Source organism: Lithobates pipiens, unplaced genomic scaffold (assembly GCF_037356315.1).
Source record: "Lithobates pipiens isolate NorthernLeopardFrog02 unplaced genomic scaffold, aLitPip1_a1.2 Scaffold_30, whole genome shotgun sequence".
NCBI classification, from domain to species: domain Eukaryota; kingdom Metazoa; phylum Chordata; class Amphibia; order Anura; family Ranidae; genus Lithobates; species Lithobates pipiens.
Window position 1 is genome coordinate 58,677,511 of NW_027507791.1, and position 288,358 is coordinate 58,965,868.

Sequence of the window (288,358 nt, forward strand, 5' to 3'; positions counted from 1 at the left end):
GGTGGCACCAGCACCAGTGCCTAAGGCCCAATTTTTATGCCCCTGTTTAACAGGGGCGTTTAATTACAATTTTTGATGCAATGCTTTGCAGCAGGGCTAATTCCTGCAATAAAACTAGAGTATATGGCAGAGGTTGCAGTGTGGTGGCACCAGCACCAGTGCCTAAGGCCCAATTTTTATGCCCCTGTTTAACAGGGCGTTTAATTACAATTTTTGATGCAATGCTTTGCAGCAGGGCTAATTCCTGCAATAAAACTAGAGTATATGGAAGAGGTTGCAGTGTGGTGGCACCAGCACCAGTGCCTAAGGCCCAATTTTTCTGCCCCTGTTTAACAGGGCGTTTAATTACAATTTTTGATGCAATGCTTTGCAGCAGGGCTAATTCCTGCAATAAAACTAGAGTATATGGAAGAGGTTGCAGTGTGGTGGCACCAGCAGCAGTGCCTAAGGCCAAATTTTTTTGCCCCTGTTTAACAGGGACATGTAATTACAATTCTTGATATAATATTTCACAGGAGGGCCCCTTCCTGTGCCCACCCAGAGCAACGGTGAGGACTTATAGTGTTGTGGCACCAGCACCACAACCACCAAAGGTCAATTTTTCTACCACTGTTCAACAATGGCATGTAATTACAATTCTTGATATAATCGTTCACAGCAGGGCGCTCCAGCGCCCACTAAGAGTCACTTTGAGGGCTTACAATGTTGTGGCAAAACCAACACCTTGTTCCGCCATTTCTGCATATAGGGCAGGCCCCTACTTTCAAACATCCAATTTACAAACATCTCCTACTTGCAAACGGAAGGAGACAACAGCAAGTGAGATGAAAAAAGATGGACGACAAAACAAATTATACAGGGGTGATAACCCTTCCCTATGTTTTCCAAAAAGCTTAAAAATAGTTTTTTTGACTGGAGCTACACTTTAAAAATGTACCAGTTGAAAATTACAAACAGATTCAACTTAACACAACAAGCCTACACAGTCCCTGTCTTGTTTGCACCGCCTGTATACTGCTATTCTGAGTATATAGGGCCTGGGGGCCACACGCATTTCCTTTTTTTAATATGGGTACGGGGTTCCCCTTAATATGCATACAAGACCCAAAGGGGCTGGTAATGGGCAGGGAGGGCTACCCATGCCATTTTTCTCAATGATTTTCAACCATATTGCAGGAACCAGATATAACATTAAAACCGCAAGCAGTTTTAAATGGTGTTATTTCCGTTTAATGTCATTTTGTGCAGGGACTGTTCTAAACACGGGAAACACGTGGCACTTCACAGGCATACTACAGACACCCCCCAGGCACCATATTTAAAGGAATATTTCACTTTTTTTTTTTCCCTTTAATTGTCAGTAAAATCAGTGCTCCCGCCAAAACGGCCATTTTTAAAAACATTTTAGGCATTGATACATGTCCCCTGGGGCAGGAGCCAGGTCCCCAAACCCTTTTTAGGACAGTAGCTTGCATATTAGCCGTTAAAATTAGCACTTTCCATTTCGAACGTTCGAGTCCCATAGACTTCAATGGGGCTCTAAAGTTTGTTCGAATTTGGGGTCCGTTCGAAAGTTCTGGTGCGAACCGAACTGGGGGGTGTTCGGCTCATCCCTAGTCAGGACCCAAGAAACTTGCATAAACAATAAGCCAGCGCCCTTTTAGCTACAAAAAGTACATATAAGGAACAAGGCAAATATCGATATCACCTGTAATTCTTTGCATATTTCTTATCATTTCCTCCTCTGATATCTATATTTGCCTCCTCAATTTATTATTTCAGTGCAGGTCCGTTCCACAACTGGGTTTTCAGACCTTACTTCATTGAGAGGAGTACTCGCATCATCATAGATATCTTCTCCTTGGGGGGACTGTGTGGTACATTGTCCTGGTCATGGCTGTTTCAATTAATCTCTGAGAGAGTCCTCGAATACAGGGAATACAACAACATCCACAAATGACTAAGATGGGTAAAACCACGGCGATAGAGATCAAACATGAGGTGACAAGTCCAGTCCATTTCCCAAACCAACCGTTAAGCCAATTTGTGAATGGATCATTAATACCCGAGTTTCCTGCTAATTCATTCGATAAAGCTGTCAATCCTTCGAGGGCTCTAGTCACGGTTCACTGCCAAACATTTTACAGACCCCTCCTCTTTCTGCAAGGATCATATCTAATGCCATCTTATTCTGCCATGCCATCAGAGAGGTAGGGGCTAATTGCTCTGCTAATCCCTTAACTGCATCCCTGGTGTCATTTACAAACCTTTGTTGGTTATAGTATATATAGTTAATCCAGTCAACATTCTTGTTTACTATCACCCACCAAAGAAGAGACTCAAATCCAGCTGCCACTTGATTCCTAGCCTTAAACCCGCTCGGCACTCCACGTGGAACCCAAATCTCATCCATGTAGATCTGGGGGTCAAAAGACCCTGCAGGATAGGTGTCCCTTCTGCTCCTCTGGTGGCCCTTCTTCCAAGGGGACTCTGACAGTAAGCGCAGAGGCATTGCCAGCTGTACCAGGGCACAATCCCCTTGGGAATTGGCTGGGATTCTCTCTCTGAGCCTCTTATCTCCGCATAACCACCAGACATCCGCCCTCTGGGTATCGTGCTCAACCCAGTCGTCGCCCTCTCCCTTTACAATTTTGTTAATCCTCTCCATGCAGTAGTCATCCGGTAAAGACCCCAAATCTGTGCCACTCTCATTCCCCGGAAGTGCAAAACAAGTAAAGATGCCAGGGTATGCCATGACAGCTGGGGGTATCTGAGGTCTCTGAACCTGGGGAAACAACAAACTTAACGTGTGACAGGAAGTGTTGGTGTCAGGTTTGTATGTTTTTTGATAGAGCTTTAGCATACACCCTAATTCTAGGGACTATGTCACTCACAAATATTAACACAGATGGATTAATGCTTTAATATATTTTATTTTTTAAAAGGCAAGGGAAACATCCGATCAGATGTCACACAGTACAAAAGAAATGACCAACCACCCCCACAAAGTAATTAAGTACGAAAGGTAAACACCGATAGTTATAAGAATTATTGCCATAGGATCAATGTAAACCAAAAAGAATCAAAATATCCAATAATAACGACCAATTATTGTGGAAAAAACTGTTCTTAAATATTATTTTGTATTTTTATATGCAATTACAAGCACTAACTAATTTACATTTAATCTGGATATATGTGTGAACTTTTCTATACGTCCTCCAGCATTCACATTGTGTCCCGTAGTGATGTCGGCTTCCTTCCAGAACCGGTAGATTTTCTCTTTGGATCTTTGGATCATTCCTTGCTCTTCTATTGAACTGCAATCAAAGAGAGGCACATGTAAGCAAATATTAAAACCATATTTACATAATACCTAGTCCTTTTTGTTCTACACTCTCTTATTGATATATAGCAAAAAAAAAAAAATACATTAACATAGATTTGTCTATCCAGTATCAATGGTGCATACTCTCTGGCCATGCATAGAATCTGGCCATGCATTATTTTTTTGAATTTATAGGCTAATCATATTAAGGGGGGTAAAAGGGCAAAACTATGATTATTTTCTTTAAAATCTTTTTTTTAAATTCTTTTTAGCTCCTGATCATTATACATGAAATAGGTGAGTTAGTCATGAGCTAGAGGCTGCAAACTCCCTGACTGTGAAACCAAAATATTGCATCTCCCATGGAACAATGGGAGATAGCTCCTCATCATTATACATAATTAGTGTTTGCTACCCTAAATCACCTAAAAAATCTGATGGATTCTGTCTGGTTCTGCTCTCCCCCCTGTAAACTGACCACTGTATATCATGACTGCTAAACCCAGACACCGTGGTCAGTTTACGTGCAGTTGTTTCGTCAGATTCTGCGACCCGTCAGAATGTGTAATGGAAGTGACATTCTATTGCTGCCATCTTGCTATACCCCACACTCCTCCACAGTTGTTACCTACCCCCCCCCCCCCCCCCCGGAGTTTTGCATTTTACACTTATTTTTAACAGTAAAGTGAGTTTATATAGTGAAATACAGTACTTTGAACTCTGTCTGGTTAGCTGTTGAATTTTAAAAGCAGTGAACTTCTGTCAGATTAGCAAACCTGTCAGGTGAGCAGGCTTGCTGCTGCTTTTAAAGTTTAACATCTAACTAGTCAGATGGAGTTCTAAGTACTGTATTGCACTATATAAACTCACTTTACTGTTATAAATACTTGTAAAATGCAAAACTCTAGTGGGTGAAACAATGTGTCCGCTTGCCCCCTTCTCTCTGCATCGTTACTGTGAACGAGTGTGGGGTGTAGCTAGATGGCGGTGACGGAATGTCACTTCCGTCACACATTCTGACGGGTCGCCTAATCTGATGAAACACCGTCATCCCCAGCCTGGTTCTGTCCTTCTCTGTCCTCCTCTCTTCCCTCCCTGCTTGTCTGTTCATGACAGTGCCCATCCCTTCCCCTCCTGCTGCTTTAAAAACTATAATATATTCATGCCATCCCCGCTGTTATATAACAATATGTGTCCCAGTGTCTGATCTATATAAAAAATGCCAATTATACCTTATATCACAGCGTCTCCCGGTGCTCACGTGACTCTTCTGCTCTCTCTCCTCCCCTCCTCCCTTGCTGACATCATCGGGAGCTCTCGGCCCACCAGCTAGAGCTGCCAGCTAGGGAGAGGAGAGAGCCGAGTAGTCACGTGAGCACCGGGAGACGCTCTGATATAAGGTATAATCTGCTTTTTTTTATATAGCTCAGACTCTGGGACACATATTGTTATATAACAGATGGGACGGCATGAATAGATTATAGTGGCTTAACAACCACTTTAACTTTATGAACAGTCAATAGTTTCATGTAGTTAAGCCTGACCATAGACCTGCAGAGTCAGAGAGGAGGACTCTCCTCTTGCCTTGGCACTAGTAAGACAAGGTAAAGATATAAGAATTGGCCAACCTTTATATAATGTCCCATAATACCAAGGGACTAAATATCCATAAATATCCATTTATGTATATTCCTTCAAGATTTGAAACATTCTCAGGTGGACATTGCATTCCTTCAGGAAACACATTTTAGGTAGAACAGATTCCCTCTACTTAGGAACAGAGTATTTCCAATAGCTTATCATGCTACTAATTCAGTTTCTGGGGGGTTTGATTGAAAGAATCAGGGTAACCTTGGCTGCCTTTTATGCCCCTGATACACAAGATCTTTTTTTCAGAAAGAATATGGATAAAATTCTGGAATTTTCGGAGGAGCACCTGATTATGGGGGGAGACCGTAACGTCCCACTGATACCTAGAGAAGATACCTCTACTGGATCTTCGTCAGTATCATCTGGACTCAGGAAGTGGATTTCTCACTCAATACATGGCGCAAGACTGATAGATGTATGGTTTCTCTTTCATCCAGGGGAGAGGGATTATAGCAGCCCAATTGAGACATTATTTACATACTTTACACGCTCCAGATGTTTTTGAGCAAAATGTATTCCCTTTTCAAGATTATTGAACTGAGAGCGGACCACTCTCTCACACTATTTAAAAGATATACACTTAATTAGTAGCACCTTCTGAAAACTTCCAATTGCCCTTCTTTCGGAAATGGGAGCTGGATTTGGCTACAACGTTTACAGAGGAAAAGTGGGCTAGCATAATAAACTACATATTTGAATCTTCAATCTGTACTAAATTGTAGAAAACAACTACAAGATTGTTTCCCAATGGTATCGAACCCCCGGCCCTCCTCCATAGATACTTTCCAAATGTCTCTGATCAATGTTGGCGCTGGAGTGAGGGACACTATTACAAGTCTTCTGGTCATGTCCCAGAATCATGAACTACTGGAGTGAGGTCTGAAGGATCATTCAAAAATTTTGTGATACTGAGATTCCTGAAGACCCAACTTTTTTTTCTTCTGCATGACTTTAAAATACCTGGTAAGATGTACAAATTTTTTTATTATGTGTCACTTCTTGAATGTGGCTAAATCTTGTATCCCCCGAGCCCGAAAGCAAACCCAACCACCCTCAGTGGGATTGTGGCTTAGAAAGGTGTAAGAATTGAATCGATTGGAAGATTTGGTTTGGACAACAAGGCAGAAGCGAGAGATATATGACAAAACATGGACCCCATGGAACCTTTTTATCAACTCAGAAGAAGGAAGGACTCTCATTGATGTGAATCCTAAAAACTGAGGAGAGAGGGCAATGTTTCCCTGAAATTATTTTGGCTCCATTGAGGGCGACGGGGAGGAGGAAGATGTACCGGGCACTTTTTGTCACCCCCCCCCCCCCCTTTTAATTACATTTTATTTTTTTCTCTTTGGTGGTGGCAATGTTTCATTTTCCCCTCCCCCCATTCCACTCACCCCCCTTCTTCCTCTATTTTTTTAATAGGATAGGGGAAAGAGGGAAGGGAGAAGAAGGTTTAGCATTCTTATTACCATCTTTACGAATCTGTGGCACGTTCATGACCGAGAGAGATAAGACATTTTGATTAATTTGTTGGCTGGAATATTATATGTAACTTATTAGATATGAATGTATTACCTAAGATTGAGGTTACTAATATCTAAAATATGTATGTATGCTCAAAGAATTGGAGCCTTCTTTCTCCTCTTTAATAAAATTAAAATTTGGAAAATTCAATATGAAAACTGAAATATGAATATTAATTTGTTGATATTGAATTTTTCGTATTGAAATTTTTTATAGACTCATTAATTTCAGAAAGAATACTGATTTATACGTTTATGTTTGTACATTAGCCCTGAAGAAGGTGTTGGCTTTATTTATACATTTTTATAGTTTCAATAAAAAAAGAAAAAAAAAAGGAAAAAGAAAAAAAAAACAAGAATACTTTTTCAAGGTACTGTTACATACACGTTATATATGTGTGTAAAACCCTTAAGACAATAATTTTTTTTTTTTTAAATAAAAGGTCTGGTGTCACCCCTACATCACTTCCATCCCAATACAAATCATAAAAACATAGGAGTCGCCCTGGGACTTTGTATGGGGTGAGTGGTTAGCAAATCAACATGCCAACAGTAAGTTGAATCTCAAATTTATTACAAAATGTCATGCATTTAAAAGCATCCACAATAGTAGCCAAACTGATGAGGTATACATACAGTATAAAAATGACAATCCACATACAGTTGTAAATAAAAGTATACAGGCAGCAATAATACCCTACGCGTTAATCGCGAGACTGAGCTCGCTTCTTCAAGGGTGGATGCCTGTGTGATGTATCTGCAATACAAATAATAAACCAAATGCATATATATTGCATTACACAGTAATGGCGTTGGGGTAAATGCGCTCCTCACCACTCGTACATGACATTGGGGGCAGAGCATCTGGGCGGGGGTATAAACTGGAAGCTTAACATGGCTGGGATCCTTCATTCACAGCTCTGCCTTCTTACACAGCAGCCTCATTTCTTTGAAGGAGAGTCCACATCCATTGGTTTTTCATCTCATGCAGGCAACAATTGAACTTTTTCATACCTCAATGCATACTTCAGTATGTTTTTTCACATGTCCCTACCTACACAGTCTAGGTCCGTTCACTCCTATTGCACTCCACATATAATTTATCCAACTTTTTATATCTTTGATATTCCCTCTGATGTCCCTCAGTCTCCCAGTCCATACCAGATTTTGTATCACGCTTGTTACATAGTTAAATAGTTAGTCAGGTTGAAAAAAGACACAAGTCCATCCAGTTCAACCACAAAAAAAATAAAAAAATAGTATAATAAATATCATACCAGCCCATATACCCAATTCTATACCCACAGTTGATCCAGAGGAAGGCAAAAAACCCCAGCAGAGCATGATCCAATTTGCTAAAGCAGGGGAAAAAATTCCTTCCTGATCCCCCGAGAGGCAATCGGATTTTACCCGGATCAACCTTACCTATAAATTTTAGTACCCAGTTATATTATGTACACTTAGGAAATAATCCAGGCCTTTCGTAAAGAGGAAGTAAACCCTGATGAGTTTACTTCCTCTTTCATTCCCTGCAAAGGCAAAGCATAATGGACTACTATGCATCGCATAGTAGTCCATTATGTGTCACTTACCTGACACAGGAGCCAGCGAAGTCGCCGCTGTCACCTGTAGTCCACCGCATCCATCTTCTTGGTGGGGTCTTGCAGCTCCGCCGCTGTCATTCGGCGAAGCTGCGATGACGTCACTCCCGCGCATGCGCGCGGGAGCCGACACGCGCGGCAGCTCCGTCGTTGAGAATGCCGCGCTCAGTGCGCCTGCGCACTGCTGTCTACGGCGAATGCGCCGTAGACAGCAGTGCCTGTTTTCGGGCAAATATCTCCTAAACCATATAGGTTTAGGAGATATTTCTTGGACCTACAGGTAAGCCTTAATCTAGGCTTACCTGTAGGTCAAAGTGGTTTGTAAGGGTTTACAACCACTTTAAGGCAATCCACTGAGCTGGCTATAACCACCTCTGCAGGGAGTCTATTCCACATTTTCACAGCTCTTACTGTGAAGAAACCTTTCCGTATTTGGAGATGAAATCTCTTTTCCTCTAGACGTAAAGAGTGCCCCCTTGTCCTCTTTGTTGACTGTAAAGTGAATAACTCGACACCAAGTTCCCTATATGGACCCCTTATATATTTGTACATGTTGATCATATCCCCCTTAATCTCCTCTTATCAAGAGTGAACAAATTCAGTTCCTCTAATCTTTCCTCATAGTTGAGCTCCTCCATGCCTCTTATCAGTTTGGTTGCCCTTCTCTGCACTTTCTCCAGTTCCCCGATATCCTTTTTGAGAACTGGTGCCCAAAACTGAACTGCATATTCCAGATGAGGTCTTACTAATGATTTGAACAGGGGCAAAATTATATCTCTCTCTCTCTGGAGTCCATACCTCTCTTAATACAGGAAAGGACTTTGCTCGCTTTGGAAACCGCAGCTTGGCATTGCATGCTATTATTGAGCTTATGATCTACCAAAACCCCCAGATCCTTCTCCACTATAGATTCCCCCAGTTGTACTCCCCCTAGTATGTATGATGCATGCATATTCTTAGCCCCCAAGTGCATAACTTTACATTTCTCAACATTAAACCTCAACTGCCACATAGTCGCCCAATTAGACAGAGCATTGAGGTCAGCTTGTAAATTGGAGACATCCTGTAAGGACGTTATTCCACTGCATAGCTTGGTGTCATCTGCAAACACGGAAATGTTACTTTTGATCCCAGACCCAATATCATTTATAAAGATATTAAAAAGTAAGGGTCCCAGCACTGAACCTTGGGGTACACCACTGATAACCTTAGACCATTCAGAGTAAGAATCATTAACCACTACTCTCTGAATTCTGTCTTTTAGCCAGTTTTCTATCCATTTACAAACTGATATTTCCAAACCTGTAGACTTTACCTTACACATGAGCCGTGTGTGCGGAACTGTATCGAATGCTTTTGCAAAATCCAAATATATCACGTCCACCGCCACCCCTCTGTCCAAGGTTTTACTTACCACCTCATAAAAAGAAATCATTGTTCATTTACATTTATACGCATACTCTTTATTGCATTAAGTTTATTTTGCTATTGCAGTGTTTTTTGACACATACATACCTATATATATTTTTTAGATATTTTTTAGTTGTTATCTATAGTGGACAAGTTGAGACCTTCAGGTAAACACATTCTCACCCAAGCCATGTCGGCCTTCTGGGTGTCCCCCTGTTGGGGCCACCTTCTGCTCTGCCTCCTCAGCTCCCAAGCTGGATGTCTGTTGCTACCGCTGTATGGGGAACCAGATATTGGTTACTTGTTCCAGCTCATTGGTGAGTATGAGGTTTTTTATTTAGACCCAACTGACCATTTACCCCAACGCCATTACGGTGTATTGCAATATATATCCATTTGGTTTATTATTTGTGTTGCAGATACATCACACATGCATCCACCCCTGAAGAAGCGAGCATGGTCTCGCAAAATGCGTAGGGTATTATTGATGCATGTATACTGCTCCTTATACTTTTATGTACAACTGTATGTGGATTGTCATTATTATACTGTATGTATACCTCATCGGTTTGGATATTATTGTTGTTGCTTTTAAACGCATGACATTTTGTAATAAATTTGAGATTCAACTTGCTCTTGGCATGTTAATTGGCTAACCACTCACCTCATACAAAGTCCCAGGGTGATGTTTTTAAGACAAAAAAAATTGAGGTCACTTTGCTTTTAAAAAATTGAACTTCTATTATCTTATAGATATAAACAGATAAAACTGAGCTACTCACGGAAGGTGTAAGAGGCTTGGAAGCCCTTTGCCTGGTTAGACCCGTCACTGTGGAATGTGAGAATCATAGAATTGCTGGTGGAGTACAACACAGGGATGTTGGTATAACCACAGAATGGACCCTTTTGTTTACCATCTATAAATAGTTTTAGATAGTCACTTGTACAAAACCTGGAATACTCTAATTGAAAGTTACTTATGGTCAAAGCAATCTGAAAAAAAAAAAAGAAATAAAATTATTATGACTAATATGACATTATTTTGTATTGCATAAAAGTGAGTGAGTATATTGTTGCTTACAAATAATTAACATTACAGTTTAGCTGAAATACTATTTGACATTAAGGATGATGTCTTGTTGGAAAAGGAAGCCCTTTTTGTATCCTGCATTGTAATGGTCAGCAATCTACAACTGCCAGCGCTCCCTGCTGTGCTCCTAATACATCATTACTGGCTGCTTTCTTTGTCATTTACTTGTCTACAATAGACTTGAGAAACTGATCAGCATAGTGGCGGAACTACCAGTGTCACATTGGTCACATTTGCGGCCAGGCCATGGCGTTCCGCCACTGTGGTAGGGGGGTGGGCATAGCTAGCGCCAGCATAAGGCACTGTGCTGCCTAACTGTGTGCGCTAACGTAGGCACTAGGCACCCGGTTCACCTGCACCCCATCTTCTGCAGGGGTGCGCGGGGTCCCACACTGGCAATTGCTCCTTCCGTGGCAGCCGGCAAATCTCACCGCTGACTGCCTGCACACTCTCTAAAGCTGGCTCCTCCTCCTCAGCTCTAATGTTCTCCTGTACACAGAAAGGAGGAGCAGTGGAGGAGGGACATTACATTGCAACTGCCACGCTGATGATATGAGGTCTGTGTTTATGGAAGCACATATACAGGGGGACAGACAGGGGTGGGGTGGCTGGTAATAAGCATATCCATTTGGAGGAGTAATAGGGGGATAAGAGGATGTGTGCTGGGAGGTGTTTGGGAGGGGAGAGGAATTTAAAATCTCCCACACCACTTTCTAGTCATCTTCTCTCCCAAAGCACCCCCCCCCCCCCCAGCACACATCCTCTTACCACCGACTCCCCCAAGCCGAAGAGATGCTGCCTGCCACAGAGGGGGAAATTGCAATTCTGGGACTCCTGACACCCATAATAGATGTGGAGCAAGTGCCCCGGGTGCCCATGCTGGCGTGCTCCTGTCAAGCAAGTTACTGAGCTAAGTGCCAGGACTTGTTCTCAGCCCAGATTCACATGGCACCAGGATTTTGTTCAAACCCTGTCTGAATGAATAGAGTTAGTGATCTGTACTGATCTCTGACTCTGTTCATTCATAACTAAAGCATAGTAAACTGTGTTTATTTATAACTGTGTTTACAATGCTTCAGTTTACGAATGAACGGGAAGCTCTGTACAGAGCTATTCCTGTTCGTTCATTCTGTGCAGTTGATACTGCAGATATTAAGATTGAGGGCTGTGTCCTCAATTTCCTTTCTCTGTCTCAAAGGTGGAACATCAGAGGTCTGTTTAGACCCCTCATATTTCACCAAAGCCCCCCAAAAAAAATCTAAAAAAAAAATGTTAATATATAAATACATATAAAAAAATAAAATGGTAGAAAACAACAAAAATAAAACATGACTGACACCAGTGGTGAAGCTACCAGGGTTGCACTAGCGACTGTGCCCTGGTGTTCCACTACCGTGGGGGGTCCCGGCTAGGGGTCAGGGGGGCTCTTTATGGTTTCCTGTACTGGGGGCCTTGAAGGTTCTAGTTACACCTCTGGATCAGCACCTTCCCTTCCTATTCCCCAGTGGTCCTGTTCCTCTCAATCAGGATGGCAGGAATTAGTCCAGTGCTGTAAAGCTTGATAAACAGCTTACAAATGTCACGCCACCAGTTTTCAGCCAGTTTCACAAATTACTACCAACACTTTCTGTCATCACTGGGAAATGATCCAGAAAGTCTTTGTGGTAGATAGTCTTATGCCCCGTACACACGGTCGTAAATTCAGACGGAAAAGGTCCAATTGGATTATATTGTCGGAAAATCAATCATGCGTGGGCTCTATCGGACTTTTTCTGTCGGAGATTCAGACGGAAAAAATTTGAGAGTAGGATCTCAAATCTTCCGACAAAAAAAAATCTGATTTGTCCGATCGTTGTCCAATTGACTTTGTCCGATCGTTTGTAGAGAATTTCAATGGGACAAAGTGCCACGCATGCTCAGATCCAATTACAAGACCAAAGCTGTTGGCTAGCAACGAAGGAACTACCGAACGATCTGATTTTTCGGCAACTTTGTCTGACCGTGTGCATGCAACACCAGTTTCGGACAAAATCCGTCTGATTTTTTTCAGACGGATTTTGTGGTCGGAATGTCCAACCGTGTGTACGGGGGCTTAGAGCAATCTACTTTAGATTTGCCAACAGCCAAGTAGTTTGATGGCCTAAACAATAAATTCAATGTCTATTCAATCAGTTAGGCTCTCTACTAAATTGTTGGTGAAGTTAAAGGGAGTTGTACAATTAGATTGTAATGACTCTGTCCAACATACAAATTTTTGTTTGTATGAATCCTTTTGAGAATTAGGGAGTCCACTAATAAGGGAGTATAAGGTGATAAGCACTTTAAGGTATCTTGTTTTACCTTATATCCAACAGGAGCTGTGATGGTGAAGTTACAATTCATGTTTGGACTGTAGTTCCCTGGGTATCCCGGAGATGTAAAGTTGCCTTGAGAGTTAAAGAAGGTTCCTCCACACTTAACTGTGAGAATATAGATACAATTAATACAGTAAAGAGATTTATAATAGTATATGACATCATTGTATGTTTATGTATATAAACTAGATATGCTGTACATAGTCCATCCTCCCTTTTAGAGTTCCAGATTGGTCATAGGCTAGGACCCCACTCTACAATCCTCATAATAGAGCTCAGACCTAGAGATCGGCTGCTCAGGCTCTAAATTCTGCACCAGGGAAGGAAAAGAAGAGATGCTCTGCCATACCCAGAAGTATTTCACAGGGCACTAGTGGGCAAACAGTAGCATGTAATGGTAAGTATTTGTTGAGGAGGTGGGTGAGTTATTATGTACATCTATTATTTAGTCCTAAGAGGGAAAAGTACAATTTTATTTAAAGGTATAATATTTACCTTATTATTTCTTTCTGCAAGACTTCTTTGTGCTGTATGAATGGCCTCCATTTCTGCCTCTCTTTGCTACTTCTTCGGTTAGGCTCTCAGATGTCATCATGTACAATGCAGAACCAGCAGCTATGCATTGCATATGAGAGTGGAATGGACATATGCACAATCCAGGACATCAAAGAGCAGGGAAATATGCAGGCTACTGGGGAAATTAGGAATAAGGCAAGTAATTGTACTTATTCCAATCCCCCCTGAACAAATTGGGCATTTAATCTATGCAGTGTTGTGGGAGGTCTGGTCCCTGCACTTTAATTTCTGAGAGTATTTTGGATGGTGTTGACAACCCCATATAAGTCCATGGGTATGTCTCAACTTCTGAGCATACAGTAGGGGAGAGAGCAAAGATTGGAAATGTGTCAGACAAAGGGAATACAGCAAGACAGATTCATTTATACAGTAAAAGAAGTCATTGAGTTAAGTGTTGTTTTTTTTACTCCTAAAACTAACCAACATGCACATTGTATAATCCACAAACAACTTTATAGTGCAGTGACCTGCCTAACTGGATACAGATTATAAAACGGTGTAAGTGGGCCTTCACCTCATAGTTTGGTATATCTAGAAAGATTGTTCAATCAGATTTTACACAAATAGACAGCTCCACCCAAGATTGCAGATATACAAAAAATGCTTCCTAGAATTCTTTAAAGGCTTCAGGCTATGTTCACACTGATCCGACACGGAAGTCATATGACTTCTGATCTGACTTTGCTCTGCAACTTCATGTCTGACTTTCATGTAAATTCACTGATCAGAATCCGACTTTGATCCGACCATACCAGGCCCTTTTAGTCTGGTATGACTCTTGTGGGGAACCCCAAGCCAAGATTAAAAAACAAGAATGGGATGGGGTCTCCCCCAAGACCATACCAGACCTTTTGGTCTGGTATGGATTTTGAGGGGAAACCCTACGGCAAAAAACGATGTACCCCCAAAATCTGTACCTGACCCTTATCCGAGCATGCAGCTCTGCAGGTCAGGAAAAGGGGGGTGAGCGAGTGTCTGCCCCTGGACCATACCAGGCCACATGCCCTGCGTACCAGGCCACTGTGCCCCCACCCCATAGCACCTTGGTGATAGGGACAAGGGCCTCTTCCCAACAACCTTGGGCCATGGTTGTGGGGGTCTGTGGGCAGGGGAATTTAACAAGGGGGCCCCCAGATCCCACCACCCCCTAATATGAATGAGTATGGGGTACATTGTACCCCTACCCATTCGCCAAAAAATAGAAGTACAGTGTTACAAAAACAAGAGACGGTTTTCGAAAAAACCTTCCTCTGGTCTTCTCCCTCTGGTTCTTCTCTCTGTGCTTCTTCAACTGGTTCTTCTCTGTCTACTTAGTCTCCCAGTTCTTCTCCCTCCGCCGCTGACTTCTTCCTACACTGACCCAGTCCTCCTCTGACTCTGGCTCCCGTCATTGTCTCAGGTCCAGTGTCTGCTAGTTCTTATATAGCCATGAGGTGTGGCCATTCAGGGATGTCACCTGGAGACCCCACCCTCCCGTGATGGGTCGGATCAGTTAAGTCGCTTGAGTTAAAACAGTTCTCTTAGAGAACCATTCATTTTGACATGTCAAGCGACTTGTGCTCTCAAAGTCGGAGCACATATCGGACCAGTGTGAACCGGTCCTCAAAGAAAAAACCTGTTGTGTCAATATTCCCTCTTAACTCTTTGATCATTCAATATCTTTCTCTGAGCACTTTCTTTGTTATTAAAACAAATCAGCATACCTGTGTTATATGTAGCATTAAAGCCACGCCCAGCAACAGCCCCGTCACTGACAAACTCAACCAACATCTCGTTAGTGGAAGCGATGAGTGAAGGGATGGTATTACTGCCGCAAATTTTATCCAGCAACACAGGAGAGTTTTTAGAGTTACCATCATAGATCCTCATGTAGTCAGAGGTACAGTCAAGTGTGGACTGCACATTAAAGTCACTGAAAGTTAGTGAAACCTAAAAGAAAGCACAAAGAAAATGTATTATGTACACAAAGGCATTAGCTTCACATATACCTGCATGCTGGGTGGTTGCATGTACTGTAGGCACAATATAGTGCTAAGGCTGAAGAACAGCCCTTCAGAGAGAGCTACAAGAATATGGAGCATGCTGGTTTCATTAAACCACTTGCCAACCGTAACTTATATGGCGGTAAAGTGGCATGGCTGTGCCGGATCACGTACCTAGTGCATGATCCGACACTTCCGGGTCTGGGGCACATATGCACACCGCTGCCAGCATGCTCTCCCAACAGCCGCACTGATCTGCAGAAGCCGAAAGCTGTGTGCTCATGCGACAGAGGGACGTTTATAAGAAAATCAGGTACAAAAAGGCATATTTAAAACATCTGAACTATGCAAAATTTCTACTATTATGGTTAGTGAGTGTTTAACAGAGATTTGAAGGGGAGCCTTTCCTTCTACTTTAATGCTACTTGTATTTTTAATTGAAATGCACATGTTGAAATAGACAAGTAATTTTTAATAAGACAAATTCAGGGGCAGAAACCTTTAAATTAAGTTTTAATCCCATATTGAAGAAGTTCAAATATGTTTTTGATTTAACTCTGACTGCAGATATTGCAATACCTTTTTAATTAATGACACAAGAACCAAAGCTGCAAATAAAAACAAGATTCATTGCTAAAACCACTATTCCTGCAATCCCCTTACTATCTGATCCAGATGTTGGGCAAAGTTATTTAGCACATCAGAGATGCCAAACAGGCTCTCAGCCATGAAGTGGTAAAGGTAGCCTAAAGACTATAGAGTGGATACCACTCCAAAAACAAGTATTACTCCAAAATCTGGAGCAGTTGGTGGATAGAGCAGAGGGAGATTATTATTATTATTATACAGGGTTTATACAGCGCCAATAGTTTGTGCAGCGCTTTACAACATGAGGGCAGACAGTACACTTACAATACAATTCAATACAGGAGGAATCAGAGGGCCCTGCTCATTAGAGATTACAATCTAGGAGGGAGGGTCAAGAGATACAAAAGGTAATAGCTGTGGGGGTTAAGTGGGGGTTGGACAGGCTTCTCGGAAGAGAAGGGTTTTAAGGGATTGTCTAAAAGCAAGCAGAGTAGGAGATAGTCGAAGATTGGGGTAGGGAGTTGCAGAGGATGGGAGAGGCTTCGGAAAAGTCCTGGAGGCGAGCATGGGAGGAGGTGACGAGGTGACGAGGGAACTGGAGAGCAGGAGGTCTTGGGAGGAACAAAGGGAATGAGTAGGTTGGTGTTTTGAGACTAGGTTAGTGATGTAGCTGGGGGCCGAGTTGTGGATGGCTTTGTAAGTTGTTATTATAATTTTAATTTATTTGTTGGATGAGTGGAAGCCAGTGGAGGGACTGACAGAAAGGGATAGCAGACACTGAGTGGTTGTTTAGGTGGATGAGCCTGGTAGCAGCATTCATGATAGACTGAAGGGGGAGGTAGCCTGTGTAATGGTAATCCCGTCAGGAGGGAGTTGCAGTAGTCGGGACGGGAGATGAACTAGGAGTTTTGTGGTGTCATTGATTACAAAGGGGCATATTTTGGAGATGTTGCGGAGGTTGAGACGGCAAGATTTGGAAAGTGTTTGGATGTGGGGCCGAAAGGATAGTTCAGACTCCAGGGTTACACCTTGAACCTTGGCATGCGGGGACAGGCTGATAGTAGTGCTATTGATTTTGACAGAGAGATCAGAGGCACGTGGGGGAGGAAAAATCATGAGCTCAGTTTTGGATAGATTGAGTTTGAAATCTTGATGTTTAGAGGTGGCTGCATCTTAAGAAGCCTACTCTACAACTGTGGCTAAGCCATGAAGTTTACTTACCACAAACCACCACAATGGTTCATTTTATCAGTCTATCTCTAAAAGCCTTTCACCTTGGCAAATATGAGAAAAAGCAAAGCTGAAGTCTTATAATGAATTAATTATATAAAGGTGTGATGTTCAAGTAGGGATCATTTTGACCTCCTCTTTGGCTCTGCACCAGTTAACTTTTTTTCCTAAATGTAAATTTTGAGTGGTTTAAAGAGCAAAAACAAAATTTGAGAGTAATTTTTCACAGTAACGCATCTACTACATCAAAGGTCACATTTTGCATGTCTACAGTTCCTCTGTTTTCTTACCTGCCCATTCGGAGTCCTAATTAACCAAACATAGTCAACATTATCAGGATAATCAGAGGGATAATTTTCAGAAGTTAAAATTCCGTTCTGTTTATTAAGCAAAGTAGCACTGACACCTTAAAATTAAGAAAAAATAAACCATATAAATTAAAATTAGTTATACAGAATTATAGTTATGAATCATTCGAAAAAGACGAAACTAGTCAGGATCAGACTGCACAGCAATGGGAAAGTGACTTATCGCTGTTAGCGAGCGAGGGGACCGGGTGAGACGCCATGCAAGCGGCATACTGATGCCTTCTTGTGTACTCCCTAATAGAAGGGATGGGCTATCTTTTATAATATATTTGTGGGTGACATTTTATAGATTTTTTAAATAAAAAGTGGTTTTATGGAATTACACTATTAGTTTTCCTTTTTCCTTTAGCCTGGGGCTTTTTGATAAGCTTAGCAGAGAGTTGATGCGAGAAGTGAAGTTCTGCTGGAGACTGCATGTTCCTCATAAGTGCTATTGCTTATCATTGTGGATATTCTATTGGAGTCCGAGAGTGCAAAAGAGAGGGGGAAGCTCTGCACTTATTATGTACTGTAAAGAGGATTACATGATTTTCATCACATGGATGGACTATTTTGAACTGATAAATTTATATTACACCATTTAATGCCCCCGAGGACATGTTATTACCTAATGGTAGTTCAGTGACTGCGCCGCCTCTGTCCTTGAATAGGATGGTAGAGAGGTTCCCTTGTTTTTTGTTTTTTTTTAAGACCCCTCTGATAGTTGTCTCCGGTGCTATCATTTGGATGCTAGCCTTCTTACTTTCATATTTGTATTGTTTTTTTTTTTTTGATCCGAGAGATTCTGTTTTTCTCTCTTCATCTTTTACCTTTCTTTCTTCCCTTCTTTTTTAACCACCTATAGTCATTCTCTTCTTTTTTTCCTCTTTTTCTTCTCCGCTTTTTGTATGTATTTTATTATGCCACCTCATGTTTTATTACTATACATTCTGGCAATATTTGTTTCACTGCTTTGATTTAAATGACAACCAATGTGTGCATCGTATGCCATGCCCAGTCATTTTTTAACCTTTCATTTATTGTTTGCTCTCAATTGTGCAACTTGGTCACTATGATTTCACACTATTCATGACCTTTCTACATTTTAAAGTTACCTTATCTTTATATTTCTGTGTTATGTTGTAAAACAATTAAGATAAATTTGACCCTAATTTATATTACACTGGTGTGATGGACAATTGAGAGCTTTTATGTCACATGCATAATTAAAGGAGCATGTTGTAGTTTATTTAAGCTTTATGGAAGAGTATAGGCACTATTTGGTTAATGTTAACACTTTATGAATTTTAAAATGGTTTGCACAACGCTACCTTTATCTAGATTGTGAATTAATTTGGATTAGCTACCAAAGGCCAAAAAACAGGAAGCAAAGTTTTTTATAGGCTTTTTACCCTCACCGATGCATGATGGGGCTTTATTGGCTCTATGGTGTAGGGTTGGTGAGTCTAATGCCGCGTACACACGACCGGACTTTTAGAGGGACTAGGTCTGCCGGTCTTTCCGATGGACTTTCGGCGGAGTTCCAACGGACTTTCCGAATGAATGGACTTGGCCACACACAATCACACCAAAGTCCGACGGATTCGAACGTGATGATGTATGACTGGACTAGAATAAGGAAGTTCATAGCCAGTAGCCAATAGCTGCCCTAGCGTCGGTTTTTGTTCGTCAGACTAGCATACACACGAACGGATTTCTCGGTCCGGCGGAGTTCCGGTGGAAAAATTTAAAACACGTTCTATTTCTAAAGTCTGCTGGATTTTTGGCAAGCAAAGGTCCGATGGAGCCCACACACGATTGAATTGTCCGATGAACTCGTTCCGTTGGACCTTTGCTGTCCAAAAGTCCGGTCGTGTGTATGCGGTATAAGGGAACAGTACAACCATAAAGGTTGCAGTGAGGCTGTATACAAGGAACTGAAAACCCTACCTCTAAAGTATTGGGAGATAGAGCATCGTCTTCTTGTAACAGAAGGTATTTACACACATCTTCTCTTCCAATATAAAGCCCAAGCACTGGTGACAAAACTGGAGATTATTTTAGCTTCCTTTGGGTTAAAACTGCTGGAGATTTTAATAGCCCATATAACTTTCAGTTTACATCAGCTAAATACATTTTAGGTGTGCCAGATAAAAGATTTGTAAAGTCTTAAGCCTCCTTCATTTGGGGCATACATAAGTGTATCCAATGTTCCCCTGCCCTCAGCTGTAGAGAAGGACCCTTGCTCACTATGTGGAAGCAGTGGTCTCTCAGCAGATGTCTGTTATGCCCCTGGTGAGACAAAGTTAGAAGTCTCCAATCAGTCAGAGAGTCTGAGCTTAACTGAATGCAGAGTTATTGGTTAGACTCTGGCTTTTCTACTTTTCTAAAGACAACTTACCCAAGACTTTGCACACCCTTTTGTTTTGATACATCTGGAATTTATTTAGTTGATTTAAACTAAAAATTGAATTGGGATTTATTTGAGATCCTCATGTAAACCAATATAGTTACCTGCATCCCAGTACCCAGGCATGATAAATTTGATTTTGTCTTACATATTCTGCTGCTTTCCAAACACTGTAGTACAATACAGTAACTCCTGGGTGCTTTTAAGTGTCTGTGAATTATTCTTGTTCCTTTGGCCCCAAAAGCACACTCCGCATGAGACCCAAACTAATATCTTGATTTATATCTTCAATAGCAGGCTGATCAGCTCAATGTTGGATCTTTTTCTGACTTTAAAAGTTGGAGGTGTCTCTTTTTTTTCTTCTATAATAAAATTGTAAAATTCCCTGAAGTAGACCTCAAAGTGCTTAAAGTGATTTTAATTTTTTTTTTCTTTAAAATAACAAACAAACATGTTATAATTACTTGCTCTGTGCAATGCTTTTGCAAACAGCAGCCCTGATCCCCCTCTTCTAAGTTCCCCAGCCAACACTCCTGGCTTCCCCCATAGCAGGCTACCAGAATACATTAAGGTATAACACTCTCTGACTTTTTAACCACTTTAATGTTCGTGCAAGGAGTTTGTGTATTTTAGTTGTTTAAAAAAATTGTTGGAAAAACAGCGCTGTCCAAAAAGTTGCTCAATTATTTAAAAGAAAGCCTATGCCAGTGAGGCAAGTTTTAAAATAATAATATAAATACTAACAATAAAACTAAGTATAAATTCTTGCCGCAACACAATGTGAGATAACCACAATATACAAAAAACAAAAATAAAGCTTTGCTAAAACTTATAAAGTGCCAAAATAATCTTGTGACATATTGAATTCTAATATCAAATACTGAACAGTGTATATGCCTATAACAATGTGCAAAAAATACTCAAAATTAAAACACATAAAAAGTCCAAAGAGGGAGAGAAACACAAAGAAATAAATTTCAGTCCATTAAAGTGACTCTTTAAAACACCCTTCAGATGTATAGCAGGTGCGCCGAGAGAGAGAGGTTCATCCACCACCAGATTCAGTAAGGCTTACCAGCTGACAAGATCTTTTAGGGAGATCATACAAGCTTGAAAACAAAACGATCGCTCCTGGTCTCTCCAATAGCGATGGATGCACTAAGCAGGCTACACACACAAGGAGGTAGAAAAGAACAGTAATGAAAGGAAGCCACTAGTGGAAAAACACATAAGACGCTCTAAGAAAGAGATATAGGAGTTGGAGACGTCAGCAGAACCTATTGGAGAGACCAGGAGCGATCGTTTTATTACTTTAGTTGTAGTCAGAGTCTTCAAGCGGGAAAAGTGATACTCCTAAGAACCAAGGCCTGAGGTGTGCCTTGGCCTAGCTGGTCAGTATGCCTGAGAAGAGGGCATACCCTGAATGTAAGAATAAGAACAAAATACTATGAGAATGTATGAAACTGGGGAACGGGTGGGTGGGAATCCAGAAATCCCACCGACACTGGCCCTGACAGAGGAGGAGGTTTAAATAGCCCTCTCAGGCTCCTCCTACAAATCCAGGCTGGCCTGCGGCCAGCCTTACAACTTGTAGTCAGAGTCTTCAAGCGGGAAAAGTGATACTCCTAAGAACCAAGGCCTGAGGTGTGCCTTGGCCTAGCTGGTCAGTATGCCTGAGAAGAGGGCAAAAAGACACAAAATTTAGGTGAAGAAGGGAAGGTAATGAACAATCACGGATAAAAGGTGCTCCCGGACGGCAGCAGTACGTATCCCGCTAGTACCCGGAAAGTGTTCGCAATGGCAAAGAACACACCGACTCCTGACTTGGCGATGAGAAGGAACCCCCTATCGAACCTGTGACACTACCCTGAACTCAACTGAACAACCCCTGAAAGATTGAATTGAGCCGGATGCCCGTGACACCCAGACCCGAGAATGACCTGCTTGTGAAATGAGAGGATACGAGAGGGGAAAGGAACAAGGCCTGGCCCGATGAAACCCCTGCAAAAGATGGCGAAATACCCCAATGAACACCAGTGAAATAGCCCAGAGTCATACCCCCCCAAGAGGGTGAGTGGCAAAAAAAGACCACTAGCAGGAGTGCGAAAAGCTGGAAACCTGATGGATGTGACGGAGTAAGTGGATAAGGCCCATGCCCATGGAAATAATACTGTCAACCAGGAGAAACCATACCAGATGTAGGACCCAGGTCCCACCGGATACGATCGGGTCATGCTACAGCCTGAACCCAACAGCTGGGACAGAATCCTGAACCAAGGAGGGCCAGACTCCCTCCCGGGGAAATAGTCCCCATGGCATGATACAGACATACCCAAGCCCCCCCCTGCTTGGAACAAGCTGGGGATCGGAAAAGATGACTGGACTGATGTCCCTAAGTGGAACTCCAGGCAATAAGTTCAAACAAGATCAGAGCCAAGAGCTCTAAAACCAAATCCAAAACCATTATGACATCTGCCCAACCTACCCCCCCCCCAAGGAACGTCACGGGGACGTGGCTTAACAAACACTCTGAGAGAGACTATACATCCCTGGGCAGTAACCAGGGCCTCAACACAACAAGACATCAACTGACGGAAAATTTTCGACTGCTTCTGACCCAAGGGTGAGCCCAGTGGTGAAAAGACATCAGCACCAATCAAGTAGCCCCCAACAACGGCCGGGCTGAAGGAAGTGATAGCAAGCATGGATGATATCGGTATGGATGCCAAGACGGCCCAACCTGAAACACAAACTAGAGAAATGACAGACAACCAGACATGAGAACAATAATACCCCCTGCCTAACTAAGAATGAAACATGATCAGAAAAGTCAAGACCACTGTGCGTAAAAGAACCTGACGGACTGACCCCCCCACCCACATGTAAGTGGTAAGTGAGCCCGAGTAACCTGCAGTGCAGAGACAGGTAATTACTGAAAACTCAGGGCTAGTGTACCCACAGGCAATGGCGGGTAGTCGTATGGATGTGGTGAATGAACGTGCAACGTATGACATATGGTATACGGGCGAGAAGATTGTGGACAACAACCAATTAATAAACGAAACCTCAGCCCGTATGGATCTATAGACGTGACAGATCCCGAAGTGTGAGCCCTAGCTACCTGACCCAGGAACAAAACATGACACAGACACGATGGGACATGACAATCAACAAGACAAATGACTACCAGAGTATTCCATGAGTGAACAACGCCCCTCTGAGAAACTCTGAGACTGAATACCAAGTCTGAAATACCATGACAGGCATGCTGGTAGCAACACAAAGACAGAAAACGCTGAGACAGAAAACGCTGAGACAGAAAACGCTGAGACAGAAAACGCTGAGACAGAAAACACTGAGACAGAAACACCGCATGCCATGATGAAAAACACCATGCCAGAAAACGCTGAAACTTAATGCTGAAGCAGAAACGTAGTGGCAGAACGCAATGACAGCAATAACCAAGACTGAAACGCTGAGGCATAAATGAAATGCCAGAAATGCTATAACAGAATAACTGAGACAGCAAAGCAACAGCAGAATCCTGGCCAGTAATGCAAAGCCCGAAAACACGCCGAGACTGAATGCAGAGACAGAAATGCAAAGACAGAAATCCTGGTTCAGAACGCCATGACAGAAATCCTGGTTCAGAAACGCCATGACAGAAATCCTGGTTCATCAGCTGGAAGGAGGCGTTCCCCACACCGGCTTCCCTGCCAGCTGTGTTCACAAAGGCTCCAAACGGGTAACGTCACTGGCTCTACTCATACATAGCAGTCAATGCAATAGAAAACAGAAGTCCTGGGGCAGAAAGCCACAACAGACATGCCGGGGCAGAATGCTACGACAGGCATCCTGGGGCAACAAACACTATGCCAGACATGTTGGACAGAATGCTATGACCGAAAAAACTACAGGAGATGCTGCACAGAATGCTGTGACAGAAATGCTGCACAGAACGCTGTGATGGAAATTCAGCACAACGCTGTGACGGAAATGCAGCACAACGCCGTGACTGAAATGCAGCACAACGCTGTGACGGAAATGCAGCACAACGCTGTGACGGAAATGCAGCACAACGCCGTGACGGAAATGCAGCACAACGCTGTGACGGAAATGCAGCACAACCCCGTGACGGAAATGCAGCACAACGCCGTGACTGAAATGCAGCACAACGCTGTGACGGAAATGCAGCACAACGCTGTGACGGAAATGCAGCACAACGCCGTGACGGAAATGCAGCACAACCCCGTGACGGAAATGCAGCACAACGCAGTGACGGAAATGCAGCACAACGCCGTGACGGAAATGCCGCACAGAACGATGTGACGGAACTGCCGCACAGAACGCTGTGACGGAACTGCCGCACAGAACGCTGTGACGGAACTGCCGCACAGAACCCTGCGACAGAAATGCCGCACAGAACGCTGTGACGGAAAAGCTGGACAGAACGCTGCGACAGAAACGCTGGACATAACGCCGTGACGGAAATGCTAGACTGAGCGCTGTGACAGGAATGTCACGTGGAGCTCAGACAGGGGGGGGGAGACCCGCCACGTGGAGCTCAGGCGGGTGGGGAGACCCGCCACGTGAAACTCAGGCGGGTGAGGAGACCCGCCACGAGGAGCTCAGGCGGGTGAGGAGACCCGCCGCGTGGAGCTCAGGCGGGTGGGGAGGAGGAAACCCACCACGTGGAGCACAGGCGGAGGGGGGGGGATCCACCACTTGGAGCTCAGGAGGGGGGGGGGACCCACCACGTGGAGCTCAGGAGGTCCACCACGTGGAGCTCAGGGGGGGGGGAGAGACCCATCACGTGGAGCTCAGGAGGCCCCCACGTGGAGCTCAGGAGGGGGGGGGGAGACCCATTACGTGGAGCTCAGGAGGCCCACGACGTGGAGCTCAGGGGGGGGGGGAGAGACCCATCACGTGGAGCTCAGGGGGGGGAGAGACCCATCACGTGGAGCTCAGGAGGCCCACCACGTGGAGCTCAGGAAGGGGGGGGGGGAGGGGGAGACCCACCACGTGGAGCTCAGGAGGCCCACCACGTGGAGCTCAGGGGGGGGAGAGACCCATCACGTGGAGCTCAGGAGGCCCACCACGTGGAGCTCAGGAAGGGGGGGGGGAGGGGGAGACCCACCACGTGGAGCTCAGGAGGCCCACCACGTGGAGCTCAGGGGGGGGGAGAGACCCATCACGTGGAGCTCAGGAGGCCCACCACGTGGAGCTCAGGAAGGGGGGGGGGGGGAGACCCACCACGTGGAGCTCAGGAGGCCCACCACGTGGAGCTCAGGAGTGTTGTTAGATGTGTGAAATTGCTCTGAGTGCCCTTTGAATGACTTTAGCCAACAACAATAGATGATATGGTTTCACTTGAAGTTTAAGCCTGCAGAACAGTTATTATAGTGATCAATACTGTCCTCCTTTTTATATTTAAATATATGATGTACCTTCCTGTTCCCCACTGGAGCCCACTCCCAGAAAGCGAAAGGAATGGGAATAAGTCGTATTTCAGCACACAGTGCAGACAACGCAAAGGACACCCCGCACAGAACTCAGATGGCACGTATAATGAGTACAACGCATTCACAGTGCACACAGGAGATACTGTGTACAGAGAATGCATTTAGGATAACACAAAATGTACCTAAGGACATGAGCACAAATACACATCAGAATTTTTCAACAGACTATAAAAACACACAACTCATCGACACTGTACATATATGACACATGAAATGTATGCATCATACATAGCGTTTGAAGGGGCCGCATACACAGCATAAACTGTATATAGACTATAGAAAGTGTTGGTTTACCATGAAAGAGGTCAAACCCCCCCACATGAGCCTTACTCCCAGCAGACAAGGAGTTAACACCTTCATTCCTTGACCCCCCCCCCCCCCCCCCAATCATTTTTTGTAATAGGTAAGGGGTTAACCTCCCTGCAGTGATTATTAGTAGCAGGGAAGGAGCTAACCCTCCCCCTGGAATGATCGCTGATAAGCAGTAAAGGGGTTACCCCCACCCCCCTCTGGAAGCTTGGAGCAGTGTGCAGGCAGGGGGGACGCTGGGTGTGAGGCGTCCTATGTACAGGGAGGCACATGTTCTCAGCGATGTGCCCCAACTGCTCATGTCTTATCTAATGACATTTGACTGGATTTGCTCCCCTTCCATCGCTGACAGCCTGCTGTTTGCTGCATATTTGTGCAACCGACTTATTTAACTCTGGCGCAGCCGAAAACCTCCCCCCCCCCCGCCAGGAGAACGGGCGGGTACCCTGTATATGTGAGGGGGGGGAGGGGGAGCCGGCGCGGCCGAATACCTCCCCCTCCCCCTGCCAGGAGAACCGGCGAGCACCCTGTGTGAGGGGGGGGGAGGGGGGAGCCGCCACGGCGGATTACCTCCCCCTCCCCCCCACGAGCAGAAACGGCGGGCGCTCCGTACCCCCGAGGGGAGAGAGGGGGCCGGCGGCAGCCGACTACCTCCACCTCCCCTCACCAGGCGACCATGTACATGGGGAGAGGGCGGGCAGGGAGAGAAAGGAGTGAAACCAATACCGCCCACAGAGCGATACACATGGGGAGAGAGAGAGAGAGGAGCTGGGGGGGCGATCACACCCTCCCCTCCTCCCAAACCGGAAGAAACGGCAAGCGGGATCACCCTGGAAGCCGGCGTGGACGAGGAGAGTAGAGGATAGATTGATCAGCCTCCCCCCCCTGAGCGCCAGCTGCCTCCATCCAGAAATCCCACCGACACTGGCCCTGACAGAGGAGGAGGTTTAAATAGCCCTCTCAGGCTCCTCCTACAAATCCAGGCTGGCCTGCGGCCAGCCTTACAACTTGTTGTTTAAAAGAAAAAAGTTGAGGAATTGACTATGGTAACTTTAATTTTTTAGCCTGGTCTATTAAAAGCAGTAGGAATCTTGGTTGGTTTGTGTTCCATCCCCCTTTAAAAAAAAAAAAAGTATAATTTCTTATGTATTGGACTAATTAAATCAAAGTCTACAGAAACTTACTGCATTTATAAAGTTGGTTAATCTTAGTGACATCCAGGATGCTCAGTCCAACTCTCTGTCCGATAGGCACATTGGGGTCAGGCTTGGGGACGATTGTGGGTTGGTTTGGAGTGTTGGTGAATGTATAGCTGACAAAATTCAAATGGAGATAAGATCAACAAATAATCATTAAAGTATGTTACCATTTAATGTATGACTTAGAGCAGAACTTCTTTTTTAGATTTGGATAGAGTGGTGAGGGGTTAGTGTGAAATCCATCTCCAGTCAAGCATGTCAGAGGCAGCATATCCCTTCCCAATCAGCAGCTATTTGATAGCCAGCCACTGCTGACAACACAATCCACCACAGATCGTCAATCAGTAGCTAAGCCCTTATGAAAGAGGCCTAACTGTCCCGATCATCACTGTCAATAGAAAGGCACGTAAGGGTGACTCCAACATTTTGAGTTGTCACCAGAACAGGAATGGAGATGTTCCTCACACTAGAAAGATATCCTCTCACTTTCTTTTGAGTGTTCGGACCAGAAAGTGAAAGGAAATCTCCCCGATGAAAAAACAGATGGCCAAAACAACAGTTTTAATCCCTACTCTATCCAAAATGGAAAAAAGTCTACCATCTAGCAGAAAAGTCATGACCTACCGATTATAATGCATCACTGATTCATAGTCATACTCAAGGCCCAGGTTATTAGTGTCTTCTTTAAAAAAATTACTCCAGTGTTCTGAAACAAAAAAAAATCAATTGTAATGTCTCTTTTAAAAAAAAAACATTTCTACATTTCTCATGTGCAAATGTTCCCAGTACCTTGAGAGATATACTGGAAATTAATGTCAACGTATTTGTCACGATCACTTCTCGTGTGCTCATGGTAGAAGCCCAGGGCATGGTCAAGTTCATGTTGTATAACCCCTTTGTAGATGCAGCCATCAGCCAAAGAAACTACCTGGCTTTTACCCTGTTTTCCGATAAGTGACGAACAGCTAGAAAAAGTAAATATACATTAGAAAAACAGTATCATTTAGAGCCAAAGATAATGAGTTTAATTGAAATAATTGAATAATTGAAGCTACAGAAAGTAAATCATACATACTGTTTAGGCTATAGCCAGTCATACATAGAGTGAAATCTATGTATGGGCGCCCTGGTTGTACAGAAGTCGATCTACCAAATCGGATCTTTTGTTATTACAATGGTTGAACAATGATAAATGTATGGGTCGCCTTAGAGCTTTCAACCTTTTAACAACAGGTGTATCCGTATGCATGTGGCCAGTTCTAGTAAGAGATATGATGTTCAGGAGTTAGATAATGTTTTTCTGGATCAAATCAGTGGATCCTTTAGGACAATTTATTCGGATTTATTTTGATTGTCAATATGTATTTTAGATGGAATCCTTTGAGTCTCTTGACAACAAGCTCCACCACCTCTCAGTCATTATAATATCCTGACTCAATGTAAGTAGTGTTGCAATAAATATTGTTATGTCCCTGTGCTGTTGCTACTGGGCACATGGAAGAAGAAATCTAATGCCACGTACACACGATCGGAATTCCGGACAGAAAAAGTCAGATGAGAGCTTTTCATCGGAAAATGTGACCGTGTGTATGCTCCATCGGAATTTAGCTGTCCGAATTTCCGCCAGCCAAAAATTGATAGCATGTTCTCAATTTTCCAGACGGAAAAACTTTCTATCGGAAATTCCTATCGTGTGTATGCAATTCCGACATGCCAAAAATCACGCATGCTCAGATTCAACTACGAGACAGAAGCTATTGGCTACTGGCTATTGAACTTCCTTTTTCTAGTCACGTCGTAGGTGTTGTACGTCACCGCGTTATAAATGATCGGAATTTGATGTGACCGTGTGTAGGCAAGACAGCTTGAGCCGAATTCCATCAGGAAAACCATCAGAGCTTTTTCCGATGAGAATTCCGATTGTGTGTACGCGGCATAAGATGCACTTTGCTGTTGGCTTGTGTGTAAGCAGGTTGAAATGCTGGTTAGTAAGACAGCTGCTGCCCCAGACGGGAGGGAAAGGGTTAACCTAATTTTCACACTTTTTACTGAGCTACCCTGTGCTGTTAATAAAAGAGGGGAAGGCTCTGCCCAAACAGACACTGTCTGCATGGGAAAAGACACAGACAAGACACTGCATGTAATCTCCAGCCGCTTCCCAGAGCTTCTGCGGCTGCAGCTGTCAGAGGCAGCCTCGCCTGCCTCTAGGAACCTTTCATATATAGGGGAATTGCTGGGACCTGCAGTCCACCCTGAAGGACACCAGCTTTTGGAAAATGCCATAAGGGACTCAACTAGTTATGGACTCTTTTGTGTCAAGGTATGCTGAGGCAGCCACAACCCTGAGTAAGGGACTAAGGAAGTTAGGGAAAGTCTGTGCACTTTATTTTGGAATTATGCTGAGAGTTTCCAGTAAAGCTTTTGAAACGTTGTCCTTGCCAGGTCTGAAGTTACTAAAGGAGTGTATGTAAGTAATCGGCACACATAGTCTATAGCTTGGGTCAGTTAAAACACATTGGGGTATGAAGACAGCAGTACAAGAATTAACACGATACAGAAAACAGTAAGCAGTTACTAAGGGTAACAAAGGTTTAACAAGCAACCTGTCATAAAGTGTGCGCCTGTTAGAGGTGGTACAGCCTCTTGTAGAGAGGGAGTTGTTGTCCACATTATCTCTCCTTGTGGTCTGTCTCCCATAATGGGAGCTGATTAGAGCTCAGAGGTCCCCAGCCTGGGCACAGGAATGAAAGAGCAAGATTTAAGTTAGTGCGTGCATGAAATCAGCACTAGACACATGGCGGTGCCCCATTCTGTCACTGGGAGTGAAAAAGCAGAGATACGCTGGACAGGTAAAGCGGGCATCAGCTCTGTGTGTCCCTCCTAAATGCAACAAGTGCTAGTAGTAGTGTACATTAACATAAGAGAGTTAACTAGAGTTCAGTCATCTGTTTAAGTATACACAATGTCTGGCCATCTTTGAGTCAGGGGTCAGCCTTTAGGTTGAGTCACCCCTGAAAGGGACATCCACCCTGTCACAGGACATTGGTGAGAATGGCACAAACAAAGGTACCCCATGTGCAACGCAGTGACTCATTCTAGGTGCCTAGCATAGCCCTGAAGAACTGACCTCAGGGTAGGCCTCTTATGTGACCCACACTTGGAGCCCACCAAGGAGGGGAACATGGAGGAAGTGTAACCTGCCTTCCCTACATGTGATTTCCCCCTTCATTTTCAATTGCATGGAATAATCCTTTAGATTTTAGAGAAAAATAGAGGAGCATTTATGCACTGAAGTCAAAGATACAGTGAAGATCTTAGATGACCTCCTCTGTTTTACTGTAGAGAACCAGGATGGATATAAGACAAGACAACCTACCCGTCTGTAGCTGTGATGTTGAGATAATCTTCTTCTGTTGTATGAGGCACAAACCTCACACAAGTCAATGTCTCAAACTCTTCCATTGCATCCATAATTGTTTTGAGCTCACTGGGACCTGGAAATAGAGGTAGAAATTTGGATTTCTGTAAACAGAAATCTATAAAAAAAAATCCTTAATTGCAAGAAGATGAACAGCTAACTCACTGAAGTCAACATTAATGCTGTAGGGAACAGGAACTGTACCATCTTCAAATTTAGGCCAAAGACAGGTAGTACAGTTTTTGGCGCTGCGTCCAGTTCTTATCCGTATATCGCCTCCATGCATGGGTGTGTCAATATCTAAAACATACAGAAAGATGGTTGCAGTTAATACACAAAAAAAATGTATCCCATCCTAAAGCTGAACTCCAGGCAAACAGCTAAATACACAAATGAAATAATTATAAGACAGCTGTTTGACCTGCCAAAGGATTTGTTCTAATGTCCACCCAGTCATGCGATTTGCATGGCTCTGGCACAAAGCACAGTCCTGTTAGGCATGGCAGGAAACCTGATTTGTATCTGCTGCAGTTGAGTAACACTTACAGGTCTTCTCCCTTTGCAAGTCTGTGACTGGACAGTGCAAGAAAAAGCAGCAGAAGATGAACTCTCTGTCACTCTACTCCTATCAACAAGCTCCTTACACTGCAGCATTACTGATTGGCCCCTTTTGCAGCTTCTCCTTCACCTAGTCTTAGCTCTGCTGTACAGAGACTGAAAAGGGCTAATGCTAAATCAAAAAAGCTAATGCTAAATTTAAAAAAGTACAATTCAAAAGAAAATGATCAAATTAATTGGGGCGATAAATGATCTAGAATCAATAAAAGGATGCTATATACCGCTAAAAACCAAGGTGAGTTGGGAATGCCAGATCTCACAAAATATTTCACGTGGCAAAATTACATTACATTCACTGGCCTTTTACTGCCCCAAGTGCTTGATGGAGAACTTAACTAGACCATACATTCTGACAACTTCACCTGCCCTTCTGCTCCAGGAATTCCTCATCAATGATCATGTAAAGATGAGGACATTGCCAATGACCATGTAGAGGCAAAGTTCCTTCACAGTTCTCCCCAGGCCTCCTCTTGCGGTCGGCGCACCCGCCCAGATTCGGGTGCCCTCCTGCTGCTGTCTAGTATTCCATTCTCCACTTAAACCGGCCGACAATTGCTACCTCAGCTTATATAGGAGGCCTGTCCCCTGCAATACCAGTTGGGGATTGGTCAGGGCTCCCACATGAGCTGCCTGCCACTTCAGTTCCAGGCCCTGCCCCTCTTCCAGAACATTCTCCCTGGAGGGGAGGCTCCTCAGAACTAGAGCACAGGTGGTCACACCAACTGCTACACTAACCACTCCTTGCCCCCAGATCAAAACAGACAGGCTTAGCTCAAAGCATAGGCCTGCCTAAATGTACCTGTGCTGACAGTCTCTCTAGTTAAAAATCCTATACTAGCACCTACCTATTGGTAGAGGATGCTACATATACACCAAACGAGTTCAATACCTCCCAATTCCCATGTTTTTCTTTTTTTTTTTCTCTTATTGTCTTCCTTTTACATTTTCTGTTACCATAAGTGCTGTGGCATATTGTAATTCCGGGCCTTCTATATAAAATGGCCCCTAATGCTCAATTATGTTCAGCTGACTTAACTACATAATATGAATGTGAAGACCTGAAATGTGCTAAACCTGTTCTCTTTATTAGTAATGTTAATCCTCAGTAAAATGTTTGGAAAAGATAACGTTTGTATAGCTAAAGTTAGGATTTAGTAATGAATACAGAGCCAAGTTAAATAGTGTTGTCCTATCTGCCTGCAGTTTAGCTTTTATTGTAGATTCAGAACTAAAAATTGGAAAAGGAAGATTATGCAGTTTTGATAGTGATCTAAGAGATGTCATTACATAAATAAAAGTAGACAGGAAAAACACATCAGTCTTTTCAGAAACAGGACACTGATTTTACGGAATCTTCCAGTATTGTGCGATCTTCCCTGTAGAACAACCAAAAATGACTAGAGCTTTAAACCTAAGCAATGCCATTCTCTGAACATACTATTAGCTAGTCCATCAGTGCATGATGTTAAAAGTTTAATCATTTATGACTTTATTCAATATTATTACCTTTACCCCCTTGTGGGATGGATTCGGTCCCCTCATACTGCATTAAAAATACCTGTGATTTTTGAATAATTACCTTTATTTGCTTGAATAATCTTGGTGAAGATCCCTTGAGGTTCTTCAGAGCCTTCACTCACTGTGGCTACATGGACACATAAAAAAGACGCATTAGACACAACTTGAGGCAAGTTACCAAATAACCAAATAATGAAATTGATTTAATTTTTATGTAAATATTGAATCCATTCTAAAATTGTAATTGTATGACAATTAGAAGATTAAGTCTACAAAGCTATCAGCAGATTAGTGAAGGTGAGAATGTTAGCTACCCCCTGATCTGTGACACTTCTGGTTGGGTGCCTATATGAATTTGTTGTATGTTCCAGCATCTTATTGAGTGTCATTGACACCCTCACCCTCACCTGTTTCAGCCTAACTAGGTGAAGTGCACGTCACAGGCTCCCTAAATCCCTTCTATTTTTAATCCATTGGAAACTTGCGTGGGCAAAGCACATATCTGCTAGACATGTGCATTCGTTTTAGTCCGAATGCATATTCGTCCGAATTTCGGGTATTTTCGTTATCATTTTAAAGAAACCATAAAGACCAGGCAAAATCCAAAAACCGAAAGATCCAACATAAACAAATGCTTTATTTTCGTTTTCGTTGTGACAACAGTTCGATTCAGATAGGAGATTCGACATGACGCTGACAATAGCAATCTGTGTCCATTAAACCTGTGGTTGAATGTGCCTAACCTTAGCTCTATTAGTCCAAGATTATTATTATTATTATTATTATTATTATCCAAGATAGAGAGAAAAGATTTGACATAGAGAGAAGATTTGACATTATAGAGACAACAGCAAAAAAAGATTGAATGTGCCTAACCTAACTCTGTTAGTCCAAGATTATTCAACATAGAGAGAAAAGATTCGACATGAAGATTCGACGAAGCAGTCAAATGCCCCGCCCATGGGCTATAGAAGAATTTGAATGTTGGTTGACTAGTAATAATAATTAATAAATATAATTATTATTAGTGTCATGCAACATTAGAATTCTACTATAGCTTGTAGGCGGAACATTCGACTGGAAATGTATGATTGCGGCGTCGTACAGATTCACATTCAACAGACACCATAAGCCTTCAATGACAGATTCGACCTTAATAATTTAGGCTTTTCGGACTAATGCATTTTTTAACGAAATGAAATAAATAAAAACTAATTTCGGGAGTAACTAAATACATTTATTTTTCGGACGAAAACGAAATTCAGAAACAAAATATTTCAGTGTGCACATGTCTAATATCTGCCTTAAATGTATGAATATTTTAATTCCAAATTGGTTAAATAGATGAATGCAGAGGATATAGAATTGACTTTATATTCTTAACTGGCTGAGACTTTTTTTTATAATTTCTTTTTATCTTTTTAAAGAAGCACAAAATTTTTTTTATATATTCTTAAAATTGACCTTTCCCCAATTCCTGCAATCACTGTACATTTTTACACGTTGATGTAAAATCATGTAATTAATATATATATATATATATATATATATATATATATATATATATATATACACACATCAGAGGCCCTGTCTATGAGACTGGAGAGGACACTGGCGTTGTCTGTTCGCCGCTTCTCTGGGCTCACGTGATCCGGGATCCCCCCTGACCTACCCCCTCACTGCTGCCTATATATATATATACAAATATATATATATATATATATATATATATATATATATATATATATATATATATATATATATATCTATATATATATATTACATTTTACTTATCTTTTTCTTCTTCCACTTCCTGGTTTCCCTGAAGTGGAAGATGCCCCCCTGTGAAGGCAATGTCACCATTACCTTCATGGGAATCCCTTATTTAAACCATAAGATCTCACATTGTCATACTTTGCATACGTGAGATAAAACACATGATCTTGTGTGTTTCATTTAACGCAACTGATGTACAAAATTGCATTCATTTGCTGGGGAAAAAAGATTTCTACCTGAGATCTCAGGGAAGTTTTTTCTTCCCAACAGATGCACTTAGTGGTGTAAGGCGAATGCACAAGATGAGGAGCATGACATCATGTGCTTCATCTAGTGCATGTGCGGTATAATGGACATTTTTAAAATGGCAGCGTGGAAACAGGGACCCAGGCAGGACAAAAATAGGTTAATATGAAGAAAAATTGAGGATATAGGTAAGTATGATTGTTTTAAACCCCCCATTGATTATTTGATTATTGACAGGTTTATAGAGTGTGTGGGGGGAGGCCCTCTTTCTGTCACAACTTCTTAGCTCTTTAAATGTAACAATATAGTCTCAGTTTGTGTAGCTAGAATAGCTGCTAATGTGCAGTGTAGCCGATTTCCTAAACTAAAAAAGCTAAAACTTTTATGTCTATGGCTGCACCGAGTCAGCAGGACTCAGGGCTTTGTGGTCCACACCACCATTGTATCATCACAACACATAGCCCTTGTACACACGGTCGGAGATTCCGACAACCAAATCCGTCGGATTTTGTCCGACGGATTTGTATACACACGGTAGGACGAAGTTGTCAGAGAATCTGATCGTTCAGAACGTGATGACGTTAGTTCGTTACGATGGGACTACGTTCAGGCTAGTAGCCAATAGCTTTGATGTAGGAATTTGATCTGAGCATACGTGCCACTTTGTCCGATCGGAATTCTCTACACATGATCGGAGCATTTTGTCGGAAAATATTTCTGGCAAGTTGGAAAATTTGGTCCGACGGATATTCCGACGGAAACAGACCGATGCAGACCACACACAGTCGGAATATCCGACAAAACGCTCCGAACGGACACATTCTGTCTGAATCTCCGATCGTGTGTACAAGGGCTTACTGTACACGGATTGCATGCAAATGCTTCTATCGTTGAGGGGAGCAACAAAAGAATTATAATTGGGGAGTGCAAACTTGTAATCAGATTAAGGCCAAAGGAGCAGTGCAAATAATTATCATCCAATAAATTAAATAAATAATGAAATACAGAAAAAAAAATAGAAAAATAAGTCAGGATCTTACCATATTCGTTCATTCCAGGTATCAGGTTCTGAAAATTAAATATTTTGTATCAATATCTTAGTGCAAATAAAATAAAATAATAGCAGACAACTAGTGAGGGTCTCCTCAGTCCTCCTCAATGGATGGACATCTTGGGTCCTGTGGATGAAATCGCATCCTTATCTTTTTGTTAGCTGTACAGATAGTTCTCCTGTTAGATTTAAACCATCATTAACAATTCCCAAAATTTTGTTTTTTATCTTTTAGAAAATACTAGTTTGGTTTTCTGCATCTCAGTGTTGATAACATTATTTTCACCAGTGGACCTGCCTCTAGCATTCACCAAAGGTGCATGTAAAGATGACTACCCAGGAGTGCAGGGACAAAGTTTTGACCCAACTTAACAAGACGTGTCTGAAGAAGGAACTTCATGACAGGATCACCGGGTATTATTTTACTGAAAACATGTCATTTGTAATAGGATGGAAAATTACTTTTGAAATTATATTCAACTATATCAATCACGTTAAAGCTTATATGTGATTTTAGTGAGTGAGACTTTACATGTTCATTAAAATGGAACTTTAGTAGAAAAAAACACTATTTACTCTAGATAAAGAATTATTTGAAAAAAAATACTTAGTCCAACTTCCTAAGTCTGTGCTTAAACTAGCTTCACAAAGCCCTCTCCATAGCAGCACTCACCTTTAGGAAGTATTGTCATCCCACAGCAGCCAACCACATGGCTATCAGAAACAAAATCTGAAAATGAAGGCCCTCAATTCTCCAGAATTGAATATCAAAGTTAACTACAGTATGCGTGTCAAAACTGACATATTTGACTCCAAGCTTTGCTTTGGTCTGAATATAACCTTATATCTAGATGATTCTTTCTTTGCTTGTACTGCCTAGAGTATAGAATGGACAGAACATTAGAATGGACAGAAACTCTGTTGATATTCTTTCTTGCTATCTATATATCATTTTAAAAATTCCCATTGCTTCCTGTGCTAGAGATATCACAGAAAATGAGTGGAAATGTCTCAAAAGTTAAGAGAAATCTTCTCTTGAATAGCCGTTTTCAGAACAGGTGCCTTCATTGGAAGATTTCACCCTTGTAGGTAGGTGCAAGTTTCCCCCATCCAGTAGGTGACACTGTATCACTGTTCAGATGGAGTGGAGACGTATGGGCCGTACACACAATCCGAATATCGTACGACAGATCCTATGACTTTTAATAGTCACAAGTAGAATTTGAATAGGTAACTAAAGTCAAGAAAATTCTCGTACAACAGAAAAAAATAAAAAATCAGAAGTGATGTCATGTGTTTTAATGTATTTGTACAGTATTTTTGGACAACTATACTGACTAAATGAAAATTGTACGATCTGGTATTGTACGTGGAAAATTTTAATGCTTGTCCAATCGAATAATATCAGATGAACTGTCATGATCGGCTCTTGAAAGTAGTGTACACGTGATCCGAAAATCTTACAATTCTTCCCCGGACGAGAGTTTTCGTACGATATTCTGATCATGTGTACGGGCCATAAGAAGGAATTGTTCCCTCAGGAACTCCATAGCTGTCACAGAGGTTGCAGATGTCTGATTGGACTTTACAACATTTGTAACCTCTGGCAGCCATCTTGGTGCGGTACTCTATAAATTAGGGTGCTCCCATCATTCAGGCACATGTGGAAGGGGTGGTAGGTGAGTGAAAGAGACCCTGCTTGCTAGGGAAAATTAATGCGCAGGGAGAAGTTTCTGTTCAAGTAGGGTCAGTTCAGGGAAACCATCTATTTAGAGTGGACATTCCCGTATCTGGATAAGTGAAGTGGCTTCCCTTAGTAGCATAGAGTGCTGTCTCAGTACTCTGCAAAGTACCAGCCTTCCAGATGAAGCTGTCTAAAGCAAGTTTAGGCGTGGTAATTTTGTACGACTACAAACTGCAACTTGTAATACTGTAATCCACTGCTCTGTTGCTTGAATATCAGTGCTTATATAAACTGTCTCTATATGTCAATAATTCCTAACCAAAATACAATATACAAGATAAAATTCAACATCAAGGACTTTGTGTAATTTTTCTCAGATATGGTGCCCCAGGCCCTGAGTACACCCTCACTTTCAGTCTTATTAGCATGTTGAAGGTCCCCTAGCCTCTGGGTTGTTAAACCAGTTCCTGGACCTACAGAAGACCCCACATGTATTATAACTTTTCACGGACAATGGGCTGAAGCTCCACACTAGTCCCACCAGTTCCAAAGTATAGGCACAGTGTAGGTTCTATTTCTTAGACCATAAGCCTGGATAGGAGTGTTCAGAACTTGTCCATACAACGTGTTGTAGATACCATGGTTATAGGTATCATTATTGTAAGGTTGCCACTCATATTTGAGGCCAGTAAAACACAGGTGCCCAAATATCATGGCTGGTGCACCAGAGGAACCTTTCCAGTCACTGCCACCACATGACCCGCTACAACCAACCATCCCGACTCCTACTACTAATCACTCCTGGCTGCTAATCACTTTTTTGCCTCAGGTCTTGGCTAAGCCAGGGTGTCCAATAGGCTCTGTTATAGTGCAGCATACTTTAGAGCTTTACTTTGGAACCCAGCTACTTCTGGCTGTCTTCTACTGCCTATTGCCGACTGTCTCTAGTTTAGCACTCTCTTCCACCACTTACGCTGAATATTAAACAAAGGCAATGGTTTGTTTCTTCAAATGCCTTTTTTTGCAAACAAATTATTAGAACATGGTACGACATTCCATAATACAATTCATATACATGAAAGAGAGGCATTCTAAATGATTGGTGATATACAGGTCCTAAAATGGGTAATTGTTCAAACTTAACTTTAGAACCTGCAGTTTATTTGCATTTTGTCCTCAGAAACAAAAATTAGGAGGGGGTTCTGCATTATAATTTTTAATACTAAGCCATGGGTGCAACCTTAACTCCCGCTACAAGGATACCTCCAAAAAGGTGTGCTCCCTCCAAGTTTCAAACATCCAAGAGTCCACAGTTTTTAATGATAGAGTTGGTTGATAGCTTTGTATTTTCTCTGCTGGGTCCCCGTAAATGCATTGCTTTTTTACTGCCATGAACCAATTTTAGTATTAAAAAGATTTGTACTCTTGGATGTTTGTTTGGTCCTCTCATTGGTCTGTATGTATGCGGATTCTCAACTCTAGGTTCTCCCTGTATCTAAGGGGTGTACCCAATTTCTGCTGAACTGGAGCCAGTGTGCCCAGTGACAAGTGTGCCCAGTGACAATTTCAGTGATCCCGTTTTTACCCAACAGGGGTTTAAACCCCCTCAGCACTCTAACCAAAGGGGAAACAATTTTAGGCTAGCTACAATTCACTACTAGCTAATGTTGTTAATACCTAGCTAGATGTTATGCGCCATGCTTTCCCGGTTTTCACCTCTCCCCTGTATTGTTTGTGTCAGTTCATCATCTCACCTGTAGTGGTTCAGATAGAGGTAGACTGGTTACCAGCCCCGTAACACAGCCCAGAAACAGGAGGAGGACCTTTCCATTCATCTTGTTCAGAATTATCCTTCACTGTAATGTGAAATATCTTCTTGCTGAAGCTTGGTGTGACACTCATCTTCTGGATCACCTTTTATACAGGTACCAGAGAAGATCTGACCAATCACGAGACAGGAAACCAAATTTCAAGTGTTACCTAAGTGGATGTGTATGGGAATTGGAAATGCATAATTATGTCATGTGTGACATTGTTGTTATTATTATATTCATATTATTATCTTGGTTTCCTGCTGTCCAACTTGTAATTGATTTTCATGGTATTCTGTCAATTGTCTTTAATGAGATTTTTTGTCAGGTTGTAAAGCCAGTGCTGGAAATATACAGTAGGTGAGGAAGATAAGTCTAAAGCCGGTGTTATAGTAAAAATTGTAATAGGCACACAGGCTGTGGCCCCTTACTGTATAAGCACATTCAAGTGTATAGTGTGCAATATAACAGTGTCTCTTACACTGCTGGTCAGCAGAGTAAAAATCAGTTCTATAATTGGTGTCAGAGGGAATAAAAATAAAGCATAGTCGCCAATATTTGTAAAGAATTAGGAGTGACACCCTAAAGGGATTAAAAAGAAAAACATGGTGTGGTAAGTGGGTTGCCTGTCTTAAAGGAACTGAGGAATGCATCATGCATAGTGTTCTGCCCACCACATACCTGTAGATATGGTGACATGGTGAAAAAACTGGACATGGTCAAGAATGTGGCTGTTGCCTCATGATGTATAGCTTGTACAATGTCACATTTTGTTTCATTATAGTTTAGATAAAATAGGGCCTGGAGGTACACAAAAAAGATTGTGGTATTTTGAGAAAAATAAGCCCCGCTGTTGGTGTCAGTGGCAGTGATAGTTACCCTCAGCATTGGTGCCAGAAGTAAACCTCAGCATGAGTTAGGACCAGCAATGATAACCCTCAGCAAATGTAAAGGCCAGCAATGATAATCCCCAGCAAGATCCCCAAACAAGTGTCAGGGCTAGCAATGATAAGCCCCAGCAGGTGTCAGGGCAAGAAATAACCTCCAGCAAGTGCCAGGGCAAGCAATAACCCCCAGCACAATATATCCCCATATCAGGAATTTATGTTAGCTGGAAGCCTTGGAGACCTGCGTGTGTGCATATATTTGAAGCACAGAGTAGTGGCTAGGAATGCGCTTGTGTGCAGGCATTCTCTTGTTCGTGCATGTTCTTCGTAGTGTGTGCTCAGATGTGTGTACATGCCCAGAGTCAGTGATGGCACCAGATGGTCTATTTAAGAGATGCTCTAAATCAGTATCAGCTGACTGGTCTTCAGATTGTTCTTTGTGTCCTGATCTGTGGCCTGCATAGGCTTCCTCTTACTGACCTGGTTCTCTAGGCCTAATTGGGGCTTCTGCTCTGTGTTGCTGCTTACCATTTCCTGACATCGGCTTCATCCATGACCCTGATTTGGTTTGTAATTCCGCACTGCGCTACCCACTCATTGCTGACCTTGGCTTGTTCTGTAACTCCAATATTGCCTCTGACTATAACCTAGTGTCTGCTCTGGACTACTCCAAGAATCAGCTACATTCTTCTATGGATACTTCTGTCACTGGCCTGCTGGGATCACTGGTGGACTCCAGTGATCCCAGCAGGCCAATGACAGAAGCAAAGTCCATTAAGACATGGATGAACCAGTTCTGGGTGGAGGAACTTGACTGGCCTGCACAGAGTCCTGACCTCAACCCCATAGAACACCTTTTGAGATTAATTAGAGCGGAGACTGCGGGCTAGGCCTTCTCATCCAAATCAGTGTCTGACCTCACAAATGCTCTTCTGGAAGAATGGTCAAACTTTCCCATAGACACACTCCTAAACCTTGTGGATGGCCTTTCCAGAAGAGTTGAAGCTGCTGTAGCTGCAAAGGGTGGGCCAATGCAATATTGAACCCTATGGACTAAGACTGGGATGCAAATAAAGTTCATGTTCATGTAAAGGCAGGCACCCCAATACTTTTGACACTATAGTGTATATTTTCTGGTACGTTTTCAATAATTTTTTATAGCATGGTCACAATTTTTTTTACTAACAGTGGCGACCACGTTCAGTAATCCCCACACTGACAGTATTTCAGTTTACTAGCCTATAGATGAGGTACCTGCATTCATTTTCTGTTTTAATTTCTTCCCTTTATTTTCACCTGATAATCCTCAGAATAGCACACTTCCTGTCCTAGAGTGACAATACTCATCACTCCACTGTATCTATGGAGAGAGCCATGGCTGTCACTAGGCTGGACTTTTAGCATGTTTGCCTTTGTTCATTTCTATTACAATTGAGGCGATGGAATTGGTAGCTAACAGAAGAAAGTTCAGACATTTCAAGAAAGACAAGGACACTACACTTCTGGCAAGATCAATAGGTATTTATTGTACTTACTTGTTCTTTAGCCTGAAAAATAATGCAGACACCACATCCAAGGACCGGTGAGCTGCAATGTCTTACATTTCTGTTCTTGGGTTCAGTTATGTTCAATTTTACAATTTAGGTATTTGCTGTAAGGGTTTGCAAGAACTTCTATAGTATACTTCAGCTTGATCTGTTTTAAATCAGCTGACAAATTCACAAAAATCTATAAACAAAAAATCAAAACGCATGTTTTATTTCCAATGCATATTTTTTTTGTTGCATGGCTTAGGAAACTGTAGCGCCCTGCTCCTGATGGGCAGACGCTATTCTTTTTTTTTTCAAATTTAATTGTCTGAAGCTGTAGTTTGTCTCAGACTAATTTCTCTAAAAGTTCTGGTTTCTGTACCAGTCCAGCTGGGTTGCACTGATTCCCACTTGACTGTAGGTGTCGCTGTCATTGTCGGTGGGTGAAGAACAGCAGCAGGCTGGATGCATTGAATGCCACCTCTTGCTCGGAAATAGTTCAGTGGGTGTGGTTTCCCTGCTTCTGCATTCTGGGAGAGGGTATTTAAGGTACCGACACCATTTTTATAGGTCTGTCTCCGGGTCCTTGTCTTGGGGTCCGCTATCCTGACCTCATGGCCCTCCTTGCCTGTAGCCTGTGTTGCATGGATCTGCGCCTCAGGGCCGGCTGGCCCGTGGCTTTGCAACTGAGAGTGTAGGCCCAGGAATGTCTTGGGGCCTGCTGATCCAGGGGTGGTCCTGTGCTGTCTTGCCTGTGGGGAGAAGCCAAGAAAACTGGAGGATCCAGGGGAGGACTTCTCAGGTGGAGGACCGAGCGCAAGGCGGTGTCTCTGGAGGAGCCTGGAAACTCAGTTGGAGTATGCAACCCAGATCAATATCTTTACAGTATCACCGGGTCGGCTGAAAGAATCTGGTACTGTATGGTAGTTTTTCCTAAAACTCTCAAAATCTCTAAGTTCAATTGAAAAGTCTGTGGCAGAGACTTTGTTGAGCATCTCATGGGCTGCTAGGTCCAGTGAGAGGGGCCTATCCGGTGATTGCTGGATCCAGTCTGTGGAGTTGTTTGTCCTCTGGATCTGACCAATACCTCTAACCCGCAAATACCAGGTGCCTGAACTCCCTTTATCCTCTGACCCTCTATTGAAGGACTGGGTCTTGTGTCTTTCTTTGTTGTTATCCCTAAATAAATCTTCAAAAAGGACTAAGTGTCGGATTTATCATCATTTGGGCTACTTTCCAACGGGAACCCCCCTAAGACGAAGAGGCGAGTAGGTGAGGTAACGTTAAGGCCGAATAAAACCAGCAGCTCCTTCGGGAGTTAGTGCTACAAAAGTTTGGTTCCAGAACTCAAAATTTGTGATTTTTCAGACTTTTGATCCTGCAGAAGATACTAACAACACTTTGTAAAGTTGCCCTCTACGTTTGTACATTTTTACAGTTTTTATTGGGAAATAAATCCAAATCAGACGTTAAAGACAAAGGTCTGACCATATTTACATAGAGCTGCGGTTCTTGAAAACTCCACTCGCTATAAAATCAAAATCATGAACCAGAAGACCAAGACTTTGTTTGATTTTTCTCATTGTCTTAGATCCACTATTGCAGTCTCTTTGCCATAAAAAGTGGTAGATACCTTCATAAAAGTCTTTCTTCAGCTTCTACAGAGACCAGTCTCCAAAAGCCATAGATCTATATTTACATTAATCGCAGTCATTCACAGTGAAAATTCATTTACAATCAGTTTGTATTGTACCCGGCTTAAGTACTAAAAATGATACAAGTCATTGTAAACAAACAAAAAAAGACTTCACAGATTGCCGATGTCATGCCAGCAGATAACGAGATCCCAAAATTCCACCGTAAGCATCAGACTTGATGTCCCAGGAGGGGCAAGTAGAAATTGTCAAAATTTCTTCAAACCTTCATCGCGTTTTGCGCTTTGTTCCCGGAGACGGAGGATATTGCCGGACTGGTGGCATGTCATAATGGCTGGGAATGTGACTGTTTTTAGGCGAGTCGTAATGGCTCATTGGGAGACTATTCCGGGGGGAACTGGTGGAAGCTGCTGCCGCACCTTTCAGGAAGCTATCTGGAATATGGAAAGAGAGGTGTTACTTTTTTATTTTTACTTTCGAATTACCTGTTCATTTTATTATTGTAGCCTATGAAATGCCAACAGACATACAATTTTACATCAGCTTGATGAATGAGAAGCTAAGAAAGGGGTCAGCACAGAGAGCGAATTTAGTTGCAAAGACTTCAATGTCTATGGAGTTTAACCACTTGCTTACTGGGCACCTGAACCCCCCCTCCTGCCCAGACCAATTTTCAGCTTTTAGCGCTGTCACTCTTTGAATGACAATTGCGCGGTCATACAATGTACCCAAATGAAATTTTTATAATTTTTTCCCCACACATATTGCTTTCTTTTGGTGGATATTAGATCACTGCTGGGTTTTTTATTTTTTGTTAAAAGACTTAAAAAAAGACAGATAAAAAAAATAAAAATACAAAAACAAACAGGTACATTTTCTCCTTCATTGATGTACGCTGATGAGGCTACACTGATGGGCCCCGATAGACTGCATTGATGTGTACTGATAAGGCGAAACTGATGGGCACTGATAAGGTGACCCTGATGTGCACTGATAAGGTGGCACTGATGGGCACTAATAGGCAGCACTGGTGGGCACTGAGGAGGTGGCACTGGTGGGCATTGGTAGGTGGCATTGGTGGGCACTGAGAGGTGGTACTGATGGGCGGCCCTGAAGGGCATTGAAGCACTGAAGGGCACTAATGGGTGGCACTTATAGGTGGCTCTGATAGCTGGCACTGATAGCTGGCAGTGATGGGCACTGATGGGTGGAAGTGATGGGCACTGATCAGCTCTGGTAAGCGACACTGATAGGCAGCACTGCTAGGTGGCACTGATTGGCACCACTGGTGGGCATTGATAAGTGGCACTTGTGGGCACTTATAGGTGGACCTGATTGCTGGCACTTACTGTGGGCACTAGCAGGTGGTACTGGTGGGCATATATGAGGCTCTTCTTCTTCGGGACCGATGTCCCTTCAAACAGAAGCCGGTGATCAGCTTTTTTTCTCCTCACGCTGTGAGTGTGACAAGAAAAAAAAAACGATTACCGATCTTCTGTTTACATCATGTGATCAGCTGTCAACTGATCACGTGGTAAGGGGCCGGGATGGACTGATTGACTCGCGTGAACACAGCGTGCATCACGCGCACCCTTCAGGGGAGCGTGGCGAGCCTGCAAAGTGGAAGACGTCAATAGATGTACTCCCGGCAAAGCCAAATGACGGCTACAGCGTGGATCTGAAGCAGTTAAAGTTTTGGAATCAGTGCTTTATATATACTGTACACTGTATGCACATGATATCAAGTTTGTGGTCTGCTATGCTGTGTTTACTATGCTTTGGTTTGTGAATGAGCAGGAAGCCTCAGAGCGCTTCCTATTCATTCATCTGTGCAGTTGAGGCTGTAGAGAAAGGGACTGATAAATCTATGTCTTCAGTCACTTTCAGCCCAGAAAGGGGGGGAGGGGGGCTGTCAGATAAGCTGTATGGGGCCCTGTGAATTGTAACAGAAGCCCTGAGTATAGTTCTGATTGTGATCAAGATACTGATCAGTACAGACACTAGAACTAGTAGCGTGGTGGACAATCTGGTGCTAACTGACACTGGCTGGGAGGGACACTAACTGACACTGATGCTAGTGACACTACTACAGTGATTAGTGATAATAATCCACACTGTCACTGTACTAATGACACTGGCTGGGTGACAGGTCAATCAAGGGGTTAAATTTGCCTAAATGTTTGCAAGTGTATATGTGCTACTTGCACTCACACAGAATCTGACTAACTTCTCTCACTGAATGAAAATAGCTCAGGAGGAAGAAATCAGACAAATCCTGTGGGTTCTGTTTACAAACACACAGAGGTCTGGTCTGTGATTGGCCACAGCCAATCAGCAAGTATACAGCCAAAATCATTGTCTGTAACCTGCTGACAGGCTTGTGCTGTGGCCAATCACAGCACAGATCAGCAGGGGGCATGATCAACACGTCTGAAAACCAGGGAGTAAGCTGTGACATACCCTTACGGTGTTTGGCTTGGAGCTGCGGCCTACCCTCAGTAAATGTACTGTGGGCAGAAAGCAAGTGGTTAATACACTTTTTTTTAATGCAAGCTGTGTTGGGTACCCCAATCCAACCTGGTATCAGCCTCTTGCAGTGCACTGTACTGCAGAACTCAGACTGGGGGAGAGGCAAAGTAGCATAAGGAGCCAATCAGTTGGGTTGCAGTAGTCCCATCCTAACAAGGATCATGCTGATAACAGAATAAAAGAAAGAAAATATAACTGGTCTACTGTTTCTCCTTTCTTAGTTATTTGTTCAGCCTTAAAGTTCAGCTCTGGGAAACTTAAAAATGATCCCTTGAAGTGAGGCTGCCCCAACCTGCAGGGGTTAATTGCTTGTTCAGGCCTTGGGGACATAGAAAAGAAGACTTTCTTACCGGATCCTCCGCTCTGCTAGACTGGTCCCATTTAACCATTGCAGGGTGGGTGCAGCCCCACTGCAAGGGATGATTTTTATGTTTCCCTGGGCTGTTAAATATTACAGACCTCAAATAGGCCCTGGATAAACAGAACTTTTCTTAGACTCTTACCTTGATCTTGGGAGTCCACCTGGTACATGGCATCTTCATCAAATAGTCCAATTTCGGCATATGACATTTCTCGGTGCACTGGGGACTTCATCTCCATGTAATTTCCCTCTGAGGTTCTAGGCATCGTCATGGGGAGATCTTTAATGGTCGCATATGGGTTCTCACTGTTCAGGGAGCTGTTACTTAAGCTAAGAGCAGAATCTTTCACATAATCTGTAGAAAACAAAAAGATTGATTTTTATTAGTCTAAGCTGGTTTTTCCAACCAGGGTTCTGTGGAATCCACAAAAGGTTGCTCTAAAAGTTGCTAGGGGGTTCTTTGACCAATTTCTACCTCTGAGAAAACCCCCACTAAAACTTGTCTGTAAAAGGAACAATCTTCCCACCTAAAAAGGAGCATTCTTCTCAATAACCACCAATGAAGGAGGGCCTTTCTCTTACTTATCACCATTGTAAAGTGTCCCTTCTCTTACGGACCACCAATGTAAGAGGACCCTTCTCTTGCTAACCACCATTTTAAAGGGGTTCTTCTCCCACTGATCATCAATGTAAGAGGCAATTTTTTACTGGCCACCCAATAGGGGGCAATTCAACAACCTCCAATGCTTAGCTGGACACACACTGCTTGAATTTTGGCTGATTCCTGTTGGCTTGGCCTAAATTTGAGCAGTGTATTTTGCTTCCAGTACCACAATTGACATTTGTCTAAAGGGCCTGCCAGAAAATGGTTGGCAGAACAGCACCTACATCCAATCATTTGCAGGTACCTAAAAAAAAGTGCTGGCTGCACTCCAATTCTGGCTGTACTCCAATTAGTTGCAGGCACTGCAAGACGGTGCTTATAGGGGATTCACAGTTCTTGTGATATATCTTCTCCTGTGTAGGTGTCCCTTCCCATGTGTAAGGGCATATACACAGGGGAAAGATCAGCCTTGTTGTCTGAGTGGTTGTGTAAGGATCGGTATCAAGATGTGATCTGTTATGTCGACGAGCAACCCTTGAGCGGGTCCTGATTCCGCTTTCCACGTGTATGCAATTATCTACAGAATGAGACTTTGTTTAAAGCAGAGCTCTACCCAAATGGGGATGTTTCACTTTAAGGTCTCATCTTCACTAAATGGTACTTTTTTTTGTGGGGGGGAGCAGGTATCTGGTTTTGACAGGTACCCGCTCCCACTTCCACTCAGATTGCCAAGTTCTCCTCTCCCTCTCGCTGTAATTTTCTGGGACACATCACAGGTCCAAGAAGACTGTGGAACCATTCACAATACGCACCGCCACTCGTGCATGCACAGTGGGCACCTGGCTGTGAAGCCACAAGTTGTCACAGCCAGGTGCCCACAGTTGAGATGCCAGGGATGGTGCAGCAAGGGAAGGAATGGCTCAGGTGAGCATAGCACTGGATCCTGGGACGGGCGAGTGGCTTTTTATTAAAAGGCAGCAGCTAAATTTTTTGGAGCTACTGATTTTTAATAAACACAAAATTGACAGGAGTGTCTCTTTTAAATAAGGTATGGGCAGCACCAAATGAGGTGGAAGAGCGCAGCCAGTCACACTACAGCCAAATCTATTGTATAGCTAGGAAAAGACTATGTTATGTTAAAGATGTCAAGTTATTGAGTGCAAACAATCTATGCAGTAAACCTAGCTCTGATGGAAGATAATTTTCCTGGTTTGAATTTCTTGTGGCGTGAATAAAGTATATGATCACTGGGTGTATTCATAGAGTATTCAGAAGAACTGGGAGTTGGCCATGTTTACCCTTCGGGTTAAGAAGAAGTGTAACTATACAGTAAGAAGTGTCATCAAGGTAACCCTTGAGGTTATGAGTACAGTGTGTAAGAAACTAGAATCAGAAGAGCGCAAACATATATCTATACTAGGACAATAACTGAATAAAATGCAAAAACCATGTATAATTTAAAAAAAAAGGAGCGGACTTGATGGACCACTTGGTCCTTTTTTTGCCATAATTTTTTTCATTTAAGGAGTAGAAGCCAGCTAAGAGTGGAAGCTGGTGGTAAATGAAAAAGGCCCTGGTAGTGAGGGAACAGGTGGTACACCATGTTCCCCACTTAGTGGCTGGGGCTTCATATTGGAGCCCACTGTGGTACAGGGCCTGCCTAAAGACTGAGCATGAGATCACAGAATGCAAGGCCTTGCGGAGTGAAGTACGGTGGTTTCCCTGTGTGCCTACAGGAGGAACATATACAGAAGGTGCAGATGTGAGACAAGCTGGTGGAGTTGAGTCCATACTCCGTATTACTTTTTTGAAATGCTACAGAGTCTATTGTCAGGTTAGGTAAGAATAGGCCTAGCTGCTGGCTGAAGAAGAGATGTGATCCTATTGTAAGTGTATGTGGGTCTCTGGGTGGTGTTAAGTGGTCCCTTGCCTGAAAACATTAATGCCCACACAAATCAACTATAATGCCGCGTATACACATTCGGTTTTTTTCAACAACAAAAATTCTAGGGGAGCTTATTGTCGGAAATTCCGACCATGCGTAGGCTCCATCGGACATTTTCCATCGGAATTTCCGACAAACAAAATTTGAGATCTTGTGTACACAATTCCAAAGCACAAAATTCCACGCATGCTCGGAATCAAGCAGGAGAGCCACACTGGCTATTGAACTTCAATTTTCTCAGCTCGTCGTATGTCACCGCGTTCTTGACGTTAGGAATTTCCGACAAGATTTGTGTGTATGCAAGACAAGTTTGAGCCAACATCCATCGGAAAAAAAACATGTATTTTATTGTCGGAATGTGCGATCGCGTGTACGCGGCATAACAGTGTAGAGTTGACATGGCTTGAGGTTTCCCAAAGGCCCCTAGGGGTGCATTGCTAACATATGCTATGCAGCAATAGCTGCCCCGTTGAAGTCAAACACAACACAGTTCTCTCTCTGATTCACACTGTTGTGTATTTCATTGTTAATTACGGGATACTCACCATTTCCTTTGTTATAGTAAACCCCAGCACTGTAACTTCTATCCATGCAATGCCTCCCTGCAATCAGAATAGTATATTATTATGTACTCTGACAAGTGCCTAGGCTCCTGATCTTTATTTTAGAACATTTTTATTTTAGTTTATGGGCTGCTTTTGAGGCTAGTTCAAAATAGAATGCTTCTAATGGAAAGATAATCACTTAAAATCTGTCACACTGCAGTTGCATAAGATTTTATATGCCTTTTAAGAGTATCTCCACTTCTGTTGAGAGAAAAGAAAGAAAAAAAAAAACATTCCCCTCTGGGTGATCTATGTACATTGCAAGCATTTTAACAAACTTTCTTGCGGATTCCTACCTTTTGTTATTTCGAAGAATAACAATGTGAATGGGACTTATTAATCAGCTGCTGCACTCGCAAAGCTCTAATGAAGAAAATGGCAGAGTCTGCCTTCCTGTAGATGTGATTAACCTTTGGGAGTATCTCACCAAAAATTTCATTTTTGTTGCAGGGGATGCCCAAAATCTGACTTATATTAGTGCAGGCTTCTGGGAAAAATCTGTAAGCCAATCACACAAACAGGAAATGACATTCTGGGGGGGGCGTTCTGTATATCATTTGTGTACAGAACACCTCCAGGTTGCCATATTGCATTGTACAGAAAATCACAGAGCTGCAGATTGAAAAGGAAAGGTCATTTTTAATAACATACAATTACAATATTACTTTTTTCTGTTTGCCATTATTTTCCATGAAAGTGAAGGTACCCTTTAACATAATTCAGGTATGTTATTTACTTTTGCAAGCCCCCCTAGGATAACAATGAACTTTGGTACCCATATTTTCCATAAGTGACACTTTAAAAGCCCCTTCAGGTCATCAGTTTATAGGTAATAGTGAATAATGGGCCTAGAATAATGGCTCTCACTCTGGCATGTGCAGCGATATGTACAATGTGTATCACATTCAACGTTTTTTTTTTTTTTGCAAAAGCGACCCCTGATGTCCCACCTGCCCTCTAATTAAGCTAATGTGCCCAGGACCCAGAAGTGTTTTACATAGGACTTCTGGAAAGGGAGATTAGATGTTCGCTTTCCCCTCCACCCAACTGCACCCTCCATGCTGGTCCTGGGTCCATCAATGGGCATGCAGAGCCTGGGAAACATGGCATGGATGTGCACAGGGGAGGAAGGAATCGCCACATATTGGGGGGGGGGGGGTGTAAATCTGACAGTCAACAGTGTGCTTGTGAGATTTACATACAGCAGCTACCGGAGTTTGTGTAAAACCTCCCTTTGCCACCAACATACAGCATACGGCAGAGGAAGTATATCTACGGTGCATCCAGAAAGTATTGAAGGGGCTTCACTTTTTACAACCTTATTCCAAAATGGATTAAATTCATTATTTCCTAAAAATTCTACAAACAATACCCCATAATGACAACGTGAAATAAGTTTCTTTGTAACCTTTGCCAATTTATTAAAAATAAAAAACAAAAAAATCCGTAAGTATTGGCAGCCTTTGCCATGACACTCCAAATATTCTTTTTGTTGGAACCCATAAAAGCAACACTGTGTTTTATATCCCACATGTTTACTCTATATAGTGATTGGCCTCATTTAAAGTCCCGCTGACCACTTTCCCTTTTCTTTGTCTAAAATTTAGGATGGAGGCCAATTACTTTTGGTGCCTTGGACCACATCACACTCCAAATTGAGCTCAGGTGTCGATCATCCTTTAGATGTTTCTACAACTTGATTGGAGTCCACCTGTGGTAAATCCATTTGATTAGACATGATTTGGAAAGGCACACACCTGTCTATATAAGGTCCCACAGTTAACAGTGCATGTCAGAGCACAAACCAAGTCCAAGGAATTGTCTGTAGACCACAGAGACAGGATTGTTTCTGCAGCATTGAAGGTCCCAATGACCACAGTGGCCCCCATCATCCGTAAACGGAAGAAGTTCCTGGCCATGCTGAGTGATCGGGGGAGAAGGGCATTAGTCAGGGAGGTGACCAAGAACCCGATGGTCACTATGACAGAGCTCCAGCATTTCTCTGTGGAGAGAGGAGAACCTTCCAGAAGAATAACCATTTCTGCAGCACTCCGCCAATCAGGTCTGTATGGTAGAATGGCCAGACGGAAGCCATTTATCAGTAAAAGGCATGTGACAGCCCACCTGGAGCTTGCCAAAAGGCACCCGAAGGACTCTCAGATCATAAGAAACAAAATTCTCCGATCTGATGAAACAAAGATTGAACTCTTTGGACTGAATGGAAAGCATCTTGTCTGGAGGAAAGCAGGCACCGCTCATCACCGGGCCAATACTATCCCTTCAGTGAAGCATGGGGGTGGCAGCATCATGCTGTGGGGATGTTTTTCAGTGGCAGGAACTGGGAGACTAGTCAGGATCAAGAGAAAGATGAATGCATCATCCTTGATGAAAACCTGTTCCAAAGCGCTCTGGACCTCAGACTGGGGCGAAGGTTCATCTTCCAACAGGACAACGACTCCAAGCACACAGCCAAGGTAACAAAGGAGTGGCTACAGGACAACTCTGTGAATGTCCCTGAGTGGCCCAGCCAGAGCCCAGACTTGAACCCGATTGAACATCACTGGAGAAATCTGAATATGGCTATGCACCAACACTCTCCATGCAACCTTATGGAGCTTGAGAGGTTCTGCAAAGAAGAATGGGAGAAACTGCCCAAAAATAAGTGTGCCAAGCTTGTAGCATCATACTCAAAAAGACTTGAGGCTGTAATTGGTGTCAAAAGGGGCTTCAACAAAGTATTGAGCAAAGGCTGTGAATATTTATGTACATGGGATTTTTTTTTTCGTTTTTTATTTTTAAAAAAATTGCAAAGATTTCAAATAAACTTCTTTCACGTTGTCATTATGGGGTATTGTTTACAGAATTTTGAGGAAAAGAAAGAATTTCATCAATTTTGGAAGAAGGGTGTAACATAACAAAATGTGGAAAAAGTGAAGCGATGTGTATACTTTCCGGATGCACTACAAACCCCCCCAATTTTTTTTTTATAATGCAGCTTACAGGTCCTTAGATGTGGTGGCTGCATTCGTTTTCTATTTTTCAGGCATTTCTGGTAAGATCAACAGGTATTCTCTATTCTAGCTGAAGTCTGATGTTATAAGCCTCAGAAAAGAAAACGAAACTTGGCCACATACTGCCAGATTTTTGAACTACCATTCATGAAAGATTCTTCAACAGGGAATTCGATACGTCCATCGCGACTCAAAGAATTTTTGTTCAACTGCCATACTAATGTATAGAATGTTAACATTCAAATTTCCTTTGGTATAGTAAATTAATACAATAAAAAGCATTTTTATCAACTGAGAACCACAGTTAGTTTGAGCCTTCAAATGATTCTCAATCATGTCGTCGAAAGCTAACATTGATTTGTCCCCATTAAGATCTAAGCTTAGTCAAAGCTTTTTTTTAAATAATCAGCACAAGGGATGGTACTTACAAACAATGCAAAGTGTCCCTTGCATAGGTGTGCACAGCCTATTGCATTAGGGTGTGCACCCCAAAGCTCAAACACACTAGATGTGTGTGTGTGGATGTGTGTGTGTGTATATATATATATATATATATATATATATATATATATATATATATATATATATATATATATATACAGTGGTGTGAAAAAGTGTTTGCCCCCTTCCTCATTTCCTGTTCCTTTGCATGTTTGTCACACTTAAGTGTTTCGGAACATCAAACCAATTTAAACAATAGTCAAGGACAACACAAGTAAACACAAAATGCAATTTGTAAATGAAGGTGTTTATTATTAAAGGTGAAAAAAAATCCAAACCATCATGGCCCTGTGTGAAAAAGTGATTGCCCCCCTTGTTAAAACATACAATAACTGTGGTTGTCCACACCTGAGTTCAATTTCTATAGCCACACCCAGGCCTGATTATTGCCATACCTGTTCACAATCAAGGCATCACTTAATTAGGAGCTGCTTGACACAGTAAGGTCCACCAGAAGATCCTTAAAAGCTACACATCATGCCGAGACCCAAAGAAATTCAGGAACAATTGAGAAAGAAAGTAATTGAGATCTATCAGTCTGGAAAGGGTTATAAAGCCATTTCCAAAGCTTTGGGAATCCAGCAAACCACAGTGAGAGCCATTATCCACAAATGGCGAAGACATGGAACAGTGGTGAACCTTCCCAGGAGTGGCCGGCCGCCCAAAATTACCCCAAGAGCGCAGCGACGACTCATCCAAGAGGTCACAAAAGACCCCACAACAACGTCCAAGGAACTGCAGGCCTCACTTGCCTCAGTTAAGGTCAGCGTTCATGCCTCCACCATCAGGAAAAGACTGGGCAAAAATGGCCTGCATGGCAGAGTTCCAAGGAGAAAACCACTGCTGAGCAAAAAGAACATCAAAGCTCGTCTCAATTTCTCCACAACACATCTTGATGATCCCCAAGACTTTTGGGACAACATTCTGTGGACCGATGAGACAAAAGTGGAACTCTTTGGAAGGTGTGTGTCCAAGTATATCTGGTGTAGAAGGAACACTGCATTTCATAAAAAGAACATTATACCAACAGTAAAATATGGTGGTGGTAGTGTGATGGTCTGGGGCTGTTTTGCTGCTTCAGGACCTGGAAGACTTGCCGTGATAAAAGAAACTATGAATTCTGCTGTCTACCAAGAGATCCTGAAGGAGAATGTCCGACCATCTGTTCGTGTACTCAAGCTGAAACGAACTTGGGTTCTGCAGCAGGACAATGATCCTAAACACACCAGCAAGTCCACCACCGAATGGCTGAAGAAAAACAAAATGAAGACTTTGGAGTGGCCTAGCCAAAGTCCTGACCTGAATCCTATTGAGATGTTGTGGTATGACCTTAAAAAGGCCGTTCATGCTCGAAAACCCTCTAATGTAACTGAATTAGGACAATTCTGCAAAGATGAGTGGGCCAAAATTCCTCCAGGACGCTGTAAAAGCCTCATTGCACGTTATCGCAAATGCTTGGTTGCAGTTGTTGCTGCTAAGGGTGGCCCAACCAGTTATTAGGTTTAGGGGGCAATCACTTTTTCACACAGGGCCATGATGGTTTGGATTTTTTTTCACCTTTAATAATAAACACCTTCATTTACAAATTGCATTTTGTGTTTACTTGTGTTGTCCTTGACTATTGTTTAAATTGGTTTGATGTTTTGAAACACTTAAGTGTGACAAACATGCAAAGGAACAGGAAATGAGGAAGGGGGCAAACACTTTTTCACACCACTGTATATATATACATATATATATATATATATATACACATATACACATATAATATATATATATATATATATATATATATATATATATATATATATATATATACACATATACACACACATACACACACACACACACAGTACACAGTAGTAGGTATAGCAGTAGGGCAATGGACAATGCCAGTAGAGTAGAGCAGAGATTGTAGATTGGTTTCAGCAGTTTATTTTTACAATTAAATTTTTTTATTATTTAAAAAATATATATTTTTAATAAAAACTTTTTTATTATTATTTTTTTTTACAATTTAGAAGGAGCCCATTGGGGGGGCTTTGGTGAAATATCAAGGGTCTAAACAGAACCCTGATGTCTCACTTTTGAGAGAGAGAAAGGAACTGAGGACAGAGAATCCCCAGTCCCTTTCTTTGCAGCAAAGCAGCAGGGGGTATCTGCACAGCACAGGGTGATTAGGGTGTGCCCAGGCACACCTGGCAAATCCTGTGCGCACGCCTATGGTCCCTTGTACAGCTGGCTCTGGATTTAGTTGAAATCTTCGGTCCTTGATTCCCCCCACCCCTGCAATGGTAATATTTTTTTTGCTGTGGGGATTAATAGGAGCTGAGGGACCTTCCATAAGTACTCGCCAAGAGTGGCGACTATGACTGCCCTTTGCGTCCCCTCCTACTTACTATACCTTCCATGAATGAGAATCACTCTATTAATAGAGGATGGGCAAATTAAAGCGGACAATGAGTCCATCTATTAAATCTTCTGCCCTTGTTGTTTTAACTTTGGATAGTAAAACATTTTTTTTTCTGCCAGACAATACCCTATACAACCCACTTCCTGCACAGCTCTCTCCCTCTCATGAGTTTGCCAGGAAGGGAGAGGGTGAGTCATAAGAGGGTCAATGAGAGCTGCAGAGCGGCAGGCGTGCCTCTGTGTGTCTGTGTAAATCCAGGAAGTGAACAGGCAGCAACTTCAGCTGCCCACAGTTAAAATGGTTGCAGCCAGACTCAGTGGAGGGATATTTTTGCAGCATATTTGGCAACTATAGAATCACAGTAGATATCAAATAATATGCAAAGTGGTTGGAGGGAAGCTTCAGAATGGCAAAGATATTTTTATTACAAATTATGTGAGCAGACTGCAGTTCCTTTTTAATGAAATGCCCCCCTCCCCCATGCATAGCTCCTTTTTCATTCATGGCTTCTATGAATAGAGGAGGGGAGCAGAAAGTGTAGGGATTGTCAGAACTCCTGACAAGTATATATGACAGGTCACTTGGCTCGTGTTAACCCCTGCTGCACTGGAAAATTATAGTGACGAGGGTAGAGGGAATCAGGAGACTGATAATTTCAACTAAATCTGCAGCTACCAGCAAAAGAGACACTTGGCATTGATTGTAAGTACTGTCCCTTGTGCTGATTATTTTTTTAATGTTTTGACTAAACTTAGGCTTTAACCATTAGAAAATCAACCAAATGCTTTGAAAATATATATATTTTTTTAATGAAATTCTACCAGTGAATGGCCATCTTTATGCAGCCAAGACGGGTAAGCTGCAATATATTACATTTTTTGTTTTGGGTTTAGATACTTTTTAAGAAATGGAATGCGAAACCCAAGTATTCAATATGTATGTGGTCGTGTACTCTACCCCGACATACCTTTGTGATTCATAGGTGCCCCCTGATGTTTCCAGTCAGCTGGCAGCGTAGCGTTGTAATCTGGACCGTAGCCACTCATTCGTTCCCTCTCAGCATTCATGGCATTGGAGTAATGAGGATTGCAGTTCATCTGAACAAAGAGACGCAGTTATACCCACGCAGTGCTAAACTAATATGGTATATTTTTGGACTCATTTTTAAAAGAACTGTAGAAACCTGGTGGCAACCATTAGATCCATTTCTTCGATTGAATATAGTACACTCAAATCTGATATTCTATGGCACATTTGCACATCCAATGGTGTTTACAGTACATTTTTTTATCAGAATTCTATAATCAATCATTTATGGTTTTCCCATAGGTAGGCTACTCTCTGATGGCTGGAGAAGTATTTCTGTAGAGCAGGGGTCTTTAAACTTTCTGAACAAAGGGCCAGTTTACTGCCTTTGAAGCTTTAGAGGGGTCAGACTATGGCCAGTGAGATTAGAAAACGCTGTGGTGTCAGTGAGAACAAACAATGCCCCATCATTGGTTTTAGTGGAAGGAATAGTGCTCTATTGTTGGTGTCAGTGGAAGAAATGGTGCCCCATTGTTGCCATTCAAGGTAGGAATGTTGCTCCATCGTTTGTGTCTACAGAAGAAATGGTGCCCCATCATTGGTATCTGTGGGAGGAATGGTACCCCATCATTGGTGTCTGTGGAAGGAATGGTGCCCCATCATTGGTATCTGTTGGAGGAATGATATCCCACTATTGGTGTCTGTGGGAGGAATGATATCCCACTATTGGTGTCTGTGGGAGGAATGGTGCCCCATCATTGGTGTCTGTGAGAGGAATGGTATCCCACTATTGGTGTCTGTGGGAGGAATGGTACCCCATCATTGTTGTCTGTGGGAAGAATGGTACCCCATCATTGGTGTCTGTGGAAGGAATGGTGCCCCATCATTGGTGTCTGTGGGAGGAATGATATCCCACTATTGGTGTCTGTGGGAGGAATGGTACCCCATTATTGGTGTCTGTGGGAGGAATGGTATCCCACTATTGGTATCTGTGGAAGGAATGGTGCCCCATCATTGGTGTCTGTGGGAAGAATGGTACCCCATCATTGGTGTCTGTGGGAAGAATGGTACCCCATCATTGGTGTCTGTGGGAAGAATGGTACCCCATGATTGGTGTTTGTGGAAGAAATGGTACCCCAAAGGCAAGCAAAGGACTACATATGGTCCACAGCCACAGTTTAAAGACCACTGCTGTAGAGAGATCCTTGAAAAAACAGCAGTGCAATAAAGATATATTTTGGGTTCAGGCAGAAAACTACTGGAAAGGTCAAGGCTACAAATCCCTGCGCTACTTTATTTGTTAGATCTGATTTCTTATACTCTGAACAATGCGACTTTACCTTTTTAGAACCGGGCCTGTCATGGCTGCTGGGTATAGGTGGAAGGGTGGGGCCGCACTGAGAAAGTGTATGGTAGCTGGGGTTTGAGTAGTAATGCATGTGGCTGGGTGGTACATCTGCAAAAAAAAAAAAAGACACTTACATTGTGGTCACTACATATAAATGTTGAATTTACATATTGTACAATCATATCAGCCCCTGATTGAAGGAGCTTACATAGTAACATAGTTAGGTTGAAAAAAGACACAAGTCCATCTAGTTCAACCAAAAAAAATAAAAAATACAATCCCATATACACAATCCTTCGCCCACAGATATATTAAAGGTTAGTACCCAGTTATAGTATGTACATTTAAGAAAGAGTCCAGGGCTTTTTTGAAGCAATCTACTGAGCTGGCCAGAACCACCTCTGGAGGAAGTCTATTCCACATTTTCGCAGCTCTTACTGTGAAAAAACCTTTCCGTATTTGGAGATGAAATCTTTTTGCCTCTAGATGTAAAGAGTGCCCCCTTGTCCTCTGTGATGTCCTTATGCCACGTACATACGGTCAGATTTTCTGGTGGGAAATGTTTGATGTGAGCTTGTTATCGCAAAGTCCGACCATGTGTATGCTTCATCGAACATTTGCTGTCGGAATTTCCACCCACAAATGTTTGAGAGCAGGTTCTCAAATTTTGCGCCAACAAAATACAGTACAGTATCGGAAAATTGATCAATCCCACTGCACTGACAGACAACTAATTTCTCAAGGCCCAAAAATGCCAGGACAGTACAAATATCCCCCAAATTACCCCTTTTTGGAAAACACACAGTCCAATGTATTTAGTAGGAGGCATTGCAAGTGTTTTGAAGTTGTCATTTTTTTTCTTACATACTGTCACCAGTACAGTACAGTACAGTACAGCGTCATCATATATCTGGTGTGGTAGTGATCTGGGACACTGACTGATAAAATTTATAATTTTTTCAAGTTCTTTTTATTACATATTTTTTTCTTTTTTTTTATTTCTTCTTTTTTTACGATTCTTTTTTGCTTACTGCGACCAGAGCAACACAGTTTTACCATAGTAACAACGCACACTATTATTGCTTGTAACAGTGAATTTTACTGCTATAAACATCAATTTTTACTGAATTATTATTAACTGGTTGCCCAACAAATATATTGACTATTCATTTAACAACATTATTAAAATATTTAATGGAATGAAAATATATCATCTAGGATGGATTAAAGGTCAATATCCACTTACACAACATGGCCAATGGATTATGGAAACCTGGTCATTACATTTATATGAGCTTGTTGGACATCCCACTCCAAAACTATGGACATTTATATGGAACGTCCCGCTCATAATCACATCAAACTCTTCTGGGAAGGCTTTTAATAAGATTTTGGGCTGTGTTTGTAGGAATTTGGACCTATTCAGCAAAAAGAGCATTTGTGATGTAAGGTGCTCATGTTGGATGGAAAGACCTGTTTCGTAAATTGGTGTTTCAATTCAATTCATAAGCGTTAAAAAGGGTTGACGTGCAGGACGCTCAGGTTCCTTCACGCTTGTCAAACCATGTCATTATGGATCTGCAGTTGTGCACTTACTGGAATAGAAAAGGACCTTTCCAAAACTAAGAAGTCAGAAATACACAATTATCTAAAATGTCTTTATATGCCATGGCATTAACAGCACCCTTCATTGGAAACACCTGAAAGCAATCATTTCCACATATTATTGCTTATATAGTAGTTATGATGGTAAGGTTTCCACAAATCTTTGGCCATATGATGGAGGTGTATTTTTGAAAGAATTTTTTTTTTTTTTAAGAGTGATAAACCGAATAACTTTTATTTTATTTCCAGAAATTAGGAGAATTATGGTCAACAAGCCTTGTAATATTCTTTGGCATTTTGGAGTTTTGGCCTTTTTTCTTTGCATTATAACTTAGGGGCATTTATTGTCTGTGTAATAAATTCAGGGACAGAGAATATACAAGGTTTGCACTTAAAGTGGTTGTAAACCCTTACAAACCACTTTGACCTACAGGTAAGTCTAGATTAAGGCTTACCTGTAGGTCCAAGAAATATCTCCTAAACCTATACGGTTTAGGAGATATTTACCTGAAGACAGCCACCGCTATCTACGGCACATGCACCATAGACAGCGGCGCGCAGGCGCACTGGGCAAGCCGCAGATCGCGGCGATATGCCGCGAGTGTCGGCTCCCGCGTGCTCCGGCGAATCACAGCAGCGAGACCCACCAAGAAGGTGGACGCTCCGAACTACAGAGGACAGTGGTGACTTCGCTGGCTCCTGTGTCAGGTAAGTGACACATAATGGGGTAGTATGCGATGCACAGTAGTCCATTATGCTTTACCTTTGCAGGGAATCAAAGAGGAAGTAAACCCATCAGGGTTTACTTCCTCTTTAACATGGTTCTAAAGGCAAAAGTTTTTTTCACCTTAATGTAGGGCTCTCAAACTTTCTAAACCAAGGGTCAGTTTACTGTCCTAGGGGGGCCGGACTGTGGCCACCAATAGTACACAATGTCCCAGCTTCAGTGGGAGTAAAAAAATCCCTCATCAGTGGTGTCATTAGGTGGAATTACGCCCTATCATTGGTGTCATTGGGAGGAACTGTGCTCCATCATTGATGTTATTGTTAGAAATTATTCCCCAAGTGATGTCATTGGGAGGAATTGTGCCCTTCATTGGTGTCAATGAATGAAATAGTTCCCCAAGGGCCAGATAAAAGCAAGCAAAGGGCGCATCCAGGTTATGGGACAAAGTTTGGAGACCACAGCTCACTACCCCAGCCCCCCCCCCCCCCATACCAACTGTACTTATCTGAGCCCAATCTGGATCCAGTGCTGTGCACAAGAGCAGCCACTTTTTCTCTCTCCTCACTGCACAGAGAGGCCGCAGCAGGAGCCATTGACAGTGGGGGGGCAGGGCTAAGCTGAGCTCTGTGTGTCAGTAGACATACAGAGTGCGGCTCATGATCAGACCTGCACGAGTGCCCCCATAGCACACGGCGTGCTATGGGGGCACTAGGTAGGGGGAGAAGCTGATTATGGGCTAACAGTAATAACATGAAAGAAAGTCAGCTGACTAGAAGATAACCATGACATAGAAACCAACTATGCACAGTACATGTAGGAAAGATATAATATTACTCATATACATTTACAAGTACTAGCTATGTATATTACACCTATATTTAACATCTGTAAACCATGCAAGACGCCAAATATAAGTGGTGATTTCCTTTAAAGCCCAAATTAATCCTCCAATGTATACAGTATTAGCTAACACATTTCAAATGCAACAAAACAAAAGGTGTGTAAAGTCTTGTCATTCAGTTTTAAGCGGCCACAATTGAAAAGTCTTCCCCCATGCAGCGGAAAAGGACCCTTGCTCTATGATGGGAAGCAGTGGTCTCTCTGCAGTGGATGGGAAGCAGTGGTCTCTCTGCAGTGGTTCGACACCTCCCCCTTCCCAAGCAAGCACAGGGAGAACATGCAAACCTCATGTTTACAGTGTCCTGACAGGGAATTTTGTAAGGCAGGAGTGCTAACTGTTGAGTCACTAGATGCACTTTTATAGAGTAAAAATATAGCAACATCTAGTTTCTCGAGGTCTAGTTTTGGAAAGCTGCCAAAATATGAAATAAATCTAAAAGTCTGACACATAATAACCAAATCTGAAATCTTAATGCAAAAAAAGAGGTCATAGCCAATTGTTTCTTTTGCCATTTTCAAAATTTTCCCATTGTGTAAAAATAATTGCAACCTAGATTAAGAAGTGTCTTATTTGTCCCAATTTCTTGCACAGATGGGTCTGGGGTCCACCTTTAAATAGAAAAATGTAAAAACAATTAAAACTTTAATAGATCTGTACACGTCGTATTACCTGGTACTTCGTATTCACCACTGGCCGGCCTGTTGGATGTATACGTCACAGCTAAGTTACGGCTCTCCTTGTCTTTTTGCCAATGTCTGTATGCTAGGAAGAACGCGATCAGCGCCACAACCAAGATTACTAAGGCAATGATGCCGATCATGGGTCCAATGGAGTCCGTAGGTATTGAAGTCTTCGGCACTATCGTGACATCCATGGCGGGAGCTGTGTACATAAAACACTTAGCTGAAATACTGCTGGAAAAACATATATATGTATATATATATATATATATATATATATATATATATATATATATATATATATGTATGTATATATATATATAGATATAGATATGCAGCGCCCTCTACTTTTAGGTAGGTACTTAGTGGTGCTTTTGATAGCGTAGGGTGTAGAGACAGGTAAATTTGGCCAGGGCCATATCTTTTTGCTGGGCCTGGTTGTGGATTCAGTGTTGGCAGTGTCATGAAAGGGGGGGGGGGGGGGGGGGGGTTGTGGCCGCCTACACTTGGGCTCTGGGATGCTGGGATGCCTCCTCTGCTGGACGGTAGGTATGCTGAACAAAGAGGATGGGCTGAGACCTGAGTGGCAGGAAACCCCATGTGGGAGAACTGACCAATGGTTAATTTGAGTGGTCACAGAAGGAGGTCTCTCATAAAAGGGGGGGGGGAGTTCAAGGTTGGAGTTCGGGTTCAGGCTGAGGCCTGGGAGTTCAGAGAACCCGGAGCCAGATAGCCGGAGGTGACTCTAGGGAGGCCAAAGTCGGGCCCCTGGAGAGGAGTCATCATGTAGCGCTGGAGGAATACCGGACGTCCCAGGCGGGGATGTACCGGACTGTAGGAACTAAGAGGAGGAAGAAGACTGGGAAACAACCTTCTGTGAGTAGAGCGTGGACTGTTGTTGGGAGAGTGCAAACCCAGTGGATCTATTCAGAAACTTTATGCTGTGTATCCAAGGACCACAGTATCAAGCATTTCTCGGGGCTAGTGAAGGAGGTTGGACACTGCAAGTCACGGAAATAGGCGGTGAGGCCTAGGACTTTGAGTTTCAACTTCCACAGCTTTATTCAGAGTAATGCTCATCTGTCCATAGTGAGAGTACGTTAGAGAGAGAAATGGAACCAGAGAAGGATCGCTGGAAGGGAATCTAATTAACAAAGCTACGGCTATGGTTTAATATCCCCTTTCAATTCCAAGTTGGGGTTTAACAGGGCATCTCATATGCTTCATTGGACAGCCCTATAAATGTATTCCCAAATAAAGCAACCTGAAAAGTTCAGAGTGTGAAGTGCTGTGTCATGGAATTGCATGGGAGGATTGGAACTGGAGCAGGCTGGCAAAAGGTAAAAGAACAAAATCAGCAGCCCCCATGGGGGTACCGCTATATTATATATATATATATATATATATATATATATATATATATATATATATATATATATATACTGTATATATATATATATATATATATGGTCTCTCGGTCCTCCCACATTAGTTGGCTGGCATGAAGGAAGCCAGAATCGGCTTTGATCGGGTCTCGGATCTAGTAACCCGAAATAGATGTCATGTCACTTCTGGTTTACAGAAGACTTAAAGGTGACGGATTTTTAAAAAATGCCAGCTTTCAAAACTGCCAAACTTGTCGTTTTGAATGCTTTTAAGTGCAAAGGAGGGATTTGGGATCTTATAGACCCAAGATCTCTCCATAAAGAGTACCTATCACTGCCTATTATTGTCACAAGGGATGTTTACATTGGTGACAGCAAAGGTAGTGAGATGGCGATCTGAAGGTTGATCACTCACTTTCTGGTTAGCTGCTAAAAGTAAACACTGTGATTGCATTATGGCTGCTTAAGTCTGCCATTAGGGGAACATTGGGGGAACATTGCAAGGTTCCCTGCACTGGGGTGCCAGGGGCCGTCTTGGTGGAGTCTGCATCTGATTTGACACAGAGCTCTCCTGAGCTGTGGGCAGCCATTCTGGATATAGCAAGGCTGTATACAGTATATATATATATATATATATATATATATATATATATATATATATATAGCATCCCGCTGGGTCATTTTGGCATGGCAACAGTGTGGGGAGCACATAGACAGGGACGGGCTCCTGCTAGTTAGGGAAAGATTATAGGCTAAGCAACCGGAAAGTTTCCAGAGCAGTTGGGATGGCTGAGCCATTAAGACTACCTGTAGTTTGGAGAAGGACCTTTACTAGCCAGCTTGCTATCTAAATTGGCACATCCTGTATACTGTTCTGCCAGCACGGTACCCCTTCTGGAAGGCCACAATTTATAATCCTCAAGGACACCTGCCTCTTGAAGCAATCCTTAAGCTTGCCATATGTAAATCTTGCATTACTGTATGGGATTGTGATGGGTGTGTACAAATTTCTTACTACCCAAAGTTTAACTTTGGCAAAGCAAGTGCATTGATGTAAGTGCTATTTGTTACACAAACCCAAGAAGACATGTCATGTTCTTACGGCTAGCCCTGTCCTCACATAAGTCCTTCAAATTTTACTGTCTGACTTTTCGAAGCCAATAAATGTAAAACTTTGCCTGCTATACATTACTGCACTTTTTGTACTGTCATAAAAAAGAAACAAAAAGCAGTTCTTTCCTTACCTTTCTCACAGCGTGTACCTGACCAGCCTGCTTCACACCGGCAGTGACCCGTCACATGGTCGCAGGTGGCATTATAGAGACAGTCGCAGGGCTGGTGGCATTTCAGGCCATAGGTTTTAGGAGGGCACTCTAAATGAAAAAAAATATATAGTATGTTGGTAGCTGACTAAACTAAATTATCTGAAGACTTTGCACCCAGTTTAAAACATGAACATTTTATAATATATCTGTACTGGGCATAAATAGTTGATCAATAGAGTGGATTGTTTAGGGCAGTTCTTTGGAATTTTAGAGAAACACTGTGGTCTAAATCCCATTGTATCTTTTGACCGAAGCGAGATTTACTTCAAATGTCTTCATAAAGTTAAAGCCCCATACACACTATCAGATTGTCTGCTGAGTTTTTCCTTCAGATTTACCAAAACCATGTAGTAGAAGGGCCTGCCTGATTGCATACACATTGAAACTCCTAAGGTTTGACCTCATATTATATGGTTTTGGTAAATCTGAAGGAAAAACTCAGCAGACAATCTGATAGTGTGTACAGGGCTTTAGACATACAGTATATACAACCAGTTTTAAGTGTATCTTTTTTTTTTTACTGTTTTGGAAGGGTTACTCCAGCCTTTCTCAACCTTTTCACTGTAGAGGAACCCTTAAAATAACTTTCCCATCTCAGGTAAACCTCTGCTAAAAATGACTATATCTACAACTCATGATACATTAGTGTGATGGTCAGTGAGAAGAATTCTCCTTACACTTGTGGTCATTGGAAAGTATTACCCCCTTACAGATAGCTAAAAAGATCAATGGTGTCAGTGGGAACTTATCTGAGAGGCAGAAATTGCTCCTTGCTCAAGGAACCCCTAGCAACCACTGGCTGAACCCTAGTTGAGAAACCCTGGATTAGACCCTCAGTCAAGTTTTTATTACTGTCTGTGTCCCTATTGGGAAGAGTAAGCCCTTGTACACACGGTCGGAGATTCCGTCGGAATGTTTCCTATTGGAGCGTTTTGTCGGATATTCCGACTGTGTGTGGTTTGCATCGGACTGTTTCCGTTGGAATATCCGTTGGACTAACTTTTCCAACTTGCCAGAAATATTTTCCGACAAAATGCTCCGATCAGACATACTCCGATCATGTGTAGCCTACTCCGATGGACAAAGTGCCACGCATGCTCAGATCAAATTCCTAGACCAAAGCTATTGGCTACTAGCCTGAACGTAGTCCTGTTGTAATGAAATAACGTCATCACGTTATGTACAATCTGATTTTCCGACAACTTAGTCCGTGTGTATGCAACATCACTTCCGGACCTCTTCCGGAATTAATCCGTCAGAATAACTCCGATGGATTTGGTTGTCGGAATCTCCGACCGTGTGTACAAGGGCTTACACTTCTTTTTTGTACTGGTAACCATCATCAATGAGAAAGAACTTCATGGGAAATTCTAACATTTAGAGTTGACCCTGAACAAGAAATCTTCCAGTGGAGACACCTGTTTTGTAGGCAACTATCTAAAAGGGGAATTACCATCACTTTGGGAGATTTCCCTTCTATAGTCACTAGCAATAATCACTGTTTTCTTCCAGGAAGGGGGGATGGAGGTGGAGAAAGCCCCCCATCCCTGCTGGGAGAATACAATGGCTTGGAGGGAAATACACTGTCTGTGTTGATTGGGGAATTGAGTGAAATTCTATGGCTGGCCTAACTTAGGTTTGCAACCACCACATAGTCATTCCTCAAATCTTTTATTTTTCTTGCAAAATTCCTTCAAAGTATTCCTTAAGCCCAAAATGTATTCAGTGCCGGCTTCAAGATGTCCGTGGTGCAGACAGTGGGATAAGTGTTTACTGAGAGGCTATATCCTTGTCTGAGAGTCAGCATATCAGCCTGGTCAGGTTGATATAAGACAACGGAGACTAAAGCAGGCCATAGACTATGCGATTTTCTTTCAGGCAATCATGGTGGTATTCTCCCCGTAGAAGGTGGGGGGGCAGAAAGCCGTCCCAGCCCAGTAGAACACAATGATTATTGCTAGTGGCTAAAAATCTCACAAGCTGGTTGTACCCAAGTCGATTGATGGATAGGAATCAGCCTGCCTATAGATGGATCAAATCTAGGCCAGTCCCTGCTGAACCGGCCAGCATTTGAACCATTTATGGCCGGCTTAAATTATCCTACCTGTATTCCTTTTGCTGGGATAACCACTCTGCTTTGTATGCTAGCTCCATACAATCCCATGAAGGATGACTTTAAAGCAAGAATAACAATAATGATAATACAAAATGCATAGCTCCCAACTGTCCCTGGTTTTGAGGGACTGTCCCTGATTTGGAACAAAGTCCCTCTGTCCCTCATTCCTACTCATTTGTCCCTCATTTTGGTCTGATCTATATAGTTTTATATAAAATGCACTTTTTTATATTTCAAGAAGTGCTTCCCAGTGCTAAACCTTTCATCCATTTTCTACTTGATGTGATTGTAGCTGTATTAGAGCAATTGTGACAGAAAATTGAGTACTGTCCGTGATACTTTTTTTATTTTTATTGTATGTTAGTGCAAATAAAAAAAGTATCACGGACAGTACTCAATTTTCTCTATCCAATTTCTAAATAGCTGCATTTATACATTTCAAAACCAAGTATAAAGGAATAGTAGTGATTAAAAAAAAAAAGCACTTGTGGGTTTAACCAATCATTTTTTGTTATAATTCTCCTTTAAGGGGGCGTGGCAGGGGGTGTGTCCTTTGCCTGTCTACTTTTGCTAATAGATGTCCCTCATTCCCATCTCAAAACATTGGGAGGTATGCAAAATATGCAGCCACTAAAATGATTTATTTTCCATTTATTGATCTAGATGTAACCAATTGTTTTAAATATACTTACTAATATCACAGAAAGGACCAATATATCCAGGCAGGCAGGAACACTTCCCATTCATGTGATCACATTCTGCTCCATTTTGGCATCTGCATTTGTTCACACAATTTTCTCCGTATGATCCCAGGGGACAGACTAAGCAAAATAGGACACAATGTATGGTATAACATTTTGTCAGCTCTCATTGCACTCATCTAACTTTCTTTAACCACCTCAATACCGGGCACTTACACCCCCCTTCCTGCCCAGGCCATTTTTCAGCCTTCAGTGCTGTCACACTTTGAATGACAATTGCGCGGTCATGCTACACTGTAACCATGTGAAATTGTTATCATTTTCTTCACACAAATACAGCTTTCTTTTGGTGGTATTTAATTACTCCTGGGTTTTTTATTTAAAAAAAAAAAAAAAAAAAAAGACCAAAAATTTTGAAAAAAAAAAAGTTTTTCTTAATTTCTATCAGTAAATTTTGTAAATAAGTAATTTTCTGATGGGCACTGATAGGCTGCACTGATGGGCACTGATGAGTTGACACTTATGGGTACTGATTAGGTGTCACTGATGAGGAGGCATGAATATGCAGCACTGATGGGCACTGATAGGTGGCACTGATATGTGACACTGATGAGCACTGATAGGTAGCACTGATGGGTGGCACTGGTTGGCACAGATAGGCAACACCTGTGGGCACAGATAGGCAGCACTGGTGGGCACAGATATGGCAGCACTGATGGGTGGCACAGGTGTGCACTAATGGGCATTGATGGGTGGCATAGATGGGCATTGATGGGCAGCACTGACTGGCATCACTAACGGCCACTGATTGCTGGCCTTTGTGGGCATTGATTGCTGGCACTTGTGGGCACAGGTTGGTGGCAATTGTGGGCACATGTTGGCAGTGGTAGACAATCGTTGCTGGTACTGGTGGGCACTTAATTGTAATCAGAGCACTGATGATCAGTGCCCTGATTACATACCTAGCTGTCCCCGGCTATAGCCGCCAGCTGTATCACGGGAGCGTGCCCGCAGGTGCTTTTCACCATGCGAGGGAGCTCACATGAACGTGAGAAGTACCTGCAGGAGGAAGCAGAGACAGCCGCCGAGGAACCCAAGAAGAGCAGGTTCGGGGCCACTCTGTGCAAAACGAGCTGCACAGTGGAGGTAAGTATTACATATTTGTTATTTTTTTTTTTTTTTTTTACTTTACAATCCCTTTAAGGGGCCCTATGTACTTAGTGTGTATAACAAGAAGTATATAAACACCCCTACAAAATATTGAGTTCAGATGTTTCCAGTGAAGGGTACTATCATTATCACTACAGCATACAAAGACAATTTAGGCAACCTTGTGGCAACAATTTGGCGAAGGTCCGTTTCTCTTCCAGTATGACTGTGCCACAAAACCAGCTGCATAAAGACACGAGTTGATGAGTTTGGTGTGGAGAAACTTAAAAGTATTATTTTTTTTTAATTTGGAAAGAGTGAAGAGAGATTAGAACACCTGTTGGGTTTTATTGCTGTCTGTGCCTCCATTAGGGAGATTAATCCTCTATTTGTCTTGGTTACCATTATCATTGAAAGTGAAAGAAAATCCCAAATTTTGGGTTGTCCCCAGAAAAGTAATAGAGGCGACATCTTCCAATGGGCACACTAGTTCTGGTGACCAGGGGGCCCCCAAGGGATTTCCATAATTTGCAGGGATTTCCTCTCCTGCTTTGGCTATAAGACAGGAAGTGAAGAAAAATCTTCCCAATGGGACACAGATGGCAAAAAATAAACTGACAGGGGATATAACCCTCCCTTATTCTATCCAAAATGAAAAAAAGTTTTGCCTATAGTTCTACTTTAGAGCTCATTTACACTTGCTTCGGCTTCAAACACACATTAACGACTAGTTTAAACTTGCTTCAAAACAAGGCTTCACACAGGCTTTGTTAAAGCTCTCTGAACGCTAGTCAAAGCCCTTGTCACTTAATAAAATGGTTAGCTTATGGTCCTGTTTACATCTGCTTTTGCTTTGCTTTGGCTTTGCTTCAAAAATTATGCCCCATATAGCTTTAGTGGTGCTCCAAAGTGCCTTCAAAGCCTCCATAGACGTCTACGGCAAAGCTTGCATGAAGCCCCACTGCAGCCCCACCGAAGCCTCATCAAAGCCCCATGAAGCCTCGTTGAAGCCCCACAAAGCCTCACCAAAACCCCACCAAAGGCTTGTCGAAGCCCCTTTGAAGCTCCACCAAAGCCTCATCGAAGCCCCACAAAGCCTCATCGATGCACCAAGCAAAAGCAAGGTGTAAACAGGACTGTAAGCTAACCATTTTATTTAGTGACAGGGGCTATGACTGGCATTCAGAGATCTTTAACAAAGCCTGTCTGAAGCCATGTTTTGAAGCAACTGTAAACTCCGGCTTCAACGAGGCTTCGGACAGACTTTGTTAAAGCTCTCTGAATGCTAATCAAAGCTCATGCCACTAAATAAAATGGTTAGCTTACAGTCCTGTTTACACCGGCTTTTGCTTTGCTTCGGCTTCGCTTCAAAAATTATACCCCATATAGCTTCAGTGGTGCTTCAAAGCCTCTTCAAAGCCTCCATAGAAGTCTATGGCAAAGCTCCCTTGAAGTCCCATAAAGCCTCACCGAAGCCCAATCGAAGCTCAACCAAAGCCCCACCCAAGCCTCATCGAAGCCTTGTGGAAGCACCAAGAAAAAGCAGGTGTAAAAAGGACTGTAAGCTAACCATTTTATTTAGTGATAGGTGCTTTGACTGGCGTTCAAAGAGCTTTAACAAAGCGTGTCCGAAGCAATGTTTTGAAGCAAGTGTAAACTAGCCCTAAGGGGGTCTAAACATTCTAAACAGACATAAAAATCTAAAATCTTGTGTGAAGCCCTCCCAGGAGGGTGGAGGCTGTTATAGCTAAATGGAACGTATAATGGCATGAAGGGGGGGGGGCACTCCGTACTATTGCCCTAGATTTTTGAATGGAATGTCCAGCACGCTCATATACTGTAGGTGTGATGGTCAGGTGTTAACAAACAAAATACTATCAGTACATATATTAACCCCATACAATTTCCAGAATATAATATTTTTGTTGGGCCTTTAAAACTGTCTTCTTCATAAGTTTTGTTAATTAGGGATGAATAATGGACATACGGATACAAACTTGGGAATAAAGGAAACTTCAGACATGCAGCAGTTTTACCTTCAGAACACATTTTTCCAGTCCATCCAGAAGAACAGACACAAGTTCCATCAATTGGATTACAATGCCCTCCATTTTGGCAATAACAGGTGTTAGCGCAGTCCTTCCCCCAAAGTCCCAGTGAACATGCTAAAGAAATATTATACAGTATGTTTAGTATATTTTTTATTTTTTTTGCTGAAAATATAAGAAAACACCAACAAAATAGGACTACAAATAAACATGCTTTCATTTAAATAAAGTTTAGAACAGCATATTGGATTACAGGTCAACAGTATAGGCTTGCTGCACTTGGGTTCTGGTTTCATGACCACCAAGAACATTATCCTATGAAGCTCTTATGTCATTAAATTAGTTTCTTCTCGAGGCTTCCGTTTTCTCCCATAAAACTAACTCTGGTTATGTAGCTTGTCATCGTTGTGGCCCTAGATCAGGGATCTCCAAAATGCGGCCCGGGGGCCAGATGTGGCCCTTTGCCTGCCATTATCTTCCCCTTGGGGCACTATTCATCCCACTGACGTAAGAGACTATTCTGCCTTCTGACACCAAATATGGAACATAATTCATGCCACTGGTACCAATGGGGCACTAGTTCTCCCCCTAAATGTCAAAGATGGGCACTGTTCACTTCAATTAATACCTGGAAAGTTTTCTATTCCGACTGACCATAGTCCGGCCCCCCCTAAAGTCTGAAGAACAGTAAACTGGCCCTTTGTTTAGAAAGTTTGGAGACCCCTGCCCTAGATCATGTAAATAGATTATTGTGACAAGGAAATTCAATTGTAAGCTTTTCTAGTGACGGGTTTCACCTCTGGTGATATCAGGACTCATGGGTAGTTGACTTTTTAGCACCTACCTGAACTGAAATATCTGTTTCAGATTTGCTGACCTTTCAATTTCTAGCATTTTATATGTGTGGTTTTGAAGAATGCCTATGGGCACTTGGACTGGGGTCGTCTTGGGCAAGACAAATATGGAAACAGCTATACTTTTTGTAGACGACCCGTAGCCATGTTGTTACTTGTGTCACCACTAAACTTGGCCATGGACAATATACATGGGTTGACCAACTAATCTTTTTTTGACTTTTTGAAGCTGATATGCTTTAACTTGTCCTCACGGCAGGTATTAATGAACATAACATTAATAACCACTTGCCGACCACCCTATAGCAGTTTGACTGCTACAGAGCAGTTGCTGTGAGCAGGATCACGTATATATACTTGATCCTGCACTTCCGGATAGGGGGTGTGAATGAATGGCGGCAGTGGCTCGCTCCCGATGTGATTACACAAAGCGGGAGCTGATCAGCGGGTACCGCACCCGCCGATCATCAACAACAGAGACAGAACTGCAAGCTGCCTATGTAAACAAGGCAGACTGTCGTTCTGACAGGAGGGAAGGCATTGATCCTGTGTCTCTGCAAAGCAGGGACTAGGATCCATGTCTTCCCCGAGAAAAAGCACCTCCCACAGTTTAGGAAAAAAACTGGTTAACCCTTTCATCGCCCCTGATGTTAACCCCTTCCCAGCCATTGTCACTAGTACAGTGACAGTGAATATCTTTTAGCACCAATCATCGTATTAGTGGCACTGGTTCCCAAAGTGTCAATTAATTTTAGAATGTCTGTCACAATATTGCAGCCCTGCTATAAGTTGCTGTTTGCTGCCATACTAGTAAAAAATTAATAAATAAATAGAAATATCCCATAGTTTGTAGACGCTATAACCTTTGCGCAAACCAATCGATATATACTTATTGGGATATTGTTTTTACCAAAAATATGTAGCAGAATACATATTGGCCTGAACTGATGAAGAAATTCGATTTCTCAATTTTTACATTGACATGTTTTATAGCAGAAAGTAAAAAATTTAGTTTTTCTTCAAAATTGTCTTTCTTTGCTTATAGCGCAAAAAATAAAAAACGCAGAGGTGATCAAACACCACCAAAAAGCTCTATTGGTGAAAAAAAAGGACATACCTTTTTTTGTGGGTACAGCGTCGCATGAACATGCAATTTTCAGTTAAAGTAACGCAGTGCCGTATCACAAACAAAATGGTCTGGTCAGGAAGGGGGATACATCTTATGGTGGTCAAGTGGTAAAGATAGCCTAGTGGTTCCTCTCTAGTGGTAGTCATTACATTGGAACTTCTTTCATTTATGGAATACTAGCCTTTTGTGGGGGGAAAGCAGCACCATAATCCCACAAAATCTGTCTAAAAGGATGAATCAATCATTGGTCATCCTAGGATGGAGATTATGAAAATCACACCAGTAAGTTACAGGTACTCCATAATGACTGTCCATGGACAAGCCTACATAGCCAGTACAGCTAGTACAATGTTGGTAGTGACACACGGTAATTAAATAGTATAGACAATCCTGATAACTAAACAGGTTGTTTTGCTGGCGGTACGTGACTGGCCAAAATTTGTGAAACATTCTTTAGGGGCTTTTTTACCTTCAGAGCAAGTCTTTCCAGTCCATCCTGGCAAACAGTTACATGACCCATCTACAGGACTGCACTGCCCTCCATGCTGGCAATTGCAGCTGCTGGAGCAGTCTTTTCCCCAAGATCCTGGAGAACAGGCTAAAAAAAAAATTAGGAATGGTTTAATTAATATACAGTTAAAAAAAAATGAATGTGATATGTGCATATATTATAAAACCGTTTGCTCATCAATGAGTAGAGCTGATTAGGGGTATAGCTAAAGCCCAACCCAATGGCGTTCCCCCACGTCTATCAGTATACTGTTCCTGAGATCTCCACGTCCAGAGCCAGTCTATGGCCATGATGAAGTCAGGAACAGTTCATTGCACAAGACCACTGGGCCGCAGAGTTCTGCTTTAAAGAGTAACTTAAATCCTCTAATACAGGGATATGCAATTAGCGGACCTCCAGCTGTTGTAAAACTACAAGTCCCATTATGCACTGCCTCTGGGTGTCATGCTTATGGCTGTCAGAGTCTTACTATGCCTCATGGGACTTGTAGTTCTGCAACAGCTGGAGGTCTGCTAATTGCATATCCCTGCTCTAATATCTGAGCCCTCATCTTTGGGACCTGACAAATGCCTGTAGCACATCCGGGCAACCATGGGAGGTTTCTGCAACACACGGGCATCCATGGGAGGTTTCTGCATACATGAACACACCTGAATCCCCCACACGTACGCAGGTGTACGCTGGGAGATAAAACAGGAACATAAAAGCTATAAAGAGGAAAAGTGGCAGATCAACATGTGTTTTAGGTAACCCGGTATTTCTACAATAAGGGTATAAAGGGCCAAACTGGCCTAAGACACATAAAGCTATTATAAGGTGATGATCTTCTTAAACAAAGAAAAGGGCCTGGAAGCAAGACGTGAAACCTTAGAGGTGTAAAACCTGTGGGGGAAGGCTTTATATGTATCCAAGAAACCAAAGCCTCATATACACAATCGGATTTTCTGATGGGAATTATGTGATGACAGGTGTTGGCGGAGAATCTGACCGTTTGTACGCTCCATCGGATAATTGTTGTCGGATTTTCCGCGGGCAAATGTTGGGTGGCAGGCTTTAAAATTTTCCGTGGACAAATGTCTGTTGTCGGATTTTCCAAGCGTGTGTACACAAATCCATGTCCAAAGTACAAACACGCATGCTCGGAAGCAAGGACAAGCCGGAAGCGGTCGGTCTTGTAAACTAGTGCTCGTAATGGAGAATTAACATTTGTGACGCAGCAAATTATGAAATCGCGAAATGCAGCGCACAATTGTCTTCTTCTTTAATGGGATAATAATGAAGCTGCTTTGCTGGTGATACTGATGGAGTTATGGTAAACAAATTTTTAAAGGCTTTTTTTTCTAGCGATATCAAGAATAATATTATAAGTTTTTTTTTTTTTTGGGCAAGTTAACACCATTATCCCGGAATTTTTAAGCTCAAAGATACAGCTATGTTGGTGTCCCTTGTTAATTTTACATTGTATTTTTTAAAATGTAACTGCCTACTTCCATACTGTCATTTGAAGTAAAACACATAGCCACGTATTATTCTACACAATTTTTTTTACTGTGCATAAAAAAAGAAAATAAATAAAATTAGACACGCTATTTGCCAATAGAACTTAACCAAGAAGTGCATTCTATTCATCCAAAAATATAGAAAATATAACAAATCAAATCATTATTCAACCAAAAAATAAAATAAAAGCCTCATGCATCCTGCTTCTCAATATAGGGGGTCAACAATGCCAAGAGTTGGTGAAAGCAGGGGTCCGTCATCCAGAGATAATTCCGAAAATCATCTGGATTATTCTCCTGGAGCTCCCGCAGCAAAGGAATGTGACATAATTGTTCACTGTTGTATAGGACCCCTCCATGTAAGAATGTACATCGCTTTCTGAGTGAGTAATAAACCCTTCCCTGGTTAAGAAGTGCATCCAGCCTGTGTGTAACTTGCTGTGCAGATACTGGTAGCATTGCTAGCAATACCCTGAGAGGCCCTGTGTCAAAGGGACATAACAGTGGCGACGAGGATTGTGGATTTTAGCACACATGGCTTTCATAGGGTTTATTCAACCATTTGATCCTGCTGCTGAATCATCATAACAGTCACGATTAATAAAGCAACCAATTTTTGGTCCAATAACTCCTCCTCCTGTTCCTGGACTGGACTTGGGTCAAAGCAATAACTCCAAGGCCCAATAATAAATAACACGTTATCTCCTCCGATTCTGCAACATGGCTGGTTGATGTTCAGAAACAAACTGAAAAATGCGAACTGAAAAGTGCGAACTGAAAAGCGCAAAATGAAAAGCGTGAATCAACACTCACCAAACTTCTACTAACACAAAATTAGCAGAAGGAGCCCAAAGGGTGGTGCTAAAGCAGGGGTGCCCAACCAGTGGGCCAGGGGCCACATGTGGCCCGCGTGGAGCCCTCTGATCTGGCCCGTGACCTCCTGCTCTGGGATGGCTGCTTGGCAAGCCTGGATCACGATCCATCATCCTAGAGCCTCACTGTTGTGGATGAAGCCGGCGATGGAGAAAGCAATCGGCTGTGGAGTAGAGCCGCATAAGCCAATGCTTCCTGTATAGCGCTGGCTCCTGTCACAGGCGAAGTGATACCAAATATGGCCATATCTGTTCTGCAGTGGGTACTGGGCTGCTTTCAAACTGATCCGCGGGTGCACCACCTACCTCAAAGGGCCCATAGAGTTGAGTGGGTTGTATCTAGGTCTGCTCTCTATATGCAGAGTGGACACAGACCTATCATCCGCCGTTCCACTCATTGTGGCCCGCGACTAGTTACCAAATCACTTAAGTGGCCCTCACTCTTCGAAAGGTTGGGCATCCCTGTGCTAAAGAGATGGAAAACCACATAGTACGTCACTACGTTCGTGTTTGTTGTCCAACAATTCCTTGCCGTTTGTATGCAAGACAAGTTCCTGGCCAACGCCCTTCGGACAAAAGTCAGAGGTTTTGTCTGTGGAAAATCCAATCGTGTGTGCGAGGCTTAAGTCAGAATGTTGTATTTCATTTACCAAAGAATGAAAGGGGAACAAGAACACATAACTAGAAAAATTACATAACTCTTTAGGGTACTGTACTGTAGAAGCGGTTAATTATAAAGTTTACAAACTTGTCATTTCTGTGTTAAGAAAAAAAGACTGCTTCTAAACAGAATTTGATTGACCCGTACAGTTGAGGATTGTTTGATCTGTACTGTAGTACACTATACATCACTGGTAGTTACTGGATTTCCTCATCCATTTTTTACGAAAAATGGGTTTTACTAAGTCAACAGGTCACCAATGGGGAAAATGTAGGTAGAGCCAGATGGAACACAGGATTGTGAAGAACTGTGAAAATAGGTAAAGAACAGTAACTAAACATTGCTTATTGGTAGAAAACCAATAATGACTGTTCCTGGAATGATGCCCCTCTATTCACTTATGTAGTGGAGACAGCCATAAAATCAATTAAATAACAAGTCTTAAAGACAAAATACTGGACAATGCAAAACTTTAATTCACCAGTAGGTGGTAGCGCAGTTGAGCAAATGGAATTCCTGTTATTTTTCCCTAAATCTACAGTCATGGCTTTCTAAGGATGTTCATTAATATACAGTATATTAAGCTCAAGGGAGGATTAGGAACATAGATTGGGAGACGAACAGAAAAAAATGGCCTTGTCATGGATGAAGTGATTTTCTATAGGCTTTACAGTGTGCGGCAATGATTGATAACTATGGTGAAAGACGAGTGTTGTATTAAGGAACTTGGTTTATTTTAATGCAACTTTTTACATACATGTTAACAAAAGGAAGGGACTGTAAGGGAAGATTTATGCCGCGTACACACGACCGGACTTTTTGACAGCAAAGATCCAACGGAACGAGTCTATCAGACAATTTGATCATGTGTGGGCTCCATCGGACCTTTGCTTGCCAAAAATCCAGCGGACTTTAGAAATAGAACATGTTTTAAATTTTCCCGCCAGAACTTCGCCGGACCAAGAAATCCGACGGACAAAAACCGACGCTAGGGCAGCTATTGGCTACTGGCTATGAACTTCCATATTTTAGTTCGGTCGTACCTCATCACGTTCAAATCCATCGGACTTTGGTGTGATTGTGTGTGTCCAAGTCCATTCATTCAGAAAGTCCACCGAAAGTCCATCGGGAACACTGGCGGACCTAGTCCGTCTAAAAGTTTGGTCGTGTGTACACAGCATAATAAATAAAAAAGCAGTCATCGCTCTGAGGAAGATGAGGAAGATAATTGCTACAGAAAGCTATATGAAGGGAAGATCACCAGTCTTAACAAGGATCATATAGCTATGTAAAGCCCAGCACCTCTCACTAACTGCAGGTCCTGCTGTTATTAAGGTCAGAATGGGGGAATATCTCCACTCTGGGCCACCAGCCTGTAGTCCAGGCATGTCCAAAGTCCGGCCCGCGGGCCACGTCCGGTTTTGAACGGCCCGCCTGGTAATCTAAACATATATATCTTTTGTGGCCCCCGACGATCTCCCAGCGCCGGGGCCACAAAAGATATATAGTTTGGCTGCATTGGAGATAGGAGGCTGTACGAGCGCTGTGCACACAGGAGCATTTCCTGTTTACACTGCAGCCTCTGTAATAGGAAGTCCCATCTCCTCCATTGGACGACTGTTCTGTCCATCAAAGGAGGCGGGACTTTCTCTTAAAGAGGCCGCTGTGAAAACAGGAGATTCTCCTGTTCTTTGGCGCTCGTCCAGCCCCCTCCATGTCCCCTCCAAGGCTGCACTGATGGCAATGGTAAGTACATTCCTGGCTAATAGTGAGTGAAATCCTGGCAATGGTGGCTGCATTTCTGGCAATACTAATTGAAATCCTGGCAATGGTGGCTGCATTCCTGGCTAATAGTGAGTGAAATACTGGCAATGGTGGCTGCATTCCTGGCAATAGTATGTGAAATCCTGGCAATGGTGGCTGCATTCCTGGCAATAGTAAGTGAAATCCTGGCTAATGGTGGCTGCATTCCTGGCAATAGTATGTGAAATCCTGGCAATGGTGGCTGCATTCCTGGCAATAGTAAGTGAAATCCTGGCAATGGTGGCTGCATTCCTGGCTAATAGTGAGTGAAATACTGGCAATGGTGGCTGCATTCCTGGCAATAGTATGTGAAATCCTGGCAATGGTGGCTGCATTCCTGGCAATAGTAAGTGAAATCCTGGCTAATGGTGGCTGCATTCCTGGCAATAGTATGTGAAATCCTGGCAATGGTGGCTGCATTTCTGGCAATAGTGAGTGAAATCCTGGCAATGGTGGCTGCATTCCTGGCAATAGTATGTGAAATCCTGGCAATGGTGGCTGCATTTCTGGCAATAGTATGTGAAATCCTGGCTAATGGTGGCTGCATTCCTGGCAATAGTGAGTGAAATCCTGGCAATGGTGGCTGCATTCCTGGCAATAGTGAGTGACATCCTGGCAATGGTGGCTGCATTTCTGGCAATAGGATGTGAAATCCTGGCTATGGTGGCTGCATTTCTGGCAATAGTGAGTGAAATCCTGGCAATGGTGGCTGCATTCCTGGCAATAGTATGTGAAATCCTGGCAATGGTGGCTGCATTTCTGGCAATAGTATGTGAAATCCTGGCTAATGGTGGCTGCATTCCTGGCAATAGTGAGTGAAATCCTGGCAATGGTGGCTGCATTCCTGGCAATAGTGAGTGAAATCCTGGCAATGGTGGCTGCATTTCTGGCAATAGGATGTGAAATCCTGGCTATGGTGGCTGCATTTCTGGCAATAGTGAGTGAAATCCTGGCAATGGTGGCTGTATTCCTGGCAATAGTATGTGAAATCCTGGCAATGGTGGCTGCATTTCTGGCAATAGTATGTGAAATCCTGGCTAATGGTGGCTGCATTCCTGGCAATAGTGAGTGAAATCCTGGCAATGGTGGCTGCATTCCTGGCAATAGTGAGTGAAATACTGGCAATGGTGGCTGCATTTCTGGCAATAGGATGTGAAATCCTGGCTATGGTGGCTGCATTCCTGGCAATAGTGAGTGAAATCCTGGCAATGGTGGCTGCATTCCTGGCTAATAGTGAGTGAAATTCTGGCAATGGTGGCTGCATTCCTGGCAATAGTGAGTGAAATCCTGGATAATGGTGGCTGCATTCCTGGCAATAGTGAGTGAAAACCTGGCAATGGTGGCTGCATTCCTGGCAATAGTGAGTGAAATCCTGGCTAATGGTGGCTGCATTCCTGGCTAATGGTGGCTGCATTCCTGGCTAATGGTGGCTGCATTCCTGGCTAATAGTGAGTGAAATCCTGGCAATGGTGGCTGCATTCCTGGCTAATGGTGGCTGAAATCCTGGCTAATGGTGGCTGAAATCCTGGCTAATGGTGTCTGCATTCCTGGCTAATGGTGGCTGAAATCCTGGCTAATGGTGGCTGAAATCCTGGCTAATGGTGGGTGCATTCCTGGCAATGGTGGGTGCATTCCTGGCAATGGTGGGAGCGCAGATGGGCACTGACCCTTATTTTGCTTCAGAGTTTTTTATTTAAAATTGTAAGTTTTTTTTTCCTGAAACTTCCCTCTTATTCGCCAATAAATACGGTATATCCAAATAACACGCCCAAGCTCATCTCTTCAACACACACAGCCACAAAGGCAAGAGAATTCTTGTTGGGCCGTGTATTAGTGTTCGAACGAACACACTTAGACCGATTTTTAATGGTTCAAAGAATGTCAGGCAAAATGGTCGGCCCTCGTGCATGTTCACTTCATCAAATCTGGCCCTCTTTGAAAAAAGTTTGGACACCCCTGCTGTAGGCGAATTGCCTACAGAATTGTTAGACAATAGCTAGTCCAGGCTGAGGGGAAAGGGTTAACGTGTGTGCTGCTGTTCCCGAGCTTTTTGGATCCAGCCAGTGATCCACCTGTGATATCAATGTCCCCCCTCTACATTGTAAAGCGTTGCGTAAACTGTTGGCACTATATAAATCGCGAATAATAATAATAAATAAGGGGAAAAGCTGGATTTGCGGAAATTTTTAGGCGGTCCGCTCAAGAAAGATGGCATGTTTACTGTGAAAGGGTACTGCTCTGCTTTGCAGTCCATCTGAGGCACCAGCAGCCTGGAAATATTCCAAAATTCAAAAGCACACCCAAGAACGGACTACTACCTTTTGGAGGTATGCCAGGGCAGCCTAGTAGAGCTAGTCAGGGACATGTTAAGGTTATTGTTCACGTTGAACTTTACTGCTAAGATTTTTAAGTAAAGTTAAATCAACTGTTCTAAACCTGGCTTTAAGTTCTTTAAAGGGGTGTATGATGGGTCCTGGCATATCAAAAGAACTAGGGTCAGTAAAGCACATGTAGGGTATGAAGTAAAGCTACTACAAAAGCTCTACTTGGCAAGACTAGCAGGAGGAGTGATGCAGTTTCTCTGGATAATCAAGTGCTAGTGGAAAGTACAATACAGCCAGTCATGGTTCCTGGTGTAGGTGACGTGTCCCCTGGTAGTGAATCAGTCTCTGGAACAACTGGAACAAAACTTGTGGAGACCCTTAGCCTGGCAACACGATATGGGATAAAATAAGTTAACAAGTGAACGTTTAAGGTCCAGTGCACAGCAGGAACCCATTCTGTCATTGGTAGTGAGGTGGCAGAGGTACGCGGGACTGATAGAGAGGAAACGGGCACTGGACAGCACTTTTCCAAGTTTACTGCACACAGTGACACATCTCATCTCTAAGTCGGGAACTGCCTTAATATTTGATTCTCACATGGCCGCAGTCCCCACCTGGTCCTGGGAATTGGTGAGCCTTTCTTACTCATATATGTACACATTTCTTTATTTTTAAATGAAAACGTACCCTCCGAGCAGTCGTTGCCTCTCCATCCAGGTGAACATATACAGGAGCCATCGATGGAATTACAGGTGGAGTGGCTGGAGCATTTACAGGCGAAGGTGCATTTCTTCCCATAATGGCCTGGAGGGCAGCCTTAAAAATAAAAAGAGGTTGATATGAAGCATGAGCTTACCATCTAACCCAACAGTAACATTAAAAAGAAGATCTAAATTGAAAACATCTATAGGAAATGTTTACAATAACCCAAAATTGGAAATAAAATAAAGTAGAAAAAAATAAATGTTTTATTTAACAATGTCATTGGCATGGTAATAAGATTGGGGGGGGGGGGGGGGCTAGAAAAAGCAAAACATAAACAGATTAAACTTCAGCTTTAACCACTTGACCTCTAGAAGATTTACCCCCCTTCCTGACCTGACCATATTTTTGCAACACGGCACAGCATTACTTTTAGCCCTTGTACGGAAAATGTCCGATCGGACCGTGTTGTCGGATAATCCAACCATGTGTGGGCTCCATTGGACTGTTTCCATCGGAATATCCAACCGACAAAGTTTTAGAGCTGGGCAATAAAATTTTCCGACAACATGATCCGATCGGACAAAGTCGCATGCTCAGATCAAATTCCTAGACCAAAGCTATTGGCTACTAGCCTGAACGTAGTCCCGTCGTAACAAAATAACGTCATCACGTTCTGAACGATCGGATTTTCCAACAACTTTGTCCAAGCATGTGTATGCAACACAAGTTTTGGACAAAATCCGTCGGACAAAATCCAACGGATTTTGTTGTCGGAATGTCCGACCGTGTGTACAAGGGCTAAGAGTTATGTAATATCCTATTAACCAATTGTGAAGGACATGTGATGTTAGAACAGTGAAAGCAGAGCTGCTAAGTTTTATAGAATCATTCCATAAGGTCCTTGAAAGGGGAGTCAATATTTTCTTAAATAAATACCTAACTCCCTAATGATTTATGTAAGTTATTGGTAAATAGCTAGACTACTACTGAGATTCTTAGCAGGAAAACCAAGTCAACCTGTGAACTGGAATGCTTTCTTGTGTGCTTCATGATACTAATATGGCATGATCCTTTAGACTAGAAACATGGAACCTGAGATGGAGAGAGGCATATTTTTAAATTGTGTTTAGAAAAGGGAGGCTAGGTGGCATGTCAATCAAATATGAAATGTTGTCCCTTAAGATTGCATCCATAAGAAAGGTCGTTGGTGGTCTTCTTTGGAATTTTTGTAAAAGCTGGGATTTGGGCTCCAGAAGGGAAGGAAACGTGAAAGCGAATCATCCCAAAGAGCAGTCTAGAGAGACTATAATAGCAGCCATGTATGTACAAAGTTTATGTTTTGTGAAGTTGGTCTCAACTTAAACTTTTTAGAAGAACTTAAACTTTGTAGTACGTCTGCACATTCTGTAAGTAATTGCCTTAGAGTAGTGGTTTCCAAACTGTGGCCTGGGGGCTGGATGTGGCCATTTGCTTGCCTTCACCTGGCTCTTGGGGCACTATTTCATCCACTGACACCAACGAAGGGGCAAAATTCCTCCCAATGACACCAACAATGGGGCCCAATGATGGGACACAATTACTCCCAATGACACCATTGATGGCACATTGTCTACTCCCAATGGCCATGGTTTGGCCGCCCTAAAGTCTGAAGGACAGTAAACTGGCCCTTTGTTTATTAAGTTTGGAGACCCCTGCCTTGGAGTGATTTGTTGGGATGATGTAAACTTTCCTAAAATACAAGCCTGCGTCTGGCGCTTTTTTAATTGCTGTCATTGGCTTCTTACTGTTCTCGCAGTCTGGTCCCTGGAAGCCAGCAGTGCAGGTACATGATCCATCCTCGGCGGAGCAGAACGCCCCGTTCTTACAAGTACAGGACATGTTACAGTTCCTTCCCCAAAATCCATTTTTGCAAGTCTGCTCACAGTAGATGCCTGATGAAAAAAAATCACATTAATTGAAAAATCAGAACTGATATCTCTAATATACACACACATCTTTTTTCATTAGAGATTTTAATTTACTATTTTTCAGACTTTTTGTTGTAAAATGTGTCCCTGCTCATAATTAGAGTGAAAAAACAAGCAGTTATCAAATTCAGTCTTTTACAAACTCCATCCAACTAGTTCAAGGATAAAAAAAAACATATTGGGGAGTTGTTACCAATATGGCTTCACTGGAGGGAAAAATGTTCCATGACTCCATTAATAAAGGCTGAACTGGGGAACATTTTGAGTCAGAAAAAATGTTCCCTAGTTCAGCCCATGGATACTATTAGTTGTAAATTGAACTGTAGAGGCTACTTACACACTCCCAGTTCCAGCGTAGGCAGCTCTACTTCTCCCGAGCAGCAATGAATGATGCTCACAGGATAGCCCCACATAGGCCCATGTAGCACTCCAAACTGTCGGTTGATAAACCATTTCCTGCACCAGCGGGCCTGTAGACAGATACTGCTACCTTGACTCAGGACAACCTGACACAGTCCATGTCTCACTCGGTAGCTCCATACCTGACAGAGAAGTAATGATGCACATGACATCCATAATACAGGCCCACGACTTCTTCCTAAAGACCAGACTAAGCCCTTGTACACACGGTCGGACATTCCGACAACCAAATCCATCGGATTTTGTCCGAAACTGTTGCATACACACAGTCGGACAAAGTTGTCAGAAAATCCAATCGTACTTAACGTGATGACGTTATTTCGTTAGGACAGGACTACATTCAGGCTAGTAGCCATTAGCTTTGGTCTAGGAATTTGATCTGAGCATGCGTGGCACTTTGTCCGATCGGAATTCTCCACAAACGATCTGAAAAAGTCTGATCGGATTTTTTTGTCGGAAAATTTTAGATCCTGCTCTCAAATTTTTTCCGTCAGAATTCTCTACATATGATCGGACAAAGTCCGATTAGATCATGTTGTCGGAAAATGTTATAGCCCAGCTGGAAAACTTGGTCTGTTGGATACTCCGATGGAAACAGTCCGATGGAGCCCACACACTGTCGGATTATCCGACAACACGGTCCTATCGGACATTGCCCATCGGAATGTCCAACCGTGTGTACAAGGGATAAGAGGATAATTCTCAAAGCTCTAAACTGCCCATGGAGGGTCATGGGACATAGACTAGTTACTCCAGCTGCCTACACACCCTGTAGGGTTGTACTCACCTTTCACACTGTACTTTGTTTTACACACATCCCAGCTCTCCCAATGGTGGAATGTTCAATCGGATAGAATTGGCTTTTGCTTCTTTAATTGAATAAAGGTTGTTCAAATATTGTCAGGACAAAAAATGTGCTTCCATGTAGAGGATCACTCCAATACAATTTAATCTTTCCAAACAAATGGGTACATACTGTACATCAAACTTTTCATAGCTGCTCACACCTGATCATAGTCTCCTTTTAGGCTACTCTCCTTAGCTGACTATAGTATGACGGATAGTTAGGACTAAAACAGCGGAACACGTGGCCCCTCTCTAACTACATTATCAAGTTCTTCCTGGTGCTTACTGGTTCCTTCCACAAATAAATAGTTCCACTCCCCCTTCCCCTTTAGCCTGGCAAGGGGCAGATATTGCCAACCTAGATTTTCTGGAGACAGGGTGGGAAAAAGTAAACAGAACCTACCCCTCTCTTACACATAGGAACATTAGCTGCAGGCACACTGAATTATTCAGAACGTGCAAGATCTCACAGTATTATGAATTTAAGTAAGTGATGTAAAATTTGGCATTTAGCATGTGAAGAAGTGTAAAGTGGTACGGCATCAGTGACCACTTAGAGTCCAGTTACGGAGACAGAACTGTATTGATGTTAAAGTTCAACAAAGCACAACTACCCATCGAGAAGACCACCCCACCTGACGCCTTCACAGAATGTTGCCGTTTAACAGAAGGTCTCAAGTGCACCGACAGCATCTGTCTCAAGGGATGGAATGTGACCTAGCCGGTCCGAAAACAAGGAGGTTTCCAGAAAGGATGGTGTGTCCCTGCTCTTTTCCTACTCACCTGGTACCTCTCTCTGGTGTTAATCCTGTCCCTGACAGAGGTGATCTGTCCCTACACTACCCACTCACGAAATGTGCACCAAGCCTGGGAGCCAGGGTCCTAAATAGACTCTGCCTGACCCAAGATGGCCACCAGAGTCACATGGTGAAGCAGCACCTAATCGGATAGCTCCCCCAGTGACCCAGGAAATAATAGAGGAACCATGTTCTTCTTGACTTCCTCTCCATCTGCAATGCGGTCTAATACCACCTGCAGTGGAGAAAGTAGACTGCACCTGCCTACAAGCAGTTTTCAGTGGCATCTCAAACATATTGGGTACAAAGGCATAGGTTATAGTTCCACTTTAGAAGAAAACTTCCAGTCTTTCATTTTCAATATACATCACATTTTTTTTCTGTACTACTTTACATAATAAAAAATGGCTTCTAATAGACACCTTTGCATATCCCCCTTGAGAAGTTTCAGCTTGTGCTCTTATAATGCAGAATAAGGATCTGCCAGAAGTTTCACTGACACCATCTTGTTCCTTTTTTTTTTCTACAAATATTACTTTCAATTTAGTCGATTTGTGATGACATCTTTTGCTTCTTTTGAAGGATGCAGAATACAGTGCATAGTGATGTAAAACATAAATTACAGTACAGGCCAAACAATAAAAACGGAAATGATATTTTAACAAATTTTCCACTTCTTGTTTCTCCCTTTTTGTAATATCTTTGGCTTATGGACAACATTTTTGATTTACTCTTATTTTTCCTCCAACTTGTGTTCTTGGATATGAAGGAAGTTCATCTGTCTTCTTCATTCTCTCACGTTGCAACTGTTAATTTAACATGCATCCTGATATTGTACCCATGAGTTGCATCTCTGTCAACTGTTTTATAAAATTCAATAAAAACTATTGAGGCTGGAAATGTACATGGACTAATCTATGCCTTGTGACATCTTTTATTTTTGCTGATCAAAAGGCTACTGTATTCTGACAAACCAGTTTATGAAAACTAGCTTATGTGCTACACTATATGTCAAACAGTTTCTGCACAAACATTTCTACACTCCTGACCATCACACTTATATGAGTTTTTTTGGACATCCCATTAAAAAACTACAGACCCCCTTGAGGTTATAATAGTCTCCACCTTTCTGGGAAGTTTTTCTACAAAACTTTGGAGTATATTTTTTTTAGAAATTTGTGCCCATGAGTTTGCAAACCAGTGTTGCGGGTCTTTGTAGTGGTGTTCAATAGAGTTGAAGTCAGGGCTCTGTGTAGAACACTTGTAGGAAGGTGCAGTCCATTTTGGTGGTGCTCATCTGTAGCGACAATGCAGGTGGAGGACTAATTTGAGAGGAACCTCTTTCCCCTATGATATCCTCTGCCACAGAGAAGCAGCACCTGATTGGATGCTGGCATTCCATGTGACCTTGGTGGCCATCTTGGCCAGGCAGAGTCTATTTAATAACCTGACTCCCAGGTTTGGTGCACATTTAGGGTGTAGACAGAGTAGGGACAGGTTACTTGTCTGTTAGGAACAGTGCTTAGCGTCACGAAGAGGTTCCAGATGAGTAGTAAAAGTCCAGGCACACGCCATTCTTCCTGGAAGCATCCCAACTTCAGTATGGAATGGCCAGGCTGCATTCTGCTCCTCAAGACAGACACTGTTGGCACACCTGAGACCTACTGCTAGTACTCATTGCTGTACATTCTGTGAGTGCGCCCAGTTGTGCATTGCTGAACTTCAATTTCACTGCAGTTCTGTTTTTTGCAGCTGGACGCCACACCACACTGCACCTCCCCACACACTTGAGTTCCTCAACAATAAACTCATCTTTTATTGCCACAAGGTTGGAGGAGCACAAATGTCTAAAATATATATGTAAGCTAAAGAATTACCAGTACCCTTCGCTGGAAAGCCTTAAGAGCAATCATTTTGTCTATTTGGCATACATAAATCCTGTTGCTGTGATATAAGTACTGTATATGTTTATAATATTAATCCTGAAGCTTTTATTCATTATTTTTATTTTTTATTAATTGCATTGGGGAAGGAATCTTGCCCATGAATTCCATAACATTTAGGCATATGCTGAGTTTTCTCGATCCTGAGGACCGTGTATACAGAATGTTAAAATTGAGGCCAGATTTCATGGTTTAAACTTGTGTTTGGTACTGATATTCAATAGGTACAAGCTTAAGTAAATGTTTTGCTTAGTACAATTTACTGATGCATAGTAAAAGTCCTTGGTATCTCCAGGTAAAAACAGCCAGGTCACCATTTTGTGGGGCACCATACAGCCTGACTGACAGGTTTCCTCCATACAGCTTGTATGACAGGGCTGGCCCATCCCTCAGGGCTACCAACTCTCAGTAAATTTGCAAACAGTTTGTAAAATCTGTAATTTTTGCAAAAATTATGGATTTTACAAACCGTAAATAGTAAAAACCTTTTACAACGCCTAAGATTAAACCCTTAGGGGTAAGTGCATTGGCAAAGGGGGAACACACAGAGCACGAGGCTGTTTATATGCATGGTGTGCTGTGGATTCTTTGAGAAGACTCTCCTATCAAACCTAAGGGCTTTGGGATCGCAACACTCCTTTTTATGAACTTTTCCATTCTTTGGACTCTTAGTTTCACTATTGTGTGTGTATATATATATATGTATGGTACTCATTTTATTTTTACAGCGCTGTTAATGTGTAGGTACTGTGTTTAGCGGAATATTGAGTTTGTACCTGCGCTTTTATTTTATTATTTGTAAATTGGCTGACAGTTGGCAACCCTGACACCCCACATATCACACAAAAAGGGGATTTTAAATACCTTATTTTGCATACACAACCCTCACCTCCCAGCAATTAAATAGCAGCTTCCTGGACCTCATCAGATCAGGATCTGGGGCCAGGAATAGAGAGAGACCTGTTGTCAGATCCCAACAATTAAAGTTGAATGAATGAATGAATGAATGAAATACTTGTATAGCGCACAATGCGAACTGAATCGCCTCTAGGCGCTGACATAACTGGCGCCAAGTTATGGCCTGCCCCAGTAGATTGATATAGAAGAAGATGCTAGGACTTTAATTTCAATGGTGGAAATTGTGGCATGAAGGATTACGCCACCTCCTTCTGAAAATTAGTCAGTAGTCTCCTCTCTGTCCCCAGCCCCTGGTGCTAAACTGATGAAGAATGGAGGAACTTTTTTTAATCGCTGGGAGTCGGTCTGTAGGATTATTGTGCATGTGCCCAAAGGTATTTAAGTATCCTTTCTCGGCCCCCTAGGCAACTTGCTAAGCTGACGGGGGCCCGGACCTGGTATAGGAGGGCCAGCTCTACCACAATCGGTGGACCTGCAAACAGCAATCACAATCCTGCAACGAGGTGCATTTGCATCAAGTTGGGGACTAGATTCCTTTTTATAGGACATGAGTATATAGCTCATAGTAACCAACACATCCTCTAATTCTTCCCATCATTAATTAAATGATCCAATTGCTGAGTCATTAAAAACAGTGGGGTTGATTTACTAAAAGTGGAGAGTGCAAAATCTGGTCCAGCTCTGCATAGAAACCAATCATCTTCCAGGTTTTTTAATGTCAAAGCTTAACTCAACAAGCTGAAGTTAGAAGCTTATTGGTCACCATGCAAAGCTGCACCGGATTTTCCACTCTCCAATTTTAGTAAACCAACCCCGTTATGTATAGATATTATAGCCCAAAAAAATTTTTTTTAAATTGTATACTGACCAGTCCATCCTGTTAAGCATCTACATTTCCCGGTCGCTGGGTCACAGCCATCTGCATTTTTACATTCACACCGCTGGCTACATCCAGGTCCGAAACTACCCGCCTGTATTTAGACACAAAAATAGCTTGGCTTACTTACGGATTCACAAACACAATGTTGTCTGCACATTTACAAAAATATACACCTCAAGTCTCATTATTTTACCCAAGTCAGCCAGCATTATACTAAAAGTACAGATGAACAAATTCAACAATGTAGATATTTTACACATTAATTGCAATATGAAATAATGTGAACCAGTGTGAATGTTGTCTATTTTTTTTAAAGTCCTGGCCTAGATATTTAAGAACGTGTTGGCCTGCATCTTACTTTTGATGCTCTAGGTTAGTGGTAATCAACTTAGGAGGTAAAGGAAGGCCTCAATTGTTGCTGCTAATAGTATCAAGGGGATACATATACTATTCAGTAGATGTAATGCTTCGCAAGATTGTAAGGGACTGTGGTAATCCTACAAGAGATGATCAAAGACCATTGACATGCTACAGGTGTGGTTGGAGACAATAGTCAAAGACTGGGGATAAGTCACATGAGGCTAGAGATTACTGCCATTGCTCCCAACTACTGGTTGCTGGGGTCGAAGGGCTTCACAAGTACAAAATGGCCAAAGGTTGGGTTCCATGACTATAGGTCTCAATACTTTAGATCAAAGGAAACAATCACCACCCAGAGTACAGTATGAACTGCTGGCAGCCAAAATTCATAGACTGAGTCTTTCCACCTAGTCAGGCAAGGAAAATAGAGGTAAATATAATCTGTATAACACAATAACTCAACATTATTACCCAACTTCCTTGTCTGAAGTTACTATTTAAAGACTCAGTCCACACATTACATTTCTGTTATTGGTCAAGGCTTGTAGGTTTTACACTGGCTACATATTTCTGTTAGATTCTGTGTGTACTTTTCAAAATGATACAACACCTTCAATGGTTGATTTAACAGACCGCATGGGACCACATAGGTGAAGTTCATTGTTAAGCGGGGTAAACACGCACAGTTTTTTTTTTTCATTCAGCTAGTAGGTTGAATTATAAAAACTGGTAAATCCCCACATCAACACAAGTGTGGATCCAGGGATCTCCCCCACCATGTTATTGTATTCTAACAGTGAGCACCCCCCTTCCATCAGAATACCGATCAGCACTGCAGGCATTGGCTGCAAGTGCACTGCTGACCAAATGCTGGCTTTCCAGCAGGACCGTTCAGGAGAAGCCAGTATAAAAACCAGCTTCTGTTGAAAGGAGGCTGGTTCAGTTTCAGTACATGTGTTTTCCAGCTTTAGGTTTTTCATACTTTTTAACTGTATTGTCAAGATTAGGAAAGGTAAAAAAAATACCTGATAACAACCAGTTGTGTAGTCTGTTACATACCTTGCATGGTAGCTCACATTTCTTCCCAAACCATCCAGAGGTGCAGAAGCATTGCCCCGTGATTGGACTACAGGAGGCCCCATTGACACACTCACATGTCCTGTTGCAGTTGAAACCCCACATTCCTTTTGGACAAGGTACTGAGCAGTCACCTTTCTGCCAGCCTGCATTTGGGAAAATATTATAATGAATTGCTTACTACAACCTGTAGATAAATGCAGCTTTTTATTGACAATGTCAATGGGCATTTCCATTTTAATGGTCCACATTGTGTTTTATTGTGATCCAGTCCAAACTATCATCAAAATTATGACTGTCTTCAGACTAGTAGTAGTTAATCACATTTAACTAGAGCTGTTCTGTAAAGCGGAAGACATTCCATAGCTTATTCAACCATTTCTTCAGTCCTGAACTTCAGATGTGGCTTGGAGAAGCTACAAAATGTCTTCAACATAACATAACATGTCCAGATCAATGTGACTAGCTGCTACTAGATGTTCCATGGCCTGGACAAATGAGAACCTACACAGCCAGACAGTTTTCAAGAAATCTTTAATCAAAAGATTTTTCTCCCAAACTTTGAAATGTTGAATCAAAAGCATTCAATCAGTTCAATGCAACCCTTCAAAATATTCCAGTCTTTTTTCTTGACTTGACATAAAGTAAAAATTAATCATAGATATGATAGGAATATCAAAACGGTCAAACTGAAACATGGTCAGGTGCCATAAGAGCTCAACATCACCTATGTATGACAGCTTAGAGCAGGGTTTCTCAACCAGGGTTACACAGAACCCAGGGGTTCCTCCATAGGTTTCTTTCCTTGAGTTTTTGCCTCTCAGATAAGTTCTCACTGGCACCATTGATCTTTTTAGATATCTGTAAATGGGTAATTATTCCCAATGGCCACAAGTGTAATGTCGCATACACACGATCAGAATTTCGGTCAGCAAAAGACCGATGATAGCTTTTCATCGGAAAATGCGACCATGTGTATGCTCCATCGGAATTTTGCTGGCCGAATTCTTACCAGCAAAAATTTGGCAGCATGTTCTCAATTTTTCAGATGGAAAAAGTTTCTATCGGAAATTCCAATCGTCTGTAGCAATTCTGACGCACAAAATTCCTACGCATGCTGGGAAACAATTCGACGCATGCTCGGAAGCATTGAACTTGATTTTTTCTCGGCTCATCATAGTGTTGTATGTCATCGCGTTCTTGACGGTCGGAATTTGGTGTGACCGTGTGTAGGCAAGACAGCTTGATCAGAATTCCGTCGGGAAAACCATGAGAGCTTTTTCCGACCATAATTCCGATCGTGTGTACGCGGCATAAGAAGCATTCTTCTCACTGCACTAATATAAATATAAAGTCCAGCGCTGCACTTTACATTTACATTTGTGTTTAAACTTGGTTTGTTTGTGTGTCAGCGGCTTAGCTGTGTTCATCCACAGATTGGGTATATATATTTATATTTCTTCACATATTGTTTTACACGTAGTTTTGTGGTTTAGTGCAGGGTTTTCCCCCTTTTTTTTCTACATCACACTAATGTATGATGAGTTGTAGATATAGAATTTTTTAGCAGGGGTACCTGACACTGGAAATTTTAATGGTTCTTTGGTGGAATGATTGAAAAAGGCTGGCTTAGAGCAAAATAACATTTGCCTGGTACATTCAATCTTCCCTACATCTTTCTTACATGTCCTTCTGTATATTTTGCGTTAAAAAAAAACCTGTCGCTAGACCAGTCATGCCAACAAAAATCTTCACTTAAGAGTAAAAGTACATTTAATGTATTTTAGGCATGCTATTTACTTGTAAAAGCCTCCCTTGTGTAGCCATCCAAAAGCCCTACGACTGCTGCTGAGCGCCGCCATCTTGGATGTGATGTCAGCAGCTCCAGTACACTCAGAGCTATCACCCAAGTGACATTCCACAATATTCCTCTTCGCTCCTCCCCTGGCAACTACACAGAAAGTTATGTAGGGAGATAGGAAGATGAGAAGTGGAGGAGCTGGGCCAGCACAAAGCAAAAAGAGACACTTCCATAAAAGTAGAGGGCTATGACAGGCCAGGGGCTGTTCTAGGCAATCAACACTTTCTGGAGTAGTAAAGTTTTTCTAGGAAGTTAAAAGACATATTTCAATCAAATAAATCATTTATGAAAAAGGAAAAACATTGCAAGAAAGCATTTAAACAATGTGATTTTTCTGTGCTTTTTCTTGCAGTTTTTTAAGTCATCATAGCTGTGCCTACCTTCCTTACACACACAGATGCCATCGATGGGGGAACAGGCCAAGTAGTTTTTGCAGTTGCATTCCTGAGAACATTTATCTCCATAGGTTTCGTCAGGACAGTAGACCGAGCAATGACTTCCCTGTAAATACAATGCCACAATATGATAGCTTATCACTGTGTAGTATAGTGTTATGTACATGTACGGTAGGATATCAAGCAGTGCTCCCTGGGAACTGTATACAAGCAAGCCTCTCAGGGATGAAATATATTTCTGCCTTACTTACTGAAAATCCTGGGGCACACTGACATGAGCCAGTCTCACTATCACAGGATCCCCCATTGAGGCACAAACATGGCTCCTGGCAATTGGTTCCGTAGTAACCGTGAGGACAGGTCTCATTGCAGAACAGGCCGGCCCAGCCTGTCTTACAGGTGCATTCTCCAGACATTGGGTGACAACTGGGAACAAAAGAGATGTGAGGTAAACATTTTTATTAGTGTTATTTATTATATTATAGGTTTTAATTAGTTGCGTTGGCTGCATTCAGTATGCAAGATGGTTGGTATGAAGCTGTATGAGATCAGTTTTCACTGTACCATGACGGTATGTAGATGCCTTCTCACCATTACATGGCCACCAGTTTCATTGGGGCATGTTGACTGCCTCAAGAATAACAAGAACCATTTCAATGAGTTTTGTATGAATGTTGTTTTCTAGGAGGGAACAGCAGCTCAATGCACAATCGTGTTATTTCCTCTACTACTTTGTAGAGACCGAGTCAACCAGTCTTTAACTTACACCCAGGCGGGTGTAAGTTAAAGGCAAACATGTCGCCGTCCCCCCATGCGACCACACTATAGCCGAATGAATACAATGGCTTCAATGCCACCTATCTGTACCCATCAGCTATTCGTTCCCATCAGTGCAGCTTCATCAGTGCCTCCTTATCAGTGCCCGCCAGTGCCGCCTCATCCTTTGCCCCACTGACCTCATTCTCTGCTCTATTGACCACATATGTGGCACTTGGACAAATCATATCTCAGGGTCTGATGAGGAAGCCACAGCTGTTCACTTGTGAATGGTTGCAGCTTCCTGTTCAGACCCTGAGACAAGAACGGTATACCGCGGCTGGGATGGGACAAATTTAGATGGGGAACGGGAGGGGAGCCCAATTTTAGTCTTGCCAAGGGCAGCACAAAATACAAAATACACCACTGGCTCCAATGCAAGGGACTGTGTGATGTCACGGGCATTCCAGAAATTAAATGATCACACCTTGTATTTTGATTGTTTTATAATGAATGATTGGCAAATGTGGCTTGTATTGTAGATAGCATAGTACATTACCAGGTAATTTATTATATTCTAAATGTACTGTTATAGAACCATTCTATACTAAACAGAAAGAGCAATAATACACATTTTTACTAATCACGAACCTCCATGGTAGAAAAAAAAGTGTTGGTAAAGTTCAAAGCCTAATAGATATTATCGTGATCCTAAGTAATGAATAATGAGCATGGGAAAACAAACCTTGGACTTTCATGGTACCAAATAAGTACATTTATGTATCAATACACAGAAATCATTTTTGTTATCTAAAATTTGAATATAAAAGGTTAAATTATGACATTCCTTACATACAAGTTAAAACAAAGAATACACATTTGAACCTTGTTTTTATGCAACGGATGTCATAATTTTAGTCTTTTTATATTAAAATGTATGATTTTATATATGAATTATTTCTGTGTATTGATACATAATGTACTTATATTCTATAGCACCTTGAAAGTATCATTCTATGTATTATATTTTAGGGCTGTATGTATGAAGGTAGAGTGATTTAATCCCTGTGTCATTTTTGATACCTTATGCTATGATTTTTTTTGTATAACAAGGCTTTTGTATGTTGTCAGTTAAAAGAACAGACACATTGGGGTTGATTTAATTAAATGCAAATAGACTGAGCACTTTACAAGTGCAGTTGCACTAGTTTTCTCCATAGCTTAGTGAATGTGGTGAAGCATCACTTTGTAAAGAATACCCAATAAGGTGCAAGGAAAAAAAGAAAAACAGCATTTTTGCTTGCACGTGATTGGATGGTGGAAGTTAGCAAAGCTTCCCCTCATTTACTAAGCTCTGGGGCAAAATGAGTGCAACTGCAATTGCAGTGTGCAGTCTATTTGCCTTTAGTAAATCAACCCAACAGATTTTATTTAAAGTGTAAGTTCCTGGACCTAGCTAAAGTAATTTGTTGACTTTTTTTTTTATGTAACTGGCCTAATCATTAACATGTGTACTAAGGTTTAACTTACTACAACCAATAAGAAACTGTCTTACATAAACATCATTTCTATAAACCATTATCTGGTTGGTTGTTGTAGATTACTGTATTCCAGTGCAGATTGCTTTTCACACTGTCTAGTTGGTAAGCTTGTAGATGTAGTTACCTCTTAGTGTGCTGAGGGTCACACTGGCAGGGCATGTTGCAGTGTATGCCATACATGCCATCCACACACATTCGGTCTTCACAGTTTTCCCCAAAGAAGCCAGCTTCGCACAGGCACGCTCCGTTGATATGGAAGCAACGCACCCCGTTCACACAGTTGCAGGTTTCTTCACAGTCCTGACCATACTTTCCTATGGGACACTCTTCCCGACAGCTGTGGTCCATAACAAAATCCAAATAAATATTTACTGAGGAAATGCATAGATTAATTAAATAGGTACTTTTTCTGAAAATAGATTACACCCCAACTGAACATTCAGTTTAATGCAGCTAAGTTCAAGTGCACCAAAATAAAAGTCTTATGCCCTGTACACATGATAGGATTTTCCGACAACAAAACCGTGGATTTTTTTCAGAAGGATCTTGGTTAAAACTTGTCTTGCATACACACGGTCACACAAATGTTGTCGGAAATTCCAAACGTCAAGAACGCGGTGACGTACAACACGTACAATGAGCCAAGGAAAATGAAGTTCAATAACCAGTGCGGCTCTTCTGCTTGATTCCGAGCATGCGTGGACTTTTGTGCATCGGACTTATGTGCACATGCGCGGAATTGCCGACAACAAAACTTGTTGATGGAAAATTTGAAAACCTGCTCTCAAACATTTGTTGGCGGAAATTCCAACAACAAATGTTCTATGGAGCATACACACAGTCGGACTTTCCGACAACAAGCGCACATCCAACACTTGTTGTCGGAAAATCCTATCGTGTGTACGGGGTGTACGTTTGCTTTTTCTTTATAAAAGAGCAACAGCCCGAGTAGAAGTGGTCTCTCTGCAGAGATCAGATTTAGAGGTCTCTAATCAGCAGGAACCGTGTGTTTTGCTAAATTTCTAGCTTTGACTCTTCAGGGACATGCTGGATCTCTGCAGATAGACTACTGCTTCCACACAGAGAGCAAGGGCTTGTCTGCATGGTTACTTGGGGGCTGGACCAACTGTCCGTTCTCCCCCTAAAGCCCAACAAATGTCAGCACTGCCTGCCTTCTTGTGTACAGCTGGTGAGTTATAAACCACACTACACCATCCAAGGGGGTAGAACTCTTCCCACTAGCCACCTCCAGCTCCTGACCCAACCAGGATTACACAGTGCTCCTTGTTTTTAGGATCCTATTCAGTCACGCCAGTGTCGCATATTAGAAGTCAGGACCCATCCAGTCACCTACGGCCTAACTGTGTACAGGCCCACTTTAGGTGCTTCCATTCAGGCATCCTCCAACTAGAAGCAAATTTCTTCCCATTTTACTCACTAGTAAATTAGTACAACTTCAACTGGTAGAATAAATAGAAAGTAGATCTTGATACAGTTCAAAGAACCCACATCTTCTAGCATAGCCTTTATTCCCTTCATGCCAATGAAGGGTATTCAGTGACCTAAAGCTGGGGAAGCTCACGTAGAGGAACCAAACACAGTTCCACAAATCCACATCTACACAATACTCGCACTCAGTTCTAGACTCCACCCACCGTACATGGGAATTTGCCAGTAGAGAAGGATTAACTATACCCTTCTTTCATGGAGAAGGCCAAACTAACCCCTTCTTACATGCTGGCAGGAGACAGGCTTTTCTACTAATGCTATGGTTTCTTTATAAAGAAAAGAATTGTTATGCCCCGTACACACGATCGGACTTTCCGACAACAAAACCGTGGCATTTTGTTTGAAGGTTGTTGGCTCCAACTTGTCTTGCATACACACGGTCACACAAATTTTGGCCAACAATTACAAACGTAATGACGTACGGAGAGCCGATAAAAAGAAAGTTCTATAGTCTCCATTATGAACGCTAGTTTTACAAGACCAAGTGCTTCTGGCTCGTACTTGATTCTGAGCATGCGTGGACTTTTGTGCGACGGACTTGTGTACACACGATCGGAAAGTCCGACAACAAATATTTGTTGGCGGAAAATTTGAGAACCTGCTAGCCAACATTTGTTGGTGGAAAGTCCGACAACAAATATCTGATGTAGCATACACATGGTGGGACTTTCCGCCAAAAAGCTCACATCCAACATTTGGCGGAAAATCCGATCGTGTGTACGCAGCATAAGGCTTTGCACACCTTTCTTGTTGATGCACCAAGAATTAATTTAACTAATTATTATTATTATTAAATTCAACTGTGCATTGTGCACTCCAGACAGCAAATACATTTACTATGTCATATTAAAATTACTATGGATTGTGGAAAAGTGCTGGAGAAAACAGGATAAAGTACAACACAGATAATCTATGTGGTTAGGATTGAGCCCAAGACTTCAGTCCTGCATAACTAACGTGCTACCATAGCACCCAGTCTCGTCATTTTTTATACATCACACCTCATTTATAATAGAAATAGGACTATAGCAAAACGTAATTTGTTGATGGCTGGAATCTGATTAGGTGCTATGGGTAATGTGTTTTGGGCATTCAAAATCGGTGTTTGCGAGTACTATATTCGATTTTAATGCACACGTTGCAGATGAAAACTCATTTTTCACTGCTGCTCAGTGACTAGTTTTATGCCGTCCAATGTACAAGCCAGTAGGATGTAGCACAGCTGTTGGCCTTTAAACTTTGTGCTTGTCATTTTTTCCGAGTGAGATTTTGGCACCAAACATGATACTAATTTTCACATTGTAGATTGAATTTCATAGATATTTTCACTAAACTATGTTTATTTGACTTAAAAATGGATTGTACAAAGAATTTGACATCATCCTTGCAAAGGAAGCATTACAAGTAAAAAAAATGCTTCTAAACTGACACTCTATACTATAGCATACCTTTTCAACTAAGGTTCCTCTGGCAGATGTTAGGGGTTCCTTGGGAAATGATCAATTTAAACCTCTCAGATAAGTAACTACGGACCCCAATGATCCTTTAGCTAACTGTAAGGAGGGATTCCTCCCATTGACCACCAATATAAGCAGAATTCTTTCCCATGTCCAACACTGTAAGGATCATTCTTCTCACTGAACACCAACGTAAGATTTTTTTTTCCCCCATTGAACGACAATTAACCACTTCCCGACCAGCGCACGACGATATACGGCGGCAGAATGGCACGGGCAGGCATATTGGCGTACAGATACATCCAATATTCGATGCCGTCCTGCCATCGGGAGCGCGCCGCCGGCGGCGCGCTCCCGCGCTGGTCGGGACCCCCGTGAGTCCGGTCGCGGGACCCGCAGACTCGATCGCCGCGGGCATCCCCGCGATCGTCTCACGGAGCGGCCGAATGGAGGAAATGCTGTGTAAACAACATTTTTCCATTCTGCCTAGCAACTAGTGAAGCTGATCTCTGCTCCATGTGATTGGAGCAGAGATCAGTGTACACTAAATGAAAGCCCAACCCCCCCACAGTTAGTAACACACCCCTAGGAACACTTAACCCCTACACTGCCACCCACTGGTTAACCCTTTCACTGCCAGTGTCATTTACACAGGAATCACTGCATTTATATAGCAGTGATTACTGTATAAATGACAATGCTCCCAAAAATGTGTCAAAAATGTCCGATGGGTCCCCGACAATGTCGCAGTCACAATAAAAATCGCAGATCGCCGCCATTACTAGTAAAAAAAAAAATAATAAAAAATTATTAATAAAAATGCTATAAAACTATCCCTATTTTGTAAACGCTATAACTTTTGCGCAAACCAATCAATAATCGCTTATTGCGATTTTTTTACCAAAAATATGTAGAAGAATACGTATCGGCCTAAATTGAGGGAAAAAAATGTTTTTTTATATATTTTTGGGGGATATTTATTATAACAAAAAGTAAAAAATAATGCGTTTTTTTCAAAATTGTCGCTCTATTTTTGTTTATAGCGCAAAAAATAAAAACCGCAGGGGTGATCAAATACCACCAAAAGAAAGCTCTATTTGTGGGAAAAAAAGGACGTCAATTTTGTTTGGGAGCCACGTCGCACGACCGCGCAATTGTCAGTTAAAGCGACGCAGTGCCGAATCGCAAAAAGTGGTCTGGTCTTTGACCAGCAAATTGGTCCGGTCTGAAAGTGGTTAAATGAGGCAATTTGGTGGGCAGGCAGGGGGTGGGGGGGGGGGAGGGGGAATTTGGGGGATTTCCTGAACTGGAAATAAACTTCATAGCTGAACACTAGAAAAAATATACTACAGCTATAATATACTAGATACAGTCGTGCTCAAAAGTTTGCATACCCTGGCAGAAATTGTGACATTTTGGCATTAATATTGAAAATAGGACTGATCATGCCAAAAAAACTAACTTTTATTTAAGGATAGCAATCACATGAAGCCATTTATTATCACATTGTTTTTTGGATCCTTTTTAAATCATAATAATAAAAGAAATCACCCAAATGGCCCTGATCAAAAGTTGACATACCCTGGAATGTTTGGCCTTGGTACAGACACAGAAGGTGGCACACACAGGTTAAAATGGCAATTAAAGGTTAATTTCCCGCATTTGTGGCTTCTTAAAGCACAATTAGTGTCTGTGTGTAAATAGTCAATGAGTTTGTTAGCTCTCACATGGATGCACTAAGCAGGCTGGACACTGAGCCATGAGGAGGAAGAAAAGAACAGTCAAAAGACCTGTGTAACTAGGTAATAATACTGTACGAAGATGGAAAAAAGATATCCAAAGCCTTGAATATGCCAGTCAGTATTGTTTAATCACTGATTAAGAAGTGAAAAAATTAGGGGGTCTTTTGATACCAAGCCAAGGTCAGGTAGACCAAGAAAGATTGCAGCCACAACTGGCGGAAGAATTGCTCAGGATACAAAGAAAAACCCACAGGTAACCTCAAGAGAAATACAGGCTGCTCTCAAAAAAGAGGGTGTGGTTGTTTTTAAGGAGCACAATTCAATGATACTTGAACAAAAAAGAGCTGCATGGTTGAGCTGCCAGAAGGAAGCCTTTACTGCGCCAATGCCACAAAAAAGCCATTGAGGTACGTCAAGGTGTTGTTGGGCATATTGTAACCAGGCTTTTTTTGTGGCACTTGTGCATTAAAGGCTTCTTTCTGGCAACTTGACCATGCAGCTCTTTTTTGTTCTAGTATCATTGTATTGTGCTCCTTCAAAACAACCACACCATCTTTTTCCAGAGCAGCCTGTATTTCTCCTGAGGTTACCTGTGGGTTTTTCTTTGTATCCCGAACAATTCCTGTGGCAGTTGTGGCTGAAATCTTTCTTGATCTACCTGACCTTGGCTTGGTATCAAGAGTTTCCCAAATTGTCCACTTCTTATTAAGTGATTGAACAATACTGACTGGCATATTCAAGGCTTTTGATATCTTTTTATATCCTTTTCCATCTTTGTAAAGTTTCATTACCTTGTTACGCAGGTCTTTTGACTGTTCTTTTATACCTCCTCATGGCTCAGTGTCTCAGGCCGCGTACACACGGGCGGACTGTTCGCCCAACTTTGTCCGTCCAACAGTTTCGGCAAACAGTCCGCTCAAAATTAGCATGGACGGACATGGCCACACACGACGAACGAACAGTTTGCTGAAACCGTGCGCGATGACGTGAACGGCACGTACGACTGGACGAAAAATACGACGTCCTATACACTGCATTATAACTTTCGGCGTGAAAATCCTTTCTGAGCATGCGCGCAACTTTGTTTGACGAACAAGCCTACACACGAGCGGACTGTTCGCTGAAACAAGGTTTCAGCGGACAGTTTTACGGAATTTCCGAAAAACCTTGTCCGTCAAACTGTCCGCTGAAACTGTCCGCTGAAAGCCCACACACGAGCGGACTGTCCGCCCAAACACTGTTCAGCGGACAAAGTTGGGCGAACAGTCCGCGCGTGTGTACGCGGCCTAACTTGCTTAGTGCATCCATGTGAGAGCTAACAAACTCATTGACTGTTTATATGCAGACACTAATTGTGATTTAAAAAGCCACAAATGTGGGAAATTAACCTTTAATTGCCTTTTTTAACCTGTGTGTGCCACCTTCTGTGTCTGTACCAAAGCCAAACATTCCAGGGTATGTAAACTTTTGATCAAGGTTATTTGGGTGATTTCTGCTATCATTATGATTTAAAAAGGATCCAAAAAAACTATGTGATGATAAATGGGTTCATGTGATTGCTGTCCTTAAATAAAAGACAGGTTTTTATTTGGCATGATCAGTCATATTTTCAATATTAATGCCGACATTTCACAATTTCTGCCAGGGTATGCAAACTTTTGAGCACAACTGTATGTTAATTCTTTTGTCTTACAAAACGTACACAGTTCTGTTGTGCTAGTCTTATGATCCAGACATCTCAGCCAGTTAGAAAGGCTGGTGACCTTGATTTTCTCTAATGCAGCTGAGCAATACTATTTGGTCACTGACCCGCCCCCAGCATCCCGATTGGAAAATAAAGAGGATCAAGATCAGAGGATAACATCATCACTTGTTTCTCATAATCTAGCTTCCGATATTATATTGGCAGTATTGCTATAGATATATAGATTGGATGTAAAAAAATAAATAAATCAGGGTACGTAGATGAGCTGTCATGGCATTCACACATACATTGCTCTTTAACGTGTCAGCTTACCGGTCTCCTGTGTAACCTAGAGCGCATTGGCACTGCCCACTTTCTGGGTCACATTGACCATGATTATGACAGTTGCATTCATGCTCGCAGCCAGAACCATAGTATCCAGGTGGGCACGGGATGGAGCATATTGGACCCTACAGAGACAGGAGAAATGCATGAGATCCTAAACATTCTAAATACTCATTATGTATTACCGGTATATGGTGAATTGATGAATGTTTGTTTTAAATCATTTAAGATGAATTTAACCACTTCAGTGAATTTTACCACCTTCCTAACCATTTTTTGTGATACGGCACTGCGTTGGTTTAACTGACAATTGCGTGGTCGTGCGACTCTATACCCAAATAAAGTTGATGTCCCCTTTTTCCCCACAAATGAAACTTTCTTTTGGTGGTATTTGATTACCTCTGTGTTTTGTTTTTTTGTGCTATAAGCAAAAAAAGACTGACAATTTAAAAAAAAAAAAAACAATATTTTTACTTTCTGCTATAAAACATACCCATTAAAAAAATGTTAAAACATTTAATTTCTTCTTTAATTTTGGTCAATATGTATTCTGCTATATATTTTTGGTAAAGAAAATCCCAAAAAGCATATATTGATTATTTTGCAGTTATAGCGTCTACAAACTATGGTCTAGTTTTTATGGAATTTTTTATTTTTTACTAGTAATGGCGGAGATCAGGACAAATCGCACACCTAATGCTGTGTACACACGGCCAGACTTTTTTTGACAGCAAAGGTCCGACGGAACGAATCCGTCAGACAATTTGACCGTGTGTGGGCTTCATCGGACCTTTGCTGTCGAAAAATCAGACAGACTTTAGATTTAGAACATGTTTCAAATCTTTCCAACAGACTTGAGTCCAGTCGAAAATCCATTTGTCTGTATGCTAGTCTGATGGACGAAAACCGACACTAGGGCAGCTATTGGCTACTGGCTATGAACTTCCTTATCCTAGTCCGGTCATACGTCATCACAGTCAAATCTGTCGGACTTTGTTGTGATTGTGTGTGGCCAAGTCCGTTCGTTCAGAAAGTCAGTCGGAAGTCCGCCGAAAGTCTGTCAAGAAGACCGTCGTAATGAGTCTGACGGAAAAGTTCAATCGTGTATACACGGCATAACTGACACTTTTGATACTTTTTGGGGACCAGTAACTTTATTACAATGATCAGTGCTAAATAATTTACACTGTCACTGTACTAATGACACTGGCAGGGAAGGGGTTAACATCAGGGGCGATCAAAAGGTTAAGTGTGTCCCTAGGGGATGCTTTCTAACTAACTAAAGGAAAACAGAGATCTGTGTTTCTGCTTAGCAGAAACACAAGATCTCCATTTTCCCTTCTGGCAGAATGGTGATCTGCCTTGTTTACATAGACAGACCACTGTTCTGTCTCACCTCAGAAAAATCCAATCACAGCGGAAGTGAGGCTCTGGTGGCACGCGCCCCAGAGCTGAACAAAAAAAATCACATACAGGTACTGTATGTGATTTTGCGCTTACGGGCCGCCCCGCCGCAGTATATGTACATGGGGCAGTCCTTAAGCAGTTAAAGACCCCATGACATGGTCCTTCACCAATAAATATAAATTTCACTCCACTGACTTTAATCAGGATTTTATTCTTTGTTTTTAATATATTTTTGGTTTATATACCTAACTCTCTGCATCCGTGCCTAGATAAGCATGGCATATACAGCATGCTCTCACACATTCTCAGACACACTGCGGGTTCTACAGGACATGGCAAACATGACAGAGCTGTGCAGTGGTGCTACAAATGTGCAGGGGGTCCAAATGGCTCTTCCTGGTCTTATGGATCTATCAGAGATCTGCAGCATGTCTGTACATACATGGTCTAGATGCTGTCATGCAAGCACAGCCACAAAGAAGAACATTCTGCTGGAAGGAGGACAACACTCCATGACCAATTAATTTTATTTACATACAAGAACCACTACCAGGTAATGCAAACATTTGCTAGGTAGAGGAAACATTCCTCTTTAAAGCGCAGTTCCACCCAAAAATGGAACTTCTGCTGTCTGGATCCCCCCCCCCCCTCCAATGTCACATTTGCCACCTTTCAGGGGGGAGGGTGGAGCAGATACCTCTCTTATAGAGGTATTGGCTCCCACTTCTGGCGATAGATCACAGCAGAATCCGCAGCGATCTATGCCCTTCCTATGCCCCCCCTGTGTGTTTTGGGAGACACACAGGTCCCAGAAGACAGCCGGGACCAGTCAGGACATGCAGTGCGACTCACGCATGCTCAGTAGGGAACCAGGAAGTGAAGCCGCAAGGCTTCACTTCCTGATTGCCTTACTGAAGATGCCGGTGTCTACACCTAGGACCCGAGGGACGGGTCGGCTTCGGGGGAGGACATCATGGGCACCCTGGACAGGTAAGTGTCCTTGTTTTAAAAGTCAGCAGCTGCAGTAATTGTAGCTGCTGACTTTTATTTTATTTATTTTTTTCGGTGGAACTCCGCTTTAAGTTGCTAAAAATTTAAAAATAAATACAAAAGAACAGAAAACAGAAACATAATGTATCAACCTTTATCAGGTAGGCTTTCCATTAAAGTATTTGTAACACTATTCGTCAAAATCTCATATACGTTTTAAGGTGTTCATGTGATTTCAGTAGCAATTTGCAATATTAATAATGTGAAATTTCTTGCTCAGACGCTTCCTGTTACAGGTGACAATGCTCTGTCTCTGTCTCGATTGTGCTCTTGTGTAGTCACCTTTTCACACAGGCTTCTAGTTAGGGATGTCACCTTTTCTGCAAGCCATCCTGAACATTCTTGTACCCATAAAATATGCTTACAATGCTGAGCCATAAGTAAGTCTCTCACAGACATGTATAAACCTCAGAACAATAATTCAAAACTAAAACTCTTCCAATACATATGATTTGTGGACTGAATGCAAAATAACTGATTCCTCTTATCACACAAATTATGTGGATGGAGGAATTTCCTCCCTCCTTAGGCTGGATTCACACCTATGCAGTTTTAGTGCTTTTTGCATTTTGCAGATTTGCACTACAGAACGTGTTCCATAGGACACCATGTTACATGGACTGTAGTGCAAATTTGCAAAATGCAAAAAGCATTAAAACTGCATAGGTGTGAATCCAGTTTTAGGGGGAGGGGGCCAGAGGATCTGGCCACTTCTGATTAGTGCTCTGTGTGACAAATCAACAGATTGCCAAACTCTGTGAAGGGGCAGAGATCCCGCAGAATGGGAGGGGTAGTAGAGTGTTCCTCCTGCCTGGGACAGTTAGCCACAGTTTAGTGTGAATAAATGTGTCTGGGTTTCATACAGTCTGAAACCCGGACACATGGTCCAAAACCTGGACTATCTGGGTGAATTCTGGACAGGTGGCAACCCTACTAATAGATCAGGACTGGATCAATACAGTGCTCCTGTTTCTTCTTGTTGGAGGCCCCCATTTTTCTGAAACCCAGAGCCCCTATGCAGCAGTAAATTTTTTAGGCTGTCAGCTGATCGGCCTCTAGTAGCTCTGATTTTTGGCACAGTGCCAAGAATAGAGGACAACTGGACATGTGCAGACAGTGCCTTACTGGCATTTAAAAACACTCAGGAAATCCTTCAATTGCTAACAGCAACAAAATACAAGAAATTGGGAATTCATTTTTCAAGTTTTCCCAATTTCTTGTATTTAGTTGCTGTTAGTTTTCCCAATTTTTTGTATTTTGTTGCTGTAAGGCCGCGTACACACGGGCGGACTGTTCGCCCAACCTTGTCCGCTGAACAGTGTTTGGGCGGACAGTCCGCCCGTGTGTGGGCTTTCAGCGGACAGTTTCAGCGGACAGTTGGACGGACAAAGTCTTTCGGAAATTCCGAAAAACTGTCCGCTGAAACTGTGTTTGAGCGAACAGTCCGCCCGTGTGTGGGCTTGTCCGCTGTACTTTCGAAATGAGCGGACTGTTCCCGCTCGGAAATTCCGCCCATTTCGAGCGCGTGTACAGGTAGGCGGGGCCCGCGAAGGAGACGTCGCGGGCTCCGCCGCCTGGAATGGGCTTAAAGGGGAACCCCAACGCCGAAAAAAATCGGTGTGGGGGTTCCCCCAAAGTCCACACCAGACCCTTGTCCGAGCACGCTACCCGGCCGGCCAGGAAAGGGGGGCGAGCGAGCGCGCCCCCCCTCCTGAGCCGTACCAGGCCGCGTGCCCTCAACATGGGGGGGTGCCTTGGGGAAGGGGGGCCGCGCGGCCCCCCCACCCCAAAGCACCTTGTCCCCATGTTGATGAGGACAAGGGCCTCTTCCCGACAACCCTGGCCGTTGGTTGTCGGGGTCTGCGGGCGGGGGGCTTATCGGAATCCGGGAGCCCCCTTTAAGAAGGGGGCCCCCGGATACCGGCCCCCCACCCTATGTGAATGAGTATGGGGTACAATGTACCCCTACCCATTCACCTGTGAAATAAAGTACAAAAAAAAACACAACACAGGGAAAAAATATTTTATTGCACAGCTCCGGGGGGGTCTTCCGTCTTCGGGGGTCTTCTCGCCGGACTCCTCCGCTATGTGTGTGTAGCTCTTTTGCTAGCGGAGGAGTCCGGCTTTCTTCCTCCCCGCCGCCGGCCTCTTCTCCCGACTTCGGGGGTCTTGTCCCCCTCTTCGGTTCTTCTGCCGGGCCACCGCGCCTTCTTGTAGCTCTTTTACAGGCGGTGGCCCGGTCTTCTGTCGCCGCTGTCGTCGCCGCCGCCGCCTTCCGTTCTTGTTCTTCTTCTTGTTCTTCTTCTTCTTCTCCTGGAGATGTTGACTCGACGAGCTCTCCGGCCGGAATGCCAGGGACACGCTCCGCTGCCACTTATATAGTGACAATGGGGCGGTGTCACATGGTATATGTCACATGGGTTGGTCACATGGTGACCCCGCCCCCTTACGATGTCATAGTCCCCATGTGACATCAACCCATGTGACCAACCCATGTGACATATACCATGTGACACCGCCCCATTGTCACTATATAAGTGACCGCACAGCGCGGCTCTGGCATTCCGGCCGGAGAGCTCGTCGAGTCAACATCTCCAGGAGAAGAAGAAGAAGAACAAGAAGAAGAACAAGAACGGAAGGCGGCGGCGGCGGCGACGACAGCGGCGACAGCGGCGACAGAAGACCGGGCCACCGCCTGTAAAAGAGCTACAAGAAGGCGCGGTGGCCCGGCAGAAGAACCGAAGGCGGCGACAGAAGAACGGAAGGCAGCGGCGACAGAAGACCGGGCCACCGCCTGTAAAAGAGCTACAAGAAGGCGCGGTGGCCCGGCAGAAGAACCGAAGAGGGGGACAAGACCCCCGAAGTCGGGAGAAGAGGCCGGCGGCGGGGAGGAAGAAAGCCGGACTCCTCCGCTAGTAAAAGAGCTACACACAGATAGCGGAGGAGTCCGGCGAGAAGACCCCCGAAGACGGAAGACCCCCGGAGCTGTGCAATAAAATATTTTTTCCCTGTGTTGTGTTTTTTTTTGTACTTTATTTCACAGGTGAATGGGTAGGGGTACATTGTACCCCATACTCATTCACATAGGGTGGGGGGCCGGTATCCGGGGGCCCCCTTCTTAAAGGGGGCTCCCGGATTCCGATAAGCCCCCCGCCCGCAGACCCCGACAACCAACGGCCAGGGTTGTCGGGAAGAGGCCCTTGTCCTCATCAACATGGGGACAAGGTGCTTTGGGGTGGGGGGGCCGCGCGGCCCCCCTTCCCCAAGGCACCCCCCCATGTTGAGGGCACGCGGCCTGGTACGGCTCAGGAGGGGGGGCGCGCTCGCTCGCCCCCCTTTCCTGGCCGGCCGGGTAGCGTGCTCGGACAAGGGTCTGGTGTGGACTTTGGGGGAACCCCCACGCCGATTTTTTTCGGCGTTGGGGTTCCCCTTTAAGCCCATTCCAGGCGGCGGAGCCCGCGACGTCTCCCTCGCGGGCCCCGCCTACCTGTACACGCGCTCGAAATGGGCGGATTTGCCTCCGCCTTACGTGGGCGAGTCCGTTCATTTCATAAGTTGAGCGAACTGTTTGCCCAACCTTGTTCGTCAAACAGTCCGCTCGTGTGTGGGCAAGTCCGCTCATGCAAATTTTGAGCGGACTGTTTGCCGAAACTGTTTGACGAACAAGGTTGGGCAAACAGTCCGTGCGTGTGTACGCGGCCTTAGCAATTGAAGGCCTGAACATTTTTTTACCTACACTTTGTGGTTTAGTGTGAATTCCTTATAAATGCCCCTTATACAATATATTCGGTCCGTATTATAATGCCTTCACAGTATACATATATATGTTAAGCCTGTGTTGGCAGGGCCCATACTCACATTGCTACTGCTGTATGTTTTGTTATGCGACTACCTGTACCTGTTGTAAAAAATATGTCATAATTCTGTTCCATGTGTATTTTTCACCTTCGCATTTTCTAAGGGTGCTTGAGGGGGGTCGTGGCACCATGTAAAAAAAAACAAATTAGTAATTTTAAAGGGACGATGATCTGAAGTTCTTACCTTCCATCCTGGTGGACAGGTGCACTCTCCATTGATCTGGTCACAGATGCCTCCACTCTGGCAGGGGCAGTTTTCTGGGCATTGAAACGTGGATGATTGAACCTCCGTACATCTGATCTCACAACTAAAGGAGACAAAGACACATGTTTAATTTTAATGGCCAACTCTACTTGAGTTATATTTTATATATACTGTATCTCTGTTTTGTGGCCTCTGTGGTTTCTATCGTGCCAACTTTCCCAAGGGCTACAGTGGTGGGATAATCCCACTTGAATTCTTAGTTTTGCCCAATTGCCACAGTTGTTACAAAACCAACCAAAGTGAATGTATTGTGGTTTGTATATTTTTTACTTTATATTGAGCCAAAATTAAAAAAAATAAAATAATTGAAATATGTATTTCTTTGGACAGAGATATATGATATCATAAATCAGTGATTCTCAACCAGGGTTCCAGAGGTTGCTAGGGGTTCCTTCAGCATTGGGCAATTTCTGCCTCTCAGATAAGTTCCCACTTTTTCTTTTTAGCTATCTGTAAGGAGGTAAATCTTCCCAATGACCACAAGTGTAAGGACCATTTCTCTCAATGACCATCCCACTAATGTATCATGAGTTGTAAATTTCGAATTTTTAGAAGGGGTTTCTCAAGACCAGAGAACTATTTCAAGGGTTCCTCTGTGTTGCAAAGGTTGAGAAAGGTTGTCATAAATATTAACATTTCTCTTTTTGAGCCAACCGGTGAGCTTTTCAGATCTGTTTTCTGGGGACTGATTAGCCTGTCTGTTAAAAGCCTATTGTTCGGGTCATTTGATATTAATAGAGGTCTTTAATGGGAATGCTGATGTGAATACCTATTGTAACATGTATTACCGTTTTCAAAAGTATAAGAATTGTCTTTGGACCCTTAAGCTCTATGGAACTGTATGTTGTATGCCTTTCTTTAATAAAAACGAAAGAAACAAAAAAAAGCCTATTGTTCACCATGTTTAACCACTTCAGCCCCGGAAGAATTGAACCCCATCCTGACCAGAGCACTTTTTGCGATATGGCACTGCGTCACTTTAACTGTCAATTGCGCGGTCATGCGACCTTGCACCCAAACAAAATTTACGTATTTTACCCCACAAATAGAGCTTTCTTTTGGTGGTATTTGATCATCTCTGTGGTTTTTATTTTTTGTGCTATAAACAAAAAAAGAGCGACAATTTAAAAAACAAAAAACAAAACAATGTTTTTTTACTTTTTGCTATAATAAACATCCCCCAAAAATATATATATATAAAACATTTTTTTTTTCCTCAGTTTAGGGCGTTATGTATTCTTCTACATATTTTTGGTTAAAAAAAATTGCAATAAGTGTATATTGATTGGTTTGCGCAAAAGTTATAGTGTCTACAAAATAGGGGATAGATTTATGGCATTTTTATTATTCATTTTTTTAATTAGTAAAGGCGGTGATCTGCGATTTTTATCAGGACTGCGACATTGCGCCGGACAGATCGGACACTTTTGACACTATTTTGGGACCAGCGTGTTCTAACTGTAGGGGGGATGGGCTACCACGGACATGACAGAGATCGATGTTCCCGATGACAGGGAACAGAAGATCTCGGTCATTTTATTAGGCACAACAGGGAGATGCCTTGTTTACATAGACAGTTCCTCATTTTGCCTCTCCTCGCCATGATCACAGGCCGCCGGCGGACATTGAGCCTGCGTGTAGCGCGCGTGCCCGCTATCCTGCTTTTTCGGACTGATGTATGGGTACATCAGTTTGCTCAGGAGTGCCATTCTGCCGATGTATATTGGCGTGGTTGAATTGGAAATAAACTCTCTCAGTCAACACTGAGTATTTTTAATCCTCATGCTGCTAGTATTAGTAAATAGATAGGAAAGTCTATTATTTTTCTTGTTTTAAACATTTTTTTTATATTTCTTCAGTAAGGTGGGAACATAGAATGTGGTGGTGAAAGATCTTAAGAAACAGGAACTGAGACATAATGCAGATATACTGTATATTTGCTAAAGTATATTGTACATGTCAAGTTAAGAACTTAAAATCACAACTAAAAAATGTGAGCATACTTACTAAGGACCGGTGTACCCTTCTGGACAAACACAGGTTCCATTATGAGGGTCACAGCTGGCTCCATTCTTACACTGGCAGTCCAGTAAACAGTTTGCTCCGTAGGTGCCTGGTTCACAGGGCTTCTCACAGAAGGGTTCCTTGTATCCCGGAGGGCAGATGCAGGACCCCGAAATGGCATCACAAATCCCATTGTTTAGGCAATGACAGGAATAGTTACATCTGGGTCCCCACAGATGCGGGTCACAAGCTGGAAATATAAAAGATTACAGCAAATTGCTGAAGCAGCTGAATTGTAATTGCAGCACCATGCTAATTAGGTTGCTTGTAGTATTGAGACAAATTTAGTTTTTGGCTCCTCTGTAGCCAGTGGAGGGAAGTTTCATGCCTTTGACTGTTCTAGGCTCTGTGGGTTGCAGGTTCTATTTGCTTCCCCCAGTTGAGTTCCAGAATTTAGTGGGTTGGAAGAGATAGACTCTCAACTAGCATATTTATACAGCCTCAGACAATTTTTGGTAGGAAGAGTGACCAGTAGGGGGTTGAGGTGTGTATGAATTGGCTAGGGCCTAGGACAGCAGGGCCCTTGCCCTGTGGCAGAAGACCCAGCCTGAGGGCTGTGGCCCTCTGGGTCACTTAGCTGAAGTTTAGAGAAGGCTATCCAGGGTCCCAGCTAAAGGAGCTGGAGGACCCATGCCCACAGTACCTGGGATCAGTTTGCAGAGAGCCTGATCTAGAGGAACACAGTACAGAAGCTGTCTGGTACTGCGGGGAAACCATTCAAGCACCCAGGACACAGTGAGTACAAGCCTGAAGCAGATTCCAGGGACTGTCCTTGTTAACTCTTGAAGAGACTGCCCCAGACTTGCTGGCTCAGATTTGCTCTTGCATTGGAGTCCCCTGAGCCATAGTTCACACATCACTAGCCTCAAGAGGGGTTTCACCCATAAAAGAGACAGCCATAGTCAGAGAGTGTCCTCCATTACATTTGCACTAAATATGGAGCATCCCAAGGCTTACCCTGCACCCTAACCAAGTTCTTCAAGCAAAAAAATCTCAAAAAGACACCTCCAGCCTGGTTCTTGTATAGAGAAATACTGGGAAACTGTGTCTGGCTGTGGGACCTGTCAGGGGTCTGTGAGCTACATTTATTATGATCCATAGTCTTCCAAAGAATTTTTCAAAATATGTCTCAAGGGAAAACAGCTTTTGGGGGACTGAACCATTAAGCATACATTTAATGTACTATATCTAGACCCAACAACAAATATGTAATATATAGCAGTTTACCAATCCTTAGATGTATTGGCTACATTCGTTTTCTTTTTTAGGTTTTTGTTTATTTTATTTTTACCCAGGGATCCTGGCAGTAACACATTTCCTGTTGTAGAGTTACCACGCTCACTCACTCTACTGTATCTATGGAGGGGCAGGGTTGTCACCCTTGGAACTGGGAAGTGTGTTAGGACTAAAGGACATAGTCCCCTCCCTCTCTATAACATGGGGGGGGGGTGTTATATAGTCCAAAGTGCAACCTGGGAACAATGTTGACTGATAAGAGCTCACCATAGACAGAGAGCACAGATGGTCACCAGCTCACAAGATACAGAAACAAAAGGCCTTTTTGTGCACATTTTTTCATATAATGCACATTTGTCACCAAGCACGCATTGAGAATCCCTGCTCCTTAAAATGATGGGAGGGAGGAAGAAATACATACAGTGTGGAAAATAATTATGTGATCCCTGCATATTTTATAAGTTTGCCCACTGAGGCCGCGTACACACGGGCGGATTGTCTGCCCAACTAAGTTCGTCAGACAATCCGACAGACAGTCCGTTCAAAATTTGCATGAACGGACTTGACCACACACGATGAGCAGACAGTCCACTGAAAGCGTGTGCGATGACTTGTACAGCACGTACGACGGGACTAGAAAAACGATGTCCTATACACTGCAATGCAACCTTCGGCCGTGTAAATCCTTTCTGAGCATGCGCCATACTTAGTCCGTCCAACTTGCCTACACACGAGCGGACTGTCCGCTGAAACCAAGTTTGGACGGACAAAACCAAGTTTGGACGGACAAAACCAAGTTTGAACGGACTGTCTTAAGGCCCGTACACACGGTCGGACTTTTTGACAACAAACATGCAAATTAGCTGTTTTGGAGCAACATCCGACTGTGTGTACGCTCCATCGGACAAACTTTTTCTGTTTTCATCGGACCTTTGTTGGCTGTGCGAACGGACAAACTTTCTGGCAACAAAAGTCCGATGGAGCAAAGTCTGACCGTGTGTACGCAAAAGCATCGGACTTTTGTACAAGGTACAAACACGCATGCTCAGAACTAATGCAAAAGATCAGACTACAATACAGAAGTTCACCAAAGGTGGCGCTGGAGTCATTGAACGTCCTCTTTTGAAGCGGCGTCAGTACGTTGTGACGTCATTACGTTCGTGTTTGTTGTCAAAAAGTCCGACCGTGTGTATGCAATACAAACTTGTGGACCACGCCCTTTGTACAAAAGTCCACGGAAAAGTTTGTACAAAGTCCGACCGTGTGTATGAGGCTTTACGGAAATTCCGTAAGACTTTGTTCGTCAGATTGTCCGCTGAAAAAGTCCGCTGAAGCCCACACACGAGCGGATTGTCCGCTGAAACACGGTTCAGCGGACTAAGTTGGACAGACAATCCGCCCGTGTGTACGCGGCCTTACAAAGAAATGAAGGGTCTATAATTGTTATCATAGGTGTATTTCAAATGATAGAGATAGAATATCAACCAAAAATGCAGAACAAAACACATGATATAAATGTTATAAATTGAGTTGCAGTTCAGTGAGTAACATAATTATTTGCTCCCCAAGCAAAACATGACCAAGTACTTGACTTGGTGGAGAAACCCTTGTTGGCAATCATAGAGGTAAGACGTTTCCTATAGTTAGTGACCACGTTAGCACACATCTCAGGAGGGATTTTGGTCCACTCTTTTTTACAGATCTTCTCTAAATCTTAGTTGTCACTTGGCAACTCGAAGTTTCAGCTCCCTTTTCTATAGGATTAAGGTCTGAAGACTGGCTAGGCCATTTCATGACCTTAATGAGCTTCTTCTTGAGCCACTCCTTTGTTGCCTTGGCGGTATGTCTTTGGTCCTTGTCATGCTGAAAAATACATCCACTACCCATCTTCAGTTATCTGGTTGAGAAAAGAAGTTTCTCATCCAAGATTTTACTATACATTGCCCCATCCATTGGCCCCTCAATGTGGCAAAATTCGGTCTGTTCCTTTAGCAGAAAAACCGCCCCAAACCACATTGTTTACACCTCTGTGCTTGACTGTAGTGATGGTGTTCTGAGGTCATAGTCAGCATTTTTCTTCTTCCAAACACGCGAGTACCCATCCTCAAGAAAAGGGTAGAAACGTCATCAGAACACCAAGGATTCCTCAGAAAGATCCAAAGCTGTATTCACATGGTCACACGGTTGACATATGGCAAAGTTTTGGAGCTTCGCAGGACCCCCTTCGTCAAGCAAGTGACTTTCCTCAAGAAGGCACATGTACAGTCAGGCCAATGAACATCTAAATGATTCAGAGAAGGATTGAGAGAAAGCGATGTGGTCAGATGAGACCAAAATTGAGCTCTTTGGCAATAAACTTGACTTGTGGGTTTGGAGGAAGAAAAATTCTGATTATGACTCTAAGAACACTAAGGGCCGGTTCACACTGCGACGCGAGGCGAGGCGACACGGCTCGCCTCGCCTCGCTCCCGCAAGTCGCCCCCATTCAGTACTATGGAACCGTTCTGAGAGGAGCGACTCGAGTCGCTCCGACTCAGAAAAAAGGTTCCTGTACTACTTCGGGGCGACTTCGGGGGCGACTTGCATTGACTTCTATGCAGAAGTCCTCTGCAAGTCGCCGCTGAGCTCCCCGCAAGTCGCGGCGAGGTAAGTCGGAGACGCCTCGCCGCGGCTCGCTGTGTGAACCGGCCCTAACCCTGCAGTCAAGCACTGAGGTGGTAACTTCATGCTTTGTGGCTGTTTCTCTGATGTACAGGCCAACTTTGGATGAGGACCCATTTCCCTCTGCCAGAACACTGAAGATGGGTCGTGGATGGGTCTTCCAGCATGACATTGACCCAAAACATACCACCAAGGCAACAAAGGAGTGGCTCAAGAAGAAGCACATTAAGGTCATGGAGTGGTCTAGTTAGTGTCCAGACCTTAATCCTATAGAAAATGTATAGAGGGAGCTGAAATTTCAAGTTGTCAAGAGACAGTCAAAGAACCTTAAAGAGGAAGTAAAGGCAACTTTTTTTTTTTTTTTTAAAAGGACACCCTGTAAGGCAAAGGCATAATGAGCTAGTATGCATAGTATACTAGCTCATTATGAATAACTTACCTGAGAACGAAGCCCCCGAAGCAGTCCTCCATCTTCCTCTTCGCCGCTGCCATGGATCCCGGAGCAACTTCCGGGTCTCGCGGCTCCGGCGCTGTGATTCGCCAGAGCCGCGATGACGTCACTCCTGCGCATGCGCGCGGGACCCGACACTCGCGAGAATATCGCCGCAATCTGCGGCCTGCCCCAATGCGCCTTCGATCCACTACGCATGCGCCGTAGACAGCGGTGGCTGTCTTGGGTAAATATCTCCTAAACCGTATAGGTTTAGGAGATATTTCTTGGACCTATAGGTAAGCCTTAATCTAGGCTTACCTGTAAGTCAAAGTTGGTTGTAAGGCCGCGTACACACGGGCGGACTGTTCGCCCAACTTTGTCCGCTGAACAGTGTTTCAGCGGACAGTCCGCTCGTGTGTGGGCTTCAGCGGACAGTTTCAGCGGACAGTCTGACGAACAAAGTTTTTCGGAATTTCCGTAAGACTGTCCGCTGAAACTTGGTTTGAGCGGACAGTCCGCTCGTGTGTAGGCTTGTTCGACAAACTAAGTCTCGCGCATGCTCAGAAAGAATTTACACGGCGAAGGTTGCATTGCAGTGTATTGGACGTCGAATTTCTCGTCCCGTCGTACGTGCCGTTCACGTCATCGCGCAAGTTTTCAGCGGACTGTTCGTTCGTCGTGTGTGGTCAAGTCCGTTCATGCTAATTTTGAACGGACTGTTTGTCAAACTGTTTGACGAACCTAGTTGGGCGGACAGTCCGCCCGTGTGTACGCGGCCTAAGGGTTTACAACCACTTTAAGGATTTAGAGAAGATCTGTAAAAGTAAGTGGACCAAAATCCCTCCAGAGATGTGTGCAAACTTGGTCACCAACTACAAGAAACGTCTTACCTCTGTGCCTGCCAACAAGGTTTTCTCCACTAAGTACTAAGTCATGTTTTGCTTGGGGATCAAATACTTAGTTTACTCACTCAACGGCGACTTAATTTATAGCATTTGTTTTATGTGTTTTTTCAAGATTTTTGGTTGATATTATGTCACTATCATTTAAAATACACCTATGATAAAAATTGTTGACTCTTCATTTTTTGTAAGTGGGAAAACTTACAAAATCTGCATGGGATCAAATAATTATTTTCCCTACTGTAGGTAGGCATGGAGAAAAGAAATAGAGAAGGATGTCAGCAGTATAGTGCTGTTCACTTTTAGTATGAAAATTGAGTACTTTTTTATGCTGATCTACCAATGATACTGCAGGGATAAATGGATTGCCAGTACATGTGCTTGACTTTTCCCAGCCAAGGCCAGGACAAGGCATATGTAGAAAAGCAATTGAGGAGAAACGTCTCTTCTATCTCTTCTGCATTACCCCAGCTTATAACACAGACTCAGTCCTGCAGATTACATTGGTAGAGTGTGGCCTTTTTACAAACATTTTTACACAATTTGTGCACTTTATTAGCCCTTAACCAATGAACCCCAATTGTTTTTTATGAACTCATTCACCCTCCCTACTATTAGCATACAAACAACATCAATTTATATTTGTTCATTTTTGCATCACCGAATGAAGAAAAATAAAACGCTTTTACCAGAAACATCATTATTTTTTATGAGGGACTCATCAAAGATAACAATTTGAACTTTTAATGAGTTACAAACGACTTTAGTTCCCAGATGGAAGAACACAATGTTTTGTTACAATAATGTTAATGGAAACCTGGCTGTGTTTCAAAAACATTCTCATCCTAAAACACATTGGTTTAACCAAATTACGACTTGCTCCATACTTATGGTGCATGCCCAAAGATCTTGTCCCAGCACTGTATGCAAGAGCCCTTTTGTTCCCTTTTTCACCATAAGTGCTGGAACATTTATTTCTCAATGGAATAGCCTCAATTCTACAACTCATAACTTTTTTTTGTATCGTAAGGGAACATAGTATACATCTTTTTTTTTCTGCCACAGATCAAGCTTTAATTTGGCTGCACATTTCAATACACATTTTTATTTTTAGGCTTTTCTTGGAAAAGTGAAAAAAACTTTTTTTCCCAATGCTACTTTTACATAATTTCTTTTAATTGCAGACATTTACCCCAAACAGAACCAGAGTTAGACTTTTCTCCTCTAGGCCAACTACCTTTAGCTGACCCCCTATCCGCAACAATAGCTTTGATTGCTGCCCCCCAAAATAACCAAAAATGCACCTACTGTGTGGTATTGACATAGCCAAAAACGTGTTCACAAAAAAACTATCTCACCAAGCCGAAAACATGGTCGCCCTGTGATGTCAACAAAGGGGGAGATAAAACTTTATTCGGCCAGCAAAGACACACAAAGGGGGAGATTTACTAAAACTGTTGCACACAAAATCTGGTGCAGATGTGTATAGTAATCAATCAACTTCCTGGTTTTATTATCAAACCATAATTGAACAAGCTAAAGTGGATTGGTTACCATGCACAGCTGCACCAGGTTCTGTGTGCACCAGTTTTAGTAAATTAGCCCCAAAGAGTCAATCTCCATGATTAAGCCCGCATTGGGTGAAATGCGGTACCATGGGACAATATGCAGATGAGGAATCTTTGCATGACTGTGATGGTCAAAAAAAGTTTTGTGATGGCAGCAAAGTGTGATCCTGTTCTGACTTGGTGGGAGTACGATGGAGCAGAGCTGAGCTCCCTTCAGTGTGCACCTGGTATGCACAGCACAGAACCGGGTAGGATAAAGAGGTGCGTTGGATCGATACCTTTCTTTTGTATTCTCAGAAACACAATGTTGCTATACATACAGGGTACTGCTCTTCTGCAGAGCAGGAAGGGGAGTTGTGAGAGCAAGAAAACCTAGAAAATAACTCTGAAGAAGAGGAGACACCCTCAAAATGTGCCAGCTGCTTTTGAACTATACATCAATCCCACCATTGTTACTGGCCAGCTAATCCTGCTGGATGATGCAATTGATGGACTTTACACAATATGCTTGACTCATTACTCGTTTGTGAGTATGAATTTTTATCCTTTATACATTAAAGTTTTGTGAAGGTAATGTGCAAGGGTGGTGCGCCCTCTGTTCTTTTTTTCCTTTTTAGAGTTTCTTATGGGTTCCCCCTGACCTGTTATGAGTGACAGCACAGCTGATGTGGTGGTTTGATTAGTGAAGGCTATTTCATTCCATTCTTTCCGATCTACCGCACGGCTATCTCTCAAGCGCAGGAGTTTTTGTTTTTTCTTTATATTGATACCTAAAAATGAAGCTGGGCCACTGGTGGGCAAGGGTAGGAGCTTTGCCCCAGACTCTGTGTGGTAGATTTACTAAAACTAAACTGGAGCACTCTGGTGCAGCTGTGCATAGTAACCAATCAGCTTCTAACTTCAGCTTGTTCAATTACCTTGTGACATTAAAACCTGTAAGCTGATTGGTTTCTATGAAGAGCTGCACCAGATTCTGAGTGTTCCAGTTTTAGTAAATCTCCCCTGTAAGTCCATAAGTAAAAGTATCTATATAGGAAAGAAATAAGTATACTGCTGAGAGAAGAGAGATCAAAAAAAAAAAGACAAACCAAGACAAAAAAAAAATCGTAAAACAAATTATGACCAGCAAGAAAAATTAGGCGGAAAAAAAAAGAAGCCGATTTTACAAAAAAGAACCTGGACTGCTTTGTGTGCCACTCAAGCTCACTGAAACAGAGTATGGATCTTAATTATCCACCACTGGGAGTGCCGGAATGGGAAGGAGCTTGTTTCAGCTGCTACAATCACTGGCAATAAAGAAAAGACTCCCTGAAGCCGCACATCCATGGCCTGGTTAGAGTCTAGGCCAGTAATGGTGAACCTTGGCACCCCAGATGTTTTGGAACTGCATTTCCCATAATGCTCAACTACACTGCAGGGTGCATGAGCATCATGGGAAATGTAGTTCCAAAACATCTGGGGTGCCAAGGTTCACCATCACTGGTCTAGGCTGAGCAGGGCCGGGACAAGGGGTGGGCAGGAGGGACGGCTGCCCCTGGCGCAATGGTTTATTGCAGGGGCATGGGGCACCCTGACCCTAACCCTAAGGGAAAGGGGGGGGGGCACAGTTTGTCATCTTTGCCCTGGACACTGGATGACCTTGTCCCGGCACTGAGGCTGAGGTTGCCATTCATACACCCAGTATATGGACAACACGGATGTGCGGTTTCAGGGAGTCTTTACATAAAAGAACACCAGCTCAGATTGCTTTTGAAAAAGTGCAAGAGAAAAGACAAAATGGAAAGAATTTTTAAAAAAGCTTCAAAAACACACAAACAAAGAGTTGAGGGCTTTAATCACCACCTGGACACACTGACACTCACACATATGACATTTCAAGTTAGCTGGACAAAGAAAACTGCATAATGTATGGCCTGCCTAATTTTGGCTTTATAAGTAATTGGCAGTCACTTGACAGGATCATTTGATTTTTCCTGTTTTAGTCCCCGTACACACGGTCGGACACTCCGACGGAAAATGTCAGATCGGACCGTGTTGTCGGATAATCCGACCGTGTGTGGGCTCCATTGGATTTTTTTCCGTCGGAATGTCTGACCAACAAAATCTTTCGACAACATGATCCGATCGGACTTTGTCGTTTGTAGAGAATTCCAATCGGACAAAGTGCCACGCATGCTCAGATCAAATTCCTAGACCAAAGCTATTGGCTACTAGCTTGAACGTAGGCCCAGTCATAACAAACAAATGTCATCAGGTTCCGAATGATCGGATTTTCCGACAACTTTGTCCGACCGTGTGTATGCAACACCAGTTTCGGACAAAATCCGTCGGAAAAAATCTGACAGATTTTGTGGTCGGAATTTCCAACCGTGTGTACAAGGGCTAATACCTCTATGGGCAGTATTGTATTTTATTAAGCATAGGACATGCATTGCCTTTTTCCTCGAACCGTTCATGATTACAGAAGTTAAGGAAATACTCATTTCAATTGCATTCGTCTGTAATAATATTCAAGTCATGTTTGTTTAGTTAAGACTCATGCCGTTACTGATTTTATTTACCATATACTGGGATATCAGATGATGTGGCTGTTGCAGAATGGGCTTAAGTGATATTCTGAGAACATATTTATTTACTGATCTAAAACAATCTTGACGTGAAGAGTCATTCCCGGGGGAGAACTGTGCCTGGGAATATTCAGAGAGATGCCTGTCCTAGTCACAGGTTCAAACCCTCCCTCTGTCTTCTCCCAGCACCATTCAACCAATAGCAATGTACACTATATTAGCAAAAGTATTGGGAGGCCTGCCTTTACACGCACATGAACTTTAATGGCATCCCAATCTTAGTCCGTAGGGTTCAAAATTGAGCTGGCCCACCCTTTGCAGCTAGAAACATCCTTTACTCTTCCGAGAAGGCTGTCCGCAAGGTTTAGGTGTGTGTTTATAGGATTTTTGACCATTCTTCCAGAAGTGCATTTTTGAGGTCACGCACTTATGTTGGGCGAGAAGGCCTGGCTGGCAGTCTGCCCTCGAATTCATCCCAAAGGTGTTCTATTGGGTTGATGTCAGGACTTTGTTCCCACAAAGCTGTGAGCATGAAATGGTCCAAAATGTCTTGGTGTGCTGACGCCTTAAGAGTTCCCTTCACTGGAACTAAGGGGGCAAGTCCAACTGCTGAAAAACAACTCCACACCATAATCTCCCCTCCAACAAAGATTTAGACCATTGCACAAAGCAAGGTCCATAAAGACATGGATGAGCGAGTTTGGGGTGGAGAAACTTAACTGGCCTGCCCAAGGGTGAGACAACTAAATATTGAGCCCTACGGACTAAGACTGGGATGCCCTTAAATTAATTAAAGTTCATGTGCGTGTAGGTCTGGTAATATAGTATATAAAGCTTCTGACACTACTGTAATTAGTAATATTTGGGTTTATAGGTTTTAATTAAATTTGTTTCCATCAGTAATAACTACATTTTCTTACAGTGTTGGGAAAAAACAAGGCAGAATTTGTAGAAGTTGCCTGTAGTTATATCAACTTTTGCAACAAAACTATTCATGTTTATAAGTTGCCATATTTCCTAGAATGGGAATTCTTTTTGTGTTTATTATACATTAAGCATATACAGTATGAGGGTAATTATACAATTACTTACCACTGGAGCAGTCTTCTCCTCGCCAGCCCGGCTCACACTGGCATTGATTGGGTGCCACGCATCGGCCGTGCACACACTCTCCGCTGCAGTGCGCTGCAACACAAAAGACCATGTCAAGCCTCTGCACAAATTGAAATTTCACCCTTACCAACCCATTTCTCAGGATTAGAGTGACGGTCAGCAGATCAAGCAGGAGAAAAGGTAGGTAGTTACTATATTAAAGGTAGATCCTGCTTGAATACATTTTTTATAGGATTAAAATGGATTTTTTTATAGGGTTAAAATGTATTTCTATTTGGTTACTTTGAGTAACTATAACTCACTGCTCTTTGCACCTTTTCACGAGACCTTACATTATATGCACACAGCTGTAGTAATTTTACTGGTCACATTGGCATGATTTTTCTGGCACAAAATTTCATGTGTACATGATTAGTAAAATGCTTGCATTTAGATGTGTTTAAATACATAAAGACGAGTATGCATGGAAATGCTTAAGATTCTAAATCTGCACTACTGGTCAGTATTTTGCGCATTCATGCATAAATAGGTGCGGAAATCCCCCTTCAATTCTGAAAGCTAGACAAATTATTCTGGAATTTTGACCTGAGGAAGGTGGCCATGCTTCCGAAACGTAATGTCATGACAACTGTTTGACGTCTTCGCTTTCTTCCCCCCTGTGTGGGTTTGTGTGTCCTCAGGGAGCAGCGCCGGCTGGACTGGGCGTATGCGCATTAGGATCTGCACGTCGAGTGTGGTGGTTACATAGTTGGTGACGTTGAAAAAAGACACAAGTCCATCCAGTCCAACCTGTGTGTGCTTTTATGTTAATAGTACATTGTATACCCCTGTAAGTTGTGGTCATTGAAGTAGCCATCTAATAGTTTTTTGAAGTTATCAATGCTCCCTGCTCCCTGCTGATACCACTGTTTGTGGAAGAGAATTCCACATCCTTACCGCTCTGACAGTAAAGAACCCTCTACACAGATTAAGGTTAAACCGCTTCGCTTCTAATTTTAGTGAATGGCGGTGTGTCTTTTTAAATTCCCTTTCACTGAAAAGATTTTCCCTATGCTAGGGTCACCAGTAGCAATTTGTACATCGCTATCATATCCCCTCTCAAGCACCTCCTCTCCAGAGAGAATACGTTCAATGTTCGTAGTCTTTCCCCATAGCTGAGATCCTCCAGTCCCTTTATTAGCTTTGTTTCCATTCTCTGGAGTCTCTCCAGTTCCAGCACATCCCTACTGAGGACTGGTGCCCAGAACTGGACAGCATACTCCAGGTGTGGCCAGACCAGAGTCTTGTATAGTGGGAGAATTATCGTTTTATCTCTGGAGTGAATCCCCTTTTTAATGCATGTCAATATTCTGTTGGCTTTGCTTGCAGCAGCTTGGCATTGCATGCCATTGCTGAGCTCTACTAAGACCCCCCGGTCCTTTTCCATCCTAGATTCCCCCAGAGACTCTCCCTTAGCGAGTAAATTGCATTCACATTTTTTGCACCTAAATGTATTACATTTTTCAACATTAAACCTCATTTGTCCACCCCATTAAAGGTTTCCACATCCTGTGTAGATGTTATTGCTCTGCTCAACTTTGTATCGTCCACAAATTCTGAGATTGAGCTGTTTATCCCATTCTCCAGATCGTTTATGAATAAATTAAACAGGATTGGTCCCAGGACAGAACCCTCTGGGACCCCACTTTCCACACCAGACCATTCTAAGTACTCCCCATTGATCACTACCCTTTGGACTCGCCCCTGTAGCCAGTTTTCAATCCAGGTACTCACCCTATAGTCCATGCCTACAGACCTTAGTTTCTACAGTAAACATTTGTGGGGAACTGTAGATTGCAAAATCTAGATACACCACATCCACAGCCCTTCCTTTATCTAGATGGCAGCTCACGTCTTCATAGAAGGTTAATAGATTGGTCAAGCAAGAACAATTTTTCATGATTCCATGCTGATTACTGCAAATGGTACTCTTTTTCATGACTAAAATCGTGTATATAATCCCTTATCATCACCTCCAATAGCTTGCAGACTATTGATGTTAGGCTAACTGCCTGTAGTTCCCACGGATATATATCGGGGCTTTTTTAAATATTGATGCTACGTTGGCTTTTCTCCAATCAGCTGGTACAATTCCAGCCAGTAAACTGTCCAAAAAAAATTAGGAACAATGGTCTGGCTATCACTTGACTGAGTTCTTTAAGGACCCTCGGGTGTAAGCCATCTGGTCCCGGTGACTTTTTTGTTAAATTTTTCAAGTCTATTTCTAATTTTGTCCTCTGTTAGCCATGAGGGTGCTTCCTGTGCCATGCTATGAAAATTAACATTACCGTCCTGGTTACTGTATCCCCCATTTCCCTTGTGAAGACTGAGGAGAAGAATATATTCAAAACCTTCGCCATCTCTCCATCTTTTGTAACCAGATTCCCTTCATCATCCTTTATAGGGCCAATATGTACTGGCATCCCTTTCTTACTATTTATATACTTAATAATTTAATAATTTATTGGGATTATTTTACTCTCCTCCTCTATGTGCCTTTTGTGTTCTATCTTTGACACCCTGATTGCACCACTGTTAACCACTTTCCGCCCACGCTATAGCCTTAATTGCCGGAGGGGCGTCAATAGACATCCTCCCGTGCATGAGCTGCCTGCGTTCCCTGTGATCACTGGCCCCTTACTACGTGATCAGCTGTCAGCCAATGACAGCTGATCACCTGATATAAACAAAAGATCGATAATCTGCTTTTTTTCTGCTCTCGCTGACATCGTGAAAAGAAAAAGAAAAGCTGATCACTGGCTTCTGTCAAAGAAACAGCAGTCTCGAACAGTGAGAGCCACTGCTGCCTCATATGTGCCTACCAGTGCGGCCTACCAGTGCCACCTGCCAGTGCATATTAGTGCTGCCAATCAGTGCCCACCAATGCCACCCATCAATGTCCATCTGTGCTGCCAAACAGTGGCCGTCAGTGCCTCATCATCAGCACCACCCATCAGTGCTGCCTATCAGCCCAACAGTGCCACCCATTCATGCCCATCAGTGCTATCTATTAGTTCTGCCTATCAGTGCCACCTATCAGTACCCCTGAGTGCCACCTATCATTGCCCTCCAGTGCCGACTATCAGTGCCACCTCCCAGCGCCCACCTATCAGTGCCCATCAGTGCCACCTATCAATGCCTACCACTACTGCCTCATGTGTGCCCACCAGTATCACCTATTAGTGTCCAACAGTGCCGCCTTATCAGCACCACCATCTTTAAAAATACTGTGTATGTGGGCAGACCTCGGTGGGGTCACAAAGCCCTGTGCCAAATCTGTAAATGCGTGGAATCTGGCAGCGCGTATTCACTGTAATAAGTTACACGGAGTGCCAGCCAAGTCATTCTTGCCTAGGCAAGAACCATAAGCACTTCCTTTTTTAAAATTAATTGTTAGAGAAGGAAGGGGATGACTTTGGGTGCAAATAATTTGTTTTCCTGGGCAAATATCTGCTTTAATTAAAATAATTTGCCACAATGACTATTTATTTCTGTAGTATTCTGAGTCATATGACTATCAACAGCCCCCAAAGTGAATAAACATTGTCAGCAGAGAAAGATAACTTTAGCCCCGCATTCTTGTGGTTCATTGTATGGAGTGGAGTTTGAAACAGTTCCAGTTTTAAATTGTGTTTGAATCTTGCTTAAGGGCATCAACTCTGCCCATTATTCCCCCAGAATATTTGTGTAGGATTCCTTTCTACAGCAAGCAATGCACATGTGAGTCCTGGGCATGACCTATTTCAGATTGGAAAACCTTCAAGCTGTAAATTTGAGGTTAGACAGTTTTATGAGCTGCCCTCCAAACAATTACCCTCTACAGCCATATATGGAATGCCCAGTAAAACTATACATTAATGGTAATAACTCAAACCGTACAGGCCACCCAGCTACATATGCAATGGATTACGTTAAATTAATTTGTCAGTGAAAGGGCATGCTAAAGGTTTACGGTCTCTAAACTGAAAACAGGTTATGATAAAATACCTTACCATCGTTATGTGTTCTAATAATGATTAGCTAAGGGAAAATAAAACTCGCTTTTGAATATAAGGTCTATGGTTTCCCATGGCAAACTTTGCTATGAGCATTGCATTCCTAATTATTGCACATACAGTAATTACTGCTTCCAGAAGTTCATTTTAAAAAGAAAGTTTAGATATGACAATTTTTACATAGCTAAATTGGTCCAACTTGGACCAACGTACAGTGGGGAAAATAATTATTTGATCCCCTGCAGGATTTGAACGTTTGCTCACTTATAAAGAAATGAAGGGTCTATTATTTTTATTATAGGTGTATTTTAAATGATAGAGATGGAATATCAACCAAAAATACAGAAAAAATACATAAAACAAATGTTATAAATTGAATTGCAGTAAGTAAAATAAGTACCGTATATACTCGAGTATAAGCCGAGATTTTCAGCCTCTTTTTTGAGGCTGAAAGTGCCCCCCTCGGCTTATACTCGAGTCATCGCTGTCTGCCCGCTCGATCAGCGTGTCGAGCAGACAGACAGCGGCCATTCTATGATTCAAAAGCCGCGCCTCCGGCTCCGCCTTCGCCTGTGATAGGCGGAACACTGAATTTCCCAGCAGCCTGTGTTCCGCCTATCACGGGCATCGTCTCATCCTCGTACTACGGACGAGGATGAGACGATGCCCGTGATAGGCGGAACACAGGCTGCTGGGAAATTGAGTGTTCCGCCTATCACGGACATCCGATAGGCGGAACAGCAGTCAGTGGGAAATTGAGTGTTCCGCCTATCACCGACGGAGGCGCGGCTTTTGAATCCTAGAATGGCCGCCGACGAAGAGCTGAAGGACGGAGGCTCGGCTCGGGACGGGACGGGCCGGGCCGGGACGGGCCGGGACGGGCCGGGACGGGACGCAGGCTGGACTGGACGCAGGCTGGATGGGACGCAGGCTGGACGGGACGCAGGCTGGACGGACACAGGTAGGCTGCACGGACACACACACACACACACACACACACACACACACACACACACACACACACACACACACACACGGATGCATGGACACACACACACACACACACGGATGCATGGACACACACACACACACACACACGGATGCATGGACACACACACAGGGATGGATGGACCCACAGGGATGGACGGACACACAGGGATGGACAGGCATGTCTCACCCTCGGCTTATACACGAGTCAATAATTTTTTCCAGTTTTTTGGGGGTAAATTGGGGGCCTCGGCTTATATTCGGGTCGGCCTATACTCGAGTATATACGGTACTTGATCCCCAAGCAAAACATGACTTAGTACTTGGTAGAGAAACCCTTGTTGGCAAGCACAGAGGTAAGACATTTCTTGTAGTTGGTGACCAAGTTTGCACAGGAGGGATTTTGGTCCACTCTTTTTTACAGATTTTCTGTAAATCCTTAAGGTTTCTTGGCTGTTGCTTAACAACTCAAAATTTTAGCTCCCTCCATAAATTTTCTATAGGATTAAGGTCTGGAGACTGGCTAGGCTACTCCATGTCCTTCTTCTTGAGCCTCTTCTTTGCAGTATGTTTTGGGTCATTGTCATGTTGAAAGACCCATCCATGACCTATCTTCGGTGTTATGGCTGAGGGAAGAAGGTACTCATCCAAAATTTTACAATACTTGGCCCTGTCCATTGGCCCCTCAATGCCACAAGTCGTGCTTGATTGTATCAATGGTGCTCTTAGGGTCATAGTCAGCATTTTTCTTCCTCCAAAACACGGCTAATCCCCCTCCTCAAGGAGGCACATGTACAGTCATGCCAATGAACATCTAAATGATGCAGAGAAGGATTGGGAAAAAGTGCTGTGGTCAGATGAGACCAAAATAGAGCTCTTTAGGAAGTAACTTGACTCGCCGTGTTTGGAAGATGAAAAATTTTGACAGGCTGTGCAAGGAGTCCTGTATCTCTGGAACCATAGGTCATAGGAGCCCCATATTTTTAACTCTGGTGTGGAAGGACTTAGGCTACATACCCCATGTGGCCGATCTATGACTCTCAAAGCAAAAACATTTTTTTAAATGTTCATGGCGGGTGAGGCCCCACGTCCCTGTTCCATACCAGTGTTTGAGGGCCTGGGAAGTGGCCCAGCTAAAGTCAAAAGCCTAGCAACCTACAGAAGAAAGGTTTGTGCGAAGGATTGCGAGAGTCGCCAAGGAGGAGGACGTACCGGCAAAGTTAAAGTTTGGCTTCAAGCATAAAAAGATTGCAAGTGACCGACTTCGCAGTTCCAAGAGAAGACGAGATGAGGCCTGAGTTAATGGCTTTGGAGGCCAAAGTGGAAAAGCAGAGTCTGCTGGTGGCCGCATTGAAAGAAACCGGCGGGGCCTTCAAGGAAAAGTATGGCACGATGATCGCTTCCATGCAATGCGCAGAGGGGAAATAGAGGCCAGTGGAGTACAGGCATGACCAGATTGCAAGAAGCCGAGGTCAGTACAATGCAAAAAAGTTTCTGTGGGCTTGGACTATGTTTTTGCCAAGCACGCTGGAAAATGTTCGCATCCTGTGCCAAGTATCAGTATGCTTGCAGGAAGTGCAGAAAGATCTGGCAGACAGGCTGCGGGTGATCAGCAGTCAGATGTTTTGACTGGCAGAATGCCATCAGGCCAAGGAATTTATGTGCCCTTGTCACCGTAGCAGCAGCCTATGGAGCAAGATGACCCACCCAAGCCTGGCGGGGCAGCAGGTACATTTATTAAAGAAAAGCAATAACCTTTGCATGGTCGCAAGTTTGCTGTGTCGGGATTGTCTGAGGATGAAGAGGAGGGTAATGATGTCCCCCCAAAGCCTTTAAAACAATGGGTGACAGAAAAAGCTGTATTTGTTTATGATTTGTCTATGCAACATAATGGAGGTGTAGTTCCTATGGATGGTGCAGCGGAGGGCAGCGGAGAGCAAGCTCATCTCCTGGCTGAGACTCCCACCTGTGTACAGAAAGCCAGTGAAGGGTGTGCAGACTTTGCTGTGAAGAGTGTTGATAAGGACATCTCCATTGTTGGTAACCCTTTACCCCAAGGGTAATGAAAATGATACATCTGTGTCAGAAGCCACTGCTCCATCTGTTTCTGACAATCATGTTGTTTCTACCTTATCTAAAGAGGGGTCTTTAACTAAAAAGTGATGTGCGGGATGTTGCAAGGAGTGCTTTTCCTGTGCTGCAGCGGTGGCTGCACCTGTCCCAAGGGTGAGTAGGGCCAGTTATTCTGCGGTCACAGAGTGATGTCAGTGAAGGTCATGCCAAACTGACACCATCTGGTAGCTCCTTTAAAAGCCCCAATGTGTTCCAATTGAGGTGGACTTGAGAAGCCCCCCCCCCCCCCCAAATAGGAGAGATGTGGTTGACGTGTTCTGGGGATGGGTTTCAAAGCAGAAGAGATTTTTGCCATTATCAGCTCAGTAGCTCAGTTTGTCAAGGCGAAAGGATTAGATGTCTTTTGGGAGAGGTATGAGCAGAGGTGGAAGGATTCTCCAAGATGGGCAGGTTTGTCACCCAAAGTAGTCTCCCGCCAGCCGTTGTCACCATTTTAGTATTCTTTCTCATCAGCAGCACTGTTCGGTCCAGGGCAGGAGCACTTTTTCAGTGGTGTTAGCTGACCAGGAGGCTCTGGAACGTTGCAGGGCTGAAGAATGGGGAAAGTATTTGCTGGCATTGGATCAGGTGAAGACTTTTGACCGTGTCAGTCATGAGTAACTCTGGCTTCTCCTTGACAAGTATGGCCTGGAGGGTGGGTTTATTGGATGGCTTAAGACTTTGTACAGAGAAGCAGAGAGCTTTATGCTTGTTAACGGCTGGTTAGACAGCCCTTCAGGGTTGGTTCGGGGGTGTGCCAGGAGGTGTCAGCTGAGCCCTCTGCTATACGTGTTCGCAAACGACCCCTTCATCAGAAGGCTAGAGAGTGGACCGCTGTGCAGGGTGCCGGTGGGCATTACTGGTGAACCGTCCTTCAGAGTTGTAGCCTAGGCTGATGACATTTCTGTCTTTATCTCTGGGACAAAGAAGGCACAGGAGGTGGTCTCAGTGATAGAGCAGTATTGCAAGGCATCAGGATCCAAGGTCAATCATGATAAAAGTGATTTTTTTTTCGATGAGTAAAAGTATTAGGCTTCTAGTTTGGCCCTGATGATTACAGTAAGTCAAATTGGGAAGCCAGGCTGAATGATGCTGATGTCAAGGTGAAATGCTCGAAGGGGGAAAAGGGTGGACTTGATTAAGACCTACCTGAATCCTACCTTTCTGTATGTCAGCTTTGTTTGCATCTTGCCAGAGTCCTTTTATACCAGGATTTATAGTTGTTTCTTCCAATTATCATGGTGGAACAGGCTGAATCTTGTGAAGCGCAATGTGACTTACCTATCTAGGCTGAAGGGTGGCCTAGAGATGGTCAACCCGGTTGTGTTCTTCTCTCTGATGTTTTTGAAACATAATTTTGGTAACATGCTAGCAGAGAGACTGCCTGGATGGGTAGATATTTTCCAGATCTGGTTTAAGCCTTTTCTGGGCTGTTGGGAGAGTGGCGGGCCAGTGAAAAGCCTAAGAGTCAAACATGGTAAGCTCCCAGGTTATGTTGCCCCATGTCTACAAAATCTTAGACGGTAGCATGGGACAGCAGAGGATATCAGATCCCTCCCTAGGAGACACCTGGGTGAGAAGATCATGGGTACTGTCTTTCATGTGCCACTGGCCTTAAGGGATTGCCCAGGTCATATTATGAGGGAGGGTTTACGTTTGATACATTCTGAGTGGATTCAATGGAAATTTAGGAACCAGGCCTGGTTCGCTTTCCACGGTAGGCTCTATGTGAGGGGGAAAGGGAAGTGCTGCACTTTGGAAAACCGTGGTTTACCGAGAGCGGAGTGTTAGGGTGAAGTGGAAACCATGGGCCACTTTTAAATATTCCTTTCTTGCCTAGCATGTCTTATGCTAAGTGGGTGTATGGAGCATTGCAGAATCACAAGGAATTTGATTTGGACACTCTTTTTCTAGTCAGCTTAGTAGTCCAATATTACACCTGGAATGCATGGTGTCAGGTATCCCTTCGGCAGAAAGTCCTTCCTGTTCCAATGGTGGTGTGTGAGATTCTTGGTGAGGTAGGGAAAATTCAGGGTCTTGAGAAAGACAGCACAGGGTCTGGATAAAAGTGTGGAGGAATATCAGGTCTGTAGATAATGTTTGTTGATCTCTGGGTGTTGGGTTCTTACATACACTTGATAATCTATTTTTCTTGGTCTGAATGCTAATAAAGTTTGAATAATGATGTGTAGAATTTTGAAGATGTCTGTGCTATTTAGTGATAAACTGTATATAGTACAAAATAATATAGTGATATAGCCCTTGGTTAAAAAAAAAAAAAAAAACCTTTTGCTCATATATTATAGGTTGAAATAAGCCTTTATTATTATGTTTAGTCATGTATACAATATGTAATGTATACCTATTAAAAAAAAAGGGAAAAAAAATGTTAAATAATTATTTTTTGTATAAAAAAGTTGAGATATGTTTCTTGTTTGCAAGATTTTCAGAACTTAGATTAGGATTCCATTAAAGTTCATGTGTGTGTAAAGGTAGGCTTTCCAATTTTTTTGGTGATATAGTGTATAACAATTTATACAGCCGCTATCTGTTTTTAATAATTATTTTATTGTTGCTGAAATAAAGTTTGTATATTTTTTTACAATTTATTTTTCCATACATTTGTCGTGTGGTTCTAAGGCCGATAAAGTCCCTTGGGGGTTTACACATTCATTCAATTCATTTTATTGCACAGTGTATGGGCGGGTGGGCAGGAGGCCCGATGAAGAATTGGCTTTTCTTTTTCTTTTTTATTAGAATTGGCATTTCTTTTTCTTTTTTATTGGATTGAGGAGGTTGAGCAGATATTTATTAGATTACTTGTGTATCCACAAAGTAATACCAATGGGACCAAATACATGGTTGCTTAAACTGCATGAAAATATCTTTTGTAAACAGATGCATGATGATATCTTTAAGAGGTTTGTTCCACTTCCATAAAAGAAAACTGGCGCAACATGTAAGGGTGCAAGTTGTTTTATGCAAGTGCAAGCAGTCATTGTAGTTTATGCCAATTATCTTACTGGGAATTTCAAACATAAAACAACTTGAGTAATATAATATTAGATTTGGGTTATTTATTTATATATTTTGGTCCATAATTGTATTATTATACAATTGTGCACTTTTTTTTTATTTGCATGTAAATGCCAATACCTGTATTTGAGAGTAACGCAAATTAATATATAATATATATTTTTTTAATCTATCTTCTCTAGTAATGGGTAATTTTTCTTTCATTCCTGCTTTGGCACTTATTGCCTTAGAATTATGATACAATGCTGTTTTTGTGTTGTGCTATGTCTGTCATCTGCATGACCTTCAGACCTGTGTCTCCCAGTCTTCAGTTTAGACCGTACGGGTTACTATGCGCTCATGACTTTTTTCTTAAGATTCTATGCTTTCTGCAGTAGTACAGTCAGACTATAACAATCCTGTGTTACTGCCACTGTATAATATTGCTCATATTCACAAAAGGACCAAGTGTCTTCCATTTTGTTTCATCCATGTGGTGTGGGGGATATTTAGAGAACCTAAATTAAGTGCTTCATGAAAATGACATGCAGGGTGTGTTCAGTCTGTATAAAAAGTGTGTGAATTGCATAAGCCACTTTAGTTTTGAACAAGCATTTCATTGTTATATTCGGAATTCTTGCTCCTTCCCCCCCAGGGTTCATTTACAGCAGCCATTTTTGAGACTTCTGCTTCCAGTGACCTTGGTTGGGCAGCAGGGACCTTTTGTCTGTGCTGTGTCATCCACTGCCTATATAAACCAATCGGAATCCCAGTTGGGAGGACTGGATTCAATCAGAAAGCTAAAGGCAAGCAGGGAAGCCCAGAGCTGCTTTAAGTGGTGCCAAGAACAACATGGAGGAAGCTTGCTTATCTCCATGGAAACGCCTGTTGCATGGGCAGGACGCCTGAACAAATGACGCTGACTTTGAAAATTCACCACCGGGGAGTCAGAAATAATAGACAGAGCGCAGCAATAGTGAGAGACCAGGATGTTGTCCCTGGGATGAACATATGATTTCACTTGTCTGGTAAAAACATGTTAGCTCTCAGCAGCTCTACTGATTAAACGTCATTGGCCCTCTCACACTAAGAAGAGATGGTAATAAGAGTAGCGATGAGAGACCGAAATCTCACCTTTCCTGTATTGTAGATGTACAACCAATGACCCTTTCAGTATGATTTAGGACCATAAATGATCCCTCAATGCAGTATATGAGCTTTACTGAAATAGAGACCCTCATTGCATTGCAACATTGTAAAGACTGTATGAATACGCCCAAGCATAGCTATACTATATATCGAAAAGGTTGAGGACATCTGACCAGGTCTATATGGTTGGACACCCCTCCCAATGATGAGTTCAGGGGTTTCCAGTGAAGAGTACTGTAAATGCTTTAGCATACAAAAACATTAGACATTTGTGTGCTTCCAACATTGTGACTAAAGATGAGCTTGGGCTCGCTCCAAACCCAGATGGAAGCTGTCAGTACCGCCCCAATCAGCTGCGGCAATGGCTTTCCCCATCTCGCAGTTGCCTGTACACAAAGGGGAGAGGATGCTCATGGCATATTTGATCTACTATGGTCACATGACCATATTAGGTCAATAGCATAGGCCTAATAAGGCCAAATTAGGTCAGCTGATTAAGCCAGTATTGACAGCTTTTGGGTTCAGACCAAATCCAAGCTCATCTCTCTACTTGTGACAACAGTTTGGGGAAGGCCCTTTACTGTTCCAGAATAACTGTGCCACTGTGCTCAATGCCAGATCCATAAATACATGGTTTGATGAGTGTTGTGTGCACAGAGCCCTGACCTCAACCCTACAGAAGACCTTTGGGATGAATTGGAATTCTGAGTGCAGGCCTAGTTTGATGAGCTAGGTATTGAGAAACTCAAATGGCCTGCAGAGCACTGACCTCAACCCTTCCAAACACCTCTGAGATAAATTGGAATGCTGATTGCAAGCCCTGTCTTCTCTTTCAACATCAGTACCTGATCTCACAAATACTTTTTTGGCTGAATGGGCACACATTCCCACTGACACACTCTAAAATCTGGCAAGAGTTCCCAAAAACATGGGGGCTGTTAAAGCTGCAAAAGGAGCCAATTCAGCATTAATGCCTATGGTATCCGCATGTTGTGTTCAACAAGCTCAAATAAGTGTTAAGTGCCTGCTAACTTTTTAACATATTGATGGTGATGTTCATCTGTCATTTTCGAAGAAGACCTTGACATCTAACAGGTTGTTGGCTGTCCACGGTGTGTCCACACACACGGTCGGATTTTCCTGCCGACAGCCTGTCATCGAACATTTCCGTTCAGAAAATCTGTTCGTGTCTACGAGGCTTTAGGGCCTGCTAACTTTTGAACATATAGAAATCAATTAACTAAAAGAGTAGAGCAGGTTTCCTTTGCAAGAGGATATTTAATTTTTACAGGTATTTATATAATGCCAATGATTTTTGCAGCACTTTACACATTTTCTACATTAACATCAGTCTCTGCCCTAAAGGACCTTACAATCTAAGGTCGCTACATCGCATAAATACAAATACTAGGGTGAATATAGACAAGAGTCAATTGATCTACCAACAAGTCTTTAGGAACACGGGAGAAAACAAGAACTCGTGCAAGCACAGGGGGAACAATGCAAACTCTATGCAGGTAGTGCCATGGCTGGGATTCAAACCAATGAACCTAGTACTTCAAGTCAGGAGTGCTATCAGCTAAGATACTGTGCCGCCCACAGCGCATTTCCTTAGTTTAGTGAATGTAGTTAAAAAAATTACTTTGCAAAGAATACTTTATAACAAGAAAGTAAACAAAATTCTTGCTTGCACATTGACTAGGTGAAGTCAGGAGAGCAACAGAAAATTCACTTTAAGCAAACAGCATATCAATCCCACAGTCTATGAATGATACAGGTGATGCCATCATTTCCATACATTTTTAATAAGAAGGAACTCCTGGGACCAGGGCTGTCTTTAAGGCAGGGCAAAAGGGGCAGCTGCCCTGGGCCCTGTCATTGTTGTGGGGCCCAATGCCATACTTGCCAACTATCCCAGTTTACATTCCCTTGTCCCTTGAAGTTTTAGTCCTGTGCTGCTACTAATGCTGCCCAGCTCTGCCCTATTGTTGTGTACAGATGACTCATCTGCAGACCTGTGTTTACATGTAAATACTGGCATTCATATGTAAATAGCAGTCATATGCATATGTAAATAGCTGAGGCCAATGGCATTGATATGTAAATAAAGGCAGCATTAATAGGTATATCATGCCCCTCTGCAGTGAGGAGAAGATGTGCTGTAACCTATCGCAACTAGTGAGCAATATTACTGTACAGTAATCTCTAGCAGCCAATCAACAAGCAGAAATGTGCTGTAACCTCTAGCAACTAATCAGTGAGCCTCAAGGAGTGCTGTAACCTCTAGCAACCAGTCAGTAAGCAGTAATGATAGGCTGTAACCTCTGGCAACCAATCGCTGCCTGATCTGATACAGTAAACTGATTTTAAGTCTAGCTGTTATTTATTTTATGTCTCAGAGAAGGTGGAGAGCGAAATTGCATGGGGGGTGGGGGGGGCCCTAAGAAAATTTTTGCCCAGGGTCCACTCAATATTAAAGACGGCCCTGCCTGGGACACAAACTAAATGTCTGTTTTCTAAGCTTGGAGTTTCACCTTATTTCTTGAATAATTAAAGGATAAGGAACTGATGGAATCACCTGTATCATTCATACACTATGGAGTTTCTCTTTATCCAAATTCCTGGACTTGAATTGTTTTTGCAGAAAGTGGTGCAGAGGCTTCACTTTCACTCCAATTTTAATAAAGATGCCCCAATGAACTCTGTAAGGATTATTGATATGGAGATCCCTCTGTGTTTAATTGAGATATCTGCAATGGGACAAATAGTGCATCCTGGGAATGACAGTCAAGTGATCTATGTACACAGAAATATTTCAACCAGTTGTGAGGGTATGGACTCAAATGAAGGTTGAAAGCTCATCTGGAATCAGTTATGAGTGGGATAAACTGGGCTTACAACTCTCCTCCTGGGAGAAGCCTTTCTACACTTACAGATGTATTGCAAAGTGTAAACTCTATTGGTAGATGAAGTAACACGCATGTTGTGTAAATATCTGTTAGGAAAATGCAATTTATGTGCATAGACTTTTGGATGCAACATCCCTACAGTTGAGTGATCCAAGGACATGAGGTGCTGAGCTTTGACACTGCTGGCTAAAGATACAGTAAGATAATTGGATAATGTTACCCCAGGAGTTCTGAAAAATTTCCTAAATGTTGACAGAAAATTTAGATTAGACTAAATAAATAAATGCAGGGGTTGACCAAATTTCTTGTCTTATTTTTATTTCAAATAGGGAGTTTGATGCGTCTCATTTTTTTTTTTTTTAATGTATGCTTAGTGAAAATGTTTGGAAAGAGTAGGAAAGGGCTAAAACCCCTATCAGGTCATTTTTTGCCCTACAGTATGTCCCACACACAGTATTGTCCTACAGAGATTTTTATTTTAATTTCTGATCGGGAGACTCAATAGGAAATCTCATTAACATTAGGAGAATTCTCATTTTACACCAATGGCACTGGAACTTTTGTCCTCATTGAATGACTTCACTTCTTGCTCTGGTGATGGCGCCAACATTTCTCCTCACTTTTTGGACACCAGGACAAATAGATGGTTGAGTTTTTAGCAAGGGGCAATACAAATAGCAATAAAAGTTTGACAGTGTGTCTAATGTACTATACCAGGGGTCTCCAAACTACCCAAACAAAGGGCCAGTTTACTATCCTTTAGACTTTAGAGGGAATCGACTGTGGCCAGTGGGAATAGAAAATGTTCTAGTGTCAGTAACAACGCCCCATAGTTGGTGTCAGTGGGAGGAATAGCTCCCCATCATTGGTGTCAGTGGGAGGACTAGTGACAAGGGCCGGATATAGGCAAGCAAAGGGCTGTATCTGGCCCCCGGGCCACAGTTTGGAGACCACTGTTCTACTGTATCTAAATATATAGAAAAAAGTTTTCTATTATACACTTTAAAGCAAATTCTTACCCTCTCAGTGCACTTCCCTCCAATACCCCCCACCCCCCCACTTGAATGGCGCTTGCCTAGTGCATGTCACATATCCAGGAAGCATAACCCTTCATTCAGAAAAGAGGAGGGGGTGTGCCTAGCATTGCGTCATCTTGGAGGCATTCCGGCTGAACCCAGAAGAGCCAGCAGGTCTCTCGATGACATCACAAGCAACATGGTGACACAGGACTGAGCAGTGGCAGAAGTCAAGAGAATCTCAGCAGGACTAGGCTGGATCCTCTAGGAGGGTGAATATTTGAAATGTGAAAACACACCACCCGCTAAGCGGGCGTAAAAAAAAAAAAAAAAAATGGGGGGTGGAAGGCTAGCATGAAGATCTGCTTTTAGGTCAAGAGCTTATTAGTATAGATAGAAGTATCTAAGCAAGCCTAAAGGCCAATAACAAATTTTGAAGCTAAAAAGGTCAAAAAAGCTATATTTTTATGCGGGTTATGAAGGCAGGAGTAGTGGCTGCTGATAGCAAGGTGGTTGATGTGGACAGGAGGGCTGGGTGACCTCTTGATCCCCCGAGTTCTCTGTACGGCGTTCTCTGAATGTGTCAAACAAACTGAAGCCCAGTGTGTTCAGTGTGAAAAGGGGAAGCTGCTGGAGCAGCACCCAGAAGTTCACGGCTATCACTGTATGTAGCCTGGACTACTGCAGTAATTTTTAGGAACCTCATAGACCCTCTGGATATCAGATATGGATATCTATATCAAGCCATGCTGGACCAATGTAAGTATGAAAAAAAGATTATTCCTGGCATTCCACTTTAACCACTTCCCGCCCAACCATTAGCAGAATGACGGCCAAGCAGTGGTTTCCTTATCCTGACTGGACATCATATGACATCTTTCAGGAAAACATGCCGGGCGAGCAGAACGGCGATCGGTGGTGCCATGTGTCAGTCTGACACACCGACTCTCCGATCGTGGTATGGAGCCTCATGATACATTTTTCAAAGGGCTTTTCTAGTAAAGCCGATTCCTAAAAATCTCTTATAAGTGACAACAGATTAATGTAATTAATATGTAAGGCTGGGCCCAAGGAGGTGACGGGATTAATTAACCCCTTGCCTCTGCTTCCTGTAACCATTTGCCAACTGCCTGCCCACAATGTACTGCGGGTGAGCGACCACTGTAGGCAACGCAACGACTCCGTGCATCGCTGCCCACTTCCAGGTTTAGGGCATGCCCAGCTCCCACTGTGATTGTACACAGCAAGAGCCTGTCAGCAAGTCCCAGCCAAAGATTCACATCTGGGTGTCCAATCACAGCCCAGCCCAGAGCTCTGTACGCAGGGAAAAATCTGTCAACACTCTGTACACAGGGAACGATCATGCAAAGCAGGGATGAGAAACAGAGATCTTTAGTAAATGCAGCACACTTTACACATATTACACATAGCTAGGCACATATTTAACCCCTTGATCGCCCTATATGTTAACCCCTTCCTAGCCAGTGTCATTAGTACAGTGACAGTGTGTAGTATTATCACTGATCACCGTATTAACATCACCCGTGATGTCAGTGGCAGTTAGTCAGTTCCCTCCAGCGTCTGACATACACAGTGCGGTTCAGTCCCGCCCTTGCACCTTCATCACAGGATTTGATTGACGGCAGCAGGAGCCAATGGCTCTCGTTAAGTCCAGTGAGGAGGGAGAGAGCAGCACCACTGCTCTCAGGCACAGCGCTGGGCCGAGATCCGGCTCAGGTGAGTATTTATTGGGGAGCTGCACCTAAAAAAACATTCTACCTTTACAACCACTTCAATGCTGAGCGGTGGAAATAGCTTCCTGGGTACGTGATTGGCTGTCTTAGTGGTTACACTATCAGGACCCCGTCCAATCGCAAGCAGTGACCAGGAGTTGTCAGCCCCTTGGATGCATATGTGTGACGGGAGCGTTAAAGCCCATCTCTGGGCAAATAAAAGGTTTTCCCATGCAGTTGGGCTGTGCCCGCACTGCATAGGTTAACTGCTCGTTTTGTCCAGGGGCAACCAGAAAGCTTACACTCACCCGATCCTCCACTCTACTGGCAAACAACACTCCCCCTTGATCCAGAGGTGGACTGTTCCTAACATCCCCAGGGAAAGTCTTTGGGTGTGATGAAGTCAGGTACAGTCCACCGCACAAGACCGCTAGACAGCAGGGGGGGGGGTTTGGGGGACAGAAGCTGCAGAAACTGGTCTTGTGTGGGGAGGATTAGGTAAGAAAATCTCTGTTTTCTCATCCCTAGACCAGGGGTCTCCAACCTGTGGCCCAAGGGCTGGATGTGGCCTTTTGCTAGCCTTCATCCGGCCATTGGGACATTATTTCTCCCAATAATATGCGGCATTATTTCTCCCACTATCATCAACAATGGGGCACCATTTCTTCCACTGATACCAATGATGAGGCACTACTCCTCCTCCTACTGACCACCAACACTGAGACCATGTTTGCTCTCACTGATGCTGGGCCCAGTACATTTTCTACCCCAGCCCCCCCCCCCCCTCTCCACTGACCACAATCCAGCCCCCCTAAAGTCTGAAGGACAGTAAACTGGCCCTTTGTTTGAAAAGTTTGGAGACCCCTGCCCTAGACAAAAATGAGCAGTTAACCTATGCACTACCTGCCCTGCTGCCACATATATGCGTTATGCAGTCAGCAAGAAATTAATGGGTAACTGTACTAGAAGTGCACTTGTCCGTTATTTTTCTTGTATCTGGGAAGTGAGGGGGTGCAAACAGTTATCATGGTATCCGTTCTTAGGATATCTTTATGGTGAAAGAGATCTTTCCTGCAGCAAGCTGATGTTAATAAGTTAATGTTTCAACATCTTAATGCTCAGGAAAGATGTAAATTCCAGCCCTGAAGACAATAAATAATCTCTTCTTTGGAATGCATTTTTTGGCTTGTCCCCCAGGAATGGGGATAGCGCAGAGTGTTTGCTGAGCATCATGTGGCCTCTGTGGGAACCCCAAACGGAGAGAAGTCCAACATATGGATTTAACTATACACAACACGCTCATTATTTGAAATAAAACTGGACTTACGAACACAGATATCATTGCTCTCATAGTATCCTTGGCAGCATCTATAGCGCTTTCTGTAGTCAAGCTTTACACCATGGCGGTACGCAGTTCGGTACATGATCCTAAAAGAAGGATATAAAGATTCAAATCAATAAAAAGCCAAGTAAAACTGAATCCTTCCATTGGGAGATTCTACTTTAATCCCAACGTTTTATTTGCCAATATATGTGTACATTGTAATTCTGTTCAGTTATTTCGGTAATTCCCACAGCCTAATACACTTAATAAATAGCAGGATGACATCCAGGAGGGTATTGGAAATGTAGTGGGCTGTATCCAGGCTCATTCCCCTGAATGTTAAAACAGTATAAACAATATGCAAACATTACCCATACCCATAGGGATAATATGATTGGCTTTGCAGCTAAAGAAAAAAGTCAAAAGAGTGTGCCAAAATATGAGCAAGACCAAGATAATGAAAGACTTGAGGCACCTTGGAATAGAAAACAGAAACAAATTCAGTGTGCGTCGCAGTGAATGGTGGGTAAAGCAAGATGGCATGTAACAGCTGGAGAGGCTTAACCATTTGCTTACTGGGCACTTAAACCCCCTCCTGTCCAGACCAATTTTCAGCTTTCAGCGCCGTCACACTTTGAATGACAATTGCGCGGTCATACAACACTGTACACAAATGATATTTTTATATTTTTTTCCACAAATAGAGCATTTGATCACCTCGGTTTTTATTTTTTGTTAAATAAATTGAAAAAGACTGAATTTTTTTTACAATTTTTTAAAAATATTTTTATATTTTGTTATAAAATTTTGTAAACTGGTAATTTTTCTCGTTCATTGATGTACGCTGATGAGGCGGTAGTGATGGGCACCTATAGGTGGCAGTGATGGGCACTGATGGGTGGCAGTGATGGGCACTGATTGCTTACACTGATAGGCAGCACTGCTAGGTGGCACCGATTGGCACCACTGCACTGGTGGGCATTGATAGGTGGCACTTGTGGGCATTGATAGGTGGCACTCATGGGCATTGATAGGTGGCACTGTTGGCACTATGGGCACAATGACAGGTGGCACTGGCAGGGGGTACTAAATGCCACAGAGGAGGCAGATGTGCCTCCTTCCTCTTCGGGACCGATTTGCCTTTAACATAAGCCAGTGATCAGCTTTTTTTTTCTCCTCACGCTGTCAGCATGAGGAGAAGAAAAAAACGATCACAAGCTTTTGTTTACATCATGTGATCAGCTGTCATTGGCTGACAGCTGATCACATGGTAAGGGATTGGGATCAGCTCCTTACTAGGATCGGTGATCAGCTGAGTCTCCGTGACTCGTGATCACGGCGCGCACCCTGCGCGCCCTGCAGAGTGCGGGCAGGGAGCGTGCACAGGGGAGGACGTCCTATGATGGCCTCCCGGAAATTGAGGTCCGCGCTGTAGCCGTCATCCGGCTATGGCCCGGACTTCAAGTGGTTAAAGCAGAACTGGGGCATTTCAGCACTGGATTAGCAGTTCTTCCAGAACCAGTGCCAGTAACGGACCTGGATGGGAACTTATTGCTGGTTAAGGGGCAAAAAAGACTGTAGAGTAGGGGTGGAAGGGTTGGGGGTAGTAAAAATTTTATTTTATCCCTGAGTGGATAAGCAGAACCCGTGCCTATTTGCTTTGATCAGAAGGGCTGATACCATTCACATGGAACATTCACATTAGAGTCCCCAATCCTCTTCTCATAAGAGTCCCCACATTACATCCCTGTCCTCAGTCCCCCCCTTCACATCAGAGAACCCCTTTAGTAAAGGTCCCCCTTTACATTAGAGCACCCCCTTCATATCAGAGCCTCCCCTTCACATGAGATTCCCCCCTTCACAGATCCCTCTCTGCACATCAGAGTGCCCCCTGCACATCAGAGTGCCCCCTTCACATAAGAGTGCCCTCTTCATATCAGAGTCTCCACTTTTCATCAGAAACTGCAGTCCCCCCTTCACATGAGATTCTCCCATTAACATCAGGCTCCACCCTTTACAGTTGAGTCCCCCTTTACATCAAGAGCTCCCCATTCACATAAAGAGCCCCCAAGATATAAGCCAGTCACATTCAGTGGTATTTCATGGCAATAAAGTTATGTCTGTCAACTTGCCTGGGAATAGAATACCGCAATGCTCTTATGTGAAGATTTTTCACTACAGTATGACAGAGGGCAGGAGCTGGGTGGTGGGGTAGGGCTGAACAGAGGTGGACCCCAGATGACCTTCCATGACAGAATTATCATCCTCTTCTGAATGCTGGGGTACGCAGTGGACTAGGTTGGGTGTCAAAAACGAGTGACACATTTCTTCATAACTTATGGTTAGAAAAACCTGCATATTTCAACACCCAAAAACACCAAGAAAGGTTCTTTGGCATGTTTGTTGCATTTAGGGCAGTGCATTGAAATCAATAGCCTGCTATATGCATGTAGCATGAAAAATGTGCTAACAGAGAGTAAGTAAACTTGCTGTACAGAAAATGCGATCGGTTAGGCCATTCTTATATCTAGTTGGTCATTATGGGACAGGTGCTTTTATAAACACTCTTTGTGTGTTAATAAAGATATTTAAAAACTGGAGCTAAACAAAACATGGCTGTATGTATAATCTATTTTTTAAACTACGTTACTTACTTCTGAGGCATACATGTCTTGAAGTAGTTCCAGTTACCGTCACAGGAATCAGGAGTAGACAGGCTATATGGATGGGCATACGATTCCTTCACTGCTGTGGTGTAACTGAGGAAGAAATGTAATGTTACTCAAAGTAAAACTTAAGGCAAAACATTTTATGACATTCCTAAAGCTACATTCTTACGCCCTGTACACACAATAGGATTTTCCGACAACAAAATCCATGTTTTTTTTCAGACGGATGTTGGCTCAAACTTGTCTTGCATACACACTGTCACACAAAGTTGGTCGGAAATTCCGAACGTCAAGAACGCTGTGACGCACAACACGTACGACGAGCCCGAGAAAAAGTTCAATAGCAAGCGCTGCTCTTCTGCTTGATTCTGAGCATGCGTGGCAATTTGTGCGTCGGAATTGTGTACACACGATCGGAATTTCCAACAACGGATTTTCTTGCCGGAAAATTTGAAAACCAGCTCTCAAATTTTGTGTGATGGAAATTCGATTGAAAATGTCTGATGTATTTCCGACAACAAGCTCCTATCACACATTTTCCATCGGAAAATCCTATCGTGTGTATGGGGCATTACAAGCCCTGATGAATGGGGAGCTTGTGGCCCCCAAAACGCATTGGCTGCCTTTCCGGACGATATTTGAGACACATATAAAGGACTTTTTGAACTCTCTAGACAATTGTTTGGTGCTCTTTTTGGTTCACTTATATTGTTTATGAGTTGGAACTGGGTTGGCCAAGGTTGACCAGCACAGCCCTACACACAAGGCATAAATGGGTACTAAAGAGTGAAAATGAATATACTGCCCAGGTTGCTTTTCCAAATGATCCCGTTTGCAATATCTGTGGGTTTCTTTACGATAATAAGATCATTAATTGGTAAATATGTATGGAACAGAATATGACCCAGACTTGCTAGGACCCTCCTCGTTAGATCCAAACGAGAAGGGGGCTTAGCCCTGCCAGATCTTAAAATATATTTTTTGGCAATTGTGTTGAGTAGAATCTCCGATTGGAAGTACCATAAAGACTCTAAGCTGTGGGTGAACCTGGAAATGGAGCTTAGTGGCTCGAATCTTTTCACTCAGATATGGATCCCTAAGAAACACAGAACCCTGGCCTCAACTACTTCACCGCTTTCACTCTCCACTCTCATGGTGTGGGACTCGTTGAGTAAGGCGAATAAATGGCCATATAACTCCCTTCTCTTACCTCTAACCGGGCATAACTACTTCCCCCCGGGGAACATAGACCCCAAGATTCATACCTGGAACCTAGGGGTAACATCTCTACTACATCAAGTAACCACCCCAATGGTTATTGTCCCCTTGGCTACAATAATTCTATAGTGTCACCCATGGATCAGCGGAGATACTGCCAGCTTGCCACTTTTGTTCATTCTCTACCAAAACCTATACGGTCCATTCCGGAATTGACACCTATAGAAGCCGCCTTCTCTGAGGACCAAGCAGTGAAGAAACCTGTCTCAGACTTCTACCAAGAACTGCAAATGCTAATACCCACAAGAGATTCTACCTTCCTAAACAACTGGGAAAAAGATCTGCACAAGGAGTTGTCAACAGTTCAAAGATCCACCATCCTCATTATATCACACACCTCTTCTGGGGCCTCCAAAACAGCGGAGGTGAATTATAAACTGCTGACGAGATGGCATTACACTCCTGTGATCCTTCACAAAAAATTTCCTCAAACATTGCCACTGTGCTGGAGGGGCTGTGGTGAACGAGCGACACGTGCTTATATCTGGTGGTATTGTCCGTTTATAAGCCCATTCTGGCTCACTTTATTACATTGATCCAAGGGTTCAAGATCTCCAATGATCTATGGGTTGTATCGCTATGTTGTACAGGCAAATCAGTGGGAACATATAAGAAATCCATAACACCATATCTCCTAAATGCTGCAAAAGCACTCATTCCCCGCTTCTGGAAACGACTGACCATACCTACACTACACCAGTGGCTACAGGAAGTAGACCATACGTATTATATGGAAGACCTTGCATTCTCACTCAACCTAAGTAATATGTTTTTAGGTGTTTACTTTATAGGAAAGAGATTGGACTGAGGCGGGCTCATCCTTCTCCCCCAACCTCCACTTTCTTTTCTCCCCCCCTATTCTCTAACTTCTGTCTTCTTCTCTCTTTCCTCTACTGCCTGTGTTCGTAAGATAATATGATTAAATAAAGGAATCTTACAGGGAAGATACTGACGCATATACCCAGTATATGATAGAAATGCTACAGAGTTTAACCAGTTGGTAAGTGTTAAGGGCCTTGAGCCTCGGCAGATGTTTCAGATGGTATTTGAACACCATGCTGCACGTATAATTCTACGCATATGGTTAACTGAGTCATATGTATATTACAAGGTTCACTCATCAACATGTTTAAGCCCTTGTACACACGATCAGAGATTCCGATGGAATGTGTCCGATCGGAGCGTTTTGTCGGATATTCCGACTGTGTGTGGTCTGCATCGGACTGTTTCCGTCGGACCAAATTTTCTAACTTGCCGGAAATATTTTCCGACAAAATGCTCCGATCGGACATACTCCGATCATGCGTAGAGAATTCCGATCAGACAAAGTACCACGCATGCTCAGATCAAATTCCTACATCAAAGCTATTGGCTACTAGCCTGAACGTAGTCCCATCGTAACAAAATTACGTCATCACGTTCTGAAAGATCGGATTTTCCGACAACTTTGTCCGACTGTGTGTATGCAACAGTTTCGGACAAGATCCGTCGGACAAAATCCGACGGATTTGGTTGTCGGATTCTCCGACCGTGTGTACAAGGGCTAATTCTTCTCTGTACTGTATAACGTACCTTATGCACACTACTCTCTAATTTCCAATAAAAAACAATTAAACAAAAATGGACAAAAAAGATTTTCTGAGTTCCCACAGCCTTTTCGTCAGGTCGAACCCTCTGGCCATTGTCTTTTGACCTCTCTGATCAACAAAGCATTTTCATCCCCAGAATTTCTGTTCACTGGATGTTTTATGTATTTTGCACCATTCAGTAAGCCCTAAAGACCATTGTTTGGGAAAATCCCAGGAAATCAACAGTTCCAAAAATACTCACCCCAGCCCATCTAGCACCAACAATCCTGCCAAGTCAACATGACTGAGATCACATTTTCCCCAATTCTAGTGTTTTATGTGAGCATTAACTGAAGCTCCTGATATGTACCTAAGTGGTTTTATGCATTGCACTGCTGCTCCATGATTGGCTGGTTGGAATAAAGGTATTGCTAAAAAAAGTGCTCTGTGATGGTTGGCAACACATACAGTGCCTTGAAAAAGTATTTGTACCCCTTGAAATTTTCCACATTTTGTCATGGTCCAACCAAAAATGTAAATATATTTTATTGGGATTTTATGAAATAGACCAACACAAAGTGGCACACAATTGTGAAGTGGAAGTAAAATTATAAATGGTCATTTTTTTTACTAATAAATATCTGAAAAGTGTTGCGTGTGTAGCACTGACCCCGAAGGAGCTGCTGGTTTGATTTGGGCTTACCGTTACCTCACTTGTTTGCTTCTCCGTCTTGGGGTTCCCGTGGTAGATGGCCCAAGGAATGTGGAAACTGACACTGAATCATCTTTTGGGTTATTTATTTAGAACAGAACAGAGTCTCTCAATAAAGGGTAGAGGGTTAGGAGTATGTTCAGGAACTTAGATTGCAAAAATGGAAGTCCTTAGAGAAAATCCAGAGAATAGAAACCGTTTCACAACTGGATTTAACAACCCCCGGATAGACCTCTCTCACTAGGCCTAGCAGCCGGTGGGATGCTCGACAAAGTCTCTGCCACAGACTTGTGAGATACACTTGCGCGTTACTGAGGGATGTGGATAAATTTAAAGAACTGACATACGGTACCAGGTTCTCTCAGCCGATCCGGCGATACCGTATATGTGTTGATCCAGGTTGCGTCCTTCAACTAAGCTTCCAGGCTCCTTCAGAGAAACCAGCCTTGTGCACGGTCCTCCCCTGGGGTTCTTCAGTTGCTGGACCTCTCCCTTCAGATGAGACGGCACCATCCTTGGATCAGTAGGCCCCGAAATTCACTCGGGCCTGTCCCTGCAGTTGTGTCGCCTCGGGCCAGCCGGCCCCGAGACTCGGGATGCATGGTTCCGCACCCCAGGCCAGGAGGGCCATGGGGCTGGGTCAGGAGGACCACCAGAACCGAACAGACAGAAAATAACCAATCTGCCAATGTGGCGTCAGTACCTTAAATACAACCCCCCCAGAATGCACAGCAGGAAAACCCTCCCACTGGACTGGTTCTGAGAGGATAGTGGCATTCAATGCACCCAGCTAGACTGCGGTTCTACACTTGCCGGTGGTGACAGCGGCACCTGCGGTCAAGGAGAACCCAGTGCAAACCAGCTGGGCTGGTACTGAGACCAGAAATTTGGAGAAATAGTCCCAAAACTCAACTGTAGCTTCAGGCAAATTAACTTTTAAAAAACTATATCACCTGCTCGTCAGGAGCCAGTGCTACATGTGCATTTGTAGTCAGCCCCCTTTACTCTGATACCCCTAACTAAAATCTACTGGAGCCAATTGCCCTCAAAAGTCACCTAATTAGTAAAGCGTCCACCTGTGTGTAATTTAATCTCAGTATAAATACAGCTGTTCTGTGAAGCCCTCGGGGGTTTGTTAGAGAGCCTTAGTGAACATACAGCATCATGATGGTCAAGGAACACACCAGGCAGGTCAGGGATAAATGTTTTGGAAAATTTTAAAGCAGGGTTAGGGTATAAAAAAATATTCCAAGGTTTGAACATCTCCCGGAGCACTCTTCAATCCATTATCGGAAAATGCAAAGCGTAAGGCACAACTGCAAACCTACCAAGACATGGCCATCCACCTAAACGGACAGGCCGAGCAAGGAGAGCATTAATCAGAGAAGCAGCCACTAGGCCCATGGTAACTCTGGAGGAGCTGCAGAGATCCACAGTTTAGGTGTGAGAATCTGTCCACAGGACAACTATTAGTCACACACTCCACAAGAAAGCCATTGTTGAAAGAAAGCCATATGAAGTCCCGTTTGCAGTTTGTGTGAAGCCATGTGGGGGACACAGCAAAAATGGCAGAAGAAGGTGCTCTGGTCAGATGACACCAAAATCAAACTTTTGGCCTAAAAGCAAAACACTTTGTGTGGTGAAAAAGGAATACTGCACATCACCCTGAACACACCATCCCCACTGTGAAACATGTTGGTGGCAGCATCATGTTGTGGGGATGCTTTTCTTCAGCAGGAAAGTGGGTCACAGCTGATGGGAAGATGGATGGAGCCAAATACAGGGCAATCTTAGACGAAAACCTGTTAACTTGAGTCTGCAAAAAACTTGAGACTGGGGCAGAGGTTCATCTTCCAGCAGGACAATGACCCGAAACATACAGCCAGAGCTACAATGGACTGGTTTAGATCAAAGCATATTCATGTGCTAGAATGGCCCAGTCAAAGCTCAGACCTAAATCCAATTGAGAATCTGTGGCAAGACTTAAAAATTGTTGTTTACAGATGTTCTCCATCCAATCTGACAGAGCTTGAGCTATTTTGCAAAGAAGAATGGACAAAAATGTCCCTCTCTAGATGTGCAAAGCTGGTAGAGACATCCCCAAAAAGACTTGCAGTTGTAATTTCGGTGAAAGGTGGTTCTACAAAGTATTGACTCAGGGGGGCTGAATACAAATGCATGCCACACTTTTCACATATTTTTTTTTTTGTTTTAATTTAGAAAACCATTTATCATTTAACTTCCACTTCACAATTATGTGCCACTTTGTGTTGGTCTATCACATAAAATCCCAATAAAAGACATTTATGATTTTTGGTTGTAACATGACAACATGTGGAACATTTCAAGGGGTATGAATACTTTGTCAAGGTACTGTACATATTTAAGGACCTTTTTGCTTCATCATTTGGGACGCATTTATTTAAGAGACACCGGGGTTGATTTACTAAAGGCAAATCCACTTTGCACTATAAGTGCACTTGGAAGTGTAGTCGCTGTAGGTCTGAGGGGAAGCTCTGAAATGAGGGGAAGCTCTGCTGATTTCTATCAACCAATCATGTGCAAGCTAATATGCTGTTTTTTATTTTCCTTGCATGTCCCCCTCAGATCTACAGAGACTTCACTTCTAAGTGCACTTATAGTGCAAAGTGGATTTGCCTTTAGTAAATAAACCCCACTGTTTTAGTTGCGCTGCATCATTATTTATATCATATCTTAGAGGGGTGGGGTAAAATGCCTAACGGTGCTGGGCAGCAACTAATGCCGCGTACACATGACCTGTTTTCCCGTCGGAATAAACTCCGAAGGTTCTTCCGACGGAATTCCAACAGAGTTCCGCTGAAACTGTCTTGCGTACACACAATCACACCAAAGTCCGATCGTTAAGAATGAGGTGACGTACAACGGGACTAGGAAAAGGAAGTTCAATAACCAGTAGCCAATAGCCTCCGTCTCGTACTTGCTTCAGAGCATGCGTCGTTTTTGGTCCTTCAGAACAGCATACAGACGAGCGGTTTTCCCCAATAGAAATTGGTTCAGTCGGAAAGATTTAAAACATGTTCTATTTCTAGGTCTGTCAGAATTTTCGTTAAAGCGGGAGTCCACCGGGACTCCGCGATTTTTTATTTTTTTTTAAAAGCCAGCAGCTACAAATACTGCAGCTGCTGACTTTTAAAATAGTGACACTTACCTGTCCAGCGCGCCCGCGATGTCGGCACCCGAAGCCGATCGCTAGGTCGTCTGTCGGGTCCTGCCGCCGCCATCTTGGGTATGGGAATCAGGAAATGGAGCCTTTCGGCTTCATTTCCCGGTTCCCTACTGCGCATGCGCGAATTGCGCTGCGCAATAAGGACGCTCCCCGCTGCCTCTGGGAGCTGTGTGTTTCCCAGCAGGCAGCGAGGCACTTGCGGGAAGGGGCGGGCACTTGCGGAAAGGGGCGTAAGTTACGCCCCTTTCCGCAGAGAGCTGTCCCGGAAGTGGGTGCAGTTACCTGGATTATCCAGGTAACTGCACCCCCCTCCCCCCTGAAAGGTGCCGATTGTGGCACCGGAGGGGGGGAGGGTTCCGATGAGCGGAAGGTCCACTTTAGGGTGGACCTCCGCTTTAAGAAAAGTCAGACGAGGTACACACATGATCGGAATATACGATGAAAGATTCCGTCTGACTTTTTCTGTTGGACATTCAGCTCGTGAGTACACGGCATAAGAATTTGCAGATTTGTGAGCACATTGATTTGCTTGTGATTTATGTACATTAGGTTTATATGTCACAGATAGTTTATGGTATTTTGCATTTTAGCTTACTATTCTGATCTTTGAGTAAAATGCTGTGAGTATAACATAAAACTGACCGTCAGTCTTTCCAGCATATAGACAAACATTACCAGTCCACAGTTATCCCGTTACAGGCAGGAAGCAGGAAGAAGAGTAGACCAGCTGCTTCCTGTCTGTATGGTGATAGCGCCACGTCTGAAATACATTTGCTCCATAGGCCAAAAGGAACACATGGCCTACATACAAAAAACGTTGTTTTTCTTTTACCTTTCCCAGTAACTGCAGACATTGGGGTCATTTGGGTTGAGGGATGTGCCAAGCTGTGCTTGAACTAAGAAAACCATGGCTGATAGGTAGAATTTTCCTGCCGTCTTCATTCTGAAAAGCAACACATATATGTTTTGTTAGGACATCATACAGCAACATACACTATTGTTCGGTTCATTTAATAATAAACACAGTTTAAGTGTGAGGTCTACTCTCCACCAATGAGATTTGGGAATAGCTGTAAACACAGGAAGTAGATGAGCGGAAAACAGGAAATGGCCGTTACAGAGGATGTTTTGTCGCTGAGTATAGTCATGTTTAGGCAGATGGAAGACCTGGCTTTCAGTCAGAAAATTGTCAAACAAAGCATTTCTAAGCCCAAACACAAAGATGGCGGGTCTTAATTTTTTTTGTTCTTTGACAGATTAGAGTAAATCATCTTCAGGAAGTAATGAAGCAATCTGATTCCTATTCTTAAAAGTGCTTTGGCAAAATAAATAGATACAACATCAGTAGATGCAACCACCACCTGCCTTATAATATGTACAAAAACAAAATATCATAACCTTGAATTGTTACCCACGGCACTATCACTATACATGTTTCTCCATATCTGAAAGGTGAAGCAATGGAAGGAACGCTGTCAAGGTGAGTATCAATGCACTGAATGGGTAAGGTGACAGGGTCTCTTTAACCACTTTTCTACCAGGCAAATTTGAATTGTTCACACACATGTTAAAATCTGAATTGTTTTGGAAAGAAAACTAGATAGTTCTGAATGAAATCAAATATGGTCCACAACAAAAGCAGTATCCCCTAATATATTGGCGATTGAAACGAACTACAAGGTGTTGACAAGGTGGTACCTAGTACCAGCTAGGATAGCAAAATATACACAATGCTTTGGGGGATGCTCAGATCTAGGAACGCACTTTCATATTTGGTGGTCGTGTCCAAAAGCTCAATTATTTTGGAGGGACGTATTTAAAATTGCATCTAAACTAGTTGATAAGATAATTCCTTTAGATCCTGCAATAGCATTAATTAACTTAAAGCCTGAAAATATAACACAAGCTCAATTTAAACTATTAGTACAACTCTTCACTGCAGCCAAACAAGCACTAGCGAGATCTTGGAAATCTTCTAACTTGATCGTAAAGGAAGTTCTGACTCGGATGAATGTGATTATGACCCATGCCAAAATGATAGCCATAGAAATGGACACGATCCCTAAATTTGAAAAGATGTGGCAACCTTGGATCGACTATATTATACCACAAACCTTTGACAACCAAATATTACTGCCGTGGTAACTCAATTGAAAGATTTTATAAGATATGTCTTCTTATATTGGTAATGGCTAACGGTCTGACCTTGCGGACTTCTACACTCCTCCTACTCTACTTCCTTTTTCTTTTCTGTATTCTTTTAATGATTTTCATTATGATTTGAAGCTCTCATTTATTCATATTTAATAGTCCTTTTATACTGTCAGGACTGTAGCAATGATTATTATCACTTTTATACTATTGTACAATTCATTGAGTCACCTTAATGTAATAATATATTATCAATAATACTTTTGCTTAGTTCTTATCATTATTTTATCATCTTCCAGGATAGACTATTAATATCCTTATATAATTGGAATTGAGCTTCCTTTATTTGTATGTATTGTAACTGAAACATGTTATTTGTACATTGTTACTTCTTTACTGGACTTTAAAATAAAACATTTTTTTTTTTTTTTTACTTTTTCTTGTCACAAGGGAGCCAACAAGCCATGGTCAGGTGGCAAGTCCTCTTTATGGAGACACCAAGGGTCTATTAGACCCCCAATGTGTCCCTTGCTCTCTATTGAAGTTGCTGGTAAATAACAGTTGTGAACCCAAAAGTGACGTACTACGCATTGCTTCCGGGTTCATTTATTGCAGCGATCAGGGAACAGATCTCTTCCCACACGTGTTCAAGCATTGTACAGTGGTCCCAGTCCCTCTGGATGAAGGACTGCAGGCGGCACCAATGCGGTAATGTAAAAGTGATCACACGGTGACCCAGATTCCTTTTACAGAAATGGCAACTTAAAAAAAAAACAATACAACGTTCATGGCTACAGCAGCAGCCATGAGTTTGTTTTAATCCCTTCAATACCATGTATTGTACTTTGGTAGAACAGGGGTTAGAGTAAATTTCTAGGCAATGCATATGTTTTTGGTATTGTGGGGAATGCGTAGAAACCATTAAGGAGCATTTTCCTTCTTCTTGACCTGGAGACACACCAAGACGTCAGAGGAAGTCTCTCTAAAGTAAATCTCTCTTCAATAGTTACCATTGATACAGGTGTCCCAAATTGATGGTTTCTCCTTACCACCTCATTGTAAAGCGACAGTGGAGTAGATTAAATTACCTAATTGGGATACAGACAACAATAAAACCTGACAAAGGTTTGAAATGTTCCCTAATCCAGAATTAGACGTAGTTTAGGATGTGTAAACCCTTTAAAAGTATCTATCATTATACTTTTGCCATTACAGCTCTGCCCCTATGGGGCAAAGTACACATATGTGCTTTTCTAGGGTCTCATAACCCTAGTTATGGGATTTCACCTGCCCCCCCCCCCCCACACATGGGCGATCCGACAACAGCTATGAAGGAGACAGCTGATTCGTAGCTTACGCCTATTCCCAAGACAAGCAGGACAAGAGAACTGCATGGGGTGGGGGGTTGTTAGCTTTTGCAATCCTCTTGTATCAAGAAAGTGCTCACAGACAAGCTGCAGCTATAAATCACTCGTTTCCTTCATAGCTGTTGTCGGATTGGCTGTGGCTGGATAGAAAGGGGGGGGGGGGGCAGTTTGGACCTCATAGCTAGGGTTATAAAGCACTTAGAAACATGGGAGGGAAAAGTTCTCTATGTAGGGGGCAGAGCTGGAAAATCAAAATTATAATGATAGATCTTTAAGTATATACTCACAGTGTGCTAGATACAATAAGGGTAAGTCCAGTGTTGCCAACCTCCCACACCATTTTTTACTGACAACCTGAAAAATTACTGACTCCTATTAAAAACTAAGACAATCAATATTTAGACAATATAAACACAATATGGAAACATTGACAATACCCATAACAAGTAATTTGCCTGGTCAACACAGCATGACAAATTATTAGCCCCTGAAATCTACAAACAGTTGTAAAAATTACAGATTTTTACAAACTGTCTGTAAATGTATTTATTTTCTTTCTTCAAATATCAATCATGAGATCTACTGGGAGAATGTTCCAGAACGAGGAGGAGATCAGCAGCAGGTGGGACACTATGTGCAGGGGCGTCCAAACTTTTTTCAAAGAGGGCCAGATTTTATAAAGTGAACATGCCTGAGGGCCGACCATTTTCCCTAACATTCTTTGAACCATTGAAATGTGGTCTAAGTGTGTTCATTCAAGCACTAATACTAATACCCAACAAGAATTCTCTTGCCTTTGTGGCTGTGTGTGAGTAAAGAGATGAGCTTGGGCGTGTTATTTGGATATACCGTATTTATTGGCGTATAACATGCACCTTCACTTTAAGAGGGCCCATCTGCAGACCCACCACTGCCATGAATGTAGCCTCACCATTGCTAGGAATGCAGCACCCACCACTGCCAGAAATGCAGAACCCACCATTGCCAGGAATGCAGCACCATTGCCAAGAATGCAGCACCACTGCCAGGAATGCACTCACGAGCGCCAAAGATTACCTACAGGAGAATCTCCTGTTTACACTGCGGCCTCTTTAATAGAAAGTCCTGCCTCCTTTGATGGACAGAACAGTCGTCCAATGGCAGCTCCAGAGGCGGGACTTCCTATTACAGAGGCCGCCCGTAAACAGCAAATTCTCTTGTGTGTGTACCGCGCTCTCCCCGCCTCCTCCCTGCCCCCTCCAAGGCATATAGATCTTTTGCGGCCCCAGTGATGGGAGATCGTCGGGGGCCGCAAAAGATATATATGTCCAAATAACCAGACGGCCCGTTCAAAACCAGAACGTGGGCCGCGATTGGCCCACGGGCCGGACTTTGGGCATGCCTGATGTAGGATATATTGACTTATACATGGAATCCACCTTGACTAAGCTCTGGTGCTAGAGTTTTACCCCAATGTATGATGTTACTACCACACCCCACGTGACAGTGCCTGAACATAAACACATACAGATCCATAAATCCACTCATAACCGACCTCTCTTACACATGGACGACCTGGGTGCCCTTCCACTATCCTTGTGAGCAAGCAAGTGGTAAAACACATCAAGGAAGGTTGGTTTTAAAAACACTACAAAAAGAGAATTGGAGTGTGGCTGATATTTTTCCTGAACATAAACACTTAGCCCTTGTACACACGGTCGGAGATTCCGATGGAATGTGTCCTATCGGACCGTTTTGTCGGATATTCCGACTGTGTGTGGTCTCCATCAGACTGTTTCCGTCAGAATATCCGACAGACCAACTTTTCCAACTTGCCGGTAAAATTTTCCATGTGTAGCCTACTCCGACGGACAAAGTGCCATGCATGCTCAGATCAAATTCCTAGACCAAAGCTATTGGCTACTAGCCTGAACATAGTCCCGTCGTAACGAAATAACGTCATCACGTTATGTACAATCGGATTTTCCGACAACTTAGTCCGACCGTGTGTATGCAACATCACTTCCGGACCTCTTCCGGAATTAATCCGTCGGAATTACTCTGACGGATTTGGTTGTCGGAATCTCCGACCGTGTGTACAAGGGCTGAGAGAGGGTCACACTCTTCCCCATACGTGTAAGCCCCTCTTAGCCCTTGTACACACGGTCGGAGAATCTGTCGGAATGAGTCTTCTCGGACCGTGTCGTCAGATAATCCGACTGTGTGTGGTATGCATCGGACTGATTCCATCCGAATCTCCGTCCAACCCAATTTTCCAACATGCTGGAAATATTTCCCGACCAACTGGGCTGGACGGACCTAATCCGATCCGATCATGTGTTTCATCGGACCAAGTGCCACGCATGCTCAGATCAAATTCCTACATCAAAGCTATTGGCTACTAGCCTGAATGTAGTCCCATCGTAACGAAATTACATCATCACGTTCTGAAAGATCGGATTTTTTGCCAACTTGGCCCGACCGTGTGTATGCAACAGTTTCGGACACAATCCTTCGGACTAAATCCGACGGGCAAAATCCGATGGATTTGGTTGGCAAAATCTCCGACCGTGTGTACGTGGGCTTAGGAGAAGTAGCGAAACAAAGCAAGGGCCCCAATGGAGCAGGGAAGCAGCAGAGATATGTTTGTATAACATGCAGGAGGAAGGGGGTCGGCACTGTCTTTTTGCCCTGACGTAGAGGTCTCTTTAAAGGTTGATCAGTAAATGATGGTACAATGTTCATCTTACAGCAGCCATCGGTGACTCCGGTAGACCAAATACCAGTTTGCTTTGACAGAACATTGTTCAAGATAATTCAACATCCATGAAATATTTACATTATCGAAAAATTAAACATGACCAGAATAAAATGACCACATGCTTTCATTCATGAGAGCATGTGTTTCTCTTACTTGTTAAAATAAACAATCAAAGGAATATGGGGGTGTATTTTAAAATCACTTTATACAAACTCCTTTTTAGATTTATAAACCTAAGAATGGATTTAATAAAATCCAGGGAGATTTTTTATTCCTTTGTATATACATTGAGAATTTTGCCTCCGCAAACTCAGAGATAAAAATTTGGCTGCGTTTTTTTAGATCTGATTAAGTTTGACGAGAGATGGTTTCTGTGTGACCCGAAAATTCAAGACGTTTGGATGTTAGGACCACCCTGCTGGAGAAGTAAGGGATTTGGTGATCCGTGCATTCATCCTTCAGGCTAGAGCGGTTTGTTCCCCAGATAAAAACTAGGAGGCCATTAGAGGGCCCTGGGGTTGGGAAAAGAATTTAAGGCTTGGCTTAGGCGTCTGTCTTGTCCATATGTGCTGGATCTGGGCCTTGAACTTACAGAGGTAAGGAGTGGCAGGCAGAAGCGTAGGAGGACTGCTGATTTATCAAAATCACTTGACGTTTTAAAGCTGACTCTGCACTCTTCTAACAATAGCTCTAGCCCATTGCTGTTATGTACAAGCAAGTATGTAATGTGTATCTGTGACTATGGTATACACGGTATAGTACCAAAAGAGTAAAGCTTTAGAAATACACAGAAATCTCATCCGTTTGCCACTTTAAAATAATGTCTCACTTTTTTGCTTCTGAACCAAGCTTCTCACATTTTGAAATTATTTTCCATGATGGTCTTGCTTTCTAAAAGAAGGTATCTGAATCAGTTACTCAAAATATTACGTGGCAGGGTGAGGCCCTGCCACTATGGAAATATAGGAAAAAGTGACACATATCCATATATAAAAGTTTACATACATCCAGAAAAATGTTTTTTAAACTTTCTTCTGTTTTTTTAAATCCCTATTTTATCACAGTTACATGATAGTTTATGTTTTTGGGGTTGTATTCAAGATGTGCAAAGAGAGATTACACAAGCACTTGTAGGTATAACATTTAATTAACCACTTGCCGACCAGCTGCTGTCATTATACGGTGGCACAGCGGCTCATTCCCCCGAATCGCCGTACTGGTACATCAGGTCCTTTAAGAGCTCTAGCAGGCGCGCACGCGTGCCACCTAGGCGCGGCAGGGACGCAATGCGCATGGCCAGTGGCCACGATGTCTGCAGGCCTCCCATGATTGTGGGCACAAGAGCCGGAATGGCTGATGGGAGGAGAGACAGATCCTCCTCCAGTTAGTCACATCCCCCACAGTTAGAAACACATAGGAGGGAACACATTTAACCCCTTTATTGCCGCCTAGTGTTAACCCCTTCCCTGCCAGTGGCATTTAAACAGTAATCAGTGAATTTTTATAGCACTGATCGCTGTATAAATATCAATGGTCTCAAAAAAGTGTCAAAAAGTGTCCAATCTGTCTGCCGCAATGTTGCAGTCTTGCTAAAAATTGCAGATCGCTGCCATTACTAGTATAAAATAAACAAATGCCATAAATCTATACCCTATTTTGTAGATGCTATAACTTTTGCGCAAACCAATTAATATATTCTTATTGTGATTTTTTTTTTTTTTTTTTTACCAAAGATATGTATAAGAATACATATTGACCTAAACTGATGAAGAAATTCTTTTTTTTTTTCCTTTTTTTAAATATTCATTATAGCAAAACATAAAAAATGTTTTGTTTATAGCGCAAAAAATAAAAACCGCAGAGGTGATCAAATACCACCAAAAGAAAGCTCTATTTGTGGGGAAAAAAAGACGTCAATTTTGTTTGGGTACAATGCCGCACAACCGTGCAATTGTCAGTTAAAGTGAAGCAGTGCCATATTGCAAAAAGTGGCCGGGTCATTAAGAGGGGAAATCTTCCAGGGCTGAAGTGGTTAACTGGTACAAGGCACAAGGTTTTTTACCTTCATGCACAGCCCCACAGCCTCCCTACTGCTACTACTACCCTGAGCCCCCCTCTTGATCCAGCAATGTCCATGAGAGCCTTGCCTCTCCGGAGACTCACACTCCTGATTGGCTTTTGGCAGCAGTAGGAGCCATTGGCTCCTGCTGCTGTCAAATACAGCCAGAGTGCCAATCAGGAGACAGAGGGGGGTGGCCGAGCCATGGCTCTGTATGTTAATGGACACACAGGGCCGCGGCTCAAGAGTGCGTCTGCTTGGGTGCAGAATATTAGAGGCTTTCTTAAATATTGTAAGACAACTTTAATAAGGAAATATGACATTTCTCCATTAATCTCAAATCAGGGGCTGCAGCTCAGAGACCCAAAATTGCTTTGGTGAGAAGAAGTATCTGACTCAGTGTCTGTGTTTTCCTTGTAACCAGCAGGCTAAGTGTTTTTTCAGTGTTCACAGCCTTTATATTCGAGGATCTGGCAATAGTTCAGGGCTCCATCCAAGAGACAGGGGGTCAGGAGGACACCATGCCTCTCAGCATGCAGCTAAAATTCTATCAAAAGTGGGTGTCAGCCCCTTAACATATTCATGAAGAGAATCCACAGAGGTAATGGGGAAAGAAAGACACAGGGGCTTTGTGACACCCAAAGAGATAACATAAGGTATATATAAAATGGAATGTTTTATTGAGAAAATTGTTACAATTATCTCCCATGGACCTAAAAAAGTCCAGGAGCGAGTATGAGCACAAAAAAAAATGTAAACACACAATTAGTAAAAATACACCATATAGCAACTAATTCTGATAGTATACTTCCAAAAGGACACAACGTGTTTCGACCTTGGGGCTCTTCTTCAGGGATTTTCCTTTGGAAAACAAATCAGAAGAACTACAGCCAATGAAGTATTATAAATGGTGGTTCTATGACCGGACATCTCTAGTTTTCCAACATCAGCCTTATCTTTTGATTGTCATGAGGGGTCTGGGCAGGCTGTCTGTTCTGGTGAACCAAAGGCCACTGGCCATGCTGCTTCTGTGATACATGACGAGGAACATAACCTATATCTCTGAAATGTTTTCACCCAAGGAAGCTTTTTATACACTTCTATGACTGTCTGACATCCCTTCTACTAGGAACATTTACATCTTTTTGGGCTATATGGAACCCCTCTTTCCATCTAAAGTTCTTCTTTTCCCTGGGGACTCTCAACATTATAGAACGTGTTTCATTTGTAATATTTCATTGGCTGTTGTCCAACGGAAATTCCCTGAAGAAGACCATGAAGGTCAAAACGCGCCAGTGCCTTTTGGAAGTATACTATCAGGATTAGTTGCTATATAGTCTATTTTTACTAATTGTGTTTACAGTGTTTTTTTGCTCATATCCATTCCTGGATAATTTCAAGTCAATGGGAGATAATTTTAACAATTTTCTCAACAAAACATTCCATTTTATCTATACCTTATGTGTTATCTCTTTGGGTGTCACAAAGCCCCTGTCTCTTTCTTTACCATGTTCGTTTTGATGGTGAAATCCCTGCATGGGAAACTAATTTTCTGTATGAACTTTTCCATTTTATTAATAAAAGTGGGCCAACAATCCCCTAAAACAGCACCTTGAGTGGACTGAACTCACTGGAACAAGAGAATGTGACCAGCACACCACAGATCTCCAGAGCGGGACCAAAGCTTTCATTGGGCGATCACAAAACAGAAGCAATGTTTCTGAGCCTTGCAGGACACCATCATCAGGCATGTGGCCCGTCAGATGCCATTTAGTTGTGAGCAGTGTCCACAACTGAACAGATTGGTCAATGTGATGCCTCATTTTCTTATGGGAGCATCCACAAATGAAGTACCCTTTCGATGGGCAGCCATCAGAGGTGCTGTTCGGGAAACCAGTCAAGCGATTCAAACACACTATTGCAAAACAGGTTTTTGCAAGGTGGCTATAAAGGTGATGCTGAAGGGATGAACGGCTGGAACCAAAAGCTAATTGGGGCAAGAGAATGTCACTAGCACACCACGGATTTCCAGAGCAGGACCGCAGCTTTTATTCAGCGATCACATTATTAAAACAGAAGCAACGTTTCAGAGCCTCGCAGGAGCCCTTCATCAGCTACGTTCCAGCCGATCGTCTCTGCAGCACCCCCTTAACATTTACACCCACCTTACAGGGATGTGTGTGTTGGGAATAGTGTGTTTGAACTCCTTCGAAGGCACTACCATTGAGCGAAAACCCCAAACCATCACATATTATATCACTGTGGTATACGGTAGTTATATACTTATTTTCTTGATAATCATTAAGAACTGGTGTTTAAGCTTTAATGGGCACTTACAAGGTTGAATCACCCATTGGCTTTCAGAATCTCTTGAAGACAGTAATAGTAAAATTGCTCTGGAATAGTAAGGGTTTCCACTATCCTTTCACAGGCTTTATCTTCTTCCAGATGACCTTCAGAATTATTTTGTGCACATTATACGTGTTAGCCCTTGAACACACGGTCGGAGATTCCGACAACCAAATCCGTCGGATTTTGTCCGACGGATTTTGTCTGAAACTGTTGCATACACACGGTCGCACAAAGTTGTCGGAAAATCCGACGTGATGACGTTATTTTGTTACGACGGGACTATGTTCACGCTAGTAGCCAATAGCTTTGGTGTAGGAATTTGATCTGAGCATGCGTGGCACTTTGTCCAATCAGAATTCTCTACACATGACCGGAGTATGTCCGATCGGAGCATTTTGTCGGAAAATTTTACCAACAAGTTAGAAAACGTGGTCCGTCGGATACTCGACAGAAACAGTCCGATGTAGACCACACACAATACAAAACGGTCCGATCGGACACATTCCGTCGGAATCTACGACCGTGTGTACAAGGGCTTAGGGAAGTGTAACACCATCATTTAGCTTTATTATGGTTGTGGCTGTTGTTGATTCTACAAAAAATATCTTGCCCCCAATGTCCCAGCAGATTGTAGGCAATTTAGAATATTAAGGTTCTTACAGCTTCACATTCTCCACATAGACCTCTCATTCTGCTGAAATGGCACTCATTTTTGAATATTTCCTCACAGTCAAACTCTTGATTTATATTAACCCCCTGATCTAGTGGAAGATCTGAGGTGCAAGAAACACAAAATGAAGACTTTTTCTCTATTGGGATCACAAGCTAAGGATGAGGCTATAGGCAAGTAGAAGGTACTATGATTTCTACCTCCCCGTACTACTTTGTTCTGGAAACGTCCTCTACAGTATTATTTAAAAAGTTAAACCCCTGTTAATCTATTATCTAAAACCAATTCCATGTTTGACAGTAGGACACTGTTGCTGTAGAACAGGGGTGTCAAACCCTAATTTACATAGTTACACAGTTTTACATGTTTTGTATGAATGTTCTTGTGTCAATAGTACATTGTATATCCCTGTATGTTGTGATCGGTAAGGTGCTCATCTAATAGTTTTTTCAACTATCAACACTCCCTGCTGATACCCCTGCTTGTGGAAGAGAATTCCACATCCTTACTACTATGACAGTAAAGAACCCTCTATGCAGTTTAAGGTTAAACTGATTCTCTTCCAATTTTATTCAATGGCCACGTGTCTTTTTGAATTCCCTTTCCATGAAAAGTTTCTTTCCCTACGCTAGGATCACCAGTAAGATATTTGTACATTGCTATCATATCCCATCTCAAGCATATGCGCTCCAGATAGAATAAGTTCAATGCTTGTAGTCTTTAGCAATAGCTGAGATCCTCTCTAATACCCTTATTATCTTTGTTGTCCTTTTCTGTACTTTTTCATTGTGGGCCACATCAGCATTATGTATGGTTTCCCTGAAAGGGTCAGCTGTATCTATGTAGCAGATGATGCAAGTCTGAAAGGAGTGTAGCGCCGGTACTCCTAACGAGTATGCGCTATATGTTTACATTTAGTTTTTGCCTAAAACTGTAATGAGTTTTGGGACTAATTGTGTTAAATTGTACTTTGGCATCAGTTTGGCTGGGCTGTATAGAAGTTCTGCCTGGTCATAGGTGGGGTTGTACACCTGTGGGAGGCTATAGAACGTAGTCTGGTTGGACGCATTGGGTACCAATCTCTGTCTCGGAACCAATCAGTGGGAGTTTGTCTCACTGTGTAATACGGGAAGGGGTACTTAAGGTGCCAAAGTCACCTGGTTCAGGGTTTCGGTCCAGAAGTTGTTGCTGACTCCATGGTCCTGGTCCTCCTAACCAGCCCCCAGGGCCCCTCATGGCCTGGGGTGCGGATCCATCCATTTCCGAGCCTCAGAACTGGCTAGTTTGAGGCAGAGTAAGTGGAAGGAGGATTCTAAGGTGTTCTGGTGCCATCTTGGGTTTTGGAGAGGCCCAACAACTCTACATGTGACCAGAGGAGGACTCTTCGGTAAGACAGCCACGCACAAGGCTGGATGCTCGGTAAGAGCCTGGAAGCTGAGCTGCCATGGACATTGATTGAATCCACAGTTCTTATGGTATCGCCGGACCAGCTGAAAGATTCTGGTACAGTAAGAAAAGTTCCTACTTCTACTCTTCCAGTTGTAACTAAGTTTTCAAGTTTCCAACCAAGTCTGTGTGAGAGACTTTGAAAAGCTAGAATTACCTGTTGGCTGCTAAACCAAAAACGTAAGGATTTATCCAACAGTTAAAGAGTCCAGTTGCGAGTGGCTGTTCCCTGGATTGTGTACAGAGAGAGAGACTTTTATTGAAGTCAGCAGTTTCAAGCACCTGAGCTAAACTCCACCCTGATACCCTCTATTCCCAACTTAGAGACTGAGTTTGTTCAACCGTTTTATGCAAAATAAAAATCCTAACAAGGAATTCAAGTGTCGGTCTCTACAGTTACTGGGTTACCAACCCTGGGAACCCCTAGACAAGGACAACGAGTATGAGCTGGAGGAGGTGATCGGTAAGCCCAGAAAAATTCAGCCTCTCCTTCAGGGGTAAGTGCTACAGGAGGAAAACCAGATATTTGGGGGGGCAGACCCTAAAAAAATGCATAAAGATGGTGCTGCCATAAGACCATACAACAAAACAAAAAATATCACAGCGCACACATGCAAAACTAACATTTACCTCCAGAAAGGCTTTTTAAAAACACCTAGACATTTTCAAAAAACATAATCAAAAAAATATGGGGATTTGGTCACACCATATTGCTATATGGTGCTTAAGTTCCCAATAAAGTTTCTTGTGGACACTGTGGAATCTTGTGGAAAAACAAAGATGAGCATCTGAACGACCACAACATACAGGGATATACAATGTAATACTGGCGTATAATCACACACATAGGTTAGACTTGATGGACTTGTGTCTTTTTTTTAACCTCACCAACTATGTAACTATATGATACCAGCAATCTACAGCGCTTTGAAAAAGTATTCAAACACCTTGAAATGTTCTACATTTTATCATGTTACAACCAAAAACATAAATGTATTTTATGTGATAGACCAACACAAAGTGGCACATAATTGTGAGGTGGAATGCAAATGGTTTTCCGATTTTGTTTACAAATAAATAGCTGAAAAGTATGGTGTGCATTTGTATTCAGCCCCCTTTACTCTGATACCCCTAAGGCTGCTTTCACACTGCGGCGGTGCGGGCGTCGGCGGTAAAGCGCCGCTATTTTTAGCGGCGCTTTACCGTCGTTTTAGCGGCGGTCTGTGGGCGCTAGCCGGGTGGTTTTAACCCCCGCTAGCGGTCGAAAAAGGGTTAAACCCGCCCGCAAAGCGCCGCTGCAGCGGCGCTTTGCCGGCGGTATTGCCGCGCTGTCCCATTGATTTCAATGGGTAGGAGCGGTGAATACACCGCTCCTTCACCGCTCCAAAGATGCGGCTAGCAGGACTTTTTTCACTGTCCTGCCAGCGCACGGCCCCAGTGTGAAAGCCCTCCGGCTTTCACACTGGAGTGAAAGGGGCTGGTTTTTTTCAGGTGCTATTTTTAGCGCTGTAACGCCTGAATACCGCCCCAGTGTGAAAGCAGCCTAACTAAATTGATACAGCTGTTCTGTGAATGATAAAATTATAATGCTTTTCCTTTTTTTTTTTTATAAATATGTGAAAAGTGTGGGGTGCATTTGTATTCAGCCACCATGAATCAATACTTTGTAGAACCTCCTTTCACTGCAATTACAGGTACAAGTCTTTTTGGGGATGTCTCTATCAGTTTTGCACATCTAGAGAGGGACATTTTTGCCCATTCTTCTTTGAAAAATAGCTCAAGCTCTGTCAGATTGGATGGAACAGCAATTTTTTGAAGTCTTGCCACAGATCCTCAATTGGATTTAGGTCTGAAATTTGACTGGGCCATTCTATCACATGAATATGCTTTGATCTAAACCATTCCATTGTAGCTCTGGCTGTATGTTTAGGGTCGTTGTCCTGCTGGAAGGTGAACCTCCGCCCCGGTCTCAAGTCTTTTACAGACTATAACTGGTTTTCTTCTAAGATTGCCCTGTATTTGGCTCCATCCATCTTCCCATCAACTCTGACCAGCTTTCCTGTCCCTGGGGAAAAACAGCATCCCCACAAAATGATGTTGCCACCACCATGTTTCTGGGTAGGAATGGTGTGTTCGGGGAGATGTGCAGTGTTAGCTTTCTACCACACATACTGTTTTGCTTTCAGGCTAAAAAGTTCAATTCGGGTCTCCTCTGACCAGAGCACCTTCTTCCACATGTTCCGTGTCCCCCACATGGCTTCTCGGAAACTGCAAATGGGACTTCTTATGACTTTCTTTTAACAATGGCTTTCTTCTTGCCACTCTTCCATAAAGGGCAGATTTGTAGAGTGCATAACTAATAGTTGTCCTGTGGACAGATTCTCCAACCTGAGCTGTGGATCTCTGCAGCTCCTCCAAAGTTACCATAGAAATCGTGGTTGCTTCTCTGATGAATGCTCTCCTTGCCCGGCCTGTCAGTTTAGGTGGACGGTCATGTCTTGGTAGGTTTGCAGTTGTGCCATACTCTTTCCATTTTCCGATAATAGATTGAACAGTGGTCCGTGAGATGTTCAAAGCTTGGGATACTTTTTTTTATAACCTAACCCTGCTTTAAACTTCTCCACAACTTTATCCCTGACCTGTCTAGTGTGTCCTTTGACCTTCATGATGTTGTTAGTTCACTACGGTTCTCTAACAAACCTCCGAGGGTTTCACAGAACAGCGGTATTTATACTGCAATTAAATTACACACAGGTGCACTCTATGTACTAATTAGGTGACTTTTGAGGGACATTTGTTCCACTAGATTTTAGTTAGAGGTATCAGAGTAAAGGGGGCTGAATACAAATGCACGCAACACTTTTTGGATATTTATTTGTAAAACAATTGAAAAACATTTATCATTTTCCTTCCACTTCACAATTATGTGCCACTTTGTGTTGGTCTATTACATAAAATCCCTATAAAATACATTTACATTTTTGGTTGTAACATGACAAAATGTGGAAAACGTCAAGGGGTACAAATACTTTTTCAAGGCACTGTATGTGTGGCCAACCACCGGTGAATTGCAGATATCACAACCTCCTTTTTTTGTTTCATCATTAGTGACTCATTTATTTAAGAGAAAGTGTTTTAGTCGCGTTGCATTATTATGTGTTTTATTCAGGATGTCAGTGGTTTATGTTCAAAATCCACACTTTTCAGATATATTTGTAAAAAATGTGTACCTTTTCCCCTTCCACTGCACAATTATGTACTGAAACATACAAAAAGAACAGGGGGGCGCACCGACCTTGTGCATTACCAAAAATAAAACGTATTCATAAAATATAATAAGAATTATACTCACAAACAAGCTTTAAAACAAGGGTTATCAATACTCTGGCAATTGTAAGCAGTATGCCTAGACGCCTGCAACCTGGACCAGATCTTTGGAGGAACCAGGTGGCATCACCAGGGCCGCTGTTAAAAATCATGGGGCCCCGTACAGCCTACCTGGCAGGGGCCCCCCACATAACAGGGGTGGAGCCTGAACACCCCTTCCTCTAACCCGCAAACTGTGTACAATGGAGAAATGCAGGGTTTAATATACATATGCAAGAATCAGAAGTGGGTAATGCATAGAATGCAGGTGTTTAGAACATGTAACATACAGAATAAAGGGGTCAGGAGTAGGCATTGATTAGTTCAGGGGTCAGGAGTAGGTAATGCGTATAATGCAGGGGGTTTGGAATATGTAACATACAGGCATACCCCACTTTTAAGTACACAGTGGGGTTTATTTACTAAAGCTGGAAAGTGCAAAATCAGGCTCACTTCTGCATAGAAACCAATGAGCTTCCAGGTTTTATTATCCAAGCTTAATTGAACAAGCTGAGGTTAGAAGCTCATTGGTTTCTATGCAGATGTGAACCTGATTTTTCAATTTTCAGCTTTAGTAAATAAGCCCCATTGTGTACTTAAAAGTGGGGTATGCCTGTACAGAATAAAGGGGTCAGGAGTGGGTATTGATTAGTTCAGGGGTCAGGAGTGGGTAATACATAGAATACAGAGGATCTGGAGTATGTAGCATACAGAGTGCAGGGGTCAGGAGGGGGTAACAGGCAAAGGTAGCAAATAGGGTAGGGTTGCCACCTGTCCAGGATTCACCCGGACAGTTCAGGTTTTGAATCATGTGTCCACTTGAAACCTGGACACAATATTAAGGCAGTAATGTAGCTCAGAACAGTGAGGGTGAGCAGGCACTATGCAAGCCACATTACTATTCTCCTTGGAGCGCCCAAAGGTGTCCTAGGTCTTTTGCAATCCTTTACAGCAGTGGTCATCAACCCGGTCCTCAGGGCCCACTAACAGACCAGGTTTTATGTATTACCTTAGGGAGATGCAGACTAGAATACTGCAATCAGTGAGCAGCAAATGATATCACCTGTGATGTATTTCAGTTATCTTGCAAACCTGGCCTGTTAGTGGGCCCTGAGGACAGGGTTGATGACAACTGCTTTACAGAATCCAAAAAATTAATGAGGAAAAAGTAGCAACCCTAAAATAGGGGTATACAAATGTTATCTCCCGTGTGGCATTTGATAGCCCAAAATGACCCATACCATTAAAGGGGACCACTTGCAACTGTGTACAATTAATGTAGTTGCAGCCAGGTACAGGTTTTAATGGATTAAATCAGGAGGCAAATTATTGCTTCCCCACCACCTAGCAAAAACCCACTGAAAAGTGATCCACTGGATGACTCTTCAGTGGCCAACACAAGCATTCACTAATACGCAGCAATTATGCCCCTGAGATGTGTCACTCCAGCCATGTGGTTACTGTGGCAGCATTAATACTGTATATTAACGCAATAGAAAGTACAGCAGGGAAAAGACTTTCACTCTGGGCGTGGTGAATACCCAAAATATTTTAGATATGTGGGAGAGCAGTATGCAGTATGGCCACATTTATGCTCAGAGCCCGGGCCCAGTCTCTACCTCCACCTAACATTCCCCTACTTCACAAGCACCTGGTCCTGCTGGCTTCTTTTATCTGGGGTCCTCATGCAGTGCTTCTCCTGGGGTGGGGGGCTTGGATCTTCTGGATCTGGGAGCGTGGGGACCGGCCAGAAGCGGAGCTCCTCTAAAACCTCTGCTCTTTCCTCCCGGGCACGAAGTTGGACAGCCGGAATCAGAAAGCGAAGTATTTAAACACTTTCGGGAGTAATCTGCAGCCGTATGTCCAGAAAATTACATTACACAAGTCCCGACAGGCGTATTGATATAGAAGAGACTGGGAATTGTGTGATGTACTGTATGTAATAGTCTGGACATACGGCTGCAGATTACTCCCAAAAGTGTTTAAATAATTTGCTTTTTGCTTCCTCCCACGCACACTACATGGGACCCTAGCTCAGGATTAGTATAGTCCCCATAATTTGGGAGTCCCCTCTCTGCCTCCGGGCCCCCCTGCAGGGCAGGGCCCAGTACAGGAGGGCTGGTGGTCCCCCCCTATCAGCAGCCCTGGGCATCACAAACAGCTTACGTGTTACGAGGGAGAACCCTCTTCCTCAGAGCCACAGCAATGGTAGTTTGACCTCCCCTAGCATCCTCTTAATATACTCACAAACACATGTATGGGTAAATGCCCACCAGAGCCTGCTACACCTAAAGAGTGAGCTCCGCCCACCATGTCCATCCATCACATGATGCATGCTATACACTGCTGTCATCCTCAAAACACCAAATATTCTCTCTCCATGAAGTCATCTGCCATGCCACTGCTTCCGCCACAGGGCACAACATAATATCATAATATAATAATATAGCCTGCACATATGGCCAACCATCTATTGTATCCCCATGTAGTACTAGAATTTGTTAGCATTTGTTTGGTACAATTATTGGCTGTATCATGAGGAAATGCAGGGGATACTTGGAGGAGGCAGAAGATTGGGGGGGGCTGAAGTGGGTCAATCCCATGCCATCAGTTTCATGTGCAGGTCAAATAGTGTTACCACTACTCCGTATGGCATGAGCTCTGAGGAAGAGGGTTCGCCCTCGTAACGCGTAAGCCGTTTGTGATGCCATCTGGTTCCTCCAAATATCTGGTCCAGGTTGCAGGCGTCTAGAGATACTGCTTGCAATTGCCAGAGTATTGATAACCCTTGTTTTAAAGCTCGTTTGTGACTATAATTCTCGTTATATTTTATGAATAAATTTTATCTTTGGTAATGCACAAGGTTGGTGCGCCCTCCTGTTCTTTTTGTATGTTTCAGTTCTAAGGATACCCATTGTTCTGAGGAGGGCAGCAAGACCTGAGACATTTACTTCTCTAAGCCCTTGTACACACGGTCGGACATTCCGACAACAAAATCCGTCAGATTTTGTCCGAAACTGGTGTTGCATACACACAGTCGGACAAAGTTGTCGGAAAATCCGATCGTTCGTAACGTGATGAGGTTATTTAGTTACGACGGGACTACGTTCAGGCTAGTAGCCAATAGCTTTGGTCTAGGAATTTGGATCTGAGCATGTGTGGCACTTTGTCCGATCGGAATTCTCTACACATGATCGGACAGTCCGATCGGATCATGGTGTCGGAAAATTTTTATATCCAGCTCTCAAACTTTGTTGGTCAGACATTCCGACAGGGAAAAAGTCCGATAAAGCCCATACACGGTCGGATTATCCGACAACGCGGTCCGATCGAACATTTTCCGTCGGAATGTCCGACCGTGTGCACAAGGGCTAAGGAGATTGGCTGCGCCACTTACTCATTTGACCAGGTGCCCGAGTGCAGGAGATTGTTTTGTGTTGACTGCACAATTAAATGCCACTTTGTGTTGGTCTATCACATAAAAACCCAATAAAATATATTTACGTTTTTGGTTGTAACATGACAAAATGTGGAAAAATTCAAGGAGTATGAATACTTTTTTTAAGGCACTGTAGGACCCTCCTTTTCAACTGACATAGAATTGCATTATTCCCATAGTAATTATGAGCAGATATCCAGAGTACCCCACCCTCCTTACATCAGATGTCAAGAGCCCCCCCTCTCCCAACCATCATAAGTCAGGAGCCCCCCACCTTCCCTTAAGCAGAAAGTGCAGGGTCTTGAGGAGGACCAGAGGAGGGCTAGAGTAGGCTGGTAGAGTTTGCTGAATGCTGAAACCAGGGGAGGTGGAGATGAAGAGAAGCAGGATCTGTAGATAGTTCTGTCCTCCTCTCTGTTGCAAACTGCTGATATGGGGGGAAGAGACAAGCGTCTCTCCGCAGCTGCATGGGGAAGCACAAGATATGGCAGAGGAGTTCTATCCTCGTCGAACTGCAGCTGCAGGAAAGGTGTGAGGGCCACATGAAATGGCCTGAAGGGCCAGATTTGGACCACGGACCTTGCGTTTGACACATGTGATGTAGTAGTAGCCCAATAAAGACCATCCTATTAGACATGTGCGATTAGTTTCGTACGAATTTCCCTAAAGTAGTTGTGAGGTTCCGAAATACGAATTGCCATGCATCTGAATTTTGTACGAAGTGCGAACTTTTGTTTACGAATCCCCAGGAGGAAGTCAGCACAGCACAGGGATGGTGGGAGCCCCTCATCTAACGAAAATTCGTATTTCGGATAGGAAATTCTTCAACTTAATTTCGTATTTCGGTTAAAAACCAAACTTCCATCAGCATCAACTGTCATATTGAGGTATATTTTTGCCGTTAAATTCATCGTAAAGAACGTTCGTACAAGTTAACGAACCTAACGACAATTCGTATTTCATACAAACTGAAATAGAATTTCGGACACGAAATACGAAGTACGAATTAATTTTAATACGAACCATAACGGAACAGAACAAAACAAATTTATTGACGGCGCCCATGTCTACATCCTATGTGGCTGGGATCAAGAGTCGTTGATTGGGCTGTTAGGAGATGCTGAGGCAACATCCTAGCAACAAAGGGCAGGATAGTATACTGCCCTCTGTGGGAGTTTTTTGACCAGGCTTCGAGCGGTATTTAACCACTTAAAGCGGAGGTCCACCCTAAAGTGGACCTTCCGCTCATCGGAACCCTCCCCCCCTCCGGCGCCACAATTGGCACCTTTCAGGGGGGAGAGGGGTGCAGATACCTGTACAGTACAGGTATTCTGCACCCACTTCCGGGATAGCTCTCTGCGGAAAGGGACGCCCCTTTCCGCAAGTGCCCGCCCCTTTCCGCAAGTGCCCCTCTGCCTGCTGGGAAACACACAGATCCCAGAGGCAGCGGGGACCGTCCTTATTGCGCAGCGCGGCTCGCGCATGCGCAGTAGGGAACCGGGAAATGAAGCCGAAAGGCTCCATTTCCTGATTCCCATACCCAAGATGGCGGCGGCAGCACCCGACAGACAATCTAGAGATCGGCTTCGTGTGCCGACATCGCGGGCGCGCTGGACAGGTAAGTGTCACTATTTTAAAAGTCAGCAGCTGCAGTATTTGTAGCTGCTGGCTTTTAAAAAAAAAAAAAAACGCGGAGTCCCGGCAGACTCCCGCTTTAAGACCAATTTGCAGCTAAAAGGACCAAGCCCCCTTTTTTTGATTCGGCACTGCGTCGCTTTAACTGACAATTGTGCGGTCGTGCGACGTGGTATCCAAACAAAATTGACGTTCTTTTTTTTCTCACAAATATAGCTTTCTTTTGGTGGTATTTGATCACCTCTGCGGTTTTTATTTTTTGCGCTATAAACAAAAATAGAGCGACAATTTTGAAAAAAAATGCAATATTTTTTACTTTTTGCTATAATAAATATCCCCAAAAAATATATAAAAAAAAATTATTTTTCCTCAGTTTAGGCTGATACGTATTCTACATATTTTTGGTAAAGAAAAAATCGCAATTTGCGATTATTGATTGGTTTGCGCAAAAGTTATAGCGTTTACAAAATAGGGGATAGTTTTTATAGCATTTTTGTTAATATTTTTTTTTTTTACTAGTAATGGCGGTGATCAGCGATTTTTATTGTGACTGCGACATTATGGCGAACAAATCGGACATTTTTGACACATTTTTGGAACCATTGTCATATACAGTGGTGTGAAAAAGTGTTTGCCCCCTTCCTCATTTCCTGTTCCTTTGCATGTTTGTCACACTTAAGTGTTTCGGAACATCAAACCAATTTAAACAATAGTCAAGGACAACACAAGTAAACACAAAATGCAATTTGTAAATGAAGGTGTTTATTATTAAAGGTGAAAAAAAATCCAAACCATCATGGCCCTGTGTGAAAAAGTGATTGCCCCCTAAACCTAATAACTGGTTGGGCTGAAACACGCAAAGGAACATGCAAAGGAACAGGAAATGAGGAAGGGGGCAAACACTTTTTCACACCACTGTATACAGGAATCAGTGCTATTTAAATGCACTGATTCCTGTGTAAATTACACTGGCAGTGAAGGAGTTAACCACTAGGGGGCAGTGTAGGTGTTATGTATGACGTTATGTGTTTTTTTTTATTGTAGGGGGCGTGGCCTGGCATGTGACGTCACTGATCGTCATTCTTTATAAAAGGGAAATGAAGATCGGTGACGGCCACACAGGGAAGCACGGGGAGAGGTTTGTTTACACAAACCTCTCCTTGTTCTTCAGCTCTGTGACCCGATCGTGGGACACCAGCGGCGATCGGGTCCGCTGGTCCCGCGGCCACGGTCACGGAGCTCAGGACCGGGTCGGGAGCGCACCGCTGGCAATGTACAGGTACGTGCTTGTGCCCAGCCGTGCCATTCTGCCGACGTACATGGGCGGGAGGCGGTCCTTAATTGGTTAAATAGTCTACAGTCACCTATAGCATTGGCATTATTTAACTTTAGTCAAAGCTGCACAGTTTGTTTTGATCTACAGACAACTCTCATCTGCATAGGAAGTTTTTTTTGGTAAAGGTAAACTAACCCTTTAATCTATATCTTGTCAGAAGATATAGAATGCACAACAAATGCCCTCAAATGCAATGCAAATACAATCCATACGATAAAAATCCAAATAATAAATCTGTAGTATGAATGTGTTTTTTAGTGATTAAACGTGCGACTGCGAAGGGAAAACATTTTCTCAGCTCCCAGTAAAATGTGCATTTTTATCCAAGAAATTAAAATCGCAGCAATGGACACATTTGCTCCATTAAGGCCATTATTTACATCTAACAGCTAATAAATAAGCCTTTCGTTTGGTCACACCTCATTCTAGCTGTGCAGATCATAAAAATGACACATCCGTTCGGAGGGGGTGCTGGAAACGGCGAGCCCGTATGAACCAAAACGGAGTCATGGAATATTTGAACCGGATTCTCAAAATACAGATTTTTGGCGTGCTGTACCTTGTTCTGACAGATTGTTATTGGAAAGGCTTTGAACATTGTGTGAGAACGGCAGCTGTATTAGGGGAATGGATAGAAATATTTGTATGAGCGGATAGGTATACTTGTACAACAAAACATTCCACCAGAGGGGAATTTCAGCTCCATGTTGTTTTTAAGCAATTCAAATATAATAGACCTACTAGATCAGGGGTCTCCAAACTTTATAAACAAAGGTCCAGTTTACTGTCCTTCAGACTTTATGGGTGCTGAACTGGGACCATCGGGAGTAGAAAATGTCCCGACATCAGTGAATGTAATCACTGGAGTAAACAACGCCCGTCTTTGGTGTCAGTGTGAGAAATTGTGCCCCATCGTTGATGTCATTGGGAGAAATTGTGCCCCATCGTTGATGTCATTGGGAGAAATTGTGCCCCATTAATGGTGTCATTTGGCCCCATTGTTGGTGTCATTGAAATAAACTGTTCTATATCAGTGGTGTCAATGGGCTACATTGTTGGTGTCATTGGGAGGAACTGTGCCCCATCATTGGTGGAATTGCACTCCATCGTTGGAGTCATTGGGAGGAATTATGCCCCGTCATTGTTGTCAGTGGATAGAATAGTGCTCCAATGCTCGGATAAAAGCAAGCAAAGGACTTCACCAGGCACCAGGGCGACAGTTTGGAGACCACTGTAATAGAGTGTGGTGTACCTGCTTTTTAAAGTTGACCTTAAGTAAAAAAAAGTTTGCAGTCTCATAGGGAACATAAAGAAGTGTTCATTGTGTCTAAGCATCCTAAAAAGATTTACATTTTGTCTGGATTTCCTCCTAAAAAATTGCAGTGTGTTTCCTGATATATGAGGGTGCCTAGGCACTCCTGTTTCAGCAGCCTCATAGCTGAATACCTGCAGCTGGAGATAACCTAAGGCTCTGCTGCCTCTTATTGCTTATAGTCTTTCAAGATGTGGAGTGAGATTTGTGATGTCACCACTGTACTGCTCACTGTTCTCCTTGCTGAAGAGAAAGCTGCACTTGAGAACCTGCAGTGCAAGGATCACCATGCCGTTGCTTCATGCATTCTGTTCGTATTTCTATAGGGAACATTAAGAAGTGTTCATTGTGTCTAGGTAGTACCCTAAAAGATTTACACAATATCATTATATCATTACCCACCTTGCATTATGGGTGTCTTCCCAGTAGGACTTCTATTCCCAAAGGGTAAAATAATTATTATATTCCTCTAAAGTCTAAACAGTCTATGCCAAATCTATGCTGACTTTTTCTCTGCTATGTAAATACTGGCCACTCCTAGTCCAAGACCATGTAATATGAAACTACCAGAGCTGCAGACAAAAGAGGCTGTTGATAAAAGAGAAGGAACTCACCACTGCCCCCCCCCCCCCCCTTATTTCTATATAAACAGCAATAACAGGCATTACCCCAGAGGCATGCACACATGGTGCCCTAAACATCTTGCGTTGTGCCGACTAACCCTGCTGCTTGGCGACGGCAGCTTCCCGTTCTTCTGCTCTCCATGGGTTAACATGGTGGCTTCCATTTCCTCCCTCCTCGGCGGTCAATCGGGAGTCTTCTCTTTTCAGCCAATCAGAGAAACTCTCACACCCGCTTCTGACTGGCTGGATTGAGGATCAGTGTTACACACCTGGGTGGGATCGGAGCGCATTCTCTGCGACCAGAGCCCACCCTATTTTAAAGCCTATTGAAGCCTCTGGCTCTAATCACATACTTTAAAAAAAAAAAAAATGCTGCTGAAATATATACGCCCGATGCCCTGAAAGGGGCGAGACGCATGAATAGGGGGTGCTATGCATGAATCTATCCATTGCATATAGGGGGTGGCATGGAGAGAGAGCGGCGCCGGGGCGCCCCTAATGGATAGGCCGCCACTGAGTGTGTATATATATATATATATATATATATATATATATATATATTGATAACAGCCTCTTGAATCCCCTGTACAGCAGAGCTCAAACTGGTGGAGGAAGAAGCAGCAGCGGGAGCCAATTAGTTGTTCTGCAGTGCAAGGAGCATGCTGATGGGTGGAGAGAGCAAAGTGAACGAGAAATGAGCTCTTCGGTCTTTTACTGTACAATCACAGGCTGGGGGAGGAACAAGACCTATAAGTGTTACTAAACCGCAGCAGAGAAAAGTCAGGTCTCCTACCCTGCCGGACATAGCTGTGTGGTGTGGCAGAGATGTGTTCATCTTGGTATTGGATGGATGGAAATACAAAGTTTTTGGCAGGTATAGCAGTTCCATTTATATGTATTTCATCAGAGTTCAGCGTGACATAGCAGTGGTTGGATCCAGGGGTACTGCACATTATTTTAACTTCTTGTTATAAAAAAAATAAGAGGGTACGGAAATGACAGCTGGCAATATGTCACACAAATTGTGTATGTTCTCCGAGAATGAAAGATGAATGTCATCCAGAAGATTTCACATGTGAAGTGATCATCTGGACTGTGTCAGTGGGCTGTGTGTCTTCTCTTGAAGTGTGCGGAGTGCTCTGGATTTCATTAAAGTTTCTGAATGAAAGTGTCCCTCCTCGCTGTGCTCTCATTACACGCAGGAAACAAATGCTTTACAGGCCCTCCTTACAGCTCTGATAGTGTGGGAACCTTGGTGCTTTCCATCATCATCTGTCCATATTGCCGGGTCTCCAAACTTTTCAGTATGTGGAACACTTTGTATATTTTACACACAAAAAATAAAAAATTGCAGGCAGAAATATATCAGTTCTACAAATGACTGAATGAAATGTATATGAATGAACATGTTTGGCTTGGAGCGTTTTTTTGTAATCAGCATGACCATGACTAGAATAGAGAAAGAACTTCAGTAAAGCAAAGCAAAAAAATATATTCCAAATAAACTTCAACCATTGAGAAAAGTTCAACAAAAATAAATTCAGCCTGCACCTTTCTCAGGCATCCCCCCTTCCATCAGTGTCCCCATCAGAGTCCCCCCTTACATCAGAAACTCCATCAGAGTCCCCCTTACATCAGTGTACCTATCACAGTCCCCCTTATATCAGAATCTCCATCAGAGTCACTCTTAGCCCTTGTACACACGGTCGGAGAATCCGTCGGAATGTGTCCTATCGGACCGTGTCGTCAGATAATCCGACTGTGTGTGGTATGCATCGGACTGATTCCGTCCGAATCTCCGTCCGACCCAATTTTCCAACATGTTGGAAATATTTCCCGACCAACTGGGCCGGACGAACCTAATCCGATCATGTGTAGAGAATTTTGATTGGACCAAGTGCCACGCATGCTCAGATCAAATTCCTACATCAAAGCTATTGGCTACTAGCCTGAATGTAGTCCCATCGTAACGAAATTACGTCATCACGTTCTGAAAGATCGGATTTTTCGCCAACTTAGCCCGACCGTGTGTATGCAACAGTTTCGGACACAATCCGTCGGACTAAATCCGATGGGCAAAATCCGACGGATTTGGTTGGCAAAATCTCCGACCGTGTGTACGTGGGCTTACATCAGTGTACCTATCACAACCCCCCTTACATCAGAATCTCCATCAGAGTCCCCCCTTACATCAGTGTACCTATCACAGCCCCCCTTACATCAGAATCTCCATCAGTGTCCCCCCTTACATCAGTGTACCTATCAGTCCCCCATATGCCAGAATCTCCATCAGAGTCCCTCCTTCATCAGTGTCCCCCCTTACATCAGTGTACCTATCACAGTCCCCCTTACATCAGAATCTCCATCAGATTCCCCCCTTACATTAGTGTCCCCCTTACATTAGTGTCCCCCCTAACATAAGTGTACCTATCACAGTCCCCCTTACATCAGAATCGTCATCAGAGTCTCCCCTTACATCAGTGTACCCATCACAGTTCCCCTCACATCAGAATCTCCATCAGAGTCCCCCCTTACATCAGTGAACCTATCACAGTCCCTCTTACATCAGAATCTCCATCAGAGCCCCCCCTTACATCAGTGAAACTATCACAGTCCCCCTCACATCAGAATCTCCATCAGAGTCCCCCCTTACATCAGTGAACCTATCACAGTCCCCCTCACTTTAGAAACTCCATCAGAGTCCCCCCTTACATCAGGGTACCTATCACAGTCCCCCTTACATAAGAATTTCCATCAGAATCTCACCTTACATCAGTGTACCTATCACAGCCCCCCTTAATAAGAATCTCCATCAGAGTCTCCCTTTACATCAGTGTACCTATCACAGTCCCCCTTACATCAGAATCTCCATCAGAGTGTCCCCTTACATTAGTGTTCCCCCCTTACATCAATGTACCCATCACAGTCCCTCTCACATCAGAATCTCCATCAGAGTCCCCCCTTACATCAGAATCTCCATCCGAGTCCCCCCTTACATCAGGGTACCTATCACAGCCCCCCTTACATCAGAATCTCCATCAGAGTCCCCCCTTACATCAGTGTACCTATCACAGCTCCCCTTACATCAGAATCTCCATCACAGTCCCTCTTATACCATCGGAGTCCTTCCTTACATCAATGTACCTATCAGAGTCCCCATCAGAGTCCATCTCACATGTTACCGTGGGCCATAGTTTGGAGACCTAAAGGAATATAGAAAAGGTTGCTGAGTGTCTGATAATCATCAGCACCACATCCTGTAATTTGGTAAGTACAACAAGAAAAGAAGGCGGATGGGATTTTTTAGGTGCAAAAACACAATACAAAAATACGTTAAAAAAATATCAAAATTTAAACATTAAAATATTTAGACATTGATGATGACCTAAAGGACTTTTCATCTATTGGTAAAGGGAAGCATAGATGCCCTAAAAGTCAGATAAAATGTTTTTGCCTGCACCTTTCTTAGGCTTCTTCTCTTACACCAGTGTCCCCTTACATCACTGTCCCCATCAGAATCTACCCTTATATCAGTGTCCCCATCAGAATCTACCCTTACATCAGTGTCCCCATTAGAATCTACCCTTACATCAGTGTCCCCATTAGAATCTACCCTTACATCAGTGTCCCCATTAGAATCTACCCTTACATCAGTGTCCCCATTAGAATCTACCCTTACATCAGTGTCCCCATTAGAATCTACCCTTACATCAGTGTCCCCATTAGAATCTACCCTTACATCAGTGTCCCCATTAGAATCTACCCTTACATCAGCGTCCCCATTAGAATCTACCCTTACATCAGCGTCCCCATTAGAATCTACCCTTACATCAGTGTCCCCTATCAGAGTCCATCTCACATTTGGCCCGTGGGCCATGGTGTGGAGACCATAATGGATGCCATAAAGGTTGAACAACAATAAATTCAGCCTGTTCCTTACATCAGAGTCCCCAATAAATTCCCTCTTAATTCAGTGCCCTATAAGATCAGAGTCCCCCCCCCCCCCGACATCAGTGTCCCCGTTAGGGTCCACCTTACATCAGAGTCCATCTTACATTAGTGTCCCCATCAAAGTCCTCCCTTACATCAGAGTCTCCATCAGAGTCCCCCTTGCACTAGTGCCCTCATCAGAATCTCCTCTATTACAGCAATGTACCCATCAGAGTCCATCTCACATGTGGCCCAAAGGTCATAGTTTGGAGACCCCTGGGCAGGAGTTTTTACCTGTGGGTAACGGGAAGCATGGATGCTATATATATATATATATATATATATATATATATATATATATATATATATATATATATATATATATATATATATACACACACACACACACAGTATATAAATATATAGAAGTTTAGTGGAGAGCTTTACAACCTTATTTGGCCCACGGCATCATAGGATGGCTTATCATGATTACCTGTCCTAATACTAGTCAGGCCCTATACCAAATACTCCTGAAGCTCTACCATTGAGCTATACTAGCTCATTACTTTGCACTAACGATAGCCAAAAAATGAGATAGCAGTATGGAGGTGAGAATAATGTATCATACATTGCTGACCAAATGCTTTTTGAAGGCTCAGCTCAATCATTATCAAATGATTTTATTTGTTACCTGGAGATGCTCAAAAATGTCTTCTAGATATCTCTGCCTGGCTTGGAGAACTGTTGCCTTGGAGAGAGAACAAAAATAGAAAGGGCCATGCAAATTCCAAGCTAAAAAAAAAGCTCTTAGCCCTTGTACACACGGTCGGACATTCCGACAGAAAATGTCCAATCGGACCGTGTTGTCGGATAATCCGACCGTGTGTACAAGGGCTAAAAAACAAAAAAAAATCTTCTTCTCTCTCCCCCTCTCTGGCTGCCCCTCTCCCTCGTTTGGAGTAGCACTTGCACTCTAATTTATTTTTTATAATAGGTATACAGTATATGCCTTTTTTAACTGTGGCTTTGGCCCCATTGGATGACATTGCTGGTCTTCACCTCCAGTTTTGGAGATGTGCCTGAATACTGCAGAGAATAGTGCCACGTCATTGTCTGGCACTGCTCTCTACAGCATTGTTTTGTGAATCCATGGTGAACTCATGAAGAGCACCCAGAGGATGGGACTTTGAAGCTCTGGCATCATAGGTAGTTAGTTGAATGGCGGTTCACATTATTCAGTCTGGAAACGGACCAGTAATGGACCTGAGGGTGATTCTGTGGGGGAAGCACCAGAGATGGGGCTCGTTTACGTTGGTGTTGCTATCTGAAGAGCGATCCGGGGTGTTTTGACAGGTGACTGGGAGGCAATATGTTCTTCAACACCTTTTTTTTAACCCTGTAAAGCCCTCACCACCATACTGCAACCACAGTTTGACAAGGCACCAATTACTTGAATTGGCCGCGTTCAGTGGCAGTACTGCCTACCGAACGCGACAGGAGGTATCATTTTTGCCAATTCTCAGCATGTGTACAACCCTATCCTGCTGCTTTTGCAGGTTAAGGCCTCATTCACACGGGCACCGTAAGTTTAGCCACGTTAAAAACATATATGTTCTTATCTGTTGCTTCATCCATCTTCCGTCCTGCTAATCTCAGTTTTCATCCGTTAATGTACCTGTTTCCGCATCCGTTTTTGAAGCTGTTTTTATCCGTTTGCAGAAGTTTCTGTGGCTTTGATGACATTACCCAGAAAGCATTGCTTCTCCCATGCATTTCTCCAAAACGGATCTTAACTGATCGGACGTTGACGGACATTGTCTGTTAACGTCAGTTAATATCCATTTTCACAGATCTCGACATACCCTTGTACTTTAAAAAAAACCTGATAAAATCGGAAGCAGAGGTTAACGGATGGTAACGTTTGCCCATAGGAATGCATTGTCATCCGTTGACGGATGGAAGAAAAACGGATAGACGGTCAGTCTGCCTGAAAGGGGCCTTAGGAAGTTGGTCGGGGGGCTGCAAGTACAAACTAGGCCATAGAGTGCATATATCTGCTGCCTACATTCGGGGCTTCTCACCTGAATGCCTGTCACCTTAGGATGAGCAGCTGTGTCCATGCATGGGCTGCCTGCACACAGCTCCTAAAGGCTAGAGATGCCAGAGAAAATTTCTTAATCACAGTATATGGGCCTCAGCGCCCATGTGAACAAGGCCTAATGGGGAATTCATTAACTACTTTTTAATAACTTAAATTCAAGAAATAAAAATGTCTCATTTCTGGAGAAATAAAATCACGCCTTGGCTAAAACTCTTGTCCTAGCTATGTAGATTCCAACCACATGAATTCAGTTTTAGTCCTGCTCTCCAATTTTTTTGTTTCCCAAGTCATTTTATTTCCAGCCACTGGCTTCAATAGCATTGGCTGGCTCCTTGCTAATGATCATTACTTTTGTGCTTTGGACACTCCTCGCTAGTTGACAGAGGTTATTTGGACAAACCAACACAGATGGCGTGTGTAGGAGGTGATGAATCAGCTCCCTCGAAGGTGAATTTATATATAAAGTCTGCAGTTGTAGGACCCATGGGGCTTACTACAGACAAACCTCCAAAGGCATATTGGACTTATTAATGGTAGTTATGAAGTGATTCAGACAATACACCTGAGGCTTAGTATCGTATGGTGGAGGTTAAGCCCCTTGGCCTCAACCTTCTATGCTTAGTAATATTCTGACAGTGAAGTGGGGATTTTTTCGGACACCCTGTGGTTTTCAATATCCAGCTTTGTTATCTTGGAAGCTTGATAATCATGCTGTGTCTGCACAGTCATGAGTGCTAAAACCGCAAGAAACTAAATAAGGGTTTTTGACTCATTTTCACCATCCAGCACATTTTCAGAACACAAGACTGACCGTTGGCCTAAATCTAGTAGTAGTTGGTCATATTCAATCAGACTTGTTCTGCATAGTCAAAAACATTTCATAACTCTTCTTCAGTAGCTTGGCTAAGCCAGTGTTTCTCAACTCCAGTCTTCAAGGCGCCCCAACAGGTCATGTTTTCCGGATTTCTCTCAGATGAAACGGCTGTGGTAATTACTAAAGCGGTGAAACTGGTCCAATCACCTGTGCAAAATAATAGAAAGCCTGAAAACATAACCTTGTTGGGGCGCCGTGAGGACTGGAGTTGAGAAACACTGGGCTAAGCTATGAAATGTCTTCAACCTTACAGAACAAGACCAGTTGAATGTGACCAGACCAACTACCAGATATACAATGACCTGGATAGATGAGAAACTGACAACACTGATCTAAGTTACGGAATCATGATTATATTAAAGATGAATTCCAAGTATGGATATTTTATATGCAGATACATTGATCCAGACCAAACCAATGTATAGTGCCTTGAAAAAGTATTCAAACCACTTAAAATTTTCTACATTTTGTCATGTTACAACCAAAAATGTAAATGTATTTTTGGGATTTTATGTGATAGGGAAACACAAAGTGGCACATAATTGTGAAGTGGAAGGAAAATGATAAAAAAAATTACAAATAAATATTTGAAAAGTGTGGGGGGCATTTGTAGTCAGCCCCCTTTACTCTGATACCCCTAACTAAAATCTAGTGGAACTAATTGTCTTCAGAAATCCCCTAATTAGTAAATATAGTCCACCTGTGTGTAATTTAATCTTGGTATAAATACAGATGTTCTGTGAAGCCCTCAGAGGTTTATTAGAGAAGCTTAGTGGAAAAAAAAGCATCATGAAGGACAAGGAACACACCAGACAGGTCAGGGATAAAGTTGTGGAGAAGTTTAAAGCAGGGTTAGGTTATAAAAAAAATATCCCAAGCTTTGAACATCGCACAGAGCTCTGTTCAATCCAACATCTGAAAATGGAAAGAGTAGGGCACAACTGCAAACCTACCAAGACATGGCCGTCCACCTAAACTGACCGGCCGGACAAGGAGAGCATTCATCAGAGAAGAGCCAAGAGGCCCATGGTAACTGTGGAGAAGCTGCAGAGATCCACACCTCAGGTGGGAGAATCTGTCCACAGGACAACTATTAATCGTGCTCTCCACAAATCTGGTCTTTATGGAAGAGTGGCAAGAAGAAAGCCATTGTTGAAAAAAGCCATTAGAAGTCTTATTTGCCATTGGCAATCCATGTGGGGGACACAGCAAACATGTGGAAGAAAGTGCTGGTACTGGTCAGATGAGACCAAAATTGAACTTTTTGGCCTAAAAGCAAAACGCTATGTGTGGTGGAAAACTAACACAGCACATCACCCTAAACACAACATCCACCTTGAAACATGGTGGTGGCAGCATCATGTTGTGGGGATGATTTTCTTCAGCAGGGACAGGGAAGCTGGTCAGAGTTGATGGGAAGATGGATGGAGCCAAATATAGGGCAATCTTAGAAGAAAACCTGTTAAAGTCAAGTGCAAAAGACTTGAGACTGGGGTGGAGGTTCACTTTCCGGCAGGACAGCGACCCTAAACATACAGCCAGACAGCCAGAGCTTCGAAGGAATGGTTTGGAACAAAGCATACTCGTGTTAGAATGGCCCAGTCAATGTCCAGACCTAAATCCAAATAAGATTCTGTGGCAAGACTTGAAAATTGCTGTTCGCAGACGCTCTCCATCCAATCTGACAGAGCTTGAGCTATTTTGCAAAAAAAAAAAAATGGGCAAAAATGTCACTCTCTAGATGTGCAACTCTGGTAGAGACACCCTAAAAAGACTTGCAGCTGTAATTACAGCAAAAGGGGGTTCTACAAAGTTCAGGGGGCTGAATACAAATGCACGCCACACTTTTCACATACTGTTTTTTTTTTTTTTCTTTTAAATGTTGAAAACCATTTATCATTTTGCTTCAACTTCACAATTATGTGCCACTTTGTGTTGGTCTATCACATAAAATCCGACCAATAAAATCCATTTACGTTTTTGGTTGTAACATGACAAAATATGGAAAATTTCAAGGGGTGTGAATACTTTTTCAAGGCACTGTATACACCATACCTGGCCGAAGGCCCTGGAAGCTGGAAATCATTGAAGCAGACACCACTACTCCAGTGATCTCCACTTGGTGCCGGGTCTTGTGCTGGCCCGATGCATTGTGAATACAGGAGGTTGGCCACTTGGTGCGGGCACCATTGAGAGAACGCTTAGCATTTGCAAAGTGATGAAAAGCATTCTCTGATTGGCTGAGGTGCAGAGTGTGATGTATCCCACTTCAGTGTTTTCCAACTTCCAGGGACATTGGCCAGGTATGATATATAAGAGGGCCAGTATGGTGGCCCGTAATTATGGGAGGAGCCCGGAGGGTATATAATCAGACCACCCACAACGGTCTGTGTCGGTTCCAGTGCAAGGTACTGCACATCAAGGGGCTGACTCTTCTCAGCTCCCTCACGGTCGTCTATCCGTGCGTCCAATCGTAGGTGCACTTCGGCTTCTTCATTCGTGGTCTTCGTCGGCGGTTCCCGCTCATGGTCGCAGATAAGTAGTATCCGAATCTTTTCATATCATGTGCAAACTTGCGACTTATCATGCTTACTATCCTGCACCCCTTTCGCAAAACCTACCTCTGAGTTGTTGACACTCATGTCCCGACATTGTTCGGCACAGGCATAGTACATTCGTAAATTCTTTCTACCAAACGTACGATTCATTCATAGATCCAAGCCTTCGAGTCGCTGTTGGTCGTTCTCCAATATCACTCGCCATAGGCTTCACTAGGTTATAAAATTCACTGTTCTCATCCTTTTTTAAAATAAACAGGTATTGTTTGTATGGGTTTCTGTGGCTGATTGGGGTGTAATTAAACCCACCTGATGTCTTTCCTGCACTTGACTAGCCTGGGGGGATGGGTGGTTGATAGGTGTTTGGTTTCACAGTAAGGAATGGCATACACTCTACAACCAATTCGTATCAGATACTCCTTACTGCCAATTTATATTAGATTCATCTCATACATTTTTGAGCTGATTCGTGTCAAATGCATTGCAGAGGCTGACTCTGCCAACTCACTGCATGTCCACGTAGTTGTACCTTCGAGATCGGTCGTATATCTTCATCGATTGTCCCACGCTCGGACCGCTACACACTCGCTGTCGCAGGTAGGACTTTGTTGTTACCGCTCTTCTAAACTCCAATAGTTACCTTATCATGTTCGTTTATCATGTTCGTTTTGCAAAGTCGCACTTACGCCACCATAAGTCTATGTCATCTTTCATGTATTTCATCCTTTCTACCCAACGCGGGTTTACTCGAGGCGATCACTTCACGGTCGATGCGGTCAAATCCGACATTCAAGCCCCTTACTCACCTCGCATCTACGGCCGATTCGAAATCTAGTCGCAACTTCGCTTCTATGTTTCGGATCCTCGGCAATTACAAGCCCCTTCAACCGTCATCACCATTTAGTTGATTCGAACCCAGCCATATCATCGGCAATACGGTCAGATCTGTCATACGAACCCCGTAGTCACCTCACATCTACGGCCGATTCGAAATCTAGTCGCAACTTCGCTTCTATGTTTCGGATCCCCGGCAGTCACAAGCCCCTTCAACCGCCATCACCATTTAGTCGATTCAAACCCAGCCATATCATCTGCAACACTGACAGATCTGTCATACGAGCCCTGTAGTCACCTCGCATCTACGGCCGTTTCGAATCTAGTCGCAACTTTGCTTCTATGTTTCGGATCATTGACAATCACCAGCCCCTTCAACCACCATCACAATTCAATCAATCCGAACCCAGCCATATCCTCAGCGATACGGTCGGATCCCATATACGAGCCTCTCAGTCGCATCTACGGAGGATTCGAGTCTAGTCGCAGCGTCGGCGCAACGATTCCAGTCCTTGCCAAACGCAACCAAGCCGAATCCTGTTGCATCACTGACTCAAATGAGTCAAATCTTTTGCAGACTATTCCATAGCTATAGCCCAGTTCAAACTAGTCACATCGACTGTACGAATTCAGCAGTACTTACATTTGACCTTCTCAGTCTATCCATACATTATCGTACACAATTCTCTCCACCAATTTGCTCAGTATTGCGCACGGTCATTCCTACATAATCACATTTCCTCTATAACCTTTCTTTCGCCTTTCAACAAAGCTGCGTTCTTGCAATCGCTGCAAGTCTTTCTGCATTTGGCTCAAAACTGCCAATCGTCTCCAGTAGCAACACTGCTGTTCACCTCATACCTACACACTTATAAATCCACAAACATTGCTTTCACCTTTCAAATAAAGCTGCTTCCTTGCAATCGCTGCGAGCATCGATGCAATGGCTCAATACGGCCACTCATCTCTAGTAGCAAAACGGCTGCTCTCCTCATTCCTACACACTTATAATTAAATTTATAGATTCAAATAAAGCTGCTTTCTTGCAATGGCTTAATACGGCCACTCATCGTCTCCAGTAGCAACACAGCTGTTCACCTCATTCATTCATTCATTCTCACCTCATAATTCAATTTATAATTCAAATAAGGCCGCTTCCTTGCAATCGCTGCAAGCATTTCAGCAAATGGCTCAAACTGCCACTCATCGTCTCCAGTAGCAACACGGCTGCTCATCGTTTTCTCTGTCGCTTTCCCCTTTTAGGGCAGTTAGTACACCAGTTAGTCCACCCTGCACCAGGTTTGGACAGTATCTTCCAAAAAAAAAAAAAAAAAAAAAAAAAAAACCCATTGTCGAGGGCTTGCATCTTCACCAGGGGGCCAGCTTTGCCCCAAACAGCTCTTTGCATTCCCCATTGTCAAAACGAAATTCTCATGTCACCTTACTACAGGCTCCCGGTCAACTCAGTTCTCGCCTCCAACCAGTCAACTTCACAACTAGTGCATAAAGTTAGGTGTGTAGTTCAATGGGATTCCCCCTTTCTCTTAAACACTCTTTCACTACATATTTTTACTTCACATACAGAATTTGACCTGCTCCTGAGGCGTTAGCAACTGTCACATACTTCTGTGCACTTCACTCTGTTTTCGAAGCACAAGCCTTCAATACGCAGACAAGGTCGCCTAATCTCCATACTTGCTGGCAGTGCAAGCATTAGTAGACCGAACCCACGTCAATTAACTACAGATCGCAACATTCCTACTTAGTATACCAGACTTCAGCTACCCACCCCAGTCCGCCCTGGGGCGCTCTGGTTCATTAGTCTGTGCCGAGCACAGACTGACACCCGAGCTATCGGTTACCTAGCCAGTCACCTCCTGGCTCACCTCGGTTGTTACGCATTCTTTTGAGTTTTCTAAAGTCACACTCAACAGCGCTCAAGCGCAAACCAACTGTCACTATGTCTGTCGTTCCTTGTCCTATTCTTCTTGTTTCCTTCCGCCCTTCATCTTATCTACCCAACGCAACTATCCCCTCCTACCTTTGCAACTTACCTCAAACATACGCACCCCCCCTTGCTTTTAGTTGATGCCATGTCGCAGGCAGACAGTGAGGACTTTGCCTCAGCCCTGCCATCACCCTTTACGGGCTCAGCAAGCGGCGGTTTACAGTCTCACAAGAGCTTGGACCAATTAAAAAAAATAAAAATAACATAAGCTCATAGCAGAACGGTGTCGCAGGAGTAAATCCTACCCTGCTGCAGCCAGGAATCCAAGCCTTTAGGCTACTGTTTCCACCGCCAGTGGCAGCCCTTCCAGGCACCACTTCAGTCTATCTTCTTTGCGACTACTCAGCTGCACTCCTGGGTAACCACACTGTCAGCAGCAGTCGCCGAAGTCCAAGCAGAGTGACAGCCCTGGAGGTACGCCCAGCCGTGCCCCTACCAGCTCCAGTCACCACCGTCATTCCCGTACCTTCACTTACAGATACACCCAACTTCTGCACCATCGTCTTCCCTGCACACCTTGTCCTAGCAGGGCATCTAGGAGGACATCTTGGATGACAACGATGTTAACTTAGCATCCCTCCTCATAGCAGTACACAACTTGGCCTAGAACAAATCATATTCGCGGGGAGATGTCTCTGTCATCCTGAAGGCCAGAGACCCTTTACTTAATCGCAAGCTCACTGTCACAGAGTTTGTGCGGGCCTTGGGGACAGTCAGAGACATGCTAGGCAGAGCAACCCAAACAGGAGGGTAGAATTGGACCCGTATCTGCATGCAGCAGGTCACAAGTATGCAGGGTGCCCATCCTTTGACTATCACTGCTCATTTTCAGCCAAGGCAGCAGCCAGACTCAAGGGGATCTTTTACCTCCCATCTTTTAGTGTTTCTCTTCCAGGCAAAGACCCTGACTAAATCCTTAAATTAAGATGTGCCAGCTATAGCAGATCTGCCCATGAGAGTCGATTTTCTCACAAATTGGAATGGCATGCCAATGTGTATTCCCTCAGCATCTCTCTTCATCTCAGGTAGTCATGGTCACCGCAGCCTCCACAGGTCCTCACCTCAATTTTGGCCAAATTGGGTTTATAGGGCCATAGCCGTCAGAAATCCTCTTGATTCCTGGGTTAAGTTAGTCCTCCTCTTTGTTCGACCTCTACCCCATTGTCGCAGCAGCTCAAGTCTGGTGCAACAACTGGGCAGGACAAACAGTGACATTCGCCACAGACAACCAAGCTACAGCCAGTATTATAAATAAAGGAGGTCCTAGTAGCTGGCCATTGTGGCCTTCCTGTGCAGGCTGGTGCCACTATCCCCACAGCACCAATCTAACGTCCTATGCGTCCACATCCCAGACAAACGCAATAATCTGGCCGACGCACTACCCGTTAACTTTGCTTCGTTGTTTTTTGCAGGAACCTGGAACCGACCCGACCATGTCTCTTATCCCACACTGGTCGTAGCTAACCTCGGATTCAAACAACACTTTCACGATGCTACCTGCCTTATTAATCTTTCATTATCTCACAACACCCTGAAGGCCTACCGGGCAGCCTAGAGGTTCTATGTCAGGTTACTAGCCTCAAACCCCAGAGCAATACCAAGAGTTCTCCATCACATCCTGGTCTTCATATTATGCCACCGCACACAGTTGGCATTGTCACACAATACCTAAGACCCCACTCAGCTGACATCCAGTATTTCATCCCCTTATGAGATCCTAACAAACCGTCTTGTTCGCCGCCCATACGGTCAAGACCATGTTCTGTGGTATTCACAGGCAATGACCCCAAATCAGTATCAAACGGCTACCCGTCACCAGCGCCATATTCCGAGACATGTCTTTCATCCTGTCACATTCCCCTTTTGGCTAAATTCAGCCTGGTCCTTCAAGCAGCCATCTACCTGGCTTTCTACAGCTTCTTACGCCCCAGTGAATACTGTCACCATCCCAGTTGTAAAGTGTTACGTAGACACCACCTCACACGCCATCAGACTTCATCTTGCTCCTCAGCGTGTCCAAAACACAATAGTCCGGTCCAGGGGTTGACATAAAACCTTTCCAAACTCTCAAAGCCTGGTGCCCCGTGTCCATCCTAGATCAATTTTTGGCCCATATGTTTGATCCCTCGCAGGACAGCCCATTACTACCGTTCTCGATTAGTACCCCAGGCAGCAACCAGTTCATTAGTCACGTCAGGTTCCTTTTGAGCAAATTAGGCCAGGACCTTGGTCATTTTCTTGGACATTCTTTCGCATTGGAGCAGCATCAGCAGCCTCACGAAACGGGGTCCCAGTCCACGCGATCAAAGATGGGCAGGCGGGAATCCACCTGCTTTACTCGATACATCTCCAATCCACAAGTGGAAATGTCCTGAGCCTTCAGAAACTTTGCCCCGTAGTGTCTTGTTGTACATAAATTAATAATTACCTCCCTACACCAAATCTTTTGCGGCCTTCTCTTGGCATATCGCCCAGTAGAGCAGGGCTCACCGCCCAGCTCACCAGGGCTTACCTTACAGCAGACCAAGGGCACAACTCAGGTCTATTTTATGTTGTTAGTCTTGTGACGTGTTTATGTGTTCTTTCATATCTCTTACAGCGGAGGGCTCCGACCATAAATAAGAGGGCCAGTATGGTGGCCCGTAATTATGGGAGGAGCCCGGAGGGTATATAATCAGACCACCCACAACGGTCTGTGTCGGTTCCAGTGCAAGGTACCCACCCACCCATTTCCCTTCTCAGAGTACTTCACTTAAAACACGTTTCTCTACAGAAACATCCATTTACTTTCTTAAGGTATGCGGCCTTCTCTTGGCATATCGCCCAGTAGAGCAGGGCTCACCGCCCAGCTCACCAGGGCTTACCTTACAGCAGACCAAGGGCACAACTCAGGTCTATTTTATGTTGTTAGTCTTGTGACGTGTTTATGTGTTCTTTCATATCTCTTACAGCGGAGGGCTCCGACCATAAATATATATATATATATATATATATATATATATATATATATAATTTACATGGGCCAAACTGCAAATATAAATCATGCATACTTAAAATAAATACTTAATACTTGATTCAAAATAGCCCTATTTTTTTTCAGAAAAAAAAAAAGATCGGACAAAAATGGAAATAAACGGTCTGTTTTTGCATGAAAAGTTGGCTCCGGGACTCAAGTAGTTAAGGACTTTAGCTGGTGTATATAAAAAACTGATGACAAACTGATCTAACCCTCATCCTTTTTTTTTTGTTGAAAAAAATGTGACTGAACTGATGAAACGAACGCTCTGCATGTATGAAAGGGGTCTAATGCCCTGTACACACGGTCGGAAATTCTGATAGAAAAGGTCCAATCGGATTATGTTGTAGGAAAATCCGATCATGTGTGGGCTCTATCTATTTCGTCAGAAAAAAAAAAAAATTGAGAGCTGGATCTAAAATTTCCCGACAAAAAAATACGATCGGACTTTTTCCGATCGTTTGTAGAGAATTCCGACGGACAAAGTGCCACGCATGCTCGGATTAAATTACAAGACCAAAGCTATTGGCTACAAGCCTCTACGTAGTCTCGTCGTACTCAGCGAACGTCACCTCGTTCCGAACGATCGGATTTTCCAACAACTTTGTCTGACCGTGTGTATGCAAGACAAGTTTCGGGCAAAATCCGTCGGAAAAAATCAGACGGCTTTTGTGGTCGGAATGTGCGACTGTGATAATATACAGAGGAAAATACAGAGGAAAATACACCCGAAAAATCTCATGATGAAATATAATGGTAAATACCAGGAAAATATATAAATATAGAAAAATATATAGAGAGATTTGATTTTTCAAGTATTTTTTCCCACTGTATTGTTTTATTGCATGTTTTACAACCATACATTTATCAATTCTATACCCGTTGTGTAGCCCTGAAGAAGAGGAATACTCCTGGGATCCTGAAATGTGTTGTTTTTTTGTATTGTCCTGCTGAACAAACCAAAAACAGTAAAAGGTTTTGTGCACTCAGTTCCTTGGTCTGGAACGCGTTTTGGACTTTGTATACGTGGTTTCCGAAATTCAGGTCCCCCCAATTTACTTGCACCATGTTATGTGTTTGATAGCAGCCTCACCAGAGCCATCGTACCTCATATGGATGTGTTTGACCTCCTCCAACCATGATCCATTGAGAAGTCAAATGCAGCCCCTTAGTTATATGTATCCCAGTAAAAAATGTGAGGGGTTCTAATCATTCCTTATTCTATTTGAAGCTGGCTAGAGAAACACTTCAAAGCCCAGCTGTGGTCAGAGAGAAAAGAGCTGTGCAAATCTCAGAACTGGATGAACAGAAATACAACTCCTTTGGCATGTAAAAAATTTCCATGTACACTACTGTATATTGCCAAAAGTATTGGGACACCTGCCTTTACATGCACATGAATTTTAATGGCATCCCAGTCGTAGTCCATAGGGTTCAATATTGAGTTGGCCCACCCTTTGCAGCTATAACAGCTTAAACTCTTCTGGGAAGGATGTCCACAAGGTTTAGGAGTGTGTCTATGGGAATGTTTGACCATTTGTGAGGTCAGCCACTTATGTTGGATAAGAAAGCCTGGCTTGCAATCTCTGCTCTAATTTATCCCAAAGGTGTTCTTTCGGGTTGAAATCAGGATTCTGTGCAGGCCAGTCAAGTTCCTCCACCCCAAACTCATTTATCCATGTCTTGATGGACCTTTCTTGTGCACTGTTGTGCATTCATGTTGGAACAGGAAGGGGCCATCCCCAAACTGTTCCCACAAAGTTGGGAGCATAAAATTGTCCAAAATGTCTTGGTATGCTGACACCTTAAGAGTTCCCTTCACTGGAAGTAAGTGGCCAAGCCCAACCCCTGGAAAACAACTTCCACACCATAATCCCCCCTCCACCAAATGATTTTGACCAGTGCACAAGGCAAGTTCCATAAAGACATGGATGAGCGAGTTTGGGTTGGAGGAACTCGACTGGCCTCAGCCTGATAGAACATCCTTGGGATAAATTAGAGCGGAGATTGTGAGCCAGGTCTTCTCCTCCAACATCAGTGGCTGACTTCACAAATGCACTTCTGGAAGAATAGTCAAACATTCCCATAGACACACTCCTAAACCTTGTGGACGGCCTTCCTGGAAGAGTTGAAGCTGTTATAGCTGCAAAGGGTGGGCCAGCGCAATATTGAACCCTACGGACTAAGACTGGTATGCCATTGAAGTTCATTTGTGAGTAAAGGCAGGTGTCCCAATACTTTTGGCAATATAGTGTATGTATTCCACCTTTATATTAAGCTGTTTACCCAACGTTCAACTGCAACTGATTTTTCCATTGGATCACAGTTATCTAAGAAGTACATGACAGCTCGGTCCTCCATGTTATATTTCTACACATGTTCATTTTCTAAGGCACACACGGGAGTGAATCAGGTTACTATAAACACACGGTGTGTAATACCAGCACATGATAAGTGTACAGTATAATGTAAGGCTTACCGTGACATGTTTATATACCACATACATTTCTTTCCCTTAGAGGAACGACCCTATGATATCACTATTATCTAGTTGTGTGTTCCTTTTCAATAATCTACATGAAGGCTTGTCGGGGGCCCATCGGCTTCCTGACTAAAGCACAGAAGAATGTACAGCTACAAAGAATGGAAAATACTATTTATCTCCCCGATGGAATGAAGTGGTCCAAAAGGACCTGCAATTGACCCGACGACGTAAAATTTGAATTTTTTATTTATTAATTTCAGGCATTCATATAGCGGCATCAATTTACACAATGCTTTAAATACTGTACAATTCAGATTAGTCTTTGCGCTCAAGGAGCTTACAATCTATCTCACATGCATGCATACACGCACGCACGGCAGCATACTAGGGCAAATTTAGACAGAAACAATTTTCCCATATCAATGCATCTTTGATATGAGGGAGTACACAGACTAGCACAGGGAGAACTTGCAAATTCCATGTAAATAGGAAGGAAACCCAAGTACCTGGAGAAAACCCATACTAGCACAGGGAAAACACGCAAACTCCATGCGTAGAGCGTCTTAGATTAAGAATGGTTTATATTTGCCCTCATTTTTCAGGCATCAGAAAACCATGGCTTCACAGTGTGGACTGAGTGTTCCAGAGGTAGCCTAACCTTGGTATCCACTGAGAAGCAATGATGTCCCAAGGACGGCCAAACAGAGCTGAGTAATTAATAGCAACGTTAGCCTTGGAACTGCTGAACTGCTCTGTTAAAACCACTAATCAGTAAAAGGGGAATACACTTTTTAAATTAAAATTAGATCTAAACCTTGACTGGACAACAACTGCCATTTGTTTTATCTTTTTTCATAAAATACGTGCTTCTACTTTTTTTTTGGTTGGTCAGTAGAAACATGTTCCATTACATTGTTGGTTAGCACATGTTACAGAAAGCATGGGTCTGAAGAATGTAAGGTTGGCCATAGATAATATGTTTTTCTTTCCTGCCACCAAATCGCTCGATTCCTCCATCAACATAGTCAGTGTTGATGGGAGGAATGCTTCCCTGCCAGCAGAGGGCGTAGGAAGCATTACCAGGTGGCAGAATACAATGGTTACAATTGCTTTAGCTGCTGGCAGTAAACGTATGTAGAAAACTCCAACATACTGGTTATACCCAAGTTGATCGATCAATCAGCTTGAGTACAATCAGCCTGCACATACAGTGGTGTGAAAAAATGTTTGCCCCCTTCCTCATTTTCTGTTCCTTTGCATGTTTGTCACACTTAAGTGTTTCGGAACATCAAACCAATTTAAACAATAGTCAAGGACAACACAAGTAAACACAAAATGCAAATTGTAATTGAAGGTGTTTATTATTAAAGGTGAAAAAAAATCCAAACCATCATGGCCCTGTGTGAAAAAGTGATTGCCCCCCTTGTTAAAACATACTATAACTGTGGTTGTCCACACCTGAGTTCAATTTCTCTAGCCACACCCAGGCCTGATTATTGCCACACCTGTTCACAATCAAGGCATCACTTAAATAGGAGCTGCTTGACACAGTAAGGTCCACCAGAAGATCCTTAAAAGCTACACATCATGCCGAGACCCAAAGAAATTCAGGAACAATTGAGAAAGAAAGTAATTGAGATCTATCAGTCTGGAAAGGGTTATAAAGCCATTTCCAAAGCTTTGGGAATCCAGTGAACCACAGTGAGAGCCATTATCCACAAATGGCGAAAACATGGAACAGTGGTGAACCTTCCCAGGAGTGGCTGGCCGCCCAAAATTACCCCAAGAGCGCAGCGACGACTCATCCAAGAGGTCACAAAAGACCCCACAACAACGTCCAAGGAACCGCAGGCCTCACTTGCCTCAGTTAAGGTCAGCGTTCATGCCTCCACCATCAGGAAAAGACTGGGCAAAAATGGCCTGCATGGCAGAGTTCCAAGGAGAAAACCACTGCTGAGCAAAAAGAACATCAAAGCTCGTCTCAATTTCTCCACAACACATCTTGATGATCCCCAAGACTTTTGGGACAACATTCTGTGGACCGATGAGACAAAAGTGGAACTCTTTGGAAGGTGTGTGTCCAAGTATATCTGGCGTAGAAGGAACACTGCATTTCATAAAAAGAACATTATACCAACAGTAAAATATGGTGGTGGTAGTGTGATGGTCTGGGGCTGTTTTGCTGCTTCAGGACCTGGAAGACTTGCCGTGATAAAAGGAACTATGAATTCTGCTGTCTACCAAGAGATCTTGAAGGAGAATGTCCGACCATCTGTTCGTGTACTCAAGCTGAAACGAACTTGGTTTCTGCAGCAGGACAATGATCCTAAACACACCAGCAAGTCCACCACCGAATGGCTGAAGAAAAACAAAATGAAGACTTTGGAGTGGCCTAGCCAAAGTCCTGACCTGAATCCTATTGAGATGTTGTGGTATGACCTTAAAAAGGCCGTTCATGCTCGAAAACCCTCTAATGTAACTGAATTAGGACAATTCTGCAAAGATGAGTGGGCCAAAATTCCTCCAGGATGCTGTAAAAGCCTCATTGCACGTTATCGCAAACGCTTGGTTGCAGTTGTTGCTGCTAAGGGTGGCCCAACCAGTTATTAGGTTTAGGGGGCAATCACTTTTTCACACAGGGCCATGATGGTTTGGATTTTTTTTCACCTTTAATAATAAACACCTTCATTTACAAATTGCATTTTGTGTTCACTTGTGTTGTCCTTGACTATTGTTTAAATTGGTTTGATGTTCCGAAACACTTAAGTGTGACAAACATGCAAAGGAACAGGAAATGAGGAAGGGGGCAAACACTTTTTCACACCACTGTACATGGTTCGAATCTCAGTCGGTCCCTGTTTAGCCAAGATTCGAACTGTCTATGGCCAACTTAACATACAGCGGGGTGTACAGTGTTCAGTGGTCAAGAGTATGTAATGTACTGCCCCTTACATTGTGGCCAACGGGATTAAAAATGACCCCTAACACATTGGTGGCAAGTGTTCCCTTGACTTCCTGAGTGATGTTGATGCGGTAACTATGTTACCGCAGAGAGCAGAGAGCACACCAATGGTGTAGCAATACCATTAATCAAAATCAAAGTAAAGATAAAAATTCACTAACAAGGGGAAAGCGTAACAATTGCCTATTTGTAGCCCAGGATAGTATCCTATAACTACGTTGTAGTCCAGGAGAATCCTTCCGTCATTGCCAGTGGTGGGGGTTGTAGCTGAAAGATGTCAAAGATGCTGGGAATGGCTCTGTGAGACCTGCTTACACAGAGTTCAGTGTATAAAGTAGGGGAGGAGGTGAAGTTCCTTCCACTTCCAGGTTAAAACTATGGTGGCCGAGGTGACACATTGTGGTGCAACAGAATCTCCTTTAACAACAAAGAACAAAAAAGGGTGCAAACACCTAGTGCATTACCTAGATAGCACTTTATTAAGGGATTAAATACAAATTCTACTCGCAAACCAAATTGGAATAGTAGCATATCAAAATGACAGCAAACTGACAGTGGAGAAGTCCGCCTTTGAACCTCATGAATTTGCATGGATGAGAGACCAGCTGACCCGTTTTAGGGGACTGACCCCCTTCCTCGGAGCAACATTTCCAGAGCTGTTACTCTGAGGAAAGGGAGAAGTCCCCTGAAACGCATTCCATGAGGTTGGAAGGCGAACTTCTGGACTCATTTTGATATGCCACCATTCAAATTTGGTTTGTGAATACAATTTGTAATTTTAAATCCCTTAATAAAGTGCTGGAGGTAATATACTAGGTGTTTGCTCCCTCTTTTGCTTTGTGACGTTTGTGCAGTACTGGATTCCACAATCTGAAGAGGGCCGCATCACCTTAACGGTCCAGCTCGAGCTGCACAGTGGCCATGACATTTGCAGTATTTGTGGCAAGCTTCCCTACGACATCTGAATGCTTAAGTGTCAAGTTTGCACTGGTTTATGGCATCTCCTTTTCTCTGGTCTCTTGAGACATCCTTTAGCACCAACCGCCACCACTGGCCAAGGCTGTTGGGTTCTCCTGGACTAGATACAAGATACCATCCTTGGCAACAAATACCCAATTGTGACACTCTCCCCCTGAGAATTTTTTTAAATATTTATTTAAATTTTTAATAAATGTAATACAACCCTATCGGTGCTCTTTCTTCCTTGTACATTTGCTATTAGATCATTTGGCTGGACTCTAACGTACTATAACGAGGACTGCACAATAGCTGTGGTGCCCCGGTTGGATTTACTGGTGGACTCATATCTCACCCCCTTGATTGAGTGCCTATGGTGTGAACGTCCATTTGTGCTCTGAAGATTCTTTGTGTTTTCTCGATCTAGTGAACCCCTAGAAACCTCTGGAGCACTGATTCTCAACCAGGGTTCCTCCAGAGGTTGCCATGGGTTCCTTCAGCATTGGGCCATTTCTGCCTTTCGGATAAGTTCCCACCGACACCATTGATCTTTTCAGCTATCTGTAAGGGGGTAATTCTTCCCAATGATCACAAGTGTAAGGACCATTCTTCATACTGACCCTCACACTAATGTATCATGAGTTGCAGATCTCTAATTTTTAGCAGGGGGTTCCCCAAGACTGGAGAACAATTTCAAGGGTTCCTCTGTGTGGAAAAGGTTGAGAAAGGCTGCTCTGGAGGAACCATAGAGTTCTATGTATTCTATCAAATACATACAGTAAGAGAGACTTTGGCTGCTTCATAATGGCTGATGTGGAGATCTAGGAGCCTTAATCTTTACCAGAGTCTTCTTAGCCCTTGTGCACATGGTCGGAGATTCCGACGGAATGTGTCTGATCGGACCGTTTTGTCTGATAATCCGACTGTGTGTGTGGTCTCCATCGGACTGTTTCCGGCGGACCAAGTTTTCCAACTTGTCGGTAAAATTTTCCGACAACATGAACCGATTGGACTTTGTCCGATCGTGTGTAGAGAATTCCGATCGGACAAAGTGGCACGCATGCTCAGATCAAATTCCTACACCAAAGCTATTGGCTACTAGCGTGAACATAGTCCCATCGTAACGAAATTACGTCATCACGTTCTAAGAGATGTAACCAGCATCAGAAATGCAGCCACCTGTTTTAGATGGACCCTTAAATGGCAAGCTAATGCACTAGGACAGATACAAAATTAGACATACAACAGCTTAGGATGTCAGTATGTCAGGTCTCGTGCTAACATAAACACACCATAATCTTCCAGAGACTTCAATATATACAGTGCTTCTCACTGCACGCGCCCTAACCAAAGTTGATGTGTCATTTCAGATAACACGGCCACCAAGCTGTAGAAATAAGGACAGGAAAATCACGTGATTTCTGGAATTGGCTTCATTACATCTCTGACAATGAAAACCAGATTTCATGTTATAATCGGTCTCCATGGCTGGCTTAACCTTCCTCCCACTCCATTTCAGACATTTGGCTGATTTTCTTAAACAGTGATTGGTTTTAATCAGAATGTAATACAAAAAGAAACATTGGTCTCCAACATGAAGCCGATCACGCTAATTGCCTTTGCTTTGAGAACTTGAAACTCCATAAACTTAAGACATCTGGTAGATGGCTGGCATTAAAATGATTAAAATCTTGGTTTCTATGGTTGTGAAGGCAATGGAGCAACAATTGTTAAAAAAATAAATTTTCCATGTGTAATATTATGCATGCCGGGGTACTTGGCCTTCAAAGGAATAAAACATAATGGGCAGAGTATAGTTATAGTACATCCAACATCATCTAAAGCCTTCCAAACGTGCAGAAGTGTCTTGCCTTTTGCCTTCACTACATTCAATTAAAGTCATATTAAACCCTCTGTGTTTTTTTTAGGTTCCGTAAGGTACACAGGTGCCTTAGTTTACATGCGGGGCACCGGACTCATAGGTTTCTATGAGGTTTTTTTTTTCAAGCCAAGTGATTAGAGCCTGAGCCTCTAATTGGCTTGAAAAGGGTGGGGCTGGGGCCACAGATCACTGCACCCCGAACCCACCCACTTGTGACACTAGCGAATCGATGATCACTATTGTCTTCCGGCTTCTCCTCTTGGCCAATCAGGACAGGAGGAGAATTGGGTGGGCCTGGGAGAAGACGAGGAAGCCATGGAGGGGCTGAGCGTGGGGGGTGGTGGCGCCCTTAATGGATGGGCCTTTCCTGAATATGACTATATGGCAGATGTAATTTTAGGTCTAGCAGCTCATTTAATTAAATAGGCACCCTCAACCCTAAAAGTTATGGGTATAGATCTGCTTTATTAAACAAGGAAATTGCGTGATGCACATTTCTTTTGCAACTTAAAGTGGAAATAAAACCCGCTGACTTTTTTTTTTTTTTTACACCTGCAAGGGAAAAGGCATAATGAGCTAGTATGCACCGCATACTAGCTCATTATGAAATACTTACCTTAGAACGAGGCGCCGGCATCTCACTCGGTCCATGTCGAAGGAGCTGATACGTTCCCTTGGCGTGTCTTCTGGGTATCGCGGCTCCGGCACTGAGTGGCCGGAGCCGCAATGTCGTCACGCATGCGCGCAGGAGTTTTCTTCCCGGCAAGGTCTGGCGTCTGCCGGACTTTCAACCGAGAATCCCCTGTTCGCGTGTGCCGCTGAAGTCAGCGGCTCATTGCAAGGGGAATATCTCCTAAACCGTACAGGTTTAGGAGATATTCTTTTTACCTACAGGTAAGCCTTATTATATGCTTATCTGTAGGTTAAAGTCAAAAATTGGACTATACAAACGCTTAAATGCATATGTGCTGGTCACACACATAATAGAAGAATCTTATTGTATGAGAAAGCAGCGCGTACCCATAACAGTATAAGGCGGCAGGGGAAAATCACACTGACAGGATAACAATGTGCAGTCAGCATTCTAGCAAACAAGGGATTTATTCCAATTAAAACCAGATTGAATGTTAAACATCAGGCTTCAGGGATCGGTCCATCCTCCCACACACTCCACTCCTTTGGCAGATGCTGGGGACCTTGTTTCCTCTAAATTCTCTCAGTAAAGTGATTGCAGTCCTCACAGCTAGTATTTTAAATGCATAACTCTGGTATCGCCGTTAACTCTTTCAGGACAAAAAAAAAAAAATGTTTAAATCCAAACTTCGTATATGGAAGCCAATTTACCAGCCAACGGCTTTGTATTTCTTTCTGTCCAGTATTGAGATGTACAGAGCCCATGCAGCACTGCCCTCTCTGGTCTTGTCCCTCCCCTTGACTATGGCAGCAGCAGACTGATAAGCTCATCTCCATGTCACTCTCTTCTCTCCTCCTGTCAATATGACCCTTGTTAGCATGTGAGTGCCAGGGCTGTCTTTAAGGCAGGGCAAAAGGGGCAGCTGCCCTGGGCCCTGTCATTGTTGTGGGGCCCAAAGCCGCTGCCTCATATTGCCAACTATCCCAGTTTAAATTTCCTTGTCTCTTGAAGTTTTAGTCCCGTGCTTTGTCCCGATAGCTCAGTGTGAAGTGCTGGTACTAATGCTGCCCTGCTCTGTCCTATTGTTGTGTACAGATGACTCACCTGCAGACCCTGTGTTTACAAAATAACCAGCATTCGTATGTAAATAGCAGCGGCATTCATAAGTAAATAGCTGTGGTCGGCGGCATTGATATGTAAATAAAGACGGCATTCATATGTATATCATGCCCCTCTGCAGTGAGGAGACGATGTGCTGTAACCTCTAGCAACCAACCAGTGAGCAGTATTACATTACAGTGATCTCTAGCAACCAATTAACAAGCAGAAATCCATTGCTGTAGCCTCTAGCAATTAATCAGTGAGCTGTAATGTGTGCTAAAACCTCTAGCAACCAGTCAGTAAGCAGTAATGATATTCTGTAACCGCTGGCAATCAATCACAATCGCTGCCTGATCTGATACAGTAAACAGATTTTAAGATTTTTAGCTGCTATTTATTGTATGTCTCAGAGCAGGTGGTGAAATTGTATGGGGGGGCAAGAAAATATTTGCCCAGGGTTCAGTCAATATTAAAGACGGCCCTGGTGAGTGCTGCAGAACAACGAATTGGCTCCTTTTGCTGCTTCTCCCTTTCTAAGGTTGAGCCCTGCCGTACGAGGCTGCTACCAAGTCAATTTCAAGTACTTTTGCTGCTTGCATTAAAAAAATGCATTTAATAGTATATGAATTAATACAGATTTGCATTATTGTACATCTTTTCTGTCCACCTGGATTGCAGCTTTGAAGCCCGATTCCACACAATTCAAATTTTTGCATATCCTGTTTCCCACCCACCTTTCATGTGTCTGGTCCCTTTCAGGATGCCAGATGCATGGATTTTTGAAGCACCCGATTAGAGCCAGAGGCTCTATTAGGCTTCTATTAGGCATGCGCCATAGACAGCGGTGCATGTCTTTTTCCAAATATCTCCTAAACCTTGTAGGTTTAGGAGATATTTCATGAACCTACAGGTAAGCCTTAATCTAGGCTTACCTGTAGGTCAAAGTGGTCTGTAAAGGTTTACAACCACTTTAAGGGGTCAGCATACCAAGACATTTTGGACATTTTCATGCTCCTAACTTTGTGGGAACAGTTTGGTGATGACCCCCTTCTTGTTCCAACATGACTGCACACCAGTGCACAAAGCAAGGTCCATAAAGACATGGATGAGCGAGTTTGGGGTGGAGGAACTTGACTGGCCTGACCTCAACCCGAGAGAACACCTGTGGGATGCATTCGAGTGGAGACTGCGAGCCAGGCCTTTTCGTCTAGATCAGTGCCTAAGCTAGCAAATGCACTTCTGGAAGAATGGTCAAACATTCCCATAGACACACTCCTAAACCTTGTGGACGGCCTTCCCAGAAGAGTTGAAGCTGTTATAGCTGCAAAGGGTGAGCCAACTCAATATTGAACCCTATGGACTATGACTGGGATGCCATTAAAGTTCATATGTATGTATAAGCAGGTGTCCCAATACTTTTGGTAAAATAGTGTATTAAGATAACTAGACCATGGGGCTGTTGTCTCATGTCTGTGTACCCTTATGCTCTGCTATATAGCCGGGTAGTCTGGCAGGGACATTTCACTGATAAAGTGCCCAAGAGAAAGTCAGAAATTCAATGGGACATTAAGCCAACCACTGTCCACCCATGATTGAAAAATCAGCATTGACTAGACAGACCCTTTAGCGGTACAATAATGTGTGTTTGGGTGCTAGGGATCGCTCTGTTTCTATTAGCCATTAAATAGAAAGTAAAATGCCGCATTCCAAGGCTATGTAGCATAACTACAAATGAAATGGTTTGCCTATGGTTTATCTTGGCCTACATCCAAGATAGGAAGAGCCTATAATTAAAGTTAGAACGACCCCGGGGATTTTGACTTCTATTTGCTTTAAGGATGTATGTCAAATATGTGTTTGTGTTAAAGTCGAATTCTGTGCAGATTCTGCACCGCATCCAAATCGCACCATGTTCATGGAAACCACTGCGGGTGTGTGTGTTAGGTTAACGACACCCCAAAATCGGTTCTTTGCAGAATCGGATCTGATTTTTGTGCGGGCAAAAAAAAAAAAGGGTCCTACACGATATTGGTACGGATTCTGTGCGATCTGAGCCATACAGAATAATGTCTCAAATCGCACTGCTGAAAAAGCGCACGTGATTTGAACCGGAATGAAGGTTAGTACTATGACTATCTCTGGCATAGTATACTGAGAGATGTGTAGGGGCGTCTGCGGGGGTCTGCGGCGGTCTGTCCCGGAAGTGGGTGCAGATACCTGGATTATCCAGGTAACTGCACCCCCCTCCCCCCTGAAAGGTGACGATTGTGGCACCGGAGGGGGGGGAGGGATCAGATTAGCGGAACTTCCCCTTTAGGGTGGAGAACCGCTTTAAGAAAAAAAAAAGCGTGTGTAGAAAAAAAAAACAAATAATAATAAAGAAAAAAAGAAAGATACCTAGATCAAGGTTTAGAGCAACTGTCATATTTTAAAGAGCAACTGTCATCTCTGTCCCGCAGCAGCTCCTCCTCTGACCCGCTGTTGACTCACCAACAGTCCCATTCACTTTAATGGGACGGCTGGTGATTTGGCAGAGACACAATAAAGTGAGGGATGTGGTGGCAGCAGGTGAGTGGATGGCCACTAACGGGCACTGCCATGATGGATCTGAAATGACAGGTGCTCTTTAAATGTAAGCACCTTTTCTTGCTGGTAGTTAGAATCTTTAATATTTGCAAACAAAATGAAGGTTTCCTATTTAGAATAATAAGCTGTCAGGTTAGTAAAACAGCGATTTCAGAACTAGTTCAATCATACAGTTTGTAGTGTACATAGATTTGCAAAACAATGGGATAAAGGAATACTCCTTTATCTCATGGTTACTGTGAGATTGTGTGAATGCATCAATGCAGTGCATGTTATCTCAGCTTACAGAGCTTGGATTCATTGAATGAGTTTACCAAAAATGTAATATTGCAGAATAAAAAGCCTCCTGCTACATAACTAAGCTCCATTTCATGCTGAATAAACTAAATTATTAACGTATATTAAAGTGGAGTTCCATTGACATGCTTGTTTTTTTGTTTTTGTTTTAAACATTAACATATTACACTCACGGCTTTTTAAAATTTCATCCCCAGATGTCCGGTTTAATATAAAAAATAACTTATATGATTGCTTCCTGGCTGTTGCCATATTGCTTGTGGGCATGTGAAGCCCACAAGCATTATGTTCCGCTGTAGTGTCATATTTTGCTCCCCCATCGTAGAATGCTCCAGAAGTGACGTTGCGGCCATAAATTTTGCAATGTGAATGCGTGATGCTTTCCAAACACTTGTGCCATGCGTTCCAGAGGATTTGCGACAATGCAGTTCAGTGAAACCGTCAGATAATGTCACGGAAGTGGGGGGAAGTAATCGTGACGTTAACTTTACACAGAGTGACGTTAACTTTAGACAGAGCGGAGAGCGGCGGAGAGAGAGCGGGTAACCGTGACTCGGGGAGGGGATTACCTCCCCTCACTTCCGTGACATGGTGATGGTTTCACTGATCTGCATTGCCGCAAATCCTTTGGAATGCATGACGCAAGTGTTTGGAATGCATCGCAAAATTTCTGGCCTCAACGTCACTTTCGAAGCATTCTACGATGGGGAGCAAAATATGACACTACACGGGGGTACGGTGCAGCTGAGTGACCAGCATGCACCACCTGTTCTCGCGCATGCGCAATATGACTGTATCGAAGCGCCGTAAACTTCTCACATTGCCATCACAATGGGCTTCGTCGCCGGACGTGCCCGCCCGTTGTGATGGCAACGCAGCCCTCAGTGCTGCCTGCTGACTCCTGGGAAATGATGACACACATCTCCCACAAGCCCGCAAGCATAATGTTCCGAGATACGGTGTAGCCGAGTGACCAGCATGCACCGTCCGTTCTCGCGCATGCGCAATATGACCGTATTGAAGTGCCGTAAACTTCTCACGTTGCCATCACAACAGGCGGTGGAAGTGCCCGCCCCGTTGTGGCAACACAGCCCTCGGTGCTGCCCACTGACTCCTGGGAAATGATGAGACACATCTCCCAGGAGCACTAGCGAGCACGGGCGCCGAGGGAAATGACGTCAGGCGCCAGGAAGAGGAAGATTACAAGGCACCCCTTAGCAACAGACAGGAAAGAATAAGTAAAAAAAAAAAAAATGTTCCAAATGTTTTTTTGCTTATGTTTATTGCTAATGAATACTGCAAAGTAAATTTTATAAATTTTATGGGTGGAACTCCGCTTTAAATAGAACACTATCTTTAGATAGATTTTTACTCCAAAAGCATTTTGTTAAAATAAATTTGATTAAAAAAAATTATATATATATATATATATATTTTGTTAAAATAAATTTGATTTAAAAAAATGATATATAGATATATATATATATAATATATTTAAATCAAAAAAATCTGATTTAAATAATAAAAAAAAAATCCGATTTGTTTGATTTTATTTTTATTTTTTTTAAATCATTGATTTATATCCACCCTGGGTGCACCACTAATAGGTATACTCATTTTAGAAAAAGTGACAGTTATTTTCAGCAGACCCCATAAAGATCTGAAAATGACAATCACATGGCTAAACCAGGGACCCTTATTATTTGTGAACCGAGCCTACAGCATGCTATTGGGATTACATCTTGTTTACTGGATAATCATTTTCCATAATTTATTTGCTCTGGTTATAATAGATACTTTGCATTTTGGCATGGCCTTATTGCCTGCAGTTTTCCTTTCTCATCACACACTTCTTGCTATCACTATTGCTCACATACACATAACTCCTAGATATTATCTGGGCTCCCCGCTGTAATAGAGTGTTTGTTAGTGCACATTCCAGCATTCTGGGAGGAAATTTTCATCTTGCACAAGAAAAGCAGGAAACGGTGTCACTAATAATGAGGAGGGGGGTAAAGAAAGTCTCAGGCAACGAGAAGTGGGAAGGAAAAGGAAGCCATCAGGTGGTACTACACGCGGCACAGTTTAATGAGCGGAAGCTGAGCGTGGCACCGGGGCCCAATCAGTGACAGGGAGGATGGAATGTGTTGGAACAAAGGAGAGGGCGTGTATACTTTTCATAAAGTACTAGATACTGACGTTATATCTGTGGGCAAAATAAACGAAAGTTTCTTAGAAAACAATTGTCCATGTAAAAATAAAGTTTTAGATCATCTTAATTGTATATTTTTTGGGTAAAATTTATGTTTGGTATTAATTTAACTTCTTGCTGCTTATGCAATGAATGCGTGGCACAGATGGTAGGATATGCGTCCATGCGGCCAAGTTTTCTGTGCTCCCAGAACACTGATCAGGGACAGCCCCTCCATTAAGGGTGCACGGGTGCCCCCTCCCCTTTCTATCGCTGCCGCTACTTTCAGGACATCAGGCACATGAATTATAGCGGAAGGGGGGTTTGTAAGCACCTAATTAGACCCAGAGGCTCCAATGGGCTTTAAAATAGGGTGGACGCTGGACACAGAGCATTGCGCTCAGAGTCCACCCAGGTATGTAAGGATAGCGAATGAATATTCGCTATTCTAACACTGAATCGCCTCTCCGCCAATCAGGAAGCGCAGATCTGATACCCGTTTCCCAATTGGCTGAAAGGACAGGCGATCCTAATGGACACCTAGGAGCAAAGCTCCCAACTGTCCCTGATTTCGAGGGACTGTCCCTGATTTGGAGCAATGTCCCTCTGCCTCTGTCCCTCTTTTCTCCTCATTTGTTCCTCATTTTGGTCTGATCTATATAGTTGTATAGAAAATGCACTTTTTATCTATCAAAAAGTGTTTCCCAGTGCTAAACCTTTCATCCAAATTCTAAATTGCAGAAATTTTCAATTTTAAAAGCCAATATAAAGGAATAGTAGTGGTAAAAAAAAGTACTTGTGGATTTATTTAACCTTTTTTTGGTTACTTCCCCTTTAAGGGGTGTGGCAGGGGGTGTGTCTTCGGCCAACATACATTTGCTAGTAGGTGTCCCTCATTCCCATCTCAACATGTTGAGAGGTATGCTAGGAGGAAGAGGAGGGGGATACATGGCGGAAGCCACCATGATCTACAGGAGGAAGAAAGCTGCCGCCCGCCAGACATGCTGCCCGTCCACTTCCTAAATGGGGTAAGTGCATGGCTTTGATGTCCCAACCATCTTCCTGGGGGGGGGGGGGGCTGGGTTGCCGCCAACCAACCCAATGGGGGGGGGTTGGTTGTTTGCCACCCAAATGGTAAAAAAAAAAACACCAGCCACGACTGACACTGACCATGCTGTCCTACAGATCTCTCATGACTAGGAGCTGCATGGACGGGCTCCCCATCATGTGACTGCTGTGACAGCCACTGGAAAAGCTGGGGTTGGGCAGGAAGGGGTTCAATTTCACAAAAATAATACAAATTTTCATTAGTGCATTATTAAATGTTTTGTTTATTACATACAAATTCTCTTGGTATCAGCCTCTTGCAATCCCTTATACACTCCGGCTGAGAGAGTAACGGGTAGGACTGGGAGCCAATCAGGTTGTGTTAAGAAGGAACACACTGATAGGAGGGGAAAGCAGAGTGAGCAGAAGGATGACCTCATTAGTTTGTGGCTGCTCTTTCATTGTGTTGAGAGAACACAACTGTACACAAGAAAAAAGACACCAAACGCAACCCCCCCACACTGCAACAATCACATACTCGTAAAGAATAGGGGTGCATGAACAAGGTGCAATGCCTTATTCCTCACTCTAGCAAGATCCCTCCAGCTGTGCAACTGGTCCTGCAAAGCCTCTTTTCTAGAGCGTTTCCAGCTGCGGTTGCACTCCTGCCTCCTCCATGTACAACGCAGGGTTAATAGCCTTGCATTGTACATGATGACGCAATGGACCTACCACATACTAGAGCTTTGTATAGAAGAGGAGAGTGCTGGAGCATGCTGGAACGGGGAGTCAGAACTTTTTTTATCATTGTCCCAAACTGTCGTGCATGAGCAGAATAGGTGCCAAGTTGACCCAACCTGGATGCCATATTAAGACCACAGTATTCTACTAAATCAGAGCTCATGAGATAGTATTGATTGCACAAACCAAAAACACAATGAAAGTATATACTCACCAGCCACTTTATTAGGTACACCTGTTCAATTGCTTGGTAAAACAAATTTCTAATCAGCCAATCACATGGCAGCAACTCAATGCATTTGGGCATCTAGACGTGGTAAAGACGATTTAGCTGAGGTTCAACATGAGTATCAGAATGGGGAAGAAAGGGGATTTAGGTGACTTTGAATGTGGCATGGTTGTTGGTGCCAGACAGGCTGGTATGAGCATTTCAAAAACTGTGGATCTACTGGGATTTTCACACACAACCACCCTTAGGGTTTACAGAGAATGGTCCAAAAAAGAGAAAATATCCAGTGAGCGACAGTTGTGTGGACGAAAATGCCTTGTTGATGTCATAGGTCAGCGGAGAATGGGCAGATGAGATGATAGGCAACAGTAACTCAAATAGCCAAGGTATGCAGAATACCATCTCTGAAAGCAAAACACATCGAACCTTGGAGCAGATGGGCTACAACAATAGAAGACCACATCGGGTGCCACTCCTGTCAGCTAAGAACAGGAAACTGAGGCTACAATTCGCACAGGATCACCAAAATTGGACAATAGAAGATTGGAAAAACATTTCCTGGTCTAATGAGTTTCAATTTCAGCTACAACATTGAGATGGTAGGGTCAGAATTTGGCATAAACAATAAGAAATCATGGATCCATCTTGCGGTTCAGGCTGGTGGTGGTGTAATTGTATGGGGGATGTTTTCTTGGCACACTTTAGGCCCCTTAGTACCAATTGAGCATCGTTTAAATGCCACAGCCTACCTGAGTATTGTTGCTGACCATGTCCCTCCCTTTATGACTACCCTGATGGCTCCTTCCAGTAGGATAATGCACCATGCCATAAAGCTCAAATCATCTCACCACTGGTATCTTAAACATGACAATGAGGTCACTGTACTCCAAAGGCCTCCACACTCACCAGATCTCAATTCAATAGAGCACCTTTGGGATGTAGTAAAGCAGGAGATTCATATCATGGATGGGTGCAGCCGAAAAATGTGCAGCAACAGCATGAAGCTATCATAGTAGGTACGGTTGAATAAAGACAACAGTCCATTGCATTTAACCTGTGTTGGCGTGTGTGTGTGTGTGTTTGCGTAGATAATCATTTCCCATATCCTTGTATATTTTGTTTTCTAAAATGCACGTCCAAGAGTCTTTTAAAACTATCAATACTTCCTGCTGACACCAGAGATTATGGAAGAGAGTTCAGCTTCCTTATCGCCCTGACAGTGAAACACCCCCATGTCAATATGTAATATGAGGAATGTTTCCAACACCTTGTCCAAAGAATTAAGGCAGTTGTGAAGGCAAAAGGGGGGTGCAAACTGGTACTAGCAATGTGTACCCAATAAAGGGGCCTGGTGAGTGTCAATTAGTATTCTGAATCCAGACTGAGGAGATTCTGTGACTGCATTGTGCCATGGGCCACCACGGTGTCCTTCATTGACAATGTAATGATCCTAAGAGTGGTGCTGACATCAGCATAACCCAGGACTGCCCACCTCCAGAAGAAGATTATGCCGTGTACACACGACCAGACTTTTTGACAGCAAAGGAACGAGTCCGTCGGACAATTAGATCGTGTGTGGGCTCCATCGGACCTTCGCTTGCCAAAAATCTGGCGGACTTTAGAAATAGAACATGTTTTAAATTTTTCCACCGGAACTCCGCCGAACCGAGAAATGCGCTCGTCTATATGCTAGTCCAACAGACAAAAACCGACGCTAGGGCAGCTATTGGCTACTGGCTATGAACTTGCTTATTCTAGTCCGGCCGTACGTCATCACATTCAAATCCGTTGGCCTTTGGTGTGATTGTGTGTGTCCAAGTCCGTTCACTCTGAAAGTCCGTCGGAACTCTGCCGAAAGTCCGTCGGAAAGACCATCGGACCTAGTTCCTCAAAAAGCCCGGTCGTGTGTACGTGTAGAAGAAGAAGAGGACCCCCCACATCACATGACCGGCTAAAAGACATTGAAAAAGATAAGTGTCAGATAATAAAGATATAAAAAAATACAGCAGAGGAGGTCACCCTGAAGGTAAGGGCAGAGCCCTGTTAATGGTTTTCATTGGTCTGCCCCGTTATATTGAGACCATCGACTTGTGGTATTTTGTTTATACTATAGCTAATTTGTGGGCCAACCCTCGATACATTCTGTGGCTTTTGTGAGCCTTTTTTTAAGCACTGTTTATCTGTCTTTATTTGTTATTATTCAGTGTTCTGCATATTTATTGGTCTTTCCTATATGCCATACCATAAAAGGGAATCTGGTGTCTGTGGGCAAGACTGTGTGAGATAATTCTTCCAGCAGACATTTTGATAAAGGGGCCCATTGTATATACATGGCTTAGCTGTATAGCTTTGTATTGTTTTACATGATTTTTTTAGCATGATTTCCAAATTTGAAGATACGTCTTGTGTATGAAGAATCCGAAAGGATGTTTAAATCGGAACCCTGGGCAAGAATAAATTAAACTTTGACCCATCCCAAGTTGATTAAGAATATAATGCTTGTTGTGCCTAGGGCAGGGGTTTCCAAACTTTCTAAACATAGGTCCTTTAGACTTTAGGGGGGCTGTGCCTGGGGGGAGTAGAAAATGCCCCTTGTGTCAGTGGGAATAAAAAATGCCTCAGGCTTGGTGGTCAGTAGGAGTGAAAAATCTTACTGTGGTCAGTTGGAGAGGGAATATTACCCCATCATTGGTATTAGTGGGAGAAATAGTGCCCCATCATTGGCATCAGTGGGAGGAATAGTGCCCCATCATTGGTGTCAGTGTAAGGCATTATCATTTATATCAATGGAAGGAATTATGTCCTATTGTTGGTGAATAGAACCCCATTGTTGGTGTCAGTGGAAGGAATTATGCTCCACTGTTGGTGACATTGGAAGGAATGGGGCATCATTATTGGTGTCAGAGGGAGAAATTGTACCTTGTATAAGGGGAAGAAAAAGTGCTCCAAGGACCAGACAGGCAAAGGACCACATTTGGCATGCGGGCCAAAGTTTAGAGATCACTGGTCTAGTGAATGATCAAAAACAGAGAATTTCTTAACAGCTTTTCCTAGTATTATTTGTAAAAAATTCAATAAGCAACTGTTGGTTGCCCAGCTGACAGTTTAAAAAAAAAAAAAAAAAACGGGGGGGCCCAACCTGCAGTCCGTGGGCCACACGTGGCCCTATAGTACTTTTTTTGTGGCTCTCGTTCCCTAGAAATTAGATTTGACACGTGAAATCACCGGCTAATGGAGGCAATGGCACCTTCCAAATTGGTGCGATTCCCAAAAGTAGTTCCTTTACTACTTTTGGCGACTTCGGAGGTGATTTGAATAGACATCTGTGCATGAACCCGCACAGATGTCTGTCAAATCAGCCCCAAAGTCGGACTGCATTGCCGGTTTGAAATTGCGCTAGTTCAGGTGAAACGCACAATTTCAAACCCGCCCTCAATGGGACCGATGGGTAAAAGATAGGCCTCGTTTATACTTATGTTGCAACTCCTCAGAGGGCATTTGACAAGTGGTGAGGAAGCATTAGCCCTGGTTCACACTGCTGCAACTTCTGGTGCAACTAACTGCAACCTGTGACACAGAAAGTCTTAAGACAAGTAAAAACACATTCATTTTAATGGGTACTGTCTTAGTTGCTGCAACTCAAGCCACAGTGACAAAAAAATTAGTTCCCGCACTACTTTTCTGCATCTTTGGTGCGAGATGAGTGCCATACACTGCAATGTTAAAATCACAAAAGTTGCAAAGTACTGTGTCTTATATTATTTTGGCAAGACACGACCGGACTTTCCGCCAGAAAAGGTCAGACGGAATAATTCTGTCGGACATTCCGATCGTGTGTGGGCTTCATCTGACTTTTTTCTTTAAAAAATTCTGATGGACCTAGAAATAGAACATGTTTCAAATCGAAAAACGATGCAAGGGCAGCTATTGGCTGCTGGCTATTGAACTTCCTTTTTCTAGCCCTGTCGTACGTCATCGCGTTCTAAACTATCGGACTTTGGTGTGATCGTGTGTAGGCAAGTCCGTGTTGGCGGAACTCCGTCGGAACTCCATCGAAAAGTCCTTCGGAGTTCAGTCCTACGAGAAGTCTTCTCGTGTGTACGCTGCATAAGGATTAGGGGTTAGGGTTTAGGGTTAGAGAGTTATGCCGCGTACACACGAGCGGACTTTTCAACATCCAAAGTCCGAAGGACCGAGTCCGTCAGACTATCCGATCGTGTGTGGGCTGCAACGGACTTTTGATTCACCAAAGTCTGACGGACTTTAGAATATGGAACATGCTTCAAATTTTCCCGAAGGAACTCCGCCGGACCCGGTCCCCTTCGAAAACTCCGCTCGTGTGTATGCTACTCCGACGGACTAAAACCGACGCTAGGGCAGCTATTGGCTACTGGCTATGAACTTCCTTATTCGAGTCGGGTCGTACGTCATCACGTTCGAATCCGTCGGAGTTTAGTGTGATTGTGTGTGGCCAAGTCCGTTCGGCCGAAAAGTCTGTCAGAACTCCGTCGGAATTCCAGCAGAACTCCGACGGAACTCCTTTGGAAGTCTGTCGGACTTAAGTCCGCTCGTGTGTACGGGGCATTAGGCTTTTCCCTTGAAGAACAAGGTTAGGACTGAGGGATTGGAAAAGGGACCTACTCCAAAGGTCAAAGGTCAGCAGGCGGGTCCCCAGAAGTCAATGGTCAAGAGGCGTGGCTGACCCACCCCCACCAAAGTGTACCGCCTACCCCAAGTCGAGGAATGAACAAGTCGGGGAAAGCACTTCGCCGACTTGTTCATTCTCCGGCTTGTTCATTCCCTGACTTAGTTGGGGTAGGCGGTACACTTTGGTGGGGGTGGGTCAGCCACTCCTCTTGACCATTGACCTCTGGGGACCCACCTGCTGACCTTTGACCTTTAGAGGAGGTCCCTATTCCAATTCCTGAGTCCTAACCTTGTTCTTCAAGGGGACACTCTAACCCTAACCATAACCATAACCCAAACCTCTAACCCCTAACCCTAGGGTGCTTTATGGAACTAGCCCCTGCTAAGCGCCTGAAAACGACCTCTCCTTCATTCAAGTGTGACTTTTCACACTGTGGCATTGCGCCTGTGGGATGTCCCGAAAAGTCCTGCAAGCAGTATCTTTGGGGCAGTTTGGGAGCGCTGTATTTAGCGGGGTCGCAATGGATTGGGTTTGGCGGGCAGTTGTTTCTGGTAGAGCTGATGATGCAAGTGTGCTCAGACCCATCACAGCCTTGGTGCAGATGGGTTATGGGGAGAGGGGACAATCGTACCCTTGTAAGGTTGTCCCCTCTCCCCATAACCTCTCCCTATAATCCCTCTCCCCATAATCGTACTGGGGCGCAGGACAAGGCAACCGTACCTAGTGTGAACACACAGTTAGATGGCTTTGTTTCATGAGGCTCAAAATAATGACTTACACTACAAATAATAGTATTTTAATGCCTATTTTTTTAATTGTGTGTTTTTAATTCACGGCCAATTTCATTTGTCTATGTTAGGAGCAGCATTTTTTCTTAAGAGCACCCAACTGTCTGATCCTCAGCATGTGCTAAAGATATAAACATCCTTCATTGCTCTATGTTATCTGATATAGTAGTAGACCTATACCATCATGTACTCAGTGCTGGTGACCCCTATATGGAGTGACACATTTGCTGGTAATTGCATATAGTGCTGGTGGTACAGTTTGTACTCCGAGTCTCGCTGTACGCAGGATGTTTGGAATTTTTCTCAGCTGAGTATCATGACTGTGTCACATACTTCTTTTTCTCGCTGGTCACTATGACATCAGGCAATGGGGTCACACCCAGCTAACAGCGCTCCATCATTTCCTATTGCAATGGGAGAATGCGAGGGACACGGGAAGTCTTATTATACAACTTGGCACAATAACAAGAGCAATATCACTAAACAATTATTTTTTTTTGTTTCATTTTGAATGGTAGCCCCCAATGCAATAAAACAACATCTGGCAACCCACATACACTGCAGCAAATGCCCATGTTTTGTTGTACGCTTATTTAGAAACAAAAGGGTCATGCCAGTTTTTGTCTTGTGGTACATTTCAAACCCAATGAAAATGAATAATTTTATGCTAAAGGGGCAACACAAAGCACGTTATTGTACTGCAAACCAGCACTAAAATGTATGCGGGCTGTAAATTTTCATTGAAGAGCAGTATATAAAATCTTACATCTGTCTTATTTATTCAATAAACAGTACAAACTATGCATTAGGTTCTATAATAACTCATACTAACAAATCCACATTTTCCTTAATAGAGCCTCACAAATACAAGATAGCTCATTCTGGTTTTTGATATGTAATGTACAAAGATTTGGGGTGCTAGCATTCCCAGAAAAGTCACAAATAATACCCTTGCAGATGTTTTCAAAGTCACTTAAATCCCCTTTCCTTCCCATTCTGATGCTCGGTTTAACCACTTCAATACCAGGCACTTAGACACCTTCCTGCCCAGGCCAATTTTCAGCTTTCAGCGCTGTTGCAATTTGAATGACAATTGTGTGGTCATACAACACTGTACCCAAACAATTTTTTATCATTTTGTTCCCACAAATAGAGATTTCTTTTGGTGGTATATGATCATCTCTGCGATTTAAATTTTTTGCGCAAACAAATAAAGACCTACAAGTTTTTCTTTGTGTCTGTTAAATTTTTTTGTAAATAAGTACGTTTTCATCTTCAATGATGGGCACTAATATGGCTGCACTGATAAGGTGGCATTCATGGGCACTGATGAGGTGGCACTCATGGGCACTGATAGGCGGCACCGATGGGCACTGATAAGTGGCACTGGTATGCAGCACTGATGGGCTCTCATAGGTGGTATTGATGGGCACTCATTGACGGCACTGATGGGTACTTATGGGTGGAACTGATGGGTGGCACTGATGATACTGATGGGTGGCATTGTTGGGCATCACTTAATTATTCTTTTACATAATGGTGCCAGTCAATGTCCATATGTGGGCACTGATTGGAACAGATTTGGCATTATTGTGCACATGTGGATGGCCATGGGGGATGTACCTGGTCATACACATGTTATGTGTCTCCCTTGTGGTCCAGTGTGGGCATCTGAGGGGGGTCTGATAAACAATCAGCGCATACCTCCCCCCCTGTCAGGAGAGCCGCCGATTGGCTCTCCTCTACTCATGACTGTCAGATGCAAGTGAGGAAAAGCCGATCACCGGCTTTCCTGTTTACATCGTGATGAGCAGTAATTGGGCATGGCTGATCACGTGGTAAAGAGCCTCTGTCAAAGTGACACACCGCACCACCAATCGTCGCAATGCACGCCCTCATGGGCGCGCGACAGCTGTTATCCTGAAGGATGTCATATGACGCCCAGTCAAGATAACGCAACCACCACCCGGCCGTCATTCTGTTATAGGCCGGGCGGGAAGTGGTTAAACTTCAGCAAATCGTACTCACCACGTCTGGATGCCTAAATGCATTGAGTTTCTGCCATGTGATTGGCTGATTAGCAATTTATGTTACTGAGCAATTGAACAGGTGTACCTAATAAAGTGGCTATCTATCTATCTATCTATCTATCTATCTATCTATCTATCTATCTATCTATCTATCATGGGTAAAATACAATCTCTGGTTTTATTTATTTTGGACTGACTCATTTGTAAAAGCTTAAAGCGGAGTTCCACCCAGAAATTGAACTTCCAGGGTTCGGATTCCTCCCCCCTCTCCGGTGCCACATTTGGCACCTTTCAGGGGAGGGGGGAGCGGAAATCCAGGTATCTGCCATGAACACCAAGGAACTCTCCAAACAAGTAAGGGACAATGTTGTTGAGAAGTACAAGTCAGGGTTAGGTTATAAAAAAATATCCAAATCTTTGATAATCCCTAGGAGCACCATCAAATCTATCATAACCAAATGGAAAGAACATGGCACAACAGCAAACCTGCCAAGAGACGGCCGACACACCAAAACTCACGGACCAGGCAAGGAGGGCATTAATCAGAGAGGCAGCACAGAGACCTAAGGTAACCCTGGAGGAGCTGCAGAGTTCCACAGCAGAGACTGGAGTATCTGTACATAGGACAACAATAAGCCGTACGCTCCATAGAGTTGGGCTTTATGGCAGAGTGGCCAGAAGAAAGACATTACTTTCAGGAAAAAACAAAATGGTGCATTTTGAGTTTGCGAAAAGGCATGTGGGGGACTCCCAAAATGTATGGAGGAAGGTGCTCTGGTCTGATAAGACAAAAAAAAAAAAAACGCTATGTGTGGCGCAAACCAAACAAATCACTTCACCCAAAGAACACCATGGTGGTGGCAGCATCATGCTGTGGGATGTCTTTCAGCAGTCGGGACTGGGAAACTGGTCAGAGTTGAGGGAAAGATGGATGGTGCTAAGTACAGGGATATTCTTGAGCAAAACCTGTAGCACTCTGTGTGTGATTTGAGGCTAGGATGGAGGTTCACCTTCCAGCAGGACAAGGACCCCAAACACACTGCTAAAGCAACACTTGAGTGGTTTAAGGGGAAACATGTGATAGAATGGCCTAGTCAAAGCCCAGACCTCAATCCAATAGAAAATCTGTGGTCAGACTTAAAGATTTCTGTTCACAACATCCAACTTGAAGGAGCTGGAGCAGTTTTGCAAGGAGGAATGGGCAAAAATCCCAGTGGTAGGATGTGGCAAGCTCATAGAGACTTATCCAAAGCGACTTGTACATTGACTTTTTCTGTTATTTCGTCCTATTTGTTGTTTGCTTCATAAAATATAGAAACATCTTCAAAGTTGTGGGCATGTGTTATGAATTAAATGATGCAAATCCTCAAACAATCCATGTTAATTCCAGGTTGTGAGGCAACAAAACACGAAAAATGCCAAGGGGAGGGGGTGTGAATGCTTTTGCAAGGCACTGTATATTACTAGCTAAGGAATCTACAAGAGAACATGTCCTAAGACAAATGAGCAGTCACAACACTACTAGTCTTTTAGTGCTAGCAATTCTATAGTTGCGTGGCTCAGCAGCTGCAGTATTTGTAGCTGCTGACTTTTAATTTTTTTTTTTTTTTTTTTTTAGGGGAAACTCCTCTTCAAAGAGGGAGTCCACCCGGAAAAAAATAATCTTAAAAGCCAGCAGCTATAAATACTACAGCTGCTGACTTTTAATAAATGGACAATCACCTGTCCCAGGGTCCAGCTCGGCTCTCGGCTGCTGATGCTGCCATTCTCGGTGAGGGAATCAGGAAGTGAAGCGTTGCGCACATGCGCAATGGGAATGGTCCGCGCTGTCTCTGGGACCCGTGTGTGTCCCAGCAGACAGGGCGGCAGGACAGGAAGAAGCATAGACTCCCGTGGGAGTCTATGCCCGGAAGTGGGTGCAAATACCTGTCTTATACAGGTATCTGCACCCCCCTCCACCCTGAAAGGTGCAAACTGTGACACCGGAGGGGGAGAGGGTTCAGATGAGCGGAAGTTCCACTTTAGGGTGGAACTCCGCTTTAACTTGCACAATTTCATACCTGCATATCAACTTTGGTAGCGATTCCGCGCGAGTTCCTGCACAGATGTCTATTGAAATCTTCCCCGAAGTTGCCAATTTTAGTGCAGCAACTTTTAGGAATCGGTGCGGCGCCACAAAGTCAGCATCACACCGATTCGGACAGTGCTATTGCTGGCAATAGCAGCTCGTTTGGTTTGCCAAATCCTTATTGTGAACATGGGCTAAGATTGGATTCACACCTATGGCAGTTTTAGTGTTTTTTGCATTTTGCAGATTTGCACTACAGTCCATTTAACATGGTTTCCTATGGAACATGTTCTGTATTGCAAATCTGCAAAATGCAAAAAGCACTAAAAATGCCATAGGTGTGAATCCAGCCTTAAAGCGGGAGTCCGCCGTTTAAAAAAAAAAAAAGTCAGCAGCTACAAATACTGCAGCTGCTGACTTTTAAAATAAGGACACTTACCCGCCCAGCACGCCCGCGATGTCGGCACCCGAAGCCGATCTCTCGATCGTCTCTTGGGTGCCACCGCCGCCATCTTGGGTATGGGAATCAGGAAGTGGAGCCTTGTGGCTTCATTTCCTGGTTCCCTACTGCGCATGCGCGAGTCGCGCTGCGCAATAAGGATGGTCCCCGCTGTCTCTGGGATCCGTGTGTTTCCCAGCAGACAGCGGGGAAGGAAGCATGAAGTGGGGTAAATATCCGCAGATTCTGCAGATATCTATGCCGGAAGTGGGTGCAGATACCTGTACTGTACAGGTATCTGCACCCCCCTCCCCCCTGAAAGGTGGCAATTGTGGCGCCGGAGGGGGGGAGGGTTACAATGAGCGGAAGTTCCACTTTAGGGTGGAGCTCCGCTTTAAGGGGGCTAAATAATTAAATTAAATAATTAAAATAAAATTTTAAAAAACATTTATCATTTCCCTTCCACTTCACAATTATGAGCCACTTCATGTTGGTCTGTCACACATAATCCCAATAAAATATATTTAAGTTTTTTTGTTGTAACATGACAAAATGTGGAAAATTTCAAGAAGTATGAATACTTTTCCAAGGCACTGTAGCGTAGTATATATTCCCTTAACCACTTTCAGACCGGACCATTTTGCTGGTAAATGACCAGAGGTCTTTTTACAATTTGGCACTGCGCTGCTTTAACTGGTAATTGCGCGGTCATGCAATGTTGTACCCAAACAAAATTTGCGTCCTTTTCTTCCCACAAATAGAGCTTTCTTTTGATGGTATTTGATTGCCTCTGCGATTTTTATTTTTTGCGATATAAATGGAAAAAGACCGCAAATTTTGAAAAAAAATGATATTTTCTAGTTTTTGTTATTAGAAAAATCCAATAAACTCAATTTTAGTCATACATTTAGGCCAAAATGTATTCAGCCACATGTCTTTGGTAAAAAAAAAGTCAATAACTGTATATTTATTGGTTTGCGCAAAAGTTGTCACATCTACAAACTAAGGTACGTTTTCTGGAATTTACGCAGCTTTTAGTTTACGACTGCCTATCTCATTTCTTGAGGTGCTAAAATGGCAGGGCAGTACAAAACCCCCCCAAATGACCCCATTTTGGAAAGTAGACCCCCTAAGGAAATTGATAAGTGGCATGTTGAGCCCATTGAATATTTTATTTTTTTTGCCTCAAGCGATTGAATAATGACAAAAAAAAATTTTATTTTATTTTTTTACACAAAGTTGTCACTAAATGATATATTGCTCACACATGCTATGGGCATATGTGAAATGACACCCCAAAATAAATTCTGCTGCTTCTCCTGAGTACGGGGATACCACATGTGTGGGATTTTTTGGGAGCCTAGCCGCGTACGGGGCCCCGAAAGCCAAGAACCGCCTTCAGGTTTTCTAAGGGCGTAAATATTTGACTTCACTCCTCACTACCTATTACAGTTTTGAAGGCCATAAAATGCCAAGATGGCACAAAATCCCCACAAATGACCCCATTTTAGAAAGTAGACACCCCAAGCTATTTGCTGAGAGGCATGTTGAGTCCATGGAATATTTTATATTTTGCCACAAGTTGCGGGAAAATTACAAACTTTTTTTATTTATTTATTTTTTTCACAAAGTTGACACTAAATGATATATTGCTCACGCATGCCATGGGCATATGTGAAATGACACCCCAAAATAAATTCTGCTGCTTCTCCTGAGTACGGGGATACCACATATGTGGGACTTTTTGGGAGCCTAGCCACGTACGGGGCCCCGAAAACCAAGCACCGCCTTCAGGTTTTCTAATGCCCCGTACACACGAGAGGGATTAAGTCTGACAGACCTCCAAAGGAGTTCCGACGGAGTTCCGACGGAGTTCTGGCGGACTTTTCGACCGAACGGACTTGACCACACACCATCACACCAAACTCCGACGGAGTCGAACGTGATGACGTACGACTGGATTCGACGTAGGAAGTTCATAGACAGTAGCCAATAGCTGCCCTAGCGTCGGTTTTAGTCCGTCGGAGTAGCACACACACGAGCGAATTTTTCGAAGGGGACCGGGTCCGGCGGAGTTCCGTCGGGAAAATTTGAAGCATGCTTCATTTCTAAAGTCCGTCAGACTTTTGCGAAGCTAAAGTCCGTTGCAGCCCACACACGATCGGATAGTCTGACGGACTCGGTCTGACGGACTTTGGATGTTGAAAAGTCCGCTCGTGTGTACGGGGCTTAAGGGCGTTACAGTTTTGAAGGCCATAAAATGCCAAGATGGCACAAACGCCCCCCAAATGACCCCATTTTGGAAAGTAGACACCCCTAAATTTAGGGGTACACTAGTGAGACTAGGTAATAAATGGCGGGTGTCCTGAAACTATAAAAAAATAACTAACCAACCAGCGTCACCTGTAACAGTTATATGGTGATCACTGGTGAAAGGGTTAACTAGGGGGCAATCAGGGGGCTTTATGCGGTAGTATATGGGGGTCCCTGGCGCTATAAAAAGCTGCGGCGAACCTAAATACCTACCTGCCTAACTAGCGTCACCTGTGACACTAATACAGCGATCAGAAAAACTATCGCTTATTAGGCTGGGTTCACACTGGAGCGATGCGGGAACGCCACAAATCCGCGCCGGGTTCCCGCATCGCATGCCTCCCGGCGGCAGTTCACACTGCCCTATGCGAACTGCTGGGAGTGTCAGTGAAATGTTAATGACACCCCCAGATCAGTTCGCATATCGCAGTGCGATCTGCAAACTCGGATCGCATGGTGTGAACACCCATGCGATCCGATTCTGCTGCGGACCAAAAAAAGGGTCCCGTGCGAGTTTGCGGCGGGTGCGGCGGGTGCGACACGAATTCAGCCATACTATCTGTATGGCTGAACTCGAATCGCACAGAGATGCAGTGCGGTGCGAATCACATCCGTTCTCATAAACCGCTGCAATGTGAACCCAGCCTTAGTGACACTGGCGACGGGGGGTGATCACGGGGTTAAACCTTTATTGGGGGGGTTAGGGGGGTACCTTAGAACTAAAGGGGGCTAACCCTAACTGCCCTAACAGTTATTACAGTCACAAATGACACCCGCCGGGTGATCAGGGGGTTAAACCTTTATTAGGTAATAAATGGCGGGTGCCCTGAAACTATAAAAAAATAACTAACCAACCAGCGTCACCTGTAACAGTTATATGGTGATCACTGGTGAAAGGGTTAACTAGGGGGGCAATCAGGGGGCTTTATGCGGTAGTATATGGGGGTCCCTGGCGCTATAAAAAGTTGCGGCGAACCTAAATACCTACCTGCCTAACTAGCGTCACCTGTGACACTAATACAGCGATCAGAAAAACTATCGCTTATTAGGCTGGGTTCACACTGCAGCGATGCGGGAACGCCACGAATCCGCGGCGGGTTCCCGCATCGCATGCCTCCCGGCGGCAGTTCACACTGCCCTATGCGAACTGCTGGGAGTGTCAGTGAAATGTTAATGACACCCCCAGATCAGTTCGCATATCGCAGTGCGATCTGCAAACTCGGATCGCATGGTGTGAACACCCATGCGATCCGATTCTGCTGCGGACCAAAAAAAGGGTCCCGTGCGAATTTGCGGCGGGTGCGGCGCGAATTCAGCCATACTATCTGTATGGCTGAACTCGAATCGCACAGAGATCGGATGTGATTTGCACTGCAGTGCGGTGCGAATCACATTCGTTCTCATAAACCGCTGCAATGTGAACCCAGCCTTAGTGACACTGGCGACGGGGGGTGATCACGGGGTTAAACCTTTATTGGGGGGGTTAGGGGGGCACATTAGAACTAAAGGGGGCTAACCCTAACTGCCCTAACAGTTATTACAGTCACAAATGACACCAATGCAAAAAAAAAAAAAAAAAAAAAAATGCAATTGGTGTCACTGTGACTGGGGGGGAGCAGGGGTAATTGGGGGGGTGATCGGGGGGGTGTGAGTGTGCCTGGCATGTTCTACTGTACGTGTGGTGTGTTGGTGCAACTCACTGATCCTCTCTCCTCAGTGCCGGACCGAAAAATACCGACACGGAGGAGAGATTACATCACTTCCTCTCCTGTGAGGAGAGGAAGTGATGTCACGGAGCATTTCTATTCGTCGGGAGCGATCGCGAGGGGGTGGCCATGAATGAATGGCCGCCCCCTTATCCCGGATCGCTCCCGAACGAATGCCGACCGCCGCAGGCACCGGGGGGGGCCCGATCGGGCCCCCCACCCGCGGGAAGGCAGGGACTTATATATACGCCCATATGCCTGCCCGTGCCATTCTGCCGACGTATATCGTCGTGCGGAGGTCGGCAAGTGGTTAAAGAGGAAGTAAACCCTGATGAGTTTACTTCCTCTTTTTTTCCCTGCAAAGGTAAAGCATAATGGACTACTATGCATCGCAAAGTAGCCCATTATGTGTCACTTACCTGACACAGGAGCCAGCGAAGTCGCGCTGTCCCCTGTAGTCCGCCGCATCCATCTTGCTGGTGGCGTCTCGCAGCTCCGCCGCTGTCATTCGGCGAAGCCGCGATGACGTCACTCCCGCGCATGCGCACGCAAATGCGGCAGCTCCATTTTTGGAACTGCCACGTTCAGTGCGCCTGCGCGCCGCTGTCTACGGCGCATGCGCCGTAGACAGCGGTGCCCGTTTTCGGGCAAATATCTCCTAAACCATATAGGTTTAGGAGATATTGCTTGGACCTACAGGTAAGCCTTAATCTAGGCTTACCTGTAGGTCAAAGTGGTTTGTAAGGGTTTTGTAGTACAGGCAGGGGCGGACTGACCATTCAGCCACTCGGGCAAGGCCCGAGGACCCCGGGGCACTAGGGGGCCCCAACAGGGTTGCCAGCCTCGGTAAAACCAGGGACAGTATGTAAAAATCTGTGGGTTTTTTTTTTACATCCGTCTATGAAATGTCCCTTACCGACATCCTTTTGGTCTAAAAATCCAGAGATTATAGCTGCCCCACCTCTCCAGTACCTTCTCAGCCAATAAAAACATGTCTGTGTATACTGTGTGATTGTACAGGCCTCGCTTTCTTGCTCACAGCTTTGTATTTTTGCTTAGCCGTAGGTCGCGGTTTTATAAATACCCAATAAAGGCCAGTGAATTCTCTCTATAAACCAGAGAAGAGCGGCGAAGCTGAATCACAAGGTCTGTATAATGAGGCTCTTGAATGTCATTGGCTTGGATAAGAGTTTCACGTTTGATATAAAAAGCACTCCATGCATGTCATAGCAGCAAGCGCCGTTACCAGTTTCCCCTTCTGCTCTGTGCTGATATCATCTACTAAACACCAGGCGACGGTTTATAAAGACGCAATACTAACATCCCTATTCAGTGACACTAATTCCTCTCGTACTTTATTATTAAACCATAAATGACTCAATGCCGCACTTCATCAAACACGTCGTTTTTTTGCACAGTGATCTTGTTCGCTGTCTCAGAGGGGTTGTGGGAAAACATGTAAAGCCACCCTTCACATGTAAAAGGCTGATGGGAAAAATGGGTTCATGTTTTTCCAGAGTAAATGTAAAATTATGAGAACATCAAGTTCTTCCGAGAGATGCCAGCAAAGACCTAATATAGAAATGATAGTTTGGTTACTGGGACACTTAAAAATATACAGAATTTCAAGGCAAAACTGTTTTTGTAGTTTTGAATAGTGTAGGGCAGCCTGTATGAAAAAATTTTGCCCCATAGGAACCCTCAAAATAATTGAGGGTCACAAAGTACCTCTGCTAAAAACCATTTCATCGGAGGTTGGTAGTTAAAATGACCCTTAGATTGGTGGCCAAAGGAAACAATGACCCCCCTTGTTGGCTCCAAGAAGGCCCCATCATATTTGAGGTTAACCGACCGCCTCACGCCGATATACATTGGCAAAAAGGGATCGTGCAGGCAGAATCACGTCCCTGTAAGTTGCCCTTTAAAGTGGGGTGCCCCTAAAAAAACATTAAAAAAAAGTCAGCAACTACAAATACTGCAGCTGCTGACTTTTAATAATCGGACACTTACCTGTCCTAGGGTCCAGCGATGCGGGGGAACAAAGCCCCCCTCGTTCCCCGCTCTGGCAGGGCGCCGTGATACGCCGCACAGTCACCTGGGACACATAACAGGTCCCAGATGACTGTGCGGCGCAAGGGGAAGTGATGTCACCAGCCCGGGCAAGGAAGAAGGCAGACTACAAGGGACTCCCTAGAAACAGGTATGTAGAGGTGAGTAAAAAAAAAATTTTTTTTCCAATTATTATTATTTATTTATTTTCTTTTTTAAGAATTTTAAACAATTTTTTTTTTTTTGGTGGCAACACCACTTTAAGAGACGGCCAGCGAGCGTGCGCGTACCCGCGGCAAGCTCTGTGAGTCGGGTTGCGGGTTCCGCGGGGATACCTGCGATCGCCTCACGGGGAGGAAGAATGGTGAGATGCTAATGTAAACAAGCGTCTCCCCGTTCTGCCTAGTAACAGTTTCACTGATCTCTGCTCCCTGTGGTCGGAGCAGAGATCAGTGACGTGTCACACACAGCCACGCCCCCCCAGTTAGAAACACTCCCTAGGACACACTTAACCCCTTCACTGCCAGTGTCATTTACACAGGAATCAGTGCATTTGTATAGCACTGATTGCTGTATAAAGGACAATGGTCCCAAAAATTTGTCAAAAATGTCCAAAGTGTCCACCATAATGTTGCAGTCACGATAAAGAACACCAATCGCCACCATTTAAAAAAAAATGTTAATAAAAATGCCATAAAACTATCCCCTATTTTGTAAACGCTATAACTTTTGCGCAAACCAATCAATAATCGCTTATTGCAATTTTTTTTTTCACCAAAAATATGTAGAAGAATAAGTATCGGCCTAAACTGAGGAAAATTTTTTATATCTTTTTGGGGGATATTTATTATAGCAAAATGTATAAAATAATGCCTTTTTTTCAAAACCGTCCCTCTTTTTTTGATTATAGCGCAAAAAAAAACAAAAACAAACGCAGAGGTGATCAAATACCACCAAAAAAAAAGCTCTATTTGTTGGGAAAAAAAAGGACGTCAATTTTGTTTGGGAGCCACGTCGTACGACCGCGCAATTATCAGTTAAAGCGACGCAGTGCCGAATCGCAAAAAGTGCTCTGGTCAGGAAGGGGGTAAATCCTTCCGGGGCTGAAGTGGTTAAACAGCCACAGCTCGAATAAACCCCCAACAACCTCTGGAGGAACTCTAGGGTTCCAGAGAACCTTGGTTACGAATGGCTGGTGTAGGGATTGATTCTTATTGCTGTCTCTTTTCTCACTGGGAACAGTCACTCTCAGGCTCCATGCACACTGGGGCTCAAGAAAGCTTTTTCTGGATACCAGATTGCTGGCAGAAAATGCTGGTTAAAAAACGCGATTTTAACAGCGCTTTGTACTAGCGTTTTTGAGCGTTGGCGTTTATGGGCGTTTTTCATGAAAATGCACAGAGGACACTCCAAAAATCCAACAATGCATTGAAAAAATAGAACGCCGAACACTAATTAACACGCGTTTATGCGCATTTACCGCCATTTTTTAGTGTTTTTGTGGTCAGAAAAACGTCCCTTTGAACACGATTTTATGGCGTTCAGAGAACAGCCTATAAACTCCACTGCTGATAAAAGCTAAAAAAGTCTATGCCCACGTACACACGGTCGGAGATTTTGCCCGTCGGATTTAGTCCGACGGATTGTGTCCGAAGCTGTTGCATACACACGGTCGGGCCAAGTTGGCGAAAAATCCGATCTTTCAGAACGTGATGACGTAATTTCGTTACGATGGGACTACATTCAGGCTAGTAGCCAATAGCTTTGATGTAGGAATTTGATCTGAGCATGCGTGGCACTTGGTCCGATGAAAATGCTCTACACATGACCGGATTAGGTCCGTCCGGCCCAGTTGGTTGGGAAATATTTCCAACATGTTGGAAAATTGGGTCGGACGGAGATTCGGACGGAATCAGTCCGATGCATACCACACACAGTCGGATTATCTGACGACACGGTCCGATAAGACTCATTCCGACAGATTCTCCGACCGTGTGTACAAGGGCTTTGTGTGCATGGACACATAGAATAGACTTTATGAGCTGTTAAAAAAAAACGCCCAAACTCAAAAAAAAGGTCCAGGGTGCATGGAGCCTCACTATGGGGACGATTTAATAAAACTGGAGCGCTCAGATTCTGGTGCAGCTGTGCATGATAGCCAATCAGCTTCCAACTTCAACTTGTTCAATTAAACTTTGACAATAAAACCTGGAAGCTGATTGGTTATGATGCAGAGTTGCATCAGATTTTGCACACTCCAGTTTAATAACCCCCCCCCCCCCAATATGTCCTTCTCACCATTGTCACTGCTAAGGAAATGTTAGGGTTGTCCCCAAAACAAGAGGTGAGGAAAATCTGCCAGTAAGAAAAGTTATAGGAAATCACAAAATCTAGGGTGGTAACCATAACAAGAGTGGAGGAAAATCTACCAGTGGGGACAGCAATTTTGGTGACACCTGTGTAAGTGGATATATTCACTCACTTCCTGTTGTGACAGCAGGACAGGAAGCAAGGTAAAATCTCCTTAATAGGATGCAAAAAAAACAAAACCAAAAGGGGTTCTAGGCATTCCTACTCTTACCATTAAAACACAATTTTGGCTAGTGATGCACGCTAATCTATCATTTCAAATGTACCGGTCATTAGAGGACTTCCATAAGTTGGAACAGCTGTGGTAATCACTGATACACATACTTTTGGCTTGTTGCAACCTCCCCATGGTCGCTTTATATGCTCTTTTGATTGGAAGGAAGCAATTTCCAGCTATCACTACATACCTCCCAATATTTTGAGATGGGAATGAGGGACACCTACTAACAAATGTATGTAGGCATAGGACACGCCCCCTGCCACACCCCCTTAAAGGAGAATTAACCCAAAAAAGTTACTTCAATCCACAAATGCTTTTTTTTTTTTTACCATTACTATTCCTTTTATATCGGCTTTTAAAATGTACAAATGCAGAAATTTAGAAATTGGATGATTGGAAGGTTTAGCACTGGGAAACACTTTTTGAAAGATAAAAAGTGCATTTTCATATACAGCTATATAGATCAGACCAAAATGAGGGACAGATGAGGGACAGAGGAACAGAGGGACATTGCTCCAAATCAGGGACAGTCTCTCCAAATCAGGGACAGTTGGGAGCTATGTCACTAGAGTAGGATTCTTAAACTTTTTGAGCACTGCTTGACAAATGTCACAGTCAGATGACCCCTGGCATAGCTCTCAACTGTCCCTGATTTGGAGGGACTGTGCCTGATTTGGAGCAATGTCCCTCTGTCCCTCATACCACTTCATTTGTCCCTCATTTTGGTCTGATCTATATAGATGTATATAAAATACCCTTTTTATCTTTCAAAAAGTGTTTCCCAGTGCTAAACCAATTTGATGCAGTGTGCGGCGTATGGTCTGAGCACCGACAGGCTGACCCCCCACCCCTTCAACCGCTGCAGCAATGCTGGCAGCACTCACATGTCTATTTCCAAAAGACAACCTCTGGATATGACGCTGAGCACATGCACTCAACTTCTTTGGTCAACCATGGTGAGGCCTGTCCTGAGTGGAACCTGTCCTGGTAAACCGCTGTATGGTCTTGGCCACCGTGCTGCAGCTCAGTTTCAGGGTCTTGCCAATCTTCTTATAGCCTAGGCCATCTTTATGTAGAGCAACAATTCCTTTCTTCATATCCTCAGAGAGTTCTTTGCCATGAAGTGCCATGTTGAACTTCCAGTGACCAGTATGAGAGAGTGAGAGCAATAACAAAAAATGTAACACACCTGCTCCCCATTCATACCTGAGACCCTGTAACGAGTCACATGACATTGGGGAGGGAAAATGGCTAATTGGGCCCAATTTGGACATTTTCACTTAGGGGTGTACTCACTTTTGTTGCCAGCGGTTTAGACATTAATGGCTGTGTGTTGAGCTATTTTGAGGGGACAGCAAATTTACACTGTTATACAAGCTGTACACTCACTACTTTACATTGTAGACAAGTGTCATTTCTTCAGTGTTGTCACATGAAAACGTAGAATAAAATATTTACACAAATGTGAGGGGTGTACTCACTTTTGTGAGATACTGTATACATTTTTTATATATATATATATATATATATATATATATATATATATATACACACACACACATACACAGTACTATACCTTTTGTTATACTTACTGGATATAATTCTTTGGTTTTTGTTCTTACTATATAAATGTGACACGGTACCACTTTTTCAGCCACTCCGCTTACACAATATGGTGTCTGTTTCTGAAACCGAGAAGAACTGTGATCCTGCTGATCGCAGCTCATCTCACATCAGAAGCAGTTTATGAAACTGAGATGATGAGGGGAGAACAAGTGATCATCAGAGCACAGAGAATCTGTCATTGACAGAAAATGACATGGCCAGTCTATGAAGATGCGACCTGGGTTTGTACCCCTGCTGTGCTCATTATGAGCGGCACCCACCATCCCTGTGCTGTGCTCATTATGAGGGGCTCCCACCATCCCTGTGCTGTGCTCATTATGAGGGGCTCCCACCATCCCTGTGCTGTGCTCATTATGAGGAGCTCCCACCATCCCTGTGCTGTGCTCATTATAAGGGGCTCCCCCCATCCCTGTGCTATGCTCATTATGAGGGGCTCCCACCATCCCTGTGCTATGCTCATTATGAAGGGCTCCCCCCATTCCTGTGCTATGCTCATTATGAGGGGCTCCCACCATCCCTGTGCTATGCTCATTATGAGGAGCTCCCACCATCCCTGTGCTGTGCCTATTATGAGGAGCTCCCACCATCCCTGTGCTGTGCCCATTATGAGGGGCTCCCGCCATCCCTGTGCTGTGCCTATTATGAGGAGCTCCCACCATCCCTGTGCTGTGCTCATTATGAGGAGCTCCCACCATCCATGTGCTGTGCTCATTATGAGGGGCTCCCACCATCCCTGCGCTGTGCTGACTTCCTGGGTTTTTAACTTCATCATAACGAATAATCGTAATTATTATGACAATAATAAAACAATATTAATGAACATTCTTATTTTGTCAGATTCTGAATCTCCCATTGACTACCAGTACCAGTCTCTCCCACTCCCATATTAAAAAGGTAATTTTCCCAACCCCCACTCAGCAGCAGAAGAAAACCTCTGATTGGTCAACAAAACACCAGTCACGTTTCCGTTGTAGCGGAATTTGGATCCAAAATTCGTCAACTAAATTTCGTATTAAAATTCGGAAGCATAGCAATTCGTATTTCGGATGCTTCCGAATGTACGAATTTTTGGAAATTCGCACAAATTGAAGCTGTTATACCTGCAAAGGGTCGGCCAACTCAATATTGAACCCTATGGACTAAGACTGGGATGCCATTAACCACTTCCCACCCACTGTCAATTGACGGCGGGGCGGCTCTCGTTCTGGGATGACATTAGATGACGACATCCCAGAACGGCCGCTCTTGTGTTCCGTGGGCTGATCACGGCTGCTCCATGTTGCTAGGACACGGAGTGAGCCCGATCTCTTTAAAGAGCCGTGGCTTTTTAATTATGTGATCGGCTGTGTCCAATCACAGCCTGTCACATGTAAACATGGAGATGCCGGTAATTGGTGCACCTCACCTCACACTGACAGAGTGTGAGGAGAGGAGAGCCAATCAGCAGCATCTCCTCACAGAGGACATCTAGGTATGTAATCAGGGCACTGATCAGTGACCTAATTACAATAAAGCCCCCACAGTGCCATCTATGAGTGCCCACCAGTGCCAGCAATCAGTGCCCACAATTGGCAGCAATAAGCGTCCATTAGTGATGCCAGTCAGTGCTGGCTATCACTGCTGCCCATCACTGCTGTCCATCAATGTCCATCAGTGCCCAATAGTGCCGCCCATCAGTGCCGCCTTTCCGTGCCGCCTATCCGTGCCCACCAGTGCCACCCATCAGTGCCACCTATCAGTGCTCATCAGGGCCACATATCAGTGCCCATAAGTGCAGCATATTCCTGCCTCCTCATCAGTGAAACCTAATCAGTGCCCATAAGTGCCACCTCATAAGTGCCACCTCATCAGTGCCGCCTCATCAGCGCCCATCAGTGAAGGAGAAAAATTACTTATTTACAAAATGTACTGACAGAAACTAAGAAAAACTTTTTTTCCTCCCAAATTGTCTATTTTTTATTTTTTTTAGGAATAAATTTAAAAACACAGAAGTGATTGAATACCACCAAAAGGAAGCGCTATTTGTGTGAAGAAAATGATAACAATTTCACATGGTTACAGTGTAGCACGACCGCGCAATTGTCATTCAAAGTGTGACAAAAAAGGCCTGGGCGGGAAGGGGGTGAAAGTGCCCGGTATTGAGGTGGTTAAATTTGAGGTGCATGTTTCATAGGTTGGACTTGATGGACTTGTGTTTTTTTTTTCAACCTCACCTACTATGTAACTATGTAAATATTGGCAAGCGTCCCAATATTTTTGGTAATATAGTGTATATGCGTATGACTGATGTTAAGGAGTTATTGACCACTTAGATAAGCTTTGTTGTTTTCAGGCAGCGGAGACCTGACTCATAGAAACCAGAGATAAGCAATTTGTCATCATTGATATATGAAGCAGGAAGCTGAGCTGCATGTAGTGGATAAATATGGGCAGGCACAGGAACTATATACAGAAATAAGATTCCTGAAATACCAGCGCTCACCGATGAGACTCTCTGTAATAAAGTACATGTAATTAACCTGTTCATCTCATTTCAAGATTTGTAAATTTGCAGCTTTCATTAACCATTTCCTGCCACCAAAAATGCATAAATACTGCAGCGGGAGTTGTGGACCCTTAGACCCCCATACACACTATTAGATTTTCTGAGGATTTACCAAAAATATATAATATGAGGTCAAACCTTAATGCCGCGTACACACGACCGGACTTTCCAGCAGACTAGGTCCGTCGGACAATCCAATCGAGTGTGGGGTAATCCGATCGTTTTTCGTTTAAAAAAATCCAACGGACCTAGAAATAGAACATATTTCAAATCTGTCCGATGGACTCAATTGCAATCGGGAAAACCGTTTGTCTGTATGTTGGTCCGTCCGACAAAATACGACGCAAGGAAAGCTGTTGGCTACTGGCTATTTAACTTCCTTTTTTAGGCCCGTCTTACGTCATCACGTTCAAAATGAACGGACTTTCAAACGGACTTAGTTCGTTCGTGTGTGGCCAAGTCTGTTAGTTTCGGAAAGTCCGTCAGAACTCCGCCGAAAGTCCGTTGGGAAGAGAGTCGCCCCTAGTCTGCCGGAAAGTCCAGTGGTGTGTACACGGCATAATGCCTTTACACACGGTCAGACAATTCAACCACTAAATCCGTTGGTTTTTTTCAGACGGATTTTGTCCGAAACTGGTGTTGCATACACACGGTCAGACAAAGTTGTTGGAAAAATCCGATAGTGACGTTCGTTGCGTACGATGGGACTATGTAGAGGATAGTAGCCAATAGCTTTGGTCTCGTCATTTGATCTGAGCATGCGTGGCACTTTGTCCATCGGAATTCTCTACAAACGATCGGAAAAAGTCTGATTGGATTTTTTGTCAAAATTTTTTAGATCCAGCTCGCAAATTTTTTCCGTCTGAACTTCCGACGGAAAAAGTCCGATAGAGCCCACACACGATCGGATTTTCCGACATTATTATCCGATCGGACCTTTTCCGTCTGAATTTCTGACCGTGTATACAGGGCATTAGAGTTTCAATGTGTATGCAATTAGACAGGCCCTTGTACTACATGGTTTTGGTAAATCTGAAGACAAAAATCTGATCTGCAGAAAATCTAATAGTGTGTATGGGGGTCTTACTCTCAGCCACCCCTCCTATATATCCAAGAGAGTCCAAGCTGGGAGCATTCTCTGCACGCTCCTAGTGCACTGACCAAGCTGATAACTCTCAGTCTAGTTTGTGATTGGGAGCCGGCAGGATGGGCTCTCAATCATGTGACTGCTGTGAGGGCCAATCACAGTAATTGTGTAATCCGAATGCCCTTGTCTCCCAGAGTTAATACCCCCTTAAAGGGCTGCTGGAACCTGGGTTACAATAGAACCTGATGATCCTGCCACGAAGGTCCTTGTTCAAGCACTTCCTTCTGTGACCATTCAAAAGGGGAATAAGGTGCTACAACTAGACATGGGTGCCGTCAATAAATTTGTTTAGTTTCGTTCTGTTACGTATTAGAATTAATTCGTACTTCGTAATTCGTGTCCGAAATTCAATTTCGATTCGTACAAAATACAAATTGTCGTTAGGTCCATTAACTTATACGAACGTTCTTTACAATGAATTTGCCCCAATATGCCCCGATGTGCCCCAATGTGCTCCAATATGCCCTGATGTGCCCCAATGTGCCCTGATGTTCCCCAATGTGTCTCAATGTGCCCTGATGTGCCCCAATGTGCTCCAATATGCCCTGATGTGCCCCAATGTGCTCCAATATGCCCTGATGTGCCCCAATGTGCTCCAATATGCCCTGATGTGCCCCAATGTGCTCCAATATGCCCTGATGTGCCCCAATGTGCCCTGATGTGCCCCAATGTGTCCTGATGTTCCCCAATGTGTCTCAATGTGCCCTGATGTGCCCCAATGTGCCCCAATGTGCCATGATGTGCCCCAGTGTGCTCCAATATGCCCTGATGTGCCCCAGTGTGCCCTGATGTGCTTCAATGTGCCCTGATGTGCCCCAATGTGCCCCAATGTGCCATGATGTGCCCCAGTGTGCTCCAATATGCCCTGATGTGCCCCAGTGTGCCCTGATGTGCTTCAATGTGCCCTGATGTGCCTTAATGTGCCCTGATGTGCCCCCACCATTCTTCTCATTTACAAATATGACTGCTAGAACAGATAAAAAGACATTTATGGAAATTGATCAAAATTGGAGCAAACTGAATCTGGAGCAGTTGCCCAGGGCAACCAATCAGCTTCTCTTCAGTTCGTTCCGTTAAGATTTGAAAATGAAAGAGAGAAGCGGATTGTCTGCCATGCACTGCTGGTCCAGTTTTTGCCTGCACCAGTTTCGATAGATTCCCCCCCACTGTTTGGGGTCACCGGGGATGTGCTGAGAGCACATGCGTGGTAACACCAAACAATTTCCAGTGACCCCGCACATACCCGGTGACCCCGTACAGTGTGGGGGATCAAAACTGGAGCAGGCAAAAACTGGAGCAGCTGTGCATGGCAGCCATGTGCTCATTATGAGGGGCTCCCACCATCCCTGTGCTGTGCTGACTTCCTCCTGGGGCTGTACCCCTGCTGTGCTCAGTATGTCAGCACAGCACAGCACAGGGATGGTGGGAGCCCCTCATCATAAGCATAATGAGTCGACGATGACGACTGATCTGAAATTCGTAAACAAAAGTTCGTATTTCGTACAAAATTCAGATGCATGGCAATTCGTATTTCGGATCCTCCCGAATGTACGAATTTAGGGAGATTCGTACGAAACGAATCGCACATGTCTAGCTACAACCTGATCAGACAGCTCTCAGGTTAACGCTTGGACTCTCTTGGATACATAGGAGGGGTGGCTGAGAGTAAGACCCCCATACACGCTATTAGATTTTCTGCAGATCAGATTTTTGTCTTCAGATTTACCAAAACCATGTAGTGCAGGGGCCTGTCTAATTGCATACACATTGAAACTCTAATGCCCTGTACACACGGTCGGAATTTCCAATGGAAAAAGTCAGATCGGATTATGTTGTCGGCATGCTCAGAAAAAATTTGGAGATGAAAGGTATTGGCTACAAGCCTCTACGTAGTCCCGTCATATGTTTTGTACGTCACCTCGAGGAGTGGATGGATTGAAAGCAGAGCAGCCATTGGCTCGCACTGCTGCCAATGACGCGGCGCGCCGGGGGGCAAGTGATACAGCGAGCGGCTATAGCCGCCGGGTGTATCACGGGAGCGCACCCACAGATGCTTCTCACCATGCGAGGGAGCTCACATGAACGTGAGAAGTACCTGCGGGAGGAAGCAGAGACAGCCGCCGAGGGACCCCAGAAGAGCAGGTTCGGGGCCACTCTGTGCAAAACGAGCTGCACAGTGGAGGTAAGTATAACATGTTTGTTATTTTAAAAAAAATAAAAAATTTAACTTTACAATCCCTTTAAGAGATCAGCAGTGCTGAGATGCAATAAAAAATAAAAATAAAATAAATGAAAACCATGTTGTTAAAAAATGGCAATTGTTTTTGCAACAGTAGATTGTCATCAAATGGAAACAACATTAAAAAGGGCACCAACTACTCTTATTTTTCACATTCTATCTTTTTTTTTTTTTCGATCATTAGTTTCCAGATTGGATCTAATGAAATGGGGCTGTGCAGAGTGTATAGCAGACAGCTAAGATAGCGATCACATAAACTGAACAATAATACTGGCAGAATAGATCAAATACACCGCTGGATGTGTAAAAACGAGACTACAGTAACATCCAACGCCAGGACTGCAGTTCACTTCCTTCACAGGAATGTTTAGTTTACATTCAGTGAGCCGGTACAATATTGTGACTATCACATTCATGCACGCTACTCTTCCATGTTGGCATTCTGCATTTATTATTTAAAATAAAATCTCCCCATAATACATATTTTAACCACTTGCCGACCGCCGCACGCCGATATACGTCGGCACAATGGCAGCAGTGGGCAAATGGGTGTACTTGTACGTCCCTTGTAAACTAGCAAACTAGTGGGCACACGCACGCCATGTACTGCATGACCGTGCACGCAGGTCCTGCGGACTCGTTGTCCGCCATGTCCCGTGATCCTGGCATGGAGCTGTAGAACGGGGAGATGCCTATGTAAACAAGGCATTTCCCTGTTCTGCCTAGCAACATGACAGAGATCTACTGCTCCCTGTCCTGATCTTTGTCGTGTTGTAGTGAACCTATCCTCCCTACAATTAGAATCACTCCCTAGGACACACTTAACCCCTTGATAGCCCCCTAGTGTTTAACCCCCTTCCCTGCCAGTGTCATTTACACAGTAATCAGTGCATTTTTATAGAAACGGTCCCAAAACAGTGTCAAAAGTGTCCGATGTGTCCACTGCAATGTCACAGTCACGACAAAAATCACAGATCGCCACCATTACTAATAATAAAAAAATAAATAATAAGACTCCATGTACACTGGACGTTAAAATAAGGTTATAAAAATGCCAGTAGCTTTGCAGTGAGTCTTTCAACAGTTTATAACGTTTTTGCAATAGTGTTTATTAGCGTTTTTCCATGTTAGCTTTTTTTTTTTCCAGTGGATCAAAAACTTTAAAGGCTGGTGACCCGTGTTTTTGAGCGTTTATCGACGTTTATTAGCGTTTGTGAGCGTTTGGTGTTTTTTGTGGTGGGAAACGCGATTTTATGGCATTCAGAAAACAGCCCATAAACTCCACATGGGGGAACACAGTTATGCCGCGTACACACGAGCGGACTTTTCAACATCCAAAGTCCGAAGGACCGAGTCCGTCAGACTATCCGATCGTGTGTGGGCTGCAACGGACTTTTGATTCACCAAAGTCTGACGGACTTTAGAATATGGAACATGCTTCAAATTTTCCTGAAGGAACTCCGCCGGACCCGGTCCCCTTCGAAAACTCCGCTCGTGTGTATGCTACTCCGACGGACTAAAACCGACGCTAGGGCAGCTATTGGCTACTGGCTATGAACTTCCTTATTCGAGTCGGGTCATACGTCATCACGTTCGAATCCGTCGGAGTTTAGTGTGATCGTGTGTGGCCAAGTCCGTTCGGCCGAAAAGTCTGTCAGAACTCCGTCGGAACTCCGGCGGAACTCCGGCGGAAGTCTGTCGGACATAAGTCCTCTCGTGTGTACGGGGCTTTACAGCACCTCCAGGACTGACTGAATGTAATGGCAAGGAGTGTTGAGGGTGTTGGAGGGTCTATTATGGCGTTTTTTTGTGGTCAGAAAAACTACTCCTGAACGCGATTTTATGGCATTCCGAAAACAGCTCATAAACTCCACTGCTGATAAATATCCAAGAACGTCCATGTGTGCATGGACACATAGGATAATATAGAGTGGGCTGTTAAAAAAAAAAATGCCCAAACTCCAAAAAACAGCCGTTTATGAGCTCCAGTGTGCATGGAGCCTAAAAATGCTATAAATCTATCCCCTATTTTGTAGACGCTATAACTTTTGCGCAAACCAATTAATATATTCTTATTGTGATTTTTTTTTTTTTTTTACCAAAAATATGTATAATACATATCGGCCTAAACTGAAGAATTTTTTTTTTCTTTTTAAATGTTTGAGGATATTTGTTATAGCAAAAAGTAAAAACATTTTTTGTTTATAGAGCAAAAAATAAAAAACGCAGAGGTGATCAGATACCACCAAAAGAAAGCTCTATTTGTGGGAAAAAAAGGAGGTCAATTTTGTTTTGGTGTAACATCGCACGTCCGCGCAATTGTCACTTAAAACGGCGCAGTGCCGAATCGCAAATTATTCCTTTGATATGTGACCTGAATGGGCAGCTCTGGCGCTAACTTTGTGACAGTGGTTTAGCAATTGCCATGGCAGACCGTGCCGCTGCTTTGGGGCCTGTGGTGGGGGCAATATGAAAAAGTTAAAAAAGTAAAATGTGAAGTTTCCCATATAGAAGGTCTAAAGTAATAAATACTTCAAGATCATTGTCAATTACCCTTCTTTGAAAACAACCTAAAATAGGTGAACTCCGTGCCAAATTAAAGCGGTCCTCCACCCTGAAGTGGAAGATCCGCTCATCTGATCCCTCCCCCCCTCCGGTACCACAATCGGCACCTTTCAGGGGTGAGGGGGGTGCAGTTACCTGGATAATCCAGGTGTCTGCACCCACTTTCGGGACAAGACCGCCACAGACCCCCGCAGACGCCCCACCCACCCCCCCCCCGGTTGTGTTCTGGGAAACACACAGTTCCCAAGACACAGCGGGGACCAGCAGAGACACGCAGCGCGACTCGCACATGCGCAGTAGGGAACCGGGTAGTGAAGCCGCAATGCTTCACTTCCCGATTCCCTGTCAGAGGATGGTGGCGGAGGCGGCAGAGAGACGAGCGATTGTTCGTCATCTGCCGCCGACATCGCTGGACCCTGGGACAGGTAAGTGTCCATTTATTAAAAGTCAGCAGCTGCAATATTTGTAGTTGCTGGCTTTTAATATTTTTTTTTTAAAGGTGCAGAACCGCTTAAAAGTAAAATATATGAAGACAATATATAAATGTGAAAATAAAGCTACTCCCCTCAAAGTGCAGGAAACTGACTCTGTAAACTGTGTAAGTGGTATATAATACGGGGGCGTTATAACAAAATGAACATAAAGTGCTCTAGTGCTATAGTTAACAAACAATATTAATTATGCATTCATAAACCATAAATTGCTTATTTATACAAAAAATAGCAAATAAATATCAAATAAAGTCCATGTGATTGATGAAAAAATATTTTTGTAATGGATTCTTTAAACCTTCACCACTTAGCGAATCAACCGGTGAATAAGGCCGTGTACACACGCGGGGACTGTTCGCTCAACTTTGTCCGCTGAACAGTGTTTCGGCGGACAGTCCGCTCGTGTGTGGGCTTTCAGCGGACAGTTTCAGCGGACAGTCTGCTGAACAAAGTTTTTCGGAAATTCCGAAAAACTGTCCGCTGAAACTTTGTTTCAGCGAACAGTCCCCTCGTGTGTAGGCTTGTTCGTCAAACTAAGTTCCGCGCATGCTCAGAAAGGATTTACACGCCGAAGTTTTCATTGCAGTGTATAGGACGTCGTTTTCTAGTCCCGTCGTACGTGCCGTTCACGTCATCGCGCACGGTTTCAGCGGACTGTTCGTTCGTCGTGTGTGGGCAAGTCCGTCCATGCTAATTTTGAGCGGACTGTCCGCTGAAACTGTTTGACGGACAAAGTTGGGCGAACAGTCCCCGCGTGTGTACGCGGCCTAAGAGCAGGTAGCCTACTCACCAACTCACCAACTCACCATGACCCCTTTAATTAAAAAGACAGGTCAGGTGTAGCTTTGGCAGATTATGGAACTGCCGCCCTTGATGGAAACACTTTGCTTTTGATGTGCCAGGAAATGATGGATCCATCCAAAACATCCAAGCAGAGCCATAGCGTAATATTGTTTAATAAAAGATTCTATGACATAACAAAAATAAAACAGCTGAGTGGCCTCTTAGGCCCCTTTCACACATGCGGACGATATGTCCGTATTTCATCCATCCATTTGCGGATGAAATACGGGCATACATTCATCCCTATGGGATAGCGGGTGTCTGCGGATGAGCATCCGCAGACACCCGATTTCGTCCGCCTCCGCAACAGTCCGATTCTGCAGACGGAGGAAAATCCTATTTTTCTATCCGTCTGCAGAGCAGATCGGACGAACACGGACAGACGGTCCGTGCTCATCCGATCCCCATAGAGGAGAGCGGGGAGCTGACAGGGCGGTCCCTGCACAGTGTGCGGAGACCGCCCTGTCCGCAGCCAGCTCAGCGGGGACAACGGAGCGATCCCCGCTGAGCGAGCGGATCTTCACGGGGCGGATCATTACTGATCCGCCCCGTGTGAAAGAGGCCTTACATTAAAAAGTGCCTTCCCTCGGCACTGGAGGATGTGGGCATGTCAGATCGAGTGTGCTATGAGCTGGCCATTTTGCTGCCTCTAACAAGGTTCTCTAACAAACCTCTGAGGGCTTCACAGAACAGATGTATTTATACTGAGATGAAATTGCACACAGGTGGACTCCATTTACTAATTAGGTGACTTCTGAGGGCAATTGGTTCCACTAGCTTTTAGTTAGGGGTATCAGAGTGAATACAAATGTACCCCACACTTTTCATATTTATTTGTAAAAAAAAATTTGAAAAACATTTATAATTTTCCTTCCACTTTACAATTATGTGCCACTTTGTGTTGGTCTATCACATAAAATCCTAATAAAATACATTTATGTTTTTGGTTGTAACCTGACAAAATGTTTTAAATTTCAAGGGGTGTGGATATTAAATCAAGGCACTGTATGTATATACAGAAGGTTTTTGAACTGTGATAACACTGCATGCAGATATACACCTTAGTTGCAGAAATTGCAGGTGTCCTTTGTGATGCCTTCTTTAGCCTAAAATGTCGGCTCTCTTTTTCGCAATGTGATGAGTTGAACCTGTTGCATACACTACATGTTTTGTGCGTTGCCCATTCTTTTTCCACTTTGCAGAAACATGTTAAGTATACCATTTAGTGGATGGTGAGGCACACTCAGATCTACTGAGTAAAGCTTCATGCACATGGCTATACAGGAGCCATACAGTGTGCAGAGCCCGTGTAATGATATTCCTTGGAGCCCCCGTAGGCAGATGTAGTTTATTTTGTGCACTGCAGGTGGCACTGCAGCTGGAGAGGAAGTCAGCAGGAACCTCTTGGTCTCCTGGGTCAGGCATCTTGGGTCAGGCGGAGACTATTTAAAGAGGAGTTACAGCCCCCCCCCCCCCCCCATGAAAAATGAAAAGTCAGTAGCTAAAAATGCTGCTGCTGTCCAGGGAGCCTGCAATATCGGCACCCCAGCCGATCTTCAGATCGGCTGTCGGGCACAAGTGCCGCCATTCCCGCCTTTCGGTTTCACAGCTAATTCCCTACTGCGCTTTCTAATTGGTCTGGCGAAGAAGGAGGGAGGAGGGGTCAAAAACAGGTACCCACTCCCCCCCTCCCCCCTGAAAGGTGCCTTGGCATCGGAGGGAGGAGAGGGATAAGTGGAAGTTCCACTTTTGAGTGGGACTGGTTTCCATGTTTAGTGCGCTTTATGCGAGTGGGCAGTGCAGGGAAAGGTACTCTATCTGTTAGGCACAACACTAGTGGCAGTGAAAGTTTCCTAACATGCAGGGAAATCGTAGGGTCGCATCTCTTCTGGGCAGCTTCCTGATTGGGCATGAAACAGCCAGGCCACAACCGCATAGCTGCCTCTAATGCATCTTATTTGGGGGGCTGTATGTGGCAACAGCGTGCCCCAGCGATATAATTACACAGGCTCTGCATGCTGTACAGCCTCTTTATGGCCATGTGCCTAAAGTCTAAGCATACCGTTTAGTGGATGGTACAGCACATTCATAGGTCCACTGGGTAACAGAAGAGATTTTCCACCTCATCTAATCAGTATTTCATCCAATCTAACACATCTGATAGAAAATTCTACCACAGTTTTGAACCATGGAAGGACCAAATATGAAAATGTTTAGACTAGCCATGTGGTTGGCAGCTTTTGTTCACTGTGCCATCAAACGCAACCACCGTGCCCATAAATTGCCGCCACTGTGCCCCATAAAATGCAGCCACTGTGCCCCATAAATTGCCGCCACTGTGCCCCATAAAATGCAGCCACTGTGCCCCATAAAATGCAGCCACTGTGCCCCATAAAATGCAGCCACTGTGCCCCATAAAATGCAGCCACTGTGCCATTAAACGCAGCCACTGTGCCATCAATTGCCACCACTGTGCCCATCAATTGCCGCCACTCTGCCCATCAATTGCTCCCACTGGTCACCTTTTTTGATGCCTAATAGACTATGGCTCTAATCAGGTACTTCAAAACCACCCCCCGCCATTGTAATTCAGGCCCCCTGCACCCAAAAAGGGGCTATGCCCCTGAATAGAGGGTGGCAGCGGCGGCCATAGCTAGATTCATGCAAGGCATGTATCTATCTATTGGTGCTAGAGGGGGGTGGCAGGAGAGAGGGGGTGGTGCCCGTGCACCCTTATGGACACACCGCCAATGCCCGCTGTCATTGGCAGCTGTCAGATTTGTCTTCTAATTGTCTGCAGCCATGTTGCTGCATCCAGAGGCATGGCTTATCCACCTCTGAGCGGAGGAAACTACCAGCACCCCAGGTGATTGCAGCCTTAGGTTGGTTATATGCATGGCAAATTTCAGGCAATCTTGACTGATTGATCAAAGGTGGTTGCCTTAAAGTGGATGTAAACCCAAAAACACAATTGAATATATTGCAGCTTACCAGTTCTTAGATGTGATGGTTGCATTTGTTTTCTTTTTTCACTCTGCCATTACCACACTTCCTTTCCAAGGGTGAGGACTGAGCAGCGTTGTCACCCTAGGACAGGTAGCATGTTAGGACTATATAACACCTCCCTCTCTTCTCCGTTATAGGAGATAGTAGGGAATATCCATGTTACAATCTGACCATACAACCCTTATACAATCAATTTTACATTTACCAAAGCTATGTAATATGAGGCCCCTACCTAATCTATTCAATCAATTGGTATCCAAATTAGGAAGGTACTTGTACTAGCCTTTAGTAGTAGTTTTTGGTAGATCTACAGTAGAATATATAATCCAAATGTAACATATGTAATGAGCTTAAAGGAATTTATCAGCTTCCAAGATTTCTGGCTGGATGAACAGCTACATGTCAAACAGATATAAGCCCTGGTTCACACTGACTGCTGGAATTAAATTGTGCGAGTTCAGCTAAACTCGCACAATTTCATTCCCGCATGTCAGTCCCGAATTCAGGGGCGATTTCAGAGACATCTGTGCGGGTTTCTGCACAGATGTCAATAGAAATCGCACCCCAAAATCTCCAAAAGTAGTAGAGAAACTACTTTTGGGAATCAATGCGGCATCGCACCGGTTCAGACGGTGCCATTGCCTGCAAATGCCGCCGATTTGGCAAGCGATTTGACATGTTAAATCACATGCCAAATCGCATCAATGTGAACCAGGGCTCAATTTCACTGGACAAAAGGGAGCATAAGATACATTTTATGTCAGAGGTTACATACTGTACACTTCGAACCATGCACTCTACCACCTATGAGTTCGATTGACCATCTGAATTCTATCAATCGACAAGCTTTTGAAAAAATGGAATTAATAAAATAACAGCAATTTTGTCGAAAGCAACATTGATCGAGGCAGTTTCGACAAGAAGGAAGCCACCATTTATTGTCTCCAAAATGAATGGCTATTGCGATAACATTTGGATGAAAATTACAATTGATCAAATTGTATGGCCAGCTGTCAAACAATAATGAGTGTGGGTACCTCAAGTGGGACTCAATTTGGGAAATAGAGCCTCATCTATTTGATGTTAGGGAATTCAGATGTACTCACACTTGGATGGGATGTCCCGTCAGGTGAACAGAAGGGTTGGTTGAGTCCCAAGAGTGCAGGTTGTTGAACAGGAGGGTCAGTTGAGTCCCAGGGATGCAGATTGTTGAACAGAAGGGTCACCTGTGCCCCAGGGGGGGGCAGATAGTTGAACAGAAGGGTCAGTTGAGTCCCAGGGATGCAGATTGTTAAACAGAAGGGTCACCTGTGCCCCAGGGGGGACAGATAGTTGAACAGAAGGGTCAGTTGAGTCTCAGGGGTGCAGATAGTTTAACAGAAGGGTCACCTGTGCCCCAGGGGGGCAGATATTTGAACAGAAGGGTCAGTTGAGTCCCAGGGGTGCAGATAGTTGAACAGAAGGGTCAGTTGAGTCCCAGGGGGTGCAGCTAGTTGAACAGAAGGGTCAGTTGAGTCTCGGGGTGCAGATAGTTGAACAGAAGGGTCAGTTGAGTCCCAGGGGAGCAGATAGTTGAACAGAAGGGTCAGTTGAGTCCCAGGGAAGCAGATAGTTGAACAGAAGGGTCAGTTGAGTCCCAGGGGAGCAGATAGTTGAACAGAAGGGTCAGTTGAGTCCCAGGGGGTGCAGCTAGTTGAACAGAAGGGTCAGTTGAGTCCCAGGGAAGCAGATAGTTGAACAGAAGGGTCAGTTGAGTCCCAGGGAAGCAGATAGTTGAACAGAAGGGTCAGTTGAGTCCCAGGGGTGCAGATAGTTGAACAGAAGGGTCAGTTGAGTCCCAGGGGGTGCAGCTAGTTGAACAGAAGGGTCAGTTGAGTCTCGGGGTGCAGATAGTTGAACAGAAGGGTCAGTTGAGTCCCAGGGGAGCAGATAGTTGAACAGAAGGGTCAGTTGAGTCCCAGGGAAGCAGATAGTTGAACAGAAGGGTCAGTTGAGTCCCAGGGGAGCAGATAGTTGAACAGAAGGGTCAGTTGAGTCCCAGGGGGTGCAGCTAGTTGAACAGAAGGGTCAGTTGAGTCCCAGGGGGTGCAGCTAGTTGAACAGAAGGGTCAGTTGAGTCTCGGGGTCCAGATAGTTGAACAGAAGGGTCCGTCCCAGGGATGCAGATAGTTGACAGTATAGATGGTTGAGTCCCAAGGATTCAGATAGTTTAACAGGAGGGTCAGTTGAGTCCCAGGGGAGCAGATAGTTGAACAGAAGGGTCAGTTGAGTCCCAGGGATGCAGATAGTTGACAGAGTAGATGGTTGAGTCCCAAGGATGCAGATAGTTGAACACAAGGGTCAGTTAAGCACCAGTAGCACAAGTAGTTGAACAGAAGGGCAGGGGCACTGATAGTTGAACAGAAGGGTCAGTTGAGTCCCAGGGATGCAGATAGTTGAACTTCAGAAGTGCCAGTTGTGTCCCAGGGAAGCAGGTAGTTTAGAAGTTGGATACTTAGTATGATGGATAAAGGTCCCAGCAGCCGCATACACTTTGTGAGTCTTCTTGTTGAGTAAATCCTTTTGTATAGGGATATGGTGGAGGACGCAGAGTCTGTCTGTACAGGAACGAGGGGCTGAGCTGTGTGTTATCTGGGGCTGGGAGGAGGCTGCAGGAAAAGTGTTGAAGCTCGGAATTCACAGGAAGTTTTCACAAGGAAGCTCTACAGAGGATGCAATTTGGCAAAATGACAAAGTGTCAGCACACAGAATGGGCAGACCAATAGGACATAAACACAACAACAGGGAAAATAGGGAATATTGGGGACAACAGATTTCTCCTTCATATTTCTGTATGGAGTTCTGCTCTACAGTCTCCTAATATAAAATTCAGGATAGTGTACAAATGTCCAAAATAAAAACTAGAAACATTTTACTGACCTTTCCTTACATTTTAGGGGCTTTGCATATTCACTTTACAATGTTGGGGGGTAAAGAACACACAATTCAGAAGCTATAGAAACTTTCTAATTCTCCCCATGTTCCAATATTACATTGCAGACTTCAACCACAGAATAATTGTATAGTTGAGGGTTAGATCGGTCCAAAACATTAATTTAACCCCTTCAGCCCCAGAAGATTTTAACCCATTCCTGACCAGAGCACTTTTTGCGATACAGCACTGCGTCGCTTTAACTGATTGGTTTGCACAAAAGTTATCGTGTCTACAAAATAGGGGATAGTTTTATGGCATTTTTATTAATTTTAATATTTTTTTATTTTATTTTTTTACTAGTAATAGCGGTGATCAGTGGTTTTTATTGTGACTGCGACATTATGGCGGACACATCGGACATTTTTGACACATTATACAGCAATCAGTGCTATATAAATGCAGTGAGTCCTGTGTAAATGACACTGACAGTGAAGGGGTTAACTACTAGGGGGTAGTGTAGGGGTTAAGTGTGTCCCGGGCATGTGGGGGGGGGGGGCGTGGCTACATGTGACACTGATCTCTGATCCCGATTACACCTACTTAACATACACTGACCTCACCTACATACACTGACCTCACCTACATACACTGACCTCACCTACATACACTGACCTCACCTACATACACTGACCTACCTGACATGCATACACCTACCTAACATACATACACTGACCTTACCTACATTCACTGACCTAACATACATAGACTGACCTCACCTAGATATACTGACCTAACATACATAGACTGACCTCACCTAGATATACTGACCTAACATACATACACTGACCTCACCTAACATACATACACTGACCTCACCTACATACACTGACCCACCTAACATACACCTACCTACCTAACTTACACTGACCTACCTGACATGCATACACCTACCTACCTACCTAACATACACTGACATACCTGACATGCATACACCTTCCTAACATACATACACTGACCTCACCTACATACACTGACATGCATACACCTACCTACCTAACATACCCCCACCTATAGGGCAGGACTTAGGGTGGTGGGGGCCCCTGGGCTTGAGTCATTTTCGGGCCCTACCTTCTATACATTATCGGATTTATCAGCGTATAACACGCACCCGAAGTTTAGGAGGAGATTTTAAGGAAAAAAACTTTTAGGAGGGAAGTTTAAGGAAAAAACTTACATTTAAAGTGGTTGTAAACCCTTACAAACCACTTTGACCTACAGGTAAGCCTAGATTAAGGCTTACCTGTAGGTCCAAGCAATATCTCCTAAACCTATATGGTTTAGGAGATATTTGCCCGAAAACGGGCACCGCCGTCTACGGCGCATGCGCCGTAGACAGCGGCGCGCAGGCGCACTGAGCGCGGCATTCTCCGCGACGGAGCTGCCGCGCGTGTCGGCTCCCGTGCGCATGCGCGGGACTGACGTCACCGCGGCTTCGCCGAATGACAGTGGTGGAGCTGTGAGACCCCACCAACAAGATGGATGCGGCGGACTACAGGGGACAGCGGTGACTTCGCTGGCTCCTGTGTCAGGTAAGTGACACATAATGGGCTACTATGCGATGCATAGTAGTCCATTATGCTTTGCCTTTGCAGGGAATCAAAGAGGAAGTAAACTCATCAGGGTTTACTTCCTCTTTAAATGGCCATCAATGCAGCCTTGTCATTTGCAGCCCTGTCCAGTGTCATTGCAGTCTTGAAGTTTAAAAATGGCGTCGCCAAGATACAACTCGGCAGCTCTCGGGTCCTCTTGACGGCTCTCGGGTCCTTTCGCAGTCCCAAGCAGCGCAGAGAGTATCCGAGTGTACTTGGCTCACGTTCACGCCCAGTCCCTGTGTTATGTCCATCATAGGGCGAGACTGGGTGTGACTGTGAGCGGAGCTGAGCCGAGTACACTCGGCTATGTATCTCAGCGGGGCCCCCTATTTGGCGGGGCCCATGGGCTTGAGCCCAGTCAAGCCCAATGGTAAGTCCTGCCCTGCCCACCTAACATACACTGACCTACTGGACATGCATACACCTACCTAACATACACTGGCCTACCTGACATGCATACACCTACCTACCTAACATACGCTGACCCACCTGACATGCATACACCTACCTAACATACACTGACCTACCTGACATGCATACCCCTACCTAACATACATACACTGACCTGACATGCATACACCTACCTAACATATACTGACCTACCTAACATGCATGAATGAATGAATGAATGAATGACTTGTATAGCGCTACCTATACGAACTGAATCGCCTCAGGGCGCTTTTCTTGCCACCGGTGTCCATCTGCAGCTATTTATGCAGTCCTCAACCTGTAGAGTCCCAACACACTTACAACATTGACATACACATATTATGCCCAATTTTTTTGGACAGGGTCTAATTAACCTACCAGCATGTCTTTGGAGTGTGGGAGGAAACCGGAGTACCCGGAGGAAACCCACGCAGGCACAGGGAGAACATGCAAACTCCAGGCAGATAGTGTTGTGGTCGGGATTTGAACCAGCAACCCTATTGCTGCTAGGTGAAAGTGCTAACCACTACACCACTGTGCTGCCCTCCTAACATATGCCTACCTAACATACACTGACATGCATACACCTACCTGACATGCATACACCTACCTAACATACATACACTGACCTATCTGACATGCATACACCTACTTAACATACATACACTGACCTAACATGCATACACCTACCTAACATACATACACTGACCTCACCTACATACACTGACCTAACATGCATACACCTACCTAACATACACTGACCTACCTGACATGCATACCCCTACCTAACATACATACACTGACCTCATCTACATACACTGACCTGACATGCATACACCTACCTAACATACACCTACCGAACATACACTGACCTACCTGACATGCATGCACCTACCTACCTAACATACACTGACCTACCTGACATGCATACACCTACCTAACATACACCTACCTAACATACATACACTGACCTCACCTACATACACCTACCTAACATGCATACACCTACCTAACATACACTGACCTTGCCACCGAGATCTTCTTCACTCTGCCATCCGCCCCCAGCACAGCTGTTCATCAACAGTACATCAGACAGATCTCGCCCGATCGCTCCTCCGCTGCCATGATGATCTTTCCGAGCGGGGATCTCACTGATGTGGTGCGGCGCAGCGGCGACATTGTAATTCCCGCCTTCTGGAGCCTGCAGTGCCTATGATGGACGTCACACATCCCGCAATCCTGCCATTGGACCAGTGGGATGTCCATCATAGCTCCAGAAGGCGGGACCTGCTAGGTCACTCGGCGGATCAGATCGGTCCCCACTCGGTGGTGGCCGGCGGTGCTCGGGGCTAACAATTGGATGGGGCCTTCCTGAGACTCGGGGCTTTTCGGGGACCCATTGGGGGCTCCAGCCCCCCCCAGCCACCCCCTGCCAACGCCCCTGACAAGCCCTGTTCTGTACGCTGGGTGTAATTCTCAGTATCTGTTCTTATTCTGTATGTATGGACTCTGCATAGTTGACACTTTTCTAGTTCTGAAAGCTGGGTGTAATTCCCAGTATCCGTTTTATTTTGTGTGTATGGATGCTGCACAGCGCAACTTTTCCTGTATGCTCAGTGTGATTCTTGGTTCTTATTTTGAATGTGTGAACAATGCACAGTAGCACCAATCTTGTCTTGCAAGCTGGGGGTAGTTTTCTTTATCTGTTCTTTTTCTGTTTGTATGGACTCTGCACAGTACCATTTATCATGTTTTGTATTTCCGGTGTAGTTCTTGGTATCTGTTCCTATTCTCTATTTATGTTTTCTGCTCAGTACCACTTCTCTTGTTCTGTATACTGGGTGTAAGGCCGCGTACACACGCGGGGACTGTTCGCTCAACTTTGTCCGCTGAACAGTGTTTCAGCGGACAGTCCGCTCGTGTGTGGGCTTTCAGCGGACAGTTTCAGCGAACAGTCTGCTGAACAAAGTTTTTCGGAATTTCCGAAAAACTGTCCGCTGAAACTTTGTTTCAGCGAACAGTCCCCTCGTGTGTAGGCTTGTTCGTCAAACTAAGTTCCGCGCATGCTCAGAAAGGATTTACACGCCGAAGGTTGCATTGCAGTGTATAGGACGTCGTTTTCTAGTCCCGTCGTACGTGCCGTTCACGTCATCGCGCACGGTTTCAGCGGACTGTTCGTTCATCGTGTGTGGGCAAGTCCGTCCATGCTAAGTTTGAGCGGACTGTCCGCTGAAACTGTTTGACAAACAAAGTTGAGCGAACAGTCCCCGCGTGTGTATGCGGCCTAATTCTCAGTATCTGTTGTTATTGTGCATGTATTTTCTCTGCACAGCAGCACTTCTCTTGTCCTGTATGCTGGGTATAATTCTTAGTATCTGTTTTGTACTCTATGTATGGAGGGTACGCAATGCCACGTCTCTTGTTCTGTATGCTTGCTGAGTGTTAAGCCTCGTACACACGATCGGTTTGTTGGCCAACAAAACCGTGGAATTTTGTCTGAAGGGCATCAGCCCTAACTTGTCTTGTATACACGCGGCCACACAATTGTTGGCCAACAAATATGAACGTAGTGACGTACTACGTTTTTTTCAGCTCTTTAGCACCACCCTTTGGGCTCCTTCTACTAATTTTGTGTTAGTAGAAGTTTGGTGCGTGTTGATTCGATCTTTTCGGTTCGTTTCTGAACGGCTGTTCGTCAGCCAGACATGTTGCGAAATCGGAGGAGATAACGTGTTATTTATTATTGGCCTTGGAGTTATCGCTTTGACATTATTTTTTGGGTTGAATAATAATGATTTGATTTGGTATATTTTCTATATTTTTGGATGCATAGAATGCACTTTTTGGTTAAGTTCTATTGGCAGATAGCATGTCTAATTTTATTTGTTTTCTTTTTTTAATACACAATAAAAAAAATGAGTAGAATAATACTTGGCTATGTGTTTTACTTCAAATGACAGTTTGGGAGTAGGCAGTTACATTTAAAAAATACAAAGTAAAATTAACAAGGGACACCAACATAGTTGCATATTTAATCTTAAAAACAAAAAAATTAATGTTAAGATCTTTAGATCTTAAAAAAAACACATAATAATATTCTTCTTGATATCACTAGAAAAAAAAAGCCTTTGAAAATTTGTTTGCAATAACTCCATCAGTATCACCAGCAAAGGAGCTTCATTATTATCCCATTAAAGAAGAAGAGAATTGTGCGCTGCATTTCCAGATTTCATAATTTGCCGCGTCACGAATGTTAATTCTTCTGGGTTCCGGCTCGTCCTTGCTTCCGATCATGCGTGTTTGTACTTTAGACTTGTGTGTACACACGCTCGGAAAATCCGACAACGCACATTTGTTTGCGGAAAAATTTGAAAAGCTGCTAGCCAACATTTGTCTGTGGAAAATCCAACAATAATTGTCAAATGGAGCGTACACACGGTCACATTTACTGCCAACAGCCTGTCATTTCCCGTCAGAAAGTCCGATCGCATATATGAGGCTTAATTCTTAGTATCTGTTCTTATTGTCTGGCAGTAGACCTGATTATTTCTGCTGCAGTTAAAGTGGAGGGTCATCCTGAAAAACAAAAGTACATTAAAATTTTGCAAAAAATCAGAAAAAAATAATGAAATTGTTTATTTTTTTAACTTACCAGAAATGCCTGTTGCTAGGCATATCGTCCTAATCTGCCTCTTCCTACTCCGCAGTGAGGTTTGGTCTTCTCTCCTCCGTGCAGCGTCTTCTGGGTAATGGGGCGCTGTGTGTTCCGGGAACTGTGTGTCCCAGAACACAGCGCGCCCCATTCACAAAGCGCTGCGCGACTCACGCATGCGCAGTAGGAAACGGGCAGCATGGCTCCACTGCCTGTTTCCTTTAGTTGGAATGGCGGCGCCGGGACCCGAGAGCCAAGGAATGGGTCAGCCTCGGGCGGCCGACATCGCGGGCGCCCTGGACAGGTAAGTCTGCTTATTAAAAGTCAGCAGCTGCAGTGTTTGCAGCTGCTGACTTTTAAAAAAAAATGTTTAAAGCTGGCCCTCCTCTTTAAGTAACTCTTATAGGTGTTGCCCCTCCCTCTTCCTCTGATTGGACAGTGATAGAAGAAACAGTGGACTAATAAGCACCTCTTGCTTTCACTGTGTTCTCTCCTCCTATCAGCATGCTCCCTCAGTCTGAGCTCAGCTGTGCAAGGACTGTACAGACCTGTGTGAGTGGCCACTGACCCAGCTGCCATCTGGATAAAAACCCTGCAGTAGCCCAGATTTGGCCCCCTAGTTTGGAGAGCATTAACCACTTGCCCTCTGGAAGATTCACCCCCTTTATAACAAGGCCATTTTTTGCTATATGGCACTGTGTTATTTTAACTGTTAATTGCGCAGTCATGCAACGCTGTACATATTTGATCACCCCCGGTGTTTTTTATATTTTTTTTCTCTGTAGCGGGACTGGAATATTCTGGTAGACAATCTAACACTAATTGACACTTCTGACACTTTGTGGGAAACAGTGACACCAATATATGGTTCAGTGCTAAAAATATGCATACATTCTAGCAAACATTGTATGCAGACATCTATGCCCTGTTTACATCTTTGCTACTTGTGATCTTATTGGATACAACACTATTAACCGCTTCATATGACGGCCAGGCGGCGCGGCTCTTGTTCTGGATGGGCATCATATGACGTCCCTCCTTTTAAACAAGGCATACATGCGATCATGTGCACTCAGCTGTGTTTCTTCGGTGGCGGTGTGTCCCGGAGACACCGCTTGCCACTGAGGGGGGTGAACAGCCATTGGGCATGGCTGTTTACATCACAGCCGATCACAGATTGAGCAGCCACATTTTGCATGGCGCATGCGCACGATTGCGAGAGCGCTGCACGTGCACGTCGGTGGCAGCGTTTTCCCGGGAACACTGCTCGTCACCGACGCTGGTAAACAGCCATTGGCCGGTAGCTGTTTACCAGGAAAGGATCACAGCCGATCACTAAATGTAAACATAGAGCGGTAATGAGATGTTACTGGGTTCTCCTACTCACACACCGATCGTGTGTGAGAAGGAGATTGCCGCTTACAGTGCACACCAACACACATTGATTGCCCCCCCCCCCCCCCCCAATAAAGAGGACCTGTCACCAGCCATCAAAGTACCTGTCACTACCCATCAAAGTACCTGTCACAGTTCTCTCCTCTGAGTACCTGTCATAGTTCACCCGAGTACCTGTCACAGTTCATCTGAGTACCCGAGTACCTGTCACAGTTCATCTGAGTACCCGAGTACCTGTCACAGTTCATCTGAGTACCCGAGTACCTGTCACAGTTCATCTGAGTACCCGAGTACCTGTCACAGTTCATCTGAGTACCCGAGTACCTGTCACAGTTCATCTGAGTACCCGAGTGCTTGAGTACCTGTCACAGTCCATAAAAGTACCAGATTACCTGAGTACCTGTCACAGTCCATAAGAGTACCAGATTACCTGTTACAGTCCATCTGAGTACCCAAGTACCTGTCACAGTTCATCTGAGTACCCAAGTACCTGTCACAGTCCAAATGAGTACCCAAGTACCTGTCACAGTCCAAATGAGTACCTGAGTACCTGTCACCGCCCTTCAGAGTACCCGAATACCAGTCACCAGCCCATCAGAGTTCCTGAGTACCTATCTGTTTCCCATCAGAGTACCCGAATACCAGTCACCAGCCCATCAGAGTACCCGAGTACCTGTCTGCAGCCCATCAGAGTACCCGAGTACCTGTCTGCAGCCCATCAGAGTACCCGAGTACCTATCTGCAGCCCATCAGAGTACCCGAGTACCTATCTGCAGCCCATCAGAGTACCCGAGTACCTATCCGCAGCCCATGAATATACGTTGGGGTGTTTGCTTTCCAAAATGGTGTCATTTTGTGGGTAATTCTATTGTTCTGGTGCTCAAGGACCTTCAAAAGTGTGATAGGTAGGAATGAAATGAGATGTGTAATTTATGCTCCTAGAACGCCTGAAGGTACTACTTCAGTGTTGGGCCTCTGTATGTGGCCAGGCTGTGTAAAAAGTTTCACACATGTGGTATCACCATACTCGGGAAGAGAAGTAGAATGTAATTTGGGGTGTAATTTTTGCTATATACATGCTATGTGTTAGAAATATCTTATAAATTGACAACTTTGTGTAAAAAAAGTGTTTACATTTTTTTTTTACACATTTTCCAAAAACTTCTGGAAACAAATGAACCATTCAAAAGACTCATTATGCCTCACAGATTATACATTGTGGTGTTTGCTTTCCAAAAAGTGGTAATTTTGTGGGCAATTCCATTGTCCTGGTGCTCCAGGGCCTTCAAAATTGTAATAGGTGGTTGAGAAATGAGATGCGTCATTTTTGCTCGTAGAACGCCTGAAGGTGCTACTTCAATGTTGGTCCTCTGTATGTGGCCAGGCTGTGTAAAAGTCTCACACATGTGGTATCGCCATACTCGAAAAGAGTAACAGAATGTATTTTGGGGTGTAATTTGTTGTATGCATATGGTGTGTGTGAGAAATAACCTGATAATATGACAATTTTGTAAAAAAAATCAAAAAAAAATCTTCATTTTGCAAAGAATTGTGTGAAAAAAATACAAACTTAAAAAAACTCACCATGCTACTTACTTAATACCTTGGAATGTCTACTTTCTAAAAAGGGGTCAATTGGGGGATATTTGTACTTTTTCTTTTTAGTGTCTCAAGAAATGAGATACACCTGATGTACTGAAGGCCTGATCAGATGTGATCAGTTTTCAGTGATTGGCACCATAGTTTGTAGAATGTATAATGCCGGCCATACACGGTTCGAATTTCGAAAGAATTTTCTTTCGAAAATTGTATCTAAGAATTTTCGTATGAATTTCGCACCATTAGTAGGCTGCAGCAACAGCCGATTTTCGTGCGGAAATAAAATTTGAGGAATCGGACATGTTGGAAATTTTTTGAAAAACGAACGATTTTCTAATCAATGATGGGACAATCGTGCGAGAAATGTAATAAGAAAATTTACGGAGATAAAAGAAAATTTACGGAGAGAAAAGAAGATTCCCGGCCAAGAAAATTATTTTCTGTAACAAGATGAGGTGAATTTGAAGGCTTGGTCGGCCGAATTTCGAAAATCAATGGTGGCACCATCAGATCACAAAAAAACGAATTTTCTGATTTTGAAAAGAAAATTTGTTCGAAATTCGACCATGTATGGCCTACATAACTTTCACAAAGACAAAATAATATACACTAATTTGGGTTATTTTTACCAAAGCTATGTAGCAGTATAAATTTTGTCCAAAACTTATGAAGAAAAATTACTACTTGCAAAATTTTATGACAGAAACAAAGAATTTTTTTTTTTTCACAAAATGTAGTTTTTTTTTCTTTATAGCACAAAAAATAAAAAAATTGAATACAATTTTTAATTAAATACCACCAAAAGAAAGATCTATTTGTGTGAAAAAAGGATGCAAATTTAATATGGGTACAGTGTTGCATGACTGAGTAATAGTCATTCAAAGTGTGAGAGCACTGAAAGCTGAAAATTAGTCTGAGCAGGAAGGGGTTGTAAGTGCCCTCTATCGAGGTGGTTAAAATCATAGTAAAAGTAAAATAAGAATACACTCCAGATCCACTAAATCTGCCATACCCAATTACAAAGGATCACCTTAATCACGTTATTACAAGGCTAGCTGCAGACTTCTGGATTTCAAGGAGTAACACTTCAATCCTTTTTATCCCCTTTGCTCAAGTGACTAAAGTTGTTTTAGCACAAAGAGTCTGCTCTCACTTCTCTGGAAATCTAATTAAAGGAGCCAAATAACTTGAAAACAGTCGTTTTCATATTGTTTGTCATGTTGTAATATTGTTAGTGGCCTGGGGGTTGAGGAAACAGAAGAGTGAACCTGACATAGGAAATAAAATGCTAGTTCCTTACCCTTCTGCTGACCTGTTCACAAAGGTTTCTGTGATTCCGTTAAGTACTAATTGAATTTTAATTCATTAATACAGTTAACAAACTTGAACTGTTTCACTGATATTGTGTAAGTCTCTTATTATTGGTAAAGTTGGTAAGATGACTGAACCCAGGGTATCAGAGGAAATACAGGATTTGCAAGGTGGGGCAACCAGTTGGGGAACAGATTCTACTAGCGGCCCTTAGGAGGGTAGCGCTGCACAATCAATATACGTTTATTGGGATTTTTTTTAACCAAAAACCTGTAGCAGAATTAACATTGGCCTAAATTGATGAAGAAATTTGATTTTTTTTTTTTGATTTTTTTTTATTGGATACGTTTTATAGCAGAAAGTAAAACATTTTTATAAATTTTTTCAAAATTTTCGGCCTTTTTTTGCTTATATCGCAAAAAATTAAAACCACAGAGGTGATCAAATATCACCAAAAGAAATCTCTATTTGTGGGAAAAAACATTTATTTTATTTGGGTACAGCGTTGCACGACCACGCAATTATCAGTTAAAGTGGTTGTAAACCCTTACAAACCACTTTGACCTACAGGTAAGCCTAGATTAAGGCTTACCTGTAGGTCCAATAAATATCTCCTAAACCTAAACGATTTAGGAGATATTTGCCGAAAGACAGGCACCGCTGTCTACGGCGCATGTACGACGATGAAAAAATCAGCAGAAAATATGATAGTGTGTATGGGGCTTAACACACAATTTATTTTGACTGTTTTTTTATATTCTAATCATATCTATGAATAAATCTAACTTGATGTCAAGTCAGGAAAAAAGACGGCAACAATTTAATTTGGGTACAGCATTGCATGACTGTGCAATTGTCAGTTAAAGCGACGCAGTGCTAAATTATAAAAAGTACTATGGTCATGAAGGAGGTAACATTTTCCGGGGCTGAAGTGGTTAATATCTTTATAAATGATATAGGGTCTGGGATTAAAAGTAACATTTCTGTCTTTGCAGATGACACCAAGCTATGCAGTGGAATAACGTCCTTACAGGATGTCTCCAATTTACAAGCCGAGCTCAATGCACTAATTGGGAAACTATGTGGCAAATGAGGTTTAATGTTGATAAATGTAAAGTTATGCACTTGGGGGCTAAGAATATACATGCATCATACATACTAGGGGGAGTACAACTGGGGGGATCCATAGTGGAGAAGGATCTGGGGGTTTTGGAAGATCATAAGCTAATAATAGCATGCAATGCCAAGCTACGGTTTCCAAAGCAAGCAAAGTCCTTTCTTGTATTAAGAGAGGTATTGCCCCTGTAGAAATCATTAGTAAGACCTCATCTGGAATATGCAGTTCAATTTTGGACGAAAGTTCTCAAAAAAGATATCGGGGGAACTGGAGAAAGTGCAGAGAAGGGCAACCAAACTGATAAGAGGCATGGAGGAGCTCAGCTATGAGGAAAGATTAGAGGCATTTAATGTATTCACTCTTGAGAAGAGGAGAATAAGGGGGGATATGATCAACATGACAAATATATAAAGGGTCCATATAGTGTACTTGGTGTTGAGTTATTCAATTCAAGGAATCACAGAGGACGAAGGGGCACTCTTTATGTCTAGAGGAAAAAGATTTAATCTCCAAAAACGGAAAGGTTTCTTCACAGTAATGCTGCGTACACACGATCGGAATTATGGTCGGAAAAAACTCTGATGGTTTTCCCAACGGAACTCCGCTCAAGCAGTCTTGCCCACACACGGTCACACCAAATTCCGACTGTCAAGAACACGGTGACGTACAGCACTATGACGAGCCGAGAAAAAATTGAATTCAATGCTTCCCAGCATGCGTCAAATTGTTTCCGATCATGTGTAGGAATTTTGCACGTCGGAACTGCTACAGACGATCGGAATTTTCATTGGAAACGTTTGCTCTCAAATTTTTGGTGGCAGGAATTCGGCCAGCTAAATTCCGATGGAGCCTACACCCGGTCGCATTTTCCGAAGAAAAGCTCACATCGATCTTTTGCTGGCCGAAAATTCCAATCGTGTGTACGCGGCATCAGAGCTGTGAAAATGTGGCATAGACTCCCTCCAGAGGTGGTTCTGGTCAGCTCAGTAGATTGCTTTAAAAAAAGACCTGGATTCTTTCCTAAATATACATACCCGGTAATATAACTGGGTACCGACATTTATAGGTAAAGCTGATTCAGGGGAAATCCAATTGCCTCTTGGGGGATCAGAAAGGAATTTCTTCCCCCTGCTGTAGCATATTGGATCATGCTTTGCTGTTTTTTTTTTTTTGCCTTCCTCTTGATCAACTGTGGGTGAAGGATTGTGTATATGGGATTGTATTATTATAATTTTTTTGGGTTGAACTAGATGGACTTTTGGTGTCTTTTTTTCAACCTGAATAACTATGTAACTATGTATATGCATGCAAACCACTGTCCACATATTAATATATCAGGGCTGGAGATTTGATTGTGTTTTATTATATAAAAGCTTACCATTCACTAACAATGTAACTCATACACACTAGGCACAGCTTGCCTCTGCACCCCTCATCCACAGCTCCCCTGTACCCTTCATCCCCAGCTTACTTGTACCTCCTGCACTTCCTGTCCACAGATCACCTGCACTCCTCATGCACAGCTCCCCTGAACCCCTTGTCCACAGTTTACCTGCACCCAGCTTACCTGCCTGCTCCTCTACAGCTCACCTGAACCCCTTATCCACAGCTCACCGGAACCTCCTCCCGAGAACCCCTTGCCCCTCTTTTATACAGCTTGCCTACACCATCTCATCAGCTCTTCCAGTGCTTCCTTCTCAGCATCAGACCAGGTCTGACTTCCCCCATAAAGAGGTACTGTCCCATGCCTCCACCACACACGCACATGAATGAGCCACACGAGTTGCTTATAAATGAGCCACAGCTTATTCATATGCAAATCCTAATGCTCCTGGCCACTGACTCCTCCAGACTCGCTGCACATGGTGACCGTGGTGCCCTGTGCTGCAGGTGTAGTGGTCCATACACTGCAATACACAGCCCCAAAGTAAGTATCCATAATGCAATGGCAAGTGCTCATTGATCAGTGCAGCCATGTGATAATGCTGACCAATGAGACGTGCACCTGAGGTTACTTCTTCCACTCACAGAAGAAAGATGTGCTTCTCATTGGTCAGCGTGGTCATGTCAATGAGCACCTGCCTTTATGAATACTCACTTTGGGGCTGTGCATTGCAATGTACAAACCGCTACACTATTAGCACGGAGCATCGGGCCAGGAAGGAGGGGTGGCCAAGATATTTGGAGTTCACCTTTTCATTTTTGGTGAACTTACCCTTTAAATGTCACTGTAACCACATTTATTTTGTAAGCTGGCACATCAGGAATAACTATTAAATGCAGCACGGATGTCATTTCATTTTTGATATAATTAGTAGACCTTCTGGGAAGAATCTACTAAATATAAAATTGTATCCTTTCTGCATCACAAGACACACATTTGTTTCAGAGGATTGGTTTTGGATATACTGTATATAGAGTCAGAATTAAGATAGATAGATAGATAGATAAATTTGGAGCAGAGGAATACAGGAGAGAATATGGATTCTTTCTTATGGGTTCCTGCAGTTTGAACATTGTAGATGTAGCACCCTGGAGTTTGGGGAGGGTTGCTCCTTGTGGGTTTACATGCCAGTAGTAGTTATCCTGGTTGATAGTTAGAGATCTGTTGATTTCTCCCCAAGTTTGACCTTGTTGCACTTTTCTCTTCTACCACTAGGTGGCCGGTTACTTGGTGGTACTAGATACAACAAGGACAACCCAAGGTCAGGTTATGGGTGTATCTCAGCCAATGGACAGGGGTTTTCTTGGATCCCTTGGCCTGCTGGGACAGCCTACATATTTGGGTGGAATCAGGTGATCGCTGTTCTATGCCACCTGGACAGCTGTCTGGGTGGATGTGTGTCATATTGCCTGGGCTGCTAGGCTGGAGTTTTGGACTATCCTGGGCACATCTGGCTGCTAGGCTGTCTGAGGGCCTATCTAGAAGCAAGAGAGCAGCACAGGGTTGGGACTGCCACTTGCAGTCCAACCAGAAGTGATGGTTCTGCCGGCTGGAGACCCTGTCGTGGTCGGAGGTAGAGGGGAAGCTGCCTCCAGTAAGGGACCAACCACCTTATTACCAGGGACCACAGTGAGTAACCGAAGCAAGTACCAGAGCAGTATTCTCACCAACCAGAGACGGTGAAGAATCTGGAAACTTCAGCGGGTATCAAGCAAGAGACCCAGCCAGTGGAAGCGACGCTTGCAGAGCAACTTTGTGTGTCAAGCCAGGGACCGAGCAGGACAGTGGGGGTGAAGCTTGAAAAGTATTTGGAGTGCCCAGCTATGGACCCAGCAGAGAAGAGGGGGTGACGCTTGAGGAAGATACTACCGTGAACATTGGAGGAGCTCAAGGGATTCAGTGGCATAGCTCCCAAGTGTCCCTGATTTGGAGCAATGTCCCTCTGTCCTTCTTTCCTCCTCATTTGTCCCTCATTTTGGTCTGATCTATATAGTTGTATATAAAATGTATGTTTTATCTTTCAAAAAGTGTTTCCTTGTGCTAAACCTTTCATCCAAATTCTAAATTGCTGCATTTGTAAATTTTAAAAGCCAATAAAAAGTAATAGTAGTGGTAAAAAAAAAGCCTTTTAATTTAACCTTTTTGTTCAGTTAAGTCTCCTAAGGGGGTGTGGCAGGGGCGTGTCTTATGCCTACATACCTTTGCTAGTAGGTGTCCCGCATTCCCATCTCAAAATGTTGGGAGGTGTGCAGTGGCAGTGAATCATCTAGTCTAGTGAAAGAGTCCGGGAGCTCAGTGGGCTGAAGACCTACAAGGAGAGATTGTAGTGGAAGATAAAGGCATAGTTGCCAACTGTCCCGAATTTCACGGGACATTCCCGGGATTAGGACATTTGTCCCGAATTAATTTTGTCCCGGGAAATGTCCCGCGAAATTTGGTTTTGTCCTGGGAAATTGAGGCCGCCATTTTTAAAAAGACCAAAAGTTGGTCTACACCTGTGGCGCCGCCCACCCCCGCTGCTAGTATGTGTTTGTGTCAGTGTAAAGGGCGGTGGGCGGCTCCACAGTTAAATGTCTGCGCGCGGCAACGGCAGCATGTCGGGGGCCAGTCTGTCAATGTGGATGTCGGGGGGGGGGCAGTCGGATGTCGGGGGCCAGTGACAGTCATGGTATGTGGATGTCGGGGGCCAGTCTGTGAATGTGGGGGCCAGTCTGTGGATGTCGGGGGCCAGTCTGTGAATGTGGGGGGCAGTGGTATGTCGGGGGCCAGTCTGTGAATGTGGGGGGCAGTGGTATGTCGGGGGCCAGTCTGTGGATGTCGGGGGCCAGTCTGTAGATGTCGGGGGCCAGTCTGTAGATGTCGGGGGCCAGTCTGTGGATGTCAGGGGCCAGTCTGTGGATGTCAGGGGCCAGTCTGTGGATGTCGGGGGCCAGTCTGTGGATGTCGGGGGCCAGTCTGTGGATGTCGGGGGCCAGTCTGTGGATGTCGGGGGCCAGTGGTATGTCGGGGCCAGTCTGGAGATGTGGGGGCCGGTCTGTGGAGTATGTGGGGGCAGGTTTGTGCAGGATGTGGGGGGGGGGCGGTCTGTGGATGTCAGAGGGGCACCAGATGTAAGGAGGGGCTCCGCTGATGGACACAGATGTGAGGAAGGTACCTCTGATGTGGCACCTGATGTAAGGACAGACTCCGCTTGGGTCACCTGATAGCATCTGGTGGCAGGCAACGTGGCTAGTGACGCGTGCATGGCTCCCACTGATTCAGCATTATGGTGAGTTGAATGATTTCATTTTATATTACAATTTAATAATAGAAATAATGCGCTTCAATCATCCTGACACCATAACAATCATGGCGCCGGGATGATTGAAGCGCCAACACCAGGTATTTGGAGTATCTTTATCTGCTGATTGTCAAACTCTGGAAAACACATATTGCTATTGTGGTGTAGGATCGGGGGGCTGCTGTCCCTCCTTTCCCTCTCCCCCCCCCCCTTCCCTCTCTCCATCCCCCTCCTTTCCCTATCCATCCCACATTCATCTCAGACTCTAACCACACCCTTTTGAGCCACGCCCCATGTAAGCCACGCCCACTATTTTACGTAAACCACGCCCATGTGTGTGCCACATTTTTGCCTTTTCCTATGCCACACCTATAAATGCATGCCCCGCCCCCTAATTATACCACGACTCCGCCCACTGCCAAAAAAGTGTCCCGAATTTTTTTTTTACAATGTTGGCAACTATGTAAAGGAAGTGTTAAACTTCAAGTTAGGAACTGCTAAAAATCGTTGCCATAGGAGACAGCATTCCTGTACATGCAGATGTGGCGTCTTGCTGGATGCCTTTCCCTGCATGACTGCCCTCCTGTTAAAGTCTCAGTCTGCCAATTGAACTTGCAAATACCTAAGGGTGTCCTTGGCCTAACCCTCTTTTCTCCAGAAAAGTTTTTTTTAAGAGAAATAAACTTTCTTTTGCATTCAAGAAGTGTCTGACACCCAATGACTTTCACCGTCTTTGCACCCACTATGCCTTGAAACCCACTACATACAGAAGGATGTCCGCTATCTCCGGCTCTGGAGGTTCCCATTAGACCGAAGGAGGCCTGGGACCTTGCTACATATATTACCCATTTCTACAGGTATTTGTCACCAGGCGATGGGCCTTCTTCATTCCCATCCATCTAGTAAGAATGAAGGTAATAAGGAATCCTTCAAAAACATTTTACTGTGATCCTGTTAGGAATTGCTGGATTTCACTTACTTCCAATGGTCAGCTCTCTGGGACAGCACCACATGTAGGCCAAGTACGCCAAATACATTAAGACACATTTATACTTGCGGCTGGGAGCAGTAGAAGGGTATAGTTTAGCCACATTTTTACCTCCCCCACCCTCAACTGTTCCCCCTTAAGCTGCAAAGGCAGCAGACATGCTGCAGCCATGGCAGGAATTAAACCCCTTATATTTGGTGTGCACTACCACTCACCCAATCTGACTCAAGTTAAAGAGGGTGCACTGCAACCGCCGCACAACCGCATACAATGCACACAACAGTGGTGCTGCATTTATGGGGTTAAAATAGGCAGTGAACAAACAAAATCATAGTGATTGAAATTCTTCTTTTCTCACTACAAGGTTGGCGCACAGCCGCGTCACAGTTTATCGAATCTTCTTGAAAAAGCTAATTTTTTTCCCCCTAAAAACTTTAGAGAGAATCATGTAAATTAAAAAATCTAGACAATCAAGGAAATGGAAGACTGTGAGACATAAATCTGCACAGCCACAATCATTCACAATAATACTGGAAGCTGTATCTGAAGGCCCATTGATTGACTCATCTCTGCTTGGAGTACAATGTACTGGGTGCCCTATTCACTCCTCTGTGGGCTGTGAGCACCATCTAGTGGCTAATTTGCAATTTGTTTCCATTGAATATTTATTTATACAAAACAAAAGTAGTTGTGGATTGGGACTTTCTGCTACTAGATTATATTTAAAAATACTAATTATATTTATTAAAATGATATTAGTAGCACTATTATTATTATTATTATTATTATTATTATTATTATTATTATTAATAAGAATAATAATAATTGAATTATTAATATTCATAATTCAGTTATTAATATTATTATGATTATTCACGATTTATATAGCACCAACTGTTTACGCAGTGCTTTACAATATAGAGGGGGGACAGCACAATTACAGTACAGTTCAATACAGAAGGGACAGGAGGGCCCGGCTTGTAGAGCTTACATTCTAAAGGGAGGGGGTGGTGGTACAAAAGGTAATAGATGCAAGGAATTATATTAATATACTATTAATGATATATTTAATATTATTAACTTATTAATACAAAAAGCATTAAAAAATGATGTGAAAAGACTATTAAAACATCTAGTGATTACAATACAACCTGGATATACATTTCTCATATTCCGATATGTTCACCTGGGGGATGTTAATCCATATCCTGTCACCTATTAGCAGAACTTTTTGGAAGTTTAACTCCCTCTAATATGACATATGCTCTACTAGGTTCTCAGTATCCATGCAAGAGGGTGATCCTGCTTCCTAACTTTAATATTTGACAAGTTGGGACATACTTGTCTCAGTCCGCTGTATTTTCCATCCCGGTCCCCATATTGTTTTTGAGTGGATGATCAGTGTTTTAATAAAAGATACCTTCAGCTGCCATTGTGCTCTTGCTGGGTGTCCCGTGTGTCCCTCTACCTTTACAGAGGGGTGGGCTCCCTCCAGACAAACCTGCCCCTGATCTATATATTATTATATATGTGCTCCAATTTGGGAGACTCTCAGAATTATAGAGTTAGGACGGCAGTACACTGGGCTGCTGTGAAGTGGCCACTACAACTTACACATACTGTATGTTTGCAAATGTGTGAGACTTAACTCCGTGTTTGTAACATGAACTGTTACACCAGACTATTTGGTTTTGTTGCAGGCTGGCTGGAAAGTGAGCTGGAAATGTATGTTTGTTTTGATGTAATTCTCAGTATCTATTCTTATTCTCTATGTATGGACTCTGCACCGTACTTCTTCTCTAGTCCTCTATGTCAGGTGTAATTCTCAGTACTGAAGGTGCTCTTCACATTGGATTTAGAATTTATGAGGACTTTGTACTTTCTTCCCTATTTTAGGTATATGTATCAGGCTGCATTCACACCTTTTGAGACATGGAAACGCAGGAAAAACACACCCATGATAGCAAAATCCCAGCCTGGGGAGAGAGAGTGGGACGGGGGCTGTGATGGGTATGTGATCACCAATGAGGGTTAACTTTCACTGCCAGTGACCACCAATGTCGGGGGGAGAGAATAGTACTGACATCAGTGCTGGTGATATTATTACACTCAGTGACACCAATACTGGGGACTATTGCTACGTTCAATAACACTTCTCTTGTCCTGTACACCGGGTGTAATTCTCAGTATATGTTCTTATTCTCTATATATGGACACTGCATAATACCACTTCTCTAGTACTATATGCTGGGTGTAATTCTCGGTATCTGGTCTTATTCTCTATATATGGATGCTGCACAGTAGCACTTCTACTCTTGCCCTACATGCTAGGTATCATTCTCGGTATCTCTTCTAATTCTCTATATATGGACTCTGCACAGTTCCACTTCTCTAGTATTATATACTGGGTGTAATTCTCAGTATCTGTTCTTATTCATTATGCATGGACTCTGCACAGTAGCACTTCTACTCTTGCCCCACATGCTGGGTATCATTCTCAGCATCTCTTCTAATTCTCTATATATGGACTCTGCACATTAGCACTTCTCTAGTAATGTATACTGGGTGCCATTCTCGGTATCTGTTCTTATTTTGGATGTATGGCCTCTGCACAGTAGCAATTATCTTCGCCTGTGTCATGGATGTGATTCTCATTATCTGTTATTCTCTATGTATGGACTCTGCACAGTAGTACTTCTCTTTTCCAGTATGCAGAATGTCATTCTCAGTATCTGTTCTTATTTTCCAATGTGTGGATGCTTTACAGTAGCACTTCTTTAGTTCTGTATACTGGATGTAATTCTCAGTACTTGTTCTTATTCTCTATATATTGACTGTGTGACAGTACCACTTTTTGCCCAGTATGCTGGAACACATTTTCAGTATGGGTTTTTATCCTGCATGTATGGATTCTGCACAGTATTCCTTCTCTTGTCGTATGATAGGTGTGATTCTTAGCATCTGTTCTTATTCTGCATCTATAAATATTTAGTAGAACTTCCAATTGGCTTTTTCCCCCAGGCATTGGAAGTTGTACTGTGCAGCATCAGTACATACGCACATACCACATCTTTGGGACATATGATCCCGGAAGCCGGAGATGGTCTTATTAAGGTGACACTAAGCTCATTATTCTCAAAGAACAGTACATACCGATCTCTACCTGACAGAGGATCTTCACCGGGGAGACAGAAATGTAGAGGTTCTCCATTACAAATCCTCTATCTGGTGACTTGTAATAATCACTTATCTGTCCAGGGATCCAGCGTTCTCCTCACTCGGGCCGGTACTTCATTGGTCTTTGGCTTTCCGGCACCGACATGGTAACTGTGGGAAGTCGGTTTGACTCCTTGTGGTTTCATAGCCAACTCCCCACTGCAAATGCACAAGCTGCACTGCTCCCTGTGAATGGTCCTGCAGCCTCCAGGGACCTGTAATGTGTCCAAGAGGCTGCAGCTAGAGGCGGGGCACCAAACGTCCACTCCTATTGTCTAGGTCACAGGTGGCAACCACATGGCCCAAATCCGGCCCGCCGGGCCTTGTCATGTGGCACATGCAGAGGCTGCCACCGCCTATTCGCACCATCTGCTTTCCGCTGTCATGGAACAGGTCCCCTTGGCAACATGAGTAAACACTTTCTGCTCTCCTCCTCAGTCTTCCCAGTGGCACCGGCTCTGTGTGTGTAGCTGAGCGCATGTGCGGTCGGTCCGGTACAGCCTGTCAGTGGCGGTGGTACCTGGTGGCTCCAGCACTGTGTGTTCTTCAGCTGCATCCTGAGCGTGGGCCTTTGAGGACTTGCTGCACCCAAAAGTGGACATGAAGAGAGGCATTCTTGTAAATGCCATCTTACATCACGTAGGAGAGAGTACAGATGTAATGTTTGCTTTTGGGGGGTGTGAAGCTTGTGGAGGTGTGGAGAAAGATGTGTGCAGAGATGGAAGGCAGATTGGTGAGTGCAGAAGTCAGAACCCAGGAGGAAGGTTGGAAATGAGATGTTTCAATAGTGCACCCCTGAACCCTGCACTCTGTACGTAACACACCCACTGAACCCTGCACTCTGTACATAGCACACCCCTGAACCCTGGGCTCTGTACATAGCACACCCCTGAACCCTTTGCTCTGAACGTAGCACATCCCTGAACCCTGGGCTCTGTACGTAGTGCACCCCTTGCCCTCTGGGCTCTGTACATAGAACACCCCTGAACCCTGGGCTCTGTACGTAGTGCACCCCTGAACCCAGGGCCCTGTACCTAGTGCACTCCTGAACCCTGGGCTATGCACGTAGAGCACCCTGAACCCTGGCCTCTGTACGTAGCTCACCCCTGAACCCTGGGCTCTGAACGTAGTTCACCCCTGAACCCTGAGCTCTTTACGAAGCTCACCCGTGAACCTTGGGCTCTGTGCGTAGCGCACATCTGAACCCTGGGCTCTGTGCGTAGCGCACCCCTGAACCCTGGGCTCTGTGCGTAGCGCACCCCTGAACCCTGGGCTCTGTGCGTAGCGCACCCCTGAACCCTGGGCTCTGTGCGTAGCGCACCCCTGAACCCTGGGCTCTGTGCGTAGCGCACCCCTGAACCCTGGGCTCTGTATGCAGTGCACCCCTGAACCCTGGGCTCTGTAAACAGCACGACCCAGATACCCGCTGCTCTTTGAGGGCTGCTGATGGGGCCCGCATTGGCACCCAATGGGGAATATAATACTGGTACTTGGAGGAGATAGAAGAGGAATATTATATTTAATAATATTATTAGTCTCCTTGTTATGAGGGTCCAACAAAAATTTTGATACAAAGTCCAACAAAGAGGTTAATGTGTGTGGCTCAGTCCTGGCACACAATGTACACATCCTGCACACTCAGGGGATGAGAGTGATTGGGAAATGGCAATAGGGTTGGTTTAGTAAAAGCAACTAGGCTGTTCACTTTGCAAGGCAATTTTCCCCAGAGCTTAGTGAATGTGGAGAATTTTCACATTGCAAAGAATACATGTGAATCATGTGCAAGGGAAATAAAAAATAGCATTCTGCTTACATGATTGGATGATGGAAGTCAGCAGAGCTTCATCCAATTTGTTAAGATCTGGGAAAATTCCCTTGCAAAGTGAACAATCTATTTGTCTTCAGTAAATAAACCCACATATGATTCTGCAGTCACACTGGAGGTCGGTGACAGAATTGAAGATTCCTGCATTTGTAGCTCCGATCTTCTCTGTTCTTCTGCATGTTGTCTTCTCTGAGATGAAATCTAGGCTGGAGACATGAAGATGGTCCACTCTGCGTCCTCACATCTCTTCCTGTGTTTCCGAGGATAAGAGAACGTCTTTCTGAATTTGGCTTCTCATCTCCTACAAATCCAGAGACTGTGAGGAAGTTTTATGATGAGATCCTACAACAACAACAAAGAGGACCTGTGTTGTCTTATCCGATTCTTTGATTAATGCTGTAAATGACTTGACAATCCCAGGCAATATATGATGACAGGTGCCAGAAATCAGTACAATGCCCCTCTGTATTTTTTGGTAATATCTGCCTGTCTATGGCTGCAAACTGCCAATTAGCCATGTGTAATGCCGCGTACGGACTTTTCAACATCAAAAGTCCGACGGAATGATTCCGGCAGACCATTCGATCGTGTGTGGGCTGCAGCGGACTTTTGATTTGCAAAAGTCTGACAGACTTTAGAAATGGAACATGTTTCAAAATTTTCCGACAGAACTCCGCTGGACCCAGTTCCTACTGAGAAATCCACTCGTGTGTATGCTAGTCCGACGGACAAAAACCGACGCGAGGGCAGCTATTGGCTACTGGCTATGAACTTCCTTATTCTAGTCCAGTCGTACGTCATCACGTTCTAATCCATCGGACTTTGGTGTGATTGTGTGTGGCCAAGTCCGTTCATTCGGAAAGGCCGTCAGAACTCCGTTGAAAGTCTGTCGGACCTAGTCCCTCAAAGTCCGGTCGTGTGTACGCGGCATAAGGCTTACATTTCTGGGTATAGTAACCAAGGAAGTCCAATAATTGCCTGCATTTTATTTCTTTTAGGCCATGTTTCTCAAAGGCTTCAGCAGTGTGAACGGCGAGCATTTATGAAACTCTCAGCAAGCTTCAAGCACCCTTCAGCTCCTGTTTGGAAATATTATACCCATCCTATTGGGAGTGTTGATAATCCCTTTAAACAAGCTTCTAGCAGGCTTTTAACAAGCTTCAAGTAGCGCTGACACCTACTAGCAGCTTGTTTAAAGTGAAAATCAGCACTCCCATTAAGGTGTTCAACATATACAAACTGGAGCTGAAGGCTGCTTTAAAAACTTCAACAAAACTTGCTGAAAGCTCTGTAAATGCTTTGTAACATGTTCATACTACTCTTATACAAGCTGAAGCCTGTGTGAAACTGGCCTTATAATTATTGCACCGCCTTCTTTCTGTGGGGTTTGTTCCTATCTATTACTGAGTAGCTAAGTGTTGCTACTGTCATCCATGTGTGAATTCTTTACCATCCTGATATTTGTGTTATTTTCCCTGGGAAGATTGAGCGTTTGTTACGCCGCACCAATCTCTAAAGGTCGTTTGTTACGCCGCAGCAGTCTCTGGCGGTTGTTTGTTACACAGGAGCAGTTTCTGACAGTCCTTTTTACATTGGAGCAATCTCTGTGTAGCGCTGACATCCTTGTTTATTGATGTGATTATACATGCTTTAATGTGAGGTATATGGACATTACTGTTGTTTCGTACTAGAGCCGTCTAGTGACCAAAATTGGGTAACGCACTTGTTTATCATTACCTCAGAACAGCCTAAAGACTTGTACAGGAAGTGACTGTTCGTTTTGATCTGGAAGGTTGACCTTGTTACCCAGGAGTCCGTGTGACCTACCCATGAACACTCTCTTACGCAGTGCATGCTGGGTAGGGAATAAATGGGACCGGAGCAGCCATTTTAGGTCTCTTGGGACCACGTTACCTGCCTGTGTGGATCTGTGGAGGGGTGTCCTGAGACACATCGGCCAATAGCTATCGCGGAGCGCCAGCCTGTTTGTTCTTGTGAGGTGACCTGATGGAGCCTGAGAGATGGTGGCCAGATTAAGAAGGTCCAAAGACACTCAGCAGAGAATCAGAGAACCGGATCGATTCAGCGGAGCGATACAGAGCATCTGGCCCAGCTGATGGAAAGACAAGCTACAGTCACCGGACCAAAGTGATCACGCGGAACTCTGATCCAGTTGGTGAGCGGGTTACGGCCCACCGTTTGTTAACTTTTGCACGCAGTTAGACTCACATACATGCCTCATTGGAATCTGCAGTTCCACGGAGGCGTAGCAGAGCCACTGACAATGAGCAGGCTTAAGGCCTATTTACTTTGGCGTCTCAGCGCATGTAAATAAGTTACTGGAGTTACACCAGGAGCATTTCAGCTTAATCCTCCATGAATTTTGGATTACAAATACAAAGGAGTGACTTTAGCTAGCGAAGAAAAGAAAACCCCAGATTGAAGTACTTTAAGTGAGGCCTCACGTTTATTTAAAGCAGGGGGGAGCTCCCAGGTTCATACAAATATATTTACATACATCTGTTATATTGTTATATTAAAATATATTGTGCTGTCATCCTATGTTAGGATGACAGCACAATTACTGTAACCACCTGTCGAAATATTTTACAGTAAACAATATTTCTGGTTAAGTATCCAGTTGTGTGGCGTATTGTTTTTCCCCACCAGGTGGAACCAGTGGTTCCTGAGGGTACAATACAGGTACTTTGCATTGTTTTATATTGTACTGTATTACATTGCACCACAACTGTGCCAAGGGGATTGAGTCAAGTTAGTGGGGTTTCTAGGTAGAGTGCAGGCCCAATCAAAATCAGCACCTCCTTCGGGGGGGGGGGGGGGGGGGGGGTGTCAGTGCTACACGTGGGGGCTCGTCCGGGATCCTGTCACTCTGCAAGCAAACCCGCCCCCTTGTTGGCACTATGGACCCCGCCACAGTGGTCCAATGGTGCGAAGCAGAAGGTACCCGCTCAGAAGCGAGCCTGGCCATTGAACTCCCAGCAGAGGACTGGGGGAAAAAACAAGTTAAGGAGGTTGTGAAAGCCTTGTCCCCAGACAGGAAGGCCTATGTGGTCGCAGTAAGACCAGATCATGGGACTGACTGCCCTTATGCACTGCTGGAGTGGAGAAAAGGGGTTCCTAAGAGTTTCCAAGGCAACAGTGTGAAACTGTCTGACAGAACCAAATTCTGCCTGACACACCCAGAGAGGCAAAGTGAAGGTCCTGTCAGCTCCAGCCAGGAGAAGACAATCAAAGTAAGAGCTGGCTCCCGGTCACACTCAGCCACAATTGAGCCGGAGCTCCTTACAGCACTAGGAGACTTTGTGGTGAAGTGCCAGCAAGGGAAGCCTGTACAATCTGGAAATTATTACCAGAAACTTAGCATCTTCTCAGGAAGGCAACCTGTACCCCGGGAGGAAAGGAATTTTGAGGAATGGCTAGAACAGACTACCCAAGCCCTGGATGAGTGGGACATCCCTGCAACACACAAAAAGCAGAGGATTGCTGAAAGCCTGAGAGGGCCTGCTTCAGAAGCTATCCGAAATATGAAGCTCAGCAAGCAGAACTGCGTGGCTCAGCACTAGTTAGATATCCTACAGGATGTGTTTAAGCAGACAGAGAAGGTCTCCGACCTAATTTATCAATTAGAACACACTTATCAACATGCGGGGGAGAAACTGTCAGAATACATAGGACGGTTTGACAAAGTCCTGCATCAGATCCTTTTAAAGAAAGGATTAGATCCCAGGGAAGTGGATGACAAGGGCAAAGCAAGTTTTGAAGGGTGCCCAACCACTAGACCCCATCATGCTCCAGTTGAGGGCCCGTCAAGACGGTGGCATCCTCAAGTACCCGGATCTGATCCGGACCGCGCGGGAAGAGGAGGCCATTTTTGAGAGAAAGAGAGAAAAAATTCAAAGGACAAAAGTCAGTGGTTGAAATCAGGGCGGCCAATGCCACATGTGGCGACCCTCAAATAGAACTTTTCCAAACACAGGTGGCACAGTTGATGGAAATGATGGCCCTGTTGACTGCCCGGCACACCGTTCCCGGCGATAGGGGAATTCAAGCACCAAAAGAACTGACAAGTCCCACAGCAATGAAGGAAACCAGAGCCTGCTTCAACTGTGAAGGGGTTGGACATTTTAAGAGGGTGTGCCCAAGCCCATGAGCGACAGGAACAAAATCACCAAAGCAGGCAGAAAACTTCAGAGGGCCCCAGTGAAGGAGTCAACTGGGCACCCGTCTTCCATTGTTAACACCAACCCGACTTGTACGCACCAGACCCTTGGGGCAGCGAAAAAGCCAAGACTGAAGAGGGAAATGCCCCCAAGGCCAGAGGCAAGGGTACAAACCAATAAGAGGACGAAAAGAAACACATTCAGTGGATTCCCCTCCAAATTAGTGGGGCCTTCTCCAATTGTCCCCATCCAAATTGAGGGTATTTATACAAAAGCTTTGCTGGACACAGGAGCTCAAGTGACCTTGCTCTACAGGGATTTCTGCGACCGACATCTCAAGCACCTGCCGCTACAGAAATTGGAGGAACTGGAGATATGGGGGTTAGGCACTCAGAACTTCCCATATGATGGTTACCTGTCGGTCAGACTCACCTTTGACCCAAGTACAGCAGGAGAGGCTGAGACGTTCGACACCTTGGCGGTAGTGTGCCCTCGCCCCCCAGGGGTTGACAAAAGTTCCCTTATTATTGGGACGAACACTGACTTGGTGAGAAGGCTTCTTACACCGCTTGTGCTCCAGAAGGGACCCCCCCCCCTATTAAAATATATCCAATATTGGCCCAGACATACCAAGATCTAAAGCAGGAAGAAGAGGCTCCTGATGAGGGAGTGGGAAAAATCTGTCTCTTGGATAGGGGAAAGAATTGGGTCCAGCCCGGTGAAATCGTTTGCCTGAGGGCCCTTGTCAAGTTCTTGAAGATACAAACCAGGAAGAAAAGAAGGGGTTAGAACGTATCCCAGAAGCGTTGCCCACCAGGACATTGAAAAGGACTCACAGCAAGGTCCAGCAACCCCAGTCTCGGCATGTGGCTTGAAGGAAGGATCAGCAGAGATCCCTCCAGAATAATTCTGCCTTAAGAACACGTCACTTACCCCTGCCTGGAGGGAAAGAGCTAAGGCCTAACTTCTGAAATGGAGGGACGCTTTCTCAAAAAGCGAGTTTGATGTGGGATTAGCGAAGAGTGCCACCCATTGAATTCGACTGGAGGAAGACCAGCCTTTTAGAGAAAGGGTCAGGCGAATCCCATTGGGGGACCTGGAAGATCTAAGAGAACTCAAGATAACGGGCATTATCCAGAAGTCCTTATGCCTCCCCAATCGTAGTGGTGAGGAAGAAGAACTGGTCTCTACGCCTATGCATTGATTATAGGACCCTGAACCGGAGGACCATTCCTGACCAGTACACCACACCTCGGATAGAAGATGCCCTGCAGAGCCTGTCGGGGGTGAAGTGGTTCAGTGTGCTGGTCCTGAAAAGCAGGTACTATCAGATCCCCATTCTCCCTGAAGATAGAGAGAAGACTGCTTTCATCACCCCAGTGGGGTTCTTCGAGTTCAGCCGGATGCCACAAGGACTGTCTGGGGCCCCTGCAACTTTCCAGAGATTGATGGAAAAAACTGTGGGTGACATGAACCTAATAGAAGTACTGGTCTACCTGGATGACACAATAGTGTTTGGAAGAACATGAAGAACGCCTGGAAAAGGTCCTGAAGAGACATCATGAGGAAGGCCTGAAACTCTCTATAGAGAAATGTCAGTTCTACCTGCCCTCAGTGAATTACCTGGGACACATTGTGTCTGAAGAGGGAGTAGCGACTTATCCCAAGAAGTTAGAAGCTGTCACTTCTTGGCCCAGGCCTCTCAACGTAACTGAACTCAGGTCATTCTTACGGTTCTGCTCTTACTATAGAAGGTTCGTGGAAGGGTTCACAAAGATAGCCCACCCACTCACTGAGCTTCTGAAGAATCAGGAAGAGGCTAGAGAAAACCCAGATCAGTCAGCAAGGCCGAAAGGAGGGCCCAGGAAAAAGTGAGTCTATCCAGGATCAGTGGACTCCAGAATGTGAAGAAGCCTTCAGACAGCTGAAATGGAGCCTTACCACTGCTCCGATCTTAGCCTATGCCGACCCTGCCAAACCTTACGAACTACACGTGGACGCCAGTCGAGATGGGCTGGGAGGAGTGCTCTACCAGGAGCATGAAGGGCGCCTGCAACCCATTGCCTATGTGAGTATAATACTGCTGGGAAGGACCTCACATTACTGGTCTGAATACCAAGATGTTTCCTTAAGACAGGCGTTGTCTGAGCTGACCCGACTCATCAAGGACCTCCCCTAGCACTATGCACTTTGTCACCAGCAGGGTCTCTGTCCCTGACCTACCACTTGTCCAGGAACGCCCAAGTGGTGAAAGTACCTTATTATATAAGGTCCCACACCCTGATGGCTACCAGAGCTAACAAGAGGTTGCAGCGTTCCAATCAGACAGCTGAGAAACTCATAGTGTCCGTAAGGGGACAATTCACCTAACAGACTACACTCCATCTGTAATAATGGCACAGGGCCACCTATAGAACGGAGGAGGGCCTGCACCTGCCTACACACTAATCACATGACTATTGTATACCAGATCACATTAGAGGTGACTTGTAAAATTGAATTGATGACTGGTCCCACAAGTGCGGTTAGACCATGTACAGTATGTGATATAAATTGCACCATCTGTGTGAGTAAATTACTAAACAATGAGTAAGCCCTGTGGTTGAGCCTGTATCATACTGAAGCATATCAAACAATAATGCTGTATTACTAGTATATTTGTTTGATTCTTTGATCTTTCATTGTATGTACCCCAATATGTACATAAGGTCGTTTTTTTTTCTTATGTGTATATATTTTTTCTCTGGAATATATATGTAATGTTTATTGCCGTTTTTTGCGTCCCTATCGACCTGCCTGTCACTTGCATTTTCAGGTCTGGTCCCTAGGGGGCCATGTCAACCCATGCCCCCTGCTGTGCCTGTCCACATTACCCGATTTAACTTCTAAAGATCATCAAAATATGTATTGCATGCCGGCCGACCCTCGAAGGGTGGATCGTTGCAACGCGCGGCACACAAAGCTGCCTGGATTGCATTTTATGATGGCTACAGCTGACTCCATTCTGGCTTGCCGCCATCTTGCTGCTCTGGCGGACATGCATTGTCCACTGGTGAGGCATCTGTGTTGGTGGGCTGTGGGTGCACATAGTCGTTCTGTTGCGATAACGTTGCGTATACGTGGTGGGGACATCAGCGATGCATGAAAGAGGAAGTAAACCCATCAGGGTTTACTTCCTCTTTAAAAAAACTCACCATGCTATTTACTTAATACCTTGGAATGTCTACTTTGTAAAAAGGGGTCATTTGGGGGGTATTTGTACTTTCCCAACTTGTTAGTGTCTCAAGAAATGAGATACACCTGATGTACTGAAGGCCTGATCAGATGATCAATTTTCAGTGATTGGCACCATAGTTTATAGACTCTAACTTTCACAAAGACCAAATAATATATACTAATGTGGGTTATTTTTAGATATGATATGTAGCAGTATACATTTTGGCCAAAATTTATGAAGAAAAATTACTAATTAGCAAAATTTTATGACAAAAACAAAGAAAAAGGCTTTTTTTTCACAAAATTTATGTTTTTTTAAATTTTATTTATAGTACAAAAAAAAAAAAAATACCCACCAGTGATTAAATACCACTAAAAGAAAGCTCTATTTGTGTGGAAAAAAGGACGCAAGTTTCATATGGGTAGTGTTGCATGACTGAGTAATTGTCATTCAAACTGTGAGAGCGCTGAAAGCTGAAAATTGGTCTGGTCAGGAAGGGGGTATAAGTGCACTGTATTGAGGTGGTTAAAGAAAGAAAATGTCCGATAACAGAAGAGTTGCCCACACAGGGGTTTCAGCTTTCCACAGCAACAATGTAAGTAAAACCAAAAATACCAAGCCACCTGGCTCTCTTTAGCAGCACTGCTGCTCAGACTTATGCTTCAGCCCTCTCGGCTCTATAACAGAGTTCCTGTACACCCAGTACCTCAGCACTCTTTTCCAGCCCACAAGCTTGGACCTTCTGTCTGCTCTGAGAGACTGACCTGTGCAGACATGCACACTTCTCTGCTTGCCTGGACTCCTCGGGAGAGTGGAGCCCAGAGACATGGTCAGGTGTCTACAAATAGCCCAGCACACACCTGACCAGTCAGTATGCTGGTGGATCTCAAAATCTGGACCCAGGACTGGGGATCTCATTCCACCCGGATCGCTACGAAATCCCCAGGCTCCAGATCCCAAAACGGATTTTAGTAAACAATGAGGAACCTAAAAAGCCAGTTTCCTCCCAAATAAGCAAATAAACTGGAGCCCCTCAACCTGCCTGGTTGAGAATCCTCTGTCCAAACACTGCTGGGGTACCTCACTACCACATATCCCCCCCCCTTTGTTCTGATCCGGAGGGAGGAACACCAGCACCCATCGGGTTGGGAAACCTCTGTGCTGGCTGTCAGCCACGTGGGCCCAACCTTTTTTTTTTTGGGTGCGCTTCCAGGCACATCCCACTCTGGATCTTAACAGGGTCCTAGATTTTCCCATCCTCAGCCTTCTCCCTCTTCTTTTTGGGTCCCTGAGCTTATTCATTTTTTTTGGGGAAACTCTGCTTTCCCTGATCCTTCCTTTCAACTCACTGACATCAGCTTTAAAGCGGAGGTCCACCCTAAAGTGGACCTTCTGCTCATTGGAATCCTCCCCCCCTCCGGCGCCACAATTGGTACCTTTCAGGGGGGAGGAGGATGCAGGTACAGTACAGGTATCTGCACCCACTTCCGGCATAGCTATCTGTGGAAAGGGGCGTAGATTCTGCAGAATCTACGCCCCTTTCCTAAAGTCCCCTGCTGCCTGCTGGGAAACACACGGATCCCAGAGGCAGCGGGACCATCTTTATTGTGCAGCGCGACTCGTGCATGCGCAGTAGGGAACCGGGAAATGAAGCCGATAGGCTCCAGTTCCTGACTCCCATACCCAAGATGGCGGCGGCAGCACCCGAGAGACGATCGTGAGATCGGCTGCGGGTGCCGACATCGCGGGCGCGCTGGGCGGGTAAGTGTCCTTATTTTAAAAGTCAGCAGCTGCAGTATTTGTAGCTGCTGGCTTTAAAAAAAAAAAAAAAAAAACGGCGGACTCCCGCTTTAACCTTCACTATAGGTCCACTACCATTCTCTGGTTATCCACGGCAACCACGTCATTATTAACAGCACCAATCATTAGCAGATCACCAATTTTGAGATCACAACTTCCGATACCATCAGTGCTTTTTTCAGAGTTTGCTAGGACCTGTCATGAGGAGGGACCACACACAGGCGAGTCACTATGCTCCACGGAACTATCATCAAGCTCCACCTCACCTGCTGTCCAACGCTCCATGGGCACCTGTCCTAACAAATGACACTGACCCAAGCATGACTCATTCCTTACTGTGATAACACCAACTGGTGTACACATTACAGTGCTACTGCAACCAATAACTTCAGCACTTTCTCCCACAGCGTCTCCGGGTACCTTAACCTGTACCTCTTGGCCAGTGACAGAAAGCATTTCCACTACTGCCGCGTCCATTCTGGGCCCTTCCTTTTCATGAGGTCTAGCAGGTGAGACAGTATCTGCGCCCTCTACGGACCACTGCTCAGCCGCACCTTGGACCGTCAGTCACTGCACCAGGTGGAGAGACCTCTGATATCTCCAACAGTTCCCCAGAGTGACCTCCATACCACGCAGCAACTGGAAGTACCCTCACCTGGAATTGGGAGATCCTGTGCCAAACGGTTAATAAACATTGGGCCCACCAATTCTACTATTGGGCAAGGTTTTCCAGCACCGCCTGTACCACCTGGCTCCACCCATTGGTACTACACAGCCCCACCTGGTCCGACCATGATGGAGACTCCCAAGTGTACAGCGAGTGTGTTTTTGCCAACTCCAGCATTTCTAATAAAGTTTCCGTTATTTCTAAACATTCCATGTCTAAATTTGTGACCTCTCTAGGGACCTTTCCCTCCTCCGAGACATGGAGGGGCTCATCCACTGTAGTCTGAGACCTTAGAAGAGACCTCCACCTCCTTGGAGGTACTCACCATCACTGCCTGTTGCTCCCCTGGTGCACTGTCAGCCACAGGTCTCCTCTTCCCCTCCAACTCAATGAGCCTCTGCAGGTCAACCATAGTCACATTGTCACCTAGACACATGCTATTACTTAGTTGCTGGGCTGTGGACAACCCATCTACCATGCCTGTGCCCAGAACCGTTCCTCCAGACTGGAGGGCATCAACCTTTGCAGGGGCTGGTGTACCCTTGAGCATCAGCCATTCTGTGATCCCTCCATTGGACATAGCAGGTGTTCTGTCCACACCTTTGTTACACATCATTGCTTCGTAATTCCTTGTCACTTGGCCTAGTGCCGCAAGTACTTCCTTGCGCCAATCATCCCAGTCCCCTGTGGTTCCATCACCAGCGCTCCACAACGCTTCATCAGCTGCTCTAGAAGGCCCCACAGGAACCTGGGATTCACTAGCCAAAACAGTACACTTGTCACTTCTATCTACCTCACATGGTGACAATATTTTTTTTACTCACATCAACCTGAGAGATTGCATCCTCAACCATACCCCATTTTGACCACCTTGCTCTGGTGGCGCTACAGACACCTCCAGCTTTGCACACACAGCTTTTGCAGGCTGAATTAACCCCTTGCCAACTGGGCTACACTTAGGGTTGTGGGGCTGTGCCCACACACTCTCACTGTGTGAATTAGTCCCCTCTTGTTCCACCAGCATAGCACCAGAGCCAGCCTGGACAGTCTCTGACTCCAACACATGGAGACCCCATGAGACTTCCATGGACAATCCTGTGCCTCTGACTGTCATGGGAGATCTACTTTCATCATTGGTAGTGAACACATTACCAACCTCACTCTCAGATATGACATTACAAGAAATACATGTTTCAATGTCATTACACTCATCACATTTACCAATAGTATCACTTTTGTCAGTATGATCATTAGCATTCACATTGCATGTAGACACAACTGCTGTTTTTGTGGATTGCTTATGAGCCACCATAACCTCTGAGCGACTCTTAACATCGCTCGCTCTCTGTAAAGGGGCCCTCTTGCCTATTTGGGCAGCTCCATAGCTGACCTGGGAAACTCTCTGCTCCATCACTGCAAGCTCCTTGGAAGTTTCCCTGGGCAACCCTGCAGCACCTGTAACTAGGGAACATGGCACCAGCACTGTTTTGGTCACCCCTAGCTCAATTTTCCCAGCCATCTGCTGGATCATAGCAGGCACATGCAGAGTCCCCATGTCCTTTTCAGTCTTTAGCCCTGCGGCTAGTTGGGCTTTACGCTGCGCCTCCCCACTGCTCTGGGTAGCACACTGCAGCCAGTCTATGTCCATTTTTACTGTGGATCTCCCCACTTCACTGGGTTCAGCATCATAAACTGAAACAGTCTTACCAGTTCCTGCAGCTGGTGTCATAGCCTTCATTTGAGTACGTTGTCTCACAGGTGTGGTGTCTCCACAGGCTGACTCCCCCATGTGGCCATGGACCAACACTGCAGCCTTTCTGGACCCACTGACGCCCCCTGTAGGTAACACAAGATCCCTGTTGCTAGGGGTAACTGCAGCCTTGCACTCCAAATCTGGTTGGCTATACCTCATGCAGGATTCAGGCTGATGTGCTCTCCTTTCTGGGCTGGCCACTTTCTCTAAGCGGTCATGACAGAAAACCTTATGGTTCTCTGAATTTCCAAAACCTGTCTTCCGGTGCCACTTCTCCGATCCTGGAGCGGCCCATGATGTGATGCGGTAGTCATCCTGGTCCCCATCCATCAAATGGTAAACCGACCGGAACTCTATCCACAATAAGGTTTGCAGCAGTTTTGGCCACCAGTCCCTAGGCCATTTTCTCATTACAGCAACTTTTTCAAATCTTACAAGGAAGTCCCCAACCTCCTCTGTAGGCAGCATGGGTTGCATATAGTCAGAGGCCAAGATCTGAGCCCCTTGTACTGCGCCCCGCTCTTTGCGATTTTGCTTGAACCATTCATTCACTGTCTCACACATCACTGGCCCCTTTTGACTGGCCCTACAAAGGTGGAGACATCTTCTCAGGCCACGCTGAGCTCACTTCCTCTCTTTAACTTGATTTAACATGAACTTCCTGTGTTTTGACTGCCTCATCCTTGCAGTCACTTGCACAGCAGCAAAAAAAAAAAAAATTCTCACAGGTGCACTACCTGCACACAATGCAACACAGTTCGTCAATTGAACTCATGCACAATGCAGTTTGCCTGGCTACCACACACAGCTAGCAGCAGTTCCTGAAATGCCTCACTACTGGCGCAGAGACCCGGATTTCACCGTCTGTATGCCCGCATTCGAACACCACTTGTAACATCGGGGGTTGTTTTAGCTTAAGGGTAGAGCTTACTAGTGAGCTGAGTCCACGCCAGATATGCAGTTTTAAGGGCTTGTAGGCCCACTTTTATTAAAGAAAGGAAATGTCCGATAACAGAAGAGTTGCCCACACAGGGGTTTCAGCTTTCCACAGCAACAATGTAGGTAAAACCAAAAATACCAAGCCACCTGGCTCTCTTTAGCAGCACTGCTGCTCAGACTTATGCTTCAACCCTCTTGGCTCTATAACAGAGTTCCTGTACACCCAGTACCTCAGCACTCTTTTCCAGCCCACAAGCTTGGACCCTCTGTCTGCTCTGACAGACTGACCTGTGCAGACATGCACACTTCTCCCTTGCTTGTCTGGACTCCTCGGGAGAGTGGAGCCCAGAGCCTTGGTCAGGTGTCTACAAATAGCCCAGCACACACCTGACCAGTCAGTATGCTGGTGGATCTCAAAACCTGGACCCAGGACTGGGGATTTCATCCCACCCGGATCGCTACGAAATCCCCAGGCTCCAGATCCCAAAACTGATTTTAGTAAACAATGAGGAACCTGAAAAGACAGTTTCCTCCCAAATAAGCAAATAAACTGGAGCCCCTCAATCTGCCTGATTGAGAATCCTCTGTCCAAACACTGGTGGGGTGCCTCACTACCACACCCCGCTCATTATCTTCTCGGGCACCACTCTCCTCACCTCCCCCGTGAGTTCTCCTGTCTCTGGAGAGAGGATCCAACCAACGGAAGTGTCGCCCCGCCAACAGGAGATGTGGACACCACACAGGCAGTGATGTGGGCACCCAAAGAAGGACCCCAGGAAGTAAACAGAAGTAGAGAGAAGGATGGTCATGTGACTGTGGCATTAGATCAATAAAATGGGCATTTGGGTATTTAATTAGAGGGGGTACTAATATCTGTATTGGAAATCAGTGTGTATTGGTAACAAGGTACCTTTTTCCTATGAGCCTTCAATAAAAACATATCCATGTGACATACAGCCATATACTTGTTCATAGTCATTGTTTTCTTTCACTGTCATTTATTTCCTGTGGTGAGGACCGCATACATTTGCCTTCTCCTTATCTCATAGGGCCCGGTCCTCCCTCCCCTCCCCCACCCCACTCCATACTGCTCAGTGTGGGATATAAACACGTTCGAGACCCAAACAACCTGTGGGCCTCGCTCTGTTCCCCAGCCGGGTCTCTTTCTTCCAGATTAGAGCGGAAGGAGGACTGATAATGTGGACAGGCCGGAGCTCTCATACCGACTGGTAATATCAACAAGTACGGAGCCGATCAATTTTACATAATCCAGGTTCTGCGAGCAGTTTTAAAACACAAAATCCAGGGATGGGACTCACCATTCAACATTGACAGGGGTGCTTACAATGATCAGCTTCTATTCTTTTTAAAACCTTTTTATTTAAAGAGCTTGTAAACCTCCAGAAAAAAAACAAAAACAAAAAACAAACCCTGTAAGACAAAGGCATAATGAGTCAGTATGCACCGCACATTAGCTCATTATGAAATACTTACCTCAGAACGATGCCCTGAATTGGCATCGGCACTTCAAATACACGGCGGACATCTTCCACCGGAGTTACTTTGCGGCTCCGGAGCTGTGATTGGCCTGAGCCGCAATGACGTCATAGCGGGTCCTAAAGAAACGGCACCAGCGGCCCGTTTCTTCAGTGTGCATGCTCCGATGACATCGGCAGAAGAGCATATACTGAATATCTCCTAAACTGTGCAAGTTTAAGTGATATTCACGGTACCTACAGGTAAGTCTTATTATAGGCCTTGTTATAGACTTACCTATAGGTAAAAGTGGTGTAACAGAGTTTACACTTTAATGGGCGCCTCTGCTAACCACACATTGTTTCCATTTGGGGTCTCATCTCTGACTATTTTATACCAATGCTGCTAAACTGAGCATCAGAATCTCTGGTCACAACAGGGTCAATACAATTTACCTCAGACAATGAACTTCCTTTATTTGCTCTGATAAATATGTAATTTAACCACTTCAATACCAGGCACTTTCACCCCCTTCCTGCCCAGGCCAATTTTCAGCTTTCAGCGCTGTCACGCTTTGAATGACATTTGCAATGCTTAAGACCCCTTTCACACTGAGGCGGTTTTCAGGCGTATTAGCGCTAAAAATAGCGCCTGAAAACGGCCTCTCATGCCTTCTCACTGTGAAATCCCGAGTGCTTTCACTACATCGCTCCTACACAGCCCCTGCCCAATGGAATGAGCGCTTAAGAAGCGCCGCAACACAGGCAATATTAACCCTTTCTTTGGCTGCTAGTGGAGGTTAAAAGCTCCCTGCTAGCAGCTGAAAAGCACAGCTTAAAACAAAGGTAAAGTGCTGCTAAAACTAAAACACGCCGCACCAGTATGAAAGCAGCCTCACCCAAATAAACGTTTTAGCACCTTTTCCACACAAATAGAGCTTTCGTTTGGTGGTATTTAATCACCGCCGGGTTTGTTATTTTTGCTTTAAAAAAAAAAAAAAAACATTTCTGTAAGAAAATTTTGTAAATAAGTAAATTTTCTCCTTCACTGATGTGTGCTGATGAGGTGGCACTAATAAGCTGTACTGATGGGCACTGATGAGAGAGCACTAAAATGCCTCACTGATATGCGGCACTGATGGGTACAGATTAGTGTCATTGATGGTCACTGGCTGGCATTACTGCCGGGGCTGCACTGATCATCAGGGCACCGATTACCTGTACGTGTCTCCCCTGCGAGGAGATGCTGCTGATCGACTCTCCTCTCCTCACACTCTGTCAGTTTGAAGAGAGGAAAGCCGGTAAATTACACTTCCGTTTTTGAACACAGCTGATCATATGGGTAAAGAGCCAAGTCATTGGTGTCTACAAACTATGGTATATTTATACTGGAATATTTTTTATATACTAGTAATGGCGCCTGTCAGCGACTTTTAGTGGGACTGCGATATTGCAGCAGACAATTGGACACTAACTGACACTTTGTGGGAGCCAGTGACACTAATACAGTGATCAGTGCTAAAAATATTCACAGCCACTGTACAAATGACAATGGCTGGGAAGGTGTTACACATCTAGAGCAATCAAAGGGTTAACTGTGTGCCTAGCCAGTGTTTTTGTGTACTGTGTTAGATGCTTTTACTAGGTGAAGACATGGATTTCAAAAAAATCCATCCCTTCCCCCATCAGAACGGAGTGCTGCCTTGTTTACATAGACAGTCCCATTCTGTGTCTCTGCCTGGCGATTGGTGGGTGTCAGCGGACACCCAATGCCCGGCACCTACAGATCGTTTTCTGCTGTGTAAAATCACAGCGGCAGCCTGCGTGCACCCCCCGGCAGGTGGAAGTACAGAATCACGTATAGATATATGCGATTCTCCACAGGAGATACAACCTGTAGCAGTAAATCCGCTATGGGGTAGTCAGTAATTGGTTAAAGGGCACAGAGGACACTTCTTGGACCAATAAAGGACTCCTGGCTTTGAATGCTCTCATGCAGGATGAATACTCTTAGCCTTTGTACACACGGTCGGAGGTTCCGACAACCAAATCCGTCGGAGTTATTCCGGAAGAGGTCCGGAAGTGATGTTGCATACACACGGTCGGACTAAGTTGTCGGAAAATCAGATTGTACATAACGTGATGACGTTATTTCGTTACGACGGGACTACGTTCAGGCTAGTAGCCAATAGCTTTGGTCTAGGAATTTGATCTGAGCATGCGTGGCACTTTGTCCGTCGGAGTAGGCTACACATGATCGGAGTATGTCCGATAGGAGCATTTTGTCGGAAAATTTTACCGACAAGTTGGAAAACTTGGTCCGTCGGATATTCCAATGGAAACAGTCCGATGCAGATCACACACAGTCGGAATATCCGACAAAGCGGTCCGATAGGAAACATTCCGTCGGAATCTCTGACCGTGTGTACAAGGGCTTAAAGATTCAGACTGGATGAGGCTCATGTTAATAAGACAATATTGTTTTACTAGGTGCCATGAAAATTGACACACAGCCAAGTATGTTCTTGGCTGTATATACCAGGGTGTCTCAACCAGGGTTCCATAGAACAAAAGGGTTCCTCCGGAGGTTGCTAGGGGTTCCTTGAGCAATGAGCAATTTCTGCCTCTCAGATAAGTTCCCATTCACACCACTGGCCCTTTAGCTATCTGTAAGGGGTTAATTCTTCCCAATGAACACAAGTGTAAGGAGCATTCTTCCCCAGGGCCATCACACTAATGTATCATGAGTTGTAGATATTGTCATTTTTAGCAGGGGCTCCTTGACCCAGAAAAGTTACTTCAAGGGTAATTCTTTGTTGAAAAGGTTGAAAAAAGCTGGCATACTGTACAGATAAATCCTCTCGTTTTGGATGGAATAGGGAAGGGTAAGACCCCTGTCGCTTGTTTGCTGTGTCCTGTCAGGAAGATTTTTCTTTGCTTTCTGTCCCAGAGACACAACAAGAAGATGAGAACATCTCTCTTTGGATTTTCCCTTACATTCTGCCTTGGTGACAATGGTCACCAGGACAAATAAAGGGGTAAATCACCCCATCGGAGAAAAAGCCAATATAAACCTGGGGTACACGGATTAGAAGCAACAAATCTCAAACTGTGAAATTATGAATGTCCATTGCTAGCATCGGTCTTATCCATCGAGTCAAATTACCGTGGTGAGGTGCTTCAGAGCACCCGATTCATTGGATGGGGTTCTAAAAGAATCCAGATATGTGAAAGCCAGTAGGGGTAAGAAAGCAAAGTGATAGAAAAGCAGAGTGATAAGAGAAAACACATGTTGGGGGTTCACACACTCTCCCCTTCATCATTTCTTAACAAATAACTTCAGGATAGTCTGGACTCAAAGAGATTTGGAGGTGTATACAGATCTCCCATCAACTATTAATATCTGTGGGTAGTGCAGCATCAGGTCTTGACTTTAGGGCTTGACCCTCGAAACGCGTTGCTTCTTTTATTCCATTGATAATACAATAAAATATTATTCTGGACTCGATCCCCATTGTTGTGGCACCACAACTTTTTTATACATTTCGGTAATGTAAACCTGACAGGGGGTCTTAAGTTTCCCTGCTTTATCCAAGACAAAAAATATATATATTTTTGGGTAACCTCCACAATATTGAAAAAACTCATACATATGAGAAGTACATATTAATTAACATTTCAGACTGTACACAATACATCATTTTTTTAAAATGTATTTTGGCTTGATAGAAAACAGCAGTGGTAAAAAGCCTATTTTATTACAAGTCGGAAGAGAGGGCAGAAAAAAAAAACTATATACAAAATAAAAAAAAAGCACATACATACATATTTATACAGAAAATAAAATAAAAGGAGGGAGCCCAGTGTGCAGATGCAAGGGGCTTCTCTTGTCATTGGAAATAGTGCATTGTCTACAGAACAGACTCTCCACAGTGCAGAGGGATATCACAAGCCACAGAATCTCTCCCCACTTCACAAACCGTCCACTAGAGGTCTCGCTTCCGCCAGGGCCTTTAAGCGGGAGAGCCATATCGACAGCATGCGTGGTTTTAGGGATAGGGTGCCACAAACCCCTTTTCGTTGTTAGAACTCAATCCATTAATAGTGTTGTTTTTTGTCGTTTTCTTTAAATAGGTATATAACTATACATATATTTATATATATATATTTATAATTTATTAAGCTAACATGCTTTGTGTTTTCTTCCAAAAATAATAATTCCAGTTTTTTTTTTTTCGTTCTTCCAAGAGTTTTTAACATCGTCTCTCCCCTTAGTCCTATTTTGGCTATTCAGTACAGGCTTCCATTTGTAAAGTGCCCTCGTCCAAAACTGGCAGCAGTTTATCTGTACCCGAATGCCAAGTGCCCCGCTCCTCAGGGGCGGTACTCTGAGCAGAAGGGAGCTTTAACAGTAGTGGTAGAGACCCTAGCAGTTTTTGGCATCTGTGCACAACGTTAAAGGCCCAAAGGGAAGTTTAAAGCATTGCCACGTGGATCTGTAAGGCCTGGAAAAAAAGAAAAAAAAAGCAAATGTTAAAGTTAAAATTTATACAATTGGCAAGTATGAAAACATCATGCCAATAAACGATACTGAGTAACTGGGCAGCCCAGAAATATTTTCAAGGTCCCTCTTACTTTCCAGCAAGGCTATAAAAATTCAAGAAAGAAATTATTTGACCGGTTTGGTGTGGAGGAACACTAGTGACCTGACCTCAACCCTACTGAAACCCTTTGGGATGACCTGGAACACCAAATGTTAGTTAAGTCTTAATCCAGGGGTCTCCAAACTTTCTAAACAAAGGGTCAGTTTACTGTCCTTCAAACTTTAGGGGGCAGATTATGGGCAGTGGAAGTCGAAAATTACCTGGTGTCAGTGGGAGTAAACAATTCCCCATCTTTGGTATTAGGGGAATGAATAGTGCCCCGTCGTGTGTCAGTGGGAGGAATAGTGGCCCATTGTTGGTGTCAGTGGGAGGAACAGTGCCCCATCATTGTTGTCAGTGGGAAGAGTAGTGCCTCATTGTTGGTACCAGTGCGAGGAATAGTGCCCTGTTGGTGCCAATGGGAGGAATAGTGCCTCATTGTTGGTGCCAGTCAGAGGAATAGTGCCCCATCATTGTAGTTAGTGGGAGCAATCGTGCCCCATCATTGTAGCTAGTGGGAGGAATAGTGCCCCATCATTTTAGTTAGTGGGAGGAATCGTGCCCCATCATTGTAGTTAGTGGGAGGAATCGTGCCCCATTGGTGGTGCCCGTAGAAGTAATGGGAGGAATGGTGCCTAATCGTTGGTGTCAGTGGAAAGAATAGTGCCCCATTGTTTGTGTCAGTGGGAGGAATAGTGAAGAAATGTCCAAAGCTTTATTTTCATGGTCACATGATAAACATATGGCAACATTTCGGAGCCACACAGGGCCCCTACATTGCTTCGAAATGTTGCTGAATGTTTACCATGTGACCACGATAATAAAGCTTTGGACTCTTGAGGAATCTTTGGTGTGCTGATGACATATCTTCACTTTGATCAGCCATGATTTCCAGCCTATGGCTATTACAGTACCCAGCATTACTGAACAGCCATTTTCTTGAACGTGTGCATGGGGAATATTGCATTTGGAGGAATTGGTCGTGTCAGTGGAAGTAATAGTGCCCCCATCGTTGGTGTCAGTGGGAGGAATAGTGTCCCATCGTTAGCATCAGTATGAGTAACAGAATGTTAGGAACTATGGCTTGCTGCTGCAGACAGTGGGAAGAATAAGGCCGGATAAATGCAAGCAAAGGGCCACATCTAGCCCCCAGGCTGCCGTTTGTAGACCAGTGTCTTAAAATTTGAACAGTAATATAATCAGTACATCTAACAGTACATTTAATGAACAGCTAACAAAAACCTCCCTCAATGGTTAGTTAACCAGGTAAAGTGGACACAAAACAAAAATCACATCTCCAAGAGGATTAGCAGACAGACAGAAACAATAGGTGACTCAATTAACAATAGGAATTCCCACCTAGGAGGCACACAATGGGGGAATTTTACAATGAGAGAAAGACATCTTAATAAACAGATTTACACAAAGCAGCAGGAGGTACCAGCATCAGGTTGTTGGATCTGATTATAATTTTCTGCTGTAAGTCTCTCAGTCTAGGAGAGGGTTGAAGCCATCAAGACTGGCTTGGGCTGCTGATTTCATACCCCAACAAAACACAAGGGCCCTCAAATTTTTACCCAGCTCCTAGGTTCCCCTAGTCTGTCCGTTTAAAGAAGACATGGACCCAAATCTGAAGCAAGACCACTCCAAAGTCCCCCCAGGCACACACCTCACAAAGAATAGAGCCTCCTCAAAAGCCGGGGTCCATACTCAGTAGGCATGAGGCTACCCTGCAGTCTCCTCCAAAAGCCCCTGTCCTGTTGGGTCTACAGTTATAAGTACAATTGTCTTTGAAATATTGAGGACACCACTCTTATGAATGTACTATCCATTTATCTGTTACTTCAGTGGTTTCTGGATCAATGAATTTGCACAAGTATGCTGAACAAGGCTCATAACTTCACTTGCTGTAGGTTTACTTTGGGTCAAAGCCTGTAAATCTCACTTCACTAAACATAATATAAATGATAGAGGTTACTGATTAAACCCGATCACATTTCACAACCTTCCTGTCCAATGAAAAACAGCAGAAGATCAAATAAAACGATCTATCATATGCCACTTACTATCTCGATGGATTGACACAGACACACTGTTCTTCACAAAGAAGAGAGAATTGCTATTGACATTGACACTGGACCCGTGATGTATCTCAGGCTGCTTGTCCTCCTCCACCATTGGCTCAAGCTCCTGCAACATTTCTTCTGGAGGCTTTCTTCTAAAAGACCTTAAGAGCTCCTGATGTGCTGACTCCACCTCCTAAAACAAAACATATATTATAGTAGACTGCCCAGCAAAATTGAGGTGCCCTTGTCAACTCTGAACAGAAACTTTGAGAACCAGTCATTGCTGGGATAATGTATGCATCTGAATATTTTGTATTAAACTATTACAACTGTACAAGCTTACTTGCGCATGCTGTTTCTTCCTTGTTTTATTCTACTTACTTTTTTAAGCCTTACGATTGAGTCTCAGAGGTCACCTGATAAATGTCCCCTGACCCTGAGATTACATAACAATGCTAAATAAGAAAATGTGTAAATTGAGGAACCTACGTTCTGGGTCCCACATGTTGTCCTTTTACATGTGTTACATACCGTGCATATTGATGTCCATTCTCATATTAGTAATGTTTTATCATATGTGATCAGACCTATCATGTCCTGCTAGGCCTGTGGATCTAAGTGCGTGACCCTCTTGCTCATTTTTGAATATGCTTAATTTTTCTTTCTTTTTATCTGACAGCAAATTGCAACTTTTTGGAAGTAAACGAATTACAAAAAAATAAGAAAAGTTGCTTACCATACTCAGAAATATACAATCACGGGCCATCTTATTATTAGGTTCACCCGCTTAATTGCTTGGTAACACAAATTGCTAATCAGCCGATCACATGGGAGCAACTCAAAAAAGGACTTGCTGAAGTTCAAACTGAGCATCAGAATGAGGAAGAAAGGGGATTTAAGTGACTTTGAACGTGGCCTATTTTTTGTTGCCACATGGGCTGGTCTGAGTATTTCAAAAACTGCTGATCTACTGGGATTTTCATGCACAGCCATCTCTAGGGTTTACAGAGAATGGTCCAATAGAGAGAAAATATCCAGTGAATGGCAGTTGTGTGGACAAAAATGCCTTGTTGATGTCAAAGGAGAATGTGGTTTGCGATGATAGAAAGGCAACAGTAACTCAAATAACCACTCGTTACAACTAAGGTATGCAGAATGCCATCTCTGAACGCACAACACATCGAACCTTGAAGCAGATGAGCTATAGCAGCAGAATTCCACACCGGGTGGCACTCCTGCCAGCTAAGAACAGGAAACTGAGGCTACAATTTGCACAGGCTCACCAAAACTAGACAATAGAAGATTGGAAAAATGTTGCCTGGTCTGAGGAGTCTCGATTTCAGCTGTGACATTCAGATGGTAGGGTCAGAATTTTGGTGGAAACATGAAAGCATGGATCCATCCTGCCTTGTATCAACAGTTCAGGCTGGTGGTGTAATGGTGTGGGGGATATTTTCTTGGCACACTTTGGGCCCCTTAGTACCAATTAAACATTGTTTAAACTCCACGGCCTACCTGAGTATTGTTGCTGACCATGTCCATCCCGTTATGACTACAGTGTACCCATCTACTGATGGCTACAGTAGGATAATTCCCCATGTCACAAAGCTCATATCATCTCAAACTGGTTTCTTGAACATGACAATGGGTTCACTTTACTCCAATGGCCTCCACAGTCACCAGATCTCAATACAATAGAGCACCTTTGGTAAGTGGTGGAGTGGGGGATTGGCATCATGGATGTGCAGCCGACAAATCTGAAGCAACTGCGTGATGCTATCATTTTAATATGGACCAAAATCTGCGAGGAATGTTTCCAACACCTTGTTGAATCTATGCCATGAAGAATTAGGGCAGTACCAACCCGGTACTAGCAAGGTTTACCCAATAAAGTGGCTAGTGAATGTAAATGGACATTGTTTTGCATCCATTAAACTCAAAGAGGAACCTTCATCCCATTTTTTTTGTTCAGTCCCCTCTTACCGGGTTGAGTAGGTTATGTTTTAAACGTACACACCCAACAGATCCACCGAGGATCCAAAGGACCAATGTAATTATGCACATGCCATACCTGGCTGACCCCCATTGAAGCAGAGAACACTGCATTTTTTTTAATGAACGCAAATTTTTCTCTGATTGGACAAGGTGGAGTGGTGGTCTCCACCTCATACAAGGAGAGAACACTTTGTACTCATTAAAAGATAAGTTCACCTTTTCATAAGAAATAATAAATGCACATTATTTTTTTTTCTAGGGATCCTGTTGTGTATTGCATCCCCAATCAGCAGGTCATGGGTGCTATACAGGGCTCCTGCAGACTCTCAAGATAGCTGTCTGACCCGTACCTCGTAGGGGCAGGCAGTCACTTAAGAGCAGGAAGAATCAATGAACTACAAAGGTGCTCACAAGCATCCTTGCAATATACGCTTATTGGGATTTATTTTTCACCAAAATATGTAGCAGAATACACATTGGCATAAAATCGATGAAATTCTTTATTTTAAATTTTTGGGGATATGTAGAAAGTTAAAAATAGGTTGTTTTATTTTTTTTTATTTGTTTACAGCGCAAAAATAAAATGCAGACCTGATCAAATACCACCAAAAGAAAGCTCTATTTGTGCAAAAAAAAGGAGATCAATTTTATTTGGATAAAGCATCACGCAAAAAATGGCCTGGTCATTAGGGGGTAAATCAGTCCGTTTGTTTCAAAATGTGACAGCGGGTCAGGGCAGATCTCCTGCCTGATGTCACAGGACTTGGGAGACCAGTAGAAGCAAGAACATGTTAGATGTTCCACCCTAACTACAGGTGTAACATGTGCCAAGAGGTGAACTTATCCTTCAATAAAATGCAAAATGTTCTCTGAATGGCATCTGTGCCAAGTGAGCGACCTCCTGTGTTCACTATGCAGCAGGACATTGGCCTGGGACCTGGAATCGACCAAGAATCAATGAAATAACAGTGCCGACTACAGTGATTTACAGTTTTCACTGTGATCAACCAGGTATGACACATACATACCTATATTGGCCCATACCTTCAGCTTCAACTACAATGCCTACATTTTTAAAAATATGGGAACCTTGGGTCAAATATTACTTACCTCCTAATTTGGACACTCACCTTTTTATCATATGATGGTACAGACTTTTGAATTGAAAGCAGTAACCCTTAGTCACATACAGTATCTTACAAAAGTGAGTACACCCCTCATATTTTTGTTAATATTTTATTATATCTTTTCATGTGAAAACACTGAAAAAATGACACTTTGCTACAATGTAAAGTAGTGAGTGTACAGCTTGTATAACAGTGTACATTTGCTGTCCCCTCAAAATAACTCAACACACAGCTATTAATGTCTAAACCGCTGGTAACGAAAGCACTGCCTTTACGCTCTTGGGCATGGAGCTCAGCAGAGCTTCACAGGTTGTCACTGGAGTCCTCTTCCACTCCTCCATGATGACATCACTGAGCTGGTGGATGTTGGAGACCTTGCGCTCCTCCACCTTCCCTTTGAGGATGCCCCACAGATACTCAATAGGGTTTAGGCCTGGAGACATGCTTAGTCAGTCCATCATCTTGGAAGTGTGTTTGGTGTCATTATGTTGGAATACTGCCCTGCGGCCCAGTCTGCGAAGGGAGGGGATCATGCTCGGCTTCAGTATGTCACAGTACATGTTGGCATTCATGGTTCCCTCGATGAACTGTAGCACCGCAGTGCTGGCAGCACTCATGCAGCCCCAGACCATGACACTCCCACCACCATGCTTGACTGTAGGCAAGACACACTTGTCTTTGTACTCCTCACCTGGTTGCTGCCACACACGCTTAACACCATCTGAACCAAATAAGTTCATCTTGGTCTCATCAGACCACAGGACATGATTCCAGTAATCCATGTCCTTAGTCTGCTTGTCTTTAGACAACTGTTTGTGGGCTTTCTTGTGCATCATCTTTGAAAGAGGCTTCCTTCTGGGATGACAGCCATACAGACCAATTTGATGCAGTGTGCAGCGTATGGTCTGAGCACTGACAGGCTGACCCCCCCCACCCCTTCAATCTCTGCAGCAATGCTGGCAGCACTCATACGTCTATTTCCCAAAGGCAACCTCTGGATATGATGCTGAACATGTGCACTCAACTTCTTTGGTCGACCATAACAAGGCCCATTCTGAGTGGAACCTGTCCTGTTAAACCACTGTATGGTCTTGGCCATCGTGCTGTAGCTCAGTTTCAGGGTCTTGGCAATCTTCTTATAGCCTAGGCCAGTGATGGCGAACCTTGGCATCCCAGATGTCTTGGAACTACATTTCCCATGAGGCTCATACACTCTGCAGTGTAGTTGAGCATCATGGGAAATCTAGTTCCAAAACATCTGGGGTGCCAAGGTTCGCCATCACTGGCCTAGGCCATCTTTATGTAGAGCAACAATTGTTTGTTTCAGATCCCCAGAGTTCTTTGCCCTGAGGAACTTCCGGTGACCAGTATGAGAAAGTGAGAACGATAACACCAAATTTTACACACCTGCTCCGCATTCACACCTGAGACCTTGTAACACTAATGAGTCACATGATACAGGGGAGGGGAAATGGCTAATTGGGCCCAATTTGGACATTTTCACTTTTGTTGCCAGTGGTTTAGACATGAATGGCTGTGTGTTGAATTATTTTGAGGGGACAGAAAATTTACACTGCTATACAACCACTGTAGTAAAGTGTAATTTCTTCAGTGTTGTCACATGAAAAGATATAATAAAATATTTACAAAAATGTGAGGGTTGTAC

General features: G+C 43.8%; 3 protein-coding genes across 8 annotated transcripts in view; all 3 read right to left on the reverse strand.

Moving 5' to 3' along the window:
• Positions 1-2,913: 2,913 nt before the first annotated feature.
• LOC143942887 (embryonic protein UVS.2-like) lies at positions 2,914-30,826 on the reverse strand. The gene is made up of 10 exons (XM_077464292.1): positions 30,703-30,826; positions 30,496-30,613; positions 27,909-28,084; positions 27,744-27,825; positions 27,105-27,232; positions 17,623-17,738; positions 15,236-15,461; positions 12,943-13,061; positions 10,295-10,505; positions 2,914-3,320 (listed from the first exon to the last, which is right to left on the reverse strand). The coding sequence occupies exons 1-10, from the start codon at positions 30,821-30,823 to the stop codon at positions 3,313-3,315; spliced, it is 1,305 nt and encodes a 434-aa protein (XP_077320418.1). The 5' UTR covers positions 30,824-30,826; the 3' UTR covers positions 2,914-3,312.
• A 10,802-nt stretch (positions 30,827-41,628) lies between these two features.
• LOC143942888 (uncharacterized) lies at positions 41,629-240,650 on the reverse strand. 2 transcript variants are annotated; one of them, XM_077464293.1, is made up of 25 exons: positions 239,114-240,650; positions 148,818-148,928; positions 141,205-141,309; positions 138,554-138,654; positions 120,251-120,343; positions 109,735-109,981; positions 107,647-107,770; positions 101,137-101,273; positions 94,536-94,748; positions 92,366-92,540; positions 92,100-92,220; positions 89,841-90,004; positions 88,410-88,512; positions 82,435-82,581; positions 80,633-80,761; positions 72,745-72,873; positions 70,281-70,409; positions 67,087-67,215; positions 64,198-64,326; positions 61,558-61,770; positions 57,648-57,763; positions 56,249-56,378; positions 49,297-49,353; positions 46,345-46,557; positions 41,629-43,746 (listed from the first exon to the last, which is right to left on the reverse strand). In XM_077464293.1, exons 2-25 carry the CDS (start codon positions 148,925-148,927, stop codon positions 43,580-43,582), a joined length of 3,381 nt encoding a protein of 1,126 aa, XP_077320419.1. In that variant the 5' UTR covers position 148,928; positions 239,114-240,650; the 3' UTR covers positions 41,629-43,579. The 2 variants fall into 2 exon arrangements, with proteins under 2 accessions (XP_077320419.1, XP_077320420.1); XM_077464294.1 differs by lacking the exon at positions 49,297-49,353.
• A 39,908-nt stretch (positions 240,651-280,558) lies between these two features.
• ARHGEF11 (Rho guanine nucleotide exchange factor 11) overlaps positions 280,559-288,358 on the reverse strand; it is a 262,171-nt gene continuing 254,371 nt past the window's right edge. For all 5 annotated transcript variants that reach the window (XM_077464299.1, XM_077464297.1, XM_077464298.1 and 2 more), the window contains 2 exons: positions 283,571-283,763; positions 280,559-281,366 (listed from right to left, as the gene is read on the reverse strand). In XM_077464299.1, coding sequence (XP_077320425.1) covers positions 281,317-281,366; positions 283,571-283,763 — 243 coding nt within the window. In that variant the 3' untranslated portion in view covers positions 280,559-281,316. The remainder of the gene's footprint in view (positions 281,367-283,570; positions 283,764-288,358) is intronic.

Excerpts from the sequence above, each read along its gene's own strand:
- LOC143942887 (XM_077464292.1), bottom strand. The coding sequence starts at position 30,823 with ATGCATGGAGGCGATATACGGATAAGAACTGGACGCAGCGCCAAAAAC. Across the intron at positions 15,462-17,622 it reads TTAGGACTCCGAATGGGCAG|GTTTCACTAACTTTCAGTGA; the intron begins GTAAGAAAACAG and ends GCTTTCTTTTAG. Across the intron at positions 13,062-15,235 it reads TAATGCTACATATAACACAG|TTAAGTGTGGAGGAACCTTC; the intron begins GTATGCTGATTT and ends ATATTCTCACAG.
- LOC143942888 (XM_077464293.1), bottom strand. The coding sequence starts at position 148,927 with ATGAAGACGGCAGGAAAATTCTACCTATCAGCCATGGTTTTCTTAGTT. Across the intron at positions 101,274-107,646 it reads CCTGTCCACCAGGATGGAAG|GGTCCAATATGCTCCATCCC; the intron begins GTAAGAACTTCA and ends CTGTCTCTGTAG. Across the intron at positions 90,005-92,099 it reads CATCTGTGTGTGTAAGGAAG|GCTGGCAGAAAGGTGACTGC; the intron begins GTAGGCACAGCT and ends TCCCAAATGCAG.